General features: G+C 41.6%; 4 protein-coding genes and 1 long non-coding RNA gene across 7 annotated transcripts; 4 read left to right on the forward strand and 1 right to left on the reverse strand.

The window, feature by feature from the left end:
* The first annotated feature begins 6,904 nt into the window (after positions 1 to 6,904).
* Positions 6,905 to 241,022, forward strand: LOC134206439 (uncharacterized). Its single transcript, XM_062682155.1, has 21 exons — positions 6,905 to 7,127; positions 7,212 to 7,383; positions 33,658 to 34,052; positions 34,112 to 34,466; positions 87,879 to 88,063; positions 88,124 to 88,301; positions 88,892 to 89,097; positions 89,168 to 89,270; positions 111,751 to 112,273; positions 139,245 to 139,430; positions 146,267 to 146,538; positions 172,120 to 172,282; positions 172,346 to 172,715; positions 172,778 to 172,986; positions 185,215 to 185,697; positions 186,409 to 186,858; positions 187,109 to 187,254; positions 198,696 to 198,977; positions 234,912 to 235,074; positions 235,190 to 235,395; positions 240,199 to 241,022. The coding sequence occupies exons 1-21, from the start codon at positions 6,999 to 7,001 to the stop codon at positions 240,585 to 240,587; spliced, it is 5,565 nt and encodes a 1,854-aa protein (XP_062538139.1). The 5' UTR covers positions 6,905 to 6,998; the 3' UTR covers positions 240,588 to 241,022.
* Positions 63,214 to 89,617, forward strand: LOC134204971 (trypsin 3A1-like). 2 transcript variants are annotated; one of them, XM_062679805.1, is made up of 5 exons: positions 63,214 to 63,504; positions 87,879 to 88,063; positions 88,124 to 88,301; positions 88,892 to 89,097; positions 89,168 to 89,617. In XM_062679805.1, the coding sequence occupies exons 1-5, from the start codon at positions 63,417 to 63,419 to the stop codon at positions 89,372 to 89,374; spliced, it is 864 nt and encodes a 287-aa protein (XP_062535789.1). In that variant the 5' UTR covers positions 63,214 to 63,416; the 3' UTR covers positions 89,375 to 89,617. The 2 variants fall into 2 exon arrangements, with proteins under 2 accessions (XP_062535789.1, XP_062535788.1); XM_062679804.1 differs by lacking the exon at positions 63,214 to 63,504 and adding an exon at positions 79,581 to 79,720.
* LOC134204972 (uncharacterized) lies at positions 65,393 to 66,033 on the reverse strand. Of its 2 annotated transcripts, none has more exons than XR_009978025.1 (3): positions 65,811 to 66,033; positions 65,708 to 65,754; positions 65,393 to 65,645 (listed from the first exon to the last, which is right to left on the reverse strand). It is a non-coding gene; the product is annotated as an uncharacterized LOC134204972 (long non-coding RNA). The 2 variants fall into 2 exon arrangements; XR_009978026.1 differs by having other exon boundaries at positions 65,393 to 65,649.
* A 9,593-nt stretch (positions 241,023 to 250,615) lies between the features above and the next one.
* On the forward strand, positions 250,616 to 254,874 carry LOC134206440 (uncharacterized). The gene is made up of 2 exons (XM_062682156.1): positions 250,616 to 252,788; positions 254,159 to 254,874. The coding sequence occupies exons 1-2, from the start codon at positions 250,616 to 250,618 to the stop codon at positions 254,872 to 254,874; spliced, it is 2,889 nt and encodes a 962-aa protein (XP_062538140.1).
* A 6,384-nt stretch (positions 254,875 to 261,258) lies between these two features.
* On the forward strand, positions 261,259 to 261,957 carry LOC134205506 (uncharacterized). Its single transcript, XM_062680793.1, has 2 exons — positions 261,259 to 261,506; positions 261,590 to 261,957. Exons 1-2 carry the CDS (start codon positions 261,442 to 261,444, stop codon positions 261,837 to 261,839), a joined length of 315 nt encoding a protein of 104 aa, XP_062536777.1. The 5' UTR covers positions 261,259 to 261,441; the 3' UTR covers positions 261,840 to 261,957.
* Positions 261,958 to 288,358: the final 26,401 nt, after the last annotated feature.

Here is a 288,358-nt window from a genome sequence, read left to right on the forward strand (position 1 = left end):
AGGGGGGTTGAAAATGCCGAAAAACGATGGACGTAATTTTTGAACGATCCCTAATTGTTGATGTTAAATGACATCTATCTCATTTTTGTTAGCAAATTTATTAGTTTTTCTATTGAATAAGATATTAAAGCTTTAAATTTCCCATAATTATCAATTTTTAAAAAATATTTTCTTTTGTGGATCTACTAATACCTCCACTATTGGTACCGTTACCCTAGCATGAAGTGGGAAAGATTTCCGTCTGCATCAGCAGAAAATCGAACCGCTTACCGTCCGTTTTTAACGTAGCATCATAACCCGGTTCTTTCATGTACGACGAGGTGTTAAACTTATTCTGAAAACAACGGAAACAAATTTAAACAATTATTCACCGTTTCAAATTTCGCAAGACGGACGCGGAGGATTCTTTTCTCACGTCACCATTCTGAGTCGAGAAACTTCTCTTCACAGTCGGTTATGGTATCATATACTTACGGGGTTTTCATTCGTATCCACCATTGCGACGGGCTCACTAAAAAATAACTAATTCACCAACCAATTTAAAGGAAAAGACCCGGAAGACACGTAGAGGCACAAAAGAGCGGCCGGGTGAAACTTGAAACAAAAATTTTTCCCAACTTTCTGTTTTGACAGATTGTCATGGGCTGCCAGTTAATTTTTTTGTTGTTGTCATGGTTGCCAGAAAGATTTAAAATGAAAGTAACTTTGATTAGTTTTACAAATTTTGTTTTGATTGTTTTCACTGTGAAAATCACAATTTTACACTGGAATAAAAGCACTCAGATTAAACATTTTGCATTTAATTCAAACATTTTAGCACTCAAAATTACCAATTTTTCCTTACTCTTGAAATAAAAAGTAGAAAATGTAGAAATCCCAACTTTTTTTGGCTCTGTGTACGAACCCCGCTTCAACTAGGTCTTCACTCTTGGCATGTTCATAATTGAAAAACAAAACAATCGAGCTGAAAAATTCCCTTGAGCAGAAAAAAATAGACGCGGCGTTTATTACAGAAACGCACCTAAAACCAGAGGTGAACGTTACCATTTCGGACCTCCACATCATGGAATTCAACCGGCTAACCAGTGGAGTATTACAAGAGAGGATGCATTTACGGAAAACCCAGGACACGTGCCTAGTAGTTGCCAAACTACTATACGGGAGTGTACTGGAGTGTCGGACTCGACCAGTGTGGCAGGTAACACCGACTTATCTCACATTGGGCTCAGGAATCATTTCTCCCAGGAACTGTCACACAGCCTCCGATGCAATGCTTTGGCTGTTGGTGCCTCACCTAAGTCCGCTGTAAGGCCACCAACTGCATCTGTGGGAATTGCTCGGGAACCCTCCCTATCACCGAGGACCGGAGGTGCGACCTCCCAAAACTCTGTAGTAAGTGTAACAGCAATCAGCACGGCATTTCTAGCCGGGCCTGTCCTAGCTATAGAGCTGAGAACAACGTTCAGCGAATCAAAATCGACTACTGTTGCACTTACCCGGAGACCAGATGAATCCTGCAGCAGAAGAAAAGAGCGTAAGGGTCCTACACCGTAGTCACGCAGAACAATCAAACCCCTGCAAGTCAAACGGCCATCCAAGACGCTAAAAAGATGGAGTGGGAAGACTTCCTTGACTCCACCAATTCGACTCAATCCACCGCCGAACTATGGGGGAAAGTCAATGCGCTTAGTGGCAAGGGTAGATCTTCTCCCATCCACATCGACTCGCAAGACCGTACTATTTACGATCCACCGGATGCGGCCAATGCACTCGGGGAGTACTTTGTATCACTTGCATCAGTAAGCGGCTACCCAGCCGATTTTCAAAGGCTCATAGCCACCAGGGCTCTGACGCTGCAAAACTTTCGAGTCCCGTTGGATTTGCTAAGTTCCCCAATAAACTAACCCTTTTCCCTTCCCCCTACCGCCAGGCGCCAAAATAGTATTCCTTGATCTGGTGAATCAAGCCTGGAACAATCAAACTTTTCCCGACGAGTGGCCCCTCAGCCACGTTATTTCGATACCTAAAAACAGTATCTCCTCCCGTGACACCGCTGATTACCGGTCTATCTCGCTGACCTCCTGTGTTGAGAGGTTGGTCGACCGTCGGCTGCGTGAAAAGCTTGAGTTTTACGGACGACTTGGTTTTCGCCAACACGCCTTTCAACCGGGGTATGGGGCTAGTTCGTACTTTGCCGGATTAGGAGACGTACTCCAAAGCACCTTTGACCAAGGAAACACGCCGATCTGGTTGCCCTGGATATTTCGATGGCGTTTAACCGCACTTGGACCCCACTAGTGCTCAAGCAGCTGATGGACTGGGGTTGCACTGGTACCATCCTAGCTTTTGTGCACAACTTCCTCACCCGCCGGTCCTTCCGGCAATTCAGCCTCCAGAACCTCCCCAGTGGAGACTGTGGTAGTCAGAGACACTCCGGCGCGAACGCGTACCGGAAACTCGTCAAGGTCCTCGGAGTCTCCATCGACCGAGGACTGACCTTCGTCCCTCATTTCCAAGCATTCGGTCAAATCAAGAATCAACCTTGTTAAAACATTATCAAAACCGCATAGGACGAGCAACAGGGCCACTCTGTATCGTATTGGCCAAGCGCTGATTGACAGCAGACGGCTGTACGGACTAGAACTGACTTGTGTAGCACGTCAACATTGTTGTCAACATTCTAGATTCCAGACTTCTTCCTTCCACACCCGCTGAGGCTGCCTGCGCCGAAGCAGGTGTCCTCCCATTTCGCCATTGAGTGGAAGTGGCTATTTGCCTAAAAGCCGCCACATACGCTTCCGCCACACCCGGAAACCATAGGAACCCTCTTCTTGTTCAAGGGGATCGGATCATGCACATGATGGCCGGCGTCAATCTCCCCCCGTTGGCTACGGTCCATTGGCATGGAGCGAGGAGCTGGCACTCCTCCACAGCCAACATAAATAGTTCCATTGCGAGGCGCTTTAAGGTGACTCGGGGAAGCACTAAACGCCGTGTTATTTTTCCTATCTTTCATCTCTTTCTAGCATTATCACCTCGCAACTTTGGTGCGACGTATTTCGGTTTTTAGTTGTTTGATGTAACTGTAAATGTATCAGCATGTATATTGCGAGTAAGCACGTGCCGCTGATACTTTTTCAAAATCATATTTGTTGTAGAAAAATAAAAGCATTCAGTGATGAAAATTATGACGGTTTGATGATTGTTCGTGCTTCCCGTGCCCGTGCCACCTTAAAAGAGGGGACAACACGGAAGCTTTTCGAAGATCGGTCGCCTAGTTGCTAAACACTAAGTTTAGGGACCATGTACATCGATACACTGATGGTTCCCTTTCGAGAGAAGGGGTCGGCTTAGGCGTTAACGGTCTCGGACAGCTTTCTTGCACAATGCAACGTCTTCTCGGTGGAAACCCCTTCGACAAATCAGTCCTAGTTCAGATTGATTCCGCTAGTGACATCGCTGCGCTAGAATCGTAACAACCAGAAACATCCATGGATCCAAGGCATCCTCGCTGGTGAACAACAATCGACAAACTTCGCCTGGATTCCCGGGCACTGCGGGGTGCCAGGCTACGTCACTGCGAACATTCTGGCTAGAGCCGGCTACCAAGGCCGGCGTTTCACAACATCGGTTCCCTTGGCTGACGTTAATGCCTGGATCAAAAAGATCGTCAGCCAGGATTGGGGCGCTTCCAGAACCATGCAATTGCGAAAGGTCAAGGGATCCACGGCACCCTGGAACGACATGCCCAGTCTTAAGGACCAGCGAGTAATCTCCTGCCTCCGCACCGGCCGCGTCCGATTCTTACATAATTTCGACTGAAGGCCCTTCCGTACCGGTTGTGACATCTGCGGAGTACAAAACTCAGTGGAACATGTGATCTGCTGATGTCCAAAGTTTAACATTCCTCGCTTCAGCTATGGAATACCGACAAACATACGAGATGCCCTAGCTGACGATATCGCTAGTCTATCTGTCCTCATCTGTTTCCTCAAAGATGGAGGACTGTACCACCAGATCTAGATCCGGCTTGACTTTCGGGGCACCCCAACCCGGAAATAAGTCCCACCCATGCATGGAGATGTGCGACCAAGTCCTGTGTAGCAGGAATACGAAAGCTGAGAGCCCACGCTTTCTCCGAAGTTTATTTTTGTTTTATTTTTAAATGTGATCTCAATCACCGAGAGCCACCAAAGAGCGAAGAGTGATGGTCACACCTCCGGGCCACCCTATTGTTATCATTGCTCTTCGCTACAACATCAACACTGTTGCTTGCTGCCAATCTTCCAGCCTAGTGTCATCGAGGCCATCGGTGTCAAAGTTACTACTTCTGTTGGCACAACTACGCTCATCGCGGCCTACTGCCTAACTCAAGCCACAGCCGGCGATGGTTCATCGGCCGCCCTTCGGAGGACATCGTCAAACTACACTGGGTTCGTTTTTTATGCGTTTTGTGTTAGGAAATTTGCTAGGGTATTTGGTAGGCTATGTGTTAGGGTAAACTCCTCAAAAATAGAAAAAAAATCAGTCGGTGTTTAAAAAATGTAAAAATGGAGGTAGTCCGCGTAAAAAGCGACCCCAGTATAATGCAGATGCAAGGTCAATACATAATTTCCGGCGTCCTGAATGCTAAACATCAAACCTGGGGAACTCGCGGCAATCAAAACGGCATCAACTAGAGCAACGAAACGGAGGAGGGCCACTACACGATCCTGAGCCCGGATTCTCCCACTCGGTTAATTCGGCCATTAATGTACATGCTCCAATGGGACGACAGATAAACAACACCCTAACTAATAATACACTAACCAAGGATTTTATTCGTCTGTATAATGTCACTGGTAGGCAGTAACGTATTGGGCCGCGATTAACACTCATTGCACAATAAAGTATAAATAATAAGCTTTGACTTTGCTGAAGGCACTTTGTTCCTAAAATATCATCTTTAAGGTGAAAATGATTTTTTCCTCCTAATTTCCCGACGTGCAATGGCAAAACAGATCGCTTAACTCCTGCATAGAAGTTGCTGAAATAGGTAGTACCTTCGTCAACGCGCACAACCTTAGACATGACATCGTCAGTCCACACGAAGCATCCGTTAACGAGCATGCTAACAACATGCATCTGACTTCATTGAAAAGTTGGAGATCTCAGCTGGAGGATTGACGACCTAAATCATATCATCGAAAAACATGAAGGCCCCAGGCTTCGATCTCAAACAAATGGGTGCTCCATTTTTCAAGCACCTTCCGATTAATTTGATTCAGTGTCTTCATCTCTGCTACTTCCCATCGTCCTGGATCTTCCTTCGTGTCAGGTCTGCTTACTGTCCAACGCAAGGGCATGGTTTAATGCGGCACATGGTTGATTTAGTGAAGCCAACCGTCAAACTCCACCACATCTTAGGCAAACCCCACAACTTACATTGGCCAGGGGAGGGGTCGTCAAACCCTTGGACATAGTCCTCGTTGCCCCATAATAACAATTCGGAAATGTTTTGTCATAATTCATATATGTATATCATATGAATGTACATAATATGTCAACCAATTATGTATAGAAAAATAACAGGAATATTAATTTCGTTGGAGTTTTGTACAAAAGATAAATATTGTTCAGTACTTGTATGTAATTTTGAAAGTTTTGCAATTCTGCAAAGTCCCATATTTCCCACAAAGGCATCGCTCGTTTGGAGCCTCTCCTAGCTGCTGACCCTTTTTTGCATCTAGCTTAAAACCGGTAGCACCAACGACCAAGAGGTAAACTACTTAATCATCTGCACTTTCCTTTCGGAACCGGCAAAACAGCAGCAACCAACCTATGCTACGATGTGATGGCGTCCTGTTTGCTTGCATACCAGCTGTTTAATGCTCTACTCATGTTAATCGCAGCCTCATCCGTCCACATTCTCCTGTCCAGATTAAATGCTAATTGCGATTGATGATGTACAGATATTTCATCTATAGGCTGCCGGTCAGTAGCGTAAGGAAGAGTATGTTGCTGTGTCATGATGAAACGCCACCCCATGACACGCACTACTGCACACTGAAAATAGGTATCTTGAAAGAAAGATAGTTTGCGACGTGATAATACGGTGGGATCAGATGAAAGGATTTTGTTTACTCAGAGAATTGCATTTAAACGGTAAATCTACGTCCACTGAAATTACAAAATACAATTAAAAATAACGTATACATGCATATTTAAGTTCAAACATTAGTCTATTAATATATAAAAGATCTCTCTGAAAAGTTGGATAATGTACTAATTGGATCATATACGTGAATATTATTCAATTCAGTTATGGTGCCTTTTTAGTAAATAGTTGTGTTTTACGCAAACAATGCGTCTGTGTATTTGAGCAAAGCTAAACTTGATTTTCATACAGTAATATCTGTTTGGGAAAATAAATAACTCGTGAACGATTTGAAGTCGGGGAACTCAATATTACAGTAGAAAAGAAACAGATTTTGCAATTCTTATGTTGTGGCGATGCTGATGCTCACACTGTTTGTTTTACGTACGATTCAAGCAAATTACTTTCAACAATAAATCTTCCGACGAAAGGTCACATGGCCCTCTATGTGTCTTACTATGTTCACCTTTACGATACAAATGACAAAGCGCATGTTTTTTTACCCAAATGACCACATTGGTCGCTTCTCCATTTATTTGCTCACCGCTTTTTACACACATAGGAATTATCTATACCTTGGGAGGCGAAACGGTTCGGGGGTAAGCTAAACGAGCAGACAGCACTTTTACTTTCAGGCCAAATCGTGCGTGGGGAGCTCTCATGCGCTTTTTCCGCACCAGGCATGTTCGTCTTCGTGGGGACCTATCGATGATGGACGACACGACACAATGACCACTACGACAACGACGACGGCAGCAGTCGAAGCTGGTGAAATGGAGAAGGTTTTGATAAGTCACAAGGGCCGTTTAGTTCAAGTGCAATAGCTGACCGGTCGGTGTGTCCACGCGTCTCCAACCCAATAATGGCTTCGGAAAGAAATCTGGTGCTTATTCTGTCGCTCCTGGCGTTAAGGAGTTGTTGGCTAGCTGAATTACCGGTAGTATCCGGTGGAATGTTGCAACCGTATGCGGAAGATGAAGCACGACAAAATGTAAATATCGGAGTTAGTGAGTTGTGCAAGAAGATGCTAATTAAAGTTTCTTTTTATTTTATAAACCGTTGCAAAACTTCGAAGGAGATAGATGAGAGCCCTAGAAACGTTTCAAACATCGGAAAACAGGAGAGTGAGGCTTTGAAGGCTCCCTTGATAAATATGGATTGGTGGACTTGGTTGACGAATGTAGTGCGTTTACCAATTGTTAGTGTATTTGCGTATCGCACTGAGCCGAGGAATTGTCCAATATGTTGTAAGTATGATGTTTTCACTTTAGAAAATAACGATTAAAACCGCAATATATTTAGGGGTAAGATTTATTTTGGCAGCACCCATACCATCCTAGGCTTACATTTGCTATTATTTTTTCGACTGTAGTTAATGTTTCGGAGATAACATATCAGTCTTGACAAAATCAAAACACTGTTATTTAATTCTGTCCAACGTTTCGGTCTGTTGTAGTCATTCCAGGATTCTACTTTGTTAGAGGAGTTAAATTTTAACAGTAAACTTTTTCAAGCGCCTAATTTTCTTTATTGTATTGTGTCGCCAGCACTAAATTGTATTCCGACTTCCGATGTTTTACTTCCGAACTTACTTCCGACATCATGAACGTAAGAACAAAATTTGAATTTGCTACCAAAACATTGACGGAAGAGCGTTCGGAAGTGTGGAAATCGATTTCCGAACCTCAATTTGGTGCCAGCGACGTTGTCAGCGACAAAACAAGCTCGATTTTGTGACAGATAACACCGTGCAGTGCCGCATATTTATTTTATTTTTCCGTGTGAATCTCGTCGGAAGTGGGCCTTGCTGCCAGTTCATCAGCGTCATATAAACAGTTTTGGTCTAAATGCACAATATTGAGTCAACTAAGTATTGAGACGATGTTGAGCATTACGGGGAGCTCCACCAGTGCTGGACACATAAGATATTTAACAAAGAACTCTTTAATTATCTGGAATATGTTTACATGGTATACATACAAGATCATAAATGATACATCTTCTTATATATAAAAATGAAATGGTCTGTGTTCGTATCCGCATAACTCGAAAACGGCTGGATGGATGTTTTTCATTTCTTCAGCAGAAACATTCGTTATAGTTTCCGACGGGTTTATATGATATTTCCTAATGCGAAAATTACGAGTAAAGTTGAGCAAACCGTGAGAACCTAAAATTGTGATTCCTATGCGAACTTTGTATGGGCAGTTCGGAATGCACATTCTCGCCTACTATGCAGGACAACGTCTGCCGGGTCAACTAGTACTAAATATATTTGATCATTTGAACACGTTTATCGACGATGTATTTTGATGATGAATTTTGGTGAAAAAATTCACGGTTCAGAAAAGTGTCTCCAAGTACCGGACACTATTGCATGATGTTCAAATATAACCAAGTTCCTGTTACATGAATGCAGACATCATTTAGAATAGTAATATTTTTCATTTGCTATAAGTTGTAGATATTAAAATGTGCTTATTTGACTCTCAGCTCAATTTCTCACATCCTACTTACCTTTTTCAATAACATATTCAATTTTTGGAAAATAAGCAGTTCTGTGGCTTTCTGATATCTTAGTAAGAAGAAATAATAGAATTAAAGTAAGTGTAACAAAACAGGTGTGAAGATGGGCTATTTGATCAACTGTCTATTTGATCTAACTGTCCGGACCCGGGGGACAGCTACCGCATACAGAAATTGATTTTGCACCATAGTCTAATTATATATCTAACAAATCGTGATCAATTAATTGCATATTATTCGGCAACTCGGCCGTACGAGAACCATTTTTTTTGTTAAATGTCTTGGCTGTGCATATGCACAGCATATGTTTCGAAATGGACAAATTGATATGAAATTTGCGAAAAAGAATCCACGTGTCTTGGAGGGACTCGAACCCTCAACCTCCTACTCTCTAGATAAGCGTGATAACCCCTACACAACAAGACCACTTAAGGTCACGTTTGCGGAAAAGCCATCAGAATCCGAGTACCAACCTCCACCGCGGTTAGCTCTCTTTTTTGCAAATTGAATATCTTTCGGATGCTTGATTTGCCCAATCTCCACATGTGCTTTACTGTTGTATATCCACAGTCAAGCGAGTGCACATTGTTTATTAAACGAGAGGATCGCACTCCATGCCCCCCAGTAACGGGCTGGGCGGGACGGTATAGAATGCGAATTCAATCGCACTCTGCTGTGCCAAAATCGTGATCGTTATTTAAAATATGGCTAATTATGACTATCTCCACATAAACATAATTAGAATGCATTCAATTGATTTTAATATTATTGATTCAAACTTTCTAAATGTGTTGCTTGCTGCTGCGCCAGGAAATCACCCATTGCGCATTATTGCACTCGGTGAAGGTATCGCTTTACTCGGATCACTGTTGGACTCTGACTGGAGAGAACGATGCTTGGCTGCTTACTCGTCACCAACACCAAGACGGCATAAACAGCATATAATATAGAGTGGTATACAACAGGGCTGTCTCGCCCCACACATCCCCCTTTCTCTCCGGCTTTTTTTTTATTAGTCTCTTGCAATTATAACTTGTCCTTGGTTTTCTCTTTTATTGTAAATGTATTATTGAGCTTATATTTAATTAAACACTCGGTAAAAATACCACTACAAAGATTTATTTGCCGAAGGCTTTCATTTCAAAAGGCCAAGGAAATCGAAAACCATTTTCTACGGAATATTGTCTCATATTCAGGCAACGAACAGATACTTCCGGTTTGAATAGATGAAGTTTCCTCCAACGGCTGTTCATTCACCTCATTCATATGCGCCAAGATTCAATCTGTACGTTGGTCTTCCTGGTCTTCAACCCATAGAGGGCCATCGCACTTTGTAGGTGGTTGTAAGTACGATTTTCTACTACAATTTTGGCACGTCAATCTCCAGCTGCTGAGCGAAGCACATCAACTCAACGACCTCTTACCAAATGTTCCACTCTCTCATCTGTCACTTTCCCATCTAGGGCTAATGTTAATGGCTAATATATATGCCCTTTATTCGGTTTATGTCATTTACCATACCCGTCTCAATCCCTACAGATGCGTCTCCGAATTTCGTCGCTGGTTCATTCATTTCATTTATTCAGTTAAAATGTTCAGAACAGACAACACTGAATCAACAATTTGAACGCTACAATACACGGTTTGAGGCCTGCACCTGGTCTGCCTACCTCGCCCGCTGTGCTCTACGCCGTCTCATTCCTGCCGGATCGGAAGCGAACACCATATTTGCAGGGTTCCTGCCATCATACCCTTGCGGCTTTAGCTACCTTCTGGATATATCCTGGTATACTGGTTTCGCCGTAGAGCTGGGCGAGCTCGTGGTTCATTCTTCGCCGCCACACAACGTCTTCTTGCACACCGTCAAAGATGGTCCTAAGCACCCGTCTCTCGAATAATCCGAGTACTTGCAAGTCCTCCTCGAGCATTATCCATGTTTCATATCCGTAGAGGACTACCGGTCTTATCAGCGTCTTGTCCATGTCACATGGTGGTGCGGTGGTGAATATTTTTTGACCGCAGTTTCTCCTGGAGCCCGTATTAGGCCCGACTTCCACAGATGATACGCCTTCGTATTTCACGACTAACATTGTTATCAGCCGTTAGCAAGGATCCAAGCTGGACGAATACCTAGACCACCTCGAAGGTATCCCCGTCTATCTTAACACTGCTTCCCAGGCGGGCCCTGTCGCACTCGGTTCCGCCCACAAGCATGTATTTTTACGATGCATTCACCACCAGTCCAAGTTTTGTTGCTTCACGTTTCAGGTAGGTGTACAGTTCTGTCACTTTTGCAAATGTTCAGCCGACAATGTCCATGTCACCCGCGAAACAAATAAATTGACTGGATCTGTCGTCGCTGGTATTGATTCCGTAGATCTGCAGTCAAACAAAATACGCGAACACAATAACCGCCCTAGTTTCAGCTCCGAACTTCTTCTGAAACGAACTTTCTCTCGGAGTTTGATCTGTCAAACTAAATTATGCATTTTTTAGTGCAATTTTATGAGAATCTAACGCAATTCGTCCGAAGTTGGGTTTCTAGCCTATATCTTGCATGCTATGATGGTATAAACACCAGCTATCTCGCTTCGAAAAAAACACGAGAGCAGTGCACCACTATCTTGTGCATCTTCGCATTCGTTCAAAAGCCTTCATTCCTTACACAAGCAAAATTATTGGCCACATATAGCAGATAAGCAAATTCTTCATTTATTATCCGCTCTTTTTTTTTTCGTTATTCAATCACACGCACATTCTTTAAAAATAGTGATCGACATCACTATATGTGCCATATTCTGAGTGCAGATCAAATTTGACACGAAATTTTAGGGAGCATCAGAGCTAGCGAAATATCAAATTCTTTTTTATTGAAACTGTATCTGAATGATAAATACATCTCAAGAAAAGACTGGCATCACCATCTATGCAAACTCATGGTGCAGCTACATTGTCTTCTTTTATGTCTTTTCCTGTCATGTTCATCGTTTTCCAGGTGGTCATGACTGTATCAGGTTTTCTCTATCTTGTCGTTCCGTGTCAAAGCACCAATTCCGACATTGCTAAACGGTCCTTATACGAATCATACTAATAGAGTTATTCCATACCAAAGCGTAACTCTCTGAATGTTTTCGAAAGGATCGAAAGCGTTCGTGTAATTTGAAATACTCGTTTTTCCCCTTTCCAAATGTCGCCTTAACTAATCTTGTTAGTTTATCCGAAAGTTCACATTCGTGCATTAAATGCCATAGCAAACGAACATAACAAAACGATACAGATTTATTTTTAGTATTCTATTCTGTAGTGTGCTCATAACATGTAAGGGAAGGTAATCATTAGCAACCCTATAACCAGAGACCGGCGGAGTGAAAAACTGTCGAAATGGCAACGTATGAAAATGCATGAAATCGAGAAAATGATACTGGCAGCACTTGAACTTTTTGCTTGCTTCTTATGGATGCAAAAAGTAAACAAGTCGAAATGGAACCGCTTTTGACGGTTCGATTGGAAACAAGATGGCGTCTTCGCCGATCTCTTATTGTAGTATTTCTAGTAATCATATGATAATTACTTTTGCCTCATACGCAGCTGGTCGTGGGATCAATCCCAAGTTCAATTCTCCTACTTTTGTCTCTCCATATATTTCTCATGTTTTAGCAATCGTTAAGATTAGAAATAGACTGAATACCGGTTCCATATTCTATTCTTTATCTACAACTTGACTAATTCTAGCCGTAACTGTTAGAAAACGAAAAGAGCGAAAGAAAGCTCGTTTTGGCATATATTACAACCTGTTAATCAAGATGAGCCTCTTCCATAGAACCTATCCCCTAGATTCCAATAATATTCTCGTGGCGAGTGCAGAAGTGTTCTTGGTTTACAATGTGGCGGAGTGACTGCATCTTTTATCAATACCTTTACATCTACGGTAGCCCGAAAGGACGTGGCCAGCGCCGTTTGTTAACCCCCCTAGAGCTTTTGAACTGAGCACATTGAGGTGCTCAGTGCAAATCCCATGCCCTAGCCATTGGCTCTCTATGCAATTGCGATTGTTCTGGTAAAACTCGGAGTAGCAACTACGACATGTAAGGTTATCATGCTCAGGCTCTATTTTGTTAATACAGTGTTCTTCTCATAAGACAAGAACATCGACTAATTCTATTCGCTTTTGAGCGAAACATCGTGATTTCGCATTGAATTGAAACTCAAGCATAATCCATTTCTTCAAATTTGCGAGCAAGTTTTCCAAAACATTAGGACTCCAATATTAAGATCTGGGCAGGGAATTGGGTATTATTTAACCACCATGGTTGGAGATACATTCAATATTATTCCTAACATTCGATATTAGCTGCACCAAGTTGGGGTCTCCAGTTAGCCTTGTGAGCAAAAAAAACGTAGGATTGCCACTGCTTATAGAATACGAAGTTGAAATGCAGAGCCATAGATGGGATATCACAATTGCTAAACATTACTTTATTTTGCAATTTGAAATCAAGGCTCTTCAAAAGCGTCATTGCGGCATCCACAACTTCAATATTACTTTCTTACAACGTGCCTTTTCAGTTTTTTTTAATTCGCATTTTTTATTCGGTGGTTCAGTAGAACCATGTTACAATAAGCTGAATTTGGCAGATTATTATGCATTATATTGTAGTGTGTGTTTTGTTTTATCACCAACATCGATTTGGTACTTATGGTACTGGTACTTTGGCTGCTAGGCTGAGGTACACTAGATATTTGATACGTGACCAGGTAAGTCATTGATAATCTTGAACTAAGCTTAGATTACGCAAGTGAATTGAGAAAGTCGCTTGACTTGAACGTCTAAACTCCTCCGTTCAACTCACTTGCACGAAAAGAAAGTTGAACATGTTCAACCTTTGGCAAGTCAAATGAATTTTACTGAAATGATCAAATTACTTGCCTTGTCAAAACCTCGGTTAAAGCATAGCATGATACTTAAGGATCAACGCCCCATTGTTGTTTCCTCAGAAACTTGCTTTGTGTTTTCTAGCTTTTAACACACCATTGTGTTTTTCGTCATCAAACCATTTCAACTATGAACGGACCTTTCAAATCGCCCACGACATGTTTTGAGCTGTGTTCCAACTCGCAAACCTTCAGCTATTCAATTTATCTGGCTGTCATTATAACTCGCATACCATTCCAACTTTACTTGGCGGTCTTCCCAACACGCCATTACGGTTCTTAAAACACGTAAAAAATCTCAACTTTTTTTGGCGGTCCACCTAACACGACATTTCAGTTCTTTCACACGCAAATCATTCAAGCTTCACTTAGCGAGCATACCAATACGCCATTATGGTCCTTAAAACACGCTAATCATCAACCGTCTAAGACGAGTTAAGTAACTCCATTTAATTCCACCAATTATTTCGATATCTTTGCAGATACGTATTTCGACCACAACTGTGTGGTCGTCTTCAGTGTCTCATAGACTCGACGACGCTAATCATTTTTACTTTGCCTGGCGGTCTTCAAAACACGCAAATCATTTAATCTTTACTTGGCTGTTCACTAAACACGCCATTGCGGTACTAAAACACGCAAATTCTTTCATCTTTACTTGACGGTTCTCCAAACATGCCACAGCAATTCTTAAAATACGCAAATGATTTCATCTCTACTTGGTGGTCTTCCCAACATGTCATAGCGGCCCTCAAAACCCGCAAAAAATCATCTTTACTAGGCGGTGCTCCCAACACGCCATTGCGGTCCTCAAAACTCGCACATCATTCCATCTTTATTTGACGGTCCTCTAAACACGTTATTGCGGTCCTCAAAACTCGCCAGTCATTTCAACTTTTCTTGGCGGTCCTCCAAACACGCCATTGCGGTCCTCAAAACTTGCAATACATTATTTCATCATTTTCTTTCATCTTTACTTGGCGGTCCTTCAAATTCGCCATTGCGGTCCTCAAAACACGCGAAACAATTCATCTTTTCTTGGCGGTTCTCCAAACACGCCATTGCGGTCCTCAAAACTCGCAAAACAATTCATCTTTTCTTGGCGGTCCTCCAAACTCGCCATTGCGGTCCTCAAAACTCGCCAATCATTTCATCTTTTCTTGGCGGTCCTCCAAACACGCCATTGCGGTCCTCAAAACTCGCAAAACAATTCATTTTTTCTTGGCGGTCCTCCAAACTCACCATTGCAGTCCTCAAAACTCGCCAATCATTTCATCTTTTTTTTGGCCAAACACGACATTGCGGTACTCAAGACATGCAAACAATTTCGAATCTTCTCCGTTTTACTTACTTACACAACCGCGTCTCTCTCAATTTGGAGCACCGGTCCCCACGTAAACACTGCGAAAAGCAAACACCCTTCTTGGTTCAGGAATTTACCTTTTCTTCTGAGATTGCGCAGTGGGGGATTTCCATGACGCAGTATTTTTATCAGCCACATTAGTTTTAACATTATTCAACTTGATACTAACAAAAAATGAGCAGTAAAACCTGCCACTGTCGCCAAATGTGTTGCTTGCTGCTGCGCCAGGAAATCACCTTTTGCGCATTATTGCACTCGGTGAAGGTATCGCCTTACTCGGATCACTGTTGGACTCTGACTGGAGAGAACGATGCTTGGCTGCTTACTCGTCACCAACACCAAGACGGCATAAACAGCATATAATATAGAGTGGTATACAACAGGGCTGTCTCGCCCCACACACTAAAGTACGGCGGAACATGGCATTTTTTGGAATTGTTGTTCAATTTCATATTTTGTACAAAGTTTACAACATGGGAATCTGATATTCCATGCAGGCAAAGGACTTGTTAACTCACTGGAGTGGACTGTATTTTCGGTACGGACAGACGGAATTCACACGCGACTTTGGTTTAACAGAAACACCTTTATTGTGATCAAAACTAGCTACTATTCGGACATAGCTTTTATTGTTCGCTTTTTCACTGGCGGACGACCGGACAGACAAACTATATGCGCGCGCGGTTCGTATGATACTGGCTATGGACAATTTGGTTTGGGAGAGTGAGTGACTGTTGCGAGTGTGTAATGTGTACTGTATGTTGATTACATGAATGGACCATTGAATGAATATTGCGTTGATGTGTAGGGTGACTAGTTGATTTTAAACATACTTAATTGCAAACATACCGGCCGCCTTGAAATAACTAGTCTACTGGACTAACTTCTGCTACTTATAATCTAACACAAAAAAACACACTTTAACATATTGTTGTGGGCTCAGAAAATACAAATAGCTCCACTGCTCATTGACGTTTTCGGATGTATTGAAATGTCTGACTGCTGGAATTGCTCCGCCGATCCATCCGATCGGAGCATCACAACCTTCTACCTCCTACAGATTCGCCTCGATCACAGAGCGGAACCATCCTGGAGCTCTCTCCGGAACTGTTGGAAGTTGGACTGGAATGGACTGGGTGCGACCGATGAAGTGTCCGGTTGCCTCGATATCCTGACGGCAAGGTTGGAAGCCCTTTGGCTCCCACGACAGACGGATATTCCCTATCAGATGAGAGGGTGCTTTTTAAACAATTTAACCCAATTAAAAAATAACTTGCCTGAAGCGGAGGCCTCCTGGCCTCCGCGTGCGCTGACGCGCTCTCGGCGACGATCTGCAGCGTGCGTCACGAGAAAATACGATGGAGTTCGACAATACAACGGATGACCTCAGCGTCTGAAGCCGGCAGGCTTCCACATCTATCTGGATTTCCCTATCAAATGAGAGGGTGCTTTTTTAACTATTTAACCCAAATATAAATTGACTTGCCTGAAGCGGAGGCCTCCTGGCCTCCGCGAGCGCCTACAGCGCCGATGACGACGGTCTTCAACGTGCATCTTGAAAGGGATGATGGCCAAACGATGGATTTCTACTACTACGACGACAGAATGGGATCGCAACAGTATTTTGGACAAACTTTGCTGACACAGACATGGCAAAGACTACACATGGACTGATACAAATGGTTCGGACTGAACAGGACATCATTCTGACAATTCACATGCTTGACTGGATACTGGACGATACTACTGGACACTAGATGCGGGGACTGGTACATGGATCACGACTGTTTCGACACAGTACAAAAGCGTGCCGAAGCACTGACGCGAAGGAGATCTTCTCGGTGGTAGCTCCTCGGTGGTAAGGAAATTTCCTTCTGGATGTGCTGTTCTTCTTCCGAGATATGCTTTATCGGTTGACTACAATTCGAGCGATAGCTTTTCCAGCATCTTGTCGTTCGTTTTCGAAGGTTAGCAGTTGCACACGGATACGAAGCTGTTTGCTCGACCAACACTGGTTGATTGGATACACGACCCGAAACCACCCATCCGAAAACGGTGTTTTGTATCGAAGGAATCCCACTTCTCCCTGCTTCACGGCCCTCGGTGAGTAGATTGAAGTAGTGCTCCGCACCGATGATAAGATCGATGGGCCCTGGCTCATGGAACTGTGGATCTGCGAAGGGGATGTCGGATGGCAGCTTCCACTGGCCGATGTTTACTCTGTGTGCTGGCAATGTTGACGTCAACTGTGGCAAAACGTAGAAGCTCATCTCATTGCGGTACGATGGTATCTCCGACAAACGAGAGGATATGGTCGCTTTCACTAGTCTTCTAGCTTCAGACCGCATCGTGCTTTCGTGCTGTGCGGTTCTTTCTCTCTTTGCGGAAGGAAGTTTTTAATACTACCCGAAGCTATTTTAATTTCAACGGTGCTTCTTAGCGCTATTTGTACCCACTGATCCCGTTACGATCTTTGCAAGGACCCGTGCCTTCGTTTTACGTTGGACCCGTTTGCGGAAGTAAAATTCCGACAAGCGGTGGTAATCCTGCAGGGACACCGTTCTGGGAAAAACCTCTTAGAAGGTCACGTCTCCACGCTCAGCAATGAGTATTAACAAAAACAAGAGGAAGGGGGAGTCTCTGAATTCTCCACTTCCTTCAAAGAAACAAGGTTTCAAGACCGTCCTGCCCAAGCGCGGAAAAAATAGAAGGAAGCTGGAGAATTCAGATATTCCTTCTAAATCTAATGTTGACATTGTTTCTTCTCCTATCGAACTGAGCAATCAGTTCGATTTGATTAATGATGAAATTGAGCAAATCGAATCTACCTTTAGCCCAGGTGATTCGATTCATGCGAAGAAACAAAGGATTCCGCCAATTGTGGTATCTGTTGCCGAGTTTTCTGGCTTTCGGAATGAAATCTTGAATAACCTTCAGGGGATCAAGGTTTCATTTCAGATTGCTAGGAAGGGTGACTGCCGCGTTTTGCCGGGATCATTTGACGATCGCAAACGTCTTCTTCACTATTTAACTGAGAAGCGCCATAAATTCTTCACATACGACGACAAAACTGAGCGATTGTTCAAAGTCGTCTGATGAGTGATGACAAATCACTGGATGAGATTAAAATTGAAATTTCTCAATTACTTGGATTTTCACCAGTCCAAGTAATTAAGATGAAAAAGAAATCCCATTCTGGTACTTCCCAGAGGGGCATTTCTCAAGAATTTTATTTAGTTCATCTTTGTTAAAATATGAAAAGTTTGGAAAAGGCCTGTATTATGTCTCATGTCCGTGTTACATGGGAACATTTCCGCAGGCCTGGGGGAAATTTCCAAAACCCTACCCAGTGCCGTAAGTGCCAAAAGTGGGGTCATGGAACCAAACATTGTCACATGGATGCTAAATGCATGATTTGTGGTGGAACCTCTCACGCCAAGGACGCATGTCCTGTGAGAGAAGATTCCAATAAATTTAAGTGCGCAAATTGTGGGGACAATCATAAATCCAATTTCTGGGAATGCCCTTCACGCAAAAAAGTTTTGAATTCCCGTGCAAAATTGATGACGGGAAATTCCAATCGGATCCCAGATTCGACGGGTAGAAATTTTTCAAACGCTCAAATTTCGAAACCGGTTACCGGTCGAGCAATTCATACCCACCACAATTCACAAACAAATTTTACCGCTCGTCAACGGGTAGCAAGCACTTCAGTAAATTCCAATTTTTCCAATGTACCTACGTATGCAACCATCGCTGCTGGTAGACCAAATTTCTCTTCTCAAAATGAGGTTTATACCCATGTCCCAACGGAAAATAACGGTCATGTTGCCGATTCAGGTAGCATGACTGCTTCCGATTTTGATTTTTAACTGAACAATTGCATCACATGATTGATGCAATGTTCAAAGCAAATACCATTCCTGAAGCTGTTCAGGTTGGTATAAAGTACACACACAAATTGTTATCGGACTCCGTTTCAATGGATCCAAATAATTGTGTGAAAGTTCTAAATTGGAATGCCCGCTCTCTAAAGGGTAAGGAAGATGAATTATTCAACTTCCTTTCAGTTCATAATGTGCATATTGCCATTATAACTGAAACGTATTTAAAACCAGGACTCTCCATTAAAAGAGATCCAAACTATTTTATCTACAGAAATGATCGTCTTGACAGCGCCTGTGGTGGGGTCGCCATTGTCATTAATAGACGTATCAAACATAAATTATTTTCTTCGTTTGAATCCAAAGTTTTTGAAACCTTGGGAGTTTCTGTTGAAACAAATTTTGGACAATTTTCCTTCATTGCAGCCTACTTGCCTTTTCAATGCAATGGGCAACAAAAGAATTTGTTGAAAGCTGATCTTCAAATTCTGACTCGCAACAAATCAAAATTCTTCGTAATTGGTGACTTCAATGCCAAACACCGTTCATGGAATAATGCTCAAAGCAATTCCAATGGTAAAATTTTATTTGAAGATTGTTCTGCGGGATATTATACTATTCAATATCCCAATGGACCAACTTGTTTTTCTTCCAGTCGAAATCCTTCTACAATTGATTTAGTTTTAACGGATTCAAGTCAGCTGTGTGGCCAATTGGTAACTCATGCTGACTTTGACTCTGATCACCTTCCTGTGACATTTTAAATCTCACAAGAAGCCATTTATAATCCAATCAGCTCTACTTCTAATTATCATAGAGCTGATTGGGATTTATATAAAACGTATATCGATAGGAATTTTGATGTTGATATTCCTCTCGATACCAAAAGTGATATTGATAATGCTCTCGTATCTTTGACAAATTTAATTGTCGAAGCCAGAGGCATTGCAATTCCTAAATGTGAAATTAAATTCAACTCCATTATTATTGACGACGATCTTCAGCTACTGATCCGTCTTAAAATGTGAGAAGAAGGCAATACCAAAGAACTCGCGATCCCGCGTTGAAAGTTATTTGGCGAGATTTGCAAAATGAAATTAAAAAACGTTTCGCTATTCTGAGAAATACCAACTTTGAGAATAATGTCTCGAAGTTGGATCCCAGTTCGAAACCCTTTTGGAAATTAACAAAAATTCTTTAAAAACCTCAAAAGCCAATTCCAGCGCTTAAAGAGGGAAATAAAATTTTATTAACAAATGGCGAAAAGGCTCAAAAACTTGCTCAGCAGTTCGAGAGTGCCCATAATTTTAGTCTAGGTCTCACTAGTCCAATTGAGGATCAGGTTACACGAAGCTTCGAAGACATTCTCAACCAAGATAATGTTTTTGAACCTTCGTTGGGAACTAATTTGGATGAAGTGAGATCTATTACTAGAAAATTTAAAAATATGAAAGCCCCGGGTGATGATGGTATTTTCTACATACTTATCAAAAAACTTCCTGAGAGCTCTTTATCCTTTTTGGTTAATTTATTTAACAAATGTTTTCAATTGGCATACTTTCCAGATAAATGGAAAAACGCCAAAGTTGTTCCAATTTTGAAGCCGGACGAAAATCCAGCTGAGGCTTCTAGTTATCGCCCAATCAGTTTGCTTTCTTCAATAAGCAAACTGTTTGAAAAGATTATTTTAAATAGAATGATGGTTCATATTAATGACAATTCTATTTTTGCTGATGAGCAGTTTGGTTTTCGCCATGGGCATTCAACCACTCATCAGTTATTAAGAGTTACGAACTTAATTCGGCTCAACAAATCTGAAGGATATTCGACTGGAGTTGCTCTTCTTGATATAGAGAAAGCATTTGACAGTGTTTGGCATGAAGGTTTGATTGTAAAATTGATGAATTTTAATTTTCCTCTGTACATCATTAAACTGATCCAAAATTATTTATCAGATCGCTCACTGCAGGTAAACTATCAGAATACTAAATCTTATAGATTACCTGTAAGGGCTGGAGTCCCCAAGGCAGCATACTGGGGCCCATATTGTATAACATTTTACTTCTGACTTACCTGATTTACCACCAGGGTGTCAAAATCTTTGTTTGCAGATGACACGGGCCTTTCAGCCAAAGGGCGAAGCCTTCGTGTCATTTGTAGTAGATTGCAAAAAGTTTGGATATTTTCTCCACTTACCTGCAAAATGGAAAATTTCCCCGAATGCTTCCAAAACTCAGCTTATAATTTTCCCACATAAGCCGAGAGCTTCTTATTTGAAACCTTCTAGCAGGCATATTGTCACTATGAATGGGGTTCCAATTAATTGGTCTAGCGAAGCTAAATATTTAGAACTTCTGCTAGATCAAAAATTAACTTTTAAAAATCACATTGAAGGCCTTCAAGCCAAATGTAACAAATATATTAAGTGTCTATATCCACTTATAAACAGAAAATCAAAACTTTGTCTTAAGAACAAACTTTTGATTTACAAACAAATTTTTAGACCTGCCATGTTGTATGCTGTGCCAATATGGACTAGTTGCTGCAATACCAGAAAGAAGGCACTTCAGAGGATTCAAAATAAAATTCTGAAAATGATTCTGAAGTTGCCTCCGTGGTATAGTACCAATGAACTTCATAGAATTTCTAATATTGAGACATTGCAACATATGTCCAACAAAATAATTTCCAATTTTAGACAAAAATCGTTGCAATCTTCTATTGCAACGATTAACTCCTTGTACCCTTAGTATAAAATAGGTTAAGTTTAGTTTAAGTTGAAAACATTGTAATTCCTACATGGTTCAATTCAACCAGAGGAAAAAATTCTAACTGCCAGAGGCAATTGAAATGTATTAATAATAACTAAAAGCGTAACATAGCAAATAAGGATGATAGTGTTAAGAAAACACGGAACACCTAGTCTAAGAGATGAATGCATGTATTAGATAATTAGCAAATAGAATTAGTTAAAAAAAAAAAAAAAAAGTCTTCTAGCTACGACGGCCGAACCACCGATTCCCTGGATGGACAGGTGCTCAGGGGTCTCGCGGAAATTCAATTGGCTTGCGAAGCTCGTCGTCATGAAGCAAAACTGTGAGCCACAATCCAGCAATGCTCGAGCTTGTCGAGAATGACCAAAACTGTCTTCTACGCACACGACGGCGGTAGGCAGGAGAATTTCTTGCACGCTTGAAGCGTTGATGGGAAGGGCAATTGTATTCTGACTTGCGCATGGGAGGTTTGTGGTGGACAGTGGTGGAGTGTTGTGTGGGTGTGATACGGGTTGGGAGTTGGTGGATTGCTGTGTAGCCTGAGCTTGTGTTGGTTGGTTCTGGAATGGTAGTTGCGTGTTCGGTTGTTGCTGGTTGTTGGATGGAAATTGACTTCGCGATTGTGGGACGGAGGATTTGTTTTGCACTGATATTGGTTGAGATTCCGGGTGCAGCAAAGAGTGATGTTTGTGGTTGCAGTGGTGACACACTCCTTTATTGCAATCTCTCACTTGGTGTCCCGGGGATAAGCAGTTAAAACACAGCCTGTTTATTCTAACTGCATCACTGCGCTCAGCTACCGACAGCTTCAGGAACTTCACGCAACGGAAAGCAGAGTGGAATCCTTCTTCACAAAACGGGCACTGGTTCGACAACTGGATGACTGCAGAGTTACTTACTGACGACCTCGAACGTCTGTCAGGTATCGGTGAAAGTTTTGGTTTGACTGGGGCTACGGATTGCAATACCGAACAATGGTCTCTCAGGAAGCGGATGAGATTGGCGAATTTAGGAACCTCTTTTGAGTTGTGGTGCGTTTCCCAAATTCGCAGCGTTGCTGTGTCCAGCCGGGAGCACATCATGTGCACCAGAATAGTGCTCCAGCCGTCCGTTTTTTCTCCCACCTTGCTCAACATCAGTAGGTGCTTATCGAAGTCGCTAACCAGACGACTTAACGATTCGTAGCTTTCCTTCCTGACAGGCTCTACGGCGAAAAGGGCATCCAGATGCGCCTTAACTATCAACTTCCGGTTCTCGTATCGTTTCTCCAGCAGCTCCCAAGCAACCCCATAATTGGCATCGGACATTTCCACGGAATTAATTTCTTGCAAAGCTTCCCCGCTTAGCGATGACCGTAGGTACGTAAACTTATCCATGTCCGTAAGCTGCACGTTGCTATGGATCAAGCTTCCAAACGTATCCCGGAATGTTACCCATTCCATCAGCGATCCACTGAATATCGGTAAGCGGATTTCTGGAAGCTTGACTCGAGAGAGACCGATGTTTGCTTCTTTCAAATGTGATTGCTGACCGGAACTTGGAACTTTCTGCATACGGTGATTTATTAATGCCGCCTTGAGGGTACAGTAATTCTCCTCGGCCTGGAACATGATTTCCGCATTTTCGGCATCCTTCTTCTCGAGCGCTTCAGCATCTTCGTCGGCAGCAACGTTATCGGTAACCAACTCGATTTTCCGACGAACAGTGTGGTATTCTTCGAACGCCTTCTCCAGTCGCTCCAAACGGACATCAACTTGAACACCATGCACCTTTGGGTCGAACTTCTCCAAAAACAACCGCACTGCATCAAACGTTTTTAAACTGTTCCGTTCTCGCTTCACTAGCTCACGCAATTCACTCGCCATTTTGCCTAACTATGAGAGTTTTTCACTGTTTTACCGAAAAGTCAAAACTGTTCAATTGTGCACTTTGCTCACTTTTCCCCTATTTCACTTCCACTGCGCACCCGAAACCGATCAACTCAACGTCCCACACGCGTCGCGGTTGACAAAGACAGGGAGAAAGCAACAACCATTGACTGTGGCGAAGGGATCCAACCAAGCAAACCACCGAACGGGATGATTCCAGCGGACCAGAGACCAACAGATACAAATGAAAAACACAGAGGCTCAGAGCAAATAAATCTACACCTCCCGTATGGAATGAAACACCCACATGCAGTGATCGATTACTTGATCGCAATCTAATTTTATTTTCCACCGTTTCTCCCTCCGATGGCGGCTCGCATGCATAAAGCCCACCATTAAACCTATCTCCCCATGCACAGTACTTCCCTTGTTATCCTCGTCGTTGTCGTCCTGCTGCTGCTGCTGCTCACCGCTGATCGATTCACTGGTCCGGAACAAAAACAGCTGTTCCAGCGATGGCGATGATGGTGATGATGGCGGTAAACAATCACTGGTCAAATTCACTGTGTTTCACTGCGCCTCTTCGATGGCGACTTTAGTCCACAGACAGTCCATTTATCGTTCACAATAAAGTTTCACTGCACTGGTAATTTTCGGTCCAAAACGGTCCCGAAATCCGGCTCCAAGGACCAAATGTTAATTCACTGGAGTGGACTGTATTTTCGGAACGGACAGACGGAATTCACACGCGACTTTGGTTTAACAGAAACACCTTTATTGTGATCAAAACTAGCTACTATTCGGACATAGCTTTTATTGTTCGCTTTTTCACTGGCGGACGACCGGACAGACAAACTATATGCGCGCGCGGTTCGTATGATACTGGCTATGGACAATTTGGTTTGGGAGAGTGAGTGACTATTGCGAGTGTGTAATGTGTACTGTATGTTGATTACATGAATGGACTATTGAATGAATATTGCGTTGATGTGTAGGGTGACTAGTTGATTTTAAACATACTTAATTGCAAACAGGACTTTTCACTAGCTTTCTTTTGTACTACATAAGATGTTGGAGGAAAATCTGCAAGTGTCATTTTAAGAAGTGTCCGGTATTGGGAGGTGTCTGGCGCTGGGAGATCTCCCCCTATTGGGATTTGTTTGCCTTCCTATGTCCTTTCTGAAGATCCAAAGAATTTTCATACTACCATTTGTTTTACGTATTTTGGGAATTCTGTGTATAATTACAAGGCCGGAATGTATTATAGAAATTTCCCAGCATTTTTTTTTTGTAGATGCCTAGTATTCCCTTGTCTACACGCAAATCTGTCAAATCTGTTTGCATGCCTTTTAGAAAGTTTGTCTTATACAAAATTTTAAACGTCTATTGAATATCCTAGTTGGTCTGTATAATTCTTTCAAGTGCTGCAGGATTATTTTAACCATGTCTGAATTACATTGTTTACTTTATTTTGATTTACTTCAAATACGTTTTCATAATTCATGAATTTTTGAGTCAACGGTGATCATAACATACAGATTTAAATTTGTATAAAAATTTTGCAATTAAGAATTTAAAAGAGGAGTGTAGTAACAATCGCGGTGGTGAATGTACTGGATTTCTTACTCGAATTTTCATCTTATCAGTGACTAAGTAAAATTGTCGTCTTCTTCTTATTGGCATTACATTTTCCTACTGGGGCTTTGCCGACTCGAAGTGTTCATTCAGCACTTCCACAGTTGTTAACCGCGAGGTTTCTAAGCCAAGTTACCATTTTTTGCATTCGTATATCATGATAAAGCTAACACGATGATACTTTACTGCCCAGGTAAGTCGAGAAAATTTCCACCAGAAAATTCCCGAATCAAACAGAGCCACGTTAGCATGGTCTTGCTGCGCATCTTAGGATGGCCCCAAGTAAAATTGTATAGCCGTTGTTTTTATTGTCATCGAAGTTGTACTGAATTTCCGTCAAAAGAGGGATTACTCCAAATTTTGAGAAGTTCCGCTTTTAACGAAAATTGAGTGAAATTTCTGTGAAAATAAAAGTAACGACTATACAATTTTACACAGTCGATGAGTAGATGCTAGCAGCTAACGTGCTGATCTTCTCTTTCTTCTTATTGGCATTACATCCCCACACTGGGACAGAGCAGCCTTGCAGCTTAGTGTTCATTTAGCACTTCCACAGTTATTAACTGCCAGGTTTCTAAGCCAAGTTACCATTTTTGCATTCGTATATCATGAGGCTAGCACGATGATACTTTTATGCCCAGGGAAGTCGAGACAATTTCCAATCCGATAATTGCCTAGACCGGCACCGGAAACCGAACCCAACCACCCTCAGCATGGTCTTGCCTTGTAGCCGCGCGTCTTAACGCACAGCTAAGGATGGCCCCCGTGCTGATCTGAACGAACTGAATGAACTATTGCTGTCGACATATCCCTTCCTCTTGTTTGCTTGCTCGATAAAACGTCAGCCGCTCTAACACATCATGTCAGATTGTATGGCAACCGTTAATTGGGTGTCTTTCAGGATCGTAAAGTGGTCCTCCAAAAAACCTCTAATCTAATTCTCGAAAACTAGTAGAGCTCGGAGGCTTGATTCCTGCTGAATTGTAGCTCTTGGTAGCTTATTTGGTGCTCGAAGATGAGCTTCCCTTGATTGCATTTCGTTGAGGATGCTGTTACTTCCTGTAGCTGACTGCAATATTGGATCAAATGATTGTGGTACTGCCGAGACGATAGCTCTGTCGTAATCTGAAAAAGTGACGTATATGCCATTTTCCAAAAATGGTGTAAACGAGTAGTACTCAACGAATTCTTTCACAGAAATATGGAAAACATGCATGTTTTGTTGTAATTTGGCGCATTGCAGAATTATTACTCTACTTGACTCGACCGGGTTCCCATAAGTAGTATTTCAGTGTACACTCTTTGCTTTCGTTCTAGACTTACGATTAGACTGACTTTCTGGTTTGTATTCGGCTTGCTTGCTTCCATTTCTTTTCTTTTTTCTTTCTTCCATCTTTCTTTTTTCTTTGTCTTATATCTCACTACTCTTTTCTCTCTTCTCGACATCTCGCTTTTCATCTCTTGCTTCTTTTTTCACTATTCCCTCCTACTTCTTACTAATCACTATTCACTTCTCATTTCTCACTTCCCACTACTCACTTTTCACTTGTTACTGCACACATCTCACTACTCAGTACTCACTTACATTTCTCAGTAAGGTACCCCGGGGCAAGTGAAAATACGGGGTAAGTGGGTATGACTGCAGATGAATCGATGAACGTTTTTGATGGTAACAATGTTCTAGGAAGATGAAGCAGAACTATCAATGAATTCACCCGACACAAAAATATTTGGAGTGAAAACAATTTAAGGCACCATACTAAAGCTATTGCTTGATCGTGACTTTAAACTACCGGGAAAATTTATTACTTTTATTTTATTTCAATGGATTTCAAACTAAATAGTCGTTTCTAAATTTATCATTTGATGTGAAAAGTGAATATTTTGAGCAATTGAATAGGGGAACTGTTCCGATCTCCATCTCACTGTACATATATCCATCTCATCGCTAAACAAAGAAATACGGCACCAAATTCGTTGCTTCTTTTTGTCGACATGCGTGCTCACTGTTGAAAAAAATCACAAAAATAATAAACAAACCAAATTCCTTTCCATTGCTTTGTTTTTTTATGCGATGGAAATAGGAGCTATGAGATGAAGTGGCGAACCGTTCCCCTAATTGTGTGACATCGAAAACGATTTAGAATTTTTAATTAATGCCAAAATCAGCAATTTTCATTTGCCCTTGATTTTTAACATACATGGGGCAAGTGGGACATATTTGAACAACATTCCAATAAAGCTATTTTAACTTAACTTTTTATATGGTTGTCTAGTGAAAAATAACTTCGTCATTCATATATCATATGGGTCTGAATCAGATGCAGTCTGATTTCGTTGTTAAAAAGTATTGTATTGTTAATTACCAAGAGTGTTTTTTACATTCTGAAAATTATCTCCCGCATGATGAAGAGCAATGGCTTCCGTTTAAAGCGCAAATAATCTATTTATTCTATAATAGGCCAACAGGATTTGTCTTGTGTTTTGTTATTTTCAAACTTCGCATCAGATTCTTAGATAAATAAAGTTCTTAACACATAAATTGGCAATTTTGTTCAGTAACAAATAAAAAACACTGCGCATCGCCTGAATAAAAACGTTTCTTATGAAGTACTGATTTATGTAATAATTTGTATTCTGAACAGAGAAATATTTATTTATACGAAAAGTGAATAAAGATTTGATTATCCTTGCCACCTAAAACATTTGATACAAAAGTAAGCTAATGGAAAACAAGACAAGAGCCAAATAAACAGTAAATCGGATGTTGTCTTGTTTTCATATCTGCTAACATATTATTCCCTTTCTTGTTGCAAAAATAAAGTCCGATATGTAACCAATCTCTATCCATGATCTGTAAATACTTGTACTCAGTAATAATATGAGCAGTATATCTACATTCCTCAAAATAGTTTCGTTCGACAGTAGAAAACAGAATAGGTCCCACTTGCCCCGTTTGAAAGGGTAAGTGGGTCCGGAAAGTAAATTTATTTCTAGCTCTACCAATATTTTTGTAATTGAATAAATGGTTTCCAACACCTCTATACTTCAACAATGGAAGCATTTAATGATGTATCCGTGGTTAATGTTCTGAAATACCCGGTTTTCCAAGTATGCGTTAACAATTTTGCTGAACTAGCGTTTTTTTAGGTCCCACTTGCCCCGGTGTACCTTACTCATTTCTCACTCACAATTTTCTATAATAGTTTTACGTATTTATTCACATAACATGTACATACTATGATAATGTAGTGGATAATGATCACGTTTTCGTTAGTGTTAACATAAATGCTTTGAATTTTAGGCACCTAATACACTACTATAGTCAAGGTAAGAAAATTTTGTTCCTTTTACAAAAGCATGTGTTTCAAACCATGTATTTAAACTCATCGACATGTTGGGATGACCCACCGAATACAAGTTTTATAGTGGCACCTGGGAAAGTTGAAAGTTGGAAACTAATGCCAAACTTTTAACAACCATACGAGACAATTATATAACGGTTTCATTATTGATAGTTTCCCACACATTGTTAGGGATCAGTGTATGATGGAATAGGCAGATCAGACGTGATAAAACTTTAATATACTATCTCGACATGAAAATTACTTCGTTATCGGTAATTGAAATTTAGCTTGTGAAATATTAGTGCAATTGGACGACTTTAAGTTTAGTATTGGACAAATAAATGGAAGAACAAAGAACAAAATAATGAGTAAGACGAAGTGACATTGTACGAAACATTCTGCATAATTATGAACAAGGGATATTGAAAACTAAACATAACACCTTTCGAATCAATATAACAGTATCTCAGTGGACAACATGATCCTTGTACGGTTGATGAAATACGTGAATGGTATTACGTAGAAAACATTAACTGACTAAAACAGACAACTCCATTCACCTATACTGCCGTTATACGCATAACTGTCTCATGTATATATGGAATCCCAGCAAACATGGGACAAGTATGCATATAACGGCAGTATATTTAATGAAAAAAAAGGACAAGATGACATCGTGCAGACAAATCTACATAATTAAGACTGAGAAAAAAAAACAATAGGTATCAATCAAACTTGTAAATATGATAGCTTTTGAACTAGTTCAACAGTGTCTATATGGACGACATGATCCTTGTACGGCTGGAGAACTGCTTCAAAAGCAATAAGCTTGTCTTTTTTATGAACCGAAGATTGAATATTATCTTAAGCCTAATAAAAAACTCAAAGGTGCAGCCCATTCAGGTTGTACGCAAAGGTGACGTTGAACTACGTAGCTGTATGTAATGTACAGGTTTTCGACTTTTCTGTGCGATGAGACCAAAGCAAGCCTTTGTCAAGCCCAGGATGAATCGCTGCTTTCGTTGTTTATCCTGTGCTCCTGAGGTTGAGTGAGCATTACGAATTCTGGTTATGTATATAATTTTTAGACCATCAGACAAAAACAAACAAAAAATTGAATTTTCAAATAATCGAGGATGGACAACACTCTCAAGCGTTCACATATCCAGATTATCAATTGATTAAAACTCGCTAGAGAGTGAGAATTGATCGATAATTGTATCTTGATTCGAAATATTGGTAAATGCTACTTTTAAACCCATTTTCCTATAACACTTATAACATCAAACACAATGCCAAACATCCGATTGAACATCATTGTTGACATTAAATTGGTATTAGATAGGTTTAGGTTTACATTAAAATGATAATTTCGTGTTTATTACCAATCGATTCTAAAATTTGAAAAATTATCGCCGATGAAAACTCGCCTACTTTTCACACCTGAGAAGAATAAAAATTCCAATAATTATCGTTTGAGAGTGATTCAGCACAACCTTGACTGATAAAGCGTCTCCACTAGACTGGCCAGATTAGTATGGGGAGAAAAAAAATTGTCAAATTCCACGGGGCACCCCCCAGGGTTGTGTCTTAGGTGAGAAAATCAATCTCTCAAAATTTCAGCTCAATCGCTTGTTGCATAAGCTGGCGCAATTGATTTGAAGTTTGTATGGGGATTTCAGTCAAAATGTATAAGAAAATACACCTCCGTCACTTATTCGATCTGGAAATTGGTTCTGATTGCTCGATTGAGCTCAGATTTGCAAAAAGGGCAGTTGGTATGCTACAGAACAATTTCACAGAACGTTGTACGATGACTGAATGAACTTTTACATAGCTTTCGGCTATTTATTAGGAGCTGAATTGTGTATTTCTGGATTTATTGAAAGAATCGTATCAGCCGAAAACTATATAAAAGTTGATTTTATCATCATACAACGTACATATTCACATATGAGTTTTCATAACATTGTAAATTAACGTCCAAGTCGGGTGGTTTAATCCCCGGAAATAGGCAATTACCTTTGATTGAACATCATACAATGTTCAGTGAAATCGTTCTGTAGCATACCAACAGCCGTTTTTGCAATTCTGAGCTCAATCGAGCGATCAGAACCAATTTCCAGATCGAATGATTGACGGAGGTGTACTTTTCTATACATTTTGACTGAAATCCCCATACAAACTTCAAATCAATTGCGCCAGCTTATGCAACAAGCGATTGAGCTGAACTTTTGAGAGATTGATTTTCTCACCCAAAGACACAATCCTGGGGAGCGCCCCGTGGAATTCGACAACTTTTTGTTAATAAATTAACGTCCAAGTCGGGTGGTTTAATCAACGGAAATAGGCAATTAACTTTGATTGAACTGAACTTTTTGTTTCCTGGACCAGTCTACTCTCCACGTTAAATCTCGGAAATCCATCTTCCAGTACGAATTTTTCAAAATTTCAAAAACCACTGACACGATTCAATTTTATAACAGTTGAATCTCTACACTTCATGGGATGCTTTGAGCATGTTTTAGCTCTCGTCCAAATTGATAAAATGGCGACAAATCACATGGACATTAACAACGTTAACTGGAACCAGAGACTAAGCGCCTGCCACTAAGTCAGTCTAAAGCCCCGGTGGCTCATTACAGAAAAGCCAATCGTGGAAGCTGGGCTGTCAACGGCGTTTGGTGCTCATCCTATGGAGTAAGTCAGAGCAGACGCAGTAAAGAAGTTATAATTGCTTCACGTGAGTTGCGTCGGACTATGCGTTTACTCCGGTAGACACCTAGGAATCAGCAAAAACGAGCCGAAGTTTCACAGAACGCATCCACTGCAGCAGCGAAGAAGATTCCGAGCCCCTCTACTGGCATCAACGTAAGCGAGAAGTTGCCGTCAAACGCCCTCAAGCTTTCGAGAGAAAACGCGCGTGTAAGTCAGCAGAAACAAACTGCACCAGCTAAAAGCCTTGGAAGTTGCATTAATTTGACGTCTATGCTGGATTGAAGTTTCCTGTTAGCCTTGCGAACAAAGGCGCAGAATCCAGAGATTGCGAGAAAGATTCTTGATTTGATCTAGGATGTTTTCTAGTGGGAAACATTCTCAACACTATGGACGTAGTGTTTCCATTGACTTTGTCACATACTCATGCAAAGCTTTCAATTTATAACTAAAGAAATGCTAATAGATAACTAAGTTGAAAAGCAGGCCAAGTTTCAGTTGGAATGTAGTGCTATGGGAGAAAAAGCCTGCGAATTGCGATGCACGTACGCGATTCACTGATTCAACGAAACCGAAAGCTAAGTTGTTAGCAAGTTTTCAATAGTAAATATTATCATACATAAATATTGTAACACACTGAAGTCGGTTTTTACGCGGAGGATATGGACCGCGTAAATTAAAACAACGTGAAAAACCGCGAAAATCCCAAAATATGTCTGAATGAACCACAGAAAACCCAAGATTCGAGTGAAAAAAATCGTATAAAAAGCGATTCCAGTAAAAATAACCGCGTAAAAAGCGACTTCAGTGTACACTGGGTATGAAGCGTTGACTTTTCCTTAATCGAATACTCCAAGAAAATTGAAAATCCACCGAGAAACGGCTGAGATATTAACAGTCAAAGTCTATCATATTTTCGTGACGTTTTTCGATTTTTTGCAATCGTAAAGTGTACCCCAATATAGAAAAGACAGACGTAGTTCTACGTCAAAAAAACACTCGATTCAGTTTCTTCGATGAAGTATTGGGCAACATGCTTATCATTATTATTTTATTATTTCTTTAGACAACATGCCTCATGCGAGGCGAAAAAACTGCTTCGATAGATTTTGATCACCCATAATAACAATAGGCATCTACATTACATAAAAAATTGACAGCATGTTTTGACATTGACAATAAAATGACAAAACTGACTTAAGAAATCTTACGAAGTTTAATACGAATAGACTCACTGACTAATTACCATGAACGTAATTCCCTCCGATTCAGTTGCAACAGCGTCTTCTTGGACAACATGTTCCGTGTACGGCTGGCAAACTGCTTTGAAAGGAATTATGCAACGAGATCATCAAAGGCCTGGCGCAGAGGTTTCTACTCTATTAAGAGTCCCGCCAGTAAACCTTCCCAAAAAAACCCAAATTTATCCCCAAGTGGTGATTATGCCTTTCTCGATTCGATATGTTGGATTCGAATTAATGTTGTAAATGTTGTGCTAATTGCCTACATCTTGGCGGTTAAAATATTTGATGCAACTCTATCACGCTGCTTATAAATTACTCAATAATTGAGTAATTTTTAAGCAATTATTATGAGAGTAATGGATTGCGTCATGGCTAAATTGATTAATGACTTACAGTGTGCATGTAAACAGCGTATTTGTTAAAAGAAAAATAGAAATATTATTCAAATCGAATGAGTTATTAGCAAACAAAAACAATAGTGTCCAACTAGGAAAGTTTCTCCGTCGAATGAAACTAGTTGCACTCGAATCGGTCAAGTCCTTCTATATGAAACGTGTTTAACAATAAAAAGTTCCCGGGGCTACACACACACACACACAGTCAGACATGTGCTCAGTTTTTCGAGCTGAGTCGATTGGTATATAACACTATGGGTCTCCGAGCCTTCTATCAAAATTTTTCTTTTGGAGTGAAATTATAGCCTTCTGGTACAACTTTGTTGTACGAGAAAGGCAAAAATAAAGATCCTATATTCATCGTCTTGATGAAACATGAATTTAGATTCCCATATATGCATGATTCCAGATGGTGCCAAAACCGGCTCTTCCGGCAACGCCCTTGGAACCTGCTATAAGGGTGGCAGTGCACACTATCATTTTGGAAATGTTTCTGTAATCATCGTCTCGCAAAGCCATGAAGTTAGATACTCATATTTGCATTATTCCGATCTGTTATCATTTCATCATGTTCCTGGGACCGTTTTTACGGAAATGGCCATATATCTGCGTAGCTTTGATGGATTCTCGATCTACAGCCATCATTGGTCGGCATATTAGTTCTTGTTTTTGGACAAAGCATAAAACATGAACTTCGGCAACATTTTGCCTATCTCAACCCTTTTGTCTAACCCCTGTATATTCTCCGCGTAGCATACCAAGCAACTTAATTTCTATCCAGTAATTTTGTCTTGCTTATTCCAAATTGTTGCACTATAATATGTTCTCGCTATTTCAGCATGCGGAAAACGTAACAACGATTCTCGAATAGTTGGCGGCACGAATGCCCAGGAAGACAGGTATCCCTGGATGGTAGCTCTGTACTACAATAATCGGTTTATCTGCGGAGGTTCTCTGATCAACGACCGATACGTTCTGACGGCAGCCCATTGTGTTTACAATACTGATCGCAGTCTGTTCTCCGTGAAGTTCCTGCTGTACGATCGTGGACGCCCTGCTCCGGAATCCTTCGAACGGCGAGTTTCCTATATCATGACCAACTGGTTTGTGAATGCGGTTGTATTCATCATGAATGATTTAGCGTTGCTCAAGCTGAACGAAACGGTTCCGATAAATGACCAATTGTATCCTGTCTGCATGCCGGTGGAAGGCGAGACCTACGCTGGATTCGACGTTAGCAAAATCATTTATTAATTTGATGATCACATGTTCTAACACTTCTTTAATTGCAGGGTATCATAACCGGTTGGGGAAAGTTGGGCAACTTCAGCTTCCCCAGGAAGCTTCAGGAGGTGGCGGTTCCGATACTGTCCAGCGAAGAGTGTATGAGTCAAAGTGAATATTTCAAGTTCCAAATAAACGATCGTATTCTATGCGCGGGGGTTCCCGAAGGCGGCAAAGATTCCTGCCAAGGAGATAGTGGTGGGCCTATGCACATTATTGATCCCAGCACCGAAAAGTACATCCTGGCAGGAGTAGTGTCCTATGGTTTTGGATGTGCAAGGCCCAAGTATCCGGGAATATATGCGAGAGTCAACCGATTTCTGTCGTGGATCAACTTCAATACTCGCGATGCGTGCTGGTGTAGTTGACCGATTATATTTGGAATAAATAAACATTTGGATGAATAAGTGACTCAATTGTCGCAGACCTTCGTATCTTTTTTTGAACTCTTCCTGTTGTGTGCAGCTTCGAGCTTTGAACGTTGCAAATGCTCAATCGTTCAAGTTCAATGTTACCGGTGAATGTTTGTATCGCAATGGGGTGTCGGAGAGGAAATGATTCATTTTCCATTTATCTGCAAACAATTGAACACGCATGGTTTCGTGAATAGCAAATGACGCTTATCAAGCAGTGAGCTGGGTGAAAGTTCCCGATCGGGGACAAAGTCAATCGTTCTGTGAACCCTATCGACTTCAAACAGTTTAGTAAATATTTGGTAGCTCACGTTTCGGCGAAGAGACAAATGATAAGATATAACAAGGCCTATAAACTCACTCCAAAAAAAATGCTTATTGCTTTGTAGCTAATCTGAGTGATTATTTTTTTTAATTTTGTGTTTTTTCAATATAGTACTCAAGTAAACAAATTATTTTCAAATGAAAAGAGAGCCTTTTCAGAGCCAATTTGCCCTCAGGCGTTTAAATAGTATTTGTTTGATAAGTTGATGCAATGATCATTTTAAATTACAATGTCGCAAATGGTCAAAATGGATCTTTATGAAAATAAATTATTTTATATTCATCAATCAACAAAATAATGTGAATTGATGAAAGTAATGGGACAATATTTTGACCTTTCTGAAGCATTTTTCTCATTACATTTTATTTTTTTTATTTATTTTGCTTAATTCATCTGACTGTGTCGTCTACATGAAAACTTAAAACTAAAGGTCTGTTGATAAAATATCTGTTTAGCCGTTGACGAAACGCGGATGAACTGATTTTGAAGTCGAATTGGTCCGACACCACGTTGAAATGGCGGATCATAGCGACAAAGCAGCTATTATTGGCAGCATAATTGGTGTTATGCCTTTCTTCGAAGAGCAAATCTCGAGGTCGAAGGGATCGTGAGGGTGCATACAATGGGATTTTTGCCAACAAATCTGGCACGTCGTACTCAGATAACAGGTGTTTGGCGATGAAAACGGCTTGGGCCACGTTTCTCCGCTTGTCAAGATTATCTAGCCCCAGCAGACTACAGCGATCAGCATACGGTGATAAATTCAGTGGGTCCGTCCATGGGAGATGGCGCAGGCCGTATCTTACGAAATTACGTTGCACAGTTTCAAACCGAGCATTCCAAACAGCTTGATATGGTGTCAAGACAGCAGAAGCAAATGCGAGTTGAGAGCATACCAATGAGCAGTATAAGGCTTTGTAGCATAAAGGGTCGCGGAATTCATTTGAGATTTTAAAAATAAAACCAAGCTGGCGATTTGCTTTGTCGATCGTTGTTGAAAAATGACGACTGAAAGTATGCCTGTCATCCAACACGACGCCTAGAACTTTAACATGATCCACACGTTGTAAAGTTTTACCTGCGATACTTTAATCGAAAACCACGGTTTCGGCAGTGCGATGAAAGCTTATTACGTAGCACTTTGAAACAGCCAGGACCATCATATTACGCTCACACCAACATTTGAATAAATCCAAGAGCTTCTGCAATTCTTGGCAGTCCGCCAGATTTCGAATAACGAGGTATAATTTGAGATCGTCTGCAAACATCAACAGCAGGCCTCCACGCTGCAGGATAAAAGTTACGTCATTCACGAAGAGCGAAAACAACAATGGACCCAGCGTGCTTCCTTGGGGGACTCCGGAGCCGTTTGAAAAACAGTGGGATGAATGATCTCCAATGATGACGGTCACTTGACGTTGCACTAGATATGATCGAAGCCAGGTGTAGAATGTTGTAGAGCATCCCATTTTTTTCAAGTTTTGCAATCAGTATGTCGTGATTCACTTTATCAAATGCTGCTTGTAGATCAGTATACACGGCATCGACTTGAGGCTTTTTGCGGATATTATCCATACAATATGATGTAAAACTGATTAGATTCGTTTCTACGGATCGACCCGGAAAGAAGCCATGTTGATACGAACTGATGAAGTTTTTGCATGAGGCAAACAGTTTTTCGTAGATCAGTGACTCGAACACTTGTGATTCCACGCCAAGAGAAGCAATGCCTCGGTAGTTTCTCACGTTGCATTTGTCTCCTTTTTTGTACACCGGAAACATGGTAGAGCACTTCCATTGAATAGGAAACTTTTGCTGACGGAGTGATAAGTTATAAGTTGAAAAGCATGCACAGAGGGATAGCCAAGACATCGGAACACTTTTTCAGAACCGCTGATGGTATAACACTAGGGCCTGCTGAAAAGGACGATTTTATTCTATTTATCGCAAAGACACCCATATCAGTTTCAACGGTAAAAACATCCATGCTAATGACATTGTTGGGTACATCTCTCGCTGTTCTTGCGATGTCAGCTTGAAATGGCAAAGCATTGGAAAAGACGGTCGAAAAGTGTTTGGCGAAGAGATTGCATTTGTCCTCGGCATTCAAGGCAACATCGTTGTCAAGAAACACTCTTGATGGTAGTCCGATTTCTTTCCTCTTTGTATTGACGAACGACCAGAATCCCTTGAGATGACGGCGAAGATTATGCTGCATGCGACACACATACTGCTTGTAAAGATGCTGGTTATAGCGGCGATAACAATTACTGGCGATTGAGAAATTTCGTTTAATGATAGCACAACGTCGGTTAGTCAGGGCACGAAGAGTCCTAGCACGTTCCCGTTTGAGGCTGCGTAGCGTAACGTTAGTTCATGGTGGTTTTCTTAGAGGTTGGCGCTTCGGTACGGAGGCAAATACGCAGTCACTGAGGAAACAGTTAAAACGGTCAACCGCTGTGTCAATGTCCGAGTCATTCAAAGCATTCCAGTCAAATCGAGATAATTTACGCCGGAGTAGTTCGAAAAAAAATTGCAAAAATTCAAACAGTCAGCATTCGAGCTATCATCGAATCTGACATGATCACTGTTCGCGATAGATGTCACCAGAGCAGGATGATAACTATCGAGCGGAACGATGGCATCCGGTGCCCCTAATCGACCGTACAGTCAGGAAGTAAATTTTCGCTTACAAACGCCAAATCGAGGAAGTGATTTTGGAAATTTGATATCAAACTAATCTGGCTTAGTCCAAGGAAAGCAGTTCCATCGATGAGTAGACGGCTGGCAGGAGTAGTTGTCGAATTATCCGGATCAGGAAATGCATATCTGGGGCTGCGAAATGGTGAGTTGACATCTGGGAAGGAGCGACCTACACAGCTCTGGTCCTCACAAGTTCCAATCTCACGCTTCCACTGGTCTTCCGATGACAATTGACCGCCAGCTAAGCGTTGCGTACTTAGCTGGTAGTGCAGCCTGGGCACTGTTGTCCTTCTGACATCAGCTAGAGTGAGTGGGTGCGACCAACGGGACCATCGTATCTAATCCCTAATCCCAAGGCGTTAAGCGACCCGTGCCAAAGGGATGCATGGCCAGGGAGTGAAATAATTAGCTAGGCCTTTAACGGAGCCTGTTGGGTACCTGGGCACTCTCCACAGTAATTGTTTCTTACCGCGTCATGCTGGGCTCTGGCGTGGTGGACCTCTTTTCCCGAGCAACTCGTGGGACCAAAATGGGAAACCAAGTCAATTCTTCAATTAGTGGTAGTAGTGTAGGCGACAACCCTTCGCAAGAGGTGGGTTGTTCAGGTCTGCGCCTAGGAGGCCAGAGGCAATAGTCGGCAGCTCAGTGCGCAGTGCCAGCGTGGGTCACTTAACCTTCATCTCGGCTAAAAAACGCCGGTAGAGGTTTTTGGTTGTCCATGGCTTGTGGAGGCGATGAACCGCAAACACGATGGGCTTTCGGCCTTCGAGGTGGCGACGGAACAGCTGGACGCCATCATCGACTTTGCGTCATCGAAGCATAATATCAGCAAGGACCTCAAGAGGAGCTTGCTGCAACTTCGAAAGTCGATGTTGGACGCCAAGCTGGAGATGGCAGTCTGAACGGCCAAGTTCAAACCCGCGAAATCCGTGGAGTCGAGGTCTACCCAGACTGAGGCCCAAGGATTCGCGGATTCGGGCAAGGTCGAATCGACCGAGGGCGTGCCAGCGAAGACGGTGGTGCCAAAGTCTACCCAGACTGAGGCTCAAGTATTCGCGGGCACGTCGGGGGTGACTGCTCCAACGGAGCAGACACAAAAACGGGGGAGACAGTCTCCAGGGGATAAGCTCCCTGGGGGCCGCTCCAAAACTGGGTTACTACCCCGAACAAGGGTAGTGGGGCTGGGAAGCTGAACCCCGGCCAGGTATCTCCAAAACCGGGGGAGGAAGGACCTGGAAAGGTCCGTCCACCCAGGAAAGACGGTGGTATGGGGTAACGGCAGGCTGAGAGCTCTCAGCCGCCCCAGACCAGGGAAATAGAGGGGGATGACGCCTCCTGGACCCTGGTCAAGAACAAGAGGAAACCGAAGACGTCAAGGGCCGAAAAGAAGGCCCAGGCGAATGAGGGTAGCAAGAAGTCTAGGGTAGGCCCAAATCGCTCCAGGAGAGGTGCCCTAGTCATCACGGCGGACGAGGCCAAGTGCTCGGACGTCTTGAAGGCGATGAGGAGTGACATCAAGCTCGGTGAGCTCGGCGCCGACGTACGTCGAATAAGACATACCCGGATGGGCGAGATGATCCTCGAGCTGAAGCGGGGCGTCTCGCAAAAGGGCGCCGCCTACAAGAAGTTGGCGGAGGAAGTCCTAGGCGAGACCGTCTCGAGGTGAGAGCACTCACGACGGAGGTGAATCTAATGGCTCAAGACCTGGACGAGATCACCGAAGTCGAAGAGCTCGTCACGGCACTGCGACGGCAGTGTGAAGTGGAGACGCCCACCGCAGCCGTTCGGCTACGGAAAGGTCCGGCAGGGACACAGGTAGCATTGGTTCGGCTGTCTGCAGCGGACGCCTCCAAGGTAGTCAAGTTAGGGAGCGTCAAGGTGGGATGGTCGGTGTGCCCTGTGGGCATATACGAACAACCCGAAGTTTGCTTTGGAACCGGGGCACAAGCAATGGGACTGCAAAGGCCCTGACAGAAGCAATCTCTGCCAACGCTGCGGATTGGAGGGATATAAGGCACAATACTGCACGAACCCTCCCATTTGTTTGATTTGTTCCAGCAAAGCTGTGAACAGCAACCACCCCATGGGGGGTTCGAATTGCCCGGCGTGTAAGCGTGCTGCAAAATCACAGTGCAGGTAACGCAGCTGGCTTGCTCGGCCTCGCCCGAGTGTTTGGTGTGCGCAGGTTTAGAGGAAACGGCGGAACACGTGCTGTTCGTGTGCCCACGTTTTCGCGCAATACGTGACTACATGCTTGCCACATGTGGTCTGGACACTACCCCGGACAACTTAGTTCAGAGGATGTGTAAAGATGAAGTTGGCTGGAACGCCGTTTTATCGGCTATCGCCCAAATCGTCTCGAAGCTACACAAAAGGTGGCGCGTGGACTCAAGGATGGCTAGTTCAGGCGCAAATAAGAGGTGGTCCAAGGGATCGGAGTCGGCTTCATGGGTCATATCGGTGGTCATGCTCTGTGGTCGAACTCGATCCTTTTATCGAACAAGTGGCCGCTCGAAGAACAACATGGTATCGTCGCTTTCGCGGCGTCGGTCAACCGGGCGGGTTTCGAGCCCGCGGACGGAAAGGGGTCCTCGTCAAGGTTGGGGCAGGCGTAGGCACCGCGTCGGCAAGTCCCTCTGTGTGTTGGCGAATAGGCCCTGTCGCAGAGAGGTCAATTTGGGATGCACGCGGCATCATTATTCTTGATACCAGTCGTGCAGTGGGAAGCAGGCGCGAAGTCGACCCTTCCCACCTTCCGCGGACATAGGGCGTGGTAAGGCCACCTGGAAAGCCGGCAATGCGCTGGCACGATACCATGGTGTTCTTCTAAAAAAAGCGAGTCACGATGTTCGGTGCTGCAAGGACACGCAGCTAACCTCGAGGGTGCGTGTATCAGACAACTTATCATCGATCTTCTTCCTACTGCTCGATTCTGAGATGGATGATGAATGCGAATTTTCGACGCTGATGTGTCCACGAGACCGGGAACGAGACCTCTCACTTTCGAATCTGTGGTGAGTGTTCTGGAAATCCATGATCAATTTATAAACAAATACCAAATTAGGAACATTTTTATTAAACGAAAGATTGAAAGTTCGACCTACCTGCAAGTTGTTAGATGAGTGTATTTGAAGTGGACTCGGAAGTGGATATGAATGATCAATATACTTGATTTTCTCTGTTTGATCATTATTCAAATCAATGACAATCTTCGGCGAATGCGTATTGGCAGATCCGTCAGATCCGTGGTATTTTATGGGTGTAGACGTCACAATGTTGTTAAACGACAAATTTGCATCAAGACCGATAAGACTTTGATCTTTACTTGATCCAGAAGTTTTCACTTCTTCGTAGTATCCTACAGATAGCATACGCTGAATGGGCACTGTGGGACTATCGATGGGCTTCGACTGTAGGATTTTCTCCGATGGGCGCCGGTTCTCGAGTTCCGAAACAAAAACAGTTATATTAAAAATGTTCAATCACATAGGTCATACCCAAGTAACACCGAAAACATCTTTTCTAGCGGAGAACTTATAAACTTGTTTTATGACGGTTAAAAAGATGAAATAGAAAACATGTTATGTTTGAAAAAAGCTGTGAAAAGGTGTTTGCCAAACATACATCTGTTTGATCTTAAAAGATGTTTTGGACTACATTCTCACAACTTACTGATAACATGCCATATTTTGACATTTGTTTGGTTTTTCAAGATGTTTTGTTTTACATTCTCACGACATAAAACATGTTGTCAGGATGATTTCACGAACATACAAATAACATTTTCATATTTTGACTTTTGTTCACACAGAAGATGTGTAAATATGATGTATGCTCAGTTCAAATCAGTATTATGGACTCAATTTCAACATCTTGTCGTAACCCAGCTGTGAATATTTTTTATCGACTCTGTCGTTTATCGAGAAAACGCCATATTGCTATTTCGCAAACTCAAACATGTGTTTACATTTGAATTCCTAAATTATATGTTTTTGGTATAGCGCATATATTTCTCCAATCAACGGCGCTTGAATTTGGAAGAAATAAAATGAAAAGTTGCACGATGAATCATGAGTCGCATAAATTGCAAACTCATGCATCGACACAAAATTCAAACTCCATGTCTTTATAATAATTTTATAGAAATAGGAATTCGTAGTTGATTTTATGCATGCATATTTTCATTCGGTTTTGTTTATTGTTCAATTTGATTGGCAAAAATTGCCAACAACTTTTTTTAGTACTCGATTTGACAGATCACATCATGTTGAGAAAATGTTATTGAATACTTAATTCAAACTTAATTTTAGTCTTGTGAGTGTATTACGATTACTTTCTTGTGACTGAAAGATGTTGAAAATGTGAACAATTTTTGCGCTGTTTCGGTCGTGTAAAGGTAATAAAACAAGTTTATATACCAACATGAATCAACCTATATGTTTGAAACGTGTTTTTTTTATTTTCATACGACAAACCGTGTTACTACCGTGCATTATATAGATAAATCTTATGATTTCCACTCACTGCACAGCATCTGCATATTAAAACTATTTAAATCTATTGTTATTCATTTTAATGACTATAATTGCATATAAAACGAAATACGACCAGGTGTTGAAAAAAGTGACAGCTTCGCCCTTTCGCTACAGAAGGAAAAAAAAGGCATAACCCACAAAGCTGACAACTGCTATAAAAACATTGTTTACGCGTTTTTGTTTTTTTTTGTGCTGAAGGAATATAGAAAACGTATTTTGACCGTGGAGTGGCGTTATTTCGTAGCATTTTCATCGCAGAAAGTCATGCTAATACAAACTCAGTTTGTCGAAAACAACTATGTCGAAATATCAACCAATGTAATCCAATCAATTTGTAAAATCGAAGGACAGTGGTTATCTCCAATCAGAGCGTTAAGGAATAAAGTTCACAATGATTTATTAAATTTGTTATGATTAAATCATTCAGTTCTATGACTAAAGATTATGATTAATGGTTAATTCGTTTTCGACAATGATGAATGATTAGGATTAACGATTAGATTGATTTTTGACAACGATTAACGATTATGACTAATGAATGTAACGTTTGGAGTATGATTAACGATTAACGATCGGGATTGAATGTTGACACAATATGTGTATGATTGATGATTAACGATTGATGTGCATAATAGAGATTAGGGATCCTACATTCTCTCTACATCCTACATATAGAATCCCTAATACAGATGAGTGACGTTTAGCGCTCGCATACTAATGTACAATTGGTCTTGTGTAAAAACATGGTTGTTTTCCTTCTGCTCATAACCTCAAAAATGATCCGGTCATCACAATGATTTCAAAAGAGTCAAAAATATATGGAAATATACTCATTTTTACCCAATCTTTGCTGAGTTGCACCATCTAGGAGTGTTTGTTTTCCTTTTATCGCCACTCACACATTCGGACGTGAGAATCTCAATTATTATTGATTATGAATAGTCAATTTCAATGATTTGTATATTCAATAAATATTTCTCTAAGGCTACCAAATTGAATTATGAATATGATTAGTACTGATAGAATGTCAAGTTCTATGATTACCGAATAATAATTATTGATTGAATCATATTTTTGTATGATTATGATAAATGAGTAATGAACAAATAACCCATTATTCATTAATCATGAATAAATCTATCATCAACCATCAATGCTCTGCCTCCAATACATTTTTCAAATCAAAAATCTTCCACATAATGTACAGATTCAGATCTGAGTTTTCAAAACATTGTAAAATAATGTCTGTTTGGTGGTCCAATACCCAACAAATAGGCAGTTAAATTTGATTGAAATAAATGTGTGTAAAACTGTGCACATTTTTGATAATTTTAATTTAATTAATAATTCATTAATTAATCAATTGGTGATTTCAATCTCCCTAATTTGCACTGGGAATTCGACGAGGACATTAACGGATACATTCCATCAAATGTTTCTTCCGATACTGAACAATGTTTCACTGAAGCAATGTTTGCAAGTGGCCTGAGACAAATTAATAGTTTTACAAATGCAAATGGCAGACTATTGGACCTTGTATTCACCAATCTCCCGGAGTACACGCAAAAAAAAGCGTTCCCAAATTCGTGAACCAGCAAAAATACACCGTGATTTAATTCATGGATTCGGGAACATCAGTCACGTTTTCCAGAACGTTCCAGAAAACGTGACTGTATTCCCGAATCCGTGACTGTTGTTCATGAAAAAATACACCGTGAACTCGTTAGGTCACGAATTCATGAACGCTTTTTTTTGCGTGTATATCGATGTTGTCGCACGATCCTCTCCGCTACTACCAATTGACAATCATCTTTTCCCAGTAATTTTACTGCTTGACGAATGTTCCACGCCACTAATACCCGACGATTGTGAAGATTGCATTAAATATGACTACTCAGTCTGTGACTTTGACTTGTTGGATTCTATTCTTGCGAGCATCGATTGGAACAGTGGACCTGATGTTATCAGCATTCTATAAATCACTCTTCGGAATTATCAACCAACATGTTCCTCAGAAAAAGCAACGATCTTCGTCTGTGTTCAACAGGCCATGGTGGACTCCTGAGCTACGTAACGCTACTCACGACAAAACTATATTCTCGAGATCCAAATTCCCGTAAAGCAAAATCCCTATTCCTTCGGGGTTTTTATTAGAAAACGAAAAGCTGGTAATGGAATCCCCGTCTTGGTCAGCTTTGGTTAAACTACTTCTCACTCATATCAGGAAGCTACCTAACTATTTGCGGAATACTTTGGAAGCGTGTTTAGCAATACATCACCTGTTCAACGAAGGAACTCATTCGAACAAATACTTTCTTTCGACATCAGTCTACCGTGCTCACAGTTTACTCCAGACGATGTTCAGGAAACACTAGAGAATCTAGATGCAACTGATAACCTTCCTCCTGTACTTCTGAAAAACTGTGCAGCTTCGCTTGCTGTTCCCATCGCTGTTATCTTCAATCGCTTGCTGCAAGAAAGGACTTTTCCTACCGCACGGAAATTGGCATCACTGGCACCAATCCATAAATCCGGAAGTCGTCGCATTGTTGCTAACTATCGGGGTATATCTATTCTCTGTGCCCTCAGCAAGACATTCGAGAAGTTGATCCATACTAGGCTGTATAGAGCTGCCGCACTGATTATTGCTGACTCTCAACATGGATTTATGAAGAATCGCTCTACGACATCCAAGTTCAAGTGCTATGTGGCAACAATTTCATGCGAATTGGAGTTAAGGCGACAAGTTGATTCGGTTTACGTGGACTTTGCTAAAGCGTTTGATAAGGTATCGCACAATCCAATCATTAAAAAAATGAATCACTTGGGATTTTCTGCATGGATTTTAAATTGGCTTTCTTCGTACCTTTCCGTACCTTTTTACCGCTGCGCTTTTGTGAAGTTGTATTCTGAGCACTCCAAGAAATTCGTCATTCCATCTGGTGTACCACAAGGCAGCGTGCTTGGTCCTCTTCTCTTCATCATCTATGTGAATGACCTCGCCGGTTTGCTATCGTCGTTCAAATTGTCTTTCGCTGATGATCTAAAATTTTTCCGTGTCATCGACTCCTTGACTGATTGTGCCGTGATACAGGATGACTTGAACCGCTTGCTGATTTGGTGTGACAACGACGGCATGCGGCTGAATTCCCAGATGTTTATTGTCTTAAGACACTGTTTTGTGCGCTCGTACGTAGTATCTTAGAATATGCTTCCCCGGTATGGTCCCCTTTTTATGTCACGCACTCCTTACGAATTGAACGCATTCAAAAACATTTCATTAGATTTGCCTTGCGACAATTACCATGGAATGACCCAGTAAACCTCCCAGGGTATCCTGACCGATGCAAATTGATCGATCTCGAAACCCTTTCTGCCAGGCGTACTGAACTACAAAGGCTTTTCATATTTAGCCTTATTGTAGGTAATGTTGACTGTCCAGACCTTTTAAGTATAATCCCATGAAATGTTCCTCCTCGTAGATTCCGAAATTCCCCGCTTTTAGCTATCCCGTTTCATAGAACGAATTTCGGTTACAATAATAGTTTTAACATGTGCTTGCATTCTTTTAATGATGTTTATGACGAATTCGATTTTTCAATGTCAAAAAAAAAAGTTTTGTGCGAGAATTAGTGATTAAGTTAGGAATTAAGCAGTCTGTACGACAGAGTCGAAGATGGTGAACAAATACAATAATTACCCACATAGATCTGATCCCGATATTCAAATGATAGGCATTTTAAGCGCCAAACATTTATAAAATAAATTTAGCAAGAGAGCAGGCCATTTTTGTTGCAAAACGATTTGAGGCTTGAAAAAATAGCTGGAAATACCAAATCGTGGGAAATTAAATTCAACACGTAAAAGAATAACATAAAAATCAATGAAGTCATTAAAGTAGAAGAAACATCAACATCAATAAAGTCAAAATTTGAATCACTCTAATGTGCCCGCATCTGTTCAGTTGTTTACTTTTCTAAAAATAACAAATAATTACAAAATAATGATTATAATCACACCTTTCTTGCTTAGCTTTCCGCTGTTCTAGTTCTACTGTTCTAGATTCTGTTGACACCAAAACTCCAAGCTATGACTATCGAGTTCAAGTTCTCAATTTTCTCATCATTCAATGCCGATGACTTCTTCGACGGTATGAGCGACGAACCCTTCAGAACGTTCAAGGCTACGATGTCGGCGGCCCAAACGCTAATGACAGTGCTGATAAACAAATTAGATGCGACGACAGCCAATCGCATGAAAAGCGAACATTGATCTCCATTAGTGGGCAACGACCCTTCTACGTTATTTTAAAACTATAAACACAACAAATAGAAATAGAGAGAATGGGAAAGAAGTTCGACGACAGTTTACTCGATCACGACCGGGTGTGACATTGATCGTGGTTCATAGAAATGATTCACCGAATCATTCGCTCGGGTGCTGTGCCACCATGAACTTGGGCACTCGAGGAAGCTTTACGGAGAAATATGAGGAAGTAAACAGATAAAGTTTTCGATCCAAGGCTTGATTTATCAGCTGTATCACTTTTATTCTGGGTTTGGCCCGATATAGTTTGTCATCTTTCCAAGTTCATCGTTTTGCCATGAGAACCCATCATGAACTTGAAAAACTCTTATTATTTATCATCCACAAACGTGGAAGTGCACCTGCGATGCGGTTCAATTATTGAGCTTATGCATTCAGGTGTAAAATGAAGCACGTGTTTGTACTTATTTGAATACACCCCTGAGTCAAGTGAGACGCAGAAATGAATGAGCCGGAATGTTTACATTACTGACTAGGAAAGCCATAAACAACTCTACAAACACAAATGTGCATTTTATCTTTCGGCGCAAAGATAGTTCGAAAAAAGAAATATGTGTAATTACCTCCGAATGCAGTCGATGCTCATGGAGTCAGTCACTAACCGACCCGCAGAAAATGATTGAAATTTTGTTTTCATTTCCCCAACTGCGCAGTACGAAAGGCGTCCATGCATGATGTCTCTCAGGGCCTAGGGCACGTGTAAACATAGGTAAAAAAGGGCGATCCAGACAGTCGACGTCGAGTCTAGGTTATTTTGAAGATGATGAATTGTCCCAATGCAACGGAGATGCACAAACCGATAAGGTTCAATGCGAATGGAAATTTTTGTCTGAAAAATTAGTGCCAACGATGATTGAAATGTAATTATCTTTGTCCAAGTAATGAGAGGCTGTGTACAATTTCAATGTGAATAATTATGAAAATAGTGTACGACGAAGGCAAGAATACATTTGTAACAATAGAAAAATGAAAATTAGACAAAAGTTGTGAATTAAAATTAAGCCGTATTTTATTTGCATAACCTCTGGTCTGTTGATCACAGAATAAGTTCCTAATATGTATAGATGAACTTAAAATTGCGTAACTAATACCTACATTGACTTTTTGTACGTTGGCTCTTACTCACTTTATGATCAACGGGCTGACTAACATAAAACGTTTAGTTATCTTTCGAATATTTTATTTAATAAACTAAGCGCTGTCATAAAAAAAACGGTTTAATACTGTCCACGATAAGAATCTTTATAGTATCGTTAAACTTTTAATTTTTTATCATGTCTTCTCCCGGCTTAGAATTTTTTTGACCAAATTGTCCTATTTCTTGAATTTCCAAATCCTTAATTTACAAACCTGAGAGTATTTCCTTCATTTAAATATATAATATTTTATTGCTACTTTCTTGGTCACTTAAAAATCACTCGGTCATAAATTTGCATAAACATCTGAACGGACTAAATAAATAAATAAATATTATATTACTTAAATATTAATTAATATTATTATGAATGATAGTTTAATTTTGGAATAAATAATTAAGATGATATAAGTGGAAAAAATGTTGCTATACCGTCTATACAATAGTCTACAGCATTAATAAAGAGAATTGCAAAAAATATCACCCAAAATCATCAAAATCAAAATGATTATTATGAGGTAATATTCATAGACACGGCTACCTGCAACTTACTGTATAATGAAAACAAACAAATCCATTAGGCTTCCGCCTTCAGTTACTCTCCGTGTTATCAGTGTCACTCTACAAATTACACATTGCGTGCGTGACTCACAAAGATTGCGAATGCGGGAAGATCACTCTCGCTTTTCTACGATCCGACTGAGAGAAAGAGAGAAAGAGCGTTGCAGTTCAACAACGCGTCGTATTTACCAACAAATGCATCCATACTATAGTGCATCGTCACTTACAAAGTAGTAATGTGTGTTAGTAGAGCCAAGGACGCTTGATATCCGTCTCAACCACCCCAACAACATCGACCGTCCATGATTACAAACTATGCAACACTTTCACATGCCAAAACAGCAAAAATAAATAAATTTTCTATGAGCAACCCTTTAATCTGCTGTCACCAAATTTGACCAATCGCACCCCGATGGTAAGCAAAATATATAAAATTGCCAACTCACATAATTCAAGTGATAATAAGGTCTGATCAGAACTTTAGTCAGTACGGTAACCTGTGACCGTAGCTTTGGTACCGAGTTCAAACCACCCACCATCTTCGCTGGGGTATCAAGCGTCTTGTGAGTGACAATGGAGGGCAAAATCCTAGGTTGGTTACAGCGTGCAATAGAAAAATATAAAGTTTATGATTATTTGCGAATATAGACCATGGAAACGAACTGCATGCAAAAGATAGCTGTTACTGGAACATGATATGTTTTGTTTATTTATTTTTAATTTATTGACCTCGACTGCACTGTGTGTTTTTACTACCAACCCGACTATCACGCCACCAATCTGTACTTACTCACACCGGTTCAAATTGTTAGAAGTTAACATCTTTAGAACAAGTACTTATTCAATATTACAAATTTATGCATCAGTTACATTAGCGAAAGTTGCAAAATTTATTTTAATTTTTATATTAATCGAAATCAAAAGTAATTTAAATTGTTTGGGGAGATCAACTTTTAATATTAAAAATGAATTTCCGCAAACTAAGTTGAGTATTGCAACGGCTGTTGACAAATCTCACTGCCAAGTATGCACGGGAAAGGATGCAGCAAGGATGGTTAGCTGTGGAAGCTGTAAGACATGGTGGCATTTCGAGTGTGCTGGCACAGAGAAACAGACGTCTCACTCTACACATGTATCATCGTTTATCTTTTTAACGGTGGATTCAATTTTTTGTAGATGGTCGATCGGCCACCGATGGCGCTTCAATCGGTTTTGCTTGTGTTTGACGTTTGCTCACTACCGCCACCTGGTTGCCGCTTGTCCACCTACAGTGCTTTTAGCATTGAGCGGTAATGTTTTCGGGACGATGATTTTGATTGCATTTTGTTCTAAGTGAGACGTCTGTTTCTCTGTGGTGCTGGTGTTAACGACAGCATCATGGAACCGGACCGAACGTTTACATGCCCAAATTGCCAACAACCTTCGCTAGTCATTCCGGCGGTCTTAGAGAAGCGCAATAGCAAGTTTTCGAGTAAATCGCCTAGCTTAGCGTCGAAGTAAATCACTTTAAGTGCCCGAGTAAAAAGAGCGCAGATACAGCTGGAAAAATTAGAGGCATAGAAGGCTCTCGCTCTAGAGCAGTGGTTCTCAACCTTTTTCTTAAGAGGTACCCCTTCGAGCTTTTGCATTCATTGAACACTATACATGAAAATAAGCGTCATTTATAAGATATATGGCCGGACTCAAATCACACCAAGCGCTATAAAAAATTACCAATTTTTCAGCCCAAGTTTTAGTTTAGCAAATTTAATTGATTACAAACCTTATTTGATATCCATCAAACCCATAACTGTGGACATCCTACAACAAATGTGAGTTTGAATTGCTAGGAAAAGATCTCCATTTACCTTGTATGAACAAAATATCACACATCAGTCAAAAGGTCGCATGTTCTGTTTTTCATAATTGTTATTATGGTGTTATCCTATGATTGGATTAAGTTCACTTGGTGCGATTTGGAAAACGTGCCTGAAAGCTAAAGGGATATAAGGCTCTCCTAAAAAGTTGTCTAAAAATTTCATTATTCCATTAAACTTTCCAAATCAAATTAGGACTTTGGAGGACTTTAGGAGGCTTCCGAACCTCTTGAAAGGAGGCCTCCGACCCTTTTAAAAGGACGCTCCCGACCCTCTTGAAAAGAGGCTTCCGACCCTCTTGAAAGAAGGCTTCCGAACCTCTTGAAAGAGGGCTTCCGAGCCTTTTGAAAGGAGGCTTCCGAGCCTCTTGAAAGAAGGCTTCCGAGCCTCTTGAAAGAAGGCTTCCGAACCTCTTGAAAGGAGGCTTCCGACCCTTTTGAAAGGATGCTTCCGACTCTCTTGAAAAGAGGCTTCCGACCCTCTTGAAAGACGGCTTCCGAACCTCTTGAAAGGAGGCTTCTGAGGCCTCTTGAAAGGAGGCTTCTGAGCCTCTTGAAAGGAGGCTTCTGAGCCTCTTGAAAGGAGGCCTGAGCCTCTTTAAAGGAGGTTTCTGAGGCCTCTTGAAAGGAGGCTTCGAGCCTCTTGAAAGGAGGCTTCTGAGCCTCTTGAAAGGAGGCCTGAGCCTCTTGAAAGGAGGCTTCTGAGCCTCTTGAAAGGAGGCTTCTGAGCCTCTTGAAAGGAGGCTTCTGAGCCTCTTGAAAGGAGGCTTCTGAGCCTCTTGAAAGGAGGCTTCTGAGCCTCTTGAAAGGAGGCTTCTGAGCCTCTTGAAAGGAGGCTCTGAGCCTCTTGAAAGGAGGCTTCTGAGCCTCTTGAAAGGAGGCTTCCGAGCCTCTTGAAAGGAGGCTTCCGAGCCTCATGAAAGAAGGCTTCCGAGCCTTTTTAAAGGAGGCTTCCGAGCCTCTTGAAAGGAGGCTTCCGAGCCTCTTGAAAGGAGGCTTCCGAGCCTCCTAAAAGGAGGCTTCCGAGCCTCTTGAAAGGAGTCTTCCGAGCCTCTTGAAAGGATGCTTCCGAGCCTCTTGAAAGAACGCTTCCGAGCCTCTGGAAAGGAGGCTTCGGATCTTTTTGAAAGAAGTTTTCCGAGGCTCTTGAAAACAAGCCTTCGGAGTCTTTTGAAAGGAGACTTCGGAGCCTCTTGGGACTTTCGAGCTGCATGGAAGTAGGCTTTCGAGATACTTAGATGGAGGTTTCCGAGCCTCTTGAGAGGAAGCTTCCAAGCTTCTTGAAAGGGGGTTTCCAATCCTTTTGAAAGACAAATTTGGAGCATCTTGCACAGCGGCTTTGGAAGCTCTTGAAAGGAAGCTTCAGAGCCTTTTGAAAGGCGATTTTGGAGCCTCTTGGAACTTTTGAACAACACGCCATTTGGCCGAGTAGTTGAAATATGTTTCCTTAATAAGTGTGTGTAGTGAGTACTAAGAAGTGAAAAGTGATAAATGAGATTACGAGTAGCAAGCAATACGAAGCAAGATTATCTCTGAATGAAGAATTAACAAAGTAAAAGAAAGAAGGAAGAATTAAGGAAAGAAAAAGAGAATAAGGAAGAAGGAAGAAGGAAAAAGGAAGATGGAAGAAGAAAGAAGGAAAAAGGAAGGAAGAAGAAGAAAGATGGAAGAACGATGAAGAAAGAAGGAAGAAGGAAGTAGGAAGAAAGAAGAAGGAAGAAGGAAGAAGGAAGAAGGAAGAAGGAAGAAAGAAGAAGGAAGAAGGAAGAAGGAAGAAGGAAGAAGGAAGAAGAAAGAAGGAAGAAGGAAGAGGGAAGAAGGAAGAAGGAAGAAATAAGAAGGAAGCAGGAAGATGGAAGAAGGAAGAAGGAAGAAGGAAGAAAGAAGAAGGAAGAAGGAATACGGAAGGAAGACGGAAGAAGGAAGAAGGAAGAAAGAAGAAGGGAGAAGGAAGAAGGAAGAAGAAGGAAGAAGTAAGAAGGAAGAAGAAAGAAGGAAGAAGAAAGAAGGAAGAAGGAAGAAGGAAGAAAGTAGAAGGAAGAAAGGAGAAGGAAGAAAGGAGAAGGGAGAAGGAAATAGAAAGAAAGAAGAAAGAAGAAGGAAGAAAAAAGAAAGAAGAAGTTCTCTGTTGTAAGTTCCCAGTTCACTTTTTTTTTCATTTTCCACTTCTAATTTCTCACTATAACTACTCGTAAACTGAGGTCAACTTTTCAAACTTTTCGGCCGAACGGCATTCGGCCAAACGGTATTCGGCCAAATGGCCTGACACCCGTTGCAGAAAGTAGAAAATAAGAAAGTAGAGGATTGTCCGAGAAAGCAGAACGATATGCTGAATACTACGATGGGTGCGTATGTACCAGGCGAGACTAAGACAGACATACTCTCTAGAGGTTGTTTCTCCATCCCCTCTACTTGATAGTCCTCTGAATAACCTAAACAATCAAGAGACCATAGACCTCTCAAGCCAAGCGCAGGTAGTTGAACGTACTGGAGTCGATCGAATGGTAGTAAATAGTGTTATTGTTGATGGTGGACAAGCAAAAGTTTCATCAGCTAGCGAAGGAGCATTGTATGTACGGATGGAGCCGTCACCGGAAAATCAAGGATATTGGTCTTCTACAAACCGGTGAGAGCCGCTGCCTGCCATCATCGCCAGATGGCACAATTCCAAGTAGATAGGAAGTCAATATTAGTGGAACCATCAAATGGTAGTTTCGTTCAGCGTGACAGCCCGCAACAATGAGGACCAAGCCCGCAGCAAATTGCAGCTAGGCAGGTAGTGTCGAAGGAGCTCCCTACATTTGCTGGAAATCCTGAAGAGTGGGCACTGTTCATCAGCTCGTTTACCAACACCACGAAGGCGTGTGGAGAACCTGGCTAGGCTGCAACGTTGACTTAAGAGGGTTGCCTTCGAAGCAGTACGCAGTCGTTTTACTGCTCCCATCCGCCGTACCCAGTGTCATTATTACGCTTGAGACACTTTACGCTAGGCTGGAGCTTCTAACTCATACACTGCTGCAGAAAGTTCGGGGACTTCAAGCTCAGAGACAGGATCGCCTAGACACGTTGATCGGGTATGGCATAGCGGTGCAAAACCTCAGCGACCACCTTGAAGCCGGCGGACAGCATGCTCATCTCAACAATCCCATGTTGCTTTTTTGAGTTAGTGGATAAACTACCAGCAAACCTAAAACTCGACTGGTCGTTATACAAACAGCGCTGTGCAGAAGTAAACATTCGCTCGTTTGCGCTGTATATGGCGACATTATTAAGGGCAGCGATCGACGTTACCCTACATTACGATCTCAAACCACAGCTGCAACAGCTGCAAGGACGCTGGACATCGTGTAAAAAAAACTGTCCGATATTTGCTAGAAACCCGTTAGACTAGCGCTGGAGAACTACGGAAACGCTGGGACTGTATCGTATCTGCTTGGGAATCCATGGAAAGCGTACGTGCATATTTCGGCAAAAATGTGAGATTGATGTTTGTCAGTATCGACATCACACACTGCTCCATTCAAAACAAAAAGTTGAAATGAAGGAGAAACACGTTAACTATAAGGCAATTAGAACAAAAATCACTTATCCGGCAGGGCGACATTGTTTCGCATAATTCCGGTTGTGTGGCACAGCAACAACCAGTCGGTGGCAGCGACCGCTTTCTTGGACGAAGGATCAGCTAGACTTTGTTGGATGAAGAAATCGTGAAGCAATTATTCGTCTCTAGAGAAATTCTTCCTTTGTATCTGCAGTGGACACCTAATTTAAAGCGCGTTGAAACGGATTCTCAGCAAGTGGCGTTGGAGATATCTGGAGTAAACAAAGCAAAAAGGTTCGCCCTAAAAGACTATTCCGTATCTGAAGGGGCGACCTGTGAAGGGATATGAGAATATTCTTCCCCGAATTCTCATTTGAAATAACAACGCACACGTTACTACAATGCTGAAAGTTCGTGATGGACAACAAGAAGAACCTATTGTGGTAAAGTCAAGACTTGGGTGCACAGCTTCCATATTTGTGAATACCAGGATGGACGATCCCTTCAAGCTCTGGTGAAGGAGTTTTTTGTTTTGTTGGAAAGCTTGGGAGTCGACATCGTACCTGAGTCAGATGAAGTCCAGCGAGCAAAACAAATACTCCGAGAATCCACGAGGCGGACGGCTACAATCGGACAACGATTTGAGACCGGGTTTTTGTGGAAATACGACAGCTTTAGTTTTCCAAACAGTTATTCGATGACGGTTTGGCGTCTCCAGTGCCTAGAGCGGCGTATCCGAAAGGATCACATCATCACAAGACAATGGTCCGAATATCAAGCGAAAGGCTACATTCATAAAGCGACTCCTGATGAATTGAAAATATCGAATCCCAAGCGTACATGGTACTTCCCATTACTGCCGCTAACCGCAAGTCGAGCACATCTGTATATGGAGGCCCATATACAGATGTGCTCGACTTGCGGTTAGCGGCAGATTAGGCATGGCCTTGAGCAGCATGGAGTTCAGGGATATTTCAAATGGGTAGGGTAGGATTTACAGATAAAATCAATATAAGCATAAAAAATCATTGTTTCTGTACCTTTTTCCCCGAATTCCTGGCTAAAATCGTGAACTTTTTGTTTTACCACTTTAGGGTGTTATTTTTTGGCATCGGTATCTTCGGGAATAAATTTTAGAAAAATATGGCCCATCGAATGACGAAAAGTTGTAGTTACAATTTTTGCCACAGGTGCCGCTGCAAAATGTAACTTCTTTAATAAACGATTTTTAAATATGGTGTCTTTGGCAAAGTTGTAGTGTAATTTATTATGAATTTTATTGTTGAAGACACCGAGTGTCCATCTATCATCGTTTTTGAAATACGGGCGTTTTTTATTTTTTATTTATTTATTTCGTCAACCGACGTAGACTAGTACAAATACATATACATGTTTTTTTTTCTTTCGTAATGCTATAGTAGATTATGAAATACAATAAAAAACGTAAAAAAAAATTTTTTTTTTTGCTAGAGTTGTTTGTAATTATGAATTTAAATTGTTGAATTTCTTATGTTTGTTTTTTGAAAATATTGTTTAATGTTATGCCGAGACATTGTTAAGTCAATAGCTTCGCAGTGTTGATTATAAACAGCCATCATTCGGTTAAGAGGTCCAAATTTGGCATAATTTGTTCGGCGGTGGTTAGTGAAAAATAATGTCCTATGTCGAAGTAGCCGAGAAGGTATGTAAAAATTTAATTTCGACAAAATTTCAGTTGAGTCAACACGTTGAGATACTATATCGTTAACAAATTAAACCGTTGCAAACTCTCGACGCTGTTTCAATGTTTGTATGTTTGTAAGCATGCAACGTGATTCATAAGATGGAAGAGGAAATGACGTCCAACCTAATTTACGAAGAGCGTATAGTAGAAATTGTTTTTGTACTGATTCTATTCTTTCTTCATGTGTGGTTAAGTATGGCGACCATACAATGCTACAATACTCCAGTATGGATCGTACATATGAAATATATAGTGTTTTGATTGTGTAGGGATCCTGAAAGTTGAAACAGAAGCGCTTGATAAAGCCTAGCATATTATTAGCTTTGTGAATGATTGTGTTATAGTGATCAACAAGAGTTAGTTTTGAATCTAAAATCACTCCTAAATCCCTAACTCTTTCACTTCTTTCTACAGTTTTGTTTCCTAGTACAATTTGTGTATTTGGTGTTGTTCTTTTTCTGCTGAATGATATGATGTTGCATTTCTTTACATTTAGTTGCAATAGGCTTTTTCTGCACCATGTATAAAACATCTGTATTTCATTCTGGAATACGATAATGTCGCCTTCATTTTTTATTTCCATAAATAACTTTATGTCATCGGCATAAATTAAAAGCTTTATATTTTTGAGAATGAAGGAAATGTCATTTACATACAATATAAATAAAAGAGGGCCAAGATGGGAGCCTTGTGGAACTCCTGAAGTGACTTGAATGGGATTGGATTTCTTTCTATTAAATTTAATTATTTGTTGCCGGTCTGTGAGGTAAGATTCAAGCCATCTAAGGAGTCCTGGCTCAATTCCAATTTTTTGCAGTTTGAAGAGTAACAATGGAATGTCAATGCGATCAAACGCCTTGCTAAAGTCAGTGTACAGAGCTTCCACGTAGTTACCATTATCCATCGCATGAAGAGCATAATCAATGAATTCTATTAAATTTGTAGCGGTTGAGCGACCTTTAAAAATCCGTTCTGTTTATTTGTAATTCTGTTTTTAAGTTGTGAAAATAATTTTTCATTAATAATAGAATCAAAAAGTTTGGGAATGCAAGAGATAATGGCTATTCCACGGTAATTACGAATGTCCGATTTTTTGCCAGATTTGAAGATGGGCACAAGGTAAGAGCTTTTCCATACCCTGGGAAAACTTCCGGATTCCAGTGACAATCTGAAGAGCCAAAATAAAGGTGCCGTCAGCTCTTTAGCCAGACTCTTCAAAAATACCGGTGGAATGCCGTCAGGGCCAGAGCCTTTAGATGCATCTATGTTTTTTAAAGCGTTTAGAATATCGTTTACCATGATCTGATTAACACCAATATCCCTAGCAAATTCTGGGACAGGCGCAAAAAATCAAGGTCGCGATCTTGTTCCGAAAAGGTGGTGTATATTTCTTGGAAGAAATCTCCAAAGAGATTACAGATGTCTTCCGAGGAATTACCGACGCGTTCATCTAGATACATGGATGAGGGAAAATTGTCTGATTTTAATTTTGATTTTACGTAATTGAAGAAGTTCTTTGGGCATGACTTTATTTCGTTTTCTGTTTTCGTATTATACTCTTCAAATGCTACATCAATTGCTAGTTTTAATTGATCGCAGATGTCTAAATATTTTTCCAAATTTTCATTCGAATTGTCTAGTTTGTAATTTTTATGTAATTTTTGTTTGCGATTCCTTAAATTTTTTATCTGTCTATTATACCAAATTGGATATTTCGAATTCCCGTTCCGCCTTTTTTCCTTATTGGAACCTCTTCAGTAATAATATTAAAATGATGTTATAAAAGACATCAACGGAAGATTCGATATTCCCTTCATTCTCTAAAATTTGCTTCCAGTTTAATCTACTTAGCTTATGTCTTATGTTGTCATAGTTTGCTTTATGGTAATCAAGGACTTCTTCGAAGTCACAGTCGCTGGGTTTTTGATAATCATGAACAAACAGAGAGTATTCAATAGCTGTGTGGAATGTTTCGTTTTTCCATAAGGGATTCAATGATTCTGACACACAAAAATCTTCCTGTATATTCGTTAATAGAAGGTCTAGGTAACAGTTCTGTTGATTCTTAATATGATTGATTTGGTTAAGCCCTAAGCTGGCAATTCTATCAAATATAAACAGTAGTGTTTCATTTTCCCCAACAACTGGAAGTAGGATTTGCTCATTCTCTGAATCCGGAATAAAGTCAGCGGTGCGTTGATTAAAATCTCCATAAATATGTGCTTTGACTTCAGGTGGAAGTTGCGATAAAATTTCTTCCGCAGTTTTTAAAAAGCTTTCATAAGACTTTCATGGACAGACCCTAAAATAACAGTATTTAAAGATATTTTCGAAACTAACAGTTTCAGGTCCATACAATGTTCTACAAAAATGTATATATAATCAAAATAGACCATTTTCTGGAAGATACCAGGGATGTTTTTTGCAAACATGATTTGTTATCGGCGATTTAAGGTCGAAAATAGTGAAATTTTAAGGCTTCATATGCAACAGAGGGGCAAATTGGGGCAAGGAAATCCCCACAGGATTTAAAATATCTAGTCTATAGTTTCATATGCATATAATTATATCTGTCTCCACGTGTATCCAAACAAGTATTTCTAAATTTCATAAATCGACATTTTCAACTGATATTTATCTAATAATTGAGATTTCACCACGCTGTTGAATGTTAATGCCAAAAGAAGTGCAGCGTGAAGCTATTTTTTTGTTCTCTTCATCCAATCATTTCACACAATGCAAATCTGACGTCATACGCTCCTAGAGATGTCATAAAATCCCGAAAAATCGATTAGTAACTAATCGATTACTCTTTATTCTTGTCGATTATTGAATTGATCCATCGTTGGGTAGTAATCGATTTAAAATTAATCGATTATCACAACGATAAATCGATTAATCGAAGTAATCGATTAATTTGCGACTTAATAGAGATGTCGTTAATTCCCGATTAATCGATTAGTAACTTATCAATTATTCTCGATTCTTGTCGATTATTGAATCAATTAACCGTTGGTAAGCAATCGATTCAAAATAATACGATTATCTCAACGATTAATCGATTAATCGAAGTATATATGATAGCCCCTGAATGCTGGCAGTGGTGGGAAGAAAACCAGCTACTGCTTGGGATTCAATGTTAAACTACCATTTATTTGGAAGGCTCATTTGCCGTGAAGCGTTACGGATCCGGAATACAGTTTTTCATGATTATTACACTAATGTTAGTTTTGGGGAACCGAAAGACTCGCGGTTTGGTCGAGGTTAGGGAATACAATTATTTAATAGGAAAGGAAGGGAATTTAGGTGCCTAATTAATTACAATGCTGATGTTCACACAGTTGAAGTCCTTGGCGATGTTTCATTTCTGTAACGAGACAAATGTTTTTTGGGAGACAGCAACGAGAGGAAGACATACGAATGAGGTTTACCGGTACACAACAAAAGGAAGCCATTCTTAAGGGATTACGACAGCTAAAGGGACGGGTGGACGACGATTACAGTCAAACATCAGCAACTTCGAGTCGAAGTCGAGAGATGTCGAGTCAAGTACGAGACAAAGTACGAGACACTGAAGACGACCACACAGTTGTGGTCGAAATACGTATCTGCAAAGATAATGAAAATTAACTGGTGGAATTAAATGGAGAGTACTTAATTCGTCTTAGACGGTTGAATACATTCCACTAAAAGAGCTTTATATATTTTTCTGGATCAGCAACTTTCAAAAATTGGTGGACAAAGGACATGTATTCGAGATCAAGACCCGCCAACACTTCCCTAATAGGCTTTGGCTGCCTTCCTCGGACCCGAAGTCTTGGGATGCATTGGTAAGTGTATAATGTTAAGGTGTCAACTCATTCATTCTCTCGCTTAGCGTTAAAGTGATGTCGCAAATTAATCGATTACTTCGATTAATCAATTCATCGTTGTGATAATCGATTAATTTTAAATCGATTATTACTCAGCGATGAATCGATTCAATAAGAATAAATAGCAATCGATTAGTTACTAATCGATTATTCGGGATTTTACGACATCCCTAGTAGCGTATGACGTCAGATCTGCATTGTGTAAAATGATTGGATGAAGAGAACAGAAAAATAGCTTCACGCTGCACTTCTTTTGACATTAACATTCAACAGCGTGGTATGCAGTGTGGTGAAATCTCAATTATTATATAAATATAAGTTGAAAATGTCGATTTATGAAATTTAGAAATACTTGTTTGGATACACGTGGAGACAGACATAATTATACGCATATGAAACTACAGGCCTTATATTTTAAATCCTGTGGGGATTTCTCTGCCCCAATTTGCCCCTCTGTTGCATATGAAGTCTTCAAATATCACTATTTTCGACCTTAAATCGCCGATAACAAGTAATGTTTGCAAAAAACATCCCTGGTATCTTCCAGAAAGTGGTCTATTTTGATTATATATACATTTTTGTAGAACATTGTATTGACCTGAAACTGTTAGTTTCGAAAATATCTTTAAATACTGTTTTTTTAGGGTCTGTCCATAAAAAAAAACCCGTATTTCAAAAACGATGATAGATGGACACTCGGTGTCTTCAGCAATAAAATTCATAATAAATTACACTACAACTTTGCCAAAGACACCATATTTAAAAATCGTTTATTAAAGAAGTTACATTTTGCAGCGCCACCTGTGGCAAAAATTGTAACTACAACTTTTCGTCATTCGATAGGCCATATTTTTCTAAAATTTATTCCCGGAGATACCGATGCCAAAAAATAACACCCTAAAGTGGTAAAACAAAAAGTTCACGATTTTAGCCAAACGCACCACTGTGCCCCGCCCGGGACACGCCTATGATCAATCTTAGGCAACGCCCTGAAAGATAAATAAATTATATTTCGAAACTGCCCAAAAACTCCAAAATAGGCCAAACAATAAAGAAGTTATAGCAGTTTTTTTCAGCACAGACAGAAGGTTAAAATAAATTTATGAAGATTGAGGTGTCACACGACATATTTTGATTCAATTTTAACCTTTCCGTAACTCTGTTTTACTGGTTTCTAAAAATTGAAACTGCAGTCCGAATCCGAAGACCTAGAGTGTGGTCTATGTGACCGGGTTGAACCCAAGTGGCCCAGGAACCCTCAGAAACTTATTTCCTGTAAAACCATGATGTTTGAGGTGGGACACGATCTGTATTGACTCAATTTAGGAAATGCCCATTCCGTGAGTCTTAACCCAAAACATATCTTTCTTATCATTGCATTGTGAAATCATGGAGTTAGAGGTGTTACACGATGTTCTTCTTCTTCTTTGTTGGCATTACATCCCCCACTGGGACATTGTCGCCTCGCAGCTTAGTGTTCATTAAGCACTTCCACAGTAATTAACCGCCGAAGCCGAAAATTGTATAGACCGGCAACGGGAATCGAACCCAGCCACCCTCAGCATGGTATTGCTTTGTAGCCGCGCATCTTACCGCACGGCTAAGGAGGGCCACGATGTGCTTTGACTCAATTTAGAAAATTCCCAGTCTGTCCTTCGGATTGTGACCGATTTAACCAGATTGAACCCAAGTGGCCCAGGAACTCCTTAAAATATTATTCCTATAATCGTTTTTTGAAATTATGGAGATTGAGGTGTCATGCGACCTATTTTAGCTCAATTTATGAAAAGCCCATTCTGGAGGTCCCCGGCTTATGGTCGATGTGGCCAGATTGAATGCGAGCAGCCCAGGATCCTTAAAAATATCATTATTATTATTGCTTTGTGAAATCATGATTTTTGATGTGTCGCACGACCTATTTTGACTCAACTTAGGAAATTACCATTCCGGAGGTCCCCCGGATGGTGGCCGGGTTGAACCCGAGTGGCCAAGCAACCCTGATAATATTAATCCGGATACTGTTTTGTGTTAAATTTGTAAAATACCACTTTATCCGGGGACAACTGACCCAACGGATTTTGGAATAATTCTGGAACCAAGGTAAATATTGTATAAATCAAAAATTGGTATCTATTCGGATCGAGTGTAACTTTTTACAGCTGTTTTAATGAATGCTCTTAAAAACAGACGTCAGAGACGGATAGGTTCATCCATTTATTTAGTCTACATCTAAACAGATAACACTGAATCAACAATTTGACGCCACAATACACGGTTCGAGGCCGCATCTCTCCATCCTCGAATACGCCCCACGCTCGCCAAGTCGTTCTGCACCTGGTCTGCCCATCTCGCTCGCTGCGCTCCACGTCGTCTTGTACCTGCCGGATCGGAAGCGAACACCATCTTTGCAGGGTTGCTGTCCGGCATTCTTGCAACATGCCCTGCCCATCGTCCCCTTTCGGCTTTAGCTACCTTCTGGATACTGGGTTCGCCGTAGAGCTGGGCGAGCTCATGGTTCATTCTTCGCCGCCACACACCGTCTTCTTGCACACCGCCAAAGATGGTCCTACGCACCCGTCTCTCGAATACTCCGAGTGCTTGCAAGTCCTCCTCGAGCATTGTCCATGTTTCATGACCGTAGAGGACAACCGGTCTTATTAGCGTCTTGTACATGACACATTTGATGCGGTGGCGAATCTTTTTTGACCGCAGTTTCTTCTGGAGCCCGTAGTAGGCCCGACTTCCACATATGATACGCCTTCGTATTTCACAACTGACATTGTTATCAGCCGTTAGCAAGGATTCGAGGTAGACGAATTCCTCGACCACCTCGAAGGTATCCCTGTCTATCGTAACACTGCTTCTCAGGCGGGCCCTGTCGAGCTTTGTTCCACCCACAAGCATGTACTTTGTCTTTGAGGAATTCATCACCAGTCCAACTTTTGTTGCTTCACGTTTCAGGCGGGTGTACAGTTCTGCCACCTTTGCAAATGTTCGGCCGACAATGTCCATGTCATCCGCGAAACAAATAAATTGACTGGATCTGTTGAAAATCGTACCCCGGCTGTTACACCCGGCTCTCCGCATTGCACCTTCTAGCGCAATGTTGAACAACAGGCACGAAAGTCCATCAACTTGTCTTAGTCCCCGGCGCGATTCGAACGAACTGGAGTGTTCGCCCGAAATCTTCACACAGTTTTGCACACCATCCACCGTTGCTTTGATCAGTCTGGTAAGCTTCCCAGGAAAGCGGATAGGTTAAGAAGAACTTTATAACGGAAATTAACGGAAATCAATCCAGCTTGTCCCTGCAAGCCCCTCAAGCCCTTGCCTATTATGTGCAGCCCAAATTAGTTTGATGCAGATGTTATAGGTTCTCCAAATTGTTCTGAAATTCAGATCTATTGGTCCACAAGGTCAAGGTATCCAATCGTAATCAACTCATTATGATCATACAAGTTTCTAGAGTCCTTGTATATTATGTGCAGTCTAAATTAGTTTGATGCAGCCCTGGAATGTAGAACCATAGAAAAAGAAGAAGAAGATCATCTGCATCAAACTATAGTTTGGGCTGCACATAATACGCAAGGGTTTTAGGGGCTTACAGGGACAAGCTGGCTTGATTTTCGTTAAGAAGCTCTTCTGAACCGGTAAATTTTACTCATATTGAATTTGGAAAATCGATTTTTTTACATTTTAGATGACAGCATCTGTACTCAATTAATCTGTATTAAAATTCAAAGTTATTAAATTATATTTGTTCAATATGTTGTCACTCAGCCTTTCAATAATTCTGAAACCAAACAACACAAAATCATTTAAGTTATTATTTTGAAAACAAAAAATATAAATACAGTTCACACTATCCCTTATTTTGTTCCTTTTTCTTTTAGCTCACTCTGTACGATTCCGACGAAACGTCCTCGAAGGTTCCGAATCCAAGAGCGAATCGCATGTGCGGTGGGTAACCCTTAAGGTGACGATTCGCGAGGAGCAGCTTGCAACGCTTAACATTGTTGTTGTCACTACTCATCACGCACATGACAACACTTATCCAATATGTATATAAAAGACGATCGAATTATAATCCCCGGTCACAGAACAATACTGATGCACACAGTCTTGACTCGTCTTGTCAACTGACGAGTTCGATTTTTGAGTACCGACAACGCCGCCGCCGCCACCGCCCGTGAAAAAAAAAATCGCGTTCCATTCTTGCTTTTTTACTACGCAAAACAGTCACCCTCGGTCGGATCGCGACATCGCCTGGCGCGGTTTTCGATTTAGAACACATTACAGACACGTGATAACAGTTCCCGTAAGGATGCAGATAGTACTGCTGTTGAGTTTCATATCCTTGGTGCGCATTACGGTGGCAGTTTCGGCGGCACGTAACGGAAGCTGCAATTGCGGTAGGTGTTGAACCCCATCACTGAACAGTGTACAGCGCGTGATCAGGAGAAGTGTGATCTTGAATGCATTGGTGTTATGATAAGTGTTGCGGATCCAGTCTCATTTCGAAATCATCACATTATGGGCTAAAAATAAACATCGAAATGTATTTAGGGCACATTAGCCTACATTTGACGCAGTTGCAGTTCGCGCAGATATCGAAAGTGAAAGGTTAACCGTGTAAACAATATACAGTGGAAGCTCTCGTCTGAGGTGGTGATGAAGGGCTAGAAATGCAAACAACATTATTGAAGACGAGCACCGGTGGTGTGATGAGTGTCATTGAAAAGGAGGCGTATGGGAAAGGTTGTGAATATTTTAGAACAAACAAATATGTGATCTCGTGACAAATTAACTAAAACCGATTGAATGAAAGAATCTCAGAACGTGAACTTTCAACACATAGAATAGATCCTAATGAGGGAGTAAAAAATGAGTAGATGTAATTTACAGCTTTAGTCGTTATATGCAGCTGTTTCCGTAGAACGTAATTTATTTCCAGTTTTCTTTTCAATGCACCTATCAGAATATATATAAAAGAAAAAAATACTGCTCCCCAAGTCCTTGTGCACCTGGTTGGCCCATCTAGCTCATTGCGCTTTGTGTCCTCCTGTACAAACGTGTCTACACCGAACCAGGGATGGGAAAAATCAAATTTTCAAAAAATCGAGGTTGATCAAAACTTACTCGCGATCTTCAAATTATCAAGTGATAAAAACTCGCCATCGGTTCAGAATCGTTTGAAAGTCGTATCTTGATTTGAATCATTTACCGTTACATTTTGAACTCTTTTTCGTTACTATCATGAAACCATAAGGCATAAAGATATAAAGATACATAAGATATAAAGGGACTGTTATTAGTTTGACAATTATGTTATTAGTTTGAATGAAAATTCTTTGTCTATTGTCGTTTGAGTTCAAAATTTGAGAAGTTGTCACCGGCGACAACTCGCCTACTTATTTTACGTGAAAAGTTTTCATAAAAATTGAAATCATTATCCTCTGATAATTAAGATTAATCCAGGAAAAGGGATTAAATCTTGTAAATCTGAAACGCCCACAAGTATTTACTATCTGAAAATCTATCCAGCTTTTTACGCGCTAGTGCCATAAAGCGTTGAATCACCCCTTTTGACATATGCTGTGTCCACCATAATTTTTATAAATTAATCTTAGCAATCTGTGATTATTAAACAAATTCAGTGAAAACAAATGTCATTATTTTGTTTGAAATTCACCGAACACCGAAACGCTTTGAAACATGGTTTGATTATTAAATTATTTGTTTCCCTAATAATATATGTATTTCTATGTTTGCTTCTTCTAGGTGCGAAGACAATAAGCTAATGTATGTTCACCACGCTTCTGGGGTACGCAATTGCGTTTTCATGGTTTACCTTCCCAGCACCGTATTATTTGTGCAAAGCTATTTTTCCTGATGATTTCCTAGTTTATTTGATACCCGAAAAGACTGGAGCCTGTAGAAATCTAGTACAAATGTTATGTTAAATGTTACTTCGGTCTAAAACAGATTCCAGCAGACGTTATTCATAATCAATTTGTGGTCACAAGATAATTCAAATATAAATTGTAATTAAACCCTTATAAGTTCTTATATACCCCCTTATTGAATTATTATAGTTTAGCTATCAATCAGTAGACATCATTCGGTTCAACCGTCTAAAAGCTAAAAAAGCGCTTAAAATATTTTTCTGATCATTCGGTTCCTTATGAATAATGAAAAAAGCATTGCAAACAACCTCTATTTAAAACCAGTACATAATAAAATTTTAAGTAATACAATATCTACGAGAAAAGTAATAATTATTAATTCACGATAAAAAAGCTAGACAAGCATAGCCAAGAGAGATATGACATGCGGATAATAATCTCGCGGGCATAACTTTTAGAGGATCTCTTTTGTTTCTTAAGGTTTTAAGATTTGTGATTCGAACAAAGACAACTATATCCCGTCTCCGCGCACAGATTACTTCCGCATCGAATTGGAAAAGTTCCTTGCTCTGGTAGCATTGTATTTGGCGCAACCATTGCGAAACGATCTGACACTTTGATTTCCCAATGTTATCGGCTATCACATACTATCTAGAAGTCACATAAATTCAGTTATTCAATACGATTTATCAAGCTGAAGGCTTCTCACGCGAATATACAGAGTGAGCTATCCGATAACAACGATCCTCCGGTAGCCTGTAAAAAAGTGTTTATTCAGATCGTTGAATATGCAATCATGTGAAGTCGTATACCGTGAGCCGATCGAATAGATCCTAGACTAAGATCTGTTCTTTCCAAATTGTTCTGATTCTCAGGAGAATTTTGAGAGACAGTCGATGTGTTCTGTACGTTTAGCCAAAATCCTAAAAAGAATTATATTAGATTTGTAACTAAAAACAAGCTAAATGTGAATAATTCCACAAAGTGCACATGAATTAATGCACTCGAATTTCAGAACATATTTTGATGTTTACTTTAAATTGGCAGATCAGTAAGTAGTTCATGGCTTCCAAGATACTATTTTAAAATAAGTTCACAGCATATGTCAAATTCGATTCACCCCTTGTTAATTTATGGCTAGCGTAAAAAGCTGGATAAAAGAGGATTGACTTTTACCGACTTGGAATTCGAAAACAATTGGCGGCATGCTAAAGGTTCTGAGAACCTTTTTGGCAATGGCCGACGGTGGATTCCCAAAGGGGCATGAGAATACGCGACAGATTTTTATACGCCGTGAGCACGCATTTTCTTATAGATAGGACATATGAGGTTCACACAATATTCAGTAGTCAATTCCTGCCATAAGTTTTAAATGATTGGAGATTGGTTGGTGTGGCTGCCCTCTACCAAGCTTGACCTTCATCGAATATGTTTATCCTTTTTCTTATACAACTCCATTGTCACCGTTCAGCATCTGATAATTTTATCTGGCTGCCACCATAGTGTTGTCTGTTGAAATTTTTGTATCTAGATCATTACACGTGACGGATACAGTTTTGTGCCGTCGTCATTGGCAGTCACGTAACACTTCGCAACATCCTTCGTATTACTCCTGTGCTTCAACTACAACTTCTGCATTTGCATCATAATAAGGTACACCAGGGCAAGTTGAAATGCGGGGTCAGTTTAAACGGAAGCTGTAATTTAGATAGGAAATGACCGAATGCCCTGATTTTTTTTTCAACGAGCTACTATAACAAACGCACCTTCTGACTGCCATTCCCGGAAGATTGCAGCTTTCAAAAGCAATCCCTGTTTATTTGTCTCCTTTTGCAAAATCCCAACCAACTATTTGGTCTCAAAATGATGAGTGGAAGAATTTTTTCATCAAATTTTCACGGTAGGTAATCAATGATTATGAAAAATCTATGAAAGACCCGTTTTAATTTTTGTATTTTAGTTGTTTGAAATTGGTCCGCATTCTCAACCCATCGGGGCAAATAGAAATACGTGGCGCGGGGCAAGTTGAAACAACGATTTGAAACTTCACCTTCGCAATTAAAAGTAATATTTTTCCCAGAATTGAACATGGTCCGTAAATACATTCATTCGGAAAACATAAATTTATGAAAACATGCAAACTTCTGAAAATAAATTTAATAAATTTCCGCCCATCCTGTCATGAATGCAACCTTCCTACAATCTCCACTAGAATGAAGCTAGCCCCCTATTTCTCCAATCAAGGAGTTTATGAGAGATACGTTGGGTAATTAATGTGAATTTATGAAGAATCAGTAACCTGCGAAACATCAGGCTTTCCTCCGAAAATAACTTCTGAAAATGAATTCGGAAATCCCTTCAAAGAGGGCATTCCAAGAATTGCTTCGTAATTTCCTTCAGGAGTTCCTTCGGAACTTTCATTTAGAAATTCATTTAGGGTCTTAGCAGTAGCATTAGCATTGAGCATTTCGCACAAATTCGTAGGTGGTACAAGCCTGGCAATGCACTCTCCAATAGTCGAGATCTGTTCTGTCCACGTCCTTGCGAATGCTGAGGAAGGGGAAGGATGATTAGTTCGACACCTACTTAAGAAAGATGCTGAGAACTCTACGAACTCTCATAGGTGCCACGGGAGGTTTTGGATTTGTTAGTGTGGAAGGTTATAATAGTAGGAATCGTTTTGGTAGAACGTGAAACACAGAGAGAACTATGATAGAAATACAAAGTAGGAAAGGGACGAGCCTGGAATTGAACCCACGACCTCCTGCTTATAAGGCAGAAGCGGTAGCCATTAGACCACCGAGCTCGCCTTCTTCAGATAATCATTTAGGGTCTTCTTCATAAAATACTTTGGAGATTTCTTCAGATAATCTTTTAACATTTCTTCGAGAATTCAATCGATTTCAATTCGGTAATTTCATTAGGGGAACTCAAATAAACTTATTAAAGAATTGCTCCAGAAATTTGTGGAAATTTCTTCGGGAATTCATTTAGAACTTCGAACGAATATCCCTTACCAAAATCATTTGACGATTCCTTTGTAAATTTGTAAATAAAGTAATTCCTTTAGAAATTCGTCGGGAAATACTACAGTTCAAGACAAAATTTTCAAAACGACTTATCTGCTTTTGTAAACAAAGATTCAATCGACGATGTGACAAATCTGATAGCTCTCCCACGCAAACCAACACCATCAATAGGTAGGTGAAGGTTTCCGCTTTCTGTTGATGGTGTTGGTTTGCGTGGGAGAGCTATCAGATTCGTCAAATCGTCGTTTGAGTATTTGTTTACAGAAGCAGATAAGTCGTTTTGAAAATTTTGTCTTGAGTTGATTTGATACAAAAGTATAAAACTGCTAATGTCGTTTCAGTTTGTGTGACCAACATCTAGTGCGCTTAAACATAGCAGCCAAAAAACCGATATTAAGTGTCAAACCGATGTTGTTGATGTAGCCAATCATACACTACAACATGATGGACTACATAGGGCACTGCACGGACAAGTATCTTTCTCTTTCGTTCTTCATGAAATTTGACGTTTACTGGCCTTGTTGTTTTCTAATTTCTTTGCAGCGAAAAAGAGACAAAGCAGTCCGTGCAGTGTCCTATAGGCCAAGTTAAGCTTACTGAAGCAAAATAATTTTAATGGTTGGCGCAACTAGTGTTTTAGAACTTATGATTCTACTGGAAATTGCTTCGGATTTCTTTTAATTCGCTGGGAATGTTTTAGGAATTAATTCGAAAAAATCTTTACGAAAATTTTAGAAAACACCTTAAGCACAAGCATCAATCGAGATTCACTGGAGTTTTCAAGGACACACCACGATATGAAAGCATCGCACAACTGTCATTTCCATTATTCCACGCAGGCTGCGACGCAGCAAAGCTGAAATAATAAAACCAAAAGCATTGAGTGGTGTGCCCTTGAAAACGTGAGTGAATTTAGTTCTAGATTCTGTGATGCTTGTCCTTAAGGAATTGTTCCGGATATTTGTACGAAAATTCTTTTAGAGATTATTTCGGAAATTCATTCACGAGTTTTTTTGGAATTTTTTTTTCTGGAGTTCCTATAGGACATTATTCCCGGTATTTTTTATTTTGAAAATTCCTCCAGAAACTTCTTTGGAAATTCCTTCGGACATTTCTAGACATTTCTTTTAGCACCTCTGCCCAAATTCCTTTGAACCTTCGAAAATTCTTTTGAAATTTACATAGTAAATTAATTTCAATTCCTTCGGGAATCTATTCATAAATTCATTTTGAAAACATTATCCCTAGCAGCACAATCCAGCACGATTTGGTTGCAGCAACTCAAAAGTGACTAAATTCGGTTGCTTATGGGTCACAGAAACTTTTGTGCAATATGTGTGCTGCTCGAAATGATAAGAGGTGAGCCAGCTAGAGCTGAAATCCTCTCAAATAAAGACAATCGTACGAGAGTGCTTTTGGAAATTCCTGTAGGAATTCCTTTGGAAAGTTCATTCGGAATTCCATCCAAAGTTCCTTTAGAAAAAATCCTTCACAGAATCTACTAATTTTTTTTTTTTTAATATCGAAGGAATATCGAAGGTTGGAATGTCGAGGGTTGAATCACTCTCTGGCACTGGGACTTTTGGTAGTTCTCCCATTGGCTCCAGAGTGAAGGTAATCGCTTCATTTACGTCGGTGTATTGACCCACCTGTTCTGGACCGTTACCCAAGTCCGCCATAGGAGTGATTCCAAAACTACGCCAGAAATTGCAACCGAGAATGGGTTTGGAGATTTCTGGTACCACTACCGTTGGAACAACCTTCGTAATGTTCTTGTAAGTGTATGGTATGTTGAGATAACCAAGACATCTGTACTCTGTGTTATCGGCCGTGCAGACTCTGAGTCTGGTTGGCTGCAGCTTTAGTCCGTATTTTTCCGACAGCTCCAAAGAGTTAACTACGCTTATACCAGCTCCGGAATCGAGTAAGGCGACCAGTTCAGTATCAAATACGTTTATTCGTAGATAGGGACATCGCTTGCTTTGGATTCTGATTGTGTGAATACGATCAACTGGATCGAAATGAAACCTTGGGAGAACATTTTTATCCACTGGAATGTCCGGGTTCTCCAACGTACATCCCATTAGTGGTTTCCCTGTCGTGGTCCAGTCCATCTGCGGCTTGAGTCCGCACATCGTTGGCATGACCGAATGGTTCGTCCTAGCTCGCCGCAGCCGTAGCAAAAGATTGATCTTGGTTCCTTGCAATCCCGCCAGTTATGGCCCGGTTTCCTACAGTTCCAGCATTGGTTAATCAGAGTCTGGTTTCTCTGTTGTTGGTCCGTCGTATTCGTGTGTCTTATTCCATTCCTCTGAATTCTCCCGCTCTGCCTTTGTCCCTCCTGGTTCACCATTGCATCTACAACGTCCAGATCTTCTCTTTCCTCTGTTTCATCCTGCGATGATGCACATTCAACTTGATGAATATTCCGTTGGTTTCGAGGTTCGCCGTTTCTGGTATCTTGATGCGAGTGGAAACAGCTCTCTGCTGCATCGATTCTATGATTGAGTAGAATTAAATGATCCAAATCACGTACTCGAATAATAGATGTTTTAGATCGATAGTGTGGGCGCATATTGTCCCACACCACTTCAAATTTACGCCTCCTGGAAAGCGGTTTCGAGAGCATTTTGTTCAGGCGTTCTATGTCTGAAACAAAGGCACTGAACGACTCTCCTCGCTGCTGTTTTCGTTCGTGGATTTTTTGTCGAATTCCTTGGTCCTGATTCGGGTTTCCGAAACGGAACCTAATCTTCTCTTCGAAATCGTCCCATTCTTCGAATTCATCTACGTAGGTAAAAAACCAGTCCGATGCCTGCCCTTCTAGAATGAGGTGAATGTCTCGTAGAAGACTCTGCTCTGACACACCCTCTCGCACTGCTATCTTTTTTAACTTGTACAAGAAGTTTTCAACCGAAGCTGTTCGGTTGTCTCCGGAAAAGGAGAGCTTCCAGTGCTCTATCCTTCGAGACTGTCGAGAGTTTCTATTGTGATAACCGTCTGATGCCCAGGAGGCTCTAGTGCTAAACCGTTCATCGCTAGGTGTCCTTCGGTATCTTCTATTCCCTTCTGACCGATTCTGGTTCCGGCTATTGTCGGCTTGTCTATCTCGATACTGGTGTGGGTGTGGCCAGTTGGAATGTCCACCATCCTCGAGGTCGCTGTCTGATTCGTTGGTCAAGTAGTCTCGGGCTGATTTGTATTCATTGGCTTGTCTTCTACTGCTATACGTTCTGCTTGTGCGATGTTTAATTTCGTTTTGAACTACTCCTCCCAGCTCACCGTTATCACCTACTATGTCGACGTGTTCCGAATGTCTACTTTTGATTGCTTCGTGTTTCGGGGTTTCGTCCCTTGGTTGCGATTGTCGCTTTTGATCGTGGGCTTCCCGTGATCTCAACTGTTTGATCGTGGTCTTAAGCTCCCGAACCTTCTCAAGTAGTTCCTCATACGTTGGTTGGCTGCGATCATCCAAATTTGGTTCTGTCGTTGAGCCTTCCTCACCCAGTGTCTTCTCTGAGGAATTATTTACCTGCGTTGCAGTTTTTCGCTTGGTCCCTGTATTACTTGCCTCGTCGCCTGAACAATGTTCCGTATTACTGCGAAGCATATCCGAGATGGACCTAAGTAACTCCTTCCTGATCTTCTCCACTTCTTTGTCCAAGGTTTTACCTCTCCTGACCCGAAGGTAATAGTGTCGCAATCGAGACACTAGACCAGGATCTCCTTCTTTTTCCAGCCATGCTTGCTGAATTTGCCTAACTCTGTTCGTAATTATATCTACCTCTTGCTCGAACCTATAAGGCGACCTATAATCCCTCCCGTCTTTCTGATCGGTTTGAAACAGCCTACGTAATAGGCGAAGCTTAGTTTGATCATCTTTTCCTATGTCTTCTCGGTAATTTCGCAAAATTAGTTCATAATTTATCTCCTCATTCGTTAGATAATCAGCGTGTGGAAACATCATTTAAATAGTAGGATGCGTACAGGTCTTAACAATAAATCAAAACACTAATGAGTTCACTTACACTATTCAACGAGTAAATAATAAATAACACGAAAACAGAAAAAATGTAGTAAATTATAAATAACGAAAACAACAATTTTATTTGTAATATAAGAGTATAAGTGTAAATGTATGAAATGTACCGCATATAAGTTTTAATAAATATATTTTGTATAATTGGGTGTATTTTAGCAAAAACAGAAGAAAATCTCCAAACTGTGTAATTGTTCAACAAGCGCCGAAAAATTTGAAAAATTAGTCTGCCTTCTAAACGTTTGGGCGCCAAAATTTATAGCGCGTAATTTGCGCTAGCAGTTCCGCTCACCGATTCGTGACCCAGCTCGAAAAACGGACGGCTTAAGCGCCACCTCAAAGAGGACCGTCCGTCGCTTTTAAGATGCCCGGCGAAACCCAACCTCAGGGCGGGTTTTATTATGTGTCTGAGCTATAAGGGGACCATCTGTCGGGAATAAGCGAAAGATTCTGTCTCAAGGAACCCGAAGAAAAAACTGATGCTAACCGTCGTTCTACCTAAAACACCACTCACGAGTTATCCTCACCGGACGGACTTCTTCTCTTCCCAAATCGTATGACCGTCTAGGACACGTGAGTGCTGAGGCTGATTTACCGGGCAGCCCAACCTGGAGTACAACACTGAACAAAAACTACAATTAGAACGACGCGAAAAACATGAGAAATCCTTCGGACTACAATTATCGTTACATGGAAGCTTTACTTAACGGAAACGCATTTATTCAACGGAAACAAGACAGATATACATTTATTGCGGTTTCAATTACCCTAGGGTTTTATTCATATTCGTTCCTGTCTCACTCTCTACTCTTCACTTCCTTCTTCCCTCTTTCTCTTCCTAGCTTCCTACTTGTGTGCGGTTTTCTATTTTTGGATCTAGCGATGGCTAGCCTAGGCTATCGTTGTGATTATCGAGCTCGTGTGTGTGTGGAGATATGCATGCATGCTTGTTTTCTACTCACGGTACCGTAGTCCTTGCAGCTTCCCGGCCGGCAGGTGGTCCTATACCGACGAATGGTGGCCGGGGCGATGATAATGAACTGCGCTTAAGGGGATTCCAAGACAGACGGCTTCCGTGCTGGTGCTGCGAATCACGCCGACAACGGACGTCGATTTCGTGGACGGTTTCCACGGGTTGGGATTTACAAAAAAAAAGCCTTTGCTCTGCCGGAGAATCGAACCTCCCTTCCGAGATCTCCCCCGATCCGGGACCCTTGACGATGAAGCGTGGGGTCGAGAGCGCGCTTGGCGAAAAGTTGCGGTGTGCCGAGCTGGCCTGGATATCGATAGAATCGATCCTAGACAAAAAGCCGTCGAACGGCTGTTGCGACGCAATCAATTACAAATCTCCACTCAAACATCTCAATGAATTTACCTTTTCCACACACAAAAAGTTGACCGCACGTCACCTTTGACCCTAATGATGAACTTTGGGCTACACGGAAGGAACAGAATTAACTTTAATTTTAATCTTAAGACTTCTCACATTTAAACGTACCAAATTAAACACACCGCGACACTAAGTACATATAAGTACTAACTACTCGCACTCTCGCCTCTTCCACGGTTCAAGTCAAAGTGAACGAGTAGAAGTCCAAAAAGTCCTCAGATTAAATGCGACTATCACGGTCTTCGTGGCCGGAAGTGCGTCAAATCCCCGAAGTGATTCAACGACCTTTTCGAACAATCAACTCTCATCAACCTTTCCTTCGTGTCACCTGAAGCTACATCTCTTTCACACTTATGCCGTCTGGATAATTCTCCTCATTAGCATCGCACATGCGTGCGGACCAGTTAAAAAAGAGAGAATGGTTCGGGATTGAACTTTGGACTTTTCGAGCTAGATCGGTTTTGGTGGTGGCTGGGGAACGATGGCTTGACTGTTCTAATTTCCTAAGGCGACATTCTTGTATGCCAATTATGCGGATTTAAGTAGGGGTGCATTTTATTCGGAATGGTGACATTTATTATCGCAATATATTTTAAGTGAACTATGGGAATTAAGTGTATTTAGCATTGAACGAGCATTATAATAATGATAAACAAATTTAACACAAAGAATAAATTAACATTGAAGCATCCAAAATATGATAACAATCTAATATATTTATAATAATAGCAAATAATATACATTTAAATCTAAAAATAATATATACAAAAGTGACCATGTTACATCCTTTAGGTCTCCTGCGGGAATTCCTTTAGGAATCCTTCGAAATTCCTTCAGGAAAATTTTCGGGAACTCATCAATTTATCCGGATTAATTCAGAAAATTCCTATGGACCCGCCTTAAGTGATTCCTTTGGATACCATAAAAAATGATCCAGAAATTTTGTCCGGAAGTCATTCCAGGAACTGCTTTGAAATCCTTAGTAATTTTGTTTTTTTTTAATACATTGCTGAAAAATAATAATAAATAAATAATAATGAATAAATTTTTAGTGCTTGTAGGAGATTGCGACTGGTAGAATGGATATTTTGACGTTGGCTTTCTCAGTCTAATTTAATTAAGACGGCTAGTTTGGCATAGCCCGACGTTTCGGTCCCGTGTATTGGACCTTTTCCAAGGGATAAGCTGTCGGTCGGGAGAGACAAGAGTCGGCCGACAGCTTATCCCTTGAAAAAGGTCCAATACACGGGACCGAAACGTCGGGCTATGCCAAACTAGCCGTCTTAATCAAATTAGACTGAAAAAGCCAACGTCAAAATATAAATTTTTAGCTTTCTTCAGGAACTGCACCGGAAATTATCCAGGAGTATCCTCCCGCAGATATTCAGAAAAATGTTCAGCGTATATTTCACAAAATATTCAACAAAAACTCATCAGGAACTTTCCGAGGATTTTACAAATAATTTTCAGTACAAAATATGGAACATTTCTTGTTGCTTATGTATATTCCGAAAACAAATTCCGCTGAAATTCCAAATAATTTTCCTTTGGAATTACAAAGAGCTTTTGAAAATTCGAAAATAATTTCATATAATGAATATTTTGGAAAAACTTAAAGATTTTTTTTGGAAAATATACTCTTAAAAAAATCCCAAAAAATGAAAAAAAAACCTCCGGGGACGTTATAAAAAAAAATCGCCACGCCGATTCACGCCGCAGTCGGTTAAAATGGCTTTTAGCGTGACGTCGAAAACGCTGCCGCCACCGACCAAAATTCTGACAAACGCCGCCGTCGCCGATTTTCGGACCGGCGCACACCTCTACTCCTCTGTCGTAATCTGGAAGATAACGTATGCACTAAATTACAAAGGTGTCAGGCCAATAGGCCGAAGCCCGTAGACCGAATTGCCATTAGGCCGAATAGGAAGTAAGAAGCAATACGTGAGAAATGAGAAGTTTTTCCTTCTTTCTTCTTCCTTCCCCTTCTTTCTTCTTCCTTCTTGCTTCTTCATTCTTGTTTCTTCATTCTTGCTTCTTCCTACTTTCATCTTCCTTATTTCTTCTCTCTTCTGTGTTCTTTGCTGTTTCTTTTTACTCTACTTTCTTTCTTCTTCTTTCTTCTTACTTTCTTCTTCTTTTATTTTCCTTCTTCCTTTTTTCTTCCTCTTTCTTTCTTCTTTCTTCCTCTTTCTTTCTTCTTTCTTCCTTCCTCTTTCTTCTTTCTTCCTTCTTACTTTTTTCTTATTTATTTTTTCATCTTCCTTCTGTCTTCTTCTTCCATCCTTCTTTTTTCTTTCTTCTTCGTTATTTCTTCTTCTTTCTTCCTTCTCCCTTCTTCTTCTTCCTTCTTTCTTCTTCTTTATTTCTTCTTCCTTTTCCTTTTTTCCCTCTTCCTTCTTACTTCCTTTTTTCTTCTTCATTATCTTTATTCCCTCTTCCTTCTATCTCTCTTCTTCCATCATCTATTTTCCTTCTTCTTTCTTCCTTCTTACTACTTCCGTCTTCATTTTTCCTACTTCCTTCTTCTTTCGTCCTTCTTCCTCATCTATTCTTTCTTGCTCCGTTTCCCTTCTTTTTCTGCTTCTTTCTTCTTCTATCTTTTTTCTATTTTCTTCCGTATTCCTTCTTCCATCTTCCTGAATCCTTATTTCATCTTTTTTTTTCCTTTTTTCTTCTTCTTCTGTTTCCCGTTTTCCTTCTTTCTTCTTCCATCTTCCTTCTTTCTCCTTTTTTTTCGTTCTTCCGTTTTCCTTCTTCCTGCTGCCTTCCTTTTTCTTCCCTCTTTTTTCTTCCTTGTTACTTATTTCTTTCATCCTTATTTCTTCTTCCTTTGTCATTTTTTCTTCCTTCTTCCTTCTCTGAAGAACTTCTCACTCCCCACTTTTCATTCGGCCTAATGACCATTCGTACTAATGTCCATTATGCCTAATGGCCTTCAGCCTAATGACCTTCGGCCTAACGACCCAGCATCATTACAGCCTACAAGTTTTCCATTTCTCTGTTTAAAAGCTCAATGACTTCTACTCTACTACTTTTGTGAAAAAGGGGGTAGGCGTCACATTTTCAGATATTGGCAGTCCTGGCAGCATATTTCTCGTCCATAATTCACTGGCATTCCTCATCAAACCAGCTATTTGGTTGATTTGGTTGATCCCTCTGAAACTGACATACTCTAGTCTGTGATCGAGCATATGAGTCCATCCAACCAGCCGGTAGGCAGTTCTTCATTCTCTTATATTTTTTTAAATAATGTGGATCGATAGATGAAGTTACTCACTTCTCACAAATTGGAGAAGATCGATACAAGATAGCAAGAGTGATGAACACAACTCTGATGTTGTGTTATTAGATGAACCATTTTTTTAATTTAGAAATACTGCGCAAGTGCCTAATAAGACAGCATAATTGTCCCTCGTCCAATATATTTTGTTCTCGGATCTCGTCCTTCCCAGCAGCTTTACTGTTTTCAGCTCATTTAGAGCGTTCTCAAGCTAATCCAACGTACAGCTTGATCGCCGCCGACCATGTGCATCCTGCGTCATCATATTATACCTTCTTCGTTTTCACCCTTTCATAAATCTTCGAAGAGTTCCTTCCACCTGGCTGACTGTTACAAAAGTCTTGTTTGTCAGCAAATTCGTCTCTCGATCAATGCACAATGCATTGCACATGGCGGGCACTGGCGCAGTTTTAGGGAGTGAGTGCTAGTAATGGACCCCTTAACGACGGAAACTTACTTCAATCGCTTTGCTAGAGTAAGACTCATGACAAATTGCCATTCTGCAGCACTAGATGACAAGCATCAGGTATCAGCATCGCGTTTCGTACATAACACATGGTAAAACATTCATTTTTACTACTAAAATAGGTATTTTAAAATTATGTAGCCAGGTTGCCTATTATGGCCACCCCCGGGTCCATAATACGCAACATCGAGTTTGTTTACATACACACTTAAATCATTTCACAGATTTCGGTTGCTTCAATTCACCGAAATCTCAACAGCAGAACTGTTCGGTAATTATTTCACCGAATTTTCTGCGATTTTTCCTTTGTTCAACTGTCAAAACCACCGAAAATCTGTAAAATTATTCACCGAACAGTTCTGCTGTTGAGATTTCGGTGAAATTTCACAGAAATCTGCGATTTATTTTAAGTGTGTACGTATTATGGTCCCCCTATTTGATTTACATGTTCCATTTCCACATGTTCCTGTTGCCTATTATGGACCCCCCCCTTCTGTGCTAGCAATGGACCCTCTAGCGCGTTTAACGCGCGTTAAGTTAATATAACTAAATTTCAGTCTCCCAGTGCAAAACAATTGTATGGAACTACTACCCTGATTAGTGAAGCAACTTTATCCTATGGAAGTTTGCAGGAAATTGTAGATTCAAGCGTAAACTCTCGGTTTTTGTTCAGGGGGTCCATTATACGCACGGGGTCCATTACTAGCACTCACCCTACACTGTACCGTTCTCTATTGCAACGGGCACGAGCCCCTTAGCCGTGCGGTTAGATGCGCGGCTACAAAGCAAGACCAAGCGGAAGGTGGCTGGATTCGATTCCCAGTCCGGTCTAGGAAATTCTCAGGTTGGTATTTTAGGTACGCAGTGTTCAGCATTTACCAATCAACTTCATCAAGCATTAACACAAAATATAACTTTTTTCGTAGAAGTTTAGCCATCTCCTAATAAGGTCCTTCATCAACCTACCCGTCACCTAGCCCGTCACAATCTACCCGTCAGAAACCAATCGCAGTAGCCAGATCAAGATAGACTACATCGAAATGCATATATTTATCTATCTGGGCCTGGGTTGTCCACGATCTATGCGAATCGCGGAACGTCTGGCCAAGTTATTGTTTTTATTGTGATATTACCAAATGTGGTCCTCCAAATATTTAGTAATGCTAGGTGATTTTTCGATTTAGTTTTCCTATTTACAGACAGAGACGTTCACATTGACAGTGGGATATAGGAGTCAAAACAACACATTCACTTAAAAAAAACTCAAATTTAAGAAATGATTGAATTTCTCTTGTATAGCTGCGTACACTTGCTTGATCCTAGTTATTAGTTCGTATGTCCACTCACGCCTCTGACATGAGTGACGACAATCCTGAAAGATGACACAGTGATGGAGTCTGTTATGCGAATTATGCAATGAATGTCGGTGTAAAGTAGTTAAGTGCCACACCTCCCGCGTGTTTCTCCTGGCAGAGCGCTTTTTATTGTTATTGTAGTGGAAGCAGTCAATGGATGCAACCGATTGATATAAGAAAATGTGTATTCATTACCAATGACAGCAATAAAAGCACTCAGTTGTATACGCGAACCTTGAAAATGTGACGATCAAGCCAGCACGTGCTTCCTTACTGTTACAACCGTGCATCCTTGCATTTTTAATCCTGATTCTGAAATTCAAACTTCTCTATAGCAGCGTCATTACTTGTACCTATCCTGGAATCAGTCTTGAGAGAGTCATTGGGAAGTAGGGATTGGAAAGGGGATAGATTCTTTTGAAATAGTTAAAAATCCAGAATACTTTCCGAGCATTCGATTTCAAATTAATATGGGAGGTATTTTCTTCTACATAACCCCCTGTTTAATTTTGCGGTGATAAAATAGGGAATGTGACAAAATCGGATATTTCTATTTTCAATTTTTGAATTGAATTCACTAGGAGTTTTCGAAAGCCTTGTCAGACACTAATTGATATAGTGGTTGGCAGTATTAATTAATCGCCCATTTTTATCATTGTATATTTTCGTTTATGCCATCTATTGATAACATTGACTACAATAGCGTACCCATTGAAATGATGACAATGTTTAGCAAAAACGGGTAAATACAGCTAAATTGTACATATTTATATACGTGCAAGTCACCAAAAAACATTGATCATCATCTATCAGAACGGTTTGTGTGTTGTTGGACCGGGAGTCATTGGCCAAAACAAATGTTACGTTGGGAGCAGTCAGTGTAGGCATGATTGCGTGTTGCCCGGTATAGGAACGAACACCGATCGCATCTGCATGCAGACAGATATATGTAGTACTGATCGTGCCGAGGTAAATAGCGAACAGACGAAAGAAGGGTGGACCCACAACAACAGGCCCGTCAATCATGTCCACGAGAGTATTGGGGTATTCGTCGTGTTTCATAATTATAATTTGCCTTGACGCGTCCGGAGTGTCCATGATAATGGTCAGTGACAAGCGAAACGTGATGACGAAACGTACATACCGTGCGAAGTGTCGCGAAAGTAAGTTGGGAAGAAGTGATCACAAAGCTTGTGACGAAGATCGGGAAAAATTATGTGCAAAATGTGATAATTGTGTGAATGATAGTGTTACTAAGTTAAATATACAAATGCAAGTGTTTGAGCAGTTTGCGTATCGTGCTTCAAGAAACTATTATTCGCTACTTCCCTTCACGGAAAATGTGTATATCAACTCTCAAAAGAACATGCTGTTAAGTTTTCTATTTAGTTAGGGTAACCGGCGGTAATGTTGGCCCTGGATGTAACATTGGCTCATCACGCAAATTAATCAATATTTCAGCGATAATACGTCGATTTGTAGGGAGATTTTAACCACTGCTTCTTTAGAAAAGTGTATCAAACATATATCTGCTTCATAACTCTAGATTCATACACTTTTTAAACTATTAAAAGCAATTATGTTGCGTGAAAAATCACTTTGACTCGGTTTTTTAGCAGCCATGTTTCGTTGACTTATGCAGGCTGGCTGTACTAGAGTTTTTCTTTTGCCCAATAAAAGAGTTTTCTGAATGAACATACCTGCTTTCGCACATCAGATGAATGGATAACAACCACACTATGTCAGCTATCATTTTTATTTCACAATTTCTATTAGTATAGCGACATTATCAACCAAAACTTTTCTGGACAATACTGGGGGCACCCGTAGTCAAATGTTGGCATGCGCTTTCGATTTGTAGCACTACGTTAGTATAGGTGAAACTCTAAAATCAAAACATTCTCACCAATAACCCGTACTGGAGAAAATAACCGAAAGCTGCAGATAGATAGAATATCCGATGCTTGCGATTGAGATGCTGAGAATTTTTGTAAACACAGGTGAATCCACTCAGCGGTTAAGTTTCATTCACAAATTACATAACGCTAAAATCAACCCACACCAAGCCTCTAGTAATGCTCAATGTATTGTAGAGTTCTGAAATTTATAAAGTCCTTAACGCTCAGACAAGTACCCTCTCACAACCTAAAACGTCATGTAGTTTGTGAATGGGTTGATTCTTTTCTCGAAACACGATATAATCGCTTTCATTCGCACAACATACCAAAAATAATTGCCTACCTTACGGCTTCCAAACACGATTCAAGCGAAAGCGATTCAAGCATCAACCTTTTGGGTTCGATACACCATTTTCTTCATAATTTCGCAAATAAATGATTCAATCAGTGTATGAATATCTTCTTTCGCGCGAATCCTACAAACATTTTTTCATTTAATAATGGAACGATACAATGGATCGTATATTTCATTAGATAAACTTTCAACGTCATTTCATGTGAATAATGTCAAGTCAATTTACTCGACAAATATCTTCATCATAATTCAGATCTACTATTGCTTGCAAAAAGTATTTTGATCTGTAAAATGATACCGAAAAAGTATTCTTTCAACTCGGGAAGTTGAAACACGTGAGAGATTTGAGAGGATTCACAACAGCTGATCGATATAGAGAGGAGTGGAGTCAAACGCACGTACCAATCATGAAACTTCAATGCAGGCAGAGTTAAAAACAAGCATCCAATAATTGTATTTATGAATAATTGTGTAATAATATCAGGTAGTTGGCTCAGTTATAACTGTTTATGCACAGTACAAAGCAAGGAATTGCATAGAAAAAGTTTTACACTTGGCTTTCTTCAGTAGTGCGTTATGCATCATCCCCACCTAAAGCATTGTTTACGTTTTGGAAAAAAGTTTCTTTGAGAGTATCGCGAGAGCGAGAGCAACACAACTGCCATGGTTTCAACTAGCAGTAAATCTCAAAATTATGCGGCAGCCAATATTTAACGTATGTAATTTGTTTGAAGGCACAACATGAGGGCTAGAACATGTAGCCTTTTTGCAATTCCAGTTTTTAATACAGTTTTCATTTTTCTTTCATTCTTCACTTGCAAATATGGTAAATATTTGGGAAATAAATGATTCATATAATAGTATTTTCGTTAGCATGTCCTTGGTAAGCGCGCTATTGGGGGAATCAAAAACGCACTCTCACAATCCGTGTGGTAGTATTTTACATGCAACCAATTAGAATTCACGCTCAATCAGATGATTTGATTTTCTCTATTTGTTTGCATGCTGCCTTTATTCAACGCAAGCAAAATGACTGCCTGGTACTACAAACAGCAACCCATCTTTATCTTTCGTATGTTCGAAATCAACAATCACTCGTCCCAAGTGGGCTGAAAAATGATCCACCTGATAGGGACAAGGATGCCGACATTTTGTAAATTTCTCTCGAGACTTTCGCTGGTTTAAATGAGATATTGCGGACATTCATCGCCGTTTTTTGATATTTGGCGTCAACACCAAATGTAAGCAAGCCGGCTGGTGGAATAATTCTGGTTGGAAATGCAATATATGAAGATTTATAACGATAAATGTGCTCAACCGTAACATAATGGGCCAAGGTTTGAGCCGTTACCCCTATATGATGTAATTAAAATGAATGCCAAAAATAGTGTTACTGAAAAAGGATGCATGAATTTCAGAACAAGTGAAAAAAAAACTCTTTCACTTTTTACTTATACTTGATAACATGAACTGTTATAAGAATCATATGACTGTTGACATATGTGAGTGTTGTTGGTGGTACATTGTCGTGTCTTTTAACTTGCATTACATGGGGTTTCTGTTCCATTTCTTCACTTCATAGCTCCCATGTTTATCCTATCAAAAACATTGAAAAGAAAGCTATTTGATTTATTCATTTTTCTCCAGCATATGTTAGCAAAATACCTAAACCTAAAAAGAAAGAAGAGAGGGGTTTTCGAACCACACACGAAGAAAATCAGCGGTTATGATTTGCAATTTTAAGAAAAAAAATCGGCTCTACCTTCTCTCGTGTAAAATGATGGATCTAAAAACAACCGTTTTCCCGCTTGAGTCACCACCATCTAGAATACATTTTCAATACAGCCACCGTTTTGGGGCCTCTTCCCCTACCAACTCTTTCTTCTGGTAAAATGTTGGTCCAGAAAAGAACCGTACCGTATTTCTTTTCTCAATGCGCCACAACAGCAGCCAAGCGATGGACCGCACAATGCGCAAACATTTCTTTTGAGTGCTGCTGGTGTTCGCAACGGCCTCTCGATCCACTTTCTGCTGAGACTGCTGCGTCATTATCGCTGCTTTAGTGCTTTGTGATCGTCTGTCCGCTCTCCGTGAAATTTTAATTGAACTGAGGATTAGAGCCCAACTCGTAAGTTACATGATTTTGATGCATGTGCTTGTGATGCACAAACGGAATTGGTTGGTTTAGGGTCGGTGTACTGGTAATAGTAGTATAAGTGACAGGTCCAATTTGTTTAATTCATATCTATTGATAGGAATATATTTCCTGTGATCTAAATATATTGGCAGAAAGCTTTTCTTCTCTACTTTTCAGGAAAAATATTGTTGATACTTCAAAATATTGTTTTCTTTTCAAAATCGCTTCCTCCATTAACTAGTACATGGACAAGTGAAAGTGGCACTGGCCAAGTTCTGTTCCTATAATAGTGAATCCCATTGGTTTCTTATGGGATTCACTATTATAGGAACGCCTCACTATTATTGGTGCAAGTGAGCCAAAAAGTAACGGAAAAATTATGTTTTTCGATCTTTTTCCGGAAAATTTGTAAACTTTTTCGCACATGTTCACTTTTTTTGAGCAAGCGCTATTGTATGAAGTAATTCGTAAAAATTAAAACGCACTACATCTAGCGAAAATCGCGTTTTCACTATTACAGGTACACCACTATTACTGGCACAGTCATCCTTTCGATTTTTAGCAGTGCCTGGCAATTTTTTTTAAATAGATTTGCGCTTTCAACCCATTGTTTTTTTAATAATCGGGCAATTCATCGGTCGATTAATGCCAAAATCTCCAAAATCGGTTGAAAGTTGGCTGAGATATTAGGCCATACTTCCTGACCCCTTTTCGTGACAATCTCAAATTTGAATCTGCAGAATGACTCCCCAACCTTCCCAAAGGACGTAATCCTACATAAAAAAACAACTTCATTGAATAGTCGTAGATCTAATGGGTTATATTGGCCGTAATGGGTGCGGTGGTCACGGATCCATAGCAGTTGTCTAGACGGTGCATAAAATCGAGTATTCTCTAGGATGTAACAGCAGTCGATGTTGCATGCTATGACGTCGAAAATAAAGATCCTTTATAGCATCGTTCGACAGTTGCCGATGGTTGCAAGTCGATCAAAACACAACCGTTTCGGTATGGATTAAGGTTCGTTCCATAGTAAGCGGCGCAAAGTGCTATGTTACGCCTTAAAATTTCGAGCCTTGCGTTGGCCTTAGCGATGGTAACTGAGACAGTGCAGCGAAGCTTACTGTAGATAATGGTTCCAAGGTCTTTAATCGATGCACCTAACTCTCTGAAGCACTGGCTGACTCATACAATAGTCACAGATAATAGAATGCCGATAACAGGTAATGTTCTGGCATTGCATTTAGTTGAGTCACTACAGCAGTCCAAAAGCGATTTCATGGAATGGTAAATTTTCAGATCGTCCGCATAAAGCAGTTTTCCGGAGTTCAGGTTATTATTCAAGCTATTAACAAAAAGAATAATGATGAGCGAATTTAGATGTCTGTCCTCCGGTACTCCAGAGGAAAAGTCATACGAATTGGTGCCATATACTTCGCCGAAAGCATTTCGAGAAGATAAATACGATTTTAACCGTCGAATGATCCAAGTAGGTAAGCCAAGTTCTTTTTCTATAACAAGTGCATGTGTCACCTTGTCAACCACTTTTGAAAAGTCGAATTAAATAGCATCGACTTGGCTACGGTTCTTCAATTCGTCTGTCATTGCATGGGTAAACGCCATTAGGTTGGATGTTGTCAAATGCCAGCCCATTTTGATGTTCCGAAATGCTGGACTGTCCTGCTGGGTATAACACGCCGTACAGAAGACTCTCAAAAACTTTAGTGAAACAGTTCAAGATTGATATCTGCCAGTAGTTCTCTACACTATGTATGTTGTCGGATTTGTAGACGGGAATGATTCGCATTAGTAAAAGTAACATATGGAAGCCGGATGGAATACGACAGTAGACTTACAACGTAGTTTTTGTTCCAATGGAAAAGTATTGTCACCATTGACTAGGCAGAAGCTTGCAAATAAATTTGATGCGGCGCCGAGTGATCGGTGACAAGTGATCCCCTTGAACAAGAATAGGGATCCTGTAGTATCCGGATATGACGGAAGCGTATGCGGTGGCTTTTCGGCAACTATACTGCCGTTATACGCATAACTGTCCCATGTACATAGGAAATCACAGCAAACATGGGACAAATATGCGTATGACGGCAGTATAGTTGACTGCACATAGTGACGAAACTGGAAGCCACCTGCTTCAACAGGTAACCTCAGCAGGAGTGAAGAGAAGGAGTCCGGAAGTTATGCGTACACACTTATTTTTTTTACCGGGATCTCAGCAAAATGTTGAACTTTTACCGAGACTCGCACTGCAGTGGGCTCTCGATCTGCAGTCGGCTTTGGCTGCTTGGAAACGAGAAAAAAGGTCAGTCGATGGAGACTCCGAGGACCTTGACGAGTTTCCGGTTTGGAATCGAATGCCCATTAAGCTTGAGACTAGGGCCGAAGAGGCGGAGCGTCATGGTGAAGCCAACCGACGAGGCCCATCGATGAGCGACTAGTGCGCTGCATGGGTTCAGATACGCGTTCGTGCCGGAGTGTCTCCGACGACCACAAGCAGGACATCATTCGCATAGACGAAGATGTAGATGCTCTTCGGGAGGCCATTGAAGACCCCATTCTACATAGATACTTAGGGATCGGATTAACGCGGCTGAGCCTGGAAATGCCACTCGTCGGGAAAGGTTTGCCTGGTTTTAAAAGGTTTTCCAGCATCGGGTACCCTTATTCTATCCGAACCAGAAGACTTCCCATTGCTTCTGGCAAGAGCGAAGGAAAACTGGGCGAACGAAATGGACTAGTTTATTGAAGTCCGGCGGAACTCGAAAATCCTGCAGCGTGATAGTTCTAGTGACTATGAGACCTTGAAAAGCCACTTTCCGATGCGAGTGATGAAGTGATTTCCCGAGTACATTGGCCACCTTCGACAGATTGGAAATAGTACGATCTTGTGACTCGATGTGGATTGGGGAAGATTTTCACTTGCAACTTTCCCCGCATTTACTTCTCCTACAGTTTGGCTGCGGATTAGGCCGGATTGATGGAGTCAAAGAAGTCCTCCGACTGCTTCCTTTTGGCGCCTCGAATAAACGGTCACGGCTCAAGGACGGAAATCTTCGTTTTACTATCACTTGCATCGACACTCGGTAGGCAGCTTCGTCATTGACTCGTGTTTGTTTTGATCAGACGCTCTGCATTGCAGGCACGAATATCTCGCAGCATGCTGTCAAACTTCCATTCCAAACTTTGCCGCCTGATCCTCAATAGCCGATTGATAGTCGAGCGAAAACAATAAATATCTACCGAGGCTGAAATGAATATTTTGAATTGTGGTTGAATTGAAGCGATAAATAATGATTATTTTACTTCATATACTAATCAGATGCATGTATTTTAGAAATCTGACTTCAAATTGTTAAATCCATGCACTACAGTTTGAAATGATATTCATATTTTTATATTTCAAATTGTGCCAATATGTACCAAACTGAACTGCCGTAATCTGGAAAAGTGACATAACAGCCATTTTACAACATGCATGTTTTCCATTTTTCTGTTAAAGAGCTCGATGAGTAGTACTCGTTAACACCATTTTTGGAAAATGGCGTATATGTCACTTTTTCAGATTACGGCAGTGAAGATCTATTGTACTACCGCACATAACAATGCTGACACCGAGAGTCGACGCTTGCTGCTGCTCAAACACATGCCATCCTATTCATTCGTACATTTAAATTTGTAAATGACTAACGATTTGATTGTGTGTTGGATGTCAACTGTTTGAGTGTAGTTGAAGTGACTTTTTTTGTCCCTTTGGCTCTCATGGTGTTTTTGTTTGTAGCTTTCCGTTGCATTTACCATTTTCGGGTGCTCAGGAGGAATCCTCCTGACCGCTCGAGGGACTTTCCTTCTGACTTAAAGCACGTTTCGTCTAACCACCAACGAAGACCTTTGCGTCCTGGCCAAGTACTGATCTGAATGGATTGACCAGCGACATTGAAAACGAGCTTGGAGAAGTAGGGAAGCGTTAGCGAGGGAGTATGCTCCAACACGTTTCGAATGCTGCTATCAAAGGACTCACAGTTGACAGCTTCATAACACCATCATGGTATGGAGAGAGACGTTGGCAGTAACCTGAATTGGAAGATGGTTGCTTCCATAGAGGCCGGGAGTGAACTACCACTTTAAAGGTTCCCCCAAACACACGCGATGCGACTGTCACGACGCGATTTTAGCGCTTGGCGACAGCGATTTTGTCGCCGTTGATATGGAAGCGTAAATAGAACATTGCCTGCAGTGACCCAGCGATAGAATCGCGGCGACTAGTTGTCGCCGTTGCGTCGATGAAATCGCTTAGGTCTGGGGGAGCCTTAACACGAAAAGGAGGAGTCAGCTGATGGTGATCATCTCGATTGCGGTGGCCGAATTGCCTTAAAAAAGGAGGATGAACCATCGTTGAGGGGAACTAGTTCTGCCTTCTGGAAAGCTTAGAACAGAGCAACACTACGCTGGCTGTTCCGACCTTGTACCTCATCAGGTCGGATGGTGGACGTTTATATCTCCTAAGAGAAGAGGAGGTCTCACTAATGATGTCATTCTCCTTTTACTTGATGGCGAGAAACGTTCCATAGAAATGGTAGACATTTACAATGCTAGGAAACGGAATCAAACAACTGGGAGGTCAATTAAAGAAAAATTAAAGAACGTCAAAGGGAATCTCGCGGATCTATCGCCACGGAGTGCCGGATATTTGTACCTACTTTGCAAATCCTAGAGGGAAAAGAGGGCCCGGGCGCCTGAAAATAAATTAGAATTCATTGATTTGTACCAGTATGATACAGAACGTAACAATGTGGTAACCTGTGCAGTACATAAAGGCTATTCTATTAGCTGATCTGATGATCTACTTAAATAGTCTAATATTAAGTTTCGTTTCTCATTTAATTCACTTAGTGTATTACTTCCTTTCATTCCAGTTTGCGGTGTCAATGGTCGATCGAATAGGATCGTCGGTGGAGAGGAAACCAACGCCCACGAATACCCATGGTTGGCAGGACTTTTCCGCCAAGGGAAGCTGTACTGCGGTGCTTCGGTCCTCACCAAGAACTATTTAATCACTGCGGCGCATTGCGTTAACTCCTTCGAGCCAAATGAAATCAGGGTATAGTATCGATTGAATGGAAAGAAACACACTGATCCCGTTTCATTTACCGATTTTCAGATATACCTTGGTGGACACAACATTGCTAAGGACTACACTGAACTACGGCGAGTGAAGCGAATCGTCGATCATGAGGACTTTGACATTTTTACGTTCAACAATGACATCGCTTTGCTGGAATTGGACAAACCCCTGCGTTATGGACCCACAATTCAACCTGCGTGCCTTCCGGATGGAGGTATACGTAATCAACGCTTGTCAGATTTTGTTTTACAATTCTGTATAAGAACATAAATCCAAAATCTGTTTAAAAACTGGGCACATACGAAACTGATAGATATGTATACACGAAATGTATGCTCCTATACAGGAATTGTGAAACAAGTTTGCAACTGTAATTTTTATATAATAATTTTTTTATGCATTTGCCCAGTTCTTATAGAGATTTTGAATTTAGGTTGTTATACAGAGTTGTAAGAAAGTCTGTTAAACGCTGGTTGGTCGTAGTTAACAATATTACCTTCGATAAGAAAATTATTTTGAGCTTTTTAGTGGAATGTTTTCACCTGTCATAAGACGAGTTTATACAATCCCATTGAATTCCACCACTTAATTGTATCTTGACAGATACGTATTTCGACCTCAACAGTAAGGCCGTCTTCAGTGTCTCGTACTCGTACACTGAAGACGGCCTTACTGTTGAGGTCGAAATACGTATCTGTCAAGATACAATTAAGTGGTGGAATTCAATGGGATTGTATAAACTCGTCTTATGACAGGTGAATATTACCTTCATTAGACCATTGAGTAACATGTTTTTACCAACAGGCGAACATGATTTCACGGGGTCGTTGGGAATTGTTGCCGGTTGGGGACGCATCGAGGAGAGACTACCACCATCAAAGACGCTTCGATCGGTTATGGTACCGATCTGGTCCCAGCAGCAGTGCTTGGAGGCAGGGTACGGCAGTAAAAAGATTTCCGAGAACATGATGTGTGCTGGTTATCACGATGGAAAGAAAGATGCTTGCCAGGTAAGTATAGATATCGATCGACATGATTGGCTAATATTTATAAATATTTGTCTTATCATCTTTCAACTAGGGTGACAGCGGTGGTCCTATGCATAAAATGGGCAATGCTGGTAGTATGGAGGTGATCGGAGTGGTGTCCTGGGGTAGAGGATGTGCTCGGCCCAACCTTCCTGGTATCTATACCAGGATCGTTAACTACTTGCCATGGATTCACGACAAGCTTGAAGGAGAATGCCTTTGCATGCCACGGGATGTCGCTGCCAGAAGCGAGCAATGATGTAGGCCAGACTTGATATGATCTCAAAGTGTATTTTAATACATGTATGCCATCCTAGAATTGTGGAATATGCAGTAGTGCAACAGTCAGCATAAAACCAGGATTTGAGCAGGTTAATTTATTTATTTATTCTAGTCAGAAACAATAGATTTAGTAAACACCATTATTCGTAAGAAGGAAAACAAAAAGGGAGCTAGTTACTTTACCAAAAATTTTATAGGTTTATCTTAAAATACATTTTCTAAATCCAACAATATCGTAGTTATTTACTTCCGACGATGAATGTCTCCAATGTAGTTCACAATCAAAACAAAATTCCAGTAAATCACCCAATTCTCGCAAGTATTGGCTGTGTAGTCGATGGTTGAGAAGTATGAGGCGGCCGAGGCCAATGATCATTTTACTATGCAGACAGTATCATCGAAAACTGCTTTATAATGATCGATATTTTATGCTAATGCAGTCGAGCTGGTCAACTCTTTCGCTGGACCAGTTTGGTAAACTTTCCCAACTAGTGGATGTGCCAGTGGCGTTCAGTTTGTGAGGCCGCAGCTTTGTCAATATTCTGAAACATTATAGCAGTAAACGTGATGCGTAGTAATTAACCATTAAAGAAACGAAGCAATATAAAGAGTATCCTAGATTTTTTGCTGAAGCTTTCAGCATGTTCTATTTGATCATAATTTCAAATACTTGTCAAGTTAGTATTAAAGCCATGTTAAAGTAACATCACTCTGACATGTTCGTACAATATGGTAGCAAGGGCTGGGTTCAAGGGCTTGATAATCCCTCCTTTTTTTTCATAGATGGGTGAAGGCAAATCTGCAAACAGACACCTGAAATTATCACTCAGGGAGTGGGGTTGACAGATGGCCGACCCACTAAACCCACCCAAGTAGCGGAAGGTTACTTTAGTTACCCTCTCTGCTAATACCCTGTCTCACCCAGGAACTGCCACCCAGCATTACTTCTGGGGATAGGCAGTACTTAATGTGCTCTCTCACACAGGTACTCATCCCACATGAGGCTTACTTGGATGGTCACCCTTTACGCACCATGTGAGACTAACTTGAACGCTCACTAGGGTGGTTAAAAAAAACGATTTTGCTCCATAGCGCTCATCTGACTCTTTACCATGTTCTGAGTGTCTTCTGAAAATTTGAGCGCATTTAGATTAAAACTGACTTAGCACAAGCTGTTTCAAGTTTGCATGCAAATTAGTATGGAGAAATTTATTTTTTCATTATACTGTTGTTTATTTTTTCATTATACTGTTAAAGTTGCTTCCCCATTAAGCGCAGGTTAAAAAAAACTATATAGCTAAAATGAATACTGAACAGCTTTCACTCAGTGAAAACCGCATCTCAATTAATCGTTCCAATAATTAGTAATCGAATTTGATCTATACTGCGGTTTTCTGGAGCTAATTGCATAACTCATCAACAGGCAACAGTGCTGCTCGTGGCGCGAAAGATAGCACACTCAAATTCAGGCTACTATGTTGCACTGCACATTTCAGTGATGCCCTCAAAGAAGTTTAACGATCATGACTAAAGATTCGCAACCTGTCTTAAAATCGATTACTAATTATTGGGGCGGTTAATCAACATGCGGTTTTCGTTGGGTGTAAGCTGTTGAGTATTCCTTGTCGCTATGTAGGTTTTCTTTTAACCTGCGCTTGATGGGGAAGCGTCATTAACGGTATAATGAAAAAATAAATTTCCCCATACTAATGTGTATCCAAACTTGAAACGGCTTGTGCTAAATCAGTTTCAATCCAAATGAGCACAAATTTTCAGAGGACACTCAGAACATGGTAAAGAATCAGATGAGCACTGTGGAGCGAAATCGATTTTTTGAACCACCCTTGCTCACCCTACCACCTGATTTACGCTCTAACACACCAATTTTAGACTTATTTGGGTGCTCACTCTAGCACACCCTACCACTCCTCATGACACACCATGTGGAACTTACTTAGGTTCTCACTTCTGACATGCCATGCGAGGCTGTTTTAGGTGCTTCACCTCTAACATGCCACGTGAGACTGACTTGGATGCTCACTCTACTCTCTTCTGCCATGCCTCGAGGTGTCGATAGTGATAGGTACCAACTACGACCCTGCTACTTCGACATGTGCAGTCCATACTAACACCTGTGCGCTCACCCTTCTGCAATGCCTCTTGGTGGCGACCGCGGGTGCCACCCGCTGCCACACTTTTAACTCGACATGTGCAAACCTCTCATTCACTTCCCCGGGCTCAGCATGTTTTCGCTCTAACGGCTACTGAAGTTTCCTATCCTAGGTCGGTAAAAAAAAATTAGATGACCATTACATGTAAAAAAAAACAATTTAGTTGACAAAAATGGTTTTTATTTAGCCAGTGATGAACTTTATATAAATTTAAAAATCACTATAATAAAGATTCAAAACAAAAAATCACAATAATGTTGCTCCAAATTAAAAGGGCTGCGGATTGTGCAGATAAAGCGGCAAACGATAAAAAATCATGAAATAACTTGCATGGGAAATCAATAATCCCACCATATTACTCTTTTCACATTTGTCTTTTTAAATATTTTCTAAAAACTATTTTTTTCTTAGTCTTCCAATGTCCAAAATCGGCCTTAGGCAGGGTACTTTGCCTATTGCTTGTTATTCTCAATGGTTTAGAATTGGAAAATGTTCTTGATAGTCAATAACAAAATCCTTAATACATGTCTTAGAGTAGATTGAAATGAGATATCAAAATTCCTCATTTTTATAAATATTGAAAGATGCGTAAATTTATGTGTTTTGCAGTTTAGTATTTTTTCCACTACTAACTTAGTACAAGAGAAGGTTATGGTGATGAATGATTCACTGCAAAATATTTCAAATTTCTGACACGGAAAATGAAAATTAAGCCCATACATTTTGAAATTTCCACAGCTCTTCACAACGTTTTTTGACATGTCGTTTTGCAAGCGCGTCTGTCCCGTTTTTTCACCGAAATGATCTGGTCAGCCTTTCAATATTTTTTATTCAGACTAAGCCCGTAATGGCCAGTGTGGTATATGGTCGGGGTTCAGCCAAAACGCACCAAGCGGCTTTTTGACTGACTTGTGATATTTTGTTCGTACAAGGACAAAGGAAATCGTTTCATATCAATTCAAGCGTACATTTGTAATAGGATATCCTCATTTATTGGATTGAGGGATATCCGTTACAATCTGCGATCAATTAAATCTGCTAAACGAAAGTTTGGGCAGAAAAATAGGTAATTTTTCGTTGGCGCTTGGTGCGTTTTGGCTGAACCCCGACCATATAAGAGTCTTCTCCATTCGGCTCGGTCCATGGCTACACGTCGCCAACCACGCGGTCTACGGAGGGTCCGCAAGTAATCTTCCACCTGATCGATCCACCTTGCCCGCTGCGCGCCTCACCTTTTGCCCTTCGGATCGTTGTTGAGAACCATTTTCTCCGGGTTACTGTTCGACATTCTGGCTACGTGCCCGGCCCTCCGCAGTCGTCCGATTTTTGCGGTTTGAACGATGGATGGTTCTCCCAACAGCTGATGCAACTCGTGGTTCATTCGCCTCCTCCACGTACCGTCCGCCATCTGCACCCCACCATAGATGGTACGCAGCACTTTCCTTTCGAAAACTCCAAGTGCGCGTTGGTCCTCCATCGTCCAGGTCTCGTGTCCGTAGAGTACTACTGGTCTAAAGAGCGTTTTGTAGATTGTCAGTTTGGTACGGCGGCGAACTCTATTCGATCGGAGCGTCTTGCGGAGTCCAAAGTACGTACGATTTCCAGCCACTATGCGTTTCCGATTTTCTCTGCTGGTATCGTTATCGGTGGTCACCAGTGAGTCCAAGTACACGAATTCTTCAACCACCTCGATTTCGTCACCACCGATAGAAACTCATGGTGGGTGGCTTACATTAACCTCTCTTGAGCCTCTTCCTTTCATGTACTTCGATTTTGACGTGTTGATGACTAGTCCAATCCGTTGAGCTTCGCTTTTCAGTCTGATGTAGGCTTCCTCCATCCTCTCAAAGTTACATACGTGCCATGATATCAATGTTGTCGGCGAAACCAAATAACTGGACGGACTTCGTGAAAATCGTACCACTCGCGTCAATCCCTGCCCTTCGTATAACTCCCTCCAAAGCGATGTTGAATAGCAGACACGAAAGACCATCACCTTGCCGTAACCCTCTGCGCGTTTCGAAGGGACTCGAGAATGCCCTTGAAACTCGAACTACGCACATCACCCGATCCATCGTCGCCTTGATCAACCGTATCAGTTTTTCCGGAAATCCGTTTACGTGCATTACCTGCCGTAGCTGGTCCCGATCGATTGTATCATATGCGGCTTTGAAGTCGATAAATAAATGATGTGTGCGGACGTTGTACTCGCGGCATTTCTGCATTACCTGACGTACGGCGAACACCTGGTCTGTGGTAGAGCGTTCACTCATGAATCACGCCTGGTACTGCCCCACGAACTCTTTTGCAATTGGTGTTAGTCGGTGGCATAAAATTTGGGAGGGTACCTTGTAGGCGGCGTTCAGCAATGTGATTGCGCGGTAGTTGCTACAATCCAGTTAATCGCCCTTTTTGTGGATGGGACATCCACTCCTGCGGCAAAACCTCATCCTCCCAAACCTTGGTAATTACCCAGTGCAGCGTTCTAGCCAGTGCCTCACCATCGTGTTTAAACAGCTCTCCTGGTAGTTGGTCAACTCCAGGGGCTTTGTTGTTTTTCAGCCGGCCGATCTCCTCCTGGATTTCCTGGAGATTCGGAGTCGGAAGTCGCATGTCCTGCGTGCGTGCTCTCAGGTTCATTACCATACCGCCACCGTTGTCTGCCATATCGCCATTCAGGTGCTCTTCGTAGTGCTGCCGCCACCTTTGGATCACCTCACGCTCGTTTGGAAGAAGGTTCCCGTTTATGTCCTTACACATATCGAGCTGTGGCACGTGGCCCTTATGTGAATGGTTCAACTTCTCATAGAACTTTCGTGCGTTATTAGCGCGGTACAGTTCCTCCGTCTCTTCACGGTCTCGATCTTTCTGCTGGCGCTTTTTCCTCCGAAAAATCGAGTTTTGTCTGTTTCGCACCCGTTTATATCGTGCCTCGTTCATACTCGTGCGGTATTGCAGCAATCTCGCCCATGCCGCATTCTTCTCCTCAACTAACTGCTCACATTCGCCATCATACCAGTCGTTTCTCTGATCCGGAGCCACCGTGCCTAGTGCAGCGGTTGCAGTGCTTCCAATGGCGGATCGAATATCTCTCCAGCCATCTTCAAGAGATGCTGCGCCTAGCTGCTCTTCCGTTGGGAGTGCCACATCCAGCTGCTGTGCGTAGTCTTGGACTAGTCTACCGTCTTGTAGCCGCCCAATGTGTTGTACACTGTCAAGAGTTTTGAGCGCAGACATACTGCAACGAGGTAGTGGTCGGATTCAATATTCGCACTGCGGTGAGTGCGGACGTTCGTGTTGTCGGAAAAGAATTTACCGTCGATTAGAACGTGGTCGATTTGGTTTTCCGTTACTTGATTAGGTGATTTCCATGTGGCCTTGTAAATATTCTTGTGGGGGAAGAAAGTGCTTCGGACTACGATTCCGTGGGATGCTGCAAAGTTTATGCATCGTTGGCCGTCGTCGTTCGATATGGTTTGCAGACTATCCGGTCCGATGACCGGTCTATACATTTCCTCCCTTCCTACCTGAGCGTTCATGTCACCGATGACAATTTTTAAGTCCCACAGTGGGCATCCATCGTATGTCTGCTGTAGCAGTGCATGAAACGCATCTTTCTCGTCGTCGAGTATCTCTTCGTGTGGGCTGTGCACGTTGATAATGCTATAGTTGAAGAATCGGCCTTTTATCCTCAGCTTGCACATCCTTGCGTTGATTGGCTGCCACCCAATCACGCGTTGGCGCATTTTCCTGTCACTTTGAAGCAGGTTCCCAGCTCATTGGTGGTGCCACAGCTTTGGTAGAAGGTAGCCGCTCGACGCCCGCTTTTCCACACTTTCTGTCCTGTCCAGCAGATTTCCTGCAGCGCTATGACGTCGAAGTTGCGGGGATGTATTTCATCGTAGATTATCCTGTCGCAACCTGCGAAGCCTAGCGACTTGCAGTTCCATGTTCCAAGCTTATAATCGTGATCCTTTATTCGTCGCCTAGGTCGTTGTCGATTGTATCGAGTAGTATTATCTTCCGTGTCGTTCATAATGGTTGTTTTTAAAGGCGGCTTATTGGGCCTGCGCAAACCTCCTGTCTCGTCGGAGGGCCGTCGTTTCAGGGCTGTTTAGCGTCCCACCTAACACCAGGACTTGGGCTTGTGCGCTTTGAGCGGCACACGGTCGCTTTGGCGGAGCCAACTTGCAAAAACACGCTGCCTTTTATAGAGGTTTAACAGGGCCTACTGTCAAACCCAAACCCCACCATATACTAGGCAGGTAACACATCTCGCAGATGGCCTGGGGAGGGATCGTCAAGCCCTTGGACATAGTCCCTGCTGCCCCTACGATGAAATCTACAAATTATTTTTATTTTCTGAACAATATTATTTAAATCAACAGATATTTATTTCGTTTTATACTTGAACACTGAGGTGGACCACACTTATATGAAAAAATTCAAAATCATTTTTTCTATACATAGGGACACGGCAGATATTTCCGTCCATCGTCGTAGGGGCTAAAACCAACGAAAGCAACGTACATTTGCTAGAACTTCACTATAGCAGAACGTTTCTTCTGAGCTTACGATTTGGTACGTATGAGTTTTACAGAAAAGCGTCTCTTTTATTGGTTTTCGAGACTATGACGAACAGACGAAAATACATACCTGCCGTGTCCCTATTACCCTCTGAGAATAAAGTTTTTTGCTTCCAGAAGCTACTGTGAAAGTTTCAGCCAGATCCGTCAAGTCTAACTGGATGCTCAACGAGCCTGAAGTTTATATGGGAAAATCGACTGAATGTATGAGGAGCTAGAAAGTAGGCTTTGCCGCGAAAGGTTGGCTGTCGGTTTTTCTGTCACCAATTTTCAAATCGCTAAAAAATATATGGGGTATGTAGGTCTTTTTTCGCATTCTAAATGTTATCACGTGATCATGTTATAAGAGTAATATATTGCTTTGCTAGTTGTGCATATAGTAACGTTGGTGTTATCAAAGTGAAAATTGTATCGAAGATTGCAAGGACCCCAAGTTTTCATCACACAAGGGAGTATTTTTCTTTCATAGAAGTATTGTTGTATTTTATGTGGGTGGATTTCTCTCTGAGACTATTTTCCAAAGTGCACCTAACTAAACTAATACGGGGTGATATGCCAGTGCTAGGATAGGATGTGACAACTCAATTGAGACTGCCTTGTTGTTTTTTAGTCGGTTGCTCTGACGAGGTGGTCGCTAGTGCAGCCAAAGTAATTTGGTACAAAATCTTCCAAATATCATGTATCAGAACTTGATGTTTTTCTTCTCGTTTCATCCATTATTCATGTAAGAGAAGCAAAAGACTAACAGAGAGAAGTTTTCGCTACTGAAACAATGAATTTGAGATCGAAAATGACGGAAAGGTGAATGATAATGTTAAAAATCAACAGTTTTAAACCTTTACAGCCCTTGAGAATAATTTATATTGCGTTTGCATATCAACATAAATTTATTTTCTATCAAAAAACTGGAACTCAAACATTTACGAAATTTTGCTTAATTTCAACTTTACAAACCTGCAACACGGCCAAACTAACAACATGCTGCCCTACGAAAAACGCGCCGCCACCAATCGAAGTAATCGATTGCCATTTTCAACCAATCAGCAACCGGTACGATTGTGACAGCAAATCGGTACGATTTTTACTGACTACTTGGCACATCCTATCCTAGTGCCAGTGTAAGTACAACTTTCGTTTTAAAGACGCTTCCGCGAATTGATTTACATGTACTTTTTTTTATATAAGGGAATCGATTTGTATATCAAAATCGGAAACGAACAACTTCCCTACCATGAATACGTTTTTTTGTCACTGAAAATAAACAGCCGAGATCTAACAAGATCGTTTAAGTAGGTTCGTTATACTTAAATATTCCTGCTTTAAAGGTATGTCATTAATGGAACCAGTTTACTTCCCATTTGACATATTGTCACCCCCCAATCTAAGTTTTGATATTCCATCCTTTCATGATTCTCTGATATGAATCTCTATTCTGAGTAAATTTCGAGTACACACACCTTTATATAACTATAACACTAGCAAATAAAGCATGATATTTGTACATAACGCAGGTATAAGTGATCCAGGACCATTCGAGTCCCGGAAGGTGAAAATAAACGTGGTCAATATTAGTTGGTTGATTTGATACCTTCTTAAAATACTTTAAAAAAGGTATATATTTTACATATTTACATACATACTTACGTTATACCTTGAAACATACTTTTTATACATTATTCACCTTATAGCTCACATATTTATGTACATCACATTCAATTCAAACTTCAATGATTTCATATTTCCAAAGTTTTTTTCTGGGGAAAAAACTTTAAATTCAGCACAAACATTGGAAGCAACATATTGAACAATCATTGCTAACATAATGCCCCACATACCATTTGTAAAATATTTCCAAATCTTCTAAGATGTAGAGATGAACAGCGGTAGCGTATTGGAGGCGAAAGAATGGATCAACTGGAAAACATATGGGGAGGGGAATCTAATGTAATTTATTTCTTTCTCGTTTCAGAGAGCGAACCGTGGCGTTTAAACCGAGGCTAATTAGCCAGGGCAAGTTTAATAGCTTAGCCCCATCCCAGGAAAATCCACAATGACATATTTTTTGACGTAGGACTTACGTCTTTCTTTACTATACTGGGTGTCATTTAGATTTTTGGAAATCGAGAGCGTTACGCTGGAAGGGAAGATTTTGAACGTTTCTAGCGCCTTTATCTTTCGGTGGATTTTTAAGAATTATATATCAATCGACTTGGGCACTCTCCACCATTTTGCCTATTTTATTGAAACTTAAGATTATTAACGATTAGCTACTGAGAATTTCAATTCTTGTCAAAGCCAGTCAAAATTTCATATGTAACCAATCCCGTGCATTCCTAACACGGACATCAGAATGCGGTATGTCACGGTATGTTTGGGTCTACCGGAAGATTTTCTTTGTGTATAAAAAAGCAGTGCCTGCCGTGTGCGAGTCATTACAATTTGTGACAGCAGCGCGTACTGACGTATTTTTTGCTCCCGCATTTTTCGTTTCCTTCGTTCGTTTGTTCGTTCGCTGTGTTTACCTACACAGCGACAGCATACTGCCGGTGGGTGGGTCTGCAAATATGCATAAAAGAAGTGGGTGCATTTTTTTGTCATTCTGTGCTTGATGATGGTCGGATGCATTGGTGTCGGTTGCGATGGATGCAATCGCCCATCGCATAGCTCGGGGTTCACGGCTACAGGCCGATGATGGCTGTGGCAGCAAGGGCAGCGGTGGTGGATGAGGAAGAATAAAATTAGAGAGATTTGGTCTGCTCATCCAGGTGATGGGTTTCATAATCCATATGATCCCGGGATGGGTATGAGTCATGTCATATGACTGACCATATGTTAAGTTGTGCTTGTTACTGAACCACACGTACATTGAAACATGGTTATACTATAACAGTTCTAATTCCATAGAAAAAAAATAAGTTCGCTGATGAAAATGAAAAATCGATTAAAATAATTACTTACATTTATTTGCAAAAGGCATTAGCAATTAAAGATGCACAATCAGCAATAGTGTTAATATCCATTTTAGATTAGAAAATTTTGCTGTCTTACATGTAAATGTTTTAAAAAAGTCCGTAAAAAATAATTTCCAGAAAAATATTTAAATAAACTTCATCTTATTTTTTGTTTTTCATTTTCTGAGAAATTGTATTATTAAACTTGACGTAGACTCGGAGTTTGGGATCAAAACATTAAATAATTTTTCGTTGACGTATTAGCAGTACCTCCTCTATTTTAGTAGGGTTACTGCTCCTTGACTTGTTTCTTATTGTTGCGATTTTTTTTTCAGCGCTAAGCACGCATGTTGACAAAAAGAAGCAACGAAATTCGTGCTGTATTTCTTTGTTTGCAAAACAGTTCCCCTAAAATAGCACATTTTGCCCAAGTCTGAAAATTTTATAAATAAAATTTTTAAACTTCAAATACTATCATCAATAAGAAATCTATAGATGCCCTACATTTGCTTGAGTAAATAAGGGCTTAATAGTTAGAAACAAAGCAATTCTAATTATGTATTTAATTATTAGTTTTATTTCCAGAAGTTTTGAATAAACAAATTGCTAATAATTCTACACAGCATGGAAGTTGTCGTTTCCAATATCAATACCTATAATCAAACTCTATAGATCCAAAAGTTAGAAGTTAAATGTAAATACGTTACGTTTATACAAGTCCTACGTCTACTCGCGGTTATGTTGAAAACATTACCCATTGCTCGTTTTTTAGCATGGTCACTCCCATCGTTTGTTCAAACTTAGTATATCATTTGCCTATGATGATATTCCTAAACTATTTTCCCTATCCAACTTCTTGACATCTATGAGGGCGTCGGTGAGTCGCTGGCGTCTCGTTAAGGTTCAAATGTTCGTCATTCATGTGTATATGTGGTAGTTTTGCCGTTTATATAGTATTTGTGCAGATCTGTATAAAACCATTTGATAGTAAAACTAATACATTTGCTATTAACTAATATTATTTGTGTCATCTAGGATGCATGGGCAGTATTGTGATGCAACTAAATTATAACTGTTGTGGAATTTTGTAATAAATTTAATATATATTTAAGGTAATAAAATTATTTCTACAAAAAGTGGTTAACAATATTAATGAAAAAAAACAAAAAAATAACAATTCTGGCAATAAGCAATAAGCAATTCCAGAACTATGTAAGATTCCTGAATAAGCATTTGTTCATCATGTGGCTAACAAGAATACTCTACGTCACTGGAAAGTCGACAAAAATTTCAAGTCAAGCCCTATTAGATGATTCAAATATGAGTTCCTCTTACTATCTATATTTCTTTGGAAGTATTTTTTTATTACCTCCTAGTTTCGAGCCAAGCAACAATCAACACGACTGGCTTTGGGATCTAGCAGTTTAGTTGTTGCGGTCATTTGTCTTCTTCATGCATTTAATTAGTAAGATGGAAAAAATATCGTATATATTAACTTACTGGTAGTCTGAATTACTCCCAATCCTTCGAAAACAGACAATGGAACGTCCTCTAGTTCATTCGATAATTCCGCGACATTAGGACAAGGCAAACGAGGTGCTGCCATATCATCACATGGCCATAAACCGCCCTCTCCTAGGTTTTCGTATTCGTATTTGTTCGTATTTTTGCTAAAATCAACTCACATAGAATTGTGCGTGGTATCTCCTTAGCGTGTGCTTGATATGCTCACAAACACATGCTCTATTCCGAAGTGTGCTGCTGTCAAAGAAAACGAACAGTCCCGATTTTATTTAGTGAAACATAGAGCAAATATTGCTTAAATTTGCTCTTTGTGGTGATAATCAAGTGGTGATAAAGTGTAAAAAGTAGTTTACGTACTTAATTTGTCGTGTCATACGCAATTAAGAGGAGAAACAGGCGATCCAAAAAAGTAAGTAACAGTTTGCTTTTCGTGCGCTGCTTTCTTTGGCAATGCAATAATGGCAAGGATTTCGTAGGTGCAAATTTGCTTCGGTGATTAACTCGTCAAATCTTGCTACTTTTACACAAACAACTTATTCAAATGAAAGCTTAGACTTGAAATTGTGTGATTGAATCAAAATTATGTTCATAAATAGTGTATGTTTGCTGGAAAACGCAAATATTTTTGAGGGTGCCAACAACTGTCGCACCCTGCCAATGCCGTATTCTACCCTATGTTTTGGTTTTATTTTGTGCACCTGTTGGGTTTGAAATAAAAATGCAGTTTTTTTTTTAAATTTTAATCAATTCACTGCGTGAAATGGGGGTTTTAGTGAAAATTTGATAGTGCGTAATACGAGTGAAGTGTTTTTTGAGACAAGAATCCAAATGGAAGATGATGAAAAAAAGTTTTATTTGAAAGCTTCCCGGGCGGAGCTGTAACGCTGTGAGTTGCAACATGTGTGGTAGTGCTGAACTGGATTTCGAGGATTTTTTTTCTATACCAGTTTTTCTTCGACTACGTTATTTTTCCGCCCAAAAAAGATGAGTAAGTGATAGAATAATGTTTAAATTTGAACTTGAAGCAATCGTCTCTGGAAAATTAGCAATGAAAATGCCATACGAAGCTCTACAAGCTAACGGTTGCACTTTTTTCACTTTTGATGATCAATGATGATGACATTTCTGGTGAGTGGCAGTAATTTGATCGTTAAGTAGATGTCATATCATCATTTCCTTTCCTTCCCTAGTAACCAGGGATTGAACTTATTAATTCATTATCATTTAGTATTCAGCCAATACCTCATTCCAGAGGCGGAATTCCGAAAAGTATTGTATGACAGACTTCTAGCGCTATTTTCCCTCTACAACTTTGTCTAAGGGTACATTGCTCTATGTCAAATATTTACAGCGTGAAACGCTAGTATCACTTAATATTCAAATGATAATAAGCGTTATTATCATTTAGTCTATTAAATGATACTACCGTTTTTGGCTGTTAATGTTAGACATAGAGCAAAGTACCCTTAGACAAAATTGTAGAGGAAAATCAGCGCTAGAAGTCCGCCATACAACACTGGAATGAAGTATTGGCTGAATACTAAATGATAATGAATTGAAGTTCAATCCCTACTAGTAACGGAGAAGATGGGCGTGGCCAGCAATGGTAGCTTTCATGCTATATCATTTTTGACCTTCAATTTGGTGCTATTAAATCCCAAGTAGTAACCCATAAGCAATTGGGGTAAGAAAGTTAAAAAAATATACATGACAGCTACAAGCATACCTCGATAGTACGTACACCTGCGTTATTTTAGTGTACGTACTATCGAAGCGTACGTACTATCGAAGCAAAAAAAATCCGAATAAAAAAAATTTCTTTGCCCTTTTTGTTTGCTTAGGAGTAGAAGAATGTTTATAAAACCACCCGGAAGCCAACATTTCGATAGAAGGCTCTGTACTCTGAGCATATTTGTATTTGATATAATAGTACACAACGGACCAACAGGACCCAGATTTTTCTTGAAATGGTGACTACGTGTAGCATTGAACAAACTCATCGTCTTTGTAAATGAGAGGCCCTTTTTTCGAAATATTGTATTTTAATGCTTCGTAACATCCATAAATTACCTGACATTCTTAGGAGTAAAATTTATACGAGTAATGCTTTAAAAATAACATCGTTTATAATTATGCATGTACCTACATAAGCCGACGATTGGGGATGGTTGATAGCTCACTACATTTTACGAAGCGTATTTCATGGATTTCCCCTATGGATTTTATGGAAATGAAAAGCTTCAAGGTTGCCCTGAAGTTTCACTTTCGTTGCGACTCTATTGGCTCCATTGACGCGTACTTACGAAAGTGACAAACTGTCATCTATAGCAACTGTTCCATCGCGTTGGATTGAAGGAACTTTTATTATGAATTGTAGTTATATGAATACTTAACACTAAAACAAGTATAAAGATAACAAGAAAACTGATTTCGAAGATGTGAAAAAGGATGTTTGTAGGTTTTTTTTTCTCTTCTTTAGAACCGTTTCTGCCTTTCTCGTACACCAATGCTAGGTATATGTCCGAAAAGGCTATAGTCCACTCAAAAGCTCGGAGGATAAAGTCTGTCGATAAAGTCTTTAAATCTAAATCATTGGTTGACGATCTAATCACAACTGCAACTAGCGTGCAGCTGATCTCTGACCAAAAAGTGCGACGTGGGAAAATATATTTGGCAACATGGCCACTAGATCTTCTTCTATTCAACATATTCTCGGCCAAAAAAAGATATTTTTTCTGAAAATGTGGGAATTGTTCTAGCTATAGAATAGCTTCAAGAACGGCCCCTGAAATTGATACTAAATTTTCTTTCGTATTCCAGTCTGAAATTATTTAAAAACTTTATTTCAAATTTGGAATTACTTTAGGAAATTCTCCTGGAAATTTTTTGGGAACTCCTTCGAACTTATCTAAAAATTCCTTCCGAAATTCTTCCTGAAAAAGGAACTTCCCGAAGTAATTCTTTAAGAAATTTTCTGCAGAATATCTTGAGAAATTTCTGTGGGAATTTTGAAACAAATTTCCTAAAAATTCTTGAAGAAACTTTCGAGGGAACTTATAGAGGGATTTCTGGAGTAGTTCTTGACATAATTTCCGGAGAAATTCTTGACGGAATTACTGGAAGAAAAAGAGGGAGAGTTTCTAGAAGAATGTCCAGGGTTTTTGTTTTAAGATATTGCTGCAAATTCCTGGAAGTAATTCTCGGGAAATTTTGAAGGGCTTTTTAGATGATTTTTTGTAGAAATTTTAGGCGAAGTATCCGCAGAAACCTTGAGAATTCCCGCAGGATCTTCGGGGAGAATTCCTTAAATAATTTCCAGAGGAATTTCAACGGGACTTTTGGAGGTAACTCCGTAAGAGTTTTGATAAAATTTCAGGAAGAATATCTGGAGAAATAGGCAGATGAATTTGCAGACGAATTTCTCAAGAAATTTCCGGAAGAATTCGCGAAGAAAAAAATCCTGAACAATTTTCCGGGAGAGTTTTAGAAGGAATTTTCGGAAGGGATTCCGGAGCGTGGAGGCGCCCATTGAAGGCTTTCCGTTAGCCACTGAAGACATTCAAAGGTTATCTCTGGAAAGACCTCGAATAAACTAATTAAGAAAGCTTGGTGGAATTTCTGAAGTAACTCCATAGAGATTGCCAGGAAGAGTTACATGGGAATTTCTGAATGATTTCCTGTTGGAAGTTCTGGGAGAGGAGACGTAGATAATTCTAAGGGATTTCCTAAGTAAATGGCTGAATAATTCACCGAACAAATATTTGGTAATAAGTAATAAGATGAATGTTTGGAGGAATTTTTGAAAGAATTCACGGAAAAAATTCTGTAAATTTTCATTTGTTGATTTTGTAAAATTTTATAAAATTCTGTAAATTCATTGTAAAAAATTTGGAAGAACTTCTCGAGGAATTCGTGGAGGAACTTCCAGGAGAATTTCTAAAGCAACTTCCGAAGAAATTCCTGGTGGAACTTCCAGATGAATTTCTGGAGGAATTTTTGGAGAAACTTTCGGAAGAATTACCGGAGGAATTTCCGAGAGATTTTTTGGAGGAACTTCCAGAGGAATTCCTGAAGTAACTCCTGGGGAAACTTCTGAAGGAACTGCTGGAGGAACTTCTGGAGAAATTCCTGGAGGAAATTACGGGAGAATTCCTGGAAGCACTTCCGGAGGAATACCTCTACGAACTTGCGGAGGAATTACTGGAGGAACATGCGGAGAAATTCCTGGAAGAACTTACGGAGAAATTGCTGGAGAAATTCCAGAGGAATTCCGGACAATTTCCCGGGCAGAAGCCATGAACAGAATAACAAAACATGATATGGACTTGATTGATATAAGAGATAAAAGAACAGGCAACAACATCAAAAATTTGCACCGAAATATCATTTAAATATCAAGATATGCTATGGATAAGAACAAATCAATGACACATGATATTGATCACTTATTACAAATAGCATAACTTGATCTCCTCGTGATATTTTAGTGCAAAATATTGATATTGTCACCTGATCTTTTATCTCTTATATCAATCATGTCCATATCTCATTTTGCTATCTTATCAACATTTGATATTTTTGAGATATTTTCTTCTACTCGGGTTCTAATGCACGACATTAATTCACGCCACCGCCAATCATCAGCGAAATGATCTATCACGCTACAGCCGATAAAATTTCAATCGGCGCACAGGTCCAGATTGAATATCAAATAAAATCCTGTATGGAATTTTCGAACAAACTTCAATGGTATCCCAGGAAGAGTGCTTGGGAGCTGTTGTTCCAGGATGACGTTTTAGAGGAATCTTAGAAGGAACTCCTGATTGAATCCGTGTTGAATCTCTAGTGGAATCCAGGGATGATTTTTTGAAGGATCTCCTGGGACCAGAACTATTACATGAAATAAACAAGTTCCTAAAAAATAACAAAATAAATTAAATAAAAATAAATATTCAACCAAATAAATTTACGTCATTTTAGTATCGCTGCTAATTTTTTTTTCTCAATTTTTCAAAATTTTGTCTCCGACAAGTGTCTAGATTGGAACTAAACTTACTGTAAAAACTGAATATATTACATATGTTTTACAGCTGTTTTAGATGTTCCTTGAATTGTTTAAAATAATAGTATAATTTGTGTTACCGCCAACGGGGCGACAATGGGTCTGGGGGGTGACAATGGGTCTGGGGGGTGACAATGGGTCTGGGGGGTGACAATGGGTCTGGGGGGTGGCAATGGGTCTGGGGGTGAGAATGGGTCATCGCTCTCACCGGCATTCTGGAGATCGTAGAGCAAAATCGTTCAAAAAGGTGTCTTCTATTTCAGTCTTCTTGCCCTCAGATACATTCAATCTATTCTACAAACATTCTAAGTCCTCGAAACAGTGACCAATTCTCACCCCCATTTGACCCATTGTCACCCCCGACGACGGTACGTAAAACTGTCAAACATTTATGACACGCTGCTTTTTAGAAGTTCTTCTACTAATTTCGTTAACACAATAGTGTTTAAATCAGATGTGAAAATATTACGTAGCATATGAAGGACCCCACAAGTACCATGATCAAAACATATTCAAATTTTTACTAAAATCGTACAGAAAATTGAACGAAAAAAACATTTTTTTTGGTGTACGTACTATCGAGGTAAAATGTACGTACAATCGAGAGTACGTACTATCGAGGGTACGCACTATCAAGGGTACGTACTACCGAGGTATGCCTGTATCAGTATGCAAGCTACGAAATATTCCGTTACAACGCAACGCAACGAAAAATCGACTGAATATATGAGAAAATGATCCCCTTTCACTGTTTTACCTCTAGGTGGAGCTGTAGTCATTCAATGCCACTCATTAGTAACACGTACAATGTTCACCTTATTATGAAGATGCTCCAGAAAACTGCGAGTGATTTCGTAAAAAAACTAAAAAAAAAATATATGAAATGAAAATTGGAATTATTAAAAACTCTTTTCGGAATTCCGCGAAATGCCGTTTAATTTCGAATTTTTCTGTCGACATTTTTGAAATTAACGATACGAAACGAAATGAGAAAATCAAATTTCGCCATACTTAAATTCAGCGGAATTTCGTTTCGAATGCTCTAAAACGATTTTTTTCGAAATATCGCAAATGCTTACCTTTAACCTTGTTTTGCAGATCATTCACAAACAAACAGACATAACGCTCGAATAGATTTGAATCATTTGTTTGAGAAACTGCATAAATCCATTTTACACAATTTCGAGAAAACAACAAAAAAATGTTTTTGAACAAATTGGCACCGAATCTTTCTATTTCTCCGATACAGATCTATAGTTTTTGGCAAACTGAAAAAAAAAACTGAAACTGAAAACAGTACTTCACAATTGCTCTTGTGCTCATGTAGTTTCTCAAACAAACGAAAAAAAATTCATACATTCCAGAACAAAATTTTTGTTTCGTATTTTTTGCCAGAATACATATTTTTGAACGAGGATTCAGAATATATAAAAATCTCATTCTGGCCAGAAATGTTACATATGCAGTTTCTTAAACAAACGGTTCATTTCATCTTCCAATGAGTTACCATCGATTGCGCGCGAGTCGCTTTTGTTCTAGTTTTGTTTGACCTTTTCCTAATTCGCCATTTATAGTAAACAACAGATGTCGTTAATGTTTGCACCGGAGACGAGCCAGCCTAGGGCTGAAAGTCTCCTTAATAAAGACAAAAAAAAAATGTATGCACTACGAATTTTTCACAATAATGATCCACCACAGTTGATTATTGTATTAATTACAATGAATGGACAATGACAGCAAAGCTACAAAAATGTGTCGAGATTTAGATTTAGAGCAATGATATGTTAAAGTTATAGTACTAATGCGATACATGTTCATAAAAAACTCTGAATTGTAAATAACTGTTGAACATAGTTATTAGAAAATTAGTCCCATGACATTTATTAATACTGTGCCCATTTACAAGTTGGTCGGAATTTCATTTATTACCAGTTATAGTATGATACTTCATCCATTGTGATTGATCCGCTGATGAACTAATTTGGATTCATTACTGAATCCTCCATTTTCGCTGAAAGTGAGAGTCCATTGAACATTACTCTTCTACTAGAAGAGACACTCTCTTTTCTCCTTTGTGACCAACACCAATCTGGGCTCTTGTAGTGCATGCAGAGCTTCCCTTATCTAACCGTTATCGCCTCCAATCGTTGCCGCCCAAACAACATCGACGAGAAGCGATGAAGCTCAGCTTCATCAGGTGAATGAAAATGAAAGTGGTTTCCGCTCGCGCCAAGTCTTTGAAGCAAGAAATTCAAAGTGTGAATGGATGTGGATGATCTTGGATCACACCAGTACAGTCTCTCTTCAAATATGATGGTTTGCTATCTAGGCTGACGAACAAGCGCAATGGTCATTGGTTTTATTTCAATAAAATGATGATAAAATGAGATCGTTTTCGAAGGCTTTTTATTTGCTTCATTAGCAAATATGGGAAAATTCTATTACCATAAAACCTCTTCACGCGTCTCTTGATTCGTATGTTTCTTGTAGTGAATATATAGTCAATTCGTCGAAAAATTATACCAAAACCTCAAGTTGAATTCTAATAAATGTCTGTCAGTGTGCATTAGAATTTTTCAAGGTTAATATTTTCCAAAAGAGCAACGACGGGAAGATTTGATGCTGTAATATTTTCTATACACTTGCGCTTGATGAATACGAGTGCGAAAGTACCATTGGACGTGTCATCTAAATGTAACTATTTAATATCACGTTCTTAGCAACAATGTCAATGACTAAGTAAATAAGGTCATGCTGAAGTCATTCAAATTTATTCAACTATATCAGATGGATCAACTGAAGGCATTTTATACACTTTGAGCCACACTCACGAATAAATGAATCGCACTATCGAAGGAATAACTGTGTGTCGAGTGAACTCAACGGCGGCGATTATTATCGAATAAGTTTTCGGCGTATGCTAGCCCGCCTTGGTGGAAGGAATTCCACCCGACCATCATCATCGGAAGCAGTGTTCAACCACGGGAGGCCCTCGGACAGTGCATCTGATTCAGTCGCATTGTCAAGGTCTCGCGATTCGGTGATCGAGCTGGTTTGCACGTGGCGGTAGTGTGGGTTGCGATTCTCCCGAGGGGCGCGATCGAAGGCCTTGAGTTCAGTAACGGTAAATCGCCCAGCGACGATATGTTCGTTTCAGCGGGAAATAGTGTCGGCGGCAATCCTGCTGGTGTGGAAAAGTGTTATCGAGTTTACATCGGCCTTTGAGGCATGCTACCTCATAACATAATTTGTTAATAGCCAACTAAATTGGTTGGGCGGGTGGTTTGCGATCGGTTTGCCGCCGGATCAAATCGATGCCAGGTCTGGCAGTGTGACGGAACAGTGTGGTCATAGAAAGGCGGTGGGTTGCGAAAATTCGAATTTTTCGTACTTGCCACTTTACATAACAATTTGGTGCGCGCGCGCGTTTGTGTGGATTGCGGCGACAGTAGTCAACGGGTGGGAAATAAGCGCAATTTCACCCTTTGGTCGCGGGCCAAGTGAAGCGAGGAGAAACGAAACGATTGCAATGAATCGATCAGTGTCTCAGGTGACAATTGGCGCTAAAAACAGTTGCTGTGGATATTTTTTGCGTAATAAATCTAAGGTTTGGAATGCAATGAAACTCTGATATCGCAGAGTTGATACAAATAAATATAACAAATACTGCTGTAGGACAGTAACGAACTGCTCTCAGGAAATAAGTTTTGATTGGCAGTTTGAAGGAAGGTAAGGTTTCAAAAGTTTCAGTAAAACATTTTCGCTTCTTTATCTTGCGTGCTATTATCATTAAAGTGTTATTCTAGCAATGATCAAGCTAGAAGAACTTGACCTTAATTAATTTGCTAGCAATCCAAGTAAATTATGCTGATATTGTTGCTGCTTATTTTGAGTAGCCATTGTAGCATGATCTGTCCTGCTACTAATAACGGTTTTAAACCGCGCTAGTAAACTGTTCTATCCACTATCTTCCATCTTGAAGGACAATAGCAGCTGAGAAAGTAAACGGAATTCCCTATTGCGATAACAAATCCAACATCGTTGGCAGATAATATTATCTCCTGTGTGGGATACTGCCCGCAAGTCCAGAAGACTGCTGTTCTGCACTTATCCACAATTCAACAACTGTTTCCAGCAGAGCGGTACAGGTTGGACAGTAAAACTAGATACATACATCACTTTTTTCACTCTTCACCCAACTGTAGTAGCAGCAGTTGTGTGGCCTGACACAGGTGCGAGCTTGAAGGCCTTCTGCTCCACTCTTATGGCATAGTTTGCTACGGCCAGTTCCCTTATCAATTTAGCCTTAGCCAGCACCTTCTTGGTACTCAGCTAGAGGTAGTCGGAATGAGGTAACCTGCATTCCCGCATAGCTTTTCCGCAATTGAAACGTGGAGCCATGGATATCGAATTTACACTTATCTTTCAGTGCGTCTACCAGGTTTCCGACCTCGGTTTCCTCATCCAGGCCTCTGCATAGCATGACCGAAACTGGGTACAGGGACTCCATCTCACAGAACCTTCTCAGTCATCTTTTTATACGCAGATATGTTCCGTACAGCATCACGCTTCAAGGCGTAAAAACTTCGCAGCGCTTCTCTAGGCATTGAAGACATCAGCGTAGCTTTTGACAATAATCGCCTCATCTCTGTTTTCTCATTTGCCATGACCATTGGAAGATGCATCCTTTTTATCACGTGAACTCCCCACCAAAGCCGCAGCCTGTTTCGCTCCAACCTCTTGAGAGTCTGCTGCTTCCGATGTTTCGTATTTTTGGGATTCACGACCTCCGTAAACAGCAGGCCTTCCTCCCAGCGAAGTTCAGTTGGCTTCCTGATAGGACGGAATGATTTCCGTTGTTTGTTAGGGTCGGCAACCTGCACGACCTTCCCTCGACGCATTTCAGTATCTTTCCTGTCCTTGCTTCCTTGCCTTTTCTGGCTTCCTTTAGGTCCTCCTCCATCAGAGCTGCATGACCTTACTGAGCTTCGGAGTAGCGCCGCTAATGGCCATGCGTTTGCAAAGTTCCACGGTCTGGCACTCTGCCAGTTGCTTTTCCTCAAAAAGGAGACAAGTCTTCTATTTAGCCTCCTTATTGCCCTTTGTCGCCTGACTCATCACCAACTCCTTTTCTTTTGCGATACTGCTGACCTCCAGTATGGACCACAACTCCGTCTTTGCCTCCACGTCTAGAGCCTAGAGGGTCAGTACGGCATGTTTAAAGTCATTACTGTAACTACAGCGGATGCTCAAAAAGGATATGATTATTTCCGAGATGTTCGCAATCATATTCATTTTCTAGCCGCCGCTCTCCTAATGATTGATCATAACTGTTTTGAAGACCCTGGTTAGAGTGGTGTTGTTCATTTTTACATCGCCTGATTAAGTTTGGTTCGATTTTAATTGACCAGGATATCAAAAAGGTGAATAACATCTGTAAATTCCCAGGAGAGAGTCGATTCCTCGATGGAAATGAAGAAGAATTCAAGTTTAGAGTCCAGCTTGTCAGGCTCAAGTTTTACATATTTAGTTGTCGCTGCTGTTTTACGATCGCCAAGTTGATCGGTTTTGGGGCTCTGCTTAATCCCTCCAAAAAACCATAAGTGTCCGTAAGCAAACTCTATTAAATCGACTGTTTGCCGCTTAAAAAGCACAAGCCCAGGTAGTGCCATCAGCATATCAGGGTTGATCCCAGTAAGATCCTGATTATGGTATACTGGTTGCATGTTTTTGGACTATGTTTTGGATATTGAAATATTGTGAAGCGAGGGCTGGTAGTGTGCTTATTCTATTCTCTTAGTAAGGCCGGGGGCACCGACCTGAAACGGCGAATGGGCTAATGGTCAGGCTGTCTTCCGTCCCATAAAACCGTGGCGGACCTTGTAGCACGCGGTACAATCTTGCCACTCAGTTACCAGCTAGGGAGTAGGCTCAGATGCTCTTTCCTGACTAGTGCTGATCTGGCTTTGAACACGAAAGTGTCAACCCTCACATGGCCTCCCTGCATGCAGCAAGTTATGTATAGATAACCATGAGTAAATCAGCAAAAATCACAAAAGTAACGCAGGATGGAGGAGTGGCGACTGGCGGTAAGAAGAATCCTTTCGCTAGACGCAGTGGCTCCGAGAGGTCTCCCCAAAGGTCGCCGGGGGAAGGCGAAGGAGAAGTCCGTGGAGGGTCTGAGGAGGTGCCGGTCGAAGTGAAGATGGACGGCCCCACCCTGACCAGAGTCATCAACTCGGTGATGACGAACCACGAAGAACGCGGTGGCCAGACGATGGAGGTGATCACGGACGTTTCGGACGTGATCATGTCGTTCCTGGACAACCGCGTTAACTACAGCAAGGATCTCAAACTAGCTGTACAGGCGCTCTGCGCCCTAGTAGTGGAGGCAAAGTCCGAGTGGAGGACCCTACTAGAGGCCAGTAAGAGTGCGGAGCGAGAAATCCGCAAATTTACGGAGCGGAACGCCAGGCGGAGAAGGACAAAGAGGAGGCTGAATCGAAGGAAAACGGTTGGCGGAGTGCCAGACCGAGAAACTACGCAGGAGGATGGCCGTGACAGGGGCAACTCCGAAGCTCAGTAAGGTTACGCAGGAGGCGAACCTGAAAGTAGCTACCGAGATGTCAGCAGCTCCTAAGCGGGAAAGACGGGAGAAGGTCGAGCGGAAGGCCGGCCCTCCCAAGACGGAGAAACTAGTGCCTCTACCAGCAAGGACCACTGAAGCTCGCTGGGAGCAAGACCTGCCCTGGAGGGAGGTCGTGAACTGCAAAAAGGCGAGGAGGAGGCGACAGCAGGCCACAAAGAGTGCGGCAGGTGGAACGATGCGCACCACTGCTTAGAAGGATAGAGCCCAAGAGAAGACGGGTGCGCCTTCCAATGGCAGTGGTAAGCGCAAAAACAGAGGCGAGGCGATTATCGTCAAGACTGATGATAAAAGCTACGCTAAAGTCTTGAAGGCCATGAGAGTTACGATAAACTCTCCGGCCTAGGAGGGGATGTCAACTGCATCCGAAGGAAGCGCAAAGGCGAGATGATTCTCGTCTTGAACCGCGGTGCTGCTCAGAAGAATTCTGAGTACAAAAAGTTGACGGAGGAGGTCCTAGGTGATGGGGTTCAACTATGAGCCTTATGCCCAGTCTCGAACAACCAGTGCAAGGGCCTGGATGAAGTTACCGAGGCCAGATACTTGGTCGACGCACTGAGAGATCAGTACAATGTCAAGATCCAGGAATCTGCGGTTCGCTTACGCAAAAGCTACGCGCGAATGCAGGTTGCTTCATTCCAAGTACCTCAGACTGAGGCCAAGAAGGTAATGGATAGGGCTAAACTAAAAGTGGGTTGGTCGGTATGTCCGCTAAGAGTAAGTCAACCGCTTCAGACCTGCTTCAGGTGTCATGGCAACGGTCATTAGTCTTTTGACTGTAGAGAACCTGATCGCATTAAGCTATGCCGTATGTGTGGAGCTGAAGGCCACCAAGCTCGCACCTGTCAGGCTGCACCAAGGTGTTGCGGCTAAAACTAGGACTTTCTACGGCTTGCGTAACTGAAGTCTCGCAGTCTACAGACACGGACAAAACTAGCGCTATATACATCATTGATTTGTCCAGTCGCCCTGTACGGCAATGAAGCATGGGCGTTAAATGATACAGACTATCGAATTCTCCGAAAGTTTGAGCGGAAAATAGTGTACTAAAATGCAGACATTAGCAGCCTGGTAAAAAAAACTGTTTACAGTGGGCTATACATGTAGTGCGAATGCCGGAAGAGAGACCAGCGAAAGTCATGTTTAGCAGAGAACCTGGAAGAGGATGTCAGCTCCGGGGTTGACCCCGCACTCGCTGGCTGTGTGCAATCGATGAAGACGTGCGCGGCCGGCATAAAGGAAGACTGGCGACTAGCAGGCGGCCAAAGAACGAGCGACCTGGAATAAGACATTACATTCGGATTTGCTCCGGACAACACGGCGTGTACGACCAGCATAGGAATATGTAGCAAGGTCATCCATACTGCTTTTGAGATCAAAGCTTACGATCTTAAGCCTCGACAGTAGCTCTTTTCGCCACTTAAGCTCCAATATATATTTAATTATAATAATCGCACACATGGAAAAGAGCAGTTTCAAATTATCGACATCTTGTGTAAAGGTAAAAGGTACTAAACAATTGTTGATCTCAATTCCCGAATTCGAAGACAATTTGGGAGACCTACAGTATCTCAAAACCCTCTTACGATATCTGTTGATCTTCCACAAGATGTAATGGTTACGGTTGATCACATATCAAATCTTTGAGAAACAGAAAACGCTACTGCTACATCCGATGATTGAAAGATTAATTGTTCGATATATAGAAGGTCAAAACTGTTGATCGCAAGTGTCGTTCTCAAGAACACTTTGGACGGCCTGGAATATTTAAACATTATCTTAAAACTAACAATCTTCTAAAAGGTGTAATGTACTTTGTTGCACCCAACCGGCGGTTGTTAGATTTTCTAACGATTGTGTATAAGAATCTACCAACACCTGTTTAAGAACTGGGCATATGCGAAATTGTTAGATTCTTATACAAAAAATGTAAAAAAAAGCTTACAATATTGTTAGATTCTAATACAATAATTGTATAAGAATCTAGCAATTTCGCATATGCCCAATTCTTATACAGGTTTTGGTAGATTCTTATACAGAATTGTTAGAAAATCTAACAACCGCCGGTTGGGTGTGGATTAGGGTGGCTCAAATTAGTATGGGAAAAACTTTTTTCAATTTTTTTGATGGGCCGCCCTCTTATTCGGTTCTATTTGTTGCCCTGATGCTCTGGACAAAATTTCAGCCAAATCGGTCAATGTTTGGGCGGTGCTAAACTCATTGGAAGTTTATATGGAAAAATGTATGCAGAAACATCCAAAAACAGTGATTTGCAGTTGGACGGAACAATTTACAAAGAAGAACTATGATACTCATTCAGATCTTGAACAATTTAATACTGAATGTTATGCAGAAAATCGCGAGAAGATTAGAGTTTGTCCGGCTAAGTTATTAGTATTTCTCTGAAGTAGGGTTTGAGCAAATTTCGTTTCTTTTACATTTGAAAAGAAATAAATTCACCCATACAACACTCCAGTAAAATGCTAATATCTTTGCCTAATAAACTCTAATCTTCTCGCGGTTTTCAGCATAACATTCTGTATTTAATTTGACAAGAACTGAAAGAGTATCATTGTGCTTGATTGTAAATTGTGCCGTCCAACTGCAAATCACTGTTTTTGAATGTTTCTGCATACATTTTTCCATATAAACTTCCAACGAGTTTAGCACCGCCCAAACGTTGACCGATTTGGCTGAAATTTTGTCCAGAGCATCAGGGCAACAAATAGAACAGAATAAGAGGGCGGCCCATTGGAAGCAGCAGGGACAGCAGGGACAGCATGGACCATGTCCAAGGGCTTGACGACCCCTCCCCAGCTGTCTGTGAGTCAGGGAGAATTGCCTAGGGCGTGGTGGGATTTAGCAGTGGGCTCTGCTAAAATCCCTCCCAAAAAACCACAAGTGCCCGTAATCAGACTCTATCAAAGCGACTGTGTGCCGCTTCAAAAGCACAAGCCCAGGGAGTGCCACTGGCACATCAGGGTTGATATCAGTAAGACCCTGATTATGGCATACTGGTTGCGTGTACTGGTTTTGTATTTGGATATTGTTATATTGTGAAGTGAGGGCTGGCAGTCTGACATTCTATTCCCTTAGTAGGGCCGGGTGACACCGACTCGAAACGGCGAGTGGGCTAATGGCTAGGCTGTCTTCCGTCCCATAAAACCGTGGCGGGCCTTGTAGCACGCTGCCCAATCCTGCCATCCAGTTTTGCCTACTGGGTGGGAGTAGGCTCAGATGCCCTTTCCTGACTTGCGCTGATCTGGCTCTGAACACGCAAGTGTCAACCTTCGCATGGCTCTCCTGCTTGCCGCAAGGCAGGCATAGATAACCATGGGATCACTAAAGGCGACTACTCCAGTAGGATTCGGTGGCAGTCGCAAGGGGGACCCATAAGCAATGAGTATTGAACGAATCAATCTTTGGAGTTGGAGGTGACGGACCCCTTTGCCAAAAGGGGTCTAGCGAGGTCCCCTATTAAAGAGGGGGCGAGTGGAGTGACGGCTGCTGCTATTGGCAGTATCGAAGAGTCTCCAGTGGTGGTGTGGAGTAGCCCTGCCTGCACGCCTGACGAGCCACTACCAGGGATACGGGTGGTGGCCGAGCAACTCGATGAGATCATCGAGTTCGTAAGCGGCAGGCAGAACACCAACAAGGAGCTTAAGCAGAGCCTGTTGGTGCTCCGGCGAGCTGTTCGTGTCGCAAGACAAGAACAGGTCGCTTATATCAGGCGTGTAGCGGCAGCAGAGAAGGAAGCCAAAGGTACGCAGACCAAGGCCCTCTCCTCCCCTAGCGGTGTTACTGCGGTGAAAGAGGCGACCGCCCTTACGGCCAGTGAGGGCAAGAAAACGCCAAGTACGAAGCGACCCAAACGCGCTACCATTAAGGCGAAGCGTCGCCTGGATGGTGCACCGGAGCCTGAAGGGCGTGTGCCCAAGAAGGCGAAAGGCACTAGACAGGCACAAGTTGCTGAGCCACAAGCTGGCCCCAGCCAGCCATCGGTACCCACCGAAGGGGATGCGAATCCTTGGCAACTGGTCAGTAGGGCGCGGAAGTCGAACACCCCTCGACCTACGAAGAAAGTGAGAGACAGAGGCGAGGCCTTGTTGGTGAAAACCGACAAGGACAAATACGCCGATGTCCTTAAATCGCTGCGAGCGGCCGATAGCCTATCGGCCCTGGGCCAGGACGTGCGCAGCGTTAGACGTACCAAGAACGGTGAAATGATCTTGGTACTGAAGCGTGGCGCGCAATCCAGCGGAGTGGCTTACAAAAAGCTTGCCCAGGAGGTCTTGGGTGATGGCGCTCAGGTCAGGTCGTTGGGTGCGGAAGTGACCCTCCTGTGTAAGCAGCTGGATGAGGTCACGACCGCGGAAGACGTCGTCTCTGCCGTCAAAGAGCAGTGCGGCACAGAGGTTGAGCGCTCCTCTGTACGTCTAAGAGGAGGATTCTTTGGTACGCAGGTAGCCTATCTCAGACTACCGGTGGCTGACGCCAAAAAGGTCATCGAGAAAGGGAAGCTGAAGATCGGCTGGTCAGTATGCCCAGTAAGCGTGCTCCAGCCACCTTCAGTGGACAGGTGCTACCGGTGCCTTGAGTCCGGGCACAAGTCTTATGACTGCAAGGGCCCAGACCGAAGCAAGATGTGTCGTCGCTGCGGCGAGGAGGGACACAAGGCACAGGAATGCGACAAGGCACCTAGGTGCCTTATCTGCGCCAGTAAGAAGCAGGCCCGGAACCATGCTATGGGCGGGCCTGCGTGTCCCTTCGGTGAAGCCAATCGGAAAAAGCCGTGCAAGTAACACAGCTGAATCTGAATCACTGTGCACCTGCCCAGCAACTGCTGTGACAGGCGGTCTCGGAGTCGAGGATCGGTGTCGCCCTCCTGTCCGACCCGTACAACGTCCCTGCCGGCAATGGCAACTGGGTGGCGGATGGGTCTAGGTCGGCGGCAATCTGCACAACGGGAAGGTACCCCGTTCAAGAGGTTGTACACTCCTCCGCGGAGGGTGTTGCGATAGCCAAGATCAATGGGGTGTTCTATTGTAGCTGCTACGCCCCACCAAGGTGGCCAATGGAACAGTTCAACCAGATGATCGACAGGCTATCGGCCGACCTAGTAGGTCGGAGCCCGTTCGTTATAGCGGGAGACTTTAATGCTTGGGCAGTGGAATGGGGCAGCCGCTGCACCAATCAGAGGGGACAAGCGTTACTTGAGGCACTTGCAAAACTCGACGCAGTTCTTGTCAATGACGGAGCCAGTAGCACATTCCGTAGGAATGGGGCCGAGTCATGGATAGATGTAACGTTTGTCAGCCCCAGTCTGGTCTCGGACCTGGACTGGAGGGTAGACGAGGGCTACACCCATAGTGATCACCTAGAAATTCGCTTCAAGATCAACTATGGTGTGCAGCGTCCGAGGGCGGGTGATCCTTGTCAGGTCCGTGGGTGGAAGACAAATCACTTCGACAGCGAAGTTTTCACCGCGGCCCTGGGACTGGAGGCCAACACCGACAGTCTAAGCGGGGATGCGCTGATAGCTGTCCTATCACGCGCGTGCGACGCTACTATGCCGAGGAAAGCCCTGTCAAGAAATGGCAGACGCCCGGTATACTGGTGGAGTGCCGAAATTGCAGCCCTACGATCAGCTTGCCTCAAGGCTAGACGTAGGACGCAACGAGCCCGCACCGAGGAGGAAAGAGCGGTCCGCCGGGAAGTGTTTCAAGCTGCGAGACTGGCCCTTAACAAGGCCATCAAGAGCAGCAAGAGAGCGTGCTTCGACAACCTGTGCGAGGGTGCCAATGCGAATCCGTGGGGTGACGCCTATAGGATCGTGATGGCCAAGACCAAAGGGGGCTCTTCACCCCCCGAACGGTCACCGGACCGATTGGCGAGGATTATCGAAGTACTCTTCCCGTCCCGAGCCACAAGTCCCTGGCCTCCTCCTGCGCTGCAAGGCGCTGGGAGTGTGGCCGAAATGGTGGCTCCGGTGACGAACGAAGAGTTACTCGCAGCGGCTTACACCCTCCTCCGGGTGCACGGCCTCCGGGTGACCCATCGGCGTACAGACCAATTTGCCTGATCGACACGACGGGTAAACTGCTCGAGAGGATCATCCTCAACTGGCTCACCCCGTATGCAGAGGGTACGGATGGCCTGTCGAGTAACCAGTTTGGTTTTCGGAAGGGTAAGTCCACGGTGGACGCTATCAATTCAATCCTCAAGACTGCAGAGGTAGCGATCCAACGGAAAAGGCGAGGAATTCGATACTGTGCGTTGGTGACACTGGACGTGAAGAACGCATTCAACAGCGCAAGCTGGGATGCCATCGCGCTCTCGTTACACCGGCTTAGCCTGCCGGTGGGACTGTACCGGATCTTGGAATGCTCCTTCCAGAACCGTGTGCTGCTATACGAGACCGATGCCGGTCAGAAAAGTGTTCCTATTACCGCAGGAGTCCCGCAAGGGGCAATCCTGGGCCCGGTACTATGGAACCTGATGTATGACGGGGTTCTGAAGCTAAAGTTCCCTCCTGGTGTGAAGATCGTCGGCTTTGCTGACGATGTAACCCTAGAGGTCTATGGGGAGTCAATCCCCGAAGTAGAGCTAACCGCAGAACACGCGATCAGCACTGTGGCGGTCTGGATGAGTGCGAGAGGCCTTGAGCTCGCTCAACATAAGACGGAGGTGGTTATCGTCAGCAACCGTAACATGCAGTTGTACACGTGGGAGACGTCGCGATCACTTCAAAGCGGAGTCTGAAGATTCTTGGGGTCATCATAGACGACAAGCTTACCTTCGGTAGCCATGCCGAATATGCGTGCAAGAAGGCTTCGAGTGCTGTGGCGGCATTATCGAGGATGATGTCCAACAGCTCCAAGGTGTGCGCCAGTAGACGTAGGCTACTGGCAGGCGTTGCCGCATCTATTCTTAGGTACGGCGGCCCGTCCTGGGCAAAAGCACTGGGGGTAACCAGTTACCTGCAGAAACTGGAGAGCAGCTACCGCTTGATGTGTCTCAGGGTGATATCGGCCTACCGCACGGTATCGCGCGACGCATCCTGCGTGATAGCGAGTATGGTGCCAGTCGGGCTGGTCATCCGGGAGGACGAGGAGTGTTTTGACCTACGTGGCACCAGAGGAGCCCGCGAGCATACCAGGGTGACTTCGGTTGCCAGATGGCAGCGCGAGTGGGATAACTCCTCGAAAGGTAGGTGGACCTACCGGCTGATGCCTAACATATCAAGCTGGGTGGGGAGACCCCATGGGGAGGTTCACTTCCATCTGACACAATTTCTGTCAGGCCATGGCTGTTTCCGACAGTACCACCACAGGTTTGGGCACGCGGAGGTCCCCGTCTGCCCTGACTGCCCAGGTGTTGACGAAACTGCAGAGCACATACTGTTCGTATGTCCTCGTTTCGACGTCGAAAGAAGAGCAATGCTAGACGTTTGCGGCCGGGACACAACTCCGGATAATCTTATCCAAAGGATGTGTCAAGCGGTGGAGAAGTGGAACGCAGTCTCGACTGCAACCACTCAGATTGCCTGCAGCTTGCAGAGAATCTGGCGCGCCGAGCAACAATCGACAAGCATGACTAACTTGTGATTGGTAAGTTAGAGCGAAAGTGCCGAACGCGAAGAAGTGTGTGAATGGTCTGCCCATGCAGAGGTAATGGCGCAGCGGGTGGCAACCGAGATCGTCACCTCAAAGCATGGCAGAAGGGTGAATGAATAGGTGTATGTATGGACTGCACACGCCGCGCTGGGAGTAGCGCAGGAATGTTGGTTCCTACGACTACTGATACCCCGCGGCGTGACAGAGGAGTGTGGGTGAGCATCCAAGTCAGTCTCACATGGTACGAAAGGAATGAGTTGAGTCGTGTTGAGCTAGTCTCATATGGCATGAACGAGGTGAGTCAGACTCACATGGTATGTCAGAAGTGGGAACCTAAGCGAAGAGTCCCACAAGGGATGCCAGAGGGAGTGTTAGGTCGAATGACTCGAGTAGTATGTGTCAGCGCGAACTGAATGAAAGAGGTGAGCAGTCTCACATGGTACGATAAAGGTGGGCATACAAGTTAGTCCCACACGGCATGAGAAGGGTGGGCACAAAAGTTAGTCCTGGACGGCATGAGAAGGGTGGGCACACAAGTCAGACCCATAGGAGCGTTAGCGTGTGTGCAAGCATGGAGTGTATGAGCATGAATCAAGGGTTTGGGTGGGCATACAAGTTAGACCCACATGGCATGAGAAGGGTGGGCACACAAGTTAGACCTGCACGGCATGACAGAGGTGCAACAGAGTATGTAGGGTGTGTTTGAGGGTGCGATAGAGCGAGCACCCAAGTCAGTCTCGCGCGGGACGGGTGCCTGTGTGAGCGAGAACGAGCGAGTACGTTTAGTACTGCCATCCCCCAGAAGTAGTACTGGGAGGTAGTTCCGGGGGAAACGATGGTGGAGCCCAAGGGAGTTTAGTCGGTATTACCGGTATGGTCGAGTCCGACACTCCAGTACACTTCCGTGTGGTAGTTTGGCAACTACAATGCACGTGTACTGGGTTAGTGTGTAAATGCATTCTCCCTTGTAAAAAAAAAAAAAGAGGGCGGCCCATCCAAAAATTTGAAAAAGGGTTTTTTGAGCCACCCTAGTGTGGATACAGTGGCGCTGGGAGTGGGTAGGACAAGTAGGACATGTCCTACGCACGAATTTCCCTGGGTGGGACAGTCAAGGCATTGTCCTACCCATGATTCTTGTGAGAACATATAATCTAGCTCAGTGGTGCTCAACCAGGGGTACATGTACCCCTGGGGGTATCTTCGCTAGCCTCAATGTCATAACAAGCCATGAAAACTAATTTATCAAACTTAAATACAAGTGCGAAAAAGAATCGAAAAAACAGCCCCACACAGAACTGATGATTTTCACTTTGTTTTCGCTCATTTTGTGTAGGGGACCGCAGACGTGTAGAACAAGTTAAAATGCATCATCAGAACCAGTGCTACCCGTATTTAGAGGTTTTTAAAAGAAATTTATCATGACGTATACTGCCGTCATACGCATAGTTGTTCCATGTTTGGTGGGATTTCCTATGTACATGGGACAGTTATGCGTATAACGGCAGTATAGCCTTCCGAATAAGTTCTTTATCATGACAGCTTGCGAAAAAAGTCTTTCACGGTATGCTATACATCGTATATGTAACAGAGATGATAAGTGAGAGACCTTTTTATTATCTTTTGAATTCAATCCCTGATCCTGTGTGTGGAGGGCTGCGGAATAAAAGATCGGACAGACAAAAGGATTTGAAGCCTCTTTCTACGATTTTCGGAAGACTTCTTCCAAGCATCTCGACAGCTTCCATTCAAGAGCCTTTCAAGAAGCTCGCTTCAAGAGACTTCAAGAGTGGTTCGATTCTCAAAAAACGACAAGATTTTTATATATTTAGAATTGTTTATATGTAAAATGTGCAACACCAGAACTGTTTTCGAAATCGACATTTTTCCTATTTGTCCTACCCACGACTTAGAACGTGGATGCGCCTCTGTGTGGATATATAGGGAGGAGAATCATTTGGGCAGCAACCCCTATTCCCCCAGATGCTATCCAAGTACTAGAAATCAGTAAGTAAGAAATGGTGCGGTCGGGAAAGGGGGTACTTCCCAAATGGTCCGATACCCTATATCAAAACTTTGAGTAACGAGAAAACACAAATTAGTACTATCCCATTTAATTCCACTACTTGAGTGTAACTATACAAATACGCATTTCGATCTCAACAGTAAGAGCCCGCAGTGTCTTATATTTGACTCGACTTAATCGATCCACGGCAAACGCTCTTACTTCTACCCCATCGAAGAAAGGTAACTGTTGCGGCAAATAATATACCGATTTTTTATTGTAGGCCAAGCAGTAAAATGGCCTTAATTTTCATGATTAGCTTGAAAGTTTAATATTTAATCTACTTTTCCTTTTAAATAATATTTTGCTTTAACGGTCTGTTTGTCATAATAGTTGATACCCTGACTAATCGTTTTAGCTTTTGTGGACCAATTCGTTAGGAAGACTCAATAAACATTCACTTTCTGTCCACCCTGAACTACGTTTTCATGTCTAGCGCTCAAGCATGTCTTAATCCTTCGTTGTCAATCAAATTTGAATTAATCAACAGAGAAAATGCGGAAAATATGGAAACCACACGCGATCGAATAATAATCCAACTATCACCCACTAGCAAGCACATTAGCCTCTGGGGTGCCAAATTGCAGAAACTGGTGGCTCTGTTTTACAGCATCCACTCCCACCATGCTCCATCTGGTGAGGTTGTGATGATTGCTGCAGCCAGCTCCGAGCACCACTGGACCAGACCGGACCCAGCGGGGACCGAGAGACCATGTCGCGCCAGTTTGGATAGAAGCACTTTACAGTTCGCGTCGCGGCGTGGCTTGTTACGGAAGCAGACATATGACAACAACTGAAAGTGTTTTCCTTTGAGTGTGTAGGAGAGCTAGGCGACCAAAGCCCGAACCGGGGGCAAGTTTTGTTTATGTGAAAGGAAGATAAGAAACGAAGAAACGCAATATTCGGATGAAGCTGGGGCGTGATGACCTAATTAGTGAAAGGTGTCTTAATGTGTTGTCCCAGTGAAGGAAGTTCATTGTTTTGACTTGGGCGCTCTTTCGATCTCGGTGAGCATACTTTGCAGTGATCAGGTGCTATTTGAATCGTAATGTGATCGAGGATGCCAAATATTGGAAACTGTTTGTGAAAATATTTCAATAAGAAGCTGCACCACATCCTCATGTAGGTTTTTGCAAATCATTTTGGCACACAGAACAGCTGTTTTGGAAACAGGTCTGAAACTGATAGAAAATTATGCAGCCTAAATAAAAAGGTAACAGATATATTTAGTTGGTTTAGTTCTATCACTGATAGAAAGATTTTATTGACTATGTTTTCACATTGGACTACGTCTGTGTTTTCAGTACCGTGCTACATTTTGCAATTGAGAAAATCGAATATCGTCACGAAAACATGACAAGTTAATATCTCAGAAGTTTCTCGATGGATTTTTTTTTACCGTTGGATCAAGAAAGAGTCTACGTTCTAAAAATAGTGATAGCAGACGTTGTCCTGCATAGTAGGCGGAAATGCGCATGCGATATTTCAGTACGATTCTCAATTTTAGTTTTTCACGATTTAATCCACCCTAATCGCAATTTTCACATTTGGAAATATCATATGAACCCGTCGGAAACAATAACTAACATATTTGCTGAAGGAATGAAGAAAATTCATCCAGCCCTTTTCGAGTTATGCGGATACGAATGCAGACCATTTCATTTTTATTATATAGAATATTATCGATAGTTGTTAAAAAAAGTTTAAAAATGAGTAAATTAACTAACATCGTAAGTGCATTGCAAGCACAGACATCAAAATTGAGCGACTTGTGGAGAGCGGACACAGCAATGTTACCATAAACGTCCACAGACGCGATGGAATTTCATCAGCATCGGTGTTGGCCTTCCAGTGGTTGCTGCTGAGAATTTAACCTCAACGATTTTCTTTGCTGCAGTATAGCGGAAAATCATCTTGCGATAAGCCAGCAACAGCACTCAAATGATATTTTCTCGCAAGTCTTGGACTAATGGTTGGCTATCGGAATACTTTTTTTGATCGAGCGCAATTGCTGATAAAGTATGTGTAGATGTCAGACAATTAATAAATTTCACTCCACTCTGCTCCTTTATGACTGGTTGATTTATTCTAATGGTGATCATCATCAAGAAGCGTTTGCTTTTTATTCGTCGGAGTCGATTGAACTGGTATGTGAGTTGTCTCGAAATCATTGTTGAGTCGACAACGAATCTCGTTGTCCCTCTTGTACTGGAAATTAATGCTAACGTACTCTTGACCGATCAGACCGTGCATTCCTTAGATCTCCCGATGTGTGACGTGGGAGGAGAATTAAAATACCGAAAGTTATTGGAATCAGAGTTGGTGGCCTAATCGTTCTCATAATTCGAATTTTTATTTTAGCTGTTCGCTTAGATAGTTCTAGCGAATTTAGTTTTTGTCCATCTTACAGTATTACGTTGTCAGAATATACAAAATTAAAGGATCAACGTCGGCCTAAAGTAGTCCACGTTGTAAGACTCTAATTTTGTGGCCCCGGAATCGCTCAGTTCCAGAAGGGAACTGGCCTAAACCCCTAGCTGCTGGTCTAGCCACGGCAGCCGTTTGGGGTGGACTCAAAAGGCCTCTTTTGTTCCGGGTCTCAGGGTGTCAGGTGTGGGGAGGCTTTCGGGAGCGTGAAGACAACCGAATAATTTAATTTTAATTGAGAGGCGTTTATTCATGCAAATTGCAAACATACACTTACGGGTGATTAGTTGGCTTCCAAATTATCGATGGCTGGCGGCTGGTCGCACGATGAGTCAGCCAAAGCGGTGGCTAGGTATCGAGGTGGCCAACGGATTGCCGAGCGGAAGGGCAAATCGGCGGGAGATCGATCGATGAAGCGGTGCAGGGGGCGGTCGATGAAGATGCCGATGTAGCCAACGAGCGAGTGGCTAGGTGGCCGACGGGCGGTCGGACGATGCGGCAGCCGATGGGTGGCTCGGCGATGATGCGGCTGGCGATCAAGATGTCGTTAGGTGGCCGGACTACGATGTAGTAGACGCTTTTCCGGATAGTGATGCCGCTAACGGGCTGCGAGGCGACAACGTGGCTCGCGGTAGGCTTGAAATAATAGACCGGCCGATGGTAAAACAATCGTGCGGCCGAAGAGGGGTCAGGCGATAACGCAGTGCACTAGTGGCCGTTAGGTGTGGGGCCGGACGATGATGCGGCCTACAAATCCCCCGTCGGGTGGCCAAGTGTCACGATAATGCCTACGGGCTGCCGTTTAACCGCATGATGGTTGGGATGCCGGGTGGTAGGGTGACCAACAGGTGGATCCACAATCGAGATGTTCGATAATCCAGACGGGTTATGTCGGTTGGATGGAGTAGTGTCCACGGGCGTCTACCCAAGATGGCACCTCTGGGTTGCCGAACATAAAAAACACACGATTCACACCGAACTACCTAAAAACAAGCTCCTTACACAGAGTCACAAATCCAACTGCCTCTCTATCTCATCGGCTTCGTTCACCCACCGTGTGACTTGGTCACTCATCTCCCCAAGGAAAGCGCGCGTTCTATACTTCCTGCTTTCAATCAAACCTTCGCTGTGGTCGAGATCGCTCATTGTCGGGTATGCGTTTAATCCAACCACCGTGTAAATTTGAAATCGCCGTTAAAACTTTAGCAATTTGTCTTCACGCTTGAATGGATTTAATATATATCTAATTAAATGTTACCCGCCGGTAACAACGTCTTCGACGAATAAACTGCTAATAAATGTTTGGAAAATGAAAGACCTGATTAGCTACCCTCGGAACCCTTTAGGTGATGAAATTTTCGTTTTTAGATCAACACGTAATGATGTTTAGGTGAGCTCTATTCCCAGTAAAGGTCCAGTGCAGAAAACTGGCTAAAATTACCGAAGTCGACGCCATAGAGGGTCAATGTGGCGTCGAAACCCAGGATGCTTGAACATGCTTGAATTTCCAGGTTCACTGCAAGCAATCTTTATGTGATGACCACAACGGATTGTAAGAAATTTTTCGATTATACCAACATGAGTATCAAACATCACGTTTTTCAAGGGCTATTATCAGGGAATCAATTTTTCTGAAATGCGCTTGCGAAACAAGCGACAAAAGAGAACCGACGACAAAGCTTTGTTTTTGTCGCAGATAATAATGACAAAGATCCGAAAAATTTTGTCAGCAACAAAAAAGAAGACAATCTTGTTGCTAACTTTTCATCCCGTTATTTTGCATTATTTCTAGAGCATATTTCGGTTTTATGCTATCATAGTTTCTGCTTTTATGGAAATATTCGAGAATCCAACAATGATTACAATATTAGCATCGTATTCTCGGAAATATCAGAGCATGCAAGGCAAATGATTCTTGTCATATTGTGTTCGGGTTCTGATAAAGGTTTGTCGCTAGGTGCGTTTGTCAGTAACAAACTCTGTTGACGACAAAGGGTATATTGTTAGGCGTTGCTCGAATATTGATTCCCTGGCTATTATAGTGCAAATATTGTTAGTATAGGATAGAATGGTCTGAAATTCACCCATGAGGATACATAGTCCAATAAAATTTTATACACTGCATTTTGGAGCGAATGTTTCCATTAACAATTTACTTAGAAGTGTGCGCCGGTCTGAAATTCGTTGGCGGTGGCAGCGATCATATCTTCAAAATTTGATTATGAAAATCTTATAAATTTCCCGGAGACCTTTGTGAATTCATTTAAATTCATTTGAAGCTTCACAAAAATGTTTTATAAGATTAGCTGAATTTGGACGTGAAAATATGTTCTTTTACCAATAGATTTAATATAATCGGAGAGAGTTTAAAGTTCTAAGAAACACGTATGAATTTTCACGAGATTATTATTTGCACTTCCACAGAAGGTTCATTGGCGGATCTCCAAGTGAAATGTTTCTGGTCTTTCACAAAAGATAACTCTCGTGTTCTTACCAAAATATGTTTCTAATTTTTAGGGATTTGTTCTAATTTTGTTGGGAATTTCCAATGGAATTTATAATTATACATCTTTTTAAAAGAGACTTGCAGCCCTCGGCTGGCGAATCTCTGGAACACAAATGGAATGTATTTAAATTTCAATGACAATAAATTCCATATTTTCGAAGTGAATTCTTCGAAATTCCAAAGAAAAATTCTTTTCAAAACATTCGTTTGATTTTCCAAAAAAAACTTCTTTGAAAATTCAGAACTTTCTTTGGAATTTCGGAATAATTTCTAATGGAAATCCAGAAGATTTTTTTTTGGAGGATAGAAGAACACCGAGGGCAGATTTTTCGATTTTGTACCTCCGGTACTAAATAGTTATTGTCAAATTTCAATGGAAATATGGAAATGGAAATATTCCCTGAGTGAATTTTATACCATTCTCATTTATTTTTTAATTATATTATGGCTTTTAAAAACCATGTAGTATAGTAATTTTCTCGAATACTTTTTTTTGAACATCAGCGGGACGCTTAGCTTTAGTTCAATTACAATGTTTTCAAGGATTTTTTCTTTGTCTTTACTAAACAAACTTTTTCGTGCTGTTTCTCATAAAAAAAAATCTGAAAAATTGCACCGTGGAATTCCAAAGAATATTCCGTGGAAATTCCGCAGAATCGTCAGTAAACATTCCTGATAATTTCGCGAAAAGTCTTCGAATTTCTTGTGTAAATTCCATAAAATTTCCAGTGAAAGTTTCGAATAATTTCTTGTGAAAATTTTAAAGAATTTCTCCAGGAATTCTACCGAAAATTTATACAGAAATTATACCAAAAATGAAACTAACAATGGAATTTTTGGAGGAATTTCTAGATTAATTCCCAAAGAAATCCTGAAAAAATTCCGACGAAAACTTCCACTGGGACATACTCCAGGAGTTTCTCCGAAAATTTCTCGGGGAATTCCTCCGGGAATTCTTTTAGGAGTTCCACCGGCAGTTCCTCCAAGAATTCCTCCAGGATTTCCTCCGAGAACTATTCCGGTAGTTCTATCGGCCGTCCCTACGGGGATTCCTCTGAGAATTCATCCGGGAATTCCTCCAGAATTTCCGCCTGGAATTCATTCAGGCTTTCTTTCTGGCAGTTTCTCCGGGGATTGCATTGAAAATTTTCCCGGGAGTTTCTTCAGAAATTTCACCGGAAGTTCCTCCGGGAAATCCACCGGAAATTCATCCGGGAGTTTCTCGGGGAATTCCTCCGAGAGTTCCAGCAGTAGCTCTTCCAGGAAATCATTCAGGCTTTTTCTGGAAATCATTTAGGCTTTTTCAGAAATTCAGCTGGAAATTGCTCCCGAAGTTCTTCCGATAGTTTCTCTGAGAGTTCCTGCGAGAGGTCCTCTAGGAATTATTCTAGGAGTTTCTCCTGAAATTCCTCCGGGAGTTCTTACGGGAATTCCTCCATCCACCGGCAGTTTCTATGAGCATTTCTCCGGGAGTTTCATCGGCAGTTCCTCCGAGTGTTCGTCTGAGAAGGAACTCCCGAAGTAATTTCTGGAGGAACTCCCCGAGGAATTTCTGGAGGAATTCGATGAGAAATTATCAGAGGAATTCTGCCGGAGGAGCTTCCAGAGAAATTCTCCGAGGAACTTCTGGAGGAGTTTGTAGATAAATTCCCAAAGAAAGTTTAAATGAATTCCTGAAAGAAAGCCTGAAGGCCAGAGGAACTACTGGTGGAACTCCCGGAGGAATTTTCAGAGGAACAGCCGGTGGAATACCCGGAGTTGAATTTCTAGAGGAACTTCCGAAATCCCATTTCCCTTGAAATTCTTGCCAAATACTCTCCAGGAATTCCCTGTAAAGTTTCTGGAGGGATTACCAGAGGAACTTTGGGAAAAACTCCTGGAGGAGTTTCCGGAGGAACTCCCGCAAGCGCTTCCGGAGGAATTCTCACAAGGAAGTCCTGATATAATTCTTGGAGAAGTTCATTAAGGAATTTCTGGAGAAATATTTGAAGGAATTCCCGGAAAATACCAAGAGGAATTAATGCAGAAATTCCCAGATGAATTGCTGTTCTTTTTTTGTTCTGAAGAAATTCCTGGAAGAACTCTCAAATTAATTTCCAAATGAAATTCTGGAGTAAATTCCGAAATGAATTCTAGGACAATTCTGCGGAAAAATTCCCGGAGAAATTTCTGAAGGAGAAGTACCTGAAGGAATTCCCGGAAAAATACCTGGAAGAATTTCCAGTGAAATAATTGGACGAATTCCTGGAGAAATTCCTAAAGAAATTTATAGAGGAATTCTTGAAGGATATTCTGAAGTAATTGCGGAAAGAATTCCAGAATGAAATCCTAGAGCAGCGGTTCTCAACCTGGGGTACCTTCGCTAGACACAGGGGGTACCTCGGATAAAAATGCGTAATGGCGTACGTAGTACAATTCCAACCAAAACATATTGATAATGTTTGGATAGTTTTGTATTTCTATAATTTCAAAACTTATAAACTGTCTTGTACATAATACTATAGTGATCAGTAAATCAAAGCCAATTGAATCCTGCCCTCCACAATCAAGGGATACGGAACAAAACATCGAACGAATGGACACATTTAAAAGAAAAATCTTCTATGCAATTTACCAGATCGATGCTTCTTAACTAAAATCTAGAATTCGAATTTTCGGAAGCCTTCGTTTGAGAGGCATAAAGGCTTATTTTCGAAAAGGTCGGTTATTTCGTTAAATTTACAAGAGGATTAGAAGCATCTTTCTACGCTTCTCGGAAGCGTTCTTCTAAGCTGCTTGAAGCCCGCCTTTCATAAGGTTTGGAAGTCTTATCTCAAGAGGCTTGGGCGACTTCTTTCAAGAGGCCTGGAGGAGTCGTTTCAATATGCCTGGAAGCTTCGTTATAAGAGTCCTGGAGGCCTCCTTTCAAGAGGATCGGAAGGTTCCTTTTAAAAGGTTCAGAAGGCTCCTTCAAAGAGGCACGGAAGCCAACTTTCAGAAGGACGGAAGCCTCCTTTCAAGGGGTCTGGAAGTTTTCAAGAGGCTCGGAAGCCTCCTTTCAAGAGGCCCGGAAGCCTCCTTTCGAGAGGCCGGGAAGCCACCTTTTAAGCGGCCCGGAAGCCTCTTTTCAAGCGGCCCGGAAGCCTCCTTTCAAGAGGCCCGGAAGCCTCCTTTCAAGAGACTCGGAAGCCTTCTTTCGAGAGGCCCGGAAGCCTCCTTTCAAGAGGCCCAGGAGCCTCCTTTCAAGAGGCCCGGAAGCCTTCTTTCGAGAAGCTCGAAAGCCTCCTGTTAAAAAGATTGGCAGGCTCCTTTCAAAATGCTCGAAAGTTTTCTCTCAAGTGGCTCAGGAGTCTTTTTTCAAGATGTTCGGAAGCCTCCTTTCAAGAAGCCCGGAAGTCTGTATTCAAAAGGCCCGGAAACCTCCTTTCAAGAGGCCCGGAAGTCTCGTTTTAAGTGGCCTGGACGCCTCCTTTAAAGAGTCTTGGAAGCCGCCTTCCAAGAAGCTTAGAAGGCTACCTTTAAGAGGCTCGGAAGCCTCCTTTCAAGAGGCCCGGAAGCCTCCTTTCAAGCGGCCCGGAAGCCTCCTTTCAAGAGGCCCGGAAGCCTCCTTTCAAGCGGCCCGGAAGCCTTCTTTCAAGCGGCCCGGAAGCCTCCTTTCAAGAGACTCGGAAGCCTCCTTTCAAGAGGCCCGGAAGCCTCCTTTCAAGAGGCCCGGAAGCCTCCTTTCAAGAGGCCCGGAAGCCTCCTTTCGAGAAGCTCGAAAGCCTCCTGTCAAAAAGATTGGCAGGCTCCTTTCAAAAGGCTCGAAAGATTTCTCTCAAGTGGCTCAGGAGTCTTTTTTCAAGATGTTCGGAAGCCTCCTTTCAAGAAGCCCGGAAGTCTGTATTCAAAAGGCCTGGAAACCTCCTTTCAAGAGGCCTTTCTCCTTTCAAGCGGCCCGGAAGCCTGCTTTCAAGAGGCCCGGAAGCCTCCTTTCAAGAGGCCCGGAAGCCTCCTTTCAAGAGGCCCGGAAGCCTCCTTTCAAGAGGCCCGGAAGCCTCCTTTCAAGAGGCCCGGAAGCCTCCTTTCAAGAGGCCCGGAAGCCTCCTTTCAAGAGGTTCGGAAGCCTCCTTTCAAGAGGTTCGGAAGCCTCCTTTCAAGAGGCCCGGAAGCCTCCTTTCAAGAGGCCCGGAAGCCTTCTTTCAAGAGGCCCGAAAGCCTTCTTTCGAGAAGCTCGAAAGCCTTCTTTCGAGAAGCTCGAAAGCCTTCTGTCAAAAAGATTGGCAGGCTCCTTCCAAAGGCTCGAAAGATTTCTCTCAAGTGGCTCAGGAGTCTTTTTTCAAGATGTTCGGAAGCCTCCTTACAAGAAGCCCAGAAGTCTGTGTTCAAAAGGCCAGGAAACCTCCTTGTAAGAGGCCCGGAAGCCTCTTTTCAAGAGGCCCGGAAGCCTCCTTTCAAGAGGCCCGGAAGCCTCCTTTCAAGAGGCCCGGAAGCCTCATTTCAAGAGGCCCGGAAACCTCCTTTCAAGAGGCCCGGTGCCTCCTTTCAAGAGGCCCGGAAGCCTCCTTTTAAGCGGCCCGGAAGCCTCTTTTCAAGAGGCCCGGAAGCCTCCTTTTAAGCGGCCAGGAAGCCTCTTTTCAAGCGGCCCGGAAGCCTCCTTTCAAGAGGCCCGGAAGCCTCCTTTCAAGAGGCCCGGAAGCCTCCTTTCAAGTGGCCCGGAAGCCTCCTTTCAAGAGACTCGGAAGCCTTCTTTCGAGAGGCCCGGAAGCCTCCTTTCAAGAGGCCCGGAAGCCTTCTTTCGAGAAGCTCGAAAGCCTCCTGTCAAAAGGCTCAAAAGATTTCTCTCAAGTGGCTCAGGAGTCTTTTTTCAAGATGTTCGGAAGCCTCCTTTCAAGAAGCCCGGAAGTCTGTATTCAAAAGGCCCGGAAACCTCCTTTCAAGAGGCCCGGAAGTCTCGTTTTAAGTGGCCTGGACGCCTCCATTAAAGAGTCTTCGAAGCCGCCTTCCAAGAAGCTTAAAAGGCTACCTTTAAGAGGCTCGGAAGCCTCCTTTCAAGGGGCCCGGAAGCCTCCTTTCAAGAGGCCCGGAAGCCTCCTTTCAAAAGGCCCGGAAGCCTCCTTTCAAGAGGCCCGGAAGCCTCCTTTCAAGTGACCCGGAAGCCTCCTTTCAAGAGGCCCGGAAGCCCCCTTTCAAGATGCCCGGAAGCCTCCTTTTAAGCGGCCCGGAAGCCTCTTTTCAAGCGGCCCGGAAGCCTCCTTTCAAGAGGCCCGGAAGCCTCCTTTCAAGAGGCCCGGAAGCCTGCTTTCAAGAGACTCGGAAGCCTTCTTTCGAGAGGCCCGGAAGCCTCCTTTCAAGAGGCCCGGAAGCCTTCTTTCGAGAAGCTCGAAAGCCTCCTGTCAAAAGGCTCAAAAGATTTCTCTCAAGTGGCTCAGGAGTCTTTTTTTAAGATGTTCGGAAGCCTCCTTTCAAGAAGCCCGGAAGTCTGTATTCAAAAGGCCCGGAAACCTCCTTTCAAGAGGCCCGGAAGTCTCGTTTTAAGTGGCCTGGACGCCTCCATTAAAGAGTCTTCGAAGCCGCCTTCCAAGAAGCTTAAAAGGCTACCTTTAAGAGGCTCGGAAGCCTCCTTTCAAGGGGCCCGGAAGCCTCCTTTCAAGAGGCCCGGAAGCCTCCTTTCAAAAGGCCCGGAAGCCTCCTTTCAAGAGGCCCGGAAGCCGCCTTTCAAGTGACCCGGAAGCCTCCTTTCAAGAGGCCCAGAAGCCCCCTTTCAAGAGGCCCGGAAGCCTCCTTTTAAGCGGCCCGGAAGCCTCTTTTCAAGCGGCCCGGAAGCCTCCTTTCAAGAGGCCCGGAAGCCTCCTTTCAAGAGGCCCGGAAGCCTGCTTTCAAGAGACTCGGAAGCCTTCTTTCGAGAGGCTCGGAAGCCTCCTTTCAAGAGACCCGGAAGCCTTCTTTCGAGAAGCTCGAAAGCCTCCTGTCAAAAGGCTCGAAAGATTTCTCTCAAGTGGCTCAGGAGTCTTTTTTCAAGATGTTCGGAAGCCTCCTTTCAAGAAGCCCGGAAGTTTGTATTCAAAAGTCCCAGAAACCTCCTTTCAAGAGGCCCGGAAGTCTCGTTTTAAGTGGCCTGGACGCCTCCATTAAAGAGTCTTGGAAGCCGCCTTCCAAGAAGCTTAGAAGGCTACCTTTAAGAGGCTCGGAAGCCTCCTTTCAAGGGGCCCGGAAGCCTCCTTTCAAGAGGCCCGGAAGCCTCCTTTCAAGAGGCCCGGAAGCCTCCTTTCAAAAGGCCCGGAAGCCTCCTTTCAAGAGGCCCGGAAGCCTCCTTTCAAGAGGCCCGGAAGCCTCCTTTCAAGAGGCCCGGAAGCCCCCTTTCAAGAGGCCCGGAAGCCTCCTTTCAAGAGGCCCGGAAGCCTCCTTTCAAGCGACCCGGAAGCCTCCTTTCAAGCGGCCCGGAAGCCTCCTTTCAAGAGGCCCGGAAGCCTCCTTTCAAAAGACTCGGAAGCCTTCTTTCAAGAGGCCCGGAAGCCTCCTTTCAAGAGGCCCGGAAGCCCCCTTTCAAGATGCCCGGAAGCCTTGTTTCGAGAAGCCCGAAAGCCTCCTGTCAAGAGGCCCGGAAGCCTCCTTTCAAGAGGCCCGGAAGCCTCCTTTCAAGAGGCCCGGAAGCCTCCTTTCAAGAGATTCGGAAGCCTTCTTTCAAGAGGCCCGGAAGCCTCCTTTCAAGAGGCCCGGAAGCCTTCTTTCGAGAAGCTCGAAAGCCTCCTGTCAAAAAGATTGGCAGGCTCCTTTCAAAAGGCTCGAAAGATTTCTCTCAAGTGGCTCAGGAGTCTTTTTTCAAGATGTTCGGAAGCCTCCTTTCAAGAAGCCCGGAAGTCTGTATTCAAAAGGCCCGGAAACCTCCTTTCAAGAGGCCCGGAAGTCTCGTTTTAAGTGGCCTGGACGCCTCCTTTAAAGAGTCTTGGAAGCCGCCTTTCAAGAAGCTCAGAAGGCTACCTTTGAGAGGCTCGGAAGCCTCCTTTCAAGAATCTTGGAAGCCTCCTTTCAAGATGCACGGAAGCCTCCTTTCAAAAGGCTCGGGGAAGCCTCGTTTTAAGAGCTTTCTTTTAAGACGTCAAAAACCTTTTTGCATATAGCTCGGAAGGCTCTATTCAAGAGGCTCGGGAGGTTCTTTCAAAAGGCTTGGAAACATTTTTTCAAGAGGCTCAGAAGCCTCTATTCTAGGGGGTACCTCAGTTAATGCAAAAGTTCGAAGGGGTACTTACTTACTTACTTATGGATCCTGTACACCTCCGGTGGTGCAAATGGCCGACTTGAAAGATCTCCATCCTGAGCGTTGCCCGGCTATCGCTTTAACCTGTTGCCAGGTTAGATTTCGGTCGACTTATTTTATTTCTTTATTGAGGCTTCGCCGCCATGAGCCTCTGGGTCTGCCTCTGCTGCGATGTCCCGCTGGGTTCCAGTCTAATGCTTGTTTACAGATTTCTTTTCCGCCCCTACGTAGAGTGTGGCCGACCCAGCCCCACTTCCGATCCCGAATTTCTGTTGCTATCGGCCTCTGGTGACAACGACGATGGAGCTCGTTGTTTGCGATCCAGTTGTAAGGCCACCAGGCCCGAATTATATACCGCAGGCATCTGTTAATGAACACCTGCAGCCGTTGAGTGTTCTCCACTGATACACACCATGTTTCGCTAGCGTATAACAGCACAGATTTCACGTTAGAGTTGAAAATTCGTATTTTGGTGCGTTCACTTATTTGCCTGTTTTTCCCGATATTTCTTAAACTCGCAAAGGCAGCCCTTGCTTTCTTGATCCGTGCGCCTATGTCGATCTTGGTACCGCCGTCTGACGCCATTTGGCTACCAAGATATTGGAAGCTTTCAACATTCTCCACGGGTTGCCCGGTTACTGTGAAACTGGAAGGAGTCACCGTGTTTACATCCAACGATTTGGTTTTGTTGACGTTGATGACTAAACCTGCCGAAGAGGAGCGCTCGGTAAGGTCGTTGAGCTTACTCTGCATATCAGAGCGCCGTTGCGCGAGGAGTGCAACATCATCAGCCAATTCGAAGTCGTTTAGGTGCTCCATGGTTATAGGCTGCCATAACAGCCCGCGGTTTGGTTCACGGTCAACCGCATCTACCAGAATCTCGTCGATTACGATGAGGAACAGTAACGGTGATAGAATACATCCTTACCTCACACCGGCTACGACCCGGATAGGGTCGAACAAGACCCCATTGTGCAGCACTCTACACGAGAAGGCCTCGTACTGTGCCTCGATGAGACTGATGATTTTCTCAGGAACTTCCTTGCGTCTCAGGGTGCCCCTCATATTCTCGTGATTGAGACGGTCGAAAGCTTTCCGGCTTGCTGCCGCCGGAGAGTCGCATCGATCTTCTCCTGAATCCGGGCTAGGATGATTTTGCACAGAACTTTGAGAACGGTACACAGCGAAGGGGTACCTGTCATGAAAAAGGTTGAGAACCGCTGTCCTAGACGATATGGATCATGCAGGTATTCACGGAACTCTAGAATTCTATAACAGAGTGATGCATAGGTTCTCAAACTTGAGGAAGATCCATTAATTACGTATCGCGAAAAAGGCCATTCCCCCCTATGTCTCACTTTTTGTATGATTCATCTATAATTTTTGTATGGGTCGTCACACTTCTCGCAATCCTCCCTCCTCCCTCTAAGCGTTACGTAATTTATGGATGTTCCCTTGCTTGTTAGTTGGAATTGCTTCAATGGACATAATTACGCAGTACGTACGTACGAAAGAAAACATGTTATTATGATCACAAACATGGCATCCATATTTTGTTCGTACCTTTTATCGTCTATAGTGTTATAGAATAAAGCTTGATCTACGGAGACCACGGCGTTCCTTGATGACCGGCTGTTCATGTGAATGGTTGCTACTCCAAAATCGTTCAGAAATAGAGCAAGTTGCACCCCGAACGCGTTGGCGCTCTCATACTTACTTGCTTCATACTTATTATACATATTATATATTTTATACATATTACAGTATTCTCAATCAGAAGTGCAATTGAGTTTTGAGCTTGAGGCTCTATATGATCACGTTTGATGTAAGTATTGAAAGCACCTTGAAGAGATTTATTACAAGAAGTGTTACGAATTAGGGAGGGGTGTTGAAAATGGTTATTGTTTTGCGTGACGTACTTTATGGATCTTCCCTAGATGCCCTTGGTCATACAATTTTTTGGCGGTTTATGCTAGACCATCGTATATCTTCTTGTTGATCGATTTGAATATGAAGATCTGAATTCAAGGACTGTTTGGAGTATCGTAGATAAAGAATAGAAAAAGATTTGTTTATCGCTGGACAAGCGCAGGATTTTATCATAAAGCATTTCAGATTCAATTATTCAACCAGAATATGGTGAAGTATGGTGTTGATTCCTTAGAACATCAAAATTATAACTAAAGGATAGTTTGGATGCTTTAGATCATCCTAGTGCCTGCAACCTGATCTGTGCAATATTTTTCCTGGATGGAACAGTTTGAACATTTTTGCTGAAGAAAGCAAGGCTCTATCTCTTAAAACTTATTTTGGACAGCTGATTTCCGTCCTAAGTGTATGACCCATCCGTATTGAATTGGTTAAGGGAAAAATATTGATAATTACCATGTTTGCATTCCTTGTGGAATGCAATTTGATTTAATGTGAAGATATACTTCTTTCTTTCAAATTCCTCAAACCGAAATAAAATCTCATACAGTAACAAACGTGACTCAGATAGTGACCTTTCTCCCCCAGCCAGGTGACATTTGGATAACACCGACGGTGAATCAACGCAGACTTCGCCAACGCAAACGATTGTTGTCTGCCTTGGCAAAAATTAGCAGTTTGTGGGTTATCCACGCGTAGCCATTGCCAAATCTTTCCTGTTTATTATTAATATTTTATTATTCGTCGCATTTAGATAACTTTCCGTACATGGTAGGTCTTTGTGATGCGCTGATTTAATTACAACTCAATCGATAGTTTCGATGTTTTTGAAAGTGGTCGTCCTTTCACCGGATCGTCGCACACCACCCGATCCTACCGTGATTGATGCGCCATCGTGAAGGTATTCGAGATGCGTGCTGAGTTTGATTTGAATGTATAATTTTGTATGGCCAGCGCCGTGAAAGAAGGCGGAATCCATCCGAAAATTTTCATTCAGTGTCAATCATATCTTTCAGCCTATGCAAGGGTACAATTTATACACACTTCCGTATCTGTTGCCGGTCCGCGTCAGTAGATACTAATTTGTTTTGAAGCCATTTCTCGTTCACAGCATGCGTTCAGCATTTAGCTGCGTACAGGCGATAGTACTTGCGTTTACTACGCGAATAGGTTAACGGGTTTTCAGTGGGAAACAGAGCCGTTGACGTAACGAGTTTGTGTATGTTTTCTGCATAATAACTTTTATGCCATCCACAATCCCGTTTCGGCTCTCTTTGAATTTTGGTCGTAACTGGCTTTACATACCCGCATAGATCAGCTTTATGTTGTACGGTACTAACTCTACCACATGGTGTTTTATTTATAACTCTGCATTTTCCTGTTCAATCACTTTTCTCAACACTTTCAGATTTAAAGATGATTGTAAAACCATTGATGCTTTAAATTGGTTTGAAATGAAATACATAGTAAACAAGCGTCCGAAAAAAATAACATGGAGCTCAAAGACAACTGCCTTCAGAGATGCAATATTTGCCAGTCCAGGCAAGGTATAAGGTTTTCTGCTTGGACTCTCCATTTGTCCGTTTCATGGTAGACGCTCTTCAGGTTTCCAACTCCACGCTTCCATAATGTAGCAATACAGAATCTAGCATGATGGCTTTATTTATTTATTGAAGAAAGCCACAGGAACAGTACATTAAAAAGATACATCTGTAGCAATGCAGGATTTTGCATCTCTATCCATTGCTTACAAAAAAGCTTCAATAGACATTTGCTGCTGAGCTTATAATTGCTATTTGATAATGTTAGATCCAAAAAACAAATATCACGTTTATTGTATAAAATCGTGGCATATGCAATGCTGCAAGGTTTTAATACAATAAATGTAAGCTTTCTATACATAGTATGAAATTGTGAGATTTTAATATAATGTAATGATTGAATTCTTCCGAAATTGTATATGCCACAGTTTTATACAGTTTTTGTATGGTTCTTCTGCAGAACAGTAGCAAAATCTGCCATTCGCTGATTGAGTTTGTACTTGACTTGAAAAGTGTGACAATATTTCTGTAGGTACTATGTGTGAAAAGATATTGGGTTTTTATGCCAATTTGAGAAGGGACTCATCTGCCCCCTACCCCCCTGGTTTTCCACCACACTAACTAATAAACAAGTTAACCGAGATAGTTGATGAATCCAGGGTACCACCGCGTTTTTTCGGCAGGATCACGGGAAACTTGAAGTCGAAAGAAACCTGCTGTGTACTTGAAATACGACCATCCATCCGTATGACTTCCTGTTCGTCCAAAAAAGAGGAAAGTTTGTACATCCTGCTAGCCTTCTCGATTTTCAACTGCTCTTCAGTGGAAAGCTACCGATTTTTTTTGAGGATAGTGATCTCATCTTCGTAGGTTTCTGCTTGGATCTGCTTGAAAATAGTGGACTTAGCTTTGAGCATTCCGTCCCGGTTTAGCCACTCCGTTATTACTGGTGCTTGCTTCTCAATTCTACAGCGGAGGTTGTTGATGAATCGGTGAACGTAGGCCACCGCACGAACGAGACGTTCCCATTTTGAGAATCTTCCAATCTGCACCACTTTATCTCCGATGACGGCTTGGTGCAGGTGAAGCGGGCGAAGCTCCTCTTCTGTCTCGGTGATTGCTTGTGCCACTTTTCGGGATTTTGGTACAAGAACTCTGGAGCTTGGAACCACCGACTGTCGGAAGCGATATTCGGTCCTTAGCCCCATTTGGTGGCTTCGTCGACAACGTTTGAACGGGATGGTACCCAGCGCCACTCATCAACCTGTGTTAGATCTTAGATTTTCGTCAGCCAGAAGGCAACGAATCGCCGGTACTTGTGAGGGATCGACCGCAACCAAGAAAGGAAGGTACAGGAATCACTCCAAAACACTTTGCGATTGATTAGAAGTGTGTGGTTCTCCACTACGGATTTCGTTAGCCTGGCTCCAAGAACGGCTGCTGATAATTCTAGCCTCGGAATGGACAGTAGCTTTAAAGGCGCTACTTTCATTTTCGCCAAAGAGCAACGAACTTCCACGGCAGTGCTTCGGAACTTCAGCGGTAGTTCTCAATAGAATAGTAGAATAGTAACATCGTGGAACGTCAATGTGTTCTATTTGCTTCAACAGCTTGGTCCAGCGTACCCATTGCTTGACCAGTTTCGAGACCAGTTCATCTGGAATCTGCACGTCCCAGCCAGATATGCTGCACGAGTACTTTTCCGTGAACAACAAAAACGGCTACCAGCCCAATGGAATCGAAGATACTCATTACGACGCGCAAAACTTCTCTCTTTCTTGGACCAGCACCATCATGTAGGAGCTTCTGTACCTCGTCCTTGAATACGCCTTGGAAGATGAACACATCTAGGTCTTGCCTCCACGTCATACCATAGTTCATAGGCAGCCGACCTGTCGATTAACTTTTTCTTCGGAGATTCCGTTTGATGCCCCCGATTCGTTTTTGGACTTCAAACGAATTGGACAGCCAGTTTTTAACGGTGAACCCCGCCTTGGAGTGTACCAGCTTGACCTGCTCTGCCAGCTCAATGGTTTCTGCTTCTGTATATACGCTGCACAGGAAATCGTCCACGTAGTGATACTTCTTAATTGCTTCCGCCGCTAGTGGAAACTGTTCGGAGAACTTATCGGCATTCCGATAAATTGGGCTGCAGAAGGCGAGCATGTGGAGCCAAAGGTAGCAACGCTCATCACGAACACGTCGAACGGTTGAGATGGATTGTCGCGCCATAGAAACAATTGAGCGGAACGGTCTTCTGGTCGGATAAGGATCTGATGGAACATTTCGCATATATCGGAGCTGATCGCTACATTAAATTGACAAAACGAGATTAAGACTGCAGGAAGAGATGCGAGAAGATCCGAGCCAGCAAAAAGAACAGAGTTGAACGATTGGTCTTGGACTTAAGCCACACCAGCCTCACCTTGTTTAGCTTTCTCAGGTTCGTTACGTCTTTCAATGACAGGAACCAAGTCCGTTTGGGATCGAAGCTGGCCAACTCAACTGAATTTACCTTATGAGCATACCCTTTAGCCTAGTACTCGATGATCTGGGTTCTCACGTTGCCCTGTAGCTCGGGTTTCGCTGCTAAACATCGTTCAAGACAGCGAAATCGATTTTCCGCCATTGGTCTGCTGTTTGGGAAATTAACACAGTCATATTTCCACAGCAAGCCTGTCTGGAACCTTCCAGACGGTGTTCACACAGTAGTGGCTTCCAAAATTCGCTTGGCACGTTTGTTATCTTCACTTTCAATAGCAGGGGCTGCAGCACCAACACTTTCCATCGAGAAAAACTCCTTTACTAGTTCATGTAGCTCTTGATCGTGCGAACATGCGGAAATATGAAACAGCTGATGTGTCGACGGTACGTTTGCAGCAGACGTTGTTCCGTACACCGCCCATCAAAGCCTGGTTTTAGCAGCGATTGGGCTTGGCTCCTTCCCTGCTTTTTCGTGTCGCCATGGCGAACGAATTGTCCGAACCGACCAGAATTGTGGGAACCGCAATGACCTCTATAAGTCTATATCTACAAACGTAGGTCCCCGCAACCCACCCACGACGTTTTCGTTGTTGGGGTGAGCATGGAGTAGTATCTACTGCAGCTGCTGGTTTTGTTCAAGACGCCACCAGCGCTGTAGTTTCGATATAATCTGTTGAGACGCTGTGTTCACCGCAATCCATATAACCTCTTCCCGACACATTCTCTCAACGAAGTTGTCCGGGGTTGCATCCAAGCCGCTGACAAGCAGCATGGCATTGCATTCAACATCGAATCGCGGGCATGCGAACATCGCATGCTCTGCCGATTCTACCTCTCCTACATATTCCGGGCACTCCGCAGAATCTACGAACCCGAACCTATGCAGAAACTTTTTAAAGCAGCCATGTTCAGACAAGACCTGTTATAGGTTGAAGTTGACCTGACCATGCTTCCTACTAATCCAATCCGATACCTCCGGAATCAGTCTGTGGGTCCAACGACCTTTGACTGCAGTGTCCCATGCTCTTTGCCATCTCTTGACACGTCTCACTTGCGAAATGGTGAGTTGACATCTGGGAAGGAGCGACCTACACAGCTCTGGTCCTCACAAGTTCCAATCTCACGCTTCCACGGGTCTTCCGATGACAATCGACCGCCAGCTAAGGGTTGCGTACTTAGCTGGTAGTGCAGCCTGGGCACTGTTGTCCTTCTGACATCAGCTAGAGTAAGTGTGCGACCAACGGGACCATCGTCCCTAACCCCTAATCCCAAGGCGTTAAGCGACCCGTGCCGTGGGGAATGCATAGGCAGGGGGTGAAGTAATGAGCTAGGCCTTTAACGGAGCCTGTGGGGTACCTGGGCACCCTCCACAGTAATTGTCCCTTACCGCGTCATGCTGGGCTCTGGCGTGGTGGACCTCTTTCCCCGAGCAACTCGTGAGACCAAAATGGAAAACCAAGTCAATTCTTCAATCACAGTGTAGGCGACAACCCCTTCGCAAGACGTGGGCTGTTCAGGTCTCCACCTAGGAGGCCAGAGGCAATAGTCGGCAGCTCAGTGCGCAGCGCCAGCGTGGGTCACTTAACCATCTCCCAGACTCCGCCGGTAGAGGTTATAGACGGCCCATGGCTTGTGAAGGCGATGAACCGCAAACTTCTTCTTCTTCTTATTGGCATTACGTCCCCACACTGGGACAGAGCCGCCTCGCAGCTTAGTGTTCATTAAGCACTTCCATAGTTATTAACTGCGAGGTTTCTAAGCCAGGTTACCATTTTTGCATTCGTATATCATGAGGCTAACACGATGATACTTTTATGCCCAGGGAAGTCGAGACAATTTCCAATCCGAAAATTGCCTAGACCGGCACCGGGAATCGAACCCAGCCACCCTCAGCATGGTCTTGCTTTGTAGCCGCGCGTCTTACCACACGGCTAAGGAGGACCCCTATGAACCGCAAACGCGATGGGCTTTCGGCCTTCGAGGTGGCGACGGAACAGCTGGACGCCATCATCGACTTTGCGTCATCGAAGTATTACATCAGTAAGGAACTCAAGAGGAGCTTGCAGAAACTTCGAAAGTCGATGCCGAAAGTCGGGACGGTCAAGTGTAAACCCGTGAAATCCGTCGAGGTCTACCCAGACTGAGGCCCAAGGATTCGCGGACTCGGGCAAGGTCGAATCGACCGAGGGCGTGCCAGCGAAGACGGTGATGCCAAATTCTACCCAGACTGAGGCTCTGCGGGCACGTCGGGGGTGACTGCTCCAACGGAGCAGACACAAAAACGGGGGAGACTGTCTCCAGGGGATCAGCTCCCTGGTGGCCGCTCCAAAACACGGAGGTTTACTACCCCGAACAATGGTAGTGGGGCTGGGAAGCTGAACCCCGGCCAGGTACCTCCAAAACTGGGGGAGGAAGGACCTGGAAAGGTCCGTCCACTCAGGAAAGACAGTTACGGCAGGCTGAGAGCTCTCAGCCGCACCAGACCAGGGAAATAGAGGGGGATGACGCCTCCTGGACCCTGGTCAAGAACAAGAGGAAACCGAAGACGTCAAGGGTCGAAAAGAAGGCCCAGGTGAATGAGGGTAGCAAGAAGTCTAGGGTAGGCGCCAATCGCTCCAGGGGCGATGCCCTAGTCATCAAAACGGACGAGGATAAGTACTCGGACGTCTTGAAGGCGATGAGGAGTGACGTCAAGCTCTTTGAACTCGGCGCCGACGTACGTCGAATAAGACGTACCCGGATGGGCGAGATGATCCTCGAGCTGAAGCAAAGCGTCTCGCAAAAGGGCGCCGTCTACAAGAAGTTGGCGGAGGAAGTCCTAGGCGAGACGGTCAAGGTGAGGGTACTCACGACGGAGGTGAATCTAAGGGTTAAAGATCTGGACGAGATCACCGAAGTCGAAGAGCTCGTCACGGCACTTCGGCGACAGTGTGAAGTGGAGACGCCCACCGCAGCCGTTTGGCTACGGAAAGGTCCGGCTGGGACACAGGTAGAATTGGTTCGGCTATCTGCAGCGGACGCCTCCAAGGTAGTCAAGTTAGGGAGCGTCAAGGTGGGATGGTCGGTATGCCCTGTGCGCATATACGAGCAACCCGAAGCTTGCTTCAAGTGCCTGGAACCGGGGCACAAGCAATGGGACTGCAAAGGCCCTGACAGAGGCAATCTCTGCCGACGCTGCGGATTGGAGGGACATAAGGCACAATGCTGCACGAACCCTTCCAATTGTTTGATTTGTTCCAGCAAAGCTGTGAACAGCAAGCACCCCATGGGGGGTTCGAAGTGCCCGGCGTTTAAGCGTGCTGCAAAATCACAGTGCAGGTAACGCAGCTGGCTTGCTCGGCCTCGCCCGAGTGTTTGGTGTGCGCAGGTTTAGAGGAAACGGCGGAACAGGTGTTGTTCGTGTGCTCACGTTTTCGCGCAATGCGTGACCACATGCTTGCCACATGTGGTCTGGACACTACCCCGGACAACCTAGTTCGAAGGATGTGTAAAGATGAAGTTGGCTGGAACGCCGTTTTATCGGCTATCGCCCAAATCGTCTCGGAGCTACACAGAAGGTGGCGCGTGGACTCAAGGATGGCTAGTTCAGGCGCAAATAAGAGGTGGTCCAAGGGATCGCAGTCGGCTTCATGGGTCATGCCGGTGGTCATGCTTTGTGGTCGAACTCGATCCTTTTATCGAACAAGTGGCCATGCGAAGAACAAAATGGTATCGTCGCTTTCGCGGTGTCGGTCAACCGGGCGGGTTCCGAGCCCGAGTAGGAAAGGGGTCCTCGTCAAGGCTGGGGCAGGCGTAGGCACCGCGTCGGCAAGTCCCTCTATGTGATGGCGAATAGACCCTGTCGCGAAGTCGACCCTTCCCACCTTCCGAGGACATAGTGCGTAGTAATGCCACCTGGAAAGCCGGCAATGCGCTTGCACGATACCATGGTGTTCTTCTAAAAAAGCGAGTCACGATGTTCGGTGCTGCAAGGACACGCAGCTAACCTCGAGGGTGCGTTGTGCACTGGCCCCCCTTTGAAGCATTACTTTCTGGTAGTACCGAAGGGACTATGAGCTTGGCAGCTATGGAAACGGTTTAGCGGGTCGGGGATGTAGTCCTGCCTCCCTCGGTGATCCCTAACCCCGCACTTCCTGGTCAACCCAGGATGTCTGTTGAGCAGATTCCCCTTCCATTGTTTAGGAAGAAAAAAAAACATGTCTTTTTGGCCAAACAATAGTGAAGTAGTGAAAAATGACCATTGAGAAAGTGAAATGAAATCAGAAGCGAGAAGCAACAAGTGTGTAGTGATGTGTCTTATTTTCACTTCTCACTTATCATTCCTCACTTCCCAATTCTCACTTCTTTCTTTTCCCAGTGAAAGATGAAAGGTGAGAAATTGAGAGAGAGAGAGAGAGAGAGAAAGAGAAAGAGAGAGAGAGAGAGAGAGAGAGAGAGAGAGAGAGAGAGAGAGAGAGAGAGAGAGAGAGAGAGAGAGAGAGAGAGAGAGAGAGAGAGAGAGAGAGAGAGAGAGAGAGAGAGAGAGAGAGTTTGAAGTGACTTCTTACTCTTTATTTCTCACTAACAACTGCCCACTGCAAAAGGTGAGAAGATTGAAGCTAGAAATGAGAAGTGAGAAATGATGAGAAAGAAATGGAAAATGAGACGCATGCTTTCTTCTTACTCATCATTTGAACTTTTCACAGTGAGAAAACGTCCTTATTCTCACTTCGCACTTCGCATTTTTTTACTTCTCAATTGTCATCTTATTTCTTCACGTTTTTTACATTCACTATTATTCGGTCAAACGACATTTACGGTCGTAAGTGATATTTATGTATCACATATTATATATTTCGCAGAAAAGCATTTTCCGTTTCAAAATATAGAAAACAGAAAAAAAATCCGAATTCATCACTTTTTTTTCTTTCCAGATCATAGGCCTCGAGTTTTATTCAAGTGCTTAATACTTAATGAATAATATTTTATAAGCATTATTGTCTTCTAGACAACAAAATCAATAATACCACGGAACGTGATACAGCAATCTTTTTCGAAGTATTCATCATTATCTTTCTCTCGCTTTTACAACCGACAAATTAATCGACTGCTATTTGTGATCATATTTCCATATATTTCCACGGCGTTGACATGTGATCCGGAAGTTGATTATCGCATTCGTGTGGCTATTTTTGAAGTGCAAGTTCCCCTATTACTCTCAATCCTTTGAACGTAACACGAAACCTTTTTGCATAACTTCCATACAGCAGCTACCGTACTGGCTACTGGAATTTGTCAAGCGCGTTGGCTTATATGGAGTTGAGTTGAGTGTTGAGATGATGCATGGCACTCCGTTTCGCAACTCTAAACAGCTCCATCCCCGGCTAACGAGTGTAAAAAACTGATTACTCACTTTACTACGTCATTCATACCGCTTTTCTATACATTTCACTTCACCTTGCCCTCGCAGGAAGCTGAGACCTTGTGACATAGTCAGGCCCGTCACGAATCAGCCTTTTCAATTTTATTCAATATTCGATACGATTTGTTGATATGACATCCAACGCGCATCCAACGTTCTAATTCATCAGCCACCTGAGAACTGTCCTCTTAGATTTCCAGTGAGCAAGCACACAAAATTGGGACAGACGACTCTGTGCTTTCGTTACCGTCGCGTCACTCGCGTCGCGTCGTCAAGATCGCTCACCGAAGATAACTGAAAGTGAAAGAGTTCCGACCCAGCTGGGAAAAAACGTTCACCATCTAAATATATGAGCTTGGGATTGCCTGGAGGGCCAAAAACCTGAGATAGATATAATGTTGAGTAATTTTTCATAGGGCCTCATCACAGAAGACCACAAAACCACGTGCCGCCGCCGGTGCCGTCAATGTACTCGGAACAGAAGAAGAAAGTGAAATGAAGATATTATGAGAGCACGAACACGATTAAAACATCATACTGGATTCCTGCATAGTTGAAGAGATTAACTTCACCAGGCTGTTTGAGAGTGTGTGATCGATAGTTTACCAATCTTGGGCTGGAGGCGCATCTTCAGATCTGCGTCACCCGTTCGCTAGGAAGTTCAAAACTTGTGCGCGTGCCGGCGCGTTAGTTAGTGATGCAAAACGTACGAAATAGTTGCAAACAGGTGGAATAATCGAAACAAACAAACGAGAGAAAAAAAATCGTACAAAAGATGAGCACAAAAATGAAGTTCAAATCGACGGCTGTGATAGTGACCGTTGTCGGTATGCTGCTGCTGGCTGTGATGGCGCGGAGGTGTCGAGCAGCGACGGGCTGGTACGGTAATCAGACCGATGTTGACTACCGAGGCGGTCGATTTCTGTTCGATGCACTCTTCGGATTGGATACGGGCGGCTTCTCGCTTGTTGACGAGGATGTATCGGACGGGACCAACCTGGTCCGGGGCTGCGATTGCGGTAAGTATGCCGAATGTTGATTTTAATGTTTTTGGGTTCATTTGAGTATTATTACGAGCTATATGTAGCAGTGGTCAGAGGCATACAATCAATTTTCGCAGACAATCAATGTAGGGGAAGAGGCCCCAAAACGCCCCCCCGATGCAAAACGCCTTTTGTGGTTTCCCTCATATTTACCGTCATTAATATGTCCGTAACAAAACTAGATCTAAAATTATGTAGGATAGACGAAGAAAGTTTCAAAATAGTGCATGGGAAGGTCGGAAAAACCGATAATTTCCACATTTTGAAGAACATCTAACATTTTGGCGAGGCAAAACGCCCTAGTGACAATAACCTACAAAGTACTTGCGTCTTCACGGACTATCCATACTAGAATGCTGATTCGCCGACGCGTGGTACTTTGTTCCCTAGGAGCCGCCAGCTAAAAGGCGTTTTGCCTCATGAGTTTTCCGGCAACAAAATATCACCACTTTTTTGAAATGTGAATATTATCAATATGATTGAGATTTTTGACAATTTTTGAATGGCATCAACTAGCTATATTGTTTAACTGATGCATAATGTAAAAATACCCATGAATAGCGTTACAAATAAGACAATAGAGCAGTGTTTGCTTAGCTAGGGCATATTGCCCCCCCTTCCCCTACCTAGTTCGTGGTGACATTTATTCTAACATTAACCCTTTATAAGGCAGACGAATCTAAACAATAAAATAACAAAAACAACAATAGGACACAATGTTGACATGGTATTAAACTCAAATGTATGTTTGTTATACATTAAACAGTTCAGAAACATTGAAAAATTGGTGGCAATATAGTTGCCACTGCCCGTCTAGCGGGACAATATTGGTGGCAATATAGTTGCCACTGCCCGGCAAGCGGGAAAACAGGCAACAAAAAAATAAATAAAAGATTTTTTAAAATTAGGTTTTACGTAGAACCAGTCAAATTAAGGCACGTTACTTTTTTTGGTGAAGAGTATTAGTCGAAAAACGCATTACAAACGAAAACAATTTTTTTTGCACTTTTGTTCCCAAGGGGAAAAACGCAATTTCGTCAAAAATCCAAAAACCAAATATACAGAAAGGTAAAGCTTTTTTCACCCTAATCACGTAATAATCTAACACAGGAGATTCAAAATAATGAATACCAACGGGAAAAAATTTATGTTTGTCGTTTTTTTAACGAATTATAACTGAAAATCCTTCTTCCATTCGAAACTTACGATTTGTTCGTAAAAAAACTGTTCTCAAATTGACATTTCAAATTTTTTATGGCTCAAATTCATCTGGGGTGTTACTAGGAAGCAAATAAAGCCACTACATGGGAAATAATAGGTAGAGCTCTTGTTGATAAATAGAAAAACATATAATTTGTTGGTGGCAATATAGTTGCCACTGCCTTATAAAGGGTTAAGCCAAAAATGGTAATGTGATTTTTGCTGTAAATAAATGAAGTTCACTTCGAATAGCTCAATCTGTACAAGCTGCCATATCTATCATATCATGACTTCTACTGTGATCACTGTTGAATGGTACCTATATAGTTTTCACAGATGCCACCCAATATTAATTTATTTCTTTAATTGATTTTTTTTTTCTTTTTCGCTTGGCCGAAAAGGATTGGATCACAGTCTTCGACTAGATGTCGCACATACTAATATACCTACCACCTAGCGTTAGACACCGTTGTTTTTCGTCAGTGCGAATCAAACACGAAATAAAGATTTAGTTTAGGGGCTCTCCATGTACCACGTGGACAGCTTAGAGGGAGAGGGGAGTATGACGAATGTCCACGACTCATACAAAATTTTCGAAATTTCAGATGAGCAATTGTCTACACTAAGGGAGATGGGGTGTCTAAAATTGATCAAAACCTGTCCACGTGGTATATCATCATATTAATCATATCCTAGGAATCACGGAAGAATGCTTTAATTCTTTCTAGTTTTTCTTGGTAAGCAAATTTAGTGCTTTTTCCTCTTCTTTCGTCTCTCTTTTCTCGTTTTTGTCATCATTTTTTTGCTCCTAACATTCTACGTTTTAATTCTTACTTCTTACTTTTTATTTAGTACTTCTTACTTCTTAGTTCTTACTTCTTACTTCTTACGTCTTACTTCTTACTTCTTACTCCTTACTTCTTACTTCTTACTTCTTACTTCTTCCTTCTGACTTCTCACTTCTTACTTCTTACTTCTTACCTCTTACTTCTTTCTTCTGACTTCTCACTTCTTACTTCTTATTTCTTACTTCTTACTTCTTATTTCTTATTTCTTACATCTTACTTCTTACTTCTTACTCCTTATTTTTTACTTATTACTCAATACTTATTCCACAGAAATTTATGGAAGAGAAATTATTAAGGCTTCCCAAAAAATTCCCCGAAGAACTACCAAAGAAATTCCATTGGAACTCCCCAAAGAGTTTCCATAGGTTCTTTCGAAGTGTTCTCAGAGAAATTTCCGAAAAAAAACTAGACATTACGCTGTCTGGAGTAATTCCTAGCGTAACTAGCGTAGGAGTTTGAAGAAAATCCCAAAATAATTCTGGGGAAAATTCTCTGAGAAATTATAACCCGCCAACCCGTCACGTTCCCCGGTTAAATGGATGGCTTAAGCGCCACTCCGTGAAGGAGACCACCCACCAGTTTAAGGTTTGCCCGGCCTGAGACTATCCAGAGGATAGGGTCAATGTTTCCCGAAATCGGGGAGGGAAGTGACTGGTTGTGTCAAAACCGTCGTACTTAGCGTGAGCGTATCGACGCCGCAAGACTCTAAATCACGTACGTGCAACTACCAGAACCGCTCCAAAGACAATTAACCGTTCACAATCAGTTTTCATCACTGGCCCAGCTCTCCACAATCAAACGAATAAATCACGCTTTAGAATGAAAAGTTATCACGACTACAAATTGAAATTGATGATTCGTCCGCGAAAAGACATGGGAACCCCTCTCAGATGACTGACTGTTTGTCTACATTTACGGGAATCTACTTCATCAAGTTCGAGACGAATAGCAGTATGCTGTACGCTATAATTTCTACATTCACACACATCAAGTATAACACGAAGCTTTAATACAGTCAAACAAAGAGCTTTATTACATCTCGTTTATTCCTTTGCCTAGGCCTTTCTTCTTCCCCTTTTAACATATTGCTACACTATCGCATACTATCTAATCCCCATCAACCTACAGTGTATCGTGCGTGTTGTTTGTGCGTTACCCGTTCATTCACTCGCTGATCATGTACCAATCATTTAACGGAGGCAATTAAGTACTTGAAATTTATTGCCTCATGCGCATGGACGTTCACAGTACAAAATGCATGCAAATACTCACTACCTAGGTTTTACGTGGATGGTTGGATGGTGATGAGTCGGCGGCTGAGCACACAGAGCTGCTTACGCACTACTCCGGCCCGATGTCGACGGCTTTACGTGTCGATCGTTGATGACTCTCTCACCTGGCGCGTGGTCTTACGCTTGAACGCGGCACATGCGTCCGTTCGTGGAACAATAGTTCTCGCTGCTGTCGGTTGGACGCTGATGGGTTGGATGAGCCTGCCTGTCTAGGGCGCGTAAAAGGAACGTGACGCGGCCCTCTTCCGGCCACGTGTGCCCCGGGATTACCTCGACGCCGACGAGTGGGGTCAAAAGCGGTCTCTAATGGGATGGTGGTGTAACGGCAAATGGCTTCGCTGCCTCGCACCTAATTAAAAGAAACGCACACGCACTTTTGGTTGGGGACCTAACTAGGTTGCAATTATATCGCACTTTTACCTTTCCTAAACTAGTAACACGCACTGCCGCAACTTAGATCGAACAAATTACAGATTGACGATCAACTAGGGGAACAAAGGAGAAAAGTTAACACATCATACAAAAAGCTACCATGTCACAAACTAACATTTTAAATTACACCACGACGCGAAACAAATACGGACCACTTTTGCCTCTTCCACTGATCGAATCGAAGTGATCGATTAGAGTTGGAAATTGCCTCAGATTAACTGCGAATCTGTAAAATAATCCCCGGTTGCCGTGATATTACCCGAAGATAATATCACGAACGCTAATTCTCGCAATTGGACATAAAAGATTTAGCGGGCATCGCGACATCTCTTTCTGACGGCTTTCAAACATCCAGTCAAATCCTCTCCGATCTTGGAAGTAGAGTCCAAAGTCGAATAAGGAAGGTCAATGTATTTTGAATGGCGCATTTGCGGGTCGTTGTCCCTCTATTCAAGCTAATTTGCATAGCGAAATGACGCGCGGTTGGCTTGGGTCTCATGTTTAGCGTGTGTAACTGGTAATGGGAACTCACTTGATTAGCTTGTATGCCAGATGCAACCATTTCGAAGGCGTGAGGTGTGCGATTGTGTGGAGACTAACTTTAGGGATCTTATTAAGCAAAACGAACATTCATGCAATACTTTCTAACTTATGAAATTCTATTATAGATTTTCCATGGGATTCAATTAAATAAGAAAACGTACTTGTTACATCATTCCCCACTAAAAATTACGAAAATTTGATTGGCATTGAAATGGAGATGACAATAACCAATCAAATTTTCGTAGGCCAAACAAGTCGTCTCCGTATCAAACTTCAAATTTTCGGGGTCATATATGATCATCGTTGACCTGAGTCAACTCCATATCTATTTACAGATCAGGTTCCATTACAGATCCTGTCTGCTACTGACCATCAACGACGTGAGTCTCCGGTCTCCAGCGAAAATTTACCCATCACATACTTAAACGACTGTTTATTGAAGAAAGAAAATGTGGGAAGGCCAAAAACACTTATTGTCCAAAGCGAATAATTAGGAAAGTTTACCATTCAAATTTCCGGAAGCTTGTTGATGACCTCATTCATTCACAAAAAATATCAAAACACAAACAGATAAACGGCTTAAACTCCAGAGTTGTCGACAATACTCTGAGCAAGCGCACACCAATAACGAAACATTGTCTTCATACACCAGGACATTGCCGATAATCGAAGACGACATTCACGAAAGTTTCCACCTAAGTGGACGAAACCGACAAGTTTGTTGGTTATCTCAAACCCAGCACGTAGCGAGCAACGCGAGAAACCACTCCTTGTCTTATTTAACTGCATCGCGTTCTAGTTCGCTGCCACGGAAGTCTATCCGCGATATATGCTTACTGAGAACACGATACGAAAAGCTTCTTAAAAGAACTTTCTTACGCCTGGTCAAGCCGACTGCGAAAGCTCTTCAAGAAAACACATACTCACAAAAGAACCATCCAGTCATTCAAATCTTGCATACAATCTTTCACTACAGAATCCAGCTACAGTCGAACTCTGGCACACTCACATACAATTTCTTTACCGGTCTACCATCCATACATTGTCAACAACAAGAGAACTATAGATGTAAGTGAAGTGAATGAGGATCGCGTGCGCGTGCGACGACGATACGATGCAAAAAATGTAATAAATCGCGAAAAATAGTGCGGAAACGACATGAAGTGCGGCAGTGGACGTCTTGTAGGACGTCCTTATGAGTCTCAGGATAGTAGAACACTTTGTTGTTCCAATTTCATCGGTGTAAGTTGGTTGTTTTGTTTATTTCGCAGGTGCATCGGTGATGGACAGATCAACTGGACAATAGGTCTGACGAAGAGCCAACCCAAAAGAGAAATGCGGATAAGCTGGATACTAACTCGAACAAAACGGGATGTGGATAGGATGATGGATGTTTACGAAGGATGGGAATGGACAACGACGATAACGAAATACCTATAACTAAACGGGACGTGTTTGGACTAAATGGGGATGTAAACTTCGACAAAATAATCTAATTGGAATTTTATGGATACGGATGGGAAACGATGAAAATACTGAGAAAGCGACGAATGATATGCAAACGAACGAAATTGTCAACAACGAACGATTTATACGGTAACTACTAATCAATGATCAACAAATTTTACTAACATTTGAATAAATTATTAATCTACGAATTCCCTTTTTAGGATAATAAATATGTACAACTCCGACTGGACTACGGCTATGTACACGCAAAGAAACTTAACTAGAAAACAAATAACGCAAAAACAAAACTGGAAAAATTAGTGAGTGATAGATAATTACTAATATTCTATACTAATTCTAAATTAAGGGCTAGGGACTAGGAAAACTAATATACTAATATTTACATATTTACATTTCGCAAACAGCGAATGGATTCCAATTGGAATTTAAATCTCAATCAGTTTACGCGTCTTGATAGGTTTTTACGACTTGATTGCTTTGCCCTTCAAGGTATTTTGATAAATTGATTCGTTGTGGTCACTTTCGATACATAGCTTGCGGAATCCTATTGGAATTTGAATGTGTTAGGCCCAATCTCGGTACCCTCAGCCCTGGTCAGTTCGAAAACGTTCCAAAAGCGAGTCCGTCGAGTATTGTCCGTATGATGTTTGAACCCGAAGGTGTTTCGTCATCTGAATAGATTTGTTGTTACTCTATTAGAGCTACATAGCTTAGCAAGTACTATAACGCCTACGGTCGGCTCAGATGAGGAAGCATCTTCTTCAAACTGGTCGCAAAGTAGACCCCTAGTCGCTTTCCCATCAAATCTTCCAGCTCATAAGAGTTAGTACCCAGCTTTTTCCGTACTATCGCAGGTTCGTACTTCGGCGCCAGTTTCTTGCAGAAACCCTTCCCCTTATCAGATAAATCGAAGGTCTGCTTTAGCACCCTTTCTCCCGCCGTGTAAGATGGACAGTTTGCGTTTGACCGTAGGTTGTAGGTTTTTGCGTGTCGTTGGTAAGCTGTGGTCAGGTTGTTCTTGACATCTTCGAACAGTTTCTTGCGTCGTTCAATAGTAGAATCCCCGGTATCGTCACTCGGTTCATAATTGTCCCTTATTCGACCGTACTCCCTTCCGTCGGACACCATGCCGCGACCAAATACGATAAAGTATGGGCTGTACTTCGTGGACTCATGTACGGCGTTGCGAATTGCATTGGCGATTTCCTGAATATCGTCCGCCCAGTGCCTGTGGTCCTTCTTGAGGGTCGCTCGAATTGCTGTCGTGATTACGCGGTTCACACGCTCGGTGTTATTCACCTGAGGATGGTATGCCGGTGTTAGCCAGTGTGACACATGATAGGTCTCCAGAAGTTCCTTGAACTGTTTCGAGATGAACTGCGAGCCGTTATCCGTCAGAATAACTTCCGGCACCCCGAACAGCCGGAAAATCATATTTTCTACGAATTCGACCAACGAGCTTGCCTTCGCTTCTCGGAATGATTGCACTAACACAAACTTACTGAAAACGTCGGTAGCTACGAGTAAACATGTGTGTCGGCTTCTGCCAGATGCAGGTAACGGGCCGACGTAGTCTAGTGTCACAAACTGAAACGGATACTCCACCGGTTTCTGTGACCCCATTGGTGGTGTGATGTTCCGATTCCCGCCTTACTGGTTTGGCATTTTAAGCATTCACGACAGAGTTTCCGAACGTCGCTGTTCATCTTCGGCCAATGGTACTTCTGCTTGACCGCGTCTAGCGTTTTGTCGTAGCCGAAGTGAGCTTTTTCGTGGACACTTTTAACGATTTCCCCTCGTTCGGCGGCTGGAGGGTACTGCTTCCATGAAAACCGTGGATCGCTTAAACGGTTACTGGATTTAATGTACCGGAAGACTCTACTATCTACCACTCTGTAATCCGGAAACTTGTGCGGATTCCCCCGAATGTCGTCCAGCATTGCATCATACTCCATGTCTGGTTGTGAGATCGTCAGTACGTCTACTTCTATCGACCGTGACAAGCAATCCGCTGTAATATTGCTTTTACCCTTACGGTACTCCAGATCGAAGTCGTAGGCCTGGATTCTCAAAGCCCACCGCATCAACTTCGCGTTTCCCGACTCCGTCCCGATGTTGAATAACCACAACAGGCTTCGCGCGTCAGTTACGACTCGAAACTTGGTGCCCTCGATGTAGTGCCGGAAGTGCTGGATCGCTGACAAAACTCCTAGGCACTCTTTCTCGACCGCTGAATATCGCCTTTGTGTTCGATTTAACTTCTTACTAAAGTAGCTTACGACCCTGGTCAATCCATCCTGCTCCTGCACTAGAGCCGCTCCAACTGCCCTATCTGAGGCATCGGACTCTATGGTGAATACCTTGTTGAAGTCAGGGTTCCCCAAGATAGGTGCTGACGTCAGAATAGATTTGAGTTCACGGAACGCTTCTTCCGCTTCCTTGCTCCATGTGAATTTCCTGTTTTCCTTAGTCAGGAGATCAGTTATCGGAGCCACCACTCTGCTGTACTCCTTGATAAAGCGTTGGTAAAATCCTGCCAAGCCTAGTAACCGACGGATGTCCTCTTGCGTCTTCGGTCTGGCATAATCCAATATCGGCTGAATCCGGCCGCTGTCTATCGCTATGCCGTGCTCATTGAGTAAATAACCCAAGTACATCACTTGTTTCCGGCAGAAGCGTGACTTTTCCAACGAGATCGTCAACCCTGCTTGCCTCAAACGATTCCCTACTATCTCGAGCAGGCGTAGGTGCTCCTCCAGAGTCTCGGTGGCAATGACAATGTCATCGAGATAAACGAAAACTCGCGGTTCCAGGTCGAAACCCAGGGCCCTGTCCATCAGCCGCGACATGGTGAATGGTGCGTTGATGACCCCAAATGGCAGCACCTTGAAGCGGAACACCCCCTCCGAAGTTCTGAACGCCGTATAATTCCGACTCTCTTCCTTTAATGGGATCTGGAAGTAGGCATCCTTCAGGTCTATAACGGAGAAATACCTGGCTTTGCCCAGTCGGCGGAAGATATCCTGCATGTTTCGCATAGGATACGTATCCTTAACCGTCAATTTGTTGATTTTTCTGGAGTCCAAGCAAACGCGCACCTTCCCATTTTTCTTCGGCACCGGAACGAGAGGATTAGTCCACTCACTGTAACATTCCTCGATTGCGTCTAGAGCTTTGAACCTTTCCACTTCTTTCTTTATCGCTTCCTGCATATATGGTGAACCCTTGTACATCACCGGATTACGTGGTTTCGCCCCTTCTTTTAGTATAATTTCGTGCTGGATCAAAGAAGTTCTTCCTAATTTCCCCGTCGAGGTCAGCTCGAAGCCCTTAATAACCGTCATTAATTGCTGTCTCTCCTCCGCGCTCAACTCATGCTCCGTTTCGATAGACTCTGGATCTGGTATCGTTTCCGTTGGCCCTTCGAACACCGGAATGTCTAAAGTCTCGTCTTCCTCCTCCTTTGCAGAATCCGGTACCTGACTGGTCGGTTCGAGAGTGAAACAGATTGATTCGTTCCTTTCATGTTGCACCGTCTCCAAAGTTTCCGGTCCTTTACCGAGGTCAATCATCGGCTTAATTCCGAACGCGTCCCAAAAATCCGCTCCCAGTATGATTTTGCGCGAAATTTCCGGAACCACAATTGTTGGTATCACCTTCGTCACATCCTTGTATGTAAACGGAATATTTACGAAACCCTGGCATGCGTAACTCGCTCCGTCCGCGGTGGACACCCGAATGGCTGCCGGCTGCAATCTCAATCCAAACCTCTCAATTAACTCGACTGAGTTAAGTATACTAATCCCTGCCCTGAGTCCAGCAATGCTTCTGTCTCATAGTCGAATACTTTTACCCTAATGTGTGGACACTTACTTATTCTAATCTTTATGTGGTAGACCTGTAATAATGGGTCGAATGGTTGCTGGGGAACTGTTGGCGACGTAGGGATGCTCAATTCCCCTGACTCGCACCCTTCTCTAGTTTCCTGCCTTGCGCTTTCTTGCGCGACTCCCACTCTTGCGCAGCGCTCACACGATCTTATTGTTCGCCCAAGATTACCGCATCCGTAACAGAAAATGTTACGCGGCTTCGTGCATTGCCTCCACCCGTGACCTACTTCTTGACAATTCCAGCAGCTAATTCTTCCCGGACCGAGCTCTACATTTTCTCTCTGGCGCGCAGGAAGCTCCTGCTGTGTCGCTTCATGAAAACTGCCACTCGCTACCGGTCTGCTCCTCGGCTGCTGTCCTCTGACGTGATTTACAGGCGCTTCCTGTTCATAATCGCTGTCGTCTTCTGTGGCTACGATCTGGTTGATCGGTCTGCGTATCATCTGGTCTGACATCGATTGATGTAGTTGATGGTCCGCAGCGTCAATGCGATAATTAAGATCGATTAGGTGTTGCAGGTCTCTCACGCGTACAATCGAGATTTTCGATCTATAATGCTGTCGCATATTGTCCCAAATAACCTCGAACTTTCTTCTCCGGGACAACGGCTTGGACAACATGCGATCTAGCTTCTCGATCTCAGACACGAAAGCTATGAACGATTCTCCACGTAGTTGTTTCCGCTCTTGTATTTTTGACCGAATGCCTTGGTCCTTGTTAGGGTTACCGAAACGGTAGGTTATTCCGTTCGTAAAATCCTCCCACGTCACTAGATCGTCGACGTATGTAAAGAACCAATCCGATGCAGCCCCCTCTAGAAGCATGTGGATGTCCCTCAACAGAAGACCCTTCGAAATTCCTTCCCGTTCTGCCAGTTTCGTCGCTTTGTAGATGAAATTCTCTACTGACATTCCTCGTGAATCGCCAGAGAATCTTAGTTTCCACTTCTCTACTCTGCCATGACCTCTCTCCTCGTATCGCTCTTGCCTGTGTCGACCGTGCCTGCTTCCTCTCGGATAGCCGGGCCTAATGGTCCCGCTATCATAGCTGTACATCGACTCCTCGTAACTACCGCGATCATTTCCATTCCCATTTATCCTGGTGTTTCGCCTGAATTGTTGAGGATCCTCGTCTTCCGAATCCGAGTCCGTAAGTTCATCAGCATAGCTCGTTGGTCGGCGTACTGTTCGTCGCGGTTCATTCATCTCATTGACTTGCTGTCCTACTCGTTCGATATTACCCGAGTTCCGAGTTCTGTCCTCCCGGTTCATTCCACCATGATGATTATTGTCTCTCGTCAACTCTGCTAACATTCGTTTCATATCCTCCCATTCCGAGCGCGATACCTCGATTGTATCCTCCTGTCTTCTATTTGAACCTTCCGGAATTAATGACGCCGGTGCACCTGGGGGATTAGGAAACTCCCATTCGCTTTGTCGTACAGGCTTAATCGTACTCGTTTTTGGTGTGGCTGAACTGTCCTGACCTGATAACCCTACGGCCCCCTCCGATCTTTGGATGATCGTGTTAATCTGTTCCTTATACGGGGATAATGAAGGACCAAACTGGTAGAACTGCATTATCTTTTCGATCCTAAGACTGAGCTCTCTTCGCAGCTTTTTACCCTCCTCCGTTTCTGCCATACACCTTTTAACCCGATAATAGTAATGAATTACCCTCGACTCATATTTGGCTTCAACTTTTTTGGAAAGAGCCTTTTCCAAATTGTCGATTCTCGCACTTATATGTTCAGCTTCATCTTGTATACTAAGATTTGACCTATAATTCTGTCCTTCCTTCTGGTCGGCTTTGAATAGTAATCTCAAATGCCTTTGCTTCCCTTGGACATCAAGTTTAAAAACATCTTCTGGTTGGTTACGGATAGATAGTTCGTAGTCAATCTCTTCGAGATTGAGGTCCTCTGCTCTTGGCAGTGAACGGTTCATGTTGATTGATTTACTCAATCTATTTGATTACTTCAACCAGAAGACAAAAATAGCAATGATACAAGCGCTCAGGACAATAATTGAAGATACGAGTTGCTATAGTATAATTATTATCCAGAGAAACTATTTTGGTTAAATAGCTGAATAAATAACAAATAACATTTACCAATAATTAACAGAAACGATGTTTTTTTTTTTTTTTTAATTTACACAAATTGAAAAATTACACTTGCATAATTTATTATTTAGGAAGAATTTTATAATTAAGTCTAATTACTACCAAACGATGTATATTGAAATAAACAAGGATTAATAAATAAATAAATGACGAAAATAACAACTTATCCAAATATTGAGAAATATCCTAGAAGAAACAAAAATTTAAACAAGTCTCGTCCCCTTAGACAAATGTTTCAACCAAAGTAAATCAGAGAAAATTCAAAAAGTTTATGATACAATACACAGTTACACCAAAAGAGAAAAAAGCCTTGTTTTGTTGGGCGCCAGTTATAACCCGCCAACCCGTCACGTTCCCCGGTTAAATGGATGGCTTAAGCGCCACTCCGTGAAGGAGACCACCCACCAGTTTAAGGTTTGCCCGGCCTGAGACTATCCAGAGGATAGGGTCAATGTTTCCCGAAATCGGGGAGGGAAGTGACTGGTTGTGTCAAAACCGTCGTACTTAGCGTGAGCGTATCGACGCCGCAAGACTCTAAATCACGTACGTGCAACTACCAGAACCGCTCCAAAGACAATTAACCGTTCACAATCAGTTTTCATCACTGGCCCAGCTCTCCACAATCAAACGAATAAATCACGCTTTAGAATGAAAAGTTATCACGACTACAAATTGAAATTGATGATTCGTCCGCGAAAAGACATGGGAACTCCTCTCAGATGACTGACTGTTTGTCTACATTTACGGGAATCTACTTCATCAAGTTCGAGACGAATAGCAGTATGCTGTACGCTATAATTTCTACATTCACACACATCAAGTATAACACGAAGCTTTAATACAGTCAAACAAAGAGCTTTATTACATCTCGTTTATTCCTTTGCCTAGGCCTTTCTTCTTCCCCCTTTTAACATATTGCTACACTATCGCATACTATCTAATCCCCATCAACCTACAGTGTATCGTGCGTGTTGTTTGTGCGTTACCCGTTCATTCACTCGCTGATCATGTACCAATCATTTAACGGAGGCAATTAAGTACTTGAAATTTATTGCCTCATGCGCATGGACGTTCACAGTACAAAATGCATGCAAATACTCACTACCTAGGTTTTACGTGGATGGTTGGATGGTGATGAGTCGGCGGCTGAGCACACAGAGCTGCTTACGCACTACTCCGGCCCGATGTCGACGGCTTTACGTGTCGATCGTTGATGACTCTCTCACCTGGCGCGTGGTCTTACGCTTGAACGCGGCACATGCGTCCGTTCGTGGAACAATAGTTCTCGCTGCTGTCGGTTGGACGCTGATGGGTTGGATGAGCCTGCCTGTCTAGGGCGCGTAAAAGGAACGTGACGCGGCCCTCTTCCGGCCACGTGTGCCCCGGGATTACCTCGACGCCGACGAGTGGGGTCAAAAGCGGTCTCTAATGGGATGGTGGTGTAACGGCAAATGGCTTCGCTGCCTCGCACCTAATTAAAAGAAACGCACACGCACTTTTGGTTGGGGACCTAACTAGGTTGCAATTATATCGCACTTTTACCTTTCCTAAACTAGTAACACGCACTGCCGCAACTTAGATCGAACAAATTACAGATTGACGATCAACTAGGGGAACAAAGGAGGAAAAGTTAACACATCATACAAAAAGCTACCATGTCACAAACTAACATTTTAAATTACACCACGACGCGAAACAAATACGGACCACTTTTGCCTCTTCCACTGATCGAATCGAAGTGATCGATTAGAGTTGGAAATTGCCTCAGATTAACTGCGAATCTGTAAAATAATCCCCGGTTGCCGTGATATTACCCGAAGATAATATCACGAACGCTAATTCTCGCAATTGGACATAAAAGATTTAGCGGGCATCGCGACATCTCTTTCTGACGGCTTTCAAACATCCAGTCAAATCCTCTCCGATCTTGGAAGTAGAGTCCAAAGTCGAATAAGGAAGGTCAATGTATTTTGAATGGCGCATTTGCGGGTCGTTGTCCCTCTATTCAAGCTAATTTGCATAGCGAAATGACGCGCGGTTGGCTTGGGTCTCATGTTTAGCGTGTGTAACTGGTAATGGGAACTCACTTGATTAGCTTGTATGCCAGATGCAACCATTTCGAAGGCGTGAGGTGTGCGATTGTGTGGAGACTAACTTTAGGGATCTTATTAAGCAAAACGAACATTCATGCAATACTTTCTAACTTATGAAATTCTATTATAGATTTTCCATGGGATTCAATTAAATAAGAAAACGTACTTGTTACAAAATTTCCAAACGAGTTCCCGAAGGAATTACCGGAGGATTCGTTTGATGAATTTTCGGATGAGTTCTTAATAAAATTTCTTAATAAATTCCCATACAAATTTCCGGACAAATTCGCTGAGGAACTTCCGCAGAAATTTCTGGAGAAATTGTCAAAGGTATTCCTGTTTAATTTTCTTGAGGAATTTCCAGTAAAATATAATTAGTGAAGTACGTGGAGGATAACAATTATAATTGCTGTCATCGTATAAGCCTGGTTTATTCACTGTTTTACTCCACCCATCCTCCTCCTATCCGGAGTAACTCGGTGGGTCACTGGATCAGATGCAGTAAATTTGACCACGAGTTCCATTTTTTTGGCGATCCAAAAGTACAACAAAATTGTGTTTTTTCGTCTCTATTTGAACCATTTCGTTAGATTTGTATATAGTGATTATATCAGAATCAAAAATCATGGTGACACCTATTACAGAAATGGCCAACAAGAGAATTCTTCGAAGTGATCCTTTGGGAACCGACCTGAAAATGGACAGTAGGGAGGCTCAAAAAACACTTTTTCAATTTTTTTGATGGGCCGCCCTTTTATTCGGTTCTAGTTGATATCCTGATGCTCTGGACAAAATTTCAGCCAAATCGGTCAACGTTTGGGCGGTGCTAAGCTCGTTGGAAGTTTATATGCAGAAACATCCAAAAACAATGATTTGCAGTTGGACGGCACAATTTACGATCAAGAACCATAATACTCATTCAGTTCTTGTATAATTAAATACAGAATGTTGTGCTGAAAACCGCGAGAAGATTAGAGTTTATTAGGCAAAGATAGTAGCATTTACTGGAGTGCTGTAGGGCTGAATTTATTTATTAGCTTCTCTCTTCAGTCTGATGTAGGCTTCCTCCATCTTCTCAAAGTTACGTGCCATAATATCTATGTCGTCGGCGAAGTCAAATAGCTGGACGGACTTATTGCCCTTTCTCTTAGATTGGGCATATGAGGCCATCCAACCAGCCGGTAGGCATGCCTACCGCAGTTCTTAATCCTCCCATATGTTCTGGATAATGTGGTGGATTGACTCATGCAGCTGCACACTTCCGTTTTTGAGAAGCTTAACCGGGTTCTCGTCCTTCCCTGCAGCTTTACTGCTTCAGCTCGTTTAGAGCCTTCTTTACCTCGTCCAGCGTGGGTGGTTCCACAGCTTGACCATTGCCGACTATGTCCATCCCGCTCCTTAATACACCTTCATTTTCACCGCTTACCAAATTTTCGCAGTACTCCTTCCATGTGGCTGCCACCATAGTCTTGTCTGTCAACAAATTCCCCTTTCATTCATTGTACATGGTGCAGTATTATGCCGTACGCCATTGACAGTTGCGTAAAACCTCCGCATATCGTTTCTATCCACGTTCTCACACGCTTCAGCTATCACACTCTCTTCGTGGTGCGTTTTTTCTGCGCTGAATTCGTTTCTCTCCTGCCCTTGCTACACTGTACCGCTCTCTGTTGGAACCAGAACGAGCCACTAGCATTCGGCTACTTGCAGCATTTTTCTCGTCCGTCACTCGCTGGCACTCCTCGTCAAACCAACAATTTCGTTGGCGTCGCTGTGCAGTGCCTAACACTTCCTGCGCTATTGTAGTCACAGCTTCGTGGATATTTTCCCACAATCTGTTGATGTCCCCAGATCCTATAGCATCTCCTATCCGTCCGTCTATTTTCTGGTGGTACTGTTAAGCAACTCCTTCAACTGACAAACGTTGGATATTGAAACGCAACCTTCTGTTGTTTCGTGAATTCGTGATGCTGGAAAGTCGCGCCCGAATTTTTATAACTACAAAGTAGTGATCCGAGTCAATGTTTGGGCCTCTGAAGGACCTTACATCCATAACATCTGATAAATGCTGTCCGTCGATCAGCTCGTGGTCTATCTGTGAACAAAAGTCTCCACTCGGATGTTGCCGTTAGGTAGCGGGTATTCTTACGTGCTTACTGCTGATTGCCATTCCCCTAGCAGTCACAAGTCCCAGACCATTATTATTGGTAGTGGAATTAACCCCAGCAGCACGAGTCAGACAAAAATGGGTGCAATAACTTGATTGTGACTAAATCTGATCACATATGAGTTACAGTAGCTTATGTGGAACATGTGTGCTACTAGGGAAGGCTTTCCGTACCAATGCCATGACGACAGAAACTTTCTCTTCCGATCTGCGTATTTGCAACCCCGATGACAATCTATCAAGGCTCTCATAGAACTCATCCTTCACGTCATAAGGTTTATCATTCGTCTGAATATGATTCTGGGTATATGTACCACCAAATTAGAGAAGGACCAAATCACAAGTTCTAAAATGTGTTTTGAATCCTGGGATCCACGCGGGCAGAATATAAAATTCCTCCAAAAATTCTTAGAGATTATATCCCAGAAATTTATTAAAAAGGTCTGACGAAAATTTCTTCATAAAAATAAAATTAAAATTTATCATTGCCTCCTAGAATTTCTTCGGATAAACTGACCGGAATCCCTTCAGGCATTCGTTAAAAAAAATCTTTTGGAAATTCTTGGAAATTTTCTCCAAGAATTATCCAAGAATTATATATATATATATATATATATATATTAATATTATAATTAATATCCTCCAGGAGTTTATATAAGAATCCTCTTCTTCTTCTTCAATGGCTCTACATTCCAACTGAAACTTGGGCTGCTTTCAACTGGCAATCCTATGCCTTTACTCGTAAGGCTGCTTGAGACCCCTGATATAATAATACATGCACAAATTCTTTCAAAATTCTCCCAGAAAAATCCTCCAAAAATAAATACAGAAATTTCTTAAGCCTCAAGAAAAATTGGGCAAAGAATAGAGCTTTCTAAATGATATAACAAGTGGTCACTGAAAACGGAAATTTCCATACTTCAATACTTTTCTATGAGAACGTTAATGCTTTCAGAGAAATATTTCCTCATGTTAATGAATCCTTAGAATATTCAGAAAATGATCGCCCACATACTTTTACTCTAAATTGTTCAGTTGTTTTAAACATGCCATCAAAACAAAAAGAATAAGCATTGTACATTTTTTTCTAGCGTACAAGATCATGGGAAAAATACACGGTGAACAATTTTGAACGTGAACATGTTTCGAAAACTGTTTAAGGATTTTAAGTAGACCGAACTCCATTGTATTCCAACGAGATTAGCCAAAGACACGATGCAACTCATCAATAGGATAAGAAGCATCATCCGGAGATAGCCGCCGTCCAACGGTCATGTAATACCTGCAAGATTAAACTACGCCGCACGGCGGACCACGGACCATATGCTATTATTCATTAATCTATGTTTAAATACTAAGGTCAACTCTGTGTATAAGGTATATCAGCTGGAACCTTACTTCTTTGTAATTTTCTTCCCGAGCCATTCATTCCCGCTATTTAGTGGCCACCCGTTATGTCTGGATTTTTTGGAATAATGGCAATCCTCACAGAAAAAAATAATGAAAAATAAACAGCGCGTAAAACTTGACAAGTGGAAATTTACGCTATTCTTCGCTGAAATGGTCCTCTTCCTAACAAGATTTCTTACAACTTGTGTGCAATATTGACGATTCGCGTCTAAAATTGTATACATTCAGGCTGTATCCCGTGTGGAAATACGCCAATAATGGTGTTCCATTTATGTGCATGATTTTTGGCGTATGTTTCAGTGGATTTTTCTATCTGTGTAGAAGGATCTCTACAATTGCAAGAATTTTTGGATTTCCCGAAATATCATTTCATTTTCTACCGTCCTTGAAAAATTCTCAGAAATGATGACTTTAGGCTTTTCAAGGAGGCTTTCTCGGAACCATGTACCACGGTAGCATTTGGCTTTGGGACACTTCGTCGAATGACATTCAGTCGAATGTCGTTTGGTCGAATGACATTTAGTCGAGAGGACGTTTAGTCGATGGGGCGTTTGGTCTAATGGACGTTTCGTCGAAAATGATTTGCAGCATTGATTTTCTTATTCTTTTCAAGGATTCTCTTCCTTTCACTTTATTAGTTATTCGTTCAGTATAAACAATCAGTTATTCGTTCAGTATAAAATTCTCTTCCAGCCATAATTCGTTATAAGTTAACCGAAAACTACACTCAACCAGCTAATGTCAGATTTCAATACAGATCTGCAGAAACTGTATAATAAATTGGCATATACAATTTCGGAAGATTTGAATATGCCAAAGATGTATAATGTCTATCAGATTTGTTTTGGGTGTAAGTTTCGACCAAAAGTCTTGCCCACCTTGTCCACTGCGCTCCACAGCTTCCCATACCTGCCAGGTCGAACGTGAACACCATTTTTGCGGGGTTGCTGTTCGGCATTTTTTTCAACATGCCCTGCCATTGTACCCTTCCAACTTTAGCTGACTTTTGGATACTGGGCTCGCTGTGGAGTTGGAGGAGGTCGTGGTTCATCCTTCGCCACCACACAATGTCCTCTTGCGCATCACCAAAGATGGTCTTCGTCGAATCAATCGTTCCGCCGACTACTTAGCTAATGTTGCTCTCCGCTGCGTCATTAATGGCTGCTTTAGGACCGATGCCCACGTAGCGTTTTTTCAACGCTGCGTGCACGTGGCGTTGAAAAAACGCAGGTGCGGCGACGCTGCGTTACCGCTTTTTCCCGATGCACACATGCGTCCTTTTAACGCCGTGTGCACGCAGCGTTGAAAATACGCTACGTGGGCATCGGGCCTTAACTGTTTTTCAACAGGCATGGTTCCCCACAAATTACTTACTGGCGCTCGTTCGATGATCAGCCGTCCTCAACATGGGGAACAGACGCTCGATCAGATTTGCACCTCCGGAGAGGAGCAAACCTATGACAGAATACGATCATAGTTACTACCGAGGTTGGATACCCTATCTTCCCTAAGGTTTCTCCTACCCCGGTCGGCTCCATGGGGAGGTAGGGATAGGAGATGAGAATTGCTGGGTAAGAGACTAAGGATAGCAAGATGAGGTCTATTTTATTCCTTCAGGTACGTGAAGTACAAATGGTATGCATTACCCAGCATTTGCAATGCCCATTTACGATTCTGCAAGATTTTGAAACAAGAAACCTAAACTTTGTATACAGGTATTGTACTAAAATATTAATACATTGTTAGATTTCAATACAATGAATGTATTGAAATCTTCCTAATTTGTATCTGAAATGAGATTTGCCAGCTGGCTTCTTATTTTTCTTCTTCTTTCTTGAATATACTCCAAATTAGTGAAAGTGCTAATGACAATTGCGAAAGCATTGACAAAATTCATCAGAAAAAGACAAAAACACAAAACATGTGTCAGCTATCACAAACACTACAGATAATCATTTTGGAAAGGATGAATTATCCCCTGAATATGGTACTTACCAGTCTCGAAATGTAGGGACGAACATGAAATCACACAGAATTAGCCTTATAAGGCTTATAGAACAAAATGCAAAAAAAATGCATCGTCACGGAAACATTATCGCCCAATGCTAAATGCACTGTGAGTGGACAAGCGGCAACTAGGTGGCGGTAGTGTGCACACATAACACAGAATAAAATAAAAACTCCTGCTAAAAATGTTCCATAAAAAAATAGGAAATTTCCAATAAAGAAATCAGGGTATGAGCGTTAAATAAAATAAATAATGCAAATAGTGCAAAACTTCCATTAACAATTAAGATTTAAGAATTTTCCACAAAACATAAATTAGTAAGCACTTTTAAAAGCAACAATTGCAATATAAAAAGTATTTTCCAAGAAGAAATCAAAATGTTTCACGAAAAAAAAAACAAAATTTCCATAAATAAATCAATATTAGCAGTATTAGCAGTTTTTTTCCAATAAAAAAGTATGGAAATTTCCATGAAAAAATATGAAAAAGCAATCAAACTGAGCATTTTTCTATAAATCCCTTTAAAGTGTTATTTTTCATTGCTCTTTATTGATTATTTTGTGGAAATTTCTTATATAAAAAAATATTTTCTTTGTGGAAAATTTTGAAATTGTTCATTGCTAATATTGATTTATTTACAGAAATTTTGTATTTTGTTCGAAGAACAATTTGATTTCTTTATGCTTTAACAATTTTTCTTTTAAAACCGCGAATTTATTTTTATTTTGTGGAAAATTCTCAATTGCTAATGGAAATTTTGCATTATATGTGGAAATTTTATATTTATTCATTGCTCATACCCCGATTTCTTTATTGACAATTTCCTAATTATTTATGGAAAGTTTCTAATTCGTCATGGAAATTTTATTTTGCTGCCCTGACGTCCACCTACAAAAAAAAATTGAATCCACCATTAAAAAGGTAAACGATGGAGCAATTCGAATAATTCTAGAGATTTTTTTTTTCAAATGGGCGTAATTGATTGTGACCTTGATTTCTGGAATGGCGATTCTTAATTCAAACTATTTTGGTCAACTAATGTACAAAAGAGAAAGTCAGTAGCGTCAGTTGAATGAAATCTGCCGAACAAATAGAGTAGAAGTCGTTTTAACTTACAAGGTTAAATATAGTTACGCTCACAGATAAAAATATGTTGTGATTTTAAATGTATTTTCATGCACATATTTGGAGCATGCAAATAAACGTAACATTCAATCGATCTCGCTATTCTTTTAAATTGAAATAAGTTTAAACTGTGCTGGCTTGTAAAATTCAGTCAAATTTAATTGAATATCGAATGTTAATGCATTTGATGGGATGAGCTGCAATTTTACACATCGTTGAATTTTCAAAATTATTTGCTGTGCTTATTTGAAAAAAGTTACTTAAATTCTTTCAATTATGCTTTATAATGGCACTACTCAAGAGAAGTTGTGGCGGAAAGCAATATATACTTGATTTTTTGTTGATAATTTTCCCCCGAGTTTTCACCGTGCAAAAGCTAAATTCACTCTTGACAACACTCTGCTGATATACAGGCTTCGGCAAACGAACGGCAAAATCGATCTATAAGTAACTGGTTTGAAAATGGGCCAGATTCGAGATACGAGATGGCATATCTCATCTCAGAATTGTATATGCCAAAATCATATACAGTAAGGTGCTTATGCAGAATTGACGGATTTTTCGGAAGTTTGTCCAATCAACATTGATCTGTCAGTTTATCAATATCTACTAAATGCAGAGTTTTGTTGGAAATCTCCATCTACATAACAAGTGATAAAGTTTAATTTACGGCAAGTTCGATTAATCTCAAGCACCAAAGTATTTGTTCTGTATGAAAATGGCTGTTCAACATGAAAAAATGTATCCAGAATGGTGGTAAAAGCTTGTCCAAAATAGCTGGTATTGGAAATCTGCCTTGATCGTTGGTGCATTATGTAATACAAAACCTTCAAAGAACAAAATTACTTGAAACTGTGTCCGGAATTGGCCGCAAGCCGAAGCATTCTAACCATCACAACCCTATTTTTGTCCACGAAAATCGAACAAATCCTAAGGTTAGTACTTCTAAACTTGCTGATAGCTTGTCACAGTGTGCGAACATCATGATCAGTCAGCAAACAGTCTGGACGGATATCGAATACCGTGAGGGACCGAAATCCGTACAGAACCGAAATCCGCCCACTTCGTGAGATATCAACACATTAAAGAAGGCTCAAGGGAATTAATTTATAAATCATTTATCTTTTTCTGATCCTATACTTGACAGTGAGCTTTCAGGCCATTGAAATAGGAAGTAAGCTCTGAAATTAAAATAAAACAATTAGGGTAACCGTACCCTTAGTGGAGGTAGCACCAATAGTGGAGGTAGTGGGGTTTTATTGAGATTTATCATATGTATATAGTTTACGATGGGTTCAGTTGATGCGTCGTGATTTAAATATCCAGTTAAATGCATCTTATCTTAAGATTTCGCTTGAAAAACTATTAAAAACAATGATTTTTCTTAACAAAATTAACTCCCCATTTTTGTTAGATTTCAATGCAATTTAGTGAATCACCTCAAAACTAGAGACCTCCGTGCACCTGAGTCAATGTTGAACGTCCTATTTGAATTTGATTCGTACTTTCTTGAGACATTCTTTCTTGAGATGCATCACTGTATCATATTCGTTGAAGGATATCGTGGACGCAATTTGTGGAAGAATATCATATCTGCCTAGAATATTAAGCGACTGGGAGTTGTTCAAAAATGTGTGGCTGATACACAAGCGTTCTGGCAGAATGCCATATTCATGGACAAGAGGAAATTTAACTTTTTCGGGACGGACGGACTGCACCATTTGATAAAAAAAAATGCTTCCGACTATGAAGCACAGAGGTGGTCATGTTATAGTTTGAGGTACTTTTAGTGTACATGGCATCAACAACCTAACGTTTATCAACAGTACTATAGATCGTTCAATCTATGTGGGCATTTTGAAGGATAGCTTGGAAGCAAGTGCAGCTGCTTACTGTAGAGAACACCACTGATTATGTGGAGAACCTTCGTCGGAAAAAGGGCAAAGTTGCATTGGAAAATGTGGTAAAGGCTATCCAGGAGGCAATAATACCACAAGCGAATTAGCGGCGGGCTGAATTTGTTGCTTCAAGGTCTAGCTCGAGTTCTAGCTCAGTTCCTCGCCCGAGGAAAAAATGTGCTAGAAAAACACTTCATTAAAGTTTATATTAGAGCTATTTTAATCATAATGTGGTTCGATTCGCGCTCGGCTCCGTTGAGTTTTTAGTGAAACCAATGAGCCTGAAATAAATAAATTGAAAAAATAGTATCAAGTCGAATTGATGGTTCATTACTTTGACATGTTGAAATAAATCATAAGTAATGCATCGCTGCTTTCGTAATACTGATTTAAAGCATCGTTGTCTGACAGTGGATAAAAAAATGCAACTTCACATCGTTAAAACTGATCTTATGCAATTAGATGCAATTAGCATTTAGCATACCGGTTTATGATTGATAGATGTGCCATAATGTAATGCTTGATAGTACTTGGGTGGCTGTACTTCAATGTCAAATCAACGCTTCCGCATCCTTCCAAACCTCCAGACCTCAACCTCATTGAAAATCTGTGGGATCCTTGAACAGAAAGTTCTAGATCACACGATAGAGAACTAAAACCAAATAACGGAGGTTATTGTAGAGAAGTTACAGAATATCTCACCGGAAATAACCCAAAAACTGACAAAATCAATGTGAAGACGTTTTCAGAGGGTAATTTTAGCAAAAATAAGGTGGGGCCGGGGGGGCCTGGCCCCCTCCAGACCTACTTGTGGCCCCCCCCCCAGAAAATTTTGAAAAGTAATTCCAACTTAGTCAGTTTTTATTTCATTTACATATTTCCTACATATTTCTTAATTTTGATAATGAATTCTACATATTTTTTGTTGCGCTTTCACATCTATGACCATTTGTTCAGGAAAGCATCGAAATATTTAAGTTGGACCCCCGGGAACATTTTCTCGATTTTTAAGCTAAAATCAATGCCGCTTCTAATTCAGTTGCTATCTTAAAATAATAAATTTGTTCTGCATTTGTTTGACTAGTATCCTGGTCCCAGAAACATAAAAACATAATTGTATTAAGATATAAATATTTCTGTTCAATTAAACTATCATCCGCTTCAAAAAAGACTGAAGCAACTACATCAAAATGAGCACATGTACACAAATCCGGTCAATGAAATTTCGAACGACCATTCTTTCGAAAATCTTCGAGTTAATCGCAAGGTATGCCGCAAAACAGCTGATCAAATTCCTATGGAGCTTTTTGCTCTCGCAATATAATTCTGGCACAGAAAGTTATAAAATTATAAAACTTAAGAATTTTTGTTACAATGACAGAAAAATCAACAACGCATTCCATTGAAAGTATTAGTACAAAACTTAGGCAACCTTCGCACTCACAACAGAGATTGCATTAAAGAAATATTTTTATAATCCTCAAAAGATCTTGTTCCATTTATTTTTTTGGCGATTTCATAAGGATCATCGGAAAACTCTTTTGTGCCTGCTTTAGTTAGAATTTGTTTTTTAGGATAAAAAAAAATAGATTTAAAAACCAGTTCGTATCAGAAAACATTTCTTTTGCAGCACAATTCAGATCGATTTGGTTGCTTCTCAAGTCTCTTTGATTTTTGCAGAGAAATACCTATTCAGAAAACCATAATAAAGCCTCTTCCTAACGTCAGTAGCTACAAAAACCCTATGTTATTCTGTAATTTGATTTATGACTCATAATTTTATGACTCATAAAAACCACTTTAGGATTCCAAATTTGTGTTCATCGGTGCTTAACTATTTCAGCACATAGCATACATTTTGGAATTGCATGAATACTTATATTGATTATGACAAAATTTCGTGGAATTTATTCCACATTTTAAGAGTTTCAAAAATTTCAAGTATCAAAAAAATCGAGATCTTCTGCATTAAGTAATCATGGAAATGCTTGAAAACTTTCAGAAATATACTCATATCGAATTTCATTTATAGATAATTCGAAGAAGATTCTTGAATCTTAGATTACACACTTATCCACGTTTAGTAACATGGAGAAGACAAGTTGACACAGACACAGCGTTTTGAAGCAATCACAGCATCATTGGAAATCAATTGTATTATTCACGATTTTTTTTTATGTTAGTTCTAGGACGAATGAGCGATAAACTTAGTCAAACAATTTCTATTGCAATCCATGCGCACAGTGCTTTAAATCGCCTTTGAAAATTACATCCCACCAGCTGGTGCCATGCCCCCCCCCCCCTAGACCGAGACTCTAGTTACGCCTATGCCAACATGCCAATGATGTATAGGACATTATTGTGGATTTACTCGATATCAAGATTTTCCCGATTACATGTACGGCTACTCAGAGTAAGCGCAAAAAATCGAGGGGGACGGCAATGTTAATGTCTTATAAAACTTAATTTTAATGATTACAAATATTTAGTCAAATGAAATCAATTCTTCAATATTACAGTCGCTGAAATTTATGAAATTATGTAGGTATTTTTTTCGCGGTATTTTGGGGCAAGTATTGAACATTTTATATCTCACGATCAGGTAATAAATATCATATATATCTAACTACCCCTCACCTACCGGGACACGTGCTCATTCTTTTGTCCGCCAAAAATGCAAATGCCAAAAATCACGTGGTTGCCGGTAAACAAATGTTTGCTCTTTCACTCAGATTGGTGGTTGGAATTTTTTTGACGTTTACTTTGTCTCGATCAAACCAACAGCGAATACTCTAGTGACTACTTTAACGAACACTTGGTGGAACGGCTACTCTAACCAACCGTGTCCACCTAGCAAGTAAACGTACAATATTTAATACTGAAAATGTCGAGTTTTAAACCAGTTATGAGAAATCACTATTTAACTAACTATAGGAATGATAGCTCAAAATTATGGCTACAATTATGCCAACAATCGATTGTTGCCTACTTCCCAGGCGCATTATAAGACTGGAAGTTTAGCTCATTTCTCACCTCTTTCTTTTGCATCTTTCTCAGAGTGTGGAACCGCCAATCAAGAGACTCGCATCGTCGGAGGGCGACCAACCGGCGTGAACCAGTACCCGTGGCTTGCTCGACTGGTTTATGATGGGCAGTTCCACTGCGGCGCTTCGCTGCTAACCAAGGATTATGTGCTCACGGCAGCGCATTGCGTTCGGCGGTATGTATTCACTTCATAGTGGTGGTTTAATTGATTTGAAAGTAATTTCGCGTTTGATTACAGATTGAAGCGGAACAAGATTCGCGTCATCCTGGGCGACCACGATCAGTTTCTCACAACGGAAACGGAAGCGATCCAACGAGCAGTGACAGCCATCATCCGGCATAGGAGTTTCGATCAGAACTCGTACAATCATGACATTGCACTGCTGAAGCTGCGAAAACCAGTGGATTTTAATAAAACCATCAAACCAGTTTGCTTACCGAAGGACCGTAGCGAGCCTGCGGGATCAACTGGAACCGTGGTGGGATGGGGTCGCACTTCGGAAGGCGGAACGCTACCAGGAATCGTTCAGCATGTAGACGTTCCCATTCTGACACTGGATCAGTGCCGGAGTATGAAGTACCGGGCTTCGCGAATAACATCAAATATGGTGATACCAATTTTTTTTTTAAATTATGTGTAGAATTTGTGATTGAATTTATGTCGTTTCAGTTATGTGCTGGAAAAGGAAAGCAGGACTCCTGCCAAGGTGATTCCGGAGGACCATTATTGGTGCGACATGGCGACAAACACGAAATCGTTGGTATTGTGTCCTGGGGTGTTGGATGTGGGCGAGCGGGTTATCCGGGAGTTTATACAAGAGTGGCTAGATATTTACCCTGGATACGAGCCAACATGGATGACACTTGTTTGTGCACCAAGTAGAGGAGCGTCGAGTGGAACTGAATTACTTAGTCTACAAGCAATTGACAATAACCATGAGATGGATGACGTCGTATGCAAATGAAGCGAAACAAAAGGTGTAAATAAACGAATCGGAAAGTCATGGATTCATTGCAAGAAATAGACAGAAAGAAAGACAAATAGCTTACCATCCTTTATGAAACTCTTAATTTAACGATATGTAAAGGAGGAGCGGTCCACAACGCTCTTGAGAAAGCATAACACTTTTCAGTAGGATGCTATGTTTCCGAGCTCAGCTTCAAAATCAACGTAATCAAAAATCATTTTAATACGAAGGCATAATTATTATCTTCGAAAACCTACCATTGAACATATGTTTCAAACATCATGGTATTTTGGCAAACAAATCAGAAGGGTTGGTAACAAGACACGATCGCAATGTAGCTGTTGAACAATGTAAAGAAAACGTTACGATTGATCTTTCTGCCGTAACGAAGCGATTGTGCTTTGTACTTTGGAGAAATTGTTTTTCTGATCAGCTTTCTTTTGAAAGATGGTCTTGAAAGAACTGATTTTCTTTCAATGAGCCGAGGCCAATAGCAAACAGCAACAAAACTAAATCAGAATTTTTAGAGAAAAATCCACTTAACTGTTACTGATGCCATCCATGCGATTTATTTTCATCGGCGACTCCCTCTGAGGCACACTCATGATTCTACCACCGATGGAAACTTTCGACTGTTGCTAAGCGATCATCAAAGTGCATTTGAACAAAATTCGTGTCGGCTTAGCTGGCTCCAAACTGAAAATAATCTTGAGTTCCAATGGAATTGACAAATTGCTGGAGTGTTTTCGAGTCGATTGATACATACCTAAATAAGTTCAATGAGAAATATGAGTGTGCAATTTTCGTTCAAAATCTTGCATGATTTCATGACGGTCCATAATTTTAGATTCTGATTTGACACCCAGTACCTAAGGGGAAAAACGTTGTTCAACGTCAAAAAAGTGCTGATAGGGATATGTCTTTACCTAAGAAGCAACAATGTTGTTCATCAAAAAGACTTCGCATTCCTAAATTTGGTCGATTACTTGAAATATTATTATTATTATTTATTCAGACTAAGGCCGAAGTGGCCTGTGCGGTATATAAGAGTCTTCTCCATTCGGCTCGGTCCATGGCTACACGTCGCCAACCACGCAGTCTACGGAGGGTCCGCAAGTCATCTTCCACCTGATCGATCCACCTTGCCCGCTGCGCACCTCGCCTTCTTGTGCCCGTCGGATCGTTGTCGAGAACCATTTTCACCGGGTTACTGTCCGACATTCTGGCTACGTGCCCGGCCCATCGCAGTCGTCCGATTTTCGCGGTGTGAACGATGGATGGTTCTCCCAACAGCTGATGCAATTCGTGGTTCATTCGCCTCCTCCACGTACCGTCCGCCATCTGCACCCCACCATAGATGGTACGCAGCACTTTCCTTTCGAAAACTCCAAGTGCGCGTTGGTCCTCCACGAGCATCGTCCAGGTCTCGTGTCCGTAGAGCACTACCGGTCTAATTAGCGTTTTGTAGATTGTCAGTTTGGTACGGCGGCGAACTCTATTCGATCGGAGCGTCTTGCGGAGTCCAAAGTACGTACGATTTCCAGCCACTATGCGTCTCCGAATTTCTCTGCTGGTGTCATTTTCGGCAGTCACCAGTGAGCCCAAGTACACAAATTCTTCTACCACCTCGATTTCGTCACCACCGATGCAAACTCGCGGTGGGTGGCTCACATTGTCTTCTCTTGAACCTCTGCCTATCATGTACTTCGTCTTCGACGTGTTGATGACTAGTCCGATCCGCTTAGCTTCCCTCTTCAGTCTGATGTAGGCTTCCTCCATCTTCTCAAAGTTACGTGCCATAATATCTATGTCGTCGGCGAAACCAAATAGCTGGACGGACTTATTGAAAATTGTACCACTCGTGTTAATCCGTGCTCTTCGTATTACCCCTTCCAAAGCGATGTTGAATAGCAAACACGAAAGACCATCACCTTGCCGTAACCCTCTGCGGGTTTCGAAGGGACTCGAGAATGCCCCTGAAACTCGAACTACGCACATCACCCGATCCATCGTCGCTTTGATCAATCGTGTCAGTTTATCCGGAAAACCGTGTTCGTGCATTAGCTGCCATAGCTGGTCCCGATCGATTGTATCATATGCGGCTTTGAAGTCGATGAATAGATGATGTGTGGGCACGTTGTATTCGCGGCATTTCTGCAGTACTTGGCGAATGGCGAACACCTGGTCCGTGGTGGAGCGTTCGCCCATAAAACCCGCCTGGTACTGCCCCACGAACTCCCTTGCAGTTACTTGAAATAATGATGAAAATTACTCAAAAAATCAAATGTGGGCGTTCAAATCATAACGAATCGGATTGTTCGTTCTCACTTCATTCAAAACGGCTCACCTCATGAGGCACATTCTATTCGCCCGAAAGGACAACCTGCTCAACTTGACCAAACACCTGGAAAGAATTATATTTTAACACTCCTCCGACCGTGCCTCCCAAACAGTCGGAAAGCTATTTTCAAACCGCTATATCTCAGCCCTTAGTGAACCGATTTGAACAATTTTGGGACTCAAATTCTCCCGTCCATCAAAATTTGTCTGAATCTTGAAGATTTAGAAAACTGCCGTCTTCTACAATTTTGTTCAGAAGCCCAAAACTATACTGTCGCAGAACATATTATTTTGGAACTCGTCCGCTTGGCGGCGCTAGTGTATGTAGGAATACTCTTTGGTCAAATATTTCGGAGTCCGTAAAATTTAGAAAGCTGCCGTCTTCTACAATTTTATTCAGGAGGTCATAACCATACTGTCGCAGATCACATTATTTCGGAACTCTTCCGCTTCGTGGCGCTAGCATATAGGGGAACACTCGTCAAATATTTCTGAATGGCTGTCTTCTACATATTTGTTCAGAAGGTCAAAACCATACTGTATCAGTTAATATTATTTCGGGACTCATCCGCTTGGTGGGGCTGATTTATATAGGTTATGCATAGTTGATACATTGTCTTGGAAACTGGAAGACTTGGAAAAGTGTCTATCTTCTAAAAACTTTATGCCATTATGGTGAAGAGCTGATAAGTTCAGAATTCATCCGCATGGCGAAAAACCTCCGGTGTAATGCCTGATGGAACTGCCGGAGAAATTCGCTGAGCAATTCCCAGAGGAAATCCTGGAGAAACTTCCGGAGGAATTCCTGAGGGAGCTTCCGGAGGAATGCTTGAAGGAACTTCCGGAGGAATTCCCGAAGAAGTTTCCGGAGGTAATCCTGGACAAACTCCTGGAGGAATTCTTGGAAGAACTTCCGGAGGAATTCCTGGAGGAACATAAAAATCTTCCGACGAAATTCCTAAAACAGCTTCTGCAAAAATCAGAATAATTTTAATGCATAAAATAAGCTCACGCTGTTACACGCCACCGCTGGCTGAAAATGATCTATCACGCCGCCGCCTACACATTTTTAAACTGCGCACATGTCCACTAAATATCGAAAATCGGTTGAAATTTGATAGCGGCATGATAGATCATTTTCAGCCAGCGGTGGTGGCGTGGCGGTGTCATCTCGTTGGTGTTTGACGGTGCGGCGGCGTGAGACGGCGTGAGGTGTTTATGCATTGAAAACTATTATTAAAATTTCTCCGAAAATTTCTCCACAAATCCCTTCAGAAATTCTTCCGAAAATTTCGTCCACGACTATTCCAGAAGTTGTTCCAGAAATTCCTTCGAAGGCTCCTCCACATTTTTTTCCGGAAATTCCTTTAGAAATTCTTCCGAGAGTCACTTCAGAGATTCCTCCGAGAATTCCTCCAGGAGTTCCTCCGGAATATAGGACTGAATTCAGTCATATTTTAGTTGCTGCGACCAAATAAGACTAAAGTGTGCTGCTCCTCTGGAAGTTCCTCCAGGAATTACTCAGGTAGCTCCATCATGAAATCCTCGGGAAGTTCCTCCAGGAAATTCTCCGGAAGTTCCTCGGGAACTCTTCCGGAAGTTCTTCAGAGAATTCCTGTCAAATTTCCTCCGGAGATTCCTCCAGAAGTACTTCCGGGAATTCCTCCAGAAGTTCGTTCGGAAGTTTCTCCAGGAATTCCTCCGAGAATTGCTCGGACAGTTTCTTCAGGGTTTGTTCCGGAAGAGTCTTCAGGAATTCATACGGAAGTTTCACCATGAATTTCTCTGGAAGATCCTCCAAGAGTTCCTCCAAGGGTTACTACAGAAAATACTCTGGAAGTTTCTCCAGGATTTTTCCGGAAACTAACTCCTAAAATGTCTTTAAATTACCACAGAAATTCTTCAAGATATAACTATATAATATGCATTTTAACTTAACTGAAAATATGTATTTCCAACAGGTTATACCATTCACGATAAGCGATTCACTGAAGCTAGCAGTTTGAATGCTCTTTTGAAAAAAAATGTGCCATCGGTGTAGCTTAAAACATTCGACGGTGTACTCAATTTCCATCGGCGCGCCGATTCGTTTTAGACATAGGTCCAGTTTTGACCTCCTGAACAAATTCGTAGCGAATTTCAACTTTCTATGTCTCACGGATCCCAAAATATCTGACCCAATGAGTATTTCCGACATAACATGATCTGCGACAGTATGGTTTTGCCCTCCTCAACAAAATTGCTGAAGACGGCAGTTTTCTAAATCTTTCAAATTCCAAAATACTTGGCCCAACGAGTTTTCCCATATACACTAGGGCCGCCAAGTGGACGAGTTCCGAAATAATACAATCTGCGACAGTATGGTTCTGACCTTCTGAACAAAATTGTAGAAGACGGCAGCTTTCTAAATCTTTCGGATTCCGAAATATTTGGCCGAACGAGTTTTCCCATATACACTAGCGATGCCAAGCGGACGAGTTCCGAAATAAATAATATAATAAATATTTGACCCAACAAGTTTTCCCATATACACTAGTGCCACCAAGCGGACGAGTTCCGAAATAATATAATCTGTGACAGTATGGTTTTGACCTCCTGAACAAAATTGTAGAAGACGTCTCAATATCTCAAACAAATCTTAATGAACGGGAAAACTTGTGAGTCCAAAAATTATTCAAATCGGTTCACTAACGGCTGAGATGTGGGCAGCAGGAACTATGTACAAGGGCTTGACGATCCCTCCCCAGGCCATCTGCGAGTTGTGGGGCTTGCCTAGGATGTGGCGGGGCTTAACAGGGCCCTGTTAAATTCCTATAAAAAGCTGCATGTATCCGCAAGTAGACCCCACCAAAGCGACCGTGTGCCGCTCAAAGCGCACAAGCCCAAGTCTTGGTGTTAGGTGGGACGCTAAACAGCCCTGACACGACGGCCCTCCGACGAGGTTTGCGCAGGCCCAATAAGCCGCCTGGAAAACCAATAATTACGAACAATATAAGAGATAATGACTCTTATATACCACACAGGCCACTCCGGCCTTAGTCTGAATAAATTAAATGAAATGAACGGCTGAGATATAGCGATTTGAAAATAGTGTCTTTCGAGGCATGGTCGTTTGTGTAAGTAAAACCTATCAAGGTCGGAGGAGTGTTAAAAAGTGTAAATGTCCCATAGTAACTAAATAAGGCATAAAGGTATTTGAAAAAGTCAAAAAATATTGGAAGCTCATCCAAAAGATCTGACGTCAACCGAGCACCTGTTAAACCCACAATTTCCAAGGACGTAGCAAGGATATAAGTACATTCATCTTTTTTTTGTTAAATATCTTGGCTGTGCATATGCACAGCATATGTTTCGAAATGGACAAATTGATATGAAATTTGCGAAAAAGAATCCACGCCACGGGGTTATCACGCCTATCTAGAGAGTAGGAGGTTGAGGGTTCGAGTCCCTCCAAGACACGTGGATTCTTTTTCGCAAATTTCATATCAATTTGTCCATTTCGAAACATATGCTGTGCATATGCACAGCCAAGATATTTAACAAAAAAATGGTTTTCGTACGGCCGAGTTGCCGAATAATATGCAATTAATTACATTCATCTTGTTTGCTTGTTAGATGTTTGGTTTCTATTTTCATTTTCATTTTGCAGTGGGTGGGCTAAATTAGCCCAGCAGCGACGGAAGAAGCTTCTGTTTACAAAAGCAGTTTCGTTCTTTTGACATGTTGGTGTCGAATTGTTTAAAATGCAATGTGTTACTTTGTTTAAATACATATTGTTGATATTGTAAAACAAATCAATTCAAAGCCTACTCATTGTACTCAGGAAAAACTGATGGTTATTTGTTATTCATCATGCTACTAGGTTAAATGATCCAATAGTGGAGGACCTAAGCACGTTCCAACACTATTCTCGCTTAACTATTCAAAAGGACCTAAGTAACATTTTTTTAATGAATTAATATGAATAGCGCAATCAACACAACAACATGAAAGCTTTTTGATTGCTGTATTCAAATTAATTCATGAAAAAATGTTACTTACCTCCGTTTGAAAAGTTTAGCTTATATTCATTTTCCCAGAATTATTACTCATTTCACTTACCTTGAATATATATTTGATAATTTCCCCACCTATTTTAATGCAAAAATGCTTCCGTCGCATACATTCCATGTATTCCGTCCTAAAAATACAACTCTATTTATTGTACACTAGCAGACCCGACGAACTTCGTTTCGCCTAAAATAGATTTATTCTCTGGTTAGTTCTCGAGTTGTGCAGAAATTCCTGTTTCATTTGTATGGGAGCCCCCCTTTTTGAAAGGGGGGGGGGGGGTTTCGAACCTCCCTTCCAAAACCTCTTCATGCGTGATTTGGTTCCATTTGCTTGAATTATTCTTGAGTTTTGAAGAAATTGGTGTTTCATTTGTATGGGAACCCTTCCTTTCCAAGTGTGGCTTAAGAACCTTCCCCGGCCCCAAAAACCTCTGAATTCAAATTTTTACGCCAACCGGTTCAGTAGTTTCAGAGTCTATAAGATTCAGACAGACAGAAATTTATTTTTATGTATATAGACAATTGTTCCAATTAGTGTGGAATTTTTAAATCGTGTTCCTATAGTTGCGAATCCCATTGTTTTCTTACGGGACCTGCAACTATAGGAAAACTATCCCCGAGCAGCACACATGTTGGACAAAAGTTTATGTGACCCATATGCAACCAAATTTAGTTACATTTGAGTGGCTGCAACCAAATCGGTCTGGATTGTGCTGCTCGGGTCACAACTATTGGAGCACAGGCGAACATTTAGTAAGGTATTTAGAAGATATTTACCAGTTTATCAAGATAATCAATGCTGTTTTCTCATTTGCGGATCATTTGCCATAAAGGTTGTTATGAAACTGTCACCTCTATTCCTGCTTCGAAGCAGGACCGCATAATTACCAACCAAAATGACACGTGACAAATGTAAGACCGTACAGATCGATCCAAACCCATGTTGGCGGTCAACCAAACTGCGCGGCTTGTTCAAAGTCCTACAAACAAGAAGACCCAAAAGTCAAGAAAGCATGTCGTCTATTAAAATAGGCAATTAAAAAGAAGGCTCCAATCGGGATGCAATACTAAGTAATGAGCACAATTATTCAAGACATGTCGCCGTTTTTTTTATCAGGTCAGTGTTACGGGAGCTTCGTGGTTGGTTAAGTAGAATATTGCTTGGCAGTGCACATTAGCATAATTGAAGCATGGATCACGCAACAGTTGCTCCAGAAAAGATAAGAATCAATAACGGAACGAGTCGCGATAACCAAGCAAAGTTAAATTACTTCTAATCTCGAAAACGTCTCACTTAATCGATGCCGCGCGCAACTGTTTGTATGCCAAAGTAGTCTCATACCTGACGGCTTAATCATGCCAAATTGATATACTTGGATGTAAGCATATGTAGCGCATAACATAACATTTCATGCTGCAAAAAATAATGCTAATGGAGTGGCCCAAAAGACAACTAGCGAGAAAGAATTAAAATAATCGTTGAAAGCAACAATCTAGACATCTGAGCTCATCACCGATACGGCGGGTTGGGAGTGCAAGGCACATTAGAGCTCTTATCTTGATCTTTTTTACCAGGTGCTCGTGCTCTTCCGATTATATTCCAATGTCTTTGAGGGCGCCTCCTCTGCTGGTGCGCAAAGAATGGGATTAGCAGTGGCGAAACAGAAAAAAAGCTAATCATATTGAAGTTAAGTAGAATGTGCGCAGCACTTATTAGGCTGGCGGGGTAAGTAGCTGATTGTCGGAACAATAATTGTTGCATGACGATTCGGGGCAATTAAAAGCTACTCCGAGTCGTGAATAGAGGTTGTTGGAATGGCAAAGGAAACTTTTCTATCTGGTTCATTTATTTTAACATGTCATATATATGAAAAGTAGCGGTATTTTGACAACTGTCGGAGCCAATATATCTTAACCCAACATATTCTCACAGAGAATAGGCATTGAAGCTTGGATTGACTTTTGTTGGAAACATTTATAAAGAATTAAATTGCTTCTGAGCACCGCTAATGCACATTGCCTGACACACAAACCTCACTAATCATTAGCGATACTCAATAAACAAGGATGACATTAACTTAGCTAAGAATGACTAATAGAGTGCAAAACGACTTGGCGAGCGTGGCGCGTATCCGAGGATGGAGAGATGCGGCCTCGAACCGTGTATTGTGGCGTCAAATTGTTGATTCAGTGTTATCTGTTTAGATGTAAACTAAATAAATGAAATGACTAATAGAGTGGGGTGCAGTTGTACGAAAAAAAAACACCAACTTCATCCAATCAATCAGAAGCAACTCCATCTTTGCAGGGTTGTTGTCCGGCATTCTTGCAACATGCCCTGTCCATTGTACCCTTCCGGCTTTAGGTACCTTCTGGACACTGGGTTCGCCGTAGAGTTGGGCGAGCTCGTGGTTCATTCAAAGATGGTCCTAATCACCCGTCTCTCGAATACTACTAAATCAGTATAATACACTCCACAATTTCAGCATTAATCAAGCATTTGATAAAGAATGTCGCATGATACGTATAATATGAATCCATATAGTTGACAATTTGATGAAAAACTAAATAAAGCATTCCCATAATCCCACCCTTATTAATTTAACCTCAAGTTGAAGCTTAGAATTTTTGGAATATTGTTAGGCATTTTCGTGAAAAATTATTTAGGATTTTCATAAGAAATTGAGTGGAAAACTCTAACGAGTTTTCACGAGAATTTCAAAGTCAAAAGTTACGACGGGGTTCCGACAACCGACCAGTGCCGGGAACCTTCCCCTACATAAATCAAAATGTGGATTTCAACAAGAAAAATCTGGTAAATGAAACAAGGTTCGGAATTAAAAAAAAAATCTTTGAAACTTGCACTCATTTTTAATTCCTATAGAAAATTCTGTGAATTTTCCTCGGGATTTTCCACAGAGAATTTTTCAGAAATTCTACTAAAACTTCAGAATTCCTACATGAAATTCAAAAATTTTCACGAAAAACTTTTCGGGATTTGAACCATGATTTTTTCGGAGTTTTCATTGTCCACAAGAAATTCTTTTAGAATTCTACGGAAAATTATAAATGGTCGAAATTCTTTCAGCAGAAAGCCATTTGGCCGAATTACGTGTTAAGCCGAAAGTCGGCGAGCCGAAATGAACGTTCTGGCGAAGCGGTTATTAAATAGAAAACGGTTTAACTGTAAATTCCATTTGCAAAAGCGTTTGTCCTAGCAGGTGATTCGACCGAATAAGCCGTTCGACTGAAACGGTCGTTTGAGTGTTTGACAGAAATGACCGTTTTGCGGAAGATGCCATTTGGCCGAATGAGTCATACAGAGGAAATTGTCATTTGCTGAACAGGTGTTATGGTCAAAAATGTCAACCCGTCAAAAATGTTGGCCAAATGACATTTTTGGTCAAATTACCCAACAAACATTGAAGACGAGTGAAGTGCTTACATAGCCAAAAATCCTTTCTGATTTATCAGAGGCGAGCCAACCAACTGTTGCAAGTCTCTTAAAAAAACGCATTATAATAATAACCTTTCTGCCAAACAACTATTTCGGCAAACGATATTTTCGGTCAAGTGACCTATTTATCCAAACGAATTTTTCGACCCAATGATCAGTTCGGCCGAAAGATATTTTTACAGATACATTTTCAGCCAGATAGATTGTAGCCGAATGATACATTCGGCCAAACATCTTTCGACCATGTGGCCTCCGCCCAAACGTCTCTCCGCGTCTGTTGACCGAAAGTCATTTGGCGGAAAGCCATTTATTCGAATGCCACTTGGCCGCTAGAGCGATAAGCTGGAAGTCATCTAGGCGAAGTCCATTTAACCGAAGCTTTCATTAGGTAGCTATTGGTTTGGCCGAGAATGACATTACAAACTGGTTATTTGGCCAGAAAAGTTGTTTGCCTTTACAGGTCATTTAGCTGAAAATGTCGTTTAGCAGAAATGGTCGTTTGGCCGAAATTGCCGTTTGGTAGGATGGCTATTTGGCAGGAAAAGTCATTTGATCCGAAAATGTTTTTTTTCTGGCGAACAACCAGTCGGCCAAACAGCATTTGCGCCCAAAATGACCTTTCCGACTAAACGACTTTTTCGTCAATATGACCAGTTCAGCCTACCGACACTTTCGGTCGAATGTTCGTTTTGATCAAATGGTCTGCCAAACAACAGACATTGCACCCCCAGTGAATAAAAGTTTCCTTAAGAGTACTGTGAAGAAACTTAAACATTGGTCAGATTACCATAAAAAGGTGTCGATGGTGATCATTTAAAGTCATCGGATAAACACATCGTTTCTCACCAAGAATCTTTTATTCTATGCGCGCGTTTTTTGCCGTTATGTGAAGTCTCGCTTAACTTTCAAAAGGACCTAAGTAACATTTTTTCCATGAATTAATTTGAGTACTGCAATCAAAAGCTTTCATATTGTTCTGTTCAAATGCACTATTCAAATTGATTCATGAAAAAAACGTTACTTAGGACCTTTTGTAAAGTTAAGCGAGAAGTGTTCACAAAGAAAGAACAAAGCAAAAGCAGTCAAAATTTCAGTGGAGCAACCTGGCGCTCAATGCACAGTGAGGCACAGTGGTATTAAAAGTGAACGATAGGTATCTGGAAAAAGTTGGAGACATTCTAAGAGATTCTTGGTGGTGGAAAGTGAAAGTGAATCAACACTTGTGATTTAAAAAAAAAACGGCTTCAGAAGCGAAGACCATGGATGAGTGGCAACAGAAGAAGCAAAATGTAGTGGATTCCGTAGCACTCTTGGAGCATTACGAAACAAAGGAACAAGGTAAGAAGGAACATGTAGAGGCTTGGGCAGAGAAGCTGGAGCGTTTCTACGACAAATTTTACTAGGTCGCTGTCAAAATGGAGGCTAGAGTGATTCAAATTTTGACTTTTTTGTTCCCCTATGCTTAAACGATGGCATTTGCCATTTTAATAATCGTCCTAAATTTTTAGCTAATTTGGATGTAATTTGACTGAGCACAAGCAGTTTGAAGCTTGTATGAAAATTACTATGAAAACAGTAACTTTTGTGAAAAACCGTTCCCCATCATTGCCCATTAAACTCTAAAAATGTATGAATACGTTAGCAACATAGAAAATTTAACAAGAAAAAATATCGTCGTTGTTGCTAAACGGTATGATGCTGGCAACAAAAGTTATTAGGGAAATATTGAATTGTGGGAAATTCAATTTAACACGTAAAAGAATAACATCAATATCAATAATGAGCCTTTTTGTTTTCTTTATAATTTTGCTCACAAAAGTCAGATTGCTTCGCAACAACAACTGGCTTTCGGCTTAGGATCTATTCTATGATGGCGATGCGTTAAATATATTCAAATATATTCTGGGCTACTTCACGAAACGATCCTTTACATAAGTGGCAATTCTCATAGTAATTTTCATATAACCTTCAAACGGCAATTGCACAACCAAATTACACCCAAATCAGCTAAAAATTTGGGAGGACTATTAAACTAGCAAAAACAATCGTTTAAGCACAGGGGAGCGAAAAAGTCAAAATTTGAATCACTCTAATGGAGGCGTTGTCCACAGAAGAGGTTCCCATCGATTTAAAAGGTGAGCGACGCGGCAGTAACTAGACAGTAGATACTATGCTTTAAGAGCAATCTACCAGAAACAAATTCCCAAAACCGCGAGGTCGCTTTTCCAAAACCAAAACTTGTGAAGCCGTTATACATACGGCTTACAGAAATAAACCTTCCAAAATTTAGTGGCCAACTGGAGGATTTGTGCGTTTTCCGGGATTCGTTTCAATCTGCTGTGGGTTCTCCAAACGACATTGGATCCGTTGAGAAGTTACATTGTTTGAAGGGTCCTGTTGAGAGCGAAGCTGCGCGAATTCTCGATCCAATCAAGGTTTGTGAACAGGGTTACAATGATGCACTTAACCTACGTTCCGAAAATAAACGGCAACTGATCAAGTGCCACATAAAAACACTTTTCGACACTCCCGCGATGCGTACAGAGTCAGCCGAGGATCTGATTGCGCTAGTCGATCGATATTTACAGCAAATTTCGGTATTGAAGAGTTTAGGTGAACCAGCTGACAAGTGGAGTTCGCTTCTGGTTTGTACGCTGCAGGGAGTGGAAAAATCACTGTATACTAGGCTTGACCCTGACAATATTGTCTCTGTCCTGGGAGCAATCGCTTCGACATCCAGCACAGCCACTGACGACTCAACATCCATGCCATCGTACGTTCAAATGGTGAATTTTCTACAAAATTATGCTGGTGTCCTGCATGCCGTTTCCCCAGCTTCTTTTGCTCCTTCTCTTCGTTACAAGCCTCAGGCGAAACCAGCACCTTTTCCTGTAGCAAAGCATTTGAGGAACTCATCCACTCTGCCAGCTGGTACCAATTCATGTGCGAGAAGTGTGGCCTAACCCAGTATTTGTATCACTGTTCAGACTTCCAGAAGCTCGATGTTAGCATTGTCTGTATAAATTGTCTACGTTCGTCTTCCGAACAAGTACGGGCACCAGATGTCGAGTCTGTTCCCGGAAACACCATACGCTGCTGCATACCGACAGCAGTGACATTCAACCCAGCTTCGTTAGCCAGTCCCATGAGTCCACTTGTTACTTTGCTTTCGAAAAAAAACCGTCCTAGTTCGTGCATGAATTTCGTCGAGTGTGTCAAGCTTCCATCCAGCAACCGTCAACGTCCACAACTTCCAACAACTATGTGCCCCAAGTTCGAGACTATTCCAAAAATGCACAGTGCACTTTCATCTCATAATCTGCATGGCACTGTATATCTCCCGACTGCTCTCGTGATTTGGGTGGAATTAGGGTGGATTGTCTCTGGAGAGTGTATGCTAGCGGACCACAACCATGAAGATCCTGGTAGCTGTCAGTTCAGTAATCCATGCACAATCGACGAGCTGGTCAACCATTTTTGGCAGCTGGAAGACGTACAGCATTCAAAAGGGTGGTCTCCATCCGAGCGATACTGCGAGGAACATTTCGTTGAACATACCGTGTGAAATCCTGATGGTCGCTATGTTGTTAAGCTGCCGAAACGTGAAGAGCTGCTGTCAAGCATTGGGGACAACTGGTACAATACTACGCGGCGTTTCTGCTCCCTGGAACGGGTCACTGGGACACATGCGGGTGTTCGACCCAAACGAACGATATACTAGACCTCGATACTACCTTCCCCACCATGCAGTGATCAAGATGGACAGTACCGCCACCAAGCTCCGGACCGTCTTTGATGCGTCTTGTCCGTCGAAATCTGCCCTATCGCTTAACGATGTTCTGCTTGCTGGCCCCACTATCCAAGACACTCTAGTTACGATCGTCACTCGTTTTCGAATCTTCGAGTTGATCGCCTCGGCTGATATCGAGAAAATGTACCGGGCTATCGCTTAACGATGTTCTGCTTGCTGGCCCCACTATCCAAGACACTCTAGTTACGATCGTCACTCGTTTTCGAATCTTCGAGTTGATCGCCTCGGCCGATATCGAGAAAATGTACCGACAAGTACTAGTGTCAGAGCAAGATCAGCCACTGACTCGAATCGTATGGCGCGATCATCCAGATCTTTCTTTGAAGATCTACCAACTACTCACCGTTACCTACGATACCAGTTGTGCAATCAGACTGTTGAAAAGGCTAACTGACAATGCAGAACAACAATTTACCTTGACAGCACCAGTGCTCCGTCGTGACTTCTACGTCGACTATCTGCTGTCTAGCTCCAACGACGCTGGTCATTTAGTTTTGGATGCCATTCCGCCGGAGCACTGTGAGACTGAAATTCTACTCGACTTGGACCACGAAGCATCAGTTACCAATTACCATGCTCGGATAACGCTGGGAACCAGCTACCGACTTTCTCTCCTTCAAGCAGCTGAAGTGGAAGCAGCACTCCACGCTTACGAAGAGGGAAATACTTTCACAAATTAGACTGCTGATTTGTGAAAGTATTTCCCTCTTCGTAAGCGCTAGTACTCATCGGTCCAACTATTTCCAAAGCAAAAATCATTCTACAGGGCATGTGGAAACTTCAACTAGACTGGGATACTCTAGTGCCACCGGCTGTAGTTATAGAGAATAGCAAGACATCCAGCAGAAACTCTCCGATCTCGTACACTCACGGGTTCCCTGTCATGTCCTTAGTCCAGGCTACGCACGTTTGGAAGTTCACGGCTTCAGTGATGCTTCGGAAGCAGCTTACGGTGCCTGCTTGCACAGTTCGGCTTCTCCTTCTCTATTGTTTATTGATTAGGCTCAGGTGCTTCAAAACAAAACTTTACGGAGCCGATATATCATTGTTATAACATTGAAAGTTACAAAATATAACGATTTTAGAACAAATTTTATTTTTTACTCTTTCTAGAGCTTTTTCTTGGTAGATGATGTTCCGTCGATCCCGATTTGACGAATTGGGCCCGACGCTGGCTCGCCGCTAATTTCCTGGTTTCTTCCTTCATCGCAGTGTTGAAAGTCGTTACGAGCTGAGTAGCATTTTCAATTCCATATGTCCGGTAGATGTGCTCGTCGTCGATTTTTGCGTGTAGCTGTTGTTTCGGTTCCTGTTCAATTAGATCCTCGATTACTTCCTCTTCAATAAGTTCATCAACTATTAGGTCCGATTCCTGGTGCTGTTCAACGTTCCTCACAATTCCAGCATATGATTTAGACTGGTTCCGAATCACTCGTTCTGGACAGGAATTCTTTCGGTGTCCTTCCGCTTGACAAGAAAAAACATTTGTCTTTCAAACCGTCAAAACCTTTCCCTTTATGTTGCAAATTGTAATCGATGATGGAATTTCCTTTTCAAGCCTAGTATGCAGTTCTAAAGGAAAGTGCTTAAGAAAAACTTGATATAATTACCAAAGTAATTTTGACAACTGATGAACAAAGTAAAAAAAGTAGGCGAAAAAACTTTTGTTGTGCTCACTCATTCGGCAATTTGGCAAAATGTTATCAAACAGGTAGAAATTGGAAACAATAAATTCAAGTTTAGTTACTTCTACAACTCCATCAAATGCTTCTCTAGGTTTGAATTTTTCAGAAACTGTGCTGAATATGACGAGCACGTCGCTCTAAATGTGGCCTAATCCATCGAATATACATTCGGAGTTGAATGTTACCGTCAGAGTATTAGTCCTCCTTTGCTGCTGCATCGCAAAGTATACGAATCTTGAACTGCTTCATAGGGTTCGTGACCACACCTAAAAGTTAATACTATATTCGACGTGGATCAACTTCTGCAAGCTCTTGACTGGTTGTCGTAGGGATGTATCGCTATGTTATGTATTGGACAAGTTATTCGCTCACACTCTTTCCAATGATTATCGCTCTGCATTCTTCGTCATTCCAGGCGCTGAAATTCAAAGCAGTCGAAATCTCGGTCTCTAACCGCTGGCCAATCCGTAGTTTTCCTCGAAATCCGTTTGCATCGATTAACCTCTACGGACACTTGTGTATCGACAAGTCTTGACGGATTCATAAACTGTCCATCGCAATCATGACATTACTGCTATCTTTATTTTAATTTCTTTATCAACGTGATTATTTATAATTTTCAATTCTTCATTAGTTGTAGAGGACAATACTAACGAGGCGCTTGGCCGAGGAGGAAGGCCTAAAACGTAGCTATTCTCAGATTCTATCTAGTAATCTTCCAAGGACAATACATATTTCAAAATCACGATGTTATACAAATTAGAATAAACATCATCAAGAACAAAGATGACCAAACTCAAATTTAGACACATTTAAATAGTATCACAGAAACAAATGCATACCCACAATCATGAATAAAAAATCATGTAATCATGAATCATGCCAGTTCATGAGATCATGATTATAATTCATGATTTCAGGAACATTATTCATGGTACTGCGCAATCTTCAACAGTCGACAAAATGCATAACCGGTTATACTTCGAACACTCCTTTCCCAAGAAGTGAGAACGGCTGAAAGGTAGCACGCCGGACTCTCACTCGGTGAACTCGAGTTCAAAACCCCTGTTGAATTTTTTTTATTTTTCTATCTCAACAACCAAATCGTAACGCATTGATTGCGTTACGCGAAAATAAATCATGAAATCATGATTTATATTCATGGTGTATTTTTATAACATGAAAACACGTTGGATTCATGAAATCATGAATTATTTTCTCATTTCCGGGAACGGATTTTTACCCGTGTGGAAAATTGTTCAGTGATAAAAGCAGGTTGAATAAAACGAGACTTGCACAAGTAGGTTCTTGAAGAGTAATGTTGGACTAAAGATAAGACTAATTTTTCTGATGAGATCCAGCCGTTCTATTGTCGATTATGGTCGAAAGTAATGCAGATTGTATGCGCTGCTCTCCGGATATGATATATGAGAAATGAGGCAAAGTCCTAGAATTTGCCACTATTGGATGTTTGGAATGTCCATCGCAAAGATTGACGCCTTATCGTTCCCAATGAGAATATGCCGTATTGCATTTAAAAAAAATCGTCTACCTGAAGGCCTTTCAAGTATGGAAACGCCTGAACAGCCGATGTCGTTTTGATTTGCCCCTTCCATTCCTATAATTTTCAATAGACTTAAGTTTTATGAGTCTCGAATTTTTCGTGCGTAAGCTGAGTCTTTCTTGCTGTTAGACACTGACGCAACCACACCACTTGCCCTACTTCTAGATAGATTCGCCGGTACTATCGCAGATGGTTTCTGACAGTTCGGCAGTGAATGTCCGGTCCCGATCCCAAGTACTGTCAATGACGCCTATGAACCTGAAATGCCATCATGAGCCACGGTTGCAGTAACTAGCAAACCATTCATTATCGACCTCTTTACAGGCCAGGTAGTGGGGATTGGGTACTCTATATAGCAATTGAATTTCCCCCTCAGATCCTCCTTGAGAGTTCCTCCGTTATTTCCCGCAGGAATATCTCCAAAAATTGCTTCAGGAATTTCTCATGAAACTCCACATAAAAAATGGAAATGCCAGCAGAGTATCGTATGCCAATTCCCTCAGAAATTCATCCGAAGATTTCCCTATTTACCCAGAATTTTCTCCAGAACTTCACCCAAGAGTTTCTCCTGAGATTCTTCCAGATATTCTTAGAAAATCAGGAGAAATTGCTCGTGACGTTCCTCCAACTGTTTCTTGGAAAGTTCCTTCAGGATTTCCTTCGAAGTTCGTTCAGAAATTACTCTGGCAGATCGACCAGGAATTGATTCAGAAGTTTCTCCAGGAATTCCTCCGCAAGTTTCTCTGGAAATTTCTTCTAGATATCTCGGAAAGTTCCTCCAAGAAATGCTCGGGAAATTCCTCCAAGAGTTGCTTGGGAAGTTCTATCAGGAATTCATTAGAAGATCCTTCAGAAATTCCCCGGAAGCTTTTCCAAGAATTCTTTCGTACAGGAGGTATTCCTCATCAAAATCTTCCAGGAATTCTTCGGGACGTCTACAGCAGCGGTTCTTAACCATTTTTTGAGAAGTATCTCTTCGAACTGTTGTATTAATTGAGGTACCCACTATGTTGCTGTTAATGAGTATAAGCGTAACTCATAATGAATAATGGACCTGAAAACTAACGTGATATAAGGCTTTCCATAAAGTGGGTTGAAACTTTTATTATTTCGCGCAACTTTCCAATTCAAATCAAGCATGATGATGCTTCCAGGACTTTTATGACTATTGGACGCCTCTGAGCCTCTTGAAGGGAGCTTTTGAATCTCGTGAATGTGGGTATAACTGTAGCTGTATATCTTCTCGGTTTGGGGTCATTTGGCTGAGTGTCTTTTGGCCGAACGGGTTTTTTGGAAGAATCCCATTCGGCCAAATGCCGTTTAGCCAAAAAGTTGAAATATGTTACCTTATAAAGTGTGTAAAATGAAAAGTTGTAGCGAGTAATGAGTCGTTAGTAGTCTTTGTAGTGGGGAGCAAGAAGTGAGAAGTGACAAATAAGAAATGAGAAGTGTGAAGTTAAGGAAGAAGTACGAAGAAAGAAGGAAGAAGAAAGAAGGAAGAATGGAAAAGGAACACAGAAGAAGGAAGCAGGAAGAAGGAAGAAAGAAGAAGGAAGAAAGAAGAAGGAAGAAAGAAGAAGTAAGAAAGAAGAAGAGAGAAAGAAGAAGGAAGAAAGAAGTAGAATGTAAGGAGAAAATAAAAGAAGGAAGATGGAAAAAAATGAAAAAGGAGGAAGGAAAAAAATGAGGAAGGAAGAAGGAAGAAGGAAAAAAATAAGGACGGAGGAAGGAAGAAAGAATAACGACGAAGGAAAGAAGAAAAAAGGAAGAAAGAAGAAGAAAGAAGAAAAAGAAAGATACAGGATGAAGGAGAAAATGAAGGAGGAAGAAGAAAGAAGATGGAAGAAGGAAGAAAGAAGAAAGAGTAAGAAGGAAGAAGAAAAAAGGAAGAAGCAAGAATGCAAAAGGGAGAATAAAGAAGAAAGAAGGAAGTAGACTTGTGTGCCGATTGAAAATTTATCGGCGGTGGGGTGATAGATCATTTTCAGCCAGCGGCGTCACGCCGTTGGTAATCGTCAGCGGCGGCGCGGCGGCGTGGGTCGTCGTGAGCTTATTTAAAACAATAGAAATTTTCCGAAACGCTTAAACAAATTCCTCCGTAAATTCCACCAGGAAGTGTTCTGAAGGCTGTTCTATTATTCGGAAAGTTCCTTCATAATTCCTCCGAATTTTCCTCCAAGGATTCCTGCGGTAATTCCTCCCAGAAATCTTCCGTTAGTTTAACCAGGAATTACTCCGGCAGATCCTCCAGGAGTTCCTCCATGAGTTCTTTAGGAAGTTCCTCAATGAGTACTTCCGACAATTCCTCCGGAAGTTTCTCTAGGAATTCATTCGGAAGATCCTCCAAGACTTCCCCTGGAAGTTTCTCCAAGAATTCCTCAGGAAGTTCCTCTATGAATTCCTCCAGAATTCCCTCTAGGTATTCCTCCGGAAGTTCCTCTAGGAATTCTTCCGGAAGTTCCTCTAGGAATTCCTCCGGAAGTTCCTCTATGAATTCCTCCAGAATTCCTTCTAGGAATTCCTCCAGAATTCCCTCTAGAAATTCCTCCAGAATTCCCTCTAGGAATTCCTCCGGAAGTTCCTCTTGGAGTTCCTCCGGAAGTTCCTCTTGGAGTTCCTCCGGAAGTTCCTCTTGGAGTTCCTCCGGAAGTTCCTCTTGGAGTTCCTCCGGAAGTTCCTCTAGGAATTCCTTCGGAAGTTCCTCTAGGAATTCCTCCGGAAGTTCCTCTAGGAATTCCTCCGGAAGTTCCTCTAGGAATTCCTCCGGAAGTTCCTCTAGGAATTCCTCCGGAAGTTCCTCTAGGAATTCCTCCGAAAGTTCCTCTAAGAACTCCTCCGGAAGTTCCTCTAGGAACTCCTCCGGAAGTTCCTCTAGGAACTCCTCCGGAAGTTCCTCTAGCAATTCCTCCGGAAGTTCCTCTAGGAATTCCTCCGGAAGTTCCTCTAGGAATTCCTCCGGAAGTTCCTCTAGAAATTCCTCCGGAAGTTCCTCTAGGAATTCCTCCGGAAGTTCCTCTACGAATTCCTCCAGAAGTTTCTCTAGGAATTCCTCCGGAAGTTTCTCTAGAAATTCCTCTGGAAGTTCCTCTAGGAATTCCTCCGAAAGTTCCTCTAGGAATTCCTCCGGAAGTTCCTCTAGGAATTCCTCCGGAAGTTCATCTAGGAATTCCTCCGGAATGGAGGAACTTCCGGAGCAATTCCTAGAGGAACTTCCGGAGGAATTCCTGGAGGAACTTCCGGAGGAATTTCTGGAGGAACTGCCAGAGGAATTTCTGGAGGAACTTCCGAAGGAATTCTTGGAAGAGCTAAAAAACCAAAACCCGGAAGTTGCTCCAGGGATTCCTTCGTAATTTTCGTCAAGAATTTCTTCGTAATTTTCTCCAGGAATTTCTCCGGAAATGCCCCAGGTACTCCTTCGGGAGTTGCTCCTGGATATCCTCCTTAAATTGCTCCAGGAGTTCCTCCGGAAGTTGCTCCAGGAATATCTCCGGAAGCTGCTCCAGGAATTACTTCTTAATTTTCTCCAAGAATTCCTTCGTATGTTTTTCCAGGAATTCCTCCGGAAGTTGCTCCAGGAATTCCTCCTTAAATTGCTCCTCGAGTTTCTCCGGAAGTTGTTCCAGGAATTTCTCCGGAAGTAGCTCCACTAATTCCTCCGTAATTTTCTCCAGGGAATTCCTCCGTAAGTTCCTCTTAAGTATATAAGAAGTATTTTCCGAAGGAATTCCAGAAGGAAATTCAGAAGTTATTCCAGGAAGAACTTCTCGAGGTTTTCCGGGTGGAACTTACGGAAGAATTTGTGAATGAACTTCCGGAAGAAATCCTGGATGAACTTCCGGAGGAATTCCTAGAGGAACTTCCGAAGGAATTCTTAGGGGAACTTCCGGAGGAATTCCTGGAGAAACTTCTGGAAAAAACACCTGGAGAAACATCCGGAGGAATTTCCGGAGAAACATCCGGAGGAATTCCTACAGGAACTTCCGGAAAAATCACTGGAGGAATTTCCTGAGGAATTCCTGGAGGAACTTCCGGAGGAATTCCTTCAGGAACTTCCGGAAGAATCGCTGGAGGAATTTCCGGAGGAATTCCTGGAGGAACTTCCACAAGAATTCCTGGAGGAATTTCCAGAGGAATTCTTGAAGGAACTTCCAGAGGAATTCTTGAAGGAACTTCCAGGATAATTCTTGGAGGATTTTTCAGAGGAATTTCTGGGGGAATTTCCAGAGGAATTCCTGGAGGAGCTTCCAGAGAAATTCCTGAATGAACTTCCAGAGGAATTCCTGAAGAAACTTCCAGAGGAATTCCTGGAAGAATTTCCAGAAAAAGTTTTGGAGGAACCTCTAGAGGGATTCCTGAAGGAACTTCCAGAGGAATTTGTGGAGAAACTTCTAAGGAATTCCTGGAAGAACTTCCAGAGGAATTTCTGGACGGACTTCCAGAGGAATTTCTGGAGAAACTTCTGAGGAATTCCTGGAAGGACTTCCAGAGGAATGTCTGGACGGACTTCCAGAAGAATTTCTGAAGCAACTTCCAGAGGAATTTCCTGAGAAACTTCCAGAGAAACTTCCTCAGGAACATCCTGAGAAACTTCTCAAGAAGATCGTGAACAAACTTCTGGAGGAATTTCCAGAAGAATTCCTGGAGGAACTTCCACAGGAATTCCTCCGGATTTTTTTTAAGAATTCACACTCAAAGTTCAATTCTCTCAGAATATCCTGCCAGAAGTTCTTTGAAAATTTCCCAAGGTATTTCCTTCAAAATTTCTCCAAAAATTTACATAGAAAATCTTCTGAATTTATTTCTGGGAAATGTCTAAAGGAATATTCCGGAGCATCTTTGAAAAAACGGCGGCTGGCAAACAAGAACGGTCCACTTGCAGCACCTTTTTCTAGCATTGTCTTATTTATTGCTGCACACCCGGAAAGACACAAGACTACAATAAATAGCGAATAAAAAAATCAAAAGCAATATGGAAAAAAACTGGAAAACAAACATCACTTTACTTGCGGAATAATGCATCAGTGCATTATTCCGCAAGAGAATATATCAGTCTGCGTTTTTTATTTGACTGCCACGCGCCTGCTATTGCAGAATTATTCATTTTCCTTGTCAGCTCCGTACTGTGCAAGGAATTTTAGCAGCGGAATCATTCCTTGACCATTACTTGCCCTATCTATTTATACAGTACTTAAGAAGTCCATACCACCCTTCAAGGTCAATGTACACACCTCTCACACCCGTGTAAACATGATCGAGGCCCAAATTAGCAGGAAATTTTTCACGTACGATTCGGTTCTCTTTCCCGTAACTTCCAAGAGCTGAAGACAGTTTTGCATCCGTTATTTCTGGATGGAGATCAAATTCCCGGACATAGTGTACGTTTTGACGTGCCATCGTCATACACACTTCTACTGATTTTCCGTCACTACAAACGATTTTTTTTCTTTCGCGTTGTTGACCAATGATTCCGTCATCGCTTCCTGCGTTTTGTATTTAATACAAACACTTCGATTGTCCGCAATTTTATAAACCGTTTCGATACTCAAAACATCACCCAGCAGTTGCTTCACGAAATTTGCAATTTCGGTCCATGACGGGCGTGGGGAATTTGCCGGAAAGCAAAACTGCACCGTGTTGATAATTTCAATCATGTCGTACCGTTTCTTTCTGGATAGCTTCACAAAAAGGAATCCAAATGACCAACCACGCAAAACCAGAACAATGCTAATGTGCTAACAATAGCTCCAAAAACCGACCGAGTGAGTACAATTCAGCAGAGCTTATCTGCAGTCGCGTGCGTCGAACACGACAGGTAAAGAACAACTCAGTTCGGCTTCTCGTGTCAAAGTCAAAGGTCGCTCCATTGAACACGAATTCCATCCTACGTCTGGAACTTTGTGTGGCTCATCTACTGTCTAAACTTCTGGTTCATGCAATGGATTAAACCGAGAATTCTGCCACGACGTATTTGTGGACCGACTCCAACATTGTCTGAGACTGGCTTGCCGCAACACCGTCATCATGGAAGACATTTGTGGCCAGCCGAGTTGCGGAAATCAACCGGGAGGCGGAAATCACACACGCTGTCTGAAACTATGTATAATCCAGCAGATCTCATTTCTCGTGGTATGAATTTCGATGAACTGACAGAGAACTCCCTGTGGTGGCACGGACCACCTTGGCTTGGTACGTTGGACCTTACATGGCCAGTAAAGTATGCTCCTATGAAGTCAACCGCATCAAAAGAAACCGAGGCTCGGAGGATTGTCGTTTTACCCACCGTTAAAGATTGTCTCTATCTCTACAACGATCTAATTGACCGCTATTCCAATCTTCGTTCATTGCTGCGAATCGGTTCACTCGTTCGCAGCTTCTGTGAAAACTGCATTCGCCACAAGAGTCGTCAAGATCGTCTGGTTTGTCCGCTGAAGGTTGCCGAAATTGACCGAACCTTGCTCGCTTTGGTTCGACAGGCATATCACGAGCACTTCGGGAAGGAAACTCGACAATTTTCCGCCTCTGGGAAGGTGGATCGTAAATCAACGCTTCAGTTCCTGTGTCCAGAATTGGTGGATGGCATAATCAGTCCCGGCGGCCGGTTGCACAACGCTCACATCCGGATATCCCCATCGATAAGAAGCACCAGATCGTACTTCCGGCCATGTATCGCCTGACCGAACTCATTGTTACCAAAAAACACTTCATGCAGGTCCTACCTTCCTCGATCCGTCAAAAATACTGGCCTCTTGGCGGCCGGAACCTGGTTCAAAAAATCGTCCACCGATGTATAACGTGCCGCTCAAACAACTGATGGGCCAGCTCGGAATCGATCTGGCCGGTCCAGTATACGTACGCTCATCCATCAGAAGCAGAAACTCTTCGCTTGCAAAAGAGTATATCGTAGTGTACGTCTGCCTCGCTAAATATGACTAAAATATGTGAAATACATGTTTTGCAAGTCATTATTACTTCTAAGGTCTCCGAACTCCCTGGAATATATCCATTTGAAATCCATTATATACATCTCTTTTATCTATAAACGCAATGTACATGTTGCAGCAGTTAATTGATGTGTATTTTATTATTGTATAGACCTATAGTATTTAAACTGGAAAATTGTGTATTCTTCTGAGTTGCACAGATGTTCTAAGTCGCCCAAGGACTTTATGGAATACAGGTCTTTGCATCTACAAGCGTAACTTTTTGTCTTTGATAGATGTTTAAATTGGTTCAGACTTAAAATTAAATTAACAGAACAACATGAAAGCTATTGATTGCAGTATTCAAATTAATTCATGAAAAAAATGTTACTTAGGTCCTTTTGAAAAGTTAAGCGAGATATAGCCTTTTAGTTACATCTTAGGGTACTAGAAATACAAAAACTGGGTTTGGGTGGTAACTGAGCCCTCAAGAATATTCCTGTTCTCAAACCATGTCCCATTCTTGTTACGAGAATGACTCCGCTTCGGAACTTGTTAGTACAAGGAACTGAGGCTAATAAAACCACTTTTCCCATGTGGGTCAACGGTTTCTAATAAAACATCTTGTATGCAAACAATAATAACAGGGCATTGATTTATGCCATACCAAAGAATAATTCCAAAACAATGAAATCCACATAAGATCTCGGGGATACAAAACTACAACAACAAAAAGCGATAGAAAATTATTACTACGGTGAATATTATGGGTCCAGCAGGGCAGTACTTCCTAATCCCGTCTCCGGTTTATATTTCTGCGCCGCATTTCAAATTATTACCTGATTTATTGTTTGTTCGTAAAAAGATATCTGATACTAAGCAAATACCAAAATTATACTAATTCGGTTGTAAAACGCCGAGTAATCGACTTTGGAGGCAATATTAGGGGCACTGCCCAAATAGATCTTCTCCCTATCGCAAGGTCAGTTTTTTCAGAGCCAGTTAAAAACGTGGGAGATTTTATTTACACACCATTTCATCCAACCCATTCTTTTGTCCGCTGCACTTGGCTGAATGAGTTGGATGGCGACGACAATGACGCTGATGATTGCTGGTCACGGGCAATCTCTCTGGGGCTCTGACCACAGGTCAATGGGATCTTCACTTGCATTCAACCCATTCGGAAGAGTGCCTTCGCCTTGCTGATGATGATCAATAAGCGTTGCAGAGAGACAATGGATCCGAAGAAAGTGGAACCGTGGAGCATACGCACGAATGCACGCCAGGGGAAATGTATCGCAAGAGAAGAAAGAGAATTCAAGAGAAAAAGTGGTTTCTTCTGCTGGTGAGGTCTTCAGACTAAGTGGGAAACCTGATAGGGGTGAAGGCTTCGACGATCGGGAGTTGTTTGGCCTTAATCAGTTTGATCGTTGATCGTCGACCGGTGAAGACGTATCGCGGGCAGATGCGGTTAGTGTGATGTTGGAAGTTTGACGGCATTGGGAGAAAAGAATTAATGTGATATATTGATGAAGATCGTTATTCGATGGTGATGCAAATTTCTCCAACAGATTAAATTTCGGAATAAAGTAACAAAGGAGAAGAGTGATATATTTTGTGATCAATTTTGTGGCCACTTATAACCAAAATATATTGTGGATTAATTTCTATGAATCGAAAGAATGTGTAAATTTGTTGTTTCTGTATTCAATGTTATTTGGGTGCGATTCTAAGTGTGTAAACTGTTAAACCCACATTGGCAAAAATCGGAAACGAGAGCAAAAAGCTAAGTGCAGAGTTCAACATTATCCATAAAGCCAATAGCAGTGGCAATAACAATGAAGCGCTCGACTTCCTGTTGCGGGTGCTTCTTCCGTGTGGTGGGGGTCTTCCTGGTGGTTGGAATGCTGACCGTGGATGCCAAACTGGCAGCCCATGGAAAATATCAGATGATGGCGACGCCGAACAAAAACACAGACGAACGCAGCCTAATGGATAGCGTGAAGTTGGTATTCGGCAGGGGCAGTAACAAACCACCGGCTCACGATACTCCCAGCAGTGCCTGCAGTTGTCGTAAGTAATATTTTGTGGAGCTCTGCTCTCATAATTGAAGCATTTCTTGGAACAGATGTAGTGCAAAAAAAGACTTCTTAATTGCATAATTTGGCTCATGCCGAAAATAGCCAAAACATTATAGAAAGGGGTATATCGCGATTTGCATACGAGCTAGGATTCGGGTATGATTCGGTGATTCAGTTTTAGCTGGTCTAGAGAAGCCAAAGCGTAGGATACACGACGCCTCACATCGACGATATTTTGCTAGATGAAAACGAAATGCATCACTGGCCTATATTTGGCGCCTTTTTCCTGATCAAGCTTTCTGCGATCTCTTTCATCTGAAATTGCTTGATCGGGCGTGAAGCTGTAAATCACATTCCATATGAATTTAATGAATGATAATCTGATTCGAGATGGTTGTTTAGATAAATTGCTTCCATTTCAATACTATTCCATTCTCTGATTTTGCCGGTTTCGCAAATAAATTATTATAATTAACTTTCCAATGGCTGTTTGGAATTTACGCATGAATGTCCAATTTGTTAGTGATTCAGCGAAGCTTTGTTTCTTCACTGATGGGTTTTTCACAATCACTAAAATAAAATCAATTATCGTTTTTGTCATAAGTCTTTGAGTTCAATGTCTAGGATTTTCACTCATCTCAGATGGTCTTCTACGAGTGAAAAGAATGTCTATGTTGATATACTGCCCAAGTAACATTTTCAAGGCTTCATAGATTTATTGAAGTTTTTTAACGGTTTTATCGCTGCTTTGCTCAATGCCGCGAGATTAGCCTTATTGGAAGACTTGTAGCTATCTTCAAAATCGGAATAAAACGTTCAATAAAACCACAAATGTCAAATGCTTTATGAGCTTATTAGGGGCCTGATGATTATCTTGAGGACTCCAATAAAACTAATTTTGAAAACTGTCTTAAAGTCGAATATATTGATCAAAGACTTGTCTTACGCATCACCTAAATAAAACTTGGTAGTTTTAATAAGGTTTATTACAAGAACACAATGTTTATGTTGAACCTCGTGAACTATGGTCAATCGAATGGCTAAAAACAGATGTTTCTGTTCCATGTTCCCCAAATATTTCAAACAAAGAAAACAATAAACACATACATTTTCCCAACTGGGCATTCGCATATTTAAGATTTTGATGTTTATTGGTCGAATTCCACTTCTGAAAATGAAACAGAGCTTGAGCTTGAGCTTGATTGACTGCTCGTAGTTGCTACTCCATTATGACCAGATCAGCTGTTCTTGCACAGGGAACCAACAGATGTTTGCTTGGGACTAGCACACATCTTCAATGTACAAGTACTGGTGATCTCATTTGTTAGGTCATACTGGCGCCTGCCACGTCAGAATGCAAGTCAATGTAGGGAAGGGGGAGGAAATGATGATGCAATCACTCGCCCACTGCAAGCCGAATATACCTCTGCACTTGCCACGAGTTCATGCGGAATTTGTTGGAATTTATGGGTTAGGTTGGAGAGGCAGAGGTCCGTCTTGGTTAACGAGCTGCCAATGTGATAGATAGGAGAAGGTAACTGATGGAATTTTTTTTAATTGGATGTAGGAAACGAGCTATATAAGTTCATTTCCGATTCTAGCAGATTACTGTTAGAATACTCAAGTTGAAGGTACAGGAATAGTAATGGAAACGGTATGGAAGTCCATTTCCAGTTCTAGCGATTGTTAGAACATGAGAAATAAAGAGAAAGATACAAAGTAGGAGAATGGAACGGACCTGGGATTTAACCCACGACCTCCTGCGTATGAGGCAGAAGCAGTAGCCATATGACTACCGAGCCACTTCTGAAAATGAAACAGATAATAAAAATCAAGCAAACTATATTCATTTACTTCCGGCAAATTAAAATGGTATAACATGCTAATTGACCACAAAGTTGAAAAGCAAGCCTAGTCCAAGTTGAAACCTATTGCAGCAACTTTTAGCAAAATACTTATTGTATTTGAAAGTTAAGCAAAATGTTATTTTGGCCGTCAAAATTGGCCACAGTGCAGTAGCAGCCATGCTGATATAAAAAAATGTATATCGGCGTTAATCTTTGCAAAATCCATTTTCATTAGTAATAATCGCTGCATTTCAAGATGATTTCCAAAATTTGAAGCACGAGAAATGTTTCCTTGCAAATCGAAATGCCACCAAAAAAAAAGCAGCATATCGATTTATTATTTACTCTAATTAATTGGCCTAAATCACAGTATTACGATGGCGCACTTGAACAAACTGATTTTCTTATCTGTTTTCACCAGAAATTCGAACGCGCAGAAAAATTTACAAGCACGCGAACGAATTCTGGGCATCCATTTCTACGATTATCCTTTTTCTACAAAACAATAACAAAAAGTTACACGGAAAAGAAATTCCCTTTTTTGACAGCGGTTTTATGGAACTCTTATGAATAACCTTTAACTTGCTTTGAAGACGATCTCAAGAGTGGAGTTTAGCACACTTGTGCGGAATGAACTTACATTTGGGTATACCAGAAACAAATCCATATCCATATCAATATTAATGAATTTGCCAATTCACGAAATCAGTGGCGCCGGGAGTGGGTAGGACAAGTAGGAAATGTCCTACGCATGAAATTTGATTGGCCGGACAGTCAAAGCTTTGCCCTACCCATTAATATGGTAAGAACATAATATGAAGTCATTAACTGGCAAGAATCTGTGTGTTATCAAATGGTGATTTCAAAAGTAATCGGAGTCTTTAGAATAATCATAGACGTTTCTGGGATTCTAAAAAATAGAGTTCTGATTGTTCATTAGTACTTTAGGCACTTTATAATCTAGAAAGTGCTCAGGATATCAAAATAAAGGATTTTTTCGATCATTTAGTAATCTAGGCTCGATCATTTAGTAGTTTGTCAATAACTCATTCCACAGGCTAAATTCCAAAACGTGTTGTACGCTGGACTTTAAGAGTGAAGGTTTTTCTACAACTCTGTCAAACAAGTCATTCTTTGAATTCCATTAATAACGAAGTTGAAGCGCTAGTTGCAGTAACTTATAATAGAAGATGATAACAAAACATAAATCATTTAGTTTTAGTTGTTGCAACTAGTGCAATTATTAGACAGAGTTGTAGAAAACCTTTGTATTTATAAATTCAGCCTCTGGAATGAGTTATTGGCAAACTACTAAATTATCGAACCCAGATTACTAAATGATTAAAAATATCTTTGGTCTAAAAGTTTTCCAGAAGAAAAAGAATAGATGTTGAAATCAGCAAATTCGATTAATAAAAAAAATTGAAAGGTATGATAAATAAATTTTTAGAAACCCACGGGAAAAAAGTTTTCTTCAAATCTCAAAAGATTAATTGAAAACTGAAGAACCACAAACAGATCTGCTCCGTCACGAATTCTGTGCTCTCATGAAGATAATTAGACAAGCATACGATTTCTTGATGTTCGCTTCGAATGGGTAGATCCATTACCATTTCTGAATGTTAGCAAACGAATCAAACAAATTGATTGAACCCATTTAATATTTATGCAAATTTCTATGATCCATGGCTTCTACGGGAAGCTTGTATATATATTGGTGAAATGTGCATCGATTTCGGAGACAAACTCAGTGATCTAGTGGCTACCGCTTCTACCTATAAGCAGGAGGTTGTGGGTTAGATCGCAAGCTCGTTCCTTTCTTTCGTCTTAGTTCTTTCTGTTTCACGGTATACCAAAAAGATTCCTACAGTTATTTTTTACATGCCTTAACAGCTTCATAACCTCCGGTGGAACCTATAAGAGGCCGTAGAGTTCTCTGCACCCCTAACGGATGGAAGTGATGCTACTCACCTGTAACACCTACAAATTGACATTTCCTAATTGTCCTAGCCACGACACGGAACGTGAATGCGCTGTTCAATAGTGTACAGCTTATACATAATTACATTATTGAAGGAACATTCTTTTCTACGAAATTATATCCGGAAAACTTGACTTATATTCTAAAAACATGATTACATGAAATGATTTGGAATATAAAATAGCTGTTTTTTACAATTTTGTGTTATTTTACACTAGAGTTGCTAAAGTTACATCATAGGAGAGAAGAACATTCTGAAACGGAAATCAAGCAAGGTGTCGACAATACAATATTCGTATTATGGTTCCCAGACGTCTCCAATTAGCGGATGGCAGCTTTCAATACAGTTATGTATAAGAACCTTGCAAAATTTGTAATTGGGCATACACAAATTCGGAAGATTTTACTACAATCATTGCACTGAAATCCTACAATTTTGTATTAAGGTACATCTGGAGAGGTGGAAAAGGAAAAATCGATAGTTCATGTTTAAATTAGTGTAACATCAGTTTAAATGATATAAATGCAAATAATGCAAACAATCAAAAACAATTATTTTGTACCAACTGTGCGCTAATTCATTCGTTGCTAGAAATTTATAAAAACAGATTTGAAAATAAGGAGCTGTTTTTTTCACTTACCCCAGTAGAACGGGGTAAATGGAAAACCTAAGTTTCCTTGACTTTCAATTGTGATGAAAGGTTATAATTGATATCGAATAATAATGCTCTGAGTATCTTTTGTTCAATGGCAGGGCAAATGCTGGGGAAAGCGTACCATTGGTACTTCGCGTAGGTACCTGAAGGAATAAAATAGGTTTGTTGGAACGGATCAATGGTCCGAACACTTAGGCTTCTTTCACATATTACGAAACGCTAAATTTGATGATTTTGGACCCCCTTCCTCCCCCATTGTATGAAAGGTTTAATTTGTTTGTATGGATCGTATAGCTCGGTCTGACCCCCTCCCTCCACCTACAGCGTTACGTAATTTGTGTAAGAACCCTCAGAGGCAATCATATCATCTACCCGAGCTGCGGCAACACACACGAGCTGGAAACAGCTTTCATAGTGATGGGCGATATGCAAATGCATGAGCGTGGACGATCAATGGAAGAATATGCAGGTTGTGGATCATAGGCCGGTTCTTCAACTTCAGCATAATCAACGTCCACAGCCTACACTCCAGAAGCACTGATGATGATAAGGACGCATCCTACGCGCAGCTAGAACGTGAGTACGACAGCTCCCCAAGCCACGACGTCAAAATCTTCATGGGAGATTTGAACGCTCAGGTTGGCCAAGAGGAGGAGTTCAGGCCAACTATTGGAAAGTTTAGCGCACACCGGCTGACGAACGAAAACGGCCTACGACTAATTGATTTCGCCGCCTCCAAGAATATGGCCATTCGCAACACCTACTTCCAGCACAGCCTTCCGTATCGGTGCACCTGGAGATCACCACTGCAGACACAATCACAGATCGACCACGTTCTGATTGATGGACAGCATTTCTCCGACATTATCGACGTCAGGACATATCGTGGCGCTAACATCGACTCAATCACATTGCTGAACGCCGCCAACAAGGTACTCTCCCAAATGTTAAGCCGCCGACTAACACCAAGTGCAAGAGAGTTCGTGGGGAAGTACCAGGCGGGATTTATGGGTGAACGCTCTACCACACACAGGTGTTCGCCGTACGGCATGTATTGCAGAAATGCCGCGAATACAACGTGCCCACACATCATCTATTCACCGACTTCAAAGCCGCATATGATACAATCGATCGGGACCAGCTATGGCAGCTAATGCACGAACACGGATTTCCAGATAAACTGACATGGTTGATCAAAGCGACGCTGGATCGGGTGATGTGCGTAGTTCGAGTTTCAAGGGCATTCTCGAGCCCCTTCGAAACGCGCAGAGGGTTATGGCAAGGTGATGATCTTTCATGTCTGCTATTCAACATCACTTTGGAAGGGGTAATACGAAGAGCAGGGATTAACACGAGTGGTACAACTTTCAATAAGTCCGTCATCAACACGTCGAAGACGAAATACATGATAGGAAGAGGTTCAAGAGAAGACAATGTGAGCCACTCACCGCGAGTTTGCATCGGTGGTGACGAAATCGAGGTGGTGACTACCGAAAATGATACCAGCAGAGAAATTCGGAGACGCATAGTGGCTGGAAATCGTACTTACTTTGGTCTCCACAAGACGCTTCGATCGAATAGAGTTCGCCGCCGTATCAAACTGACAATCTACAAAACGCTCATTAGACTGTTAATCCTCTACGGACACGAGACCTGGACGATGCTCGTGGAGGACCAACGCGCACTGGGAGTTTTTGTACCATCTATGGTGGGGTGCAGATGGCAGACGGTACGTCGAGGAGGCGAATGAACCACGAGTTGCATGAGCTGCTGGGAGAACCATCCATCGTTCACACCGCGAAAATCGGACGACTGTGGAGGGCCGGGCACGTAGCCAGAATGTCGGACAGTAACCCGGTCAAAATGGTTCGCGACAACGATCCGACGGGCACAAGAAGGCGAGGTGTGCAGCGGGCACGGAGGATCGATCAGGTGGAAGTTAGCTTGCGGACCCTCCGTAGACTGCGTGGTTGGCGACGTGTAGCCATGGACCGAGCCGAATGGAGAAGACTCTTATACCGTACAGGCCACATCGGCCTTAGTCTGAATAAATAAAATAATAACATCGACTCTGGCGATGGTTAAACTGCACCCAAAACTATCCGTCATCAACAATGTTCGGCACCGACGACCGCCGCGGTACGAACTAGAGCGACTGAAACAACCTGATGTCGTCACTGCATACGCGCAGCATCTCGAGGCAGCGTTGCCGGAAGAGGGTGAGCTCGATGGGCCCCTCTTGAGGACTGCTGGAATACGGTTAAAGCAGCCATTAACGACGCAGTAGGGAACAACGTCGGGCATGTGGGACGAAGTCGACGGAACGATTGGTTCGACGAAAAGTGCAGACAGTGGCAGTGGGAAGTCGCGCAGGCAGAACGTGGAACGTTATAGACGGAAGCGGAGACAGCAGACCCGCCTTTTTCAGGAGAAGAAATGCAGCCCGGAAGAAGCGGAGTGTGAGCAGATGGAACAGCAGTTCTATCAGAAGCTCAACGCATCCCGCAAAGGCTTCGTGCCACGAGCCAAAATATGCAGGGATAAGTATGGGAGCATCTTGACGGACGAACGTGTGGTGATCGAAAGATGGAAGCAACACTACGAGGAACATTTAAATGGCGCTGAGAGTACAGGCAGTGAAAGTCAAGGCAGCGGAGGAGATGACTACGTCAGTTTAGCGGGCGATGGAAGCCCCCTTGAGGATGCGCCTTTGCATTTGTTAAGCACAATCAAGCAATAAAATTGCACTTTCCAATGCAAAATGGTTGCAGACGCTACCGTCGCGATTGAATTCACTACAGCAGCCACTGCCAACGGCCATCACTGATCGTCATAAAATTTTCAAATATAGAATATTCGTCACACATCTATTGTCTTCCATTTAAAATCCTGAAAAGGACCGGTTCATGCGCCTCGATACACATCGACGATTGTTGCGCATGACCCCTCGATGCTTCACCACGATTCACAGAAAATGTTCCTTGATTACTGCTGATGAAGGTTACGAAATGATAATTCTGCAGCTACACGCCGACGAGCACCACCGATGCCGATGCTGGGACCGCAATCCGCTGTACACAACAGACTCCGACGACGGCCACTGATGCCGATGCATGGATCTTTCTCCGGAGGGGGGGGAGGGGATTTTGTTTGTCTTTTTTTTTGTATTCAATTTAGTGAGCCCATTAGCCCCGCCGTAGCAGGGTTCGTACTTTTCGTTTCGGTGACCCGAAAACAAGCGAATTCGTGCCGAAGCAAAATCTTCACTCGTTACTTTTTTCATATAGAACAAGCCTGAAAGATAAACGAAAATCGTGCCTACTTTATGAGATTCCATTTTCGTTTCATTATTCTTACGCCTCACTCATTTTTCGCTAAAATTCTCACTGTGCATTTCTAAAGAAAAAATCATGATCGCAACTGGATTCGAACCCAAAACACTAACAAAAATGGCTCTGGCTCACTCTAGCCACAGCGCCACAACGACTGCTTATTGGGGATAGATTATTCGCTCCATAAAATCTACTCTTGTTTTCATTGGTGAAGGCACGAAAAAGCTGAAAGAAGTGAGAAAACGAGCAAATCGACTTTTCGCGGCACTGACACACAGAGGGACGAATCCTTAGAAAGAGGGTCGAAAGGTCATTTTTCAAAATGATGTATTCTATTTTTTAAATATTTTTCTCGCATTATACAGGTTATAAAACATTGTAAATTACTTTGGTTGAGTCAATTTGACGATATTGTGCTCATTGGGGTACCTTTGAAGTTGGCATGAAAACTGTTTTCAACACCATTGATAATATATAAATATGAAGTATTATATCTTTGCAATATTTTTCAAATTTGTTATTCAATCATTTCAAACTCAATACATCTTTAAAGATAACATAATCAACTATCAATTACATGCATTGTATCACAAATTCATGAAATATTCACCCTTGGCTTATGGAGTTGAATTTGGGCTTATTTCGAAATTTACTCATTTCGTTGTGTTTTCATGTGGTCAGAAAACAATTTACCCATCATTACCCAGCGCTGAAAATCGCATGGCTACTACTTTACATTATATATTTTCAAACTAAACCAAATTTAGGGCCCGCCAGGGCCCGCAGGTTTTTTCCGAGCCATTTGAAAATGACGTAAAATACATGAAAATGTATGTATATGTACTGCATGCTACAATCACAACAATCGTTATGAATGTAGTTGAAAATGATAAAATTTCATCACAGTAAGTATAATAAACCCATTTGTTCTCATTCTAAGCCATATTTGTACTTTTGACCGTCTTTTTTTCAATCCGTCCCACTGTGTGACAGTGAGGGAGAAATATATTAGTTATCTCTCATCAGGACTTTTTTCTATCCCGCAAAATGCGGCGAAAATCTGCGTGGGTGAGCATCCTCTGCTCGTAAGAATGAGGGAGCATTACGATCCCTGGTTATGAGTGCAAATTTTATGGGCGCTCATTACGAATAACGAAGGGCCGGAGCTAATGAGCTTACTTCATAAGATACAAGAAAACATCCCGCTCGCGCGATTCAATTTATTCGAGATTTTGCAGAGAGCGGTCCAAAGGGGTCTTAGCGATCCCAGCATCCACATTAGTGGTGCTCTCTCGCCGCGTAATTGGCGAATGTCGCAGATCCTGTTTACTGTAAATAATCGTGCGGTAGTCATCACCAACATCATCAAGATTTCTAAATTTATCCATCAATGATGGCCGTCGGTGGTGGTTGCTACAGAAATTTTGTCGTCATTGGGAGCAGTAGTATACCCCGAAATATTCTCGCATACTTATAGTGATTGCATAGGCGGTCCTTTTCCATGATCATCATTTTATGAAGAAGAAGGTTTTGATTGCCGTATTAGAAATTGCCGCACAAGTGAAATTTTCTCACAAAATTCTAACTTTCTTTTTGCTGCTATTAGTGACTGGCAAAGACATTGAGAGCCGGGCAGCAGGGACTATGTCCAAGGGCTTGACGATCCCTCCCCAGGCCATCTGCGAGTTGTGGCGCCTGCCTAGGATGTGGTGGGGTTTGACAGTGGGCCCTGTTAAACCTCTATAAAAAGCTGCATGTATCCGCAAGTAGGCCCCACCAAAGCGACCGTGTGCCGCTCAAAGCGCACAAGCCCAAGTCCTGGTGTTAGGTGGGACGCTAAACAGCCCTGACACGACGGCCCTCCGACGAGACAGGAGGTTTGCGCAGGCCCAATAAGCCGCCTAGAAAACCAACCATTACGAACAATATAAGAGATAATGCGACTCGATATAATCGGCAAAGACCTAGGCGACGAATACAGGATCACGATTGGAAGCTTGGAACATGGAATTGCAAGTCGCTAGGTTTCGCAGGTTGCGACAGGATGATCTACGATGAATTACATCCCCGCAACTTCGACGTCGTGGCGCTGCAGGAGATTTGCTGGACAGGACAGAAAGTGTGGAAAAGCGGGCATCGAGCGGCTACCTTCTACCAAAGCTGTGGCACCACCAACGAGCTGGGAACCGGCTTCATAGTGCTGGGTAAGATGCGCCAACGCGTGATTGGGTGGCAGCCAATCAACGCAAGGATGTGCAAGCTGAGGATTAAAGGCCGTTTCTTCAACTATAGCATCATCAACGTGCACTGCCCACACGAAGGGAGACCCGACGACGAGAAAGAAGCGTTCTACGCACAGATGGAGCAGACATACGATGGATGCCCACTGCGGGACGTTAAAATCGTCATCGGTGACATGAACGCACAGGTAGGAAAGGAAGGGAGGAAATGTATAGACCGGTCATCGGACCGGATAGTCTGCACACCGTATCGAATGACAACGGCCAACGATGCATAAACTTCGCAGCCTCCCGCGGAATGGTAGTCCGAAGCACCTTCTTTCCCCGCAAAAATATCCACAAGGCCACATGGAGATCACCTAACCAAGAAACGGAAAACCAAATCGACCACGTTCTAATCGACGGTAAATTCTTCTCCGACATCACGAACGTCCGCACTTACCGCAGTGCGAATATTGAATCCGACCACTACCTCGTCGCAGTATGTCTGCGCTCAAAACTCTCGACGGTGTACAACACGCGTCGAAGTCGGACGCCGCGGCTTAACATTGGACGGCTACAAGATGGTAGACTAGCCCAAGAATACGCGCAGCAGCTGGAAGTGGCACTTCCAACGGAAGAGCAGCTAGGCGCAGCGTCTCTTGAAGATGGCTGAGAGATATTCGATCCGCCATTGGTAGTACCGCAACCGCTGCACTTGGCACGGTGCCCCGGATCAGAGAAACGACTGGTATGACGGCGAATGTGAGCAGTTAGTGGAAGAGAAGAATGCAGCATGGGCGAGATTGCTGCAACACCGCACGAGGGCAAACGAGGCACGATATAAACAGGCGCGGAACAGACAAAACTCGATTTTCCGGAGGAAAAAGCGCCAGCAGGAAGATCGAGACCGTGAAGAAACGGAGCAACTGTACCGCGCTAATAACACACGAAAGTTCTATGAGAAGTTAAACCGTTCACGTAAGGGCCACGTGCCACAGCCTGATATGTGTAAGGACATAAACGGGAACCTTCTTACGAACGAGCGTGAGGTGATCCAAAGGTGGCGGCAGCACTGCGAAGAACACCTGAATGGCGATGTGGCAGACGAAGATGGCGGTATGGTGATGGACCTGGGAGAACGCGCGCAGGACATAATTCTACCGGCTCCGGATCTCCGGGAAATCCAGGAGGAGATTGGCCGGCTGAAGAACAACAAAGCCCCTGGGGTTGACCAACTACCAGGAGAGCTATTTAAACACGGCGGTGAGGCACTGGCTAGAGCGCTGCACTGGGTCATTACCAAGATTTGGGAGGAGGAAGTTTCACCGCAGGAGTGGATGGAAGGTGTCGTGTGTCCCATCTACAAAAAGGGCGATAAGCTGGATTGTAGCAACTACCGCGCAATCACATTGCTGAACGCCGCCTACAAGGTACTCTCCCAAATTTTATGCCGTCGACTAGCACCAACTGCAAGGGAGTTCGTGGGGCAGTACCAGGCGGGTTTTATGGGCGAACGCTCCACCACGGACCAGGTGTTCGCCATTCGCCAAGTACTGCAGAAATGCCGCGAATACAACGTGCCCACACATCATCTATTTATCGACTTCAAAGCCGCATATGATACAATCGATCGGGACCAGCTATGGCAGCTAATGCACGAACACGGTTTTCCGGATAAACTGACACGGTTGATCAAAGCGACGATGGATCGGGTGATGTGCGTAGTTCGAGTTTCAGGGGCATTCTCGAGTCCCTTCGAAACCCGCAGAGGGTTACGGCAAGGTGATGGTCTTTCGTGTTTGCTATTCAACATCGCTTTATAGGGGTAATACGAAGAGCAGGGATTAACACGAGTGGTACAATTTTCAATAAGTCCGTCCAGCTATTTGGCTTCGCCGACGACATAGATATTATGGCACGTAACTTTGAGAAGATGGAGGAAGCCTACATCAGACTGAAGAGGGAAGCTAAGCGGATCGGACTAGTCATCAACACGTCGAAAACGAAGTACATGATAGGAAGAGGTTCAAGAGAAGACAATGTGAGCCACCCACCGCGAGTTTGCATCGGTGGTGACGAAATCGAGGTGGTAGAAGAATTTGTGTACTTGGGCTCACTGGTGACTGCCGAAAATGACACCAGCAGAGAAATTCGGAGACGCATAGTGGCTGGAAATCGTACGTACTTTGGACTCCGCAAGACGCTCCGATCGAATAGAGTTCGCCGCCGTACCAAACTGACAATCTACAAAACGCTAATTAGACCGGTAGTCCTCTACGGACACGAGACCTGGACGATGCTCTTGGAGGACCAACGCGCACTTGGAGTTTTCGAAAGGAAAGTGCTGCGTACCATCTATGGTGGGGTGCAGATGGCGGACGGTACGTGGAGGAGGCGAATGAACCACGAATTGCATCAGCTGTTGGGAGAACCATCCATCGTTCACACCGCGTAAATCGGACGACTGCGATGGGCCGGGCACGTAGCCAGAATGTCGGACAGTAACCCGGTGAAAATGGTTCTCGACAACGATCCGACGGGCACAAGAAGGCGAGGTGCGCAGCGGGCAAGGTGGATCGATCAGGTGGAAGATGACTTGCGGACCCTCCGTAGACTGCGTGGTTGGCGACGTGTAGCCATGGACCGAGCCGAATGGAGAAGACTCTTATATACCGCACAGGCCACTTCGGCCTTAGTCTGATTAAATAATAATAATAAAGACATTGAGAGAAATGTTTGCCAATGGCGGCCGTCGGCTGGTAGTTGCTGAAGAAAATTATTCACAAAAATGGCGCCTGTAGCCGATAAGCGGTAAATCATGTCTGTCTTCGATGACATCGGAATTGCGCAAATGCAATTTTCTCTTCCATTTTTCACTCGCTGCCGATAAACCTGCTCCACTAAAATTTTTGAATAATGAACCATTTAGAATTTTCAGCAAAACTGCAAACGCGCGTGAGAAAGTAGCTTTCTGAATTGACTTGAGAGGATGGCTTTATCGGTAGCGCAGCGGTCCAAGTAAGATCTGTAATGGCAATCGGAGGTGGTTGAAGAATTTTTTTAGAACAGATTACGAAATATTTATGTTAGATCGTTTCGATTGTGTTTCTTTTGCGTAGTTAATACGTATCAAACACAGTCGCCTAAAACCAGTAAGGGCTAACTTCTGCTAATGAAATCTCGAATTGAAAGACTTGAGTTCTGCTCCGGGGAACCTGCAGGAGAAGACATTACCGTTTTTGACCTGAAACAAATCATGCGAATGCTCTTTCTTCATGACTTCTAGTGAGTCTGTGGAGGGCGATAGAGCTCATTGGTCACTGCCAGAATCTATTGGTCAATTGTCGGTTGAATCCGTTGGTCGGATATCGAAGGGCGGAGTAGCTACACGAAGTGCTTGACCCAGCGTTTCAACTAATCAATTGGTCGGAAAGTAACTGACATATCGCGTCTTTCACTGGCAGCGTCGGCTTCATGCTTGCCTATCTCAGGCGTCGAGAGTCATCGTAGAGGAGGCAAATATCCTACTTAACTTTCACTCCTAAACCAATTAAAATTGACGGCAATTATCACACGATTCGCGAGCAAACATCCTGGCGTCTAAGAACACGCGCCAATTACCAAAAGTCACTAACCCGAATCAGGCTTCCCATATGACCAACACACGAAATCTCAAAGCATTCCTAAATATCAACCGGCATCCGACTGGAACGATAAATTTATATCGATATCACCCATTACGATTTGTGGATGGCATCTCGTCTGGATCTGCTCGAGACTGGTCCAGCTCATCAATGTTGGTAAACAAAAAAAAAAGCACGCTGTGCTCACGATCAACATTTTCGACGATGCACTAGGGGGCAACTAGACCACAATCCTGGCCAAAATTATATGTTGGCGTTTTATGGAGTGTTATGCATCTACGATACAAATTAGCCTAATACAAATAGATTTCCTTTCCTGACATTTTAAAAGAATCTTCTCTATATATAAAAATGAAATGATCTGTGTTCGTATCCGCATAACTCGAAAACGGCTGGATGGATTTTCCTCATTCCTTCAGCAGATATGTTTGTTGTTATTTTCGACGGGTTTATATGATCTTTCCTTACGCAAAATCACGATAGCGTTGAGAATATCATGAAAAACTTAAAAAAAATATATATATATATTTGCATGGACAGTTCAGAACACCCTTTTCGCCTACTATGCAGGACAACGTCTGTCGGGTCTACTAGTATACAATATAATTTAAAACTGAAACAATCCTCAACAATGACAAAACATTGAAAATATAAAAATCTTGCGTAACATTCAAAAAAGCGTATTATCGTTAAATTAACATTAACATCAGGGATTGAATCCTAAAGAAAATGAGCAAGTCTTTCACTTATCATCTCTGTATTCATATATGATATGTAGCATCCCGCGAGAGACTTTTTTCGCAACTTGTCATGATAGAGAACTGATTTGGGAGGCTATACCCCATGATAAATTTCTTTTAGAAAGCTCCAAATGCGGGGAGCACTGGCCCTGATGATGCATTTCAACTTGTTCTACACAGCTGTGCAGTAACCTACACGAAATGAGCGAAAACAAAGCGAGAATCACCATTTTTCTGTGAGGGTTGCCTATCCGATTCTGTTTTTTCGCACTTGTATACAAGTTTGATAAATTTGTCATCATGGCTTGTTATGATTCGGAAAAGTTTTTGCCTCTGTTTTATCGTTGTTCGTTATCTATTGAGAGCGATACTGCAAACCCTGACTAACATCAATTGCATCGAAACAGGCATCAGGGCTTTTTCCCTGGCTTTTTTCCTGGCTGAATCTTGACAGCAAAATAAGTGGCCTTATCATACTCAGGATGAACCTGAACATATTTAACATATAGTACATTTACCATATTAAAATTCTTTTGTTGCTTGGGGTTTTTATCGACCATTAGTAAAGGCAAAACAATAAAATTGCCACACTGTCCGGATGTTTCGGTTGATTTACTGGCCTTCGACTATCTTCTGTGGACACTGAAAATCAAATGTTTTAATAATATATATTAAATATATTAAAAATCCTAAAAATTATGCAATATGTATACACATTACACATATTTTGGCAGGTGCTTGTACATAATCGTAAGAAAATATGACATCTCCTGATAGGGAGTACGACTTGCAGTCATTATATTTTTTACTTGAAGATCCTTCTCTTGTGTTAAGCAAGCAAGGAAAAATCCCGGAAAAATATAATCTTTATTAAGGAGATATTCGACCAATGGCCGGTTCATCTCGTAGGAGAAAATAATGATCACAACGTGTTGAAAACGTGTTCAAAACCGTGGAACAAATTCTTGTTTTCAGTACCACGATAAAAATCAATAGCAACCGATTTAATCAAGGCCAAATTTAAGGCAATTATTTTTTTATATTAATTTTAGGTAAAAACGAAAATTGGGTTTTGGTCAACCAATTTTTCTAGCTACTCCAAAGTGCGTTGTTGGTATTCACTTCGACCGGTTCTTTCTCCCGAAACCGGGACCAGGAGACCTTTAGAGATTCCTTCCTCCCGTTAAAGTTCATGAAATAACATCAATTTCGGAAGAAGGAGAATGAAAACGAAAATCGTGTGGATTTGTAGGATTATTACGGCAGCTCAGACCGACATTTTATGACACGTTTAACTAGTTCATTGAGCCTTTGCCTTTTCTTATTAAGTTATTATTTTATTGCAGAAATTCTATTTAAAACCTCCTGGAATTAAATCGATTTAAAATTACCAAACATCTGATTCATTTCGGTTTTTGTTTTCTAGCTTTCATCTTATGTCGAAACTAACATTAAATTATATTTTAAAATTCTTGCTGTCTTGTAGATCTTTCAATACACATGTAGTCGATCTGGAGTTCAACCACTCGTCAGGGGGACAGAATACTAAAACAGTTTCCGCGTCCGATAGTGCCGGCTTTAGCAAAAATGTATTATTCTACGCAAATATCTCAAATATCGAATTAAAACCGTTGGCGCTGAAAGCATCGACATGGCCAAAAGAAGTGAAGTATGGGGATACTCAACGTCGCGTCCACTACTTTTTGAGATTTCTAGACCCCCCTCCTCCCTCTGTCCCGCTATTTTGTATACCTAATACATGTATTGTCACAAAATCGTAGCCCAGCTTCCCCCTCCTAAAACCTGTGACGTTATTCTTGAACGACTCCTATAGAGAATTAAATACTAATTTGAATGCAACTTGGAAACCATTTACTGAAAATGTTTGTGAGCTATTAAGTAAACTTTTTATGGATTGTAAACTTTACGCCGTAAATTGATGATAACAAGATTGTATTTTTTCTCAGGTTTTACGGTTTGTTTTGTGCATTTATTGATTTCGTTTAAATGTGATATTTGTTTTATTCATGCTTGTTACGAAATAGTCATAGGTCTGTAAATAAGACCAATGTTGGTCAGTTGAATGTAAAAAATAAAGAAATAAAGAAACGAGCTTACAGAGCAAGTAAGTGTAGATAATCGAGAATATTCTTTATGCTGCGTAACGTCCTTGTAATTGAAATCGGCTCGATGATACAGACAAATATCAATAAGAGCAACACACCCAAAATAACGCAACCAGTCAATAAATATTTCACAAATTATTATTCATAGCTTAAGACGTTTACAAAAAAAGAGGACGTATCAAAGCTTACCTCAATATTAATTACGTTGACATTCTCCTGATCCAAGGAATTAGGATCAAAGACAAATTGCTCAACTATATGATGATATTTCCCTGCACATTGCATCATTCACCAGGAACATTTATGTGCGAAAACGATAAATATTCCTGAAGTATTGACATTAATGCAATGGTCAGTAAGGCAATAAACTTTATCAACGCGAGGTAGATCAACCACCGCCAATTCCAAATGATGTAGACGGAAATGGAAGCAGAATACGGAGATTTGCTTGTTGTTGCAAAATTATTTCAACTAGTTTAGTTTGTATCCGGTTCTTACGCTGATTACAAATGTGATTTAAAATGAAAGCCTACACATGTTGGATTGTTTTGGCAAAGATTGCCTTGATTGTGATTTGCCTTTTTCCATGCATGACCCAAAGTTCATAAAAAGGCCACAAATTAAATGGTTATTTAGAGCCTAATTTTCTGATTCAGAAAACTGACCCAAATCGAAGACCACATTATCAACGTGTTAAAACAATAGATTATGGTTTAAATTACATTATGGTTTAAATTGAGCCAAAAAGTATATGAAAAATATATTTGAAGCTTGAGGTAATATTTGAATGAATTCTTACGAGCATAAAACATCTTAGTAGCCCTCGGAAATTTAATGACTTTTTTCTTGAATAAATGTTCACTCCAAATAATCTAAACGTTATTTCCACCTGAATTTTCAGGTACATTTTACGTACACACGTAACTGCAAATGCTTCAGAAAATTCAGGTGAAACTTACGTGTCCGGTGAACTCTATCCAAAACTCAGGTAGAACTTACCTGATTTTCACGTAGAATGAAAATTCTATCAAAAAATCAGGTGAAAGTTACGTGAATTTCAGGTGGACAAGATCTACGTACTTTTTCAGGTGGAAACAACGTTCAGATTTTTTTGGGTGTTATTGAAAACTTGTACTACTTTTTAAAGAAAAACGATCCAGCTCAATGAAGTGTTTTCTGTGGTTTTTGGCACATTCACACATCTTTTGGGTAAACAAAATACTCAGCCTACCTCTTGCAAACAGATTACATCTCTTCAAAGTATACAATAGATAACAGGCTGCGCTGAGGCAGGAATGAGCATTACATGCCTTGATATCAATATAAAGTTCGTTTCCTTTTCTCGTTATCTAGTCAGCTGATTCACTGTTACAACAAAATGGCCTATTTTCAGTGCACAATGCACAATGGTCCCAGAGTCGAATCTAGCAAGACAAAAATATTTGCGCCTAAACTATTAGTTTTAGATATATAGTGTCTTTGGGGGAAAAATGTCATATTTTTTGACGATTTTTTTTCCATGTAGGGAAATAAGGGTAGTACCTATATTTCAGAAGTTTATAATATTATTTTTTAATTTTTAGGTGTAGCCTTGTGCAATGTTCCATAAAGTTTTAAAGCAATTAATTTTCAGCAACTTTGCTGAAGAAACCATTTTTCTATCACTTATGCTTCACAAGTTTCATTTCATTTATTTAGTTTACATCTAAACAGATAACACTGAATCAACAATTTGACGCCACAATACACGGTTCGAGGCCGCATCTCTCCATCCTCGGATACGCCCCACGCTCGCCAAGTCGTTTTGCACCTGGTCTGCCCATCTCGCTCGCTGCGCTCCACGCCGTCTCGTACCTGCCGGATCAGAAGCGATGCAGGGTTGCTGTCCGGCATTCTTGCAACATGTGCTGCCCATCGTACCCTTCCGGCTTTAGCTACCTTCTGGATACTGGGTTCGCCGTAGAGTTGGGCGAGCTCATGCTTCATTCTTCGCCGCCACACACCGTCTTTTTGCACACCGCCAAAGATGGTCCTAAGCACCCGTATCTCGAATACTCCTAGTGCTTGCAAGTCCTCCTCGAGCATTGTCCATGTTTCGTGTCCGTACAGGACAACCGGTCTTATAAGCGTCTTGTACATGACACATTTGGTGCGGTGGCGAATCTTTTTCGACCGCAGTTTCTTCTGGAGCCCGTAGTAGGCCCGACTTCCACAGATGATGCACCTTTGTATTTCACGACTAACGTTGTTGTCAGCCGTTAGCAAGGATCCGAGGTAGACGAATTCCTCGACCACCTCGAAGGTATCCCCGTCTATCGTAACACTGCTTCCCAGGCGGGCCCTGTCGCGCTCGGTTCCGCCCACAAGCATGTACTTTGTCTTTGACGCATTCACCACCAGTCCAACTTTTGTTGCTTCACGTTTCAGGCGGGTGTACAGATCTGCCACCTTTGCAAATGTTCGGCCGACAATGTCCATGTCATCCGAAGCAAATAAATTGACTGGATCTGTTGAAAATCGTACCCCGGCTGTTACACCCGGCTCTCCGCATGACACCTTCTAGCGCAATGTTGAACAACAGGCACGAAAGTCCATCACCTTGTCTTAGTCCCCGGCGCGATTCGAACGAACTGGAGTGTTCGCCCGAAATCTTCACACAGTTTTGCCCACCATCCACCGTTGCTTTGATCAGTCTGGTAAGCTTCCCAGGGAAGCTGTTCTCGTCCATAATTTTCCATAGCTCTACGCGGTCTATACTGTCGTATGCCGCCTTGAAATCAACGAACAGATGGTGCGTTGGGACCTGATATTCACGGCATTTTTGAAGGATTTGCCGTACAATAAAGATCTGGTCCGTTGTCGAGCGGCCGTCAACGAAGCCGGCTTGATAACTTCCCACGAACTCGTTCACTAATGGTGACAGATGACGGAAGATGATCTGGGATATCACTTTGTAGGCGGCATTAAGAATGGTGATCGCTCGAAAGTTCTCACACTCCAGTTTGTCGCCTTTCTTGTAGATGGGGCATATAACCCCTTCCTTCCACTCCTCCGGTAGCTGTTCGGTTTCCCAGATTCTGACTATCAGTTTGTGCAGGCAAGTGGCCAGCTTTTCCGGGGCCATCTTGATGAGCTCAGCTCCGATACCATCCTTACCAGCTGCTTTATTAGTCTTTAGCTGTTGAATGGCATCCTTAACTTCCCTCAAGGTGGGGGCTGGTTGGCTTCCATTGTCCGCTGAACTGACGTAGCCATCTCCTCCGCTGCCTTGACTTTCACTGCCTGTACTCTCAGCGCCATTCAAATGTTCCTCGTAGTGCTGCTTCCACCTTTCGATCACCACGCGTTCGTCCGTCAAGATGCTCCCATCCTTATCCCGGCACATTTCGGCTCGCGGCACGAAGCCTTTGCGGGATGCGTTGAGCTTCAGATAGAACTTGCGTGTTTCTTGAGAACGGCACAGCTGTTCCATCTCCTCACACTCCGCTTCTTCCAGGCGGCGTTTCTTCTCCTGAAAAAGGCGGGTCTGCTGTCTCCGCTTCCGTCTATAACGTTCCACGTTCTGCCGGGTACCTTGCTGCAGCGCGACCGCCCGCGCTGCGTCCTTCTCCTCCAGAATCTGTCTGCACTCATCGTCGAACCAATCGTTCCGTCGACTTCGACCCATATACCCGACGTTGTTCTCCGCTGCATCGTTAATGGCTGCTTTGACTGTATTCCAGCAGTCCTAAAGAGGGGCCCCATCGAGCTCACCCTCTTCCGGCAACGCTGCCTCGAGATACTGCGCGTATGCAGTGGCGACATCAGGTTGCTTTAGTCGCTCTAGGTCGTACCGCGGCGGTCGTCGGTACCGAACATTGTTGATGACGGATAGTTTTGGGCGCAGTTTAAACATCACCAGATAGTAGTCAGAGTCGATGTTAGCGCCACGATATGTCCTGACGTCGATAATGTCGGAGAAGGGCCGTCCATCAATCAGAACGTGGTCGATTTGTGATTCTGTCTGCAGTGGTGATCTCCAGGTGTACCGATACGGGAGGCTGTGTTGGAAGTAGGTGCTGCGAATGGCCATATTCTTGGAGGCGGCGAAATGAATTAGTCGTAGGCCGTTTTCGTTCGTCAGCCGGTGAGCGCTGAACTTTCCAATAGTCGGTCTAAACTCCTCCTCTTGGCCAACCTGAGCGTTCAAATCTCCTATGATGATTTTGACGTCGTGGCTTGGGCAGCTGTCGTACTCACGTTCCAGCTGCGCGTAGAATGCGTCCTTATCATCATCAGTGCTTCCGGAGTGTGGGCTATGGACGTTGATTATGCTGAAGTTGAAGAACCGGCCTTTGATCCTCAACCTGCACATTCTTTCATTGATCGGCCACCACCCGATCACACGCCTTTGCATATCGCCCATCACTATGAAAGCTGTTCCCATCTCGTGTGTGTTGCCGCAGCTCTGGTAGATGGTATTTTTATTTTATTTTTTTATTTTTTTTTTAAACTAATTTTAATTGCTAATTATCTAATACATGCATTCATCTCTTAGACTAGGTGTTCCGTGTTTTCTTAACACTATCATCCTTATTTGCTATGTTACGCTTTTAGTTATTATTAATACATTTCAATTGCCTCTGGCAGTTAGAATGTTTTCCTCTGGTTGAATTGAACCATGTAGGAATTACAATGTTTTCAACGTAAACTAATCTTAACCTATTTAATCTAAGGGTACAAGGAGTTGATCGTTGCAATAGAAGATTGCAACGATTTTTGTCTAAAATTGGAAATTATTTTGTTGGACATTTGTTGCAATGTCTCAATATTAGAAATTCTATGAAGTTCATTGGTACTATACCACGGAGGCAACTTCAGAATCATTTTCAAAAATTTATTTTGAATCCTCTGGAGTGCCTTCTTTCTGGTATTGCAACAACTAGCCCATATTGGCACAGCATACAACATTGCAGGTCTAAAAATTTGTTTGTAAATCAAAAGTTTGTTCTTAAGACAAAGTTTTGATTTTCTGTTTATAAGTGGATATATATATTCAACCCCATTGGAACCCCATTCATAGTGACAATATGTCTGCTAGAAGGTTTCAAATAAGAAGCTCTCGGCTTATGTGGGAAAATTATAAGCTGAGTTTTGGAAGCATTCGGGGAAATTTTCCATTTTTGCAAGTAAGTGGAGAAAATATCCAAACTTTTTTGCAATCTACTACAAATGACACGAAGGCTTCGCCCTTTGGCTGAAAGGCCCGTGTCATCTGCAAACAAAGATTTTTGACACCCTGGTGGTCCCTAGCAGCACACATGTTCCATATTGGTTATTGCAACATATATGTGACCGGATTCAGTCATAATCAAGTTGCGGCAACCATTTTTGTCTGGCTTGTGCTGCTCGGGGTAAATCAGGTAAGTCAGAAGTAAAAATGTTATACAATATGGGCCCCAGTATGCTGCCTTGGGGGACACCAGCCCTTACAGGTAATCTATCAGATTTAGTATTCTGGTAGTTTACCTGCAGTGAGCGATCTGATAAATAATTTTGGATCAGTTTAATGATGTACAGAGGAAAATTAAAATTCATCAATTTTACAATCAATCCTTCATGCCAAACACTGTCAAATGCTAAAATAATCTTTTCGAACAGTTTGCTTATTGAAGAAAGCAAACTGATTGAGCGATAACTAGAAGCCTCAGCTGGATTTTTGTCCGGCTTCAAAATTGGAACAACTTTGGCTTGTCATAAGACGAGTTAGTACAATCCCATTGAATTCCACCACTTAAGTGGTGGAATTCAATGGGATTGTACTAACTCGTCTTATGACAAGTGAAGACATTCCACTAAAAAGCTCAAAAATAATTTTCTTAACAACTTTGGCGTTTGGCAATTGTTCCGTTAAAAAATCAAAATCGGAAGCAGTCATGCTACCTGAATCGGTAACATGACCATTATTTTCCGTTGGGACATGGGTATAAACCTCATTTTGAGATGAGAAATTTGGTCTACCAGCAGCGATGTGTGCATACGTAGGTACATTGGAAAAATTGGAATTTACTGAAGTGCTTGCTACCCGCTGACGAGCGGCAAAATTTGTTTGTGAATTGTGGTGGGTATGAATTGCTCGACCGGTAACCGGTTTCGAAGTTTGAGCGTTTGATAAATTTCTACCCGTCGAATCTTGGATCCGATTGGAATTTCCCGTCATCAATTTTGCACGGGAATTCAAAACTTTTTTGCGTGAAGGGCATTCCCAGAAATTGGATTTATGATTGCCCCCACAATTTGCACATTTAAATTTATTGGAATCTTCTCTCACAGGACATGCGTCCTTGGCGTGAGAGGTTCCACCACAAATCATGCATTTAGCATCCATGTGACAATGTTTGGTTCCATGACCCCACTTTTGGCACTTACGGCACTGGGTAGGGTTTGGAAATTTCCCCAGGCCTGCGGAAATGTTCTCATGTAACACGGACATGAGACATAATACAGGCCTTTTCAAACTTTTCATATTATTTAGTTCACTTTTGTTAAAATGAACTAAATAAAATTCTTGAGAAATACCCTCTGGGAAGTACCAGAGTGGATTTCTTTTCATCTTAATTACTTGGACTGGTGAAAATCCAAGTAATTGAGAAATTTCAATTTTAATCACATCCAGTGATTTGTCATCACTGGGGAGACCTTTCAAGACGACTTTGAACAATCGCTCAGTTTTGTCGTCGTATGTGAAGAATTTATGGCGCTTCTCAGTTAAATACTGAAGAAGACGTTTGCGATCGTCAAAGGATCCCGGCAAAACGCGGCAGTCACCCTTCCTAGCAATCTGAAATGAAACCTTGATCCCCTGAAGGTTACTCAAGATTTCATTCCTAAAGCCAGAAAACTCGGCAACAGATACCATAATTGGCGGAATCCTTGGTTTCTTCGCATGAATCGAATCACCTGGGCTAAAAGTAGATTCGATTTGCTCAATTTCATCATTAATCAAATCGAACTGATTGCTCAGTTCGATAGGAGAAGAAACAATGTCAACATTAAATTTAGAAGAAATATCTGAAGTCTCCAGCTTCCTTCTATTTTTTCCGCGCTTGGGCAGGACGGTCTTGAAACCTTGTTTCTTTGAAGGAAGTGGAGAATTCAGAGATTCCCCCTTCCTCTTGTTTTTGTTAATACTCATTGCTGAGCGTGGAGACGTGACCTTCTAAGAGGTTTTTTCCCAGAACGGTGTCCCTGCAGGATTACCACCGCTTGTCGGAATTTTACTTCCGCAAACTGGTCCAACGTAAAACGAAGGCACGGGTTCTTGCAAAGATCGTAACGGGATCAGTGGGTACAAATAGCGCTAAGAAGCACCGTTGAAATTAAAATAGCTTCGGGTAGTATTAAAAACTTCCTTCCGCAAAGAGAGAAAGAACCGCACAGCACGAAAGCACTATGCGGTCTGACTGGTAGATGGTATGATTACCTCTAAACGTTTGCACCATTGATCCCTTCCAACAAACCTCCTGCAGCGCTACTATGCCGAATCCACGGTCCTTGAGCACATCGGCGAGTATGCGTGTGCTCCCGATGAAGTTGAGAGATTTGCAGTTCCACGAACCGAGTTTCCAATCGCTAGTCCCTTTTCGTCGCAGGGGCGATAATCAGCCGCCCCTAACATGGAGAACAGACGCTGTTGTGAGCCGATCCTGACATGGAGAACAGACGCTCAGTAAGATTTGCACCTCCGGAGAGGAGCAAACCCCCCCTTCCCTGTCAGCATACGACCATAGTTCCCACCGGGGTTGGTTACCCGATCTTCCCTAAGGTTGCTCGTATCCCGGCCAGCACCACGGGGAGGTAGGGATAGGAGTTGCTGGGTAAGATGCTAAGGACCGCAAGATGGGGTCTATTTTATTCCTCCAGGTACGCGAAGTACCAATGGTACGCTTTACCCAGCATTTGCCGTTCAGCATGAGTTGTAAGTTGTTTTTTACAATGATGAAAAATGGGCTTTAATATGATAAATCTGTACTAAAAATGTAAATTTTAATTTTATTTTCTTGATTGATGACTTGTGAGGGAAGTCAGATTTTTTCTTTTTTTTTGGAAAAGATGTTTAATTTTGATACACATAGTTAAGTTTGCCATCTTAGGGTGTTTTTAAGAGATATTGCGAAAAAAGATTCGGCTGCCGGTGGGACTTGAACCCACACTATTCCATTTAGTACACGGACGTATTACCAATTATACAACAGCTGCCCTTGCGAGAAGTTGTTCCATAACCAGCTAATAACGATGGGATATCAGTCAATTCCCCGTATCTATCGAATCTGCTTTGGCAACATTTCACACCCTGTTCTCTCTACCCAACTATGTGTATCAGAATTGAACAACAGTCGGTTGCGTTTGAATCACAAACATGTGCTTCTATTTGTCGTATTGAGGCGGGTTTGCTTCTGCAACGACAATAGAGGCTCGCTTGCCACCGAGCGTCCGACCAGCAGCGGTGTGTGATACTGCAGGGTATCATCGTTTCTCTTTTTCTTGATTGATGACTTGTGAGGGAAGTCAGATTTTTTCTTTTTTTGGAAAAGATGTTTAATTTTGATACACATAGTTAAGTTTGCCATCTTAGGGTGTTTTTAAGAGATATTGCGAAAAAACCGACTGTTGTTCAATTCTGATACACATAGTTGGGTAGAGAGAACAGGGTGTGAAATGTTGCCAAAGCAGATTCGATAGATACGGGGAATTGACTGATATCCCATCGTTATTAGCTGGTTATGGAACAACTTCTCGCAAGGGCAGCTGTTGTATAATTGGTAATACGTCCGTGTACTAAATGGAATAGTGTGGGTTCAAGTCCCACCGGCAGCCGAATCTTTTTTCGCAATATCTCTTAAAAACACCCTAAGATGGCAAACTTAACTATGTGTATCAAAATTAAACATCTTTTCCAAAAAAGTAAATTTTAATTAACTTCACATGATCATTCTTGCTAATAAATCATGTTGCTGAAGAGAACAATCATATGCCATGTTATCGTGCCACATTATATAGTTCGGCAAACCATGAAGCGTAGATGAACTTGCCTTTAAAAAATTTTGATGTCATGTCCATCAAACTACATACATATTTCATTTATTAGGCGACGCAGAGAACACTTTATTTGCACACTTACCCAAACTAATTCAACAAAATGTAATCATGTAACTTCTGTTCTGAATCTGATGTTGGTTTTTCATTATAGAACCCAAATGAGTGTTATAATGGATTTTATGCCACTCATTTGAGTTGCATAATGGTATGGAAAAGTAGGCCGTTTTATTACTCAAACGCGAACTGTAAACCAGGTATTATGATCAAGAATTGCAAAAAATATATTTATTAAACTTCTAAGCCCATAGTCCGATATGGCCCATTTCTAATAGAATACAATGAAACAGGAATAATGTAAGAACTTGTTGTAAGTAAATAGGTTAAGACTAACGGACCAAACACAATAAATACGTTTGCGTGCGTGTTTAGCCCATAAGTGTCCTAAAAATAAGTGAATGTTTGAAATACATTTTACGAATGAAAAATGAGTTTACGAGCCTCCTATAAAATATTTGCCCAATTTCCAATAAGAAACAATGGGAAATATAGCCTTTACGTATACTTAGTATACGAGTAACGCAAACATAATATTTTAGCCATAGCGTCCAAGCCCAGGTGAATATTCAATCGATCCCAATCAATCATAGTCCCATTCGCATCCCAGTCGAATGCATCTTGTTGCGAGCAAATCGGTTAAGGATAAGTGCACACAAAGTGAGCTAGACTTTTTTACGCGTTTTCGGTTTAAAAAAATGTATTTTAGTCATAACTTCCAAGCCCCTGGTGCGATCTGGCCAAAAACAATGGGACAGGATTCCAAGTCGAATGAAACCAATGAATGAGCAAATCGATTGAAAATAAGTGCCCAAAGTTTTTTACGCATTTTGGTTTAAAAAGATTGTATTTTGGTCATAGCTTCAAAGCCTATAGTCCAACCCGGCTAATTTTCAATAGGAAACAATGGGACAGGATTTCCAGTGGAATGCAACTCGTGTGAGGGCAAGTGCCCAAAAAGTGAGCTAGACTTTTTTGCGCTCAGACAAACACACATACACACAGAAATCACCTCAATTCGTTGAACTGCGTCGATTGGTATATATCACTTCACTATGGCTCTCAGGTTCTTCAAAAGTTTGGGTTCTGAGCGAATATAATATAGCCTTTACCCGTACTTAGTACGAGAAAAGCAAACCAAATACAGTAACAGAATGTAACTTTATCGCCTGGTTGTCAATTAGAACATTTGAATTGCTATGATAACAAAAGAAATATGACATGTTGCTTTTAAATTGAAACTACAGAGCGTGTGATAATAACTCTATATTTAGTGAGCACCAATCCTCAAGGAAGAGCGTAAAAATGTATACCTTTTAGCTTCATCCTTTTTCTGTCTTTATTAGCGAGACTCTCAGCCCAAGGCTGGCTCGTCTCGGCTTCATCCTCTTTCTGGAGTAAACATTCATTTTTTTTTTTGTCTTTTGGTGAACGTCTTCGATGTATGGATCACAAAAAGCTTATCTTGAATTAATTGATCGATCTTTAAACTCTCTGAAATATCAAAATATCAAAGTGGCGAAAGTGGCGGATTTCCAACATTTTCTATTGACATCAAGTTCAAACGAGAAAACTGGGTTACTCTCTTCATAATGAATTACTTTTGTTCCAGAAACTTTAATGAAAGCGCCATCCTACGTATAGCTCATCGCTTTATTTCTTCAATCAATTCGGCATCAAGTCAGTTCGGCTCTCTTCTAAGATGATTACTTTTCTTCACCACCCACATACGCATAAGTTTTTTTTCAATTTTCTATGCATCTGGTTAATAAGGCGGTTTTGCGATTTCATGTATGTGAAACAAGGAAAAACTTGCACTCCAGATAATTGTACCGGCATTTCACTTTCAGTAATCAACGACAGTCTTACTTTCTTCGAATTCGGGATTTGAAATCGATGCTTTTTGTTTATAAGAAAAAGTATCTCGGCCATACTAATACATAAGGAGAAGAACTTTTTGGATAGCACATGTATTCCCGCCCTCAACGCTTGCTACTCAGTCGCATTCCAACTAAGTCACTTGATTTTAAGAATATGCTTGAAATATTTGGTTGAAAGCGACTGAGTAATAGTAAGTAACTGAGTAAAGAATAATTTTCTCGTTCAAACAAAAAAAAATCTATTTGGGAACGAATAGCAGTTTCTTCTTATGATAACTCTGTTAGAATATCAACTTCTCCTCATCGTGATTTCGACTTCTTATCTTGATTAAAAATGCTTCATGATAGGTTTTATCATTTATTTTGAAGAGTTACGAGTTTACACATCAGTTACTGTACATTTGTACTGTTATCATAACTTTACTACACTTCCCGTAACAGTGATGAATACCCACCCGCCACGATAATAGGTTCTTTCTTTAATTCTCTGCCCATGTTTCCTCTTTGCATTCCTACTTCATTCATAACACGGTAATAAATATAGCATTGACGTAATCTCTGCTACTCATCTGCCAGTTTACTCTTAGTTCAGAAATCTACCCGACCGCCCACAAAATTGAGATAATTGATTGATTGGCTCATTCTTCCAAAGTTGTTCAACAGTGTGTATGAGTCTCTTAAGAGTTTATTAGGGTATCACTCCTTTCGTTGTTCCGTGAATGGTTCATTTGATAATTATTAGACTCGTTCCTCGCGAATGCGTTATGGCATTAAATACTTAGAGGTCCATTACAACGAGAAATGGCATGGAAGTGAACACAAAGGGGGCCTGTTCTTTTTATTATCTCACGATCATCGCCAAAAAGCATTAAAGAAAAATCCCATCAACTTTTTATTTTTAATTTTCTTTTTACTAACGTATGGATTATTAGGTCAAAATATTTTGGCTATAACTTTTAACCAGATATGACAATTTTTAATTGGAAACCAAATCAAATAAGCAAATCAAATTATTAACAGTCCCACGTTTGCTTGAATTCCTTTCAGTTATATGCTTTTATGCACGTATTTGTAAGTGCGCAACCTTGCCGTGACATAGGAACTTGTGAAGACCCGTATAGGATGCTTCTTTCCATTATACAGGCCAATATTTTGGGCAGTCTCAAAAGGGTGCAAGTCACCTTATTTAATATTACAAATTTTCAATGAGAAATTATTTTAAAAAACTCAAAGGTGCAGCCCAATCGGGTTGTACGCAAAGGTGACGTAGGACTACGTAGCTATTCAAAATTGATGGTATTTGCCATAATAATTTGTGTCGTTTTATTAACATTGAGCAAACTGCTCGGAGGCCAACTGAATCAAGAAGTTGAATAGTTGTTCCCAGTTGGATGGACTTTGAGTCTCTAACCGTGGAATTAACATGACTCATCGGCCGCTGAAGCCACTCGACTGGCTTTCAGTCGGGGACATCACAATCCTTACTTTGCCACGTACGCTTACATCGCGGGCGAAAACCAAACGTTTCAAATAAATATATTTGCGTTTGATTTCACGCCACTTCTGATTCTGCTTATTTCTCCTTTATTTCAGCCATTTTTGAGGATGGTGTCCTCCAAAAAGGTCTTTATGCATACAAAAGAAGGTTGATCCGACAATCCGATTGTGGTAAATATCCAAATTTTCACCGTCCATTTTTCAAATTCCGAAGATTAGGAGAAATCGACTGTACGCTCCAAAACTAGATTTCTGAATGACGATGATGTGCTCACGTACTCAATTCATCAACTCTCTCTACCTCCTTTCTCACTCACTCTTTCATATTTTAATCCCGATCGGATGATTTACCTTTGTATTGGTCTAATTTTCAAGATCAATTTGTAGAAGAACACAACTTATTTTCAGCTCAAACTCATCCTGCGCACACACATACAATTAAAATAATGTATCTGTATATAGAATTACTTCGCACACTATTGTCCCTTTCCTTAGTGATTTATTTTACCTTTAACGTCAAAAGCTCATCTAAGACATCAACCCTACACATAATTTCTTTTCCATTCTGTTCCATTCAAAAGTCAAGGACGCTCAATGCTAAAACCATATTTACCCGAATCACAGCAATCGGAGAAAATGTCAATTTTTCATACTTTGTTTTGTCTCTAGTTCGTTCGATTCTTTTTCATTACTTCTATCTAGCTTCGAATTTACGGAGCTCTGGAGGCCATTGATCAAGCTCGATAGCATCGTGTAGTAATTTAAGCTCCTCGTCGTTCTCGGAGTCGACTTCAATTTCTTCCCATGTTACATCCAAGGAACCTGTGTCAATCGAAAACAAGAAATGGTTTTCGTCATCCTCCTCGAAGGGAATTGCTTTTTTTGATTGCTTTATTAATCTTGATAAGGCATCTGCTACGTTTGACTGCCCTGGAATTCTTTTCATCTTAAAGTCATATGGTTGTAGCCGGAGGGCCCATGCGTCTGCCCTAGCGATGGCTCGTCTGCCGATACGAAATTTGGACCCAAAAATGTACTCGTTTGCTTCCGCATCGGTTCTTATGATGAAGGTTCTACTCAAAAGGTAGGAAGCGAATCGTTCTACGCCCCAGACGACGGCCAATGCTTCTTTATGTGCATGTGGGTATTTCTTCTCGTTGGGAGTTAACGACTTTGAAGCACATGCAATAACTCTCGGTACGCCAGCTTCGTTGAACTGCACCAATACCGCACCGAGACCAATAGGAGAAGCGTCTACGTACAATTCTATAGCATCTGTTGGACTATAGTATCCAAGTGTCTTTATAGTGTTAAGTGCAGCTTCCTGAAGATACCGAAACTCTTGTTCTTCTTGTCCAGTCCAGTAGAAGTGATTAGCATTAGCTAACGCTCTAAGATTTTCCGTCTTATCTGCTCTGTTTATGATGAATCGGTCAATGAACGTCACCAATCCAAGAAAACTTTTTACTTCACTGCAATTCTCTGGTTTTCGGAACGATTGTAGAGCTGTCAACTTTTCGTCGTCAATTTTTCATACTTTGTTTTGTCTCTAGTTCGTTCGATTCTTTTTCATTACTTCTATCTAGCTGTATAGGTCTGTACGTAAATAAGCAAACGGTAAGTCAAGGTACAGTTATTTTCGTTTTATTTTATTGTTATGCTAATCCTCTACACCGATATGAACTTTTTTTAAAGTGCAAAACTCAATCGTAACTAGCAAATTTGATAGCGCGACGGAGGGAGATGATGCAATTTCAAATTAATTGCATGGAATCACTAACATCAACCAAGCTACCACGCTAAACCAGATGCCGCCCAAAACAATCCATTTTCGCAATTAACTCTTTCTTTCCATAAAATGCTGGTCCTGAGAAGAACCAATTTTCTTTTCCCAATGGGCCTTTCCAATGACTAACTGCATCTAATCGCTTGTCGCTTGCATTGCAACTGTCCGACCGCCACTTGATGATTTTTCGCTCAGCCTCTAAAATTTGAAATAAATTTTCAGCATTGCCACACTGCCACTCACTCCTTCGTGCTGCTGTGTCCGTTCCGCTACTCGAATGTCTTCTTCTTCTTCTTCTTCAATGGCTCTACATTCCAACTGGAACTTGGCCTAGCTTTTCAACTTAGTATTCTATTAGCATTTCCTCAGTTATTAATTGAAAGCTTTTCTATGCCCGCCATTGCATGAGTATGTATCTTGTGTGGCAAGTACAATGGATACACTATGCCCAGGGTGTCGAGAATGTTTCCAACCCGAAAACATCCTAGACCGGACCGAGAATCGAACTCGCCATCTCCGGATTGGCAATCCTACGCCTTTGCTCGCAAGGCTACTGGAGACCCACAAACTCGAATGTCAAACCGCTAGAATCAAAATGGCTCGCGCGCGCCGGACAGCAGCTTTCTTGTATTCAATAGATTAAACCCGTTAGCCCCTCCCCCTTGTGTGCTGATATGGGTGTAAATAAAATGTGCACTCATAACGATTAATGAAGGGACGGGGCTAATGGAATTACTTCATTAGATATAAGAAAGCTGGTTTTCGGCGCGCGCGAGCCATTTTGATGGAAATTTCGCAGACAATGTCGGAGAATGTTATTTGCCACTGCCTTGCAAGCGGGAAAAAATGCAAAAAATAATGAGATTTTAAAAAATTAGGTTTTACGTAAAACAAATCAAAACAAGATGTTTAAATAAAATGTTTAAATAAAGAAGGATTTTACTACTACTACGCGTGCGAGTCATTTTGATCGGGATTCAGCAGACAACATACCGTTTGGAGAATGGCAAGCTCTAAGAATCTTATGAAATTTTCTCGCAAGATTCTGAATTGGGTATGAGATGTTGTTTATCTAAGATGCGTTTTGTTGCGAGGAATAACAACAGAAATTTTACTCAAGACGAAGCTTCTTCATATTACAAAACATTATCTCTTAGCATCTGTCTGTCCGAGCGACGCGACGTTCACCGATGGCTGGTTGCTGTAGATAGTTTCCACTGAGGTAGCGTCTTCATTGATTTTATACAAAAGCCAACATTTTATACAAAAGAAGGTTGATCCGACTATCCGAAATAATCTTTCTTCAAAGTACAAAACTCAATCGTAAATAGCAAATTTGATAGCGTCTCGAAGGGAGAAGATGCAGTAAATTTGAATGGATGGAATCACTAACAGCAACCAAGCTACCACGCCAAACCCGATGCCACCGAAGCAATCCATTTTCCCAGTTAACTCTTTCTTCCATAAACTGTTGGTCCTGAGAAGAACCATTTTCATTTCCCAATGCGACTTTCCAATAACTAATTGCATCCAAAACGCTTGAAGGCACCTTGCGGTGAAACTGTCCGACTGCCACTTTATGATTTTTCGCTAAGCCTCCAAAATTTGGAATAAATTTTCCGCATAGCCACTGACACCCACGCCTTCATGCTGCTGTGTCCGCTCCGCTGCATCGAATGTCAAACCGCTCTTTGTGGAATCCCGATCAAAACGGCACGCGCGCGCAGAACAGCAGCTTTTTTGTATTTAATAAATTATGCCCGTTAGCCCCGCCCCTTTGTGAATGATATGGGTACAAATAAAATGTGCACTCATAACGATTAATGAAGGGGCGGGGCTAATGGAATAACTTCATTAGATATAAGAAAGCTGGTTTTCGACGCGCGCGAGCCATTTTGATGGAAATTCTGCAGACAATGTCGGAGAATGTTATTTGCCACTGCCTTGCAAGCGGGGAAAAATGCAAAAATTAATGAGATTTAAAAAAAATAGATTTTACGTAAAACAAATCAAAACAAGGCACGTTACATTTTTAGCGAAGAGTCCTAGTTGGAAAATGTATCACAAATGAAAAACATTTTGTTTTGCACTTTTTTCCCAAGCAATTTTGTCAAAAATCCAAAATCCAAATATATAAGAAAGGCGAAGTAATTTTCACGCTAATCACGGTATAATCTAGCACATGAGATTCAAAATAATTATTACCAATGGGAAAAAGTATATCTTTGCCGTCATTTTTCAACGAATTATAACTGAAATCCATCTTCCACTCGAAACTTACGATCTGTTCGTAAAAAGCCGTTCTCAAATTGACTTTTCAATTTTTATGGCTCGAATTCATCTGGGGGATTACTAGGTAGTAAATATAGTCACTACATGGGAAAAAAATAAGTAGAGCTCTTGTTAATACACAGAAAAACATATAATTTGTTGGTGGCAATATAATGTATAGCCTTATAAATGGTTAAACCGCCTTTTGCGGAATCCAGATCAAAATGGGTCGAGCGCTGGAAAGCAGCTTTCTTGTATTCAATAAATTAAACCCGTAAATTTGAATGGATGCAATCACTAACAGAAACCAAGCTTCCACGCCAAACGCCGATGCCACCGAAACAGTCCATTTTCGCAATTACCTCTTTCTTTTCATAAAATGTTGGTCCTGAGAAGAACCAATTTTCTTTTCCCAATTCCCACTCCCACTCCAATAATTAACTGCATCCAATCGCTTGTCGACACCTTGCGTTGCAACTGTCCGACCGCCACTTGATGGTTTTTAGCTAAGCCTCCAAAGGGTGAAATAATTTTTCAGCATTGCCACACTGCCACCCATTCCTTCGTGCTGCTGTGTCCGCTCCGCTGCATCGAACGTCGTACCGCTCTCTGTGGAATCCAGATCAAAATGGCTCGCGCGCGCCGAACAGCAGCTTTCTTGTATTTAATAAATTAAGCCCGTTAGCCCCGCCCCTTTGTGAACTGATATGGGTGTGAATATAATGTGCACTCATAACGATTAATGAAGGGGCGGGGCTAATGGAATTACTTAATTAGATATAAGAGAGCTGCTTTTCGGCGCGCGCGAGCCATTTCGATCGGGATTCCGCAGACAACGGAACCGTTCGGAGAATGACAAATTCTAAGAATCCTATTAAATTTTCTCGCATGATTCTGAATTTGGTTATGAGATCAATCGTAAATAGCGAATTTGATAGCGCGTCGGAGGGAGATGATGTAGTGAATTTTAATGAATGGGATCACTAACAGCAACCAAGCTACCACGCCAAACCCAATGCTACCGAAACAGTCCATTTTCGCAATTAACTCTTCCTTTTCGTAAAATGTTGGTCCTGAGAAGAACCAATTTTCTTTTCCCAATTCCCACTCCAATAATTAACTGCATCCAATCGCTTGTGCAAATTTGCAGCATTGCCACACTGCCACCCACTTCGTGCTGCTGTGTCCGCTTCGCTGCATCGAATGTCGAACCGCCTTCTGTGGAATCTCGATCAAAATGGCTCGCGCGCGCTGAACAGCAGCTTTCTTGTATCTAATAAATTAAACCCGTAAGCCCCGCCCCTTTGTGAGCTGATATGGTGTAAATATAATGTGCACTCATAACGATTAATGAAGGGGCGGGGCTAATGGGATTACTTCATTAGATATAAGAAAGCCGCTTTTCCGCGCGCGCGAGCCATTTCGATCGGGTTTCCACAGACAACGGACCGTTCGGAGAATTATGAATTCTAATAATCCAATAAAACTTTCTCGAAAGATTCTGAATTTGGTTATGAGATGTTGTTTATCTAAGATGCGTATTGTTGCGAGGAATGACAACAGAAATTTGACTCAAGACGAAGTTTCTTCATATTACCAAACATTATCTCTTGACATCTGTCTGTCCAAGCGACGTTCACTAATGGGTAGTTGCTGTAGGTAGATAGTTTCACAAAAGTGGCGTCTTCATGGATTTTATACAAAAGAATGTTGATCCGAAATAAACTTTCTTCAAAGTTCAAAACTCAATCGTAAATAGTGAACTTGATAGCGCGTCGGAGGGAGATGATGTAGAAAATTTTAATGGATGAGATCACTAACAGCAACCAAGCTACCACGCCAAACCCGATGTCACCGAAACAGTCTATTTTCGCAATTAACTCTTTCTTTTTATAAACTGTTGGTCCTGAGAAGAACCAATTTTCTTTTCCAAATGTTCCTTTCCAACTAACTGACACCACAATTTGTAATAAATTTTCAGCATCGGCACTGGCGGTGCGGGATCGCCACAGTGCTATTTTTATGGTCAACCTTTTCTTCATATGAAATTCTGGTTCGTTGAGGTTGAATGATCTGCAGCAACACATCGAGCACCACCACCAATGCGATTGATTTTCTTTGAAAATGTCAATAGCGTCTACGTGATGCTGTGTTCTCTCCGCTAAGATCGCTTTGATGCGTCTGCTATGCGTAAAATCTTGTTCACACTGAGGATTAGATCCAAACCCGCAAGTGATTGATTTTTGATGTCTGTGCTAGTGATGCATGTACGTGATTGGTTAGTTTACCTATTTCTAAACTTTTTATCAATTATCGATAATAAATAGTTGAAAATCAGTATTTTCAAATAAATACAAAGAAGCGTTGACTCATCCTTGATCGAATGGTCCAAAAAAATTGAAAATCCATCGAGAAACGGCTTAGATATTAAAGTTTAAAGTCTATCATATTTTCGTGACGGTCCCAGATTTTCGCAATCGTAAAGTGTACCCCAATATAGAAAACACAGACGTAGTCCTACGTCAAAAATCGCCTAACCTTAACTATCAGCTTGCTTAATCTCCATATAAAGTAGCACTTTTTCGTTTTAAAGCTTTTTTTTATCGGAAGAATGAATGTACATGTACAAATGAGAACAAAGAGACAAAGAGAAAATACAACACGTCACAACCACAATAAATTTAGAACATTATTAATTTTCAACTAAACATCGCTCTACACTGTTCCATTCCATTAAATGATTGATGTGACAGATCTTTCATCAACTGCATTTTATTTCACATTGTTATTCTCTGTTTCGTTTTAACTTCAGGTTGCGGCGAACGTAACGATGCTTCACGAATCGTCGGTGGCCAGCCAACGGGGATCAATGAGTTTCCTTGGATGGCCCGGTTGAGCTACTTCAATCGGTTCTACTGCGGAGGAATGCTGATCAACGATCGCTACGTGCTGACGGCAGCCCACTGCGTCAAAGGGTGTGTATTTTCTCCTCTCTTACTCCGCCTGCATGAATCCGAGCCGGTGCAAGCCCAGAAACTAGCCCGGCGGTATTTGCTTGATTGACATAACTTGTTTTATCTCTTCGCACAGCTTTATGTGGTTCATGATCAAGGTGACGTTCGGGGAGCACAATCGCTGTGATGATGCCGTCCGGCCGGAGACCCGCTTCGTGCTGCGGGCCATCGCTCAGAAGTTTAGTTTCCTCAACTTTGACAACGACATTGCACTGCTACGGCTGAACGACCGTGTCCCGATAACCGACTTCATTCGGCCAATCTGCCTCCCAACCGATCCAGGTGAGTTTCTATTTAATGGGTATTTTGCTTTTTCTCTGTTCACTCTTCCAGACCTCCAGAGCCAGACCGATCGGAGACCTGAGTGCGACGCTCGAGTCGGTTTCTCCAGATTTCTGATTGTTTAATTGCATTGGCCGTTTTTTGTTTGTTTGGGAATAATTTTTTTTATCGAGTCGGCAATCGCAACACGTAATAAGTGCAGCCCGCCACACCGAACGCGTGCGGTAGAAAGCACATGTGTGAATTTGATGGGTGCTCAAAGCCACTTGCACATGTACCGGCTACAACCTGGCCGGCGAAATGTTGAGTGTTTCTTTTGGACACGGTAGCGAAGTAGAGGGGCACGCCTTTTGGAATAAAAAATTAAACAAATTTTCGGGTGCTATACGAATGCCTTTGATCATTTTAAAAGTGTGAAACAGATGCAGCAAATTAGCCATGCGGGTCACTCTCAGAGTGATATTTAGTGGTACTAGTTGAAATGCAAAAGCACCATCGAAGTCGAAAACAATTATAAGCTGTGAGAAAAGCACTCTGGTGTTTTATTAGGGCTGCACATTAAAAAGAAAACGGAAGCAAGCCCAAACAAATATAATTGAATTATTTACCTTATTACAATAAACAAAGTTTCATTAAGTTTGTTTAGCGATCTCAGGGCGAATGCATGGCCACCATTTTAGATTGGCAGTATAAAATCATAAAACAGAGCTGTAGGAACAATATCGGAGGCTAAGTTTGAGTCTCAGAGGAACGGTCTGAAAACATGTGGAGGAATCTAAAGTGAATTAAATTCATATCATACTGTTTAGTAATTCAAAATATGTAATTCAAGTTTAGAAAGCCATAAACTGGTAGGGTTGGTCGAAGCGATAGTGATGTGCGCAGTTAGAGTTTTAGAAGCGTTCTCAAGTCCCTTTGAATTGCGCATAGGATTACCACAAGGGGTTGCTCTTTCGTGACTGCTTTCAGAAGGCAATATAAAAGTCAGGGATTGATATGGGCAGATCGTTTCAGTTACTTAGTTTTACCGACGATATTGATATTATGGTTCGTAACTGAACGAAGATTATTTTTGTATGGCCACAAGATCCCTTTGTATCTTGCTAATTCCTATTCGAAGTTTTTTAGTATTTCCGTCTGAAATCATATCAGAATTTTGTTTGAAACTAGATTGAGTTTTCAACGAGATATTTGCTTTGAAATTCCTTATGAACTTTCCTTAAACTACTAATTTATACTAATTTTTTAATTCCCTTAAGAATTTCTGAAGGAATATCAGGCGGAATTACTGGAAATACATCCAAAGGATTTCATAAAGAAACATCCCGAAGAATTCATGAAATAAATTTCTAGAATTTTTTTGGAAGAACTACCGAAGAAATTCTTGGAGGAACTTCCGGAGGAGTTCCAGGAGGAACTTCCGGAGGAGTTCCAGGAGGAACTTCCGGAGGGGTTCCAGGAGGAACTTCCGGAGGAGTTCCAGGAGGAACTTCCGGAGGAGTTCCAGGAGGAACTTCCGGAGGAGTTCCAGGAGGAACTCCCGGAGGAGTTCCAGGAGGAACTCCCGGAGGAGTTCCAGGAGGAACTCCCGGAGGAGTTCCAGGAGGAACTCCAGGAGGAGTTCCAGGAGGAACTCCAGGAGGAGTTCCAGGAGGAACTCCAGGAGGAGTTCCAGGAGGAACTCCAGGAGGAGTTCCAGGAGGAACTCCAGGAGGAGTTCCAGGAGGAACTCCTGGAGGATTTCCAGGAGGAACTCCCGAAGGGGTTCCAGGAGGAACTCCCGAAGGGGTTCCAGGAGGAACTCCCGAAGGGGTTCCAGGAGGAACTCCCGAAGGGGTTCCAGGAGGAACTCCCGAAGGGGTTCCAGGAGGAACTCCCGAAGGGGTTCCAGGAGGAACTCCCGGAGGAGTTCCAGGAGGAACTTCCGGAGGAGTTCCAGGAGGAACTTCCGGAGGAGTTCCAGGAGGAACTTCCGGAGGAGTTCCTGAAGGAACTTCCGGAGGAGTTCCTGAAGGAACTTCCGGAAGAGTTCCTGGAAGAACTTCCGGAGGAGTTCCTGGAAGAACTTCCGGAGGAGTTCCTGGAGGAACTTCCGGAGGAGTTCCTGGAGGAACTTCCGGAGGAGTTCCTGGAGGAACTTCCGGAGGAGTTCCTGGAGGAACTTCCGGAGGAGTTCCTGGAGGAACTTCCGGAGGAGTTCCTGGAGGAACTTCCGGAGGAGTTTCTGGAGGAACTTCCGGAAGAGTTCCTGGAGGAACTTCCGGAGGAGTTCCTGGAGGAACTTCCGGAGGAGTTCCTGGAGGAACTTCCGGAGGAGTTCCTGGAGGAACTTCCGGAGGAGTTCCTGGAGGAACTTCCGGAGGAGTTCCTGGAGGAACTTCCGGAGGAGTTCCTGGAGGAACTTCCGGAGGAGTTCCTGGAGGAACTTCCGGAGGAGTTCCTGGAGGAACTTCCGGAGGAGTTCCTGGAGGAACTTCCGGAGGAGTTCCTGGAGGAACTTCCGGAGGAGTTCCTGGAGGAACTTCCGGAGGAGTTCCTGGAGGAACTTCGGAGGAGTTCCTGGAGGAACTTCCGGAGGAGTTCCTGGAGGAACTTCCGGAGGAGTTCCTGGAGGAACTTCCGGAGGAGTTCCTGGAGGAACTTCCGGAGGAGTTCCTGGAGGAACTTCCGGAGGAGTTCCTGGAGGAACTTCCGGAGGAGTTCCTGGAGGAACTTCCGGAGGAGTTCCTGGAGGAACTTCCGGAGGAGTTCCTGGAGGAACTTCCGGAGGAGTTCCTGGAGGAACTTCCGGAGGAGTTCCTGGAGGAACTTCCGGAGGAGTTCCTGGAGGAACTTCCGGAGGAGTTCCTGGAGGAACTTCCGGAGGAGTTCCTGGAGGAACTTCCGGAGGAGTTCCTGTAGGAACTTCCGGAGGAGTTCCTGGAGGAACTTCCGGAGGAGTTCCTGGAGGAACCTCCGGAGGAGTTCCTGGAGGAACTTCCGGAGGAGTTCCTGGAGGAACTTCCGGAGGAGTTCCTGGAGGAACTTCCGGAGGAACTTCTGGAGGAGTTCCTGGATGAACTTCCGGAGGAACTTCCGGAGGAGTTCCTGGAGGAACTTCCGGAGGAGTTCATGGAGGATCTTCTGGAGAAACTTCCGGAGGAGTTCCTGGAGGAACTTCTGGAGGAACTTCCGATGGAGTTCCTTGAGGAACTTCCGGAGCAGTTCCTCGAGGAACTTCCGAAGGAGTCCAGAGAAACTTCCGGAGGAGTTCCTGGTGGAAATTCCAGAGGAATTCCTGGTGGAGCTTCCAGAGGAATTCTCAGAGGAACTTCCAGAGGAGCTTTTGGAGGAACTTCCAGAGGAGTTCTTGGAGGAACTTCCAGAGGAGCACATGGATGCATCTACAGAGAAGTTCCTGGAGGATTTTTAGAGAAGTTCCTGGAGGATCTTCCAGAGTAGTTCCTGGAGGAGCTTCCAGAGGAATTCCTGGAGAAACTTCCGGAGGAATTTCTGGTGGAACTTCAGAGGAATTCCTGGTGGAACTTCCAGAGGCATTCTCGGAGGAACTTCCAGAGGAGTTCTTGGAGGAACTTCCATAGGAATTCTTGGAGGAACTTCCAGAGGAGTTCATGGGTGCATCTACAGAGAAGTTCCTGGAGGATTTTTAGAGAAGTTCATGGAGGAACTTCCAGAGGGATGACTTTCGGCCTAATTTGTTAATCGGCCAAGTGTATTTCGGTCGAAAAGCCGTTGCATGAATGACCTTCGACTACACGACCCTTTCTTGTAAAAAAAATTAAAAGGCCTCGGATGTCTCAAAAACATGATAGTCCGCATATCTTGTTAACAATGTGGTAGAATGAAAATCTATGTGACTAGGATAATGGAAATCATATGTTTAATCTAGAATCACTGTGACCTGATAAAATATTCATCGCAGGATTTATTTTTGACTTCCCTTTGAAATCATTCGCTGAAGTCATCCGTATGCTAATTTATTAGCAAAACAATTTCGTCAGAAGCTTCACCATAGGATAAGTCCTTGTAAAAAAGAGCTTGAACTGCTAGACTCGATCGTCATGTACAAAATTTGTATTTAGTACTCTATTATATAGGAACTATAATTTTTACGTATTGCTCAACAATGCCATTTTGCTTAAAAATGAAAAGCTTTGGCTGGAAGTTGTGGCTGAGAAAAAAAAGTTATCATCCATTTTGCACAATTCCGAGAAACCAACAAAAAAACTTTTTTTAATAGATTTGCACCTTTCGATTTCATCGATACAGATCAATAGCTTTAGGCTCAACTCAACACCCTTAAGAATTTCCAGCTCGAAAAGTCCAATTGAAACATTTTTCATAAATTTCCGAAAAAAAATTGCCAGAGTACGTATTTTTGGACAAGGATTCAGATTATACAAAAATCTCATTTTGGCCAAAAATGGCACATAAGCAGTCTCTCAATAGTTCAAATGGTTTAATTATACATTCAAAGCGAATTTGATTTTCGGTTGGGTGTATTCCTTAGCAAGTCACAAATAAAAAAAACTGCGCCTACATATGTAGATGATGTAGATATTTTTGACCATACCCAGATCAATACAAACCAAACTAGAAGCGCTGCCATTACTTTCACCTAACCACCAAACAAAAGTGACACATATTTTCGCGTATTCTCGATTGAAATTCTACGCACGCTTTTCATAACGGTTCCTCCAGGCGCTGCCGATGGCACATTGTTACTTTTTTATTGTATTCTCTTCTACAGCAACGTTCGCTCCAAACATAACCAATTTGCTTTCCCTCTCGTCTGTGTTTCAGTGAAAACGTACGTCGGTATGAACGGCTTGGTGACCGGTTGGGGCACCCTGAAGGAGGACGGCAAACCATCGTGCATTCTGCAGGAGGTCGAAGTGCCCGTGCTTTCCAACGATGTGTGCAGCAGCGAGACCAACTACACCGCATCGATGATAACCGATAACATGATGTGCGCCGGATATCTGGGCAAGGGCAAAAAAGATTCCTGCCAAGGTGACAGCGGAGGCCCACTAATTGCGGAACGGCCTGACAAGCGGTACGAACTGATTGGGGTCGTGTCCTGGGGCAATGGCTGCGCCCGACCATACTATCCGGGTGTGTACACCAGAGTGACACAGTATCTGGACTGGATCAAGGAGAACTCGAACGACGGGTGCTTCTGTAGTGAGTGAAGAAAACCTATGATACCACAATTGATTTGACGAGTGACTCTAGATGATGTTTTAATTGTTTACTGATTTGAGAAAAGTAGCAGTTCAATGGTAACAGCAACGTGTAATTTGTTACTTGATGTAAAAATTTGTACCTAGAAATACTGGAGGGTAGCTGACCTAACATCGGATCCTCGAAATTAATTGTATTGTTCTGAAACCGCAACCACTCTTAAACTCTCTGTCGCAACGGGGGTAACTAGCGAGAAAAACGAACATAATAACGATGCGGAACGAAATGAGTAAAAACGATTGCAACTCGAAACACGAAAAGACTTGCTGAAAAAATTGTATGAATAGGAACAAAACAGCGGAGTAACGTTAAGCTACATAAGTAACCGAATTAATTTATAGAACTATTGTGTAGGAATAAAACAAAAGAAAGATGAAAAATGAAAACAAGCGTTCACATTTTTTAAAGTATGTCCATCGTTCCATGCTCCCCGTCTTGACCACGTCGGTTCTTGAACCGCAAGCTTAAACCGTTACTGCATAGTTAGTCTCTGAATTTCGTCTCGAAATAAATTGGCAAACACCGAATGGCACAACCGAACGCAATGCGGGGCAAAGAAATGGAATTAAAAGTAAATTGAATTATTTTCGCATCTCTTCCGAAAAGGTGCCATTTGTTTTGGGAGCGGTAAAGCTCCTTCCAAATCAATCACAAGGCACATAACAAGCACAAGGGCGCTGTGTTTGCTATCCTTTCCTCCTCGGCGAATGGCGAAGAAGGAATCCTGTTGTGATTTATGAGTCATGCATGCAGGTAGGTATTCATTTGGTTTATCACCAGTCAGTACACAGCTTTCCATATACATACCTACATACGCCAGGAAAATAATGAACGCTGTCATCAAAAGAAAAAGTAGAGTCACGAAAAAAAAAACCACAGCTAGATATGAGATGCAATTCTCCAAATAATTTGAAATTTCAAAATGATATATTTTTGAAAATGTGTTGCAACACAAGGTATCCGCATAACTCGAAAACGGCTGGATGGATTTTCTTAATTCCTACAGCACTTAAATTTCTTATAGTTTCCGACGGGGTTATATGATATTTCCTCATGCGAAAATTATTAGTAAAGTTGAGTAAATCGAGAAAAACTAAAGTGTAGATTCGTATGGAAATTTCGCATGGGCAGCTCACAACGCACATTTTCGCCTACTATGCAGGATAACGTCTGCCGGGTCGACTAGTACATTATATTTATTTGATTGTCAATGATAAAGTAGAGTGGGGCAAGAGTACGCACATGGTTTCCAATTGAACATGTGGCCCTTATGATGCAAATCATCGCATATTAATTCAATGTCGACGATTCGTACAGGAAAACTGTACCGGTTTTGGCCATGTTCCTAATTTGGCCAATTTCACGATTACACCCAGGTTTTTTTTACACGGTTTTTAACACGGTTTACAGTCATTAATTTCTCGGTTAACCTGAACTTTCGCAGCTTTTTAAATACCCCCTGAACTTTATTTGATTTTTGTGATTTTTTTCGTGGGGTTAACTCATTGTTTAATTGACGCTGAAGGTCTTAAACGACTAAAACCAAACCGTGTAAAAAAAAAAACCTGGGTGTAACTCCAACAATAAAGCAATTCGCGAGGGTTTTATTGGTCATAACAAGAGATATATCCCTCATGATTCAACGCTGCTTTCAACTCAAGACAAAATTTTCAAAACGACTTATCTGCTTTTGTAAGCAAAGATTCAAACGACGATTTGACGAATCTTATAGCTCTCCCACGCAAACCAACACCACCAATAGGTAGGGGAAGGTTTCCGCTACCTGTTGATGGTGTTAGTTTGCGTGGGAGAGCTATCAGATTCGTCAAATCGTCGTTTGAATCTTTGCTTACAAAAGCAGATAAGTCGTTTTGAAAATTTTGTCTTGAACTGATCAATTATTTTGGAAAAATATGTATTTTTCAAGGTTGGCCAAATTAGGCAATAAGTTGACTAAAACCGGTGCACTTCCCCTACTCTTCCTATAAGTTAACCAGAGAAAAAATATTGATTTTTTTTTTCGTTTTAGTATAACCCTTACTGCAAGACACCTGCATCGGGTGTGGTAAGAGTACGAAATTTTCAATCATGTGTTTTAAGGATGTATTTACACAAATAAGAATTAACAACATTCAATTGATGTTTATTGATAGTATATTATGGAATGTTTAAGTAATAAGTAACTTTGAAAAGGGAAGGGGGTCCTAGAGAAATGTGAGCTTTCATACGAAAAAATATTTATTTATATTCAAACACTTCTTCTTCTTCTTATTAGCATTACATCCCCACAGTGAGACAGAGCCGCCACGCAGCTTAGTGTTCATTAAGCACTTCCACAGTTATTAACTGCGAGGTTTGTAAGCCAAGTTACCATTTTTGCATTTGTATTATCATGAGGCTAACACGATGATACACTGTTATGTCCAGGAAAATCGAGACAATTTCCAATCCGAAAATTGCCTAGACCGGCACCGGGAATCGAACCCAGCATGGTCTTGCTTTGTACCCGCGCGTCGTACCGCACGACTAAGGAGAGCCCCTACACTACAGAGGTAAAAATATATCAGGTTTCGCGTAAACAAAGAAATTTTTCCTAAAGAAAGTCCACTAATTACGTAACGCAAAATCTGCCTATTTCATTAACCCCCCCCCCCCTTTAAAAGTTTTTGTATGAATCCTCTAAAACATTGTGAGGATCGTCTAGGGTGGCTCAAAAAACACTTTTTAAATTTTTTTGATGGGCCGCACTTTTATTCGGTTCTATTTGATGCCCTGATGCTCTGGACAAAATTTCAGCCGATTGGGTCAACGTTTGGGCGGTGCTAAACTCGTTGGAAGTTTTTATGGAAAAATGTATGCTTAAGCATCCAAAACCAGTAATTTTCAGTTGAACGGCTCAATTAACGATCAAGAACCATTATACTCATCCAGTTATTGTAGAATTAAATACAGTGTGTTGTAGGGGTGAATTTATTTCTTTTCAAAGGTTAAAGAAACAAAATTTGCTCAAACCCCACTTCAGAGAAATACAAATAACTTAGCCGGGCAAACTTTAATCTTCTCGCGGTTTTCTGCATAACATTCTGTATTAAATTCTTCAGGATCTGAATGAGTATCATAGTTCTTGATCGTAAGTTGTGTCGTCCAACTGCAATTTACTGTTTTTGGATGTTTCTGCATACATTGTTCCATATAAACTTCCAACGAGTTTTGCACCGTCCAAACGTTGACCGATTTGGCTGAAATTTTGTCCAGAGCACCAAGGCATCAAATAGAACCGAATAAGAGGGCGGCCCATCAAAAAAATTGAAAAAAGTTTTTCCCATACTATTTTGAGTCACCCTAATCATCATACACCAATAGTTGGGAGGGATATGCGAGGTGCATGATGATTAGGGTGACTCAAATTAGTATGGGAAAAACTTTTTTCAATTTTTTTGATGGGCCGCCCGTTGCGTAAATTATGGATTGTGTTTTCGGACTATGTTTAGGAGTAAATCAATATACTAAGGTTTTTTTACACGGTTAGATTTTAGTCGTTTAAGACCTTCAGCGTCAATGAAACAATGAGTTGACACCATTGACACGGTTCGAGATCACATCTCTTCATCCTCCGTTGCTCCCCACGCTTGCCAAACCGATTTTCATTTGGTTCACCTACCAAGCTTACCCCTAAATAAACCCTAAAGATAAGAAATTTTCCATAATAAATTAGGAAATTTCCAATAAAGAAATAAGGGTGTAAATAATAAATAAATAAAAATTTCCACAAATAATGTAAAATTTCCACAAACAATTAAGAATTTTCCACAGGACAAAAACAAATAAGCACATTTAGAAAATTTTATGTTTATTTATTACTCATACCCTGATTTCTTTTTTGCAAATTTCCTATTTTTTTTGCTTTGATTACCTTCTGGATACTGCGTTCGCCGTGTAGAAATTAACTCAATAATACCTAATTCTGTTTTTCCTTACTCTGTTATGAACTAGCCTTGCATAGAAAGTAAAATATCAAAACATAATACCACGGTGCTCTCCTGACCGTTATTAACGAAAAAATTCTCCATCAAAACTTATACCGGGAGCTAAATTCTGGGGCTCTAATGCATCTCCGGGTGGAATTTGAAAAAATCGTAGGGCCCGTTTTGGAGTTACGCCCTTTTTATATATCGAAGAAATGCACAGGATTCTGTTTCAGCATGAGTTACATTTTCTCAGTTTTGTCTCCATCTAAAATGTTTATCGTAAATGACTAACCATCTGATTTTTCTCTGGATTATCTAGGAGTCTTAGAACAAGTTGCATGGATTTTAGTCAAAAATTGAGGCTACAAGATCCAAAATACGATTGAAACAAAATCGTGTAAAAACAGAATTATGTGTATAACAACTCATCAAATACATATTTTTCAACTACCTACCCAGTTGTCGTCAGCGATAAAAATAGTTTTTTTGTAACATCCAATAGAATTCTATACAAAAGTGTTGACCACGACGATTAGTAAAATAAGATTTATCTATGATAATTTAAAAATTAGGATTAGCTTCATCTTATTTTCAATTCTAGCCAACTAAGTATGATTAACCCTATTTATTTATGATTAAATTAAATGTATAATATTCAATGCACACATGTCCTTTTACGCAATAAATTTCAGCTTGCAAAGGTTGGGTTTTATACAACTAATACGTATTTAATGTTCTATATTATGGTTCTACATGTGGCGTTAAAGTTACAGTGGACAGAAACCGATATAAGCTCATTGTGCTATCCCTGCCCATGGCCGAATGTATTAAAAAAATCCTTTTATATGAAACTTTGTGATATGATTTTTGGAGGTCCAAAGGAGGAAGATCCAAACTTTCCTAGAAAACGAACTTATCATTTGCGACATAGAATCCAAGTGGAAGTTTGTGTGAAAAGCAAGAATTGCAAACATGTTGAAAATGCTTCAAAACTTTTAAACGAAACCACAGATGTTATTCACATAGGGAATTTATTCCATTATTAATAACATGCTCTAATGATGCCACCAATTTCAGATTTAGAGAAATGAACTATTAGAAAGGTGCCACATGTTTTTATAAAAACAAAATTGTGCATTACATGTGAACAAAGTTATTAACAAATTAGTTCCATAACATCTAAATGGCATTTCCCGTTACTATTCATATACCAATAACTTCCGCGAAATGCATGCTTTCAACGAATCTGTGACATTTTTTAATGCTCTCGTGCTGCTAAATGCTGAAACAAATTTCTTCTCTTCTAGTTGTAGAAACTCTTGGATAAGCGAAATAATCCTCACCGGACTACTGAGTATTGTCCGTTTTCCGTTGTCTTTTGAAAGTATTCAGTTAAAACAATCATTGTTTTAAAGCAATGAAATGGAGATGACGTTTCAGAAGTTTTCCTGATTTAGATTGTTAGACATTTGCAGATTTAAGAATGCTCCAGATTAGAGACATTCTCTGGTATCTCATTTATTTCGGATTCTGGAACTGATTCATATCATTCCGATTGAGATCATTGTCATGACCTAAACTTCTACTTTCAGATATTTTTGATTCCGTACATTATGGAAATCTATAATTTTCTCACATTTTCTAGATCCTTTAGATCCAGATTATTCAATTGTTTCAAAATCGTATCGATTTTCTGTCACAATCGTGCCGGTACGATGCGTTTACCGTAGGGCAGTTTGTTGTTAGTTTGGACGTGCTGCTGCTTTTAGCAAATAATATTTAGCAATAATCGAAAAGGTCTGCGTTCGAGTTGTTGGCATAAAATGAGTAATGGCCAAAATACTATTTTTTGTACAAAAAGCGCGTAAATAGTCCAGCAATTTTTTGCACGTATTCTCAACCAACAAGTTGCATTTAAATGGAAATCCTGTCTTATCATTTCAGATTGAAAGTAGGCTGGATCGGACTATAGACTCAAAAGTTATGGCAAAAATACTATTTTTCCATAATACACCAGAAAGTCACCGCAGGTGGATTATTCAGGTTTTTTTCTAAATTATTTTTGACTACACCGCTGCAAGTAAAATAAAACATAGGTTTTTAATCGCAGATTTATTTTTTTATTATTATTATCCGGAGGATTTGATTATCCGGAGTGAAAATAAAATCGATAATCCGGATAATTGAGCCCGACCTGTATTTGGAAGATCTGTGTCAAATTAATTAGGTTACACTGGCGATCACCTTTTCAGAGCTACCGACTGAAAAGTAACAAGGCAGTCTCAATTGAATTGTTATATCATGTCCTAGCTTCAACGCCGTAGCGTGTCCAGGTTGGCCAGGTTGGCCCCCGCCAAGGGCGCCAGCTCTCAGGGGGGTGCCAAAATTAATGTTTACTCTATAATAAATAAAAAAAGTTTCATTACTAATAGGTCTTGTAATTATCAAACCGAGTATGGGTTGGTCCAAAGATCCATGGGTGGGTATATACTGCCGCTAACCGCAAGTCGAGCACATCTGTATATGGGGCTCCATATACAGATGTGCTCGACATGCGGTTAGCGGCAGTATAGCAAAGATGTGTAATCTAGTAGTCTACAGAGCAAACAAAGAATATTTTTTCATTATTTCACATCCACATGTTATATGTGTTGGTTTTAGTTTTGACTACCATTCAGGATTCTCAGGAACTTCTGAAACCGGGTTGAATAAGAAGAAATCTGATAGTATCTTATAGAGTTGAAAATTATAATGTTTAATACCCACATTGCGATTGGCAAAGTTTTTGGGCACTATTACGGCCATCGAGAGTCCTCCGGAACCGTAATGTTTCAGCAGTGAGGAATGATTAGTGAAGAAATGATTCAGTTTTTCCATGTAGGTTCCTTCAAAGGAATACATTCATAAACAAGCGATTAGCCAAATTTCGAAGGGTCCTTTTGCTCCTAGGTTTGTAGTGGTAGTGGTTTGGTTTTGCGATTTGATATCAATTTGCTTGTTTAATTTAGAAAAACTCCATGTAGTCTGAATGACATTGAGTTATATCGGCGGCTGTATCGAGGAATATCGATAACTCCTAAATATTTGCTTTGTTAGAATTGTTGCTAGGAGAATTTTCTTCTTTTTTAATATTAATCAAATCGAGAGTTGGATATTTTCCTTCGTCCTCCTACTTCCGATGGCGTTTCCGGCCCTCGACTAAATTGTTTCAGAGTTGGATTCTGTTGACCAAACTATGTGTATAAGAGCCTCGAGACCACCAACAGCCCCAATCCAGAATAGGATTTTCCTTTGTCTGAATAAATCCGATGTTGATTTCATCCACCATCCAACCCACTTGATCGAAGAGGTCTAATAGTGATTCCAACCAACACCGATAAACCTACCTTATTTCATTGACCCAACTAGGTCCAGTGGCATCTAAAACCATCCAAGGACTTACTCCAGATGGTGATTCCGGCCTTTAACCAATCCACTTTAGTGTAACTTTTCTTCATAATTCGGAATTCTGGCAATCTCATTTCCTTCACAGATAACAGATGCTTGCAAAAACCATAAAGGAAGTATTCATTTAGTGCATCACGCAAAAATGATTGATTTTGAACTTCCTCCCCTCGACCCCTTCGTCGCGATATCTGTCTAAATATCTAAATGTTTATTAATGAGATGCTTCCAACTGTTATGCTCTATTTTGTATGACTATTATCGTCTCTTTAAGTCTTATAAAGCAGCTTAAACGTTTTTACGTCTATTTTCCGACGTGTCGGTGTATATTTCATTACCTTCGTCAGGAATTTAGAGGCTATACAACAAAACGTATCCTTATTATGAGATTCTAACCCGACTCTGTAAGTTTCCTTACCTGCTTCCAATACATCTCTGAATATTGAATGCTATTTGAAGTACGTTTAAAACATTGAAAATTTGTTAGCTATTGATATTCAGATTGTTCTCCAAATGTAAAATTTACGTATTTGATTTCTCTTAGTAGAGGGGCGGGCGCCCAATAAACAATTCACCAAGGGCACTGGAAGTCCACGCTACGACTCTGCCTAGCTTTCATTTTATTGCTAAAATCAGCAAATAACCGTATTTTTTCGGAAATTTGTTCTTTATTTTGCTGAGCTGCAGAAATAACGGCTTTACAGATTCATCATGGAATTCGGAACGTTTCCGGGGCACCAGGAAATGCGAGGCAAGTAAACTGTTTCACATAATCCGGGACGTTTAGCCACTGTAAGCTAATGCCTATATGCAGATAGCTTGAAAGTGTTGTTAGAGTCAGCGCATCCTACGCACGAAAGAATTTGTGAAAAAGTCATGGAACAAAAAAAGGTTTTCATCTAGCAGTCTCGATTTTCGTTTATCTTCCAAGGCTAACTCCATAAAAAAGTGATGAATGAAAAATGCCCCTCATCATAAAAAACTTACAACGTAAAAAAATTACTTTTAATTTAAAAATTAATATTTCCAACAGACCTTAGTAAAAAATTTGAAAAAGTCGAGTTTTGTATTGCAATCAACTGCTTAGATCTGTTGAAAAGACCATTTTGGAAAATTTTACAGATTCAATAAATCTTCATGAATTTGATCGAAAATTTACCTGGAGACTTTATTTAAAATGTTAATTGAAATGGAGGGGTGGCACTTTGAATCTGTAATAATTTTCAAAATGGTGAACAGATCTAATCAATATGAAATCTGTTGGAAATATTGAGCGATATTAAGCGATGAATATTCTCACGTTGTTTATGGTGAGGGACATACTTTTGAAAACGGTGAATAGATCCAAAGTGATCTGTTACTTACCTATGTCCTTTTGTAAAATTAAGCCAGCCCCATGGCATTTGGCTAGCAATTATGTAGAATGAAATCAGTAGTGATTCAATTTCATTTCAAATGTTCGATCACTATTCTAGTTTGTATCTGGAACAAAATAGAACGAACTCGCTGGTTTCCCCAACACATGTGTTCGGACGGTCGGATTTTAAACGAAACCGTTTTTGAGAATCAACCTTTGAAAGGATGATTCTCAAAAACGGTTTCGTTTAAAATCCGACCGTCCGAACAAAATCAAAAATTTTAGTTTGTTCTTCTCCTTTAACTTCCGTCTCAATCGTCCACGTAGACTTGTCTGTTCTACTCGCTTTCTGTGTCGTTCGTCTAATTGTCGTCTAAAAGTCCGTGGGCTGTCTTCGATAGTTTGAGCACCACTGTACTGTCCTGCGTCAGAGTGTACTTAATTGTTATCTGCTGACCAAACTCCACGTAATTCACTCTACCTCAAATACAATCTAGATTTATTCACCGTTCAACTCTCCTCTTGCAATACAATTTTCTTCGATTCGCTACTAATTCTGTTTACTCAACTTCGGCCATTTGTTTATATTTTCCCTTTTTCCCCTTTTCTGTATATGTTTCTCCCTCGCTTTAATTTTATCACTCACTCTCACCATCATATCCGCTGTGAACTGACATTTGCCTAATCGGCCAAATATTGGTTGTGATGCGGCTGCGTCTGGGCAGGGTTGCCAGAACATTCCCCGGCCCGTAACTCTGCCCCGGAGGCCACTTCCGGCTCAGGGTTACCTTCCTCAACTTCTATCACGGCCAGCCTCGCTGACGCTCGCTTATACCTTCCGGTGCTAGTACGCACCCACGCTTGACGGACCCTTCCGTCTCCGGACACTATGGGTTCTTCTACCCCATACTGCTGATCCGTCCTGCGGTCAATAGTTGGATATTTTTAAGTTTGTTGCGGCGTTCGACACTGGTTCTTAGAGCAGATCAAACACTCGTTGTTTTGTGGATCAGCTTAAAAATATCCAGTGAATCAATCCGCACTAATTATCGGGCCTTAACTAGCAACTTTATAGTTGTTTATATAAGATTAGGCTTCAAGCGCTATTGCGATTCGGTTTCACCAAATTCTCATCAGATCGGAGGACAAGCAGGTGCAGCGATTCCTGTTTATGTCAGGTAGCGAAGAGGCTCCACAGATATTCGTGATGGACGTGGCGACTTTCGGATCCACGTGTTCGCCCAGTTCAGCGCAGTATGTGAAGAACGTCAATGCGAAGCAATTTGCGAAGAGGTACCCGGAAGCAGCAGATGCAATAGTCAAACGTCATTACGTGGACGATTACTACGACAGTGTGGACACCGTGGAAGAAGCGATCAAGAGAGCCAACGAAGTGAGATATGTTCATTCGAGTGGCGGTTTTCGAATTAGGAACTGGGTGTCTAACTCCAATGCGTTCCTGCAGGCGGTTGGCGAGCAAAGCGGTGAGTCGGCAGTACACTTTAGCGAAAATAAGGCTGCAGAGTATGAACGTGTGCTGGGCGTAGTATGGGATACGATAGAAGACGTCTTCTGTTTTGAGACCGCTTCGAAGTTCGAGTGTTCCAAAGTCCTCCGAGGAGAAGAACGTCCCACCAAGCGGATGGTACTCAGCATAGTCATGGCACAGTTTGATCCGGCCGGATTCCTAGCTCCAGTTACCATCCTGGGTAAAATGCTGGTGCAAGATCTGTGGAGAACAGGATGCCAGTGGGATGATGCGGTAGATGACCTATCATACAAAAAGTGGACGCGGTGGACGAGCATGTTGGCGAATGTCCAGGCATTTAAGTTGTCGCGCAGCTACTTCGGCACTGCGAGGTCCGATGAAATCCGGGACGTACAGCTGCATATATTTGCGGACGCGGGTGAGACGGGGTATGGATGTGTGGCATATTTTCGTGCCATGGTGCGTGGAGAGGTGAAGTGCACGCTAGTGATGAGCCGGGCGAAAGTTGCTCCCTTGAAACAAGTGTCAATTCCGCGCCTGGAGCTTCTGGCGGCGGTACTGAGTGCACGGATGTCACATACGGTGCTCGAAAACCACAGCATATCCATTAGCAAAGTGGTATTTTGGATAGATGCAGAGGTGGTACTATCGTGGATTAGATCCGACCAGCGCCGCTATAAACAGTTCGTTGGTTTCCGCATCGGAGAGATCCTGAGCTTGACGAGACCAGCAGACTGGCGGTGGGTTCCGACAAGGCTGAACGTTGCAGACCTGCTGACGAAGTGGGGAAAGGATCCAGATCTACATCCGAGTGGTCCGTGGGTACGAGGCCCACAGTTTATGTACGACCGGGAGGAAAATTGGCCGAGGAAGAGTTTGCCGCCGGCTAATACGACTGAGGAACTTCGGGTTCATCTGTTGCTACACGACGTCAAGATACCAGCGGTTCTTGTTGACGCGAACCGCTTCTCGAAGTGGACGATCCTGGTCCGAACGATAGCGTGCGTGTTTCGGTTTGTGGCGAACTGTAGACGGAAAAAAGGGAAACTGCCGATAGAAACGTTGCGAGCAACGAAAAGTCAGCTGAAGTCGCATATATTAAATGCGGGTGCGTCGGTTCGACTACCACTACAGCAGAAGGAGTACGAGCAAGCAGAGCGATGCTTGCTGAAGGTAGCGCAGTCGGAGAGTTTTATCGATGAGCTGAAGGTGCTGTCGAGGAACAAAGATCGTCCGGCGAGCCAGTGGATGGCACTTGAGAAGTCTAGTCCGCTATACAAGCTGACCCCGCTGGTAGATGAGTATGGCTTGATCAGAATGGAGGGCCGCGTGGAGCGGGCAGAGTTTCTACCGTTCGACTTGCGGTTCCCAGTTATTCTTCCGAACGACCACAGAATTACGAAGCTGATAGTCCAACATTACCATGAGAGGAGTGGCCATGGATACCGCCAGGCGGTTAAAAACGAGTTGCGGCAGCTGTACTACATTCCGCATGTAGATGCAGTGGTGAGAAAAGTGTCGGCGGCCTGCGTCTGGTGTAAAGTACATCGCTGTCGTCCCCATGCTCCACGGATGGCTCCACTACCAGTGCAGCGCATTACGCCGAATCTTCGGCCACTAAGCTACGTGGGCGTCGATTATCTGGGGCCGTTTGACGTGACTGTAGGGCGTCGAACAGAGAAACGTTGGATAGCGCTGTTCACATGCATGGTGATACGAGCGGTACATTTGGAGGTAGCCCACGGATTGACAACACAGTCCTGTTTGATGGCGATACACCGGTTTACCGGTCGCCGGGGCTGGCCGATTGAATTCTTCTCCGACAACGGGACGAATCTGCGAGGAGCAAGCAAGGAAGTAGTAGAGGTTGTACAGGGCATCAGAGATGACTGTGCAGACCAGCTGACGAAGGGGGCATCAGGGACAGCAGGGACAGCATGGACCATGTCCAAGGGCTTGACGACCCCTCCCCAGCTGTCTGCGAGTCAGGGAGAACTGCCTAGGGCGTGGTGGGATTTAGCAGTGGGCTCTGCTAAAATCCCTCCCAAAAAACCACAAGTGCCCGTAATCAGACTCTATCAAAGCGACTGTGTGCCGCTTCAAAAGCACAAGCCCAGGGAGTGCCAATTGGCATGGGGAGTGTCCCTACTCCGGTAGGGTAGCGCGTGAGCTGCTTCGGCAGGGAGTGAGTGATCTGGTTGTGCTGAGGCAGGAGTGTCATAGCGCGTCACCGCTATTGTCACCTCGAAGCGCAGCAGAAGTCTGAGTATGGACTGCGCATGCTGAGGTAGGAGTCGAGGTACCCATCGACACCTCGAGGCATTGCAGTGGAGTGTTAGAGTGAGCACCCGAAAAAGGGTCACATGGAGCGAATGGTCTTTGGAGAAGCTGCTTCGGCGGCAGGGTAGTAGTGGGTTGTACCCACACACCTACAGTTGTGCACATGTGGTGCATGGGGAGTGTCCCTGCTTCGGCAGGGTAGCGTGTGGTCTGCTTCGGCAGTGGTGTGATTGATCTGCTCGTGCTGAGGCAGGAGTGTCGTAGCGTAATAACTGTAACTCCCAGGCAGTTACCGCTATTGACACCTCGAAGCGCAGCAGAAGTCTGAGTATGGACTGCACATGCTGAGGTAGGAGTCGAGGTACCTATCGACACCTCGAGGCATGGCAGTGGAGTGTTAGAGTGAGCACCCGAAAAAGGGTCACATGGAGCGAATGGTCTTTGGAGAAGCTGCTTTGGCAGCAGGGTAGCAGTGGGTTGTACCCACACACCTACAGTTGTGCACATGTGGTGCATGGGGAGTGTCCCTGCTTCGGCAGGGTAGCGTGTGGTCTGCTTCGGCAGTGGTGTGATTGATCTGCTCGTGCTGAGGCAGGAGTGTCGTAGCGTAATATCTGTAGGCCCAGGCAGTTACCGCTATTGACACCTCGAGGCATGGCAGCGGAGCGCCCGGGAGAGCATCCAAGTAAGACTCAAATGGAGTGAATGGTGTGCGAGCACCCAAGTCAGTCTCGCGTGGGACGAGTGCCTGTGTGAGCGATAATGAGCGAGTACGCTTAATACTGCCATCCCCCCAGAAGTAGTACTGCGAGGTAGTTCCTGGGGGAAACGATGGTGGAGCCCAAGGGAGTTTAGTCGGTATTACTGGTATGGTCGAGTCCGACACTCCAGTACACTTCCGTGTGGTAGTTTGGCAACTACAATGCACGTGTACTGGGTTAGTGTGTAAATGCATTCTCCCTTGTAAAAAAAAAAAAAAAGACCAGCTGACGAATGCAAGGACGAGGTGGACGTTCAATCCTCCCGCTGCGCCTCATATGGGGGGCGTCTGGGAGCGGTTGGTGCGTTCCGTGAAGGAGGCGTTAACAGCGTTGAACGATGGAAGGCGACTGACGGACGAGATTTTGCAGACGGTAATCGTTGAGGCTGAGGACATCGTCAATTCTCGTCCCCTCACCTACGTGTCGCAACAGAACAACGAGGCAGAAGCACTAACCCCAAACCACTTCTTGAGGGGTGGGTCACCGAATCAGCCAAGCGGTACACCGCCGCCACCCAATCCGGCAGTGGCTCTCCGGGACGCCTTCCAGCGGTCCCAGCAAATAGCCAGCGTGATGTGGGATAGATGGATCAAGGAGTACGTGCCTTTGCTGAACCGGAGGTCCAAGTGGTTCGGCGAATCAAGACCGTTGCAAGCAGGAGATTTGGTGTATATCGTAGATGGTACCAACCGTAAGTGTTGGGTTCGTGGAGTGGTAGAAGAACCCATAGTGTCCGGAGACGGAAGGGTCTGTCAAGCGTGGGTGCGTACTAGCACCGGAAGGTATAAGCGAGCGTCAGCGAGGCTGGCCGTGATAGAAGTTGAGGAAGGTAACCCTGAGCCGGAAGTGGCCTCCGGGGCAGAGTTACGGGCCGGGGAATGTTCTGGCAACCCTGCCCAGACGCAGCCGCATCACAACCAATATTTGGCCGATTAGGCAAATGTCAGTTCACAGCGGATATGATGGTGAGAGTGAGTGATAAAATTAAAGCGAGGGAGAAACATATACAGAAAAGGGGAAAAAGGGAAAATATAAACAAATGGCCGAAGTTGAGTAAACAGAATTAGTAGCGAATCGAAGAAAATTGTATTGCAAGAGGAGAGTTGAACGGTGAATAAATCTAGATTGTATTTGAGGTAGAGTGAATTACGTGGAGTTTGGTCAGCAGATAACAATTAAGTATACTCTGACGCAGGACAGTACAGTGGTGCTCAAACTATCGAAGACAGCCCACGGACTTTTAGACGACAATTAGACGAACGACACAGAAAGCGAGTAGAACAGGCAGACAAGTCTACGTGGACGATTGAGACGGAAGTTAAAGGAGAAGAACAAACTAAAATTTTTGATTTTGTTCGGACGGTCGGATTTTAAACGAAACCGTTTTTGAGAATCATCCTTTCAAAGGTTGATTCTCAAAAACGGTTTCGTTTAAAATCCGACCGTCCGAACAACATGTTTTAAAAAATTTCAATTTAATGAAATCATTTTGTGGCTACCAAGAAAGGTGCCGTAATTGCAAAGTGGATTGATCCGTGGATAAAATGACGCATTCATACACCAAAACATATAATTTTCCGAACTTTTTAATGTTGTCGCATCAACATTTTATTTTAGAGAAAAAAAAAACCAGCTAGCCCTCAACATTAGGATCTACAAATGTCAGATCCGAAGCAGAAAGAAGAAGAAGAAGAAGAGAAAAAAAAATCTACGACCTTGACTCTAAAAATATGAAACAAAATTATTTTCTACGCGGATTTTTTTTTATTCGTTTTTTTTTTTTTGTGTTATTTATATAAAACTATTTAATAAAAATTTCGCGGAAAAAAATTAAATTTCGTTTCGTTTCGTGAAATTTCGAATTAAATGGACCCGGATTTCGTTTCGTTTCGAAGTTTCGGAAGAAAATTTGAATCTCGTTTTGCTTCGTTCCGATCCAACAGTTGCATTTCTAATTTCGTTCCCAAGCAGCACAAATTGTTTCCCTACTGAAAACGTCATTGCAACTATTCGGAAAGAAACAATCTTTGCGTGTGTGCCATCAAATATAACTCTCTTGCAATCTAAAAAGCGCAAGAGGTGGAGCCTGGGGAAACATCCTTCGATTGCAGTAAAATTGCAATAATGTTGCAAAATACTACAGCGGAAAAAAATTAAATAAAAATATAAAACTGGATTCGATTTATGGATCTTGTGATTGATAGTCCTTCACTCTACCACAACACCATTCAACACTTCGAAGGGACTGCATGTTGACTCACAATAAAAACCATACGATTATAAAGTTTTGTACTCGGGTTTCCTGTTACTTGATTGCACCATCACAGGAAAAAAAATGTGAGTTGTCAAAACGTTGAATGATGCTAAATTAAGTTTCGTTTCGTCAGGAAAAATTGAGTTATCGCATACCCTTAGTTTCAAATAACAAGCTTTCGGCTTATGTGGGAAAATTAAATGCTGAGCTTTGGGAGCATTCGGGAAATTTTTTTTTTTTTCAAATGGAGAAAAATACCTAAACTTTTTTGCAATCTACTACAAATGTCATGAAGGCTTCGCCCTTTGACGGAAGGCCCGTGTTATCCACAAACAATGATTTTTGACATCCTGATTCACCAGGTAAGTGATGTAAATTGTTATACCAGTGGCGTAGCCAGAAAATTGGTCTGGGGGGGGTTTTCTGAACAATTTTTTTTTTCAAAAAAAAAATTTGTTCTAAAAATTTTGTCTCTGGGGGGGGTTTTATGCCCAAAACCACTGCCACTGCCCACTGCCCACCACGCCACTGTGTTATACAATATGGGTAACAGTATGCCGCCTTTGTGAACACCAGCACCAGCGATCTGCTTTCTCTATATCAAGAAGAGCAACTCCAGTCGAATATCTTTCAGATTTGTTACGTCGAATTAAATTCGTAGCTCTTAACAACTGATGATTGGTTGAATGCCCAAGGGAAAACCATATTGCTCATCAGCAAAAATAGAATTGTCATTAATATGAACCAACATTATTTTTAAAATAATATTTTCAAACAGTTACCCCAGTTAGAACTAGACGCCTCAGCTGGATTTTAGTCCGGCTTCAAAATTTGAACAACTTTGACATTTTTTCATTTATCTGGGAAGTCTTCTTCTTCTGCAGTGGCTCTACATTCCAACAGGAACTTGGCCTGCTTTCAACTATTAGCATCTCCTCAATTATTAACTGAAAGCTTCTCTATACCCGCCAATGTATGGGTATTAGGGTGGCTCAAAAAACACTTTTTCAAATTTTTTGATGGGCCGCCCTCTTATTTGGTTCTATTTGGTGCCCTGATGCTCTGGACAAAATTTCAGCCAAATTGGTGAACGTTTGGGCGGTGCTAAACTCATTGGAAGTTTATATGGACAAATATATGCAGAAACATCCAAAAACAGTGATTTGCAGTTGGACGGCACAGTTTACGGACAAGAACCATTATACTCATCTAGTTCTTGTAGAATTAAATACGAAATGTTATGCTGAAAACCACGAGAAGATTAGAGTTTATTAGGCAAAGATATTAGCATTTTACTGGAGTGTTGTAGGGGTGAATTTATTTCTTTTCAAAGGTAAAAGAAACGAAATTTGCTCAAACCCCACTTCAGAGAAATGCTAATAATTTAGCGGGGGAAACTCTAATCTTCTCGCGGTTTTCTGCATAACATTCTGTATTAAATTCTTCAAGATCTGAATGAGTATCATAGTTCTTCATCGTAAGTTGTTGAGCCACCTAATGGGTATGTATCTTTTGTGTGGCAAGTATAATGGATACCCTATGCCAAGGAAGTTGAGAATGTTTCCTACCCGAAAATATTTTAGACCGGAGCGAAAATCGAGCTCGCCATCTCCGGATTGGCAATCCTACGCCTTTGCTCGCTACTGGAGACCACGGGAAGTATTATCTGGGAAGTAAGCCAATTGAAAAAATGGTTAATAAAGAAATCAAAAAGGATAAAGAGCTCTCTGGAAGTTTCAAGCTGAGCAAGTTTTTGAGCCCTTTCGCTATTTGTTAATAAAATCTTATTTCCCTTTTTAAGCGCTGGAATTGGCTTTTGAAGTTTTTAAGTTTTTTGTTTCGAAAGAAAGGGTTTCAAAATGGGATCCAATTTTGAGACATTATTCGCAAAGTTGGTATTTCTCAGATTAACGAAGTTTTGGAAATTTCTGAGGAAACGTTCCCATGTAATACGGATATGGGACACAATAAAGGCCTTTTCCAAATTTTTCATATTATTTAGTTCACTTTTATTGATGTGAACTAAATAAAACACTCGAGAAATACCCGTCTGGGAAGTACCAGAGCAAGATTTCTTTTTCATCTTGATTACTTGGACTGGTGAAAATCCAGTTGTCGACGTATCTGAAAAAAGCCGTTTCTCAGTTGAATACTGAAAATTGTGTTATCGCATACCCTTATACATGTACTAGCAGCTGTGATAGAATATGCCGGTATTGTCGGATACATACCGGGTTGATTTATCTGTCCGTGTAAGTTGAATCCTCCATGTCGCTATTTAAAGAGTTAAAATCACATAGAAATAGAATTCACTAACCTAAATTTAAAATTAGATCTATGCGCCGATTGAAATTTTACCGGTGGCGCCACAGTGGCGGGCCCCCATACAAATGTCGGCCAAAACCTAATATGTTGCTCGAATTTTCAACCAAAGAGTAATTTTGGGATGCTAAATTCATTTTGAGGTTACAATTGTTATCCAACATATACTATGCTACTCGAGTACTTCTGGAGGCGCAAGCCTTAAGGTCTGAAACAGAGTCCACATTCTAACATTGAAGCAGTCAATTTCCAGCTTTGGAGCAGCAAAGGAGCAAATCGCCACACTAACCACCGGAAAGTAGACCAAAAATAGGTTTCAATACATAATACCAGATCGTTCCGAATCGTTCCCGAAAGAACTTTAGTCAAATTTTCTTTTTCCATACTAATTTGTTCGGGAGATGCTTTACATCATTAACTTTAACAAGCCTCCAAAAATTAAATTTACAAGCTGCAGTCAACAAATTTAGGCATCAATTCATTTAATATAGGTTTGAAATTTAAAAAAATACGAGTTTCACGAAACGAACGAAAACAAATTGGTTTTGTCCGGGTTTTCGCCGTTGTGGCGGCGTGATAGATCATTTTTAGCCAGCGGCGTCATGCCGTTGGTAATCGACGGTGGCGGCGTTGTGGCGTGAGTCGGCGTGAACTAATTTCAAATGACAAACATTTTTTTGGAATTTCTTCGGGCGCTTCTCAACGAATTCGTTGGGAAATTCATCCACGAGTTCGTTGGGAAGTTCTTCAATAAATATAAATATATATTTATCTGGAAGTTCCGACAGAGATTCCATCGGAAGTTTCAACAGACATTCCTCCGGAAGTTCCGACAGGAATTCCTCAGGGAGTTCCGACAACAATTCCTCCGGAAGTTCCGACAAGTAATTCTCCGGAAGTTCCGACAAGTAATTCTCCGGAATTTCCCCCAGGAATTCCTCCAGAAGTTCTGACAGGAATTCCTCCGGAAGCTCCACCAGAAATTCCTCTGGAAATTCCTCAAGGAATTCCTCCGGAAGTTTCTCCAGTAATTCATTCGGAGATCCCTCCAGGAATTCTTCCGGAAGTTTCATAAGGAATTCCTCCGGAAGCTATTCCAGGAACTTTTCCAAGAATTTATTGTGAAGTTCCTCCAGAAATCCCTCCAGAAGTTCCTCAGGTTCCTCAGAAGTTCCTTTCTCTTCTCGGAATTCCTACGAAAGTTTCATCAAAATTACGCTAGGAATTCCTCATCTTCAATAATTTCTTTAGCAGTTTCTTCATGAATTCCTTTCAAAGCTCTTCAAGGTTTTCTTCTGGAAATCCTTGAGATAATTCCTCCGGAGATTCCTGCAGAAATTCTTCCAGAAATTCCCAAAGCATTTCTTCCAAATTCCTTTTAAAAATTTTTCAGGGGTTTGAAAATTCCATAGGAGCTACGCCTCATTCTTTTTTTACACGGATTGATTTCATACGGATTTTTTTTACGCGGCTTTTGTTTACACGGAGTCTCAAACTAACACGGATTTTTTTTGCACAGTTTCTCGAAATAACACGGATTTTTTTACGAGGATTCTCGAAAGAAAACGGAACGCATCCACCGTGTAAAAAAAATGGGTTTATCACGAAATTTCCCTGTGGATTATTTAGATGTCTATAAATGGTCCCTTAGTACGTACACCAGTTTTTCCTTAAGCAATTTCTCCTGATATTCTCCCTGAGGTTCCTTCAGAATATTCTACAAGAACTCTTAAACATATACTTCACTGAACTCTTTTCAAAGCTCACAAAATTTCTAAACATACTCCGACTTGCCGACTTGCCCTACTACGAGTGTTGAAAAGTCATCTTTTTGCAAGTGCTGAAAAATCATCTTTTTGCAACGAGTTACACACGCTATTTTTCCAATGACGAAAAATGGGCTTTTATATGATAAATCTGTACCAAAATTGTATAGTCTAGTTTGGCCCTCATGATCATTCTTGCCAATAAATCATGTTGCTGCAGAGAGCAATCAAATTTCATGTTATCGTGCCACATTGAATAGTTCGACAAGCAATGAAGCAAAGATGAACTTTTGATGTCATGTTCTTCAAATTATTTAATTTGTTACGAGGCGCAGAGAATACACTATTTAAGCGCTTACCCAAGCTAATTCAGCAAAATGTAGTCACGTAATTTCTGTTCTGATGTTGTTTTTTTTTTTTCATAGCTCCCGAATGAGTGCTATAATGAATTTTATACAACTCATTTGAGTTGCATAATGTTCATTAAAGCACCCATTTCGTTGGTATGGAAAAGTAGGCCGTTCAAAGACGAACTGTAAATCAAGTATTATGATCAGGAATTGCAAAAAAAAAATCTAACTAGTTCGGCTTCGGGAAACCAGATACAAAGTGGGCCATGCTTGTATTTAACTATGTGTGCTTAATTATCATAATCAACATTCGTTAAACAATTTTCACCATCATTTCAGCCCTCCTTCTGCATAGAAATGTATTCCCAACTACTATTGTTTGCAGTTGGCTGCCGCCTTAGTTGCTCAAAAAATTTGCCAATAATTCACCGGCGTACGAACAATCATTGCGTTGCGTTATTGCCGTCCATTCATGACAATTCTCACCCGCTTATTAGCAGGAGTTTCGCGTCGCGTTTCGCGTGCGATTGTGCAATTGTTTGACGCTTTCTCCGTTCTCTCGTGTACGTTTTGGATCCCAGCCGTGTGTCCCACAGTCTGTAGGGGACAGAAATGCGACCGAACCAGTCCAACGGATAGGCACAATGAACCATGGAAACCTATTTATTTCTGCGATCATCTGGTCGCTTGCCGGTGGAAGGAGGTCATCGAAGAATCCCCATTGAAAGGGCGATAGAAACAAAAACCAAAACAAGTGTGGTGTGGATACGCGAAGTTGAACTCCCAGAACCGGTGTGTAAAAACATGGACCATGGCTATGACAACCTACCACACGTTGGTAGTAGAATTGATAGTCGGGTATGGTAATCGAATCAGGTAAGGTGCCATCCAGTCGGCGTTCAGCACTCCAGATAAAACAGGCTGCGTATTGCATTATTGATGAAAATCTCTTCAACTAGCAACGAGTGGCATGGCTTCTGGAAGCTGTTGGATCGGTGGCATTGGTTCCACTATTTGGGAAAGCAAAACGGGCCTTTCGATGTGGTCCAGCGCAACGTAAAACGGAAACCAGTCCCATTAAACGGTTCTCCACAGAGCAGAGCCCTGCTGCGTTACATTATTGGTGTGCCCGAGCAAACCAGGGGACAACCGAGCGCGAGCGCGGTGCTGGTGGCATTTATATCAAGAGACAGGGCGCACTCGGTGTGAGGTGAACAACTTCTTCCGCATGTGTTGCACACGTAAGGGAAATTGTACCGTTTTTTGTTCGCCGTTTCTTGTTGGGAAGAAGCTGCAACGGATTTTCTGGGTCACGCGGTTAGTCAGCCACGATCGTGATCTTGGACGCGCGCAGAACCAGGGCAAGTGTGCTAAATGAAATTAAAAGTAACACAGAGTGCGACACGCGACTTTACACGATTGTCAATTCTGCAATCAAGTTTCAAAAAGAGATTTTTACTTATTTTTTTCTACTTTATGCTAAATGCACCACTAGAGGTAATTGTTGATGATATCGTTTTAATTGTTTCCTAAAATAATACGTACGTTTTGCAAATTTTATTTATTTTGCATAGTTTTCTAAAAAAATATATCGGAAGATGTATTTCAAATAAAATGTTTCCAAACAATTAAGCTACAGGGACTTCATACGTGATCGTTAGAGTTGTGATTTCCTTAATGATTAATAGGAAAAAACGCATCGGGACAATATGCAGATCGCAATTTCGAAATGGAACAACTATTCGGATATTCCGAGTACCACAGTAACATTTGAGAATTTATCAAGATTTCGTGGCAGTTGTAAAGTTCAATTTTTACTTAACGCCTTATGTAAATGTACCAATTATGCAGATATTGGCTCATGGGTGTAGAGGAGTAGCGAGGACAAGTAACAGAATACAACCAGGTGGATTGCAGGAATCAATGACAATGAATCTTTATTATAGTTTTATGTCAAAGTACATATATGCATGACTACTGCGATCCTACATCTCTCCCTTCTTTTATAAATTCAACTTTAATTCTACTACCTGACTGAACAATATATTTGAAAATAGACATATATATATAATATATATAATATATATATCAGCAGCACCGGCAGCACCGGCGACCCGGTAAAATAAACTAATTTCGTGTATTGATATCTGTAATGAAATAATAGTTAGAATAGTTTACTTTACGGCATTATTCACTGATCGATTGTCAATCCCAACTGTTGTCGTAATCGCTGAACATTCTTGATTTTTCCTTTCTTCTTCATGCAATATATTCTTGAGGCTTTTATGATATATACACTGGCTATACATTTTCATGGATTTCATGGAGCTTTTAAACATGTTTTACTTCAATCTGCCAAGAAGAAATAATATTGTAATGAATTGTATTTAGTATGTTAACAAATAACATTAAATAACGTTTCAGTTATTGAGGTGCTGAGATTCTTCTTTAGGTCTCAATCTGAAACACGTGAGTCGACCCACGAGGCTCGCTTTCAAGTCTCATAATATCTTATGTACTGATGTTTATCTCTTGTTCTCAAAGGATCATTTCTAGCAAAGATTCTATTCGTGTACACCCAATATTTTTTTTACACGGTTGGTATTCTTTAAATTCCCGGTAAACCTTTTCTTCGATTTTTTTTTGTGAATTTTTTCATGGGGTTAACTCATAGTTTCACTAACGCTAAAGGTCGCAATCAACTAAAACCCACCCGTGTAAAAAAGAACCGGGTGTACTTCATCCCTTTGTCTGGGTTAAACTGCCTTTGCTCAACAGTGTACTTCATCCTAACGACAGGGTTCCGCTAATGCTGAATACCATCGCGGAGGATCGTTTCCAGATATCTTCCATGTACATCATCCCTTCGTCAAGGTTCCACTATCCTAATGGATCAGTGTACTTCATCCTAGTGGCAGGGCTCTACAAGTGTTGCAAATCATCTCAGAGGATCGCCTCCAAGTCTTTTCTGCGTACTTCATCCCTTTGTCTGGGTTCCACTCCCTTCACTGAGCAGTGTACTTCATCGCAACAACAGGGTTCCGCAAATGATGAGAGGTTTACCAAAGAATCGTCTTTGGGTCTCTCCTGCGTACTTCATCCCTTTGCTCGGGTTCCACTGTCATTCCAGACCAGTGTACTCCATCCCGGCAACAGGGTTCCGCTTGTTTTTTTTTCTGATAGTATTAGTATGTTAATTGCTGGCGCTTCTCATATAAAGCTTTTATTACCTTTTCGATTCATACTCAGAATACTGAAAGATGGTTGAACACAAGTATGATCATTACATTTACTGACTTTAGATCAAGTTGCGTGCTTGAGAGAAGTAATAAGGTTTATCGAGTTTTTTTTAGACGACTTTGAATTAGGTAAGAGCCAGGGTTAATTTACTATTAGGATCATTAGGCCTAATAAGATGAGCAGATTTTTTTCTTCTTATTTTTTTTTATGTGGAGCAATTTGTTTTAGCTGACCAGACTTTTCCTTCTCATTATAAAACAACAAAGTATTTTTTCATACTATTGAAAATTTGCTTCTGAAATAAGAATTCTCTTAAACTGTAAACTTGTCTAAACCCTTTCCTTTAAACTCATATTTTTCCTAAAATCAAAACATCTTCACAAATTCGTGTTCCTCAATATTCGGAATATAAATGGAAGCGGAATGATAATCGAGCCAAATTCAGCAGGTGTATTTTTTTTATTATTTCTTTTAGCATTATTATGGTCAACTCACGGCTTTATCCAATAAAATAAATGTACATCAACCAATATCTGATTGAATTGTTTGTTTCACCTTTGGAGTGGTTAGATTAAATGTAGTGGTCGGCTAGTTGACGTAGCCTCAATAAAGAACTAAAGGAAGTCGACAGGAAACTGACCTGTGTCCTGACCTGGGTCCAGACTAAAACGAGCAACCGTTCAGAATGGAGTGATCAGTAATAAAACATGAGAATACTTTTATGCGCATACATGATTCGCTAGATTACAGACTAAACGTAGTAAAGTTAGCACTGAATATATTTATAGCAATAGTAACTAACCCATCATGTCAAGTCTAGTGGAATTGTCAAACTTTATACAGTATATATAGAAGAGTTATGGCCCAATTTTCAATTTTAGTAATTTATAAAAGATATAAGAAAACGACGGGTTTGGAAATCCATACACTACAAAAATTCCACACATTTTTATTGGCAAAAATCCATTAATTTAATTCATGATTCTAATTAGTGCACACATAACCACTCTCCACGCGAAGTACAAATATAATCTATAATCAAATAAAATGTATGTGTGGTCTCTAATATGCAGTTATTGAATTTATGTGTGGGTACAAATTGCATATATTTGGATCGCCAAATTGCAAAAATTTATGTGTGCGACAAATAAATTCAATATAAAGAATTTTTTCGGTGTAGTTTTGTGCAAACTTTTCCTCATACCTTCTTCGCATATCTTTAATAAAGATTTACAAATACAATGCAGTTGCTTCAAAACTTCGTTGACAAAATATTCAAGAATGATTTTGCTGAAGTCAGTTCATGTCTTGTCATGTCATGTCATCTCTTTTGTATTATTTTATTTTTATATTATATTTATATTGTAAAATTATGGAATGTGCTTTAATTTGAAGGAATATTGATTAAAATTCTCTATACTGAAGAGCAGAAAAAACTAATGTTTGAAAAATGTACCAAGTTTCCGCTATTAATAATAATATTGGCGATCTCCTTAGCAGAAATATAAGATAAATTGACAAAATATTTCGATATCATGTTAGTCGTGAGATGACCATAAATGCCAAGTATAATTGATAATTGATGATACTTGCACACTTAACAATTACATATTTTTTCAGTTGTTATCCAATTCTAGAACTATTAATGACAAATTTAGCATGTATAGATTTTACCGAAGTGCAGTACAATTTGATTAAGGTAATCAGGAACTAACACAACTTTGAAACTTGCGGTGATGAGTGTGAAACTGATGATCATTTCTGCAGTCTTGTAATTTGAATAATTTTCGGATAAATATTTTCGCATTTCCAGAAGCTTTTGCGTGAAATAATTTTGAGTCTTGCTAGTCCAGATGATGACGATAATTTTTTCAGCAGTCCATTTTTGAGAAGTAATGTTTCATATTTCAAAAATCTTGTATATATTCCTCGTTCGGTTTGTCTTTTTCCATTATTTTTGAACTTTTTTAGTGCTTTTGATTCACACGCAAATGAAAGAAAAATTCTATCCTCGTCGCCATTTTGTAGAGGAGTAGCGAGGACAAGTAACAGAATACAACCAGGTGGATTGCAGGAATCAATGACAATGAATCTTTATTATAGTTTTATGTCAAAGTACATATATGCATGACTACTGCGATCCTACAATGGGTATGTTTTGATGGGTATGTTTTTTATCAGTGTGGAAGCCGATGGAGATATATCAGCTTCCACACTGATATTATTCCCTCCCCCTTCATACGGGAAATTGGCAGAAGGAAGGTCGTGCGATATATGCCATCACAAATATTGCCCTCCGCTCGCTTTCAAATCGACTTCTATAAAAACATTCTTCATGCCTGCCATATCCTAACGGAACTATCAATTCTATACTTTCGCCTCTAATTTATATCATGAACATGTACGTCTAAGTTTGGAAGATGATATTAGCATTTCCATATCATTATTATTGTTTAGATCTTGGAAGATTAAAAATTGTTTTAGACTTGACACTCGATAATACGAATACAAAAACCAAAAAAAATGTCGGCTTGTAAATCATGATAACTCATAACAACAATAACTGTGATAAATGAGTTAGCTTCGAAATCATGCCCTGCTCGTATACAAGTGGCAAAAATAAGCAATTTGCAACTCAGAACAATGAAAAGCTAAAGGTGAAGAATAATAAAGCAGTTCCAACATGCAGATGCAGCTACCCATTTATTTTATTACATGCCATAGCCTTCTGTGGTTGATTTAACAAGAAAGTGAAAAAATATCTTTACATAAATACTAACAAGACAGTTACCAACCACACCAGTAAGAGTCAATAAAAACAAACGCAAATATTCAACGGGCGTTAAGTCATTCCAAGGTATGTACACACATTATAGACGCAGCCGTCGACGAGCACCAAGAGTGGGCGAAGAAGAATCGGAATCACCTCATTGAATGCCATCCTTCGGTTGATTGAGTCATCCTCATCTACGTCCGTCAATGCCACATACATGTGGTTGATGACGAAGAAACAGTTAAGATATATCCAGCACATTGCTTCTAATAACGTTAAGAAAATCGACCGGTATTATAAAGTAATGCCCCTTTCAGCACAACGATCTATTCAAAATCGAGCATTGGAGATTCAATTGAAACCATTAGAACCACCACCTGACGAGAAAAGCATCACAATTTAAAATGTCAATCAAAAGACCAGCCAATTCCTAATTATCAAACGATAAACATCATTAAAAACATCAGAATCAGAAATGATTCAAATTTTGACTTATCAGCTCCTCTGTGTTCAAACGGTTGTTTTTCCCCCTTTTTGATAAACCGCCTAAATTTTCAACTAATTTGGCTGTAATTTGATTGTGAACGCGTCACTTGAAGTTTATATGTAAAATGCTATGGACCCGAACCTTCTTAGTGATGGTTGATCCCTAGAAGTTATGCCTACCTCCGTTTTGCTAATGATCTTAAGTAGCTTGAGCTGTCAGCACTGGACTGGCCCACATGCAAAAAAAAACGTTCATGAATTCGTGAACTACCTAGCAAGTTCACGGTGTATTTTTTCGTGAACAACAGCCACGGATTCGGGAACAAAGTCACGTTTTCTGGAACGTTCTGGAAAACGTGACTGGTGTTCCCGAATCCATGAATTAAATCACGGTGTATTTTTGCTGGTTCACGAATTCGGGAACGCTTTTTTTTGCGTGCAGGAATCAAAAGATTGTCGAATTCTACGGGGCATCCCCCTAGGATTGTGCCTTTGGGTGAGAAAATCAATCTCTAAAATTTTGAGCTCAATCACTTGTTGCATAACCTGGCGCATTTGATTTGAAGTAGGAAGTGGTCTGAGGGAAGGGTTTTCCGTTAAAAAAGCACGTGGTAGCACTCTCTGAGAGAGAAAATTGGCCAGTTCAGCCCGCCAGACATTATTTCATCATTATTCCGATACAAATATTAAATTTATTTTATGTCCGACAGCTCTTGGAAAACACGAGAGGGGGGAATAAAAAATAACAAGGAAACGAAAAAAAAGTCCAAAATGGAAATAATTGCTTGAAAAATTTCGAATAATAATGGAAAATGATAGCAAAGAATGTTTAGAGAAATCAAAGAATGTGAATATTTGTAATATATTTGTGCAGTAATGAACTTAGCATAAACTTTATATAATTTAAAAAAAATACTGGAATTTATTTCCGTAGAAATTTTAGTTTTTCTTTTTGGGATACTTTTGCTGATGAATCCATAACACCAACATTTTTAAAGTACGACTAGAATTATAAGCTTTTGTTTAAGTTAAGTATGAAGCTCAGTATGATGAAGCTCAGAGATATGTTGTCTGAACATGGATGGTTCGGAATTGCAGACTTCCCGGACTATACGGAATAATTAGGTTAAATTTGAAGTAGAATCGGTAAAGCACGTCATATCATGCTCACATTCCTAAAATTATTGAAATGCCATGCTACTTGTTAGCGGCATAGATACAACCTCGGATAAACCCGTAGAGAGAATGCAATGGACGTTGAACTAACTCATGCAAGAAATATGCGTGGATCAGCTGTGGGGGTTTCTGTGTAGTCGTAAGGAGGCCATTTCGGCTCATGCACGGCGATTGCTGCCTGGACGCTTCCCAATCCTTACACGATCTGAGATGTCTTATCAGGTGTCTGGTTGCAGATTTTGGTTTATCTTATTCCATGGTACGATACACTGAAAACAACCTTGCTTTTTGAGAGTTACAGCTCCACTTGTTTTATGAAAAATAAAACATTCTTCCAAACAAGTTCTAAAATAAATCTCTATTACTAAGCTAATCAAAATTACACAATTCATAGGCTATACGGCACTAGGATTGGTTTCTTTCTCAGCACCCATGTACATATGGCATTCATTAAGTTGGATCCAATTCTCACCCACCCACTTTTGTGTTCTGGGCACCTTTTAGGGTACACGGGGACAACGTTAAGGATCTCCATCCTTGGCTTGAGCCCAAGTCTGATTCCCATCGACTTTGTTTATTTCTCTGTTAAGGTTTCGCTGTCAGGCGATCCTGGGTCTGCCTCTGCTGCGATGTCCTGCCGGATTCCAGCGCTTGCTTGCAGATTTCGTCTCTGCTCTTACATTGTCTGTGGCCGGCCTACGCCCATTCACACTGTGAAGTTGCCGTTCATATTGGATCGTCGATGGGGCTCAGTATTCGGAATCCAGTTGTAAACCCACCAGGCCCGATCTGTAAAACATAGACATCGGGTGATGAATACTTGCAAATCTATGTGATCTCTGCCAATAATGTATCAACTATGCCTGCTGAGCAGGCTTCGGAATTCTCACTCATATGAATAAAACCTGCGATTAATCCATTATCGGAGTGTGATTTTTCATGTTGCCCTGTGAGGAAGTATTCTCACACAACATTTTTATCCGGATAGAATGGCGGGTGATAAATTCGTGAGCGCCGGCTCGCCGGAATTTAATTTTAATCCACAAATTGTCCTTCTCGTCGCCTCACCAGATAAATTTTACAAGCATATTTACAAAAATTTAGGACCACAACGGGATTCGAACCCAAAACAATTTCAAAATGTTTGGAGCGCCCACCATAACCACGTCACCACATGAATTGATTAAAAACAAAGTGAAAAACTGCTGTATTTAACCTTTTGCTTATCGTGACGCATCGTCAGATTCAATCAGTTCGGAGAGGCAAAGTAAGCAGCATTTGATTTTCGCGAAACATGGGAAGAAGGATAACAATTTTTCGCACCATCATCGCTTGTGCCGGAGTTTATCGCACTGTAATTTATCCGGATAAAATGCATGGTGGAGTGATCAGTTGTCGCGTGAGTGAGTGAGAAATCCGAACCCTGCTGCTGAGTGTGATTCTTTTGTTTTGTATTTTTCTCTGCTCCTCTTTGCCTATGACGGTGCCTTGCAGTCAGCAAGGCAAAGCAGGAGTAGCTTAGCAAACTTGGTTTGCCAACAGCGGGCTGAAGCTGATGATCATTCAGCACAAATTTCCCGTCATTAGTGCTGTCCAATGAGAGCTTGAAGTAGCTCGAAGTTTCTCCCTGTCATGCTCATGCCCATTTGTTGACAAAAAAGAACGAGCAGGACGGGAACAACTTCGAGCTACTTCGAGCTGCTCATCGGACAGCACTATTGTCTTTCAAGTGATAGTATTCACCCATGCATTTATATAGGGCCGTCGCATTCACGCAGCAGCGAGTGAACTGAATGGTCTGTCACTGCGGGCTGCGTGTGCAATGAGAATAGACGAATCCAAGTAAAAATAAGAAGAAGACACACGACGGTGTTAACTTTGACAGATCCTACAGCACAGCATAGGAAGATAATTTTTAAATGCTTATTATAAATTGTAATTAAAATCTGATTGAGGTACGATACGGAAAAAGTTCTGAATTACATGTTCGGAAGCTTATCTCAATTTTTTGAATATTTTCCAAAAATGTACCTATCATATAGTTCGGAACTTTTTCCGTATCATACTTCAATCAGATTTTAATTACAATTTGTCTAGAATTTATAATAAGCATTTTAAAATGATCTTCCTATGCTGTGCTGTAGGATCTGTCAAAGTTAACACCGTCGTGTGTCTTCTTCTTATTTTTACTTGGATTCGTCTATAGAGGTCTTTTGTTTACTTTATCTTTGATTGTTGCTGCTAATCATTTCCAGTTTTCACTGCTAGGAAGTGAGTGTGAAGAGGAAATGGTATCAATATCCAACAAATTTCAGTCACTGAGACTGAGAATTCGCACCACTGCTGCCAATGCGCACAAATCTCACTTGTGAATAACATCACAGATTTCATGTTAGAGTTGAGTATTCGAGGTTTGGTGCATTGCCTGGACAGATTGGATTTCCATGTTCTATGTTGATCTTGGTCCGCCGTCCGACGTTGACCTTCTCCAGTTGGAGTTTGTTGAGTGGGAGCATACGACCAAGTCATTCAGTTTACTCTACATGGTAGAGCGTTGTGGCGTTAGTAGAGCAGTATCATCATCTCGTTCGATTGCTCTATGGAGGTAGACTGCTAGTAAGGTCCATGATTTGGTCGACTACGATGGGAAATAGCAACAGAGGTATAATACACATGCACCCTTGTCTCACTCTTGTACTCAGTCGCGATTCCGTGGTCAATCAGTACCTAATGGAAGGACTCTTGAAATTCAATAACCAGCTCCAGCATGATGCAAAGCGTGACAGAATAGTTTTCACATGATCGTCCGAGGCGGAATTTTTCTATCATCCACAGATTTGTCCTTGCTCCATTCAGGCGTCGTGAAATATCGAAGAAGAAATGAATATCGCCAATTGTTGCGGGTTTCCTACCATCGTCGGCCGGGGAGTCCTCCTGAGCCCGCTTCTCATGTCTGCAGGCAGCAGCATTTGACTTACTTCCCAGACCCGGTTTTAGTTGGCAGGACTAGTATTTAGTTCCTCTGGAAATGGATTAGCTGAAAACGGAGACGATGCCTTCTTGAGTCCGTAATAAACGCAGCGCTGACATCGCTTTTGACTATCATCTTCTAATTGGCGACAACGCATTGCTCGGATTCAGCGGTGTCAGGAGAGGCTCGGGCGACAAATCAAAATAGACCGTTCAGAAGATCCAGCTGTGAAGAAATCGTTCGTTGAAGATCTTAGAACTCGGGTAGTGGATGTTCTGGAAGGTGGCTGCGTAGAAAATAAGTGGGCAGCGAAAAATGCTTTTATCGAAATCGGCTAGAAAAACTTGGGTGAGCTGCTCACTCAGCGAAAAGAATGTATTACAGATGTAACCTGACGGAAGATTGAGGAGCTTAGAGAAGCAAACGGTGAGGAAAGTGAAGAATCAGAGAAGTAAAGTTGAGTCCGTCAACGGTATGTATTCCTCTAAGTTGCAGTTGGGCGCTACTGCAAACAGGACAGGCGAGCATGAGTGAACTTCCTGACCATGACCGATGAAAATTTTTTTTCGCCCCTTCAATATTTTTGGAAAATTGAAGGGGGGGGGGGGGGTGACATAAAATAAATTTAATATTTGTATTGGCCTTATGCAGTTTAAATTGCTTTAGAATTTGCCGTAAACGGAGAACAAGAGGAGTTGGCAACAATGGGGAAGAAATTTATCACTCATGCAGTGGTTCGGCGAGAGAACAGGAGCAGCGCTGACCAACACGCTCGTCCGGGCGACCTCAATTTTGGGTGGGCTTAACTCAATTTCATAATTTGTTCTGAAACGTCAGAAGCTGAGTAAGAGAGATTTGTGAAATTGAGTGACTGTTACTCAAACTAAAATAAATAAGAAACAAACTGAAATCACGAGACTCTTTAGTTCAAGTCAAGGATGCTCCGAAGGCGAAGACGCGACGGGAACATCTAGCATGGCAATAATACTTGTGACAGATATATGATGCGAAAATCACTGTACAGCATAAAATCATATATCTGTCACCCAGAATCACGGTGGTATTACCCGAGCAATGATGATTCTACGCTGATACGTACCCTGCTCTGCGCCCGTTGTATACAACGTTACAGGTACAGCGCAAAGCAAATTTGAATGCAAGCAATGCTAGTAACGCATACAATGGCGCCATCTGGTTGCGGTCACTACCCATCATTGACGTTAAAACATAATAAGAAAAATGTTTTTTTTTCTTGTTGGAATATGAAAACGACCAATGAACGTGTTCGTCGGCGATACATTTGTATATTCCATTTTAATTCAAACTACTTTTCATTTCACTAAATTTACTAAATTATTTGTTCAGTGGGCATATATTTATAAAAATATTGTAACTGTTTGTCCTGGTTATACTTGATGACCTTAAACCATTTCTTTTGCCAATTTTGAGTTTCAGACAAGTTTGACTGATCAGATATTTGATCTAATTATTTCTCAACAATTAAATGAATAACACTTCTTAAGTGCTTTATATTTGATTATCGATCAAAAAAATATTAAAAGATTTACTTGTGTAAGTAATACTTAACATCATAGATATCTCCATTAATTCTTTTACTAATTTTAACATAAAGCGTCCAGTAGGGTGGCTCAAACTAGTAAGGGAAAAACTTGTTTCAACTTTTTTGATAGGCCCTCTTATTCGGTTCTATTTGATGCCCTGATGCTCTGGACAAAATTTCAGCCAAATCGGTCAACGTTTGGGCGGTGCTAAACTCATTGGAAGTTTATATGCAAAAATGTATGCCGAAACATCCAAAAACAGTGAATTGCACTTGGACGGCACAACTTACGATGAAGAACTATGATACTCATTCAGATCTTGAAGAATTTAATACAGATTGTTATGCAGAATACCGCGAGAAGATTAGAGTTTGCCCGGCGAAGTTATTAGCACAGACAAACAGACGTAACACTAGAGAAATTACCATCGACCATGACTTCAACGATCATTCTAAATTTGATTGATTGCGCGTTTCACAACTAGAGGCGCTGGCATCGTAATCCTTCGAGTTTGGCATTTCACTCCAGCGCCTTCTGGTGACAATGTCATACGAAAAATTGTTTCGTGTAACATGCTCACAAGATGGTGGTAGAGGAGTTGGCCGATGGATTTTTCAGAAAAATGTTCAAGTTGTTACGTCTGTTTGTCTGTGTTATTAGCATTTCTCTGAAGTGGGGTTTGGGCAAATTTCGTTTCTTTTATCTTTGAAAAGAAATAAATTCACCACTACAATACTCTAATAAAATGCTAATATCTTTGCCTAATAAATTCTAATCTTCTCGCGGTTTTCAGCATAACATTCTGTATTTAATTCTACAAGAACTGAATGAGTATCATGACTCTTGATCGTAAATTGTGCCGTCCAACTGCTAATCACTGTTTTTGGATGTTTCTGCATATATTTTTCCATATAAACTTCTAACAAGTTTAGCACCGCCCAAACGTTGACCGATTTGGTTGAAATTTTGTCCAGAGCACCAGGGCATCAAATAGAACCGAATAAGAGGGCGGCTCATCAAAAAATTTGAAAAAGTGTTTTTTGAGCCACCCTAGTGTCCAGACGTCTCGGATTATTCAGTACAGTCCCGGATTCAGCCTGCCTGATTCGAATTTCAAGGAACATGTACCGCATTACCACATGATGGATCTGTAAATTCTGGATAAGCTATGGATTTCGTAAGAAATTGGATTCAAAAATGGTCCAGATCCGAAAACCAACAGAAAAAAGAAATCTTGGACACTCTAGAGGGTCTACTGAACTTGGAGAATGGAGGTTTAAATAATTTTGAGAATCTAGGCTATTTCCGTATAAGTACTGAAAAATCAACAAAAGTTGAAATAATTTGTCAAATTCTGAATAACGCAGAAATCTAAGGAATCTGAAGTATTTGATTACCGGGAGGGTTTAAAGAATGTGGGAATATTAAGAATTTGTATGATTTACGGGGTTAAACGTGTCTGAAGATGTTCTGTAAAGTTAAGATCATGACTATGATTGAATCGAAGCTCTTTAATCTAAGAAAATGGGATATCAGAAAATGTGAGAAATCCTTTTGGAGTATTCTTGAATCTGCAAAGATATTTAAATCTACAAAGTCAGGAAAACGCCTTCAAAATCCGAAGAATGAAAAATTGACAGTAATTGTTCAGACTGAACACTTACATATTTTGTAAGACAACGGACAAAGCCTGGTAGACTAGTTAAGGAAATTTAGCATGTCGAAGAGTTTCCACGATTGGAGCGGGAATCGAACCCTCAGGTGTTTTTATAGGTTTTTTTGCATAAATAGTGATTTTGTGTGTTTCGAACAACAATAAAAATGTTTAAAATAATCAGCGAAGGGCGAATTTTAACGAAGTATATATTTACATTTTAATAATATATTTACAGGTCATGTAAAAATGGAAAATTAATTTTTTATTATTTTGTTAGAAAAATCTACATGTAACGAGATAATACTATATAGTAACGCAGCGAATGGCAAAAAATATGTGTGTCATCCTGCTGCTGTACGTGTACAACATGGTACGTGTATCACTGTATAGAAATCATATGTCTGTCGATAGTATAAGCTATTTTACGAAACGGGTGGAATGGCAGGAGACCAAACACTTATGTTCACTTTTTATACGGAACACTTGCGAAAATGAAATGAAATGATGATGACGAAATGATGATGGTTGCCGTGCAAATTTACTTTAGACTTAGACGAATACTTTTTGAGCGAGCGCAATTGAGGGAATTTAGATGTTTTCTACATAACAACAAAAGTAATTGAAATTTCTATTTGTTTTTGAATAATAATCATGTACTGATAAGTTTTCTATCAAATTTAGAAGAAAGTTTTATGATACCGCTTCTATCAAGCCTAATTTTTATATTTTACTAAAAAATATGCAGCTAGACGAATACTTTTTGGACCCACTGTATCAAAACAAAACGCCGAGCCGTCCACTCAATTGATGCTAAAGATTCGATCAGCTGATCGAAACTGTCTCGTAAAATGGCTTATAAAAAAAGGCTCAGGGCAAACTTCTTCCATTTTGAATAGAGACCGAAGCGTCAAACATACGTCGAAGACAATATGGGCAGATTTAAACAACAAGCTCTCCGTTGCCTCCGATCTCATACATATAGGGAAAAGTACCCAATAGTGGACCCCCAACCAATAGTGGACCCTCCAGCCATTTTTTGCATTATTACAGAACAATGTAAACATTTTGCTATGAAATTCCATCGGGAAAACCAACCTGATTTGCAAGTAGCATTGGAAATGCTATGAAAAGCAAAATTAGATGATTTTTTACAATTCTATAAAAATAAACACGAGAATGTCCATTATAGGAATATTTTGGGGGTTCAAAATAGGGAAGAAGAACGTCCCGATACGGAACATAAAAATTAAATGTAGTGTCGACTATAGGGAAGCAATTTCCTATTATGGATCCCCAGGGGGTCTATTATAAGGCAAGTTCAGTCAAACTTGAAAATGTTAAATAAAACGAATAACGTCGTGTATTTGAGTATTTTATGTAGGCATCGTGAAGAGGAGATGCAGAACTTGGTATTAGATATCAAGCAGAAGTAATATGTTGAAAATGTCTACTCCTTATGACGAAAAGAGCAAAATACCGCTACTAGGGGGTTCACTATTGGACATTTTACCCTATATTGTTAAACTTTTTCAATTTATTTTATAATAAACTTTGTATCTATGTATATACGAACGAGTTTGACAAATAAAATTAATAAAATGCTTTTAATTTTTCACCTAAAACATTCTCTTTGAAAGCGAAAACTAATAACATTCTTGCGTGACAAACTCAATTTCATAAAATATCGATTTTATGAATTTGAGTAAATTTGACTTGAGCCAGTTTTTCCGATTTTGAGTTAAACTGACCCAAATTTGAGTTCAGCTGGACGAGCGTGAATCACACAATAAGGAGATCAAAATAAACAAACTCCAGCTGGTTTTGGAAAATGAAAACATGAGCCGTTTCTAGAACAACATTAGAAAATATCGTGAGAGGATTTTTGTACAAGGTTTCCAGGATTTGGGTAATAATAGTGGTGCTGGTGTAAATAAGACAAATAAGACAAACAAGACAAGTAAAACAAAAAAGATAAATAAGACAAAGAAGACAAATGAAGTAAGTTCCTCCAGGAATTCCTCCGGAAGTTCCTCCGGAAGTTTCTCCAGGAATTCCTCCGAAGTTCCTCCGGAAGTTTCTTCTGCGGAAGTTTCTCCGGAAGTTTCTCCTGCGGAAGTTCCTCCAGGAACTCCTCCAGAAGTTCCTCCAGGAACTCCTCCGGAGGTTCCTCCAAGAATTCCTCCGGGAGTTCTTCTAGGAACTCCTCCGAGAGTTCTTCCAGGAACTCCTCCGGGAGTTCTTCCAGGAACTCCACCGGAAGTTTATCCCTCCACGAATTCCTCAAGAAGTTCCTCCAGAAAACTCCGGAAGTTCCTCCAAGAATTTCTTCGGAAGTTCCTCTAAGACCTCCGAAGGTTCCTCCAGAAAGTCCTCCGAATTTCTATCAGGAATTAGTTGGGAAGTTTTTCCAGGAATTCCTCAAAAATTTCCTCCAAGAGTTTTTCCAAGAAGAGTTCCTACGAAAGTTTTATCTAAATTCCTTCAGGAATTCCTCCGGAAGTTCCTTCAATAATTCCTCAGGAAGTTCCTCCAGGAATTCGTCCTAAAAACTCTTCCATCATTTCCTATAGAAGTTGCTCTAGGATTTCGCCGTTCTTTCGGAAATTTTCCGAAGGTTACACCAGAAATTAGTTGGTATGAATTCTTCGGAAACCTTCTTCAGGAATTCCCTGGAAAGGTCCTCCACGAATGCTTACTGGAATTCCTACAAAAGTTCCATCAAAATTCCTCCAGGAATTATTCAGAATTTTTTTCAATCATTTCTTCGGAAGCTTCTTAAAAACATCCTTTCGAAGTTCCTCTGAAAGTGCGTCCGGAGGTCCCTAAGATAGTTCATCTGAAAATTCATGAGGAATTCTTTCGAAAGTTCCTGAAGCATTACCTCCAAATCCTCTTTGAAATTTTCTCCGGAGCCAAGAAATTTCATAGGAACTATTACGAAATTTCCCCGTGGTTTCTTTCAAAAAACTACCTGCGTATTATTTGTAATCCTGAAACTCTCCTAGAAGTTCTTCTGGGTACTTCTCCAGGAACTACTTATAAATTACTTCGAGAACTCTTCATAAATTTCCACTGAACTCCTTTGGAATCTCACATAAAATTTTTAAGCCAACTCCATCGCATCCCCGAGAATTTTTCCAGAAATGTTTTCAGGATTTTACCTCCACTCCTCCCACAAAAGATTCCCCAAAAAAAGCCCTTCGGAAAATCGTTTTGAAATTCTCTCAGCAATTCGAACAGAAACTTTTACAGAAATTCCTTCCGACAGTCCCCCCATTTTTATTTCTGGTACTGCCACCTAAATTTCGCCCTAGATTTTTTTATCGCAAATTTTCCGGCCTATTCTCCTTCGAGATCCTCCAGGAGTTTCCACATAATTTACATAAAATAATTTTGTGAATCCCTCTATAGATTCCCCAAATAACTGTCGAGGGGCTTCCACAAGATATTATCGAAGGAATTACTAAAAGAATTTCTGAAGAAATTCGAATAAAAATTCAAGAAGTTGAAGTATTTTCAAAGAGAGTTCTTAAAAATTAAAAAAAAAATTTTTGGGCCTTCCAAATTGAATCGATTTTTTAAATGAAGTTCTGAAATTATTTCAGAACAAAACTTCGAAGAAATTCTAATGGGAGTTTCTTAAAATTTACGAGAAATACCTCAAATTCCTGAAAAACAATGGATTTCTTGGGGTGCGTCTGATTTCCTGGTTTACAGTCAAATTAAACTTGAAACTGATAGTTCGAAAGCCAAAAAATCACCCGCTCATAAGAATCGTTGGTGCTTTTCAATAAGAGCGATCTGCCAAAAAGAATTCTGTGTTGGTCATAAGAAAGCTTGGTCTGTGTGCAGCGTCATTCAAAAACTGTTCAAGTGTAAATAAAAAAGTTGTATCAAAAGGCTATCATTTCACTCCAAATTGTATTATTAAATAATGTCCATGTCCGGTGTTCAATGTCCGGGAAATAGGCATGTTCTGCTTAGATTAATCGGCTGCGATATATTAGACATTGAAGCGAAACCGATCGGCAATATCTCGAAATATGCAGCTATTGAAGAAAACGAACTGTGAAAATAACATTTTGGCGGGGTACGATTTCGTCGTATTCAATCATTGGTAAAAGAATAATTTCCAAATCAATCACGATTGGTAGGCATATATCTCATGAGGAACCCGAAAATTTTAATGAACTCTTCTTTTGTGTAAGTTAGAATCGTTTGTTCTACACACCCGACCCAACCAAACAATTACTTTTTTTATGAATGCTGTAGTCAAAAAATTTTCTTCATTACATGAACCACTCCATAAATGTTCGCATAGTGTTCGGACAGAAGCCCCTGCACTGCAAGCAGTGGAATCACTGGCAGTTTTATGCCAATGCAATGGATTCGCAGAGCACAATTCGTATCAATAACCCGCTACGTTAGGGAACGTCCACAAATTACGTAACGCTTAGAGGGGGGAGGGGGGTTGAGTAAAGTGTGACGATCCATACAAAATTTTCAGAAGCTTCATACAAAAAGTGTGACATAGGGGGGAGGGGGAGTTGAAAAAGTCCATTTTTTGTGTTACGTAATTAATGGATCTTCCCTTAAGAGAAACTAATTTGACTAAATGTGATAAACCAGATGATCAGAGAAATCGTAGCCGATCTGAAAACCAGACACCCTTATCACAGCTCTACCCGGACTGACTGCAATAATTATCAAAAGGATAGAAGGAAAAATGGTAAAACAGGATGACCCGTTTGTGTAAATACGCATACACCTTGGCTCGACAGTGCAAATTACGCCCAAAATTGCAGAACATTCTGAGATTCCAACAAAAATTTGTTTGTTATAGGTAAGATGAAGGTTCACATAGTTCGCTTTAAATAGGACTAATTTACAGAAGATATTCTGCAACCAGCACTCAGCTGCATGCCATGTTTTGTTATGTCACATACTTTTAACGGTAATGTTGTCACAAACAAGTTTGTTGCACCCTTAACTATCTTATCCAGTTTTACATCTGCACATAGACTATGATTCCCAGGCCATTCGTCGACAGCAGTGGCACCCATCACTCTTGCCGTCCACGGTGTGCATGGTCAAGACTCTCTTTCTCGAACGTAATTATAATCCTAACTAACCTGACAGAAATAATTACTCTCTTTCTATTACGGAAGAGCCACTCCAGGTTGGAATGGCAGCTTGATTTGTGGATATCAAACATCGAAGGGGCAGAATTAGAACTGGGGCCAGCAGCATGACGATGGCACTTGAGTGGTTTGTTATGACGGTCGGCGGATTGCTATCTACAAACGGTGGAGTGATTGGATCGTTAGGCGTTCCCTGTGGAATAAATTACCACTTGCAGATATATGTATCAATCTGACTTCAGAGACAAGAAAAGTCAACATCCCATCGATTTTCACAAGCAACAGTTACATATCTACGGGGTGAATCAACCGAAAGGAGTTGCAATCTGGCTTGGAAATAAATCGATAAAGTGACTGCGACTCGAATGCTATCCTGACAGGTTTCACATTTTGAAGAGTGTGTGAAAAATTAACCATGCATGCATAATAATAGTTGGAATGAGACTATGCATCGATTTACTGAAACTGTTTTATTTTTAATCTCAGAATCATGACATCTTGATAAATGATATCAAACTTTTTCTTATTCTTCTTATTTTTATTATTCTTAATCTTCTTATTCTTCTTATTCTTCTTATTCTTCTTATTCTTCAATGGCTCTACATTTTCTAACTAGAATTTGGCTTATCAACTTAGTATTATATTAGCAATTCCTCAGTTATTATACGAAAACTTTTCTATGCACGCCAAGGGCGTCGAGGAAGTTTCCAACCCGAAAACATCCTAGACCGGACCGAGAATCGAACTCGCCATCTCTGGATTGGCAATCCTACGCGCTACACCTTTATATCCTACAGCAGAAGTAATTCCAAGTTCGGAAAATATATAGAAATCTTTATTCCCAAAACAAATTGTTTGAATATTTTGTCTGTTAGAATGAACAATCAGTTGGACGCGGAAGCACTAGATAGAGATGAAACCAATCGGCAGTATTTGTTTTGAATTCTTCCGTTTCAGTATTTGTAGAGGTTAAACTTGAACTATTGAATGAAATACGGAAGAGGTTTGTCCTGAGTTTGATTGATCTCGATCAGTCACTTTGGGACATCCAACTTTGAACACTGTCATCCATAATTCCGGGAGACTCAGTAGTAAGGTGACTCAAAAAACACTTTTTCAAATTTCGTGATGGGCCGCCCTCTTATTCGATTCTATTTGATGCCCTGATGCTCTGGACAAAAATTTCAGCCAAATCGGTCAACGTTTGGTCGTTGTTAAACACGTTGGAAGTTTATATGGAAAAATGTATGCAGCAACATAGAAAAAAGGTATTTGCAATTGAAGTTTATTAGGCAACGATATTAGCATTTTACTGGAGTGTTGTCCCTTGCATCTATAGTGGTGCAACTGTACCAATAGTGGCGAGTCTCATAAGAAACCAATGAATAGCACCACTATGGGAACCAAAATTATTGTTTACCGCCACTAAAGGAACAGTGTACCCATAGTGGTGCAAGCAATATTTGGTAATTGTTGATGTTAAATGACATCTATCTCATTTTTGTTAGCAAATTTATTAGTTTATCTATTAGCTAAGTTATTAAAACTGTAAATTTTCCATAATTATCAATTTTTAAAAAATATTTTCTTTTGTGGATTTACTAATACCTCCACTATTGGTACCGTTACCCTACCTTTCCTTGTATAAAATGGTGGTCCTGAAAAGAGCCCATTTATTGGTCTTGCAACAAAACCAGATCCAGAATCATGCAAGAAAATTTCACTGGAGTGCCGCTGACGCCGACGATAGCCACTCCATAGTTTGCCGCTAAGCCGCTACAGATGCAGAAACCATCGCCATCGATGCTAAGACCGCTTCCAACGCCATCGTTCTGTGCGCTCTCCGTGACCTCTCACCGCGGATCATCGTAGAGAATTGAGGTGCGAGCGTGAATCATAGGCCTTCTTATTAGGAATGTGCGATACCGATACGATATATCGAATATCGATATTTGCGCTCCGATCAATCGATATTTTGTATCGATTTTTTCAAGTTCGATATTTGACCATATCGATTTTTTGTAGCTGATATCGGATTTCGATTTTTTTCAAAGTAAAAATATAGCTCATTAGGCACAATCTGTTTAAAACAGCGAATTTTTGATGTGTAATTCGATGATCTGAAATGGGAAATCTGAAGTTCATTTTTTTTGGTCGTGCTTTTAATTTTTCGGGCGTATCGATATATCGGAATATCGATGTATCAACGCCGATATTTTTCGGAATCGATATTTCGATAATAAAACATCGATTCGGCAGTATCGATATTTTTCCGAAAAACGCCCATTCCTACTTCTTATATCCGGAGAAAATGAAACGGTGGGTCACAAGACTTGTAACTTACGGTTGGTTCTGATATTTTTACTGGGTAGGACAAGAATTGAAATTTTCAATAGTTTATCGTAAATCATCAAAAGAGTAACTGAAATTGACAAATTGTTAGATAGTTTCCGAGTCGATTAATATAAAAATAGCGAAAATCCATCGATAGATAAAGGCTCTGATAACGTTCAAAATCTTACATGATTTCGTGACGGTCCCCAAATTTAGATTCTGATTTGACACCCAGTACCAACGGGGAAGACGTTGTCCAACGTCAATAAACCTTTTTATGTAACGCTAATTCCTTATCCAGCACAGTAGGTTAAGGCTCAAGACTCCGTAACTCTGTTTTGAAAATTAATGACGTTATTGCTTGTTAGTATTGGTGAGGCAACTTGTACGAAAAAGTGACGAAAATTTGAGGTGGGTGGAAATGGGGTGGTAAAAGCTTGTCAGCTGCTACATAATGTTGCCAGATGCAACATGTAATTAGGAGAAGGATGCACAACAAATCAATCTCAGATGCATGTTTGAGGTTGTTTATGCGTATCACTATAATCTGTGCGCTGTATAGGTATTGAATTGGACGTTAATATTTTGTGGAAATATATAGAGTTTGATACCTTTTCAAATGTTTGTGTACTTTGTACAAAATCAGATCTGAGCGAATGAGTAGGCTCTCCGCAAAAAAAAAGAAGCGAACAGCAAGAAAAAGAAGTCGATTTGATGTATGACATTTGAACCTTAAGTCTTTTTTATTCTTCATCCGCAGACTGTTTGTTTGGGGTCGTTCAAAAATGATGTCACAGGTTTTAGGGGGGGAGGGGGTCTAAGATTTTGTGACAGTACATGTACTACACTCAGGCAAATTGGCTATCGAATATCATAATACTGCCTTTTGGAAATTTGCCACAAGTTTTGAGCTTGAAATTCAAAAGAACTCATTATGAATTAGATTTTCGTGGTCAATACAAAACATAACATTTTCTTAAGGCTCATTTATGAAATAACCATGAAGCATTATGAACGCTGTACGCTTGACATTAATCAATCCATAACCCTACCTTATGAATTGCGGATGTAATATTTGGAGGCCATAATCACGCCTTATGAAATTCGTAATTTGTATATAGAATCTTAAACAATTCATAATGCAGATCTATGAATTTAACATTGGATTTTACTGTATATTAATGCATTCATTATGCTGCATTATGAATTTCTAATTCGTGTGTAATGGAAATTTTCTTCAATTATATGAACGTGTGCTTAACGTCAAAAAGTAATTACATATTCTGATTCATTCAGGCATACATGCATTTATTTTAAACTCGCTTTTTGGTTGCATCATGGCATCGAGGAGGTATGAACAAATATGTGGTGTCATAAGCGTTCCAAAATGTTTTTTGTACATGTTGGTACAGTTATCACTCATATTCAATTTACACTTTATATTTCACCGTTGACACTTGAGAACACTTCAACTTAATCTTTTGTTTCAGACCACCTCGATGTAAAACGCAACCGCACGACTTGAAATGCTTTACAATATGGGAGCATGGTTCTCTTGTCTGAAACGCGTTCCCTCCGATTAAAATATCTTTAAAATGAGCATGATGCCTTTCATAAGATGCCCTACGATTTCCTTCAAACCAGCTGTGAACGAAATATCAAAATGTGTCTTATGAAATTCATTATATGAAATGAATGGACTACGTACGACCCATAATGAAATTTGAAGAGCTCCCAATGAAAAGCATGGGAGACTTATGATTCAACAATTCTCGAAAATCTTGTACCTTCATAATTATTGCCTTATGTATTTCGTATGTTCATTTGCCTGAGTGTAGGTATACAAAAAAGCGTGACAGAGGGGGGGGGAGGGGGTCTAGAAATCCCAAAAAGTAGTGGACGTCATAATTGAATCGCCCCTTTGCTGCTGCGTGAGTCTCGTGCCATCCATCCACACTTTCTTGTGCGCAGTGCAAATAGAACAGAATCGAGTTGAATTAGGCTGTGGCACACAGCCTTGAAAGAGTGCTAGCCACAGATACTGATTTATTAGTTCTAATCTGTAAAATGAGTAAGGAATAACGAAATGTATATTTGTCACCAAAACCGGCTATACGTTGAGAAATTATTCTACGAAAACATTGATTATGGGGGGTGAAAATAGTAAAACTATGTGCTGTCGTCTTCTTGGTCGTGGCTGCTGCTGCGGCTGCCGTAGTTTTGTTTTTTTTTACTACATTACATGATAGGAAATGTCAACCATTCTCCACCCTGCCAACAGAAGCTTGCATAATCTTTTCTTTTTTTCTGGTTGATTTGATTAATTCGACAAACCGCAGTAATTATTTGATCAAATAAATCTGGCAGCGATGAAATGATGATTCTTTTTTTGTATATGCATAAAGTTGTTTGCGTGTCGACTGGCATATGCGATGTATTGTTTTGATATTTCTAAGTTGCTTTGCCGAGATTTTGAGCGCACTATTTCACCTAATGCGGTAGTGAATTTGGGTGTTCCGAATTTTGCAACATTCACAATACGGCCGTCAAATTTGTCTCTCACTTCAAATTTTTTAAAGCAGTTTTCGTTGGTTTTTCGACATGAAGTGAAGAAATTGGTGTTCAACATCAAAGACAAAAGTGAAAGTTAGGTAGTGAATTATGTTTAGTTGTGATAAAATCAAGAAAACGGCGAGAAAAGAACAAGTGAAAAACTGAGTGCATGTGTATGTGTGTGTCTCGATCGTTCGGAGTTGGTGTGTGTATAATTAGCATACGAAAATTTGTCTAGGAAAAAAGCAGTTTTAAGCGCTTTTTACGGTTTCAGTCAATTAATTGATAATTAATTAGCTAGGTGAGTGAAAAATTCATATGAAAATACCATGAATATACGTTGACAGAGGTAAGTTGGTGAATAGCAGTGAAATATTGAATTTTGGCTAAAATTGCATTAGTATTAGTGCGAATGAGAGCAAAATCATCTTCATCATCAAATTGATTACGGTTTATAGAGCCGTTTCAATTCAAATTGATTACGGTTTATAGAGAGATTCAATTCGAAAGATTTAATCCAGATGACCACTGTTGTTCGGTAGAATTCGAACCCACGACTTCAGTACGCTAAACAGATGCTTTGCCATCTAAGCAACGAAGGACCTCTGTCGGTCTTCAAAGCGCAGCGGCTACTGTTGAAACAGAAAATTCCCGGTTGGAAGAGACACATGGTAGGGCACTTACAGTCTAATTTTAAATTTAAATCTGCCTAAAATTATTATGTTATCCTCCGTGAAATTGTTTGATTTCAGAATTTGATAACCTATCTATACCTATTTACATTAAGTTGTGATTATTTCGTTCCACCATTCTTACCTTGATTTCCGTAGCTGCATCAGTGTTTTGCAGAATTTAAGGCTCCTCCAGACCTAGGCGATTTCATCGCCACGACGCGTCGGCGACAACTAGATTCTATCGTTGAGTCGCTCGACGCATTTTTTCATTTACGCTTTCATACAACGACGGCATAATCCCAGTCGCCAAGCGAAAGAATCGCGTCGCGATTATCACATCGCGTGTGACTGGGGGAACTATTCTTCCTTAAAAAAATCCGCGCAACGAACCTGTGAGATGGTACACGCTAAAAATGAACTACTCAAAATTGAGTCGAATCCGACTCATTTTCATTAAAAACGGGACAACTCAAAATTTGAGTAAAAGATACTACTTCAATAAAATGATGATTTCGCGAAAGTTAAGCTTGGCCTTCCATCAATTTTTAATACGACAGATGCGAATCAAGTTTATCTATCTATCTAAGTGCATTTTACGACAAACAGACTCCTAGTTTAAGTGCAACCATCATTTTATTGAAGTAGTATCTTTTACTCAAATTTTGAGTTGTCCCGTTTTTAATGAAAATGAGTCGGATTCGACTCAATTTTGAGTAGTTCATTTTTAGCGTGTAGTTGGTAACCCTACATTAAATATTGTAACCGTTGGTCACAAAATACAGCTTGTAGCTCCACCACAAGCAAATATTCCTTGTTTTCTTGTTAATCCTTCGTGAGTTTTTTCTGTTTAGTAGTCCGACCCTGTCCATGTCAAATGAACTCACACGTTTATGCTGTTATGTCTGTCATCCAACTGTCATATTGTTTGTTTGCAGCGGTTTGAACGTCTACTTGTTTGCAAGAAAGTACGCAAAGCAAATTAAAAAGGTAACCCAGAGAGGACCGTTAAACCATAAATTAGTAATTGTTCGTGTCCGTTTCTCAAATTCATAGGTTTTATATGTTTGGCCTAAATCGATGTCGTTCTTTCTGTCCGTGTCCATCAAAGGAAATAGAAGTGCGCGACGTGATCCTAAAGTTAAAGTTAGTGTTAATTGTTAAAAATTAAATGGTGTAAATTATTAAACTTTGTTGGTGTCATTGTAGGTTAAAACATAAAAGTTACGATAGTAGTAGATCTTAAAAACTATTATCACAGTTTGAAGTAGTACGGTTAGTTGTTGAACAAAAGTGTATGTTATATTGTTCTAATTGTTTCATTGTTTCTAGTATAATAGACTATAATAAGCTACACGAAGAGTTCAGAAGCATTGTTAAAACCTAATTAGCCTCACAAAAAGGTAAATGCCAATATGTTAGTTTTAAGGAAGTTTATGGATGTAGTGTGGTACTGGCGGGATGGGCAAAATTATGTGTGATTATGTGCTAATCTGCTTTGGCAGGTCCGTCCAACGGGCCTTTTTGTGTTTTTTGCGAGTGCTTGCCTGGCAAGCCGATCTTCCCCAGAACCCCCGGAACAACGTCATAAAGGCTGAAGGATTGGAATCCGTCAACACATTCCGATCGGGAATATCCCCAAAACGGACAGAAACCCCATCCAGCCCCAACGTTCCACCAAGGTTCATCGAGGAGACCGACCGGTTTATGTTACGGCGTAAATTCGGTCTAGCCAATCCGAACCCAGCTACGAACCGCCATTGCTTGACGCCAACGAAACCGAGAAACCGAGACCGGTTCATGTTCCGGCGTGAATTCGGTCACCCCTCAACCGCCCTTGAAATCCGCCACCGAAGCCCGCACACCACCAGTTCCCGTACCACCTCTACCAACCAACAAGCGCACAAAAATTGTAAACCGCAAGTACCACAAACCTAATTTAAAGTGACGTCACTAATAGGCCAGTTTAGGTGAATAAATAGTTGTAAAACGATTATAGTTGGTGGTTAAGTTTTAATGCGGTGTTCCCTAACAGTTGAGTAGTTTACACCTAATTTCAATCTGTTTCCGTTTTCCGTGCTCAGAAAGGAGTTCCAGGCCTCATCCTGGTTGGACACTTTCTGAAGGGTCGACACGTGTGGCTTTTGAGCACTCAGCATTTGAGAACTGTGGTTTCCCTTTTCCAGCGTAACGTAGTTTCTGGTGATTTTCCCTTTCTGTTCCCTCTCGGATGAATTTGTATGACTGTGAGAGTGTACCCGACTGACAGCATAAGCGACCCAGTCTCAGCATAATGGTGCGTTGCGTTAAACGCACCCATGTACTAATAACGCTAACGCTGTGCTAAACTTCAAATATTCAATGTTGACGCAGCGCCAAATGTAGTCCAGGATGGCCACTTTACAATGAATTAATGTTTCTGGATTCTCGTATGGAGGCATGGCCGTGAGTATCTATGTTTACTATTTTTTTTGTGAGGTCATAGTTTCGAATCCCTATTCCTATATTCTTCCTATGAGATAGAAATCGTGATCCAAAAAAAAACGAAATTGTTTTTTTTTTTATTTGCAGAACTTCATCGAACTACTCTTCCCCGTGCATTTCCCAGCAGATATCGCCATCGATTGATGAAGAGGAGACGGAATATGTGGAAGATGATACTGATGTCAGCATGCGAGCCAATAACAACCAAGATACCGAAATAGCCAACGAAGCTACACCGCACAATAAAGAGGCGCATCAAAAACGAAAGCGCGTTCCGGATGCAGTGGACGCCCAGATGAACAACGTCTTGAAGACTGTCCAAGAACGCGTAGAGAGCTGGGGAAGAAAACGTGGGCGACACGAACGCTTTGCACTTTATCTTGGCGAACAGATGGAGCAGCTGCCGGTGCAAATTGCTCGTTCGTTAGAAGTAGAATTTATTGCCAAAGTTAATCACATGATTGACGAGTACGAGAATTTGCAGTTCGATTCAATTGAAACAACAGCCTAAATTGAAAAACTAATCACTAATCCTTGAAATACTAATCACTAATCGACAGTATGCACATTATGAACCGTATGACCAAAAAGCGTCACAAATGGCGATCCTGCCAGCAGCCGTTTTTTCCATACGGCTTTGATTTTTTTATCCAAACCAGTCGCCCTCCATACATGACTTG

The sequence above is a fragment of the Armigeres subalbatus genome, chromosome 1 (genome assembly GCF_024139115.2).
Source record: "Armigeres subalbatus isolate Guangzhou_Male chromosome 1, GZ_Asu_2, whole genome shotgun sequence".
Classification (NCBI taxonomy): domain Eukaryota; kingdom Metazoa; phylum Arthropoda; class Insecta; order Diptera; family Culicidae; genus Armigeres; species Armigeres subalbatus.

What these genes read in the sequence shown, in the direction of transcription:
- LOC134206439 (XM_062682155.1), top strand. Translation starts at nt 6,999, where the DNA reads ATGGCTTCGGAAAGAAATCTGGTGCTTATTCTGTCGCTCCTGGCGTTA. An exon ending in GACACTTGTTTGTGCACCAA is followed by an intron (nt 172,987 to 185,214) that starts GTAGAGGAGCGT and finishes TCCAAAATTTAG; the next exon opens with TGGCCAACTGGAGGATTTGT. An exon ending in CAGCAGTGCCTGCAGTTGTC is followed by an intron (nt 198,978 to 234,911) that starts GTAAGTAATATT and finishes TTTTAACTTCAG; the next exon opens with GTTGCGGCGAACGTAACGAT.
- LOC134204971 (XM_062679804.1), top strand. Translation starts at nt 79,582, where the DNA reads ATGTCCACGAGAGTATTGGGGTATTCGTCGTGTTTCATAATTATAATT. An exon ending in CCGTGCGAAGTGTCGCGAAA is followed by an intron (nt 79,721 to 87,878) that starts GTAAGTTGGGAA and finishes CTTTCATTCCAG; the next exon opens with TTTGCGGTGTCAATGGTCGA. An exon ending in TGCGTGCCTTCCGGATGGAG is followed by an intron (nt 88,302 to 88,891) that starts GTATACGTAATC and finishes TTTTACCAACAG; the next exon opens with GCGAACATGATTTCACGGGG.
- LOC134206440 (XM_062682156.1), top strand. Translation starts at nt 250,616, where the DNA reads ATGGACGTGGCGACTTTCGGATCCACGTGTTCGCCCAGTTCAGCGCAG. An exon ending in ACAGGGCATCAGAGATGACT is followed by an intron (nt 252,789 to 254,158) that starts GTGCAGACCAGC and finishes AAAAAAAAAAAG; the next exon opens with ACCAGCTGACGAATGCAAGG.
- LOC134205506 (XM_062680793.1), top strand. Translation starts at nt 261,442, where the DNA reads ATGGCTATGACAACCTACCACACGTTGGTAGTAGAATTGATAGTCGGG. An exon ending in GGGTATGGTAATCGAATCAG is followed by an intron (nt 261,507 to 261,589) that starts GTAAGGTGCCAT and finishes CTCTTCAACTAG; the next exon opens with CAACGAGTGGCATGGCTTCT.